This window comes from Ammospiza nelsoni, chromosome 25, assembly GCF_027579445.1.
Source record: "Ammospiza nelsoni isolate bAmmNel1 chromosome 25, bAmmNel1.pri, whole genome shotgun sequence".
In the NCBI taxonomy this organism is placed as follows: domain Eukaryota; kingdom Metazoa; phylum Chordata; class Aves; order Passeriformes; family Passerellidae; genus Ammospiza; species Ammospiza nelsoni.
In genome coordinates, this window is record NC_080657.1 from 744362 (window position 1) to 1008958 (window position 264597).

General features: G+C 55.0%; 22 protein-coding genes across 35 annotated transcripts in view; 9 read left to right on the top strand and 13 right to left on the bottom strand.

The window, feature by feature from the left end:
* The window catches only part of CEP85 (centrosomal protein 85), a 10956-nt gene extending 4250 nt beyond the window's left edge, over positions 1–6706 (bottom strand). The window contains exons 1-8 of the mRNA XM_059488544.1: positions 6597–6706; positions 5860–5931; positions 5193–5327; positions 2571–3259; positions 1791–1924; positions 913–1030; positions 452–637; positions 1–113 (exon numbers count right to left, since the gene is read on the bottom strand). The exon at positions 1–113 is cut by the window's left edge and continues 40 nt beyond it. Of these exons, the coding sequence (XP_059344527.1) occupies positions 1–113; positions 452–637; positions 913–1030; positions 1791–1924; positions 2571–3259; positions 5193–5327; positions 5860–5914 (1430 nt within the window). The 5' untranslated portion in view covers positions 5915–5931; positions 6597–6706. The remainder of the gene's footprint in view (positions 114–451; positions 638–912; positions 1031–1790; positions 1925–2570; positions 3260–5192; positions 5328–5859; positions 5932–6596) is intronic.
* Positions 6707–8048: 1342 nt separating this feature from the next.
* On the bottom strand, positions 8049–15523 carry CNKSR1 (connector enhancer of kinase suppressor of Ras 1). Its single transcript, XM_059488545.1, has 22 exons — positions 15472–15523; positions 15028–15185; positions 14630–14820; positions 14473–14557; positions 14294–14335; positions 14114–14211; positions 13426–13654; positions 13293–13352; positions 12811–12879; positions 12478–12597; positions 12240–12325; positions 11487–11611; positions 11258–11401; positions 11100–11147; positions 10374–10546; positions 10151–10224; positions 9814–9885; positions 9659–9732; positions 9440–9504; positions 9273–9363; positions 8438–8619; positions 8049–8353 (listed from the first exon to the last, which is right to left on the bottom strand). Exons 1-22 carry the CDS (start codon positions 15521–15523, stop codon positions 8171–8173), a joined length of 2421 nt encoding a protein of 806 aa, XP_059344528.1. The 3' UTR covers positions 8049–8170.
* Positions 15524–18184: 2661 nt separating this feature from the next.
* On the bottom strand, positions 18185–19459 carry ZNF593 (zinc finger protein 593). The gene is made up of 3 exons (XM_059488583.1): positions 19248–19459; positions 18730–18792; positions 18185–18637 (listed from the first exon to the last, which is right to left on the bottom strand). Exons 1-3 carry the CDS (start codon positions 19442–19444, stop codon positions 18496–18498), a joined length of 402 nt encoding a protein of 133 aa, XP_059344566.1. The 5' UTR covers positions 19445–19459; the 3' UTR covers positions 18185–18495.
* A 641-nt stretch (positions 19460–20100) lies between these two features.
* C25H1orf232 (chromosome 25 C1orf232 homolog) lies at positions 20101–21122 on the top strand. The gene is made up of 4 exons (XM_059488581.1): positions 20101–20187; positions 20266–20352; positions 20433–20530; positions 20867–21122. The coding sequence occupies exons 1-4, from the start codon at positions 20101–20103 to the stop codon at positions 21120–21122; spliced, it is 528 nt and encodes a 175-aa protein (XP_059344564.1).
* A 628-nt stretch (positions 21123–21750) lies between these two features.
* FAM110D (family with sequence similarity 110 member D) lies at positions 21751–24181 on the bottom strand. The gene is made up of 2 exons (XM_059488571.1): positions 24090–24181; positions 21751–23270 (listed from the first exon to the last, which is right to left on the bottom strand). Exon 2 carries the CDS (start codon positions 22884–22886, stop codon positions 21873–21875), a length of 1014 nt encoding a protein of 337 aa, XP_059344554.1. The 5' UTR covers positions 22887–23270; positions 24090–24181; the 3' UTR covers positions 21751–21872.
* Positions 24182–26944: 2763 nt separating this feature from the next.
* Positions 26945–34181, bottom strand: PDIK1L (PDLIM1 interacting kinase 1 like). Of its 2 annotated transcripts, XM_059488570.1 has the most exons (3): positions 34151–34181; positions 31928–33297; positions 26945–29276 (listed from the first exon to the last, which is right to left on the bottom strand). In XM_059488570.1, exons 2-3 carry the CDS (start codon positions 32210–32212, stop codon positions 28545–28547), a joined length of 1017 nt encoding a protein of 338 aa, XP_059344553.1. In that variant the 5' UTR covers positions 32213–33297; positions 34151–34181; the 3' UTR covers positions 26945–28544. The 2 variants fall into 2 exon arrangements, with proteins under 2 accessions (XP_059344553.1, XP_059344552.1); XM_059488569.1 differs by lacking the exon at positions 34151–34181 and having other exon boundaries at positions 31928–34001.
* Positions 34182–36479: 2298 nt separating this feature from the next.
* TRIM63 (tripartite motif containing 63) lies at positions 36480–40377 on the top strand. 3 transcript variants are annotated; one of them, XM_059488563.1, is made up of 9 exons: positions 36480–36658; positions 36758–36924; positions 38420–38588; positions 39017–39112; positions 39251–39484; positions 39603–39625; positions 39759–39883; positions 39975–40055; positions 40154–40377. In XM_059488563.1, the coding sequence occupies exons 1-9, from the start codon at positions 36500–36502 to the stop codon at positions 40162–40164; spliced, it is 1065 nt and encodes a 354-aa protein (XP_059344546.1). In that variant the 5' UTR covers positions 36480–36499; the 3' UTR covers positions 40165–40377. The 3 variants fall into 3 exon arrangements, with proteins under 3 accessions (XP_059344546.1, XP_059344547.1, XP_059344548.1); XM_059488564.1 differs by having other exon boundaries at positions 39978–40055; XM_059488565.1 differs by having other exon boundaries at positions 38423–38588.
* Positions 40378–41434: 1057 nt separating this feature from the next.
* SLC30A2 (solute carrier family 30 member 2) lies at positions 41435–44591 on the top strand. The gene is made up of 7 exons (XM_059488498.1): positions 41435–41810; positions 42242–42388; positions 42660–42813; positions 42894–43050; positions 43491–43596; positions 43678–43812; positions 44446–44591. Exons 1-7 carry the CDS (start codon positions 41435–41437, stop codon positions 44589–44591), a joined length of 1221 nt encoding a protein of 406 aa, XP_059344481.1.
* Positions 44592–45111: 520 nt separating this feature from the next.
* EXTL1 (exostosin like glycosyltransferase 1) lies at positions 45112–53169 on the bottom strand. Of its 3 annotated transcripts, none has more exons than XM_059488550.1 (11): positions 52962–53169; positions 51387–52605; positions 47791–47884; positions 47603–47710; positions 47021–47140; positions 46811–46943; positions 46608–46726; positions 46206–46301; positions 46020–46106; positions 45655–45815; positions 45112–45577 (listed from the first exon to the last, which is right to left on the bottom strand). In XM_059488550.1, the coding sequence occupies exons 2-11, from the start codon at positions 52313–52315 to the stop codon at positions 45178–45180; spliced, it is 2247 nt and encodes a 748-aa protein (XP_059344533.1). In that variant the 5' UTR covers positions 52316–52605; positions 52962–53169; the 3' UTR covers positions 45112–45177. The 3 variants fall into 3 exon arrangements, with proteins under 3 accessions (XP_059344533.1, XP_059344532.1, XP_059344534.1); XM_059488549.1 differs by having other exon boundaries at positions 52778–53169; XM_059488551.1 differs by lacking the exon at positions 47603–47710 and having other exon boundaries at positions 52778–53169.
* A 2526-nt stretch (positions 53170–55695) lies between these two features.
* On the top strand, positions 55696–60898 carry PAFAH2 (platelet activating factor acetylhydrolase 2). The gene is made up of 10 exons (XM_059488562.1): positions 55696–55779; positions 56112–56259; positions 56462–56558; positions 56650–56718; positions 56801–56915; positions 58300–58413; positions 59101–59192; positions 59729–59899; positions 60016–60164; positions 60633–60898. Exons 1-10 carry the CDS (start codon positions 55696–55698, stop codon positions 60725–60727), a joined length of 1134 nt encoding a protein of 377 aa, XP_059344545.1. The 3' UTR covers positions 60728–60898.
* Positions 60899–72571: 11673 nt separating this feature from the next.
* On the top strand, positions 72572–76684 carry STMN1 (stathmin 1). Its single transcript, XM_059488582.1, has 5 exons — positions 72572–72651; positions 74118–74188; positions 74852–75024; positions 75664–75855; positions 76171–76684. Exons 2-5 carry the CDS (start codon positions 74176–74178, stop codon positions 76237–76239), a joined length of 447 nt encoding a protein of 148 aa, XP_059344565.1. The 5' UTR covers positions 72572–72651; positions 74118–74175; the 3' UTR covers positions 76240–76684.
* A 2080-nt stretch (positions 76685–78764) lies between these two features.
* Positions 78765–81737, top strand: PAQR7 (progestin and adipoQ receptor family member 7). 2 transcript variants are annotated; one of them, XM_059488567.1, is made up of 2 exons: positions 78765–79003; positions 80497–81737. In XM_059488567.1, the coding sequence occupies exon 2, from the start codon at positions 80528–80530 to the stop codon at positions 81548–81550; it is 1023 nt and encodes a 340-aa protein (XP_059344550.1). In that variant the 5' UTR covers positions 78765–79003; positions 80497–80527; the 3' UTR covers positions 81551–81737. The 2 variants fall into 2 exon arrangements, with proteins under 2 accessions (XP_059344550.1, XP_059344549.1); XM_059488566.1 differs by lacking the exon at positions 78765–79003 and adding an exon at positions 79405–79523.
* Positions 81738–86539: 4802 nt separating this feature from the next.
* MTFR1L (mitochondrial fission regulator 1 like) lies at positions 86540–91330 on the bottom strand. The gene is made up of 7 exons (XM_059488576.1): positions 91266–91330; positions 91063–91125; positions 90327–90431; positions 89626–89735; positions 88891–89102; positions 88029–88350; positions 86540–87383 (listed from the first exon to the last, which is right to left on the bottom strand). The coding sequence occupies exons 2-7, from the start codon at positions 91075–91077 to the stop codon at positions 87278–87280; spliced, it is 870 nt and encodes a 289-aa protein (XP_059344559.1). The 5' UTR covers positions 91078–91125; positions 91266–91330; the 3' UTR covers positions 86540–87277.
* A 310-nt stretch (positions 91331–91640) lies between these two features.
* SELENON (selenoprotein N) lies at positions 91641–104218 on the bottom strand. The gene is made up of 12 exons (XM_059488556.1): positions 104055–104218; positions 101896–102013; positions 100823–100953; positions 100234–100446; positions 99455–99579; positions 98660–98797; positions 97619–97700; positions 96569–96757; positions 95522–95627; positions 94638–94750; positions 93939–94040; positions 91641–93609 (listed from the first exon to the last, which is right to left on the bottom strand). The coding sequence occupies exons 1-12, from the start codon at positions 104196–104198 to the stop codon at positions 93439–93441; spliced, it is 1632 nt and encodes a 543-aa protein (XP_059344539.1). The 5' UTR covers positions 104199–104218; the 3' UTR covers positions 91641–93438.
* Positions 104219–106181: 1963 nt separating this feature from the next.
* MAN1C1 (mannosidase alpha class 1C member 1) lies at positions 106182–157945 on the bottom strand. Its single transcript, XM_059488554.1, has 13 exons — positions 157718–157945; positions 156074–156996; positions 139598–139694; positions 121333–121448; positions 119850–119930; positions 117584–117678; positions 114570–114693; positions 112799–112892; positions 109933–110048; positions 109538–109757; positions 108910–109082; positions 108286–108401; positions 106182–107764 (listed from the first exon to the last, which is right to left on the bottom strand). The coding sequence occupies exons 2-13, from the start codon at positions 156638–156640 to the stop codon at positions 107644–107646; spliced, it is 1920 nt and encodes a 639-aa protein (XP_059344537.1). The 5' UTR covers positions 156641–156996; positions 157718–157945; the 3' UTR covers positions 106182–107643.
* On the top strand, positions 156639–163412 carry LOC132083678 (basic salivary proline-rich protein 2-like). Its single transcript, XM_059488499.1, has 7 exons — positions 156639–156948; positions 157753–158384; positions 158475–158555; positions 159408–159494; positions 159555–159673; positions 162787–162926; positions 163330–163412. Exons 1-7 carry the CDS (start codon positions 156639–156641, stop codon positions 163410–163412), a joined length of 1452 nt encoding a protein of 483 aa, XP_059344482.1.
* Positions 163413–168516: 5104 nt separating this feature from the next.
* On the bottom strand, positions 168517–178304 carry LDLRAP1 (low density lipoprotein receptor adaptor protein 1). Of its 3 annotated transcripts, none has more exons than XM_059488574.1 (9): positions 178154–178304; positions 176660–176802; positions 175503–175615; positions 174648–174762; positions 171342–171414; positions 171170–171253; positions 170660–170787; positions 170076–170110; positions 168517–168977 (listed from the first exon to the last, which is right to left on the bottom strand). In XM_059488574.1, the coding sequence occupies exons 1-9, from the start codon at positions 178236–178238 to the stop codon at positions 168839–168841; spliced, it is 915 nt and encodes a 304-aa protein (XP_059344557.1). In that variant the 5' UTR covers positions 178239–178304; the 3' UTR covers positions 168517–168838. The 3 variants fall into 3 exon arrangements, with proteins under 3 accessions (XP_059344557.1, XP_059344556.1, XP_059344558.1); XM_059488573.1 differs by having other exon boundaries at positions 170660–170790; XM_059488575.1 differs by lacking the exon at positions 178154–178304 and adding an exon at positions 177016–177175 and having other exon boundaries at positions 170660–170790.
* Positions 178305–185521: 7217 nt separating this feature from the next.
* On the bottom strand, positions 185522–210864 carry MACO1 (macoilin 1). Of its 2 annotated transcripts, none has more exons than XM_059488553.1 (11): positions 210403–210864; positions 202968–203109; positions 202147–202273; positions 201177–201300; positions 200682–200860; positions 199377–199875; positions 193650–193808; positions 192820–193002; positions 189408–189528; positions 187626–187800; positions 185522–186278 (listed from the first exon to the last, which is right to left on the bottom strand). In XM_059488553.1, exons 1-11 carry the CDS (start codon positions 210414–210416, stop codon positions 186076–186078), a joined length of 1926 nt encoding a protein of 641 aa, XP_059344536.1. In that variant the 5' UTR covers positions 210417–210864; the 3' UTR covers positions 185522–186075. The 2 variants fall into 2 exon arrangements, with proteins under 2 accessions (XP_059344536.1, XP_059344535.1); XM_059488552.1 differs by lacking the exon at positions 210403–210864 and adding an exon at positions 210072–210331.
* A 1072-nt stretch (positions 210865–211936) lies between these two features.
* Positions 211937–218637, top strand: LOC132083718 (RH-like protein). 2 transcript variants are annotated; one of them, XM_059488558.1, is made up of 10 exons: positions 211937–212178; positions 212661–212847; positions 213062–213212; positions 213508–213649; positions 214712–214869; positions 215282–215419; positions 215622–215767; positions 216345–216424; positions 217426–217499; positions 217773–218637. In XM_059488558.1, exons 1-10 carry the CDS (start codon positions 212043–212045, stop codon positions 217797–217799), a joined length of 1239 nt encoding a protein of 412 aa, XP_059344541.1. In that variant the 5' UTR covers positions 211937–212042; the 3' UTR covers positions 217800–218637. The 2 variants fall into 2 exon arrangements, with proteins under 2 accessions (XP_059344541.1, XP_059344540.1); XM_059488557.1 differs by lacking the exon at positions 217773–218637 and having other exon boundaries at positions 217426–217580.
* A 271-nt stretch (positions 218638–218908) lies between these two features.
* TMEM50A (transmembrane protein 50A) lies at positions 218909–223052 on the bottom strand. Of its 2 annotated transcripts, none has more exons than XM_059488579.1 (7): positions 222997–223052; positions 222289–222391; positions 221468–221580; positions 220840–220907; positions 220023–220115; positions 219568–219628; positions 218909–219340 (listed from the first exon to the last, which is right to left on the bottom strand). In XM_059488579.1, exons 2-7 carry the CDS (start codon positions 222379–222381, stop codon positions 219295–219297), a joined length of 474 nt encoding a protein of 157 aa, XP_059344562.1. In that variant the 5' UTR covers positions 222382–222391; positions 222997–223052; the 3' UTR covers positions 218909–219294. The 2 variants fall into 2 exon arrangements, with proteins under 2 accessions (XP_059344562.1, XP_059344563.1); XM_059488580.1 differs by having other exon boundaries at positions 222950–223013.
* Positions 223053–223116: 64 nt separating this feature from the next.
* RSRP1 (arginine and serine rich protein 1) lies at positions 223117–228061 on the top strand. Of its 3 annotated transcripts, XM_059488559.1 has the most exons (6): positions 223122–223333; positions 223465–223520; positions 224697–225314; positions 225834–225988; positions 227063–227146; positions 227553–228061. In XM_059488559.1, exons 1-6 carry the CDS (start codon positions 223263–223265, stop codon positions 227739–227741), a joined length of 1173 nt encoding a protein of 390 aa, XP_059344542.1. In that variant the 5' UTR covers positions 223122–223262; the 3' UTR covers positions 227742–228061. The 3 variants fall into 3 exon arrangements, with proteins under 3 accessions (XP_059344544.1, XP_059344543.1, XP_059344542.1); XM_059488561.1 differs by lacking the exon at positions 227063–227146 and having other exon boundaries at positions 223117–223333; XM_059488560.1 differs by lacking the exon at positions 227553–228061 and having other exon boundaries at positions 223117–223333; positions 226754–227146.
* A 601-nt stretch (positions 228062–228662) lies between these two features.
* On the bottom strand, positions 228663–231265 carry SYF2 (SYF2 pre-mRNA splicing factor). The gene is made up of 7 exons (XM_059488577.1): positions 231155–231265; positions 230963–231076; positions 230579–230704; positions 230312–230429; positions 229886–229976; positions 229132–229230; positions 228663–229044 (listed from the first exon to the last, which is right to left on the bottom strand). The coding sequence occupies exons 1-7, from the start codon at positions 231209–231211 to the stop codon at positions 228879–228881; spliced, it is 771 nt and encodes a 256-aa protein (XP_059344560.1). The 5' UTR covers positions 231212–231265; the 3' UTR covers positions 228663–228878.
* Between the last annotated feature and the right edge of the window lie 33332 nt (positions 231266–264597).

Below are 264597 nucleotides of genomic sequence, written 5' to 3' on the forward strand. Positions count from 1 at the left end.
TCAGCCAGGTATCGTTCCAGGGTCTCAATTCTCTGCTGTCTCTCTCTGTTTTGTTCAGATTCCTTCTGGCACTTCTTTTTAAGGTTATTAATGTGTTTGTCTCTTCCCTTTACCTGCAGGGACAGTTACAGACAAGTTTATTTAATTTCTTATTTATTCTTCAGTCTTCTGTAAGCCCACTCATTTAGGTTTTTGCATGCCACATAATGCCAAAATACAAGATCCCCTTCACTCGTTTCTGCTCATTGAGAGAAAGACAGGATTTTTTTTTGGTTAAAAGAGGAGGCACTGAAATGCTTATAACTGCAGGAGGAGAGGCTTTTGCTTGTAAACCATAGTCTACAACAAGATGAGAAAATACCTGTAATTACAGAATGCCACAGAAAAGTTTCACCTCAGCACTACAGTGACAAGAAAACACACTCCCATCTCCAGAGCAACGGGATCATACCCTTTCTTCCTGTTTCTTTAGCTCCTCTGCATGTTTCTGCACCGTTTCCTTCAGGGACTCCCGGCCCCGCTTCACATCCAGCTCTGCAGCAGCCAGCTTCCTCTCCAGCTCAATGTTCTCCTTGCTGAGGCTCTCAGTCTTCTCTGTGAACTGTGCTCGCAGGAAGGTGTTCTCCCTCTGCAGCTCCTGCAGGCACAGACAGCCCCTGAATTTGGGGGGTTACAAACTGCCCCGGGGCTGTGTGCTCATCCTGCCCAAAACCCAAACATCCCTCAGCCCATCTGAAACAGCTCCTGATCACCAGCACAGCTTTAATCCAACCAAAGGGACACAGAGGTGATGGTGACTCCACACAAGGGACAATTTATAATCTGACTCTGCACAGTCCTGCTCAGCCAACACCTCAGCAGCACTCTGGGCCATGGCATTCAGCACCTATTTGTCCCTGGCACCTGCTGTACCTGCATCCTCAGCATGTAGAGGTCTCCATAGGATGCTGGGCAGCCCAGCAGGGCGCTGTGCACCTGCAGCTCACTCTCACGGACCTTCTGCTCCAGCTGGGAAATGTGCTGCCTCTGTCTGCAACAAAACAGGCAATTCACTGTTCCCAAACATAGAGAGCAGCAGCACAGCACAAACAGAGCCAGCACAGCACTGTGCTCCACTCAGTGACAGGCAGAGCACAAACACAACGCTGCCACTCAGGGCTCACCTGCAGAGAAATAAACACTTTAACCGTTTTTACAATTATTATTAACTTTTCTTCCCTTCAAAAACCTTCCCCCAACCATGATTACAGGTAAAACACACAAGCCTTGCACGTTTTGGAGGATCCAGCTAGACTCTGGAGCTTAGGAGGGGAATGAACAGACAACGGATGACTCAAAATAAGGAAGGAAAAGTATTTACAGTCCAGATGTTGAAGGTACTTTTCATTAGGACTTGTGCACCACTAGCCTTAGATAAGAGAAATGTTGTTTGCCAGCCCAAAGTCACAAACCCGAAATTTAAAGTAAAGGTCTCAAAGTCCTTAAGCAAAAGAGGCAGTTATTTTGACATTCCAGATAATCATGACGTGAACAGAAATCTTTATCCCTTATAAAACACAGAAAACCATAACTAAAATTAGTTTATTTGAGCCCTTCAGGATCATTGTCCTAATTTCAAGAAGGAGAGAAGAGCTCAGGTTGTTTTCTGAGATTCTTATATTGTTCTTTGCAACAAAACAAGATCAGTTGGGCAAAAGGGACTCTTTTGTCCAGAAATGAGCCTTCCTTGGTACTTTCCAAATGGAACTGGACTGGACTCTTTGAACCACATGTCAGCATGAAAGCCTCACCTGTCAATGAGGAGCTCCTTCTCCTTGAGCAGGTTTTCATTGGAGTTCAGGATATTGATCCACTGGGCTGGGTCAGGTGCAGGCAGGGATGGGGAACACAGAGAGGAATGGGGGCAGGTGCCTCCATTTTGTAACTGCAAGAGGAGACAAAACAAGGAGGGAGAGGTCTGTGCCCCACAGGGGTAATTGCAACACTGCTGCAGCCATTTTGCACACTGTGTGCTCATCTGCATGCCAGGGCAGGGCTATTTCAGTCTCTGTTGATGTCCAAGAACAAGAAGGTTTGCCCAAGCACAAGTGGAGATTAACAAATAATTTTAGATCACTGTCCTAGCTCGCTGGAAACAATTTGTCTCCGTTAGGGTACAGCTGGTGGGAGGTAGTAAACAAACTGTTTCCACCTAGTAAACTGCAGCAAGTTTCATGCCTTTTTTCAAAAAAAAGTCATTCTTAACCCTAGCTACAGAACAAAGCCATTCTAGACACTGCTTAAAACCTCTTGGCATGCTTTTTCTTCCCAGTTTCTATCAGACAGGGCATTTCAGCTCCTGATCTGGCAGGTGGAGCAGGCTGTAACGCAATCCAGGGCTGCTCTGCACCCGCAGCGTGTCAAACGATACCTGTGACACCACAAGCTGTAAAAACAGACCCTCAGGAGACTCCTGCTGTCACTCAGGGAGCAGCAGCAGACATTTTCCCCCTGCCTCCTTAGTCTGGGACAACAACTCCTCACTACAGAGACAGGAAAGGTTTCAAACTCACACAGCCACAGCTGCCTACCTGCATCTGCTCCACCTGCAGCTGCACCTTGTCCAGCTGCTGTTTCCAGGCACTGAGCTCGCAGACTCCCTGGTGGGAGTGCAGGGTGCAGCCTTCCTGCAGCCAGGCTCGGCCTGGGGGAGCCGCCACGGGTTTGGAATAGAAGCTGTTGGCCTGGAGTCCCGCTGGCATCACCCTGCTCCCGCTGGGCCACGGCGCGCCGCGCGGCTCGCGGGTTCCATTGGCCCCCGGTGCCTGTTTGCTCTCTGGCAGCACCTTGTAATGGTCCTTCCCTGCCTCGGAGCTGGGGCTGAACCGCTGGCACCCGTGCAGGGGCTCGGTGCACAGGCTGTCCATGAGCAGGGACTGGTTCAGGGTCTGCTCCATGGCAGGGGTGTGGAACTTGCAGGCTCCCTCGGTGCGGGTGCGCTCGGCGGCGGCAGCAGGCCAGGCGTGCTCGCAGCCCCTGTCCCCCGAGGCCCGGCACAGGCGCAGCAGCTCCCTGGGGGGCACCTGGGAGGCCTTCCCGGCGCTCAGCTCCCCGCTCCTGGCCAGCCCCGGCCCGGCAGGCTGTGCAGAGCCCTGGTCCCCTGCAGGGCACAGCTTGGAGGGCGAGGCACCCAGCGTGGAAGGCATAACGTGGGCCGTTGGAATGGTCACCTGGGTTTTGATGGGGTGGAATGAGGAGCCGCTACTGGAGTTGCAAAAGTCTGGGGGCAGAAGAGGAGTGATACTCTAATTACAGTCCTGAAAACACAATCCTCCAGTCAGCTTTCCAAAATGATCTTAAAACCAGCTCCTTTCCCACTGAAAGCAGCGGCAGCATGACTCAGGCACACCTGTGTTCCCCCTCACTACAGGTTTCAGGAGCCTGCTGACCTGTTCCTACCACCACGGGAAGAATCCGAGTTTAATCCATATTTTTAACATTGATTCAGGATTATACTAGAGTAGATTATCTTCCTCTAGGTTTAGAAATCAAGTCCTTGGTACTGAATAAAAAGGCTGAAACTTACAGTTCTGAACACTGAGCCCGCGATCCCGCTCTGCCCGTCCCACAGCTCAGCGACTCCAAAGGGTGAGCAGAGCTAACAGGAGCCTTCCCTGAGCCCATGATGAGCCCGCAGCATTGCTGAGCCGAGGATCTGACCTTCCAGCTCCTGCAGGACACCTCGGCAGAGCCTGTCCCAGAGCAGGGCGATGGCTCTCACCTACGGCCACAGGAAGTGAGGCAGAGCCCCTGTCCTGCCAGCGGGGCACCAAACCTGGCTGCAGGCAACCCAGGGTTATTCTTAGCAGCTCTCAGATTTCAATACAGCAACAGCGAGGGCTCAGAAAGGCAAACAGCAAAGTGTCTGTTCCCACTCCTGTCCCGAGACTTTCTGTGTCAGAGGAACTCCAGGTCTGTCCCAGAAACACACTCCTGATTTCCTCATGGCTTTGGCCCAAGGCCCATCCCCATGTGATGCTCCAGCCAGTCACCCTCACACCTGTTTGTACCCTCCAAGCACTGCTACAACAATGAACAAACACTACAGTTTGAATACAGCCCAAATCAGACTGTGCAAAGACCAAAACCACGCTAAAGGAAATGGCAGGAAGCACAGGGAAGTGAAATAATGAGAACTGTCACAATAAAGGCACTCAATCCTTTCATCACAAATGAGAAAATCTCTCAGCACAGCCTGGACTCCAGAGAACACCATGCTGCTGGGCAGCTGCAAGCACATTCACCTTGGCACAGGGAAGGGACAGCACCATTTCCTTTTACAGCCCCTAAATTTATCCCCCGGTGTCACTGTCAGGAACCCGAGGTCCCTGAGCAGCACATCACGTGGGGGTGCTGCAATCAGCTCCCTGAGTGTGCTCGGGGTCCTCACAACAACATTTCTGACTAATGTTCTGAGCTCAGCGTGCCCCAGCAGCAGCCAGGCCTGCGGGTCACCCTCGGCTGTGACAGAGCCCAGCAGGGTCATTCCCCAAAGGAAATCATCTCCCCTGCCCCCAGCTGCCAAACGGTGTTTGATCATCCTCAGAGAGGCCTGATGGAGCACTTCAATGTGTGCTCGTGTAGTATTTCCAGCAATAATGCCAACAGCCAGACCTAAAGCCCCCATTTCACTAGCACGTTACTGACATCTACAGTCTTCATAATCATTCCAAATCTCATTCCAAAGGCTCCCTGAAACACAGGGATGTGTGAAGTGTTTGAAGGAACACCACAAAGTCCCTCATTACTGAAAAGATAATCAGTGAAGGTTAAAATAACAGGTGGAAAGGATTGCTGGGACCAGAAATTTCACAGAGCGCGCCTCAGCTGAAGGCCAGGCTGCAGAGCTCTCAGCTCTAACACTGCAGAGCCAAACACAAAGGCACAAATTATTTCCTTAAAACACAAATTATTTCCTTAAAAAAAAAAAAAAAAATTAAATCACCAGACAGACTTGCTGATAAATCTGTCACTGGACAATAAGAACCAGCAAGTCACCAAGGTGGCTTTTGGTCCGTTAAAGCCCTGCGGTGAGACAATGACCAAGCTCAGGGACACAGTGAGTGTAACACAGCCCTCCCCTGGGTTGGGAACAGCTGCACAACTGTGCCAGGCTGTGCCCCAGGTGCCCCTGTGCCCCAGGTGCCCCTCACCCTCGGTGCTGTCCGAGCAGGAGGTGCCAATGCCCCCGTCCCTGCTCTCGGCCACGCTGGGACAGCGGCTCAGGGACACCATGGCTGCCTTCCACTCACTCTCCAGGAACTGGCTCTTCTGACAGCTGCTGGGGTCTGCCGAGATAAAAACACAGATATTTACCCTTTAATTAAGCCATATATAGTTACCAGTGCCTCCAAACCCCAAGCACTCCTTGCTTCGCTCCCTGAGTTCCTGTTAAAAAATGTCATTTGCTAAAGGAAACATCAGGAAGCACAGGGAAGTGAAATAATATCAACAGGAGACTGAAAAACAACCTTGGTAAGGAAGTCAGAGTGCAGAAGCTGTACATTATATTCCCATTGATTAGTTTGGTCATGTTACAGCCAGCTGGTGCTCTGACTAAAAGGAGCAGCACAGCAAAAACGGGCAAGTTAAAGAGATATTTTTACATTAACTCTAAAAAACTCTCCCCTATCAGCTTAAGGGAGAAATTCCTTACCAAATGACTGCTGAAAAAGAAGGCAAGGGCAGAAAATGAGATTTTTTTTTTTTTTTTTAACAAAAAGCTTCTGGTAGAGAATCTTCTGAGGGCCATGTGTTTCCTCAGAGAAAGCGAAACGGGATCTGACAGCAGCAGGGCTTTGCAGAAAGGACTGTCCTTACCCAGTGGGTTCTTCTGCAGCAGCCTCAGGTCTGGATCTTTCTCAGGAGCAGCCATCTTATCTACCTAGAGAGCTGGATAAACGAAGAAAATCCTTATTTTGAGTGAGTATAAACCACACCCCGTTCCCACTAACCAACACAGCAGCTACTCATCAGAACAGCACAGCATTTGGTATTTAATTAGCCTCTTCTCCCAATAACATCTAGTTTTCCCCTGCAGCAACACTTTAAAAAAAAGCAAAATAAACCCTTGTAGGTTTTCTTTATACCTGTTTGCACCATTCTCCAGGTGCTCAGCAGCACCTTCCAGCTGTTATCTGTGTCTACAGAGATTAAAAATTTCTCTTTAAAAGTCTCAACTCTCAACCAGATCATTTCTGCCCTCTGTAGAGGTCACTGAGCAACTACATGAGGAAAGAAGTCCTTCAAAATTCAGCCTTTCTGTGCCATGAATGGCAATCCTTATCTGCCCAGAGTTTTGGGTTAATTTATCCATTTCCCTGAGTGCTTCAGTCAGCCAATTTCCTGTCTCTGGTAATGCAAGTGCAATTTACAAATTACACACTGGAAATTCAAGGCCTCTACAAACCCATACTCAATCCTCACTCAGCAGCTGTTACAGATCTTTGTTAAACTGATTCAAAGAGCTCAGATAAGAAATTAATTCCTAGAAAATATTAATGTACACAGATGTTACAAGCTAACAGAAACATTAGGAATACAACAGGATAACGAACCAGAAACAGCATTTTACTCAGCAAAGAAACGAAACGCTTCCACATCAATGCAGCGCTCATTGTGGTTAATTTAGGTGTGGTTAATTTAGGCAGAAATAATTTCAGGTCAATTCTGACGGGCTGGAGGTCCCGGTCCGTGAGGGTCGGGTGGGGAGGGGCAGACCCTGAGGAGCCCTGGGGGATCTGGGGGCTCAGCACCCGATCAGGAGGCGGCGGGGAGGGGGGGCGGTGTCGGTACCCCGGTCCCTGAGGGGGAGAGCGGGGCCCGGTAGCTGAGGGGCGGCCACGAGGAGCGGACACACCGGTCCCGGACGGGCGGGAGGGTGCGGGGTGCGGTGCCGGTGTGGCAGCGGCGCTGCCGGCGCCCGGTGGCGGTGCCGGTACCGTGTGGGCGCGGCTCAGGGCCGGTACCGACACCGGCTCTGTCCCTCACCTGCCGCCGCCGCCGCTCCCGCCACCCCCGCGCGCCGCGACCGTTACCACCGCCGGGAGGGGCGTGGCACAGCGCGGGGGGCGCGGCTTCCTGGTGTGTCAGCCAATTGAATATTCTGACCACGCCCCCAGTGATGCCTCATTGGCTCGTCTGAATGCTGGCCCCGCCCCCCCCGCGGAGGCCTCTGGCTGGGGAAGAGTGGCCGCGGGCGGCACCCGTAGGGCGGGCGCTCAGTCCAGGGAAATGCAAATGGAAATGGAAATGGAAATGGAAATAAATGGGAATGGGAACGGGGGATCGGGGGCGCCTCTGGATCTCTTGCCAGGGGAGCGACAGGACAGGAGGAAACCGCCTCAGGCTGCAGCAGGGGAGGGTGAGGTTGGATGTCAGGAGGCATTTCTCCATGGAAAAGGTGGTCAGGCGCTGGCACAGCCTGCCCGGGGCAGTGGTTGAGTCACCGTCCCTGGGAGTGTTCAGAAACACGCGGATGTGGCGCTTGGTTTAGCGGTGAACGCGGCAATGCCAGGTTTATAGCTGGACGCGATGGTCCCGGAGGTCTCTTCCAGCCAAAACAATTCCGTGATTTGATGGTTTCAGCGCCAAAAAAAACCAATTCCATGATTTGATGGTTTCAGCGCCAAGAAAAACCACGGCAGGACCATGCCCTGTCCACACGTTTATTTACAGCAGCAGAGCCCATGGCCGGGCCGGCTGGCAGCGCCCCAGCGGGCGCTCAAAATCCCCTCCTTGCCGACTGCAGGCAAGGAAAAATTAAGACTGTCACTTAAAATAAAGGAATTAGATGGACCAGGTGGGGGCTGAGCCTTCCAGGACGCGTTCAGGCCCCCCAGCACGGAGCACCCACCGCGCTGGGCAGCGAGCCAGGGCAGGGCCGGTGGGTGCCAGGGCCGGTGGGTGTCAGGGCTCGGCCGCCTCTCCGTGCTGCTCCCCCGCACCGCCCTGGCCCCGCTGCCCTGCCCAGCCCAGGGCCGTGGGTGCCAGGGCCGGTGGGTGCCAGGGCCGGTGGGTGCCAGGGCCGGTGGGTGTCAGGGCTCGGCCGCCTCTCCGTGCTGCTCCCCCGCACCGCCCTGGCCCCGCTGCCCTGCCCAGCCCAGGGCCGTGGGTGCCAGGGCCGTGCGTGTCAGGGCTCGGCCGCCTCTCCGTGCTGCTCCCCCGCACCGCCCTGGCCCCGCTGCCCTGCCCAGCCCTCCCGCAGCTCCTGGTACAGCTCCTGGTGCTCCTCCTTCCAGCGCCGGAACGTGTCCGAGGTGAGCGCGGCCTCTCCCAGCAGCTGCTCCAGCGCCTGCAGCTCCGCCAGCTTGGCCTGCCCGTACAAACCGCGCGCGTTTTATGGGGCCCGGCCGCGGGCAGGGGGCTCCGGGGGCTCTGAGGGGCCGCAGGCTCCCACCTTGAGCGTGCTCTGCAGGGCCCGCACGGCGTGCACCCGCTCGTTGATGTGCGGGTTCCTGTTGCGCCGCAGGAAGGACTTGCGGCACTGCTCCTGGGTCAGCGCCCGCCGCTGCCCCGTGAGGGACAGCCCGCCCTGCCGCAGGCACCGCGCCAGGCTCGCCAGCTCCTCCCCGCCGGGCTCTGAGCGGGGACACGGGAAATGCAGCGGCAGGGCACGGCCCGGACCCCGCGGGGCCCGAAGGTGTGGGATCGGGGAGTGGGTTGGGCTGGAAGGGGCCTCAGAGAGCGTCCTGTTCCACCCCTGCCGGGGCAGGGACGCCTCAGACTGTCCCAGGTGCTCCCAGCTCCATCCAGCCTGGCCGTGGGCACTGCCAGGGATGCAGGGGCAGCCACAGCTGCTCTGGGCACCCTGTGACAGAGCCTGACCACTCACACAGGGAGGACTGTCCTTCTAAACTAACCTAAACCAGCTCCTGAACCAATCCAAACCAACTCCTCCTAAACCAATCCAAACCAGCTCCTTCTAAACCAATCCAAACCAACTCCTGAACCAATCTAAACCTACTCCTCCTAAACCAATCCAAACCAACTCCTCCTAAACCAGCTCCTAAACCAACTCCTTCTAAACCAATCTAAACCTTCTCTTTTTAGTTCAAATCCATCCCCCTTGCCCTGTCACTCTGTGCACTCATACAAAATCCCTCTCCACCTTCCCTGCAGGCTCCCTCATCCCGAGATGGTTCACAGCCAAGCACACCCCACTGGAGACCCCCAGCCCACCCAAAAGGGGGAACACAAGGTGCCAGGGGTCAGGTGTGCCCCCCTGCACGTACCCGAGGGGGAGCAGGGCCGGGGGCTGCCCTGGGGGCTGCTGCCTGGGGACAGCTGTGCCTTCTCCTGGCTGTTCTGCAGCCTCTTCCTTGCCTGGGGGAGAGATGGGCAGCAGGTGACACAGGGAACTCTGTCCCTGTGTGCCCAGGGTGTCCCCAGGGCCACTCACCGGGTCAGATCCGTGCCTGGGGGCCTCATCGTCGGGGTCCTCAGCTTCTGTCTCACTGTAGCAGTCTGGAGACCATGGGAGAAGACAGAAATTCCCTCCCAGGGCTGAGAGTCATCCCAGGCGCCCCTCAGGGAGGGTTTGTCACCTCCCCAAATCCTGGGCCAAGCTCCCCGTGATGCTCCTACCCCATGGGGACCCCTGCCACCGACCCCTCCTCACCTTCCTCCTTGTCTGGCACTGCCTGCTGGGCCAGCGTGTGCTTTGTCTTGGCTGTCACCAGGTGACTGACCCACCTGGGGAGGGACAGGGGGACGGGAGGCTCCTGGCCAGCCCAGGGTGCTGGGGCCAGCGCTGGCCATGGCTCAGTTACTCACATGCTCAGGTCAGCCAGGGTTTCAGCAGCGAACACAAAGGGTTTGTATGTCTGGTGGCACAGCTGGAACACGCTGGGGACAGGGGGGTGGCTGCTGGGCCGCTGTGGGGACACAGGGGAGCCCCCAGACCCCTGCAGCCCCCTCAGCCTCATCCCAGATAACCCCAGGAACACAGGGCAGGCCTTGCTCAGGTGCCAGCTCTGTGGGGACCTCACCAGCCCCACGGGGACACACAAGTGGGTCCCAGCAGGACACATCAGCACGTGGCCTTGGCACAGCACCCCCCCTCCCTCTTCCGCCACCATCTGGGGGTGACAGTGACACAGACCCCACTCACTATTTCTTCTTCTGCTCCCTGGTGCTCTCCAGGTTGTAGGTGGCCACGTTGATGAGTCCTGCAGCCCTCTCATCCTGCGGGGACAGGGATGAGAGCCGTGTGGGCACCACACCAGGAGGTGCCAGCTGCCTAGGTGGGCACAAGGACCCCAGGGACAGGGACAGCCGTGTGGGAGATGCCAGCTGCCCAGGCGGGCACTGAGCCACCCCAGGCCCCCACTCACGTTGGGGTGGTTGTACCAGTAGAGCGTGTGGCCCTTGAGCACCACCCAGCAGCGCTTCCACTTCTGGGCCATGAATGCCACGTGCTCCTTCTTCTTGAGGAGCCACCCGTCACAGTCAGCCCGGCCCAGGTCCCGGCACGACACCCGCCGGCGGCTCAGCCGCGTGGCCACGCCTGCACCACGGCCTGGGGTCAGGGCACTGGGGGAGAGACCCCCGGACAGGGCAGGGGGAGCAGAGACCCCCAGGAGAGGGGGAGCAGAGACCCCCGGACAGGGCAGGGGGAGCAGAGACCCCCGGGAGAGGGGGAGCAGAGACCCCGGGACAGGGGGAGCAGAGACCCCCAGGAGAGGGGGAGCAGAGACCCCCGGACAGGGCAGGGGGAGCACAGACCCCCGGGAGAGGGGGAGCAGAGACCCCGGGACAGGGGGAGCAGAGACCCCCAGGAGAGGGGGAGCAGAGACCCCCGGACAGGGCAGGGGGAGCACAGACCCCCGGACAGGGGGAGCAGAGACCCCCGGACAGGGGGAACAGAGACCCCCGGGACAGGGGGAGCAGAGACCCCTGGACAGGGCAGGGGGAGCAGAGACCCCCAGACAGGGGGAGCAGAGACCCCCGGACAGGGCAGGGGAAGCAGAGACCCCTGGACAGGGCAGGGGGAGCAGAGACCCCCAGCACAGCCCCCAGCCCAGCCTGGCAGGGCTCTGCTCACCTTTAGCTCTGCTCACCTTTAGGTCTCCGTGCCGTGCTGGGGCTGCCCTGCATGGGGACACAGGTGACATTTCAGTGACAGTGCAGGGCAGTGCTTGCTGAGCACCCCCAGCAGCCCCACAGCCACAGGGACCCCCTTAGGGACCCCCAATTCCCGCACCCACAGCAGGGGCTCAAGGGGAAGCTCCGACCCCCCCAGCTCTCACCTGTGCAGGGCCGGGCTCTGCCGCCCCGGGGCTCAGCTCTGTGCCAGGGGGCTCAGGGGCAGGGGGGGTGTCCAGGGGGGTGTCCAGGGGGGTGCCGCTGTCCCACAGCTCCTCTGCAGCGCCTGTGAACAGCGAGCAGAGCTGTCCCTCCTGTGCTGGGGGAGCTGCTCCATCCCCGCCAGCCCCGCTCCATCCTACCCTGCCCAGCCGGGCCCGGCCGCTCCTCCGCGGCTGCCCTCGGCTCCCGCTCGGCCTCTTCCTGCTCCTCGTCAGTGACGGGGTCCGGGACAGACTCTGCTCCCGAGTCCAGGTCGGCCGCGTCGCTGGGAGGGAAACGGGAGCCCTGAGCCCCGAGCTCCGGGAGCGCCGCCGGGATCCCCGGTCTGCCTCGGGATGGGGCACTCACGGCATTCCCTGCCCGGGAAGGGGCTGCAGGGGCGCCGTGCGGAGCTCCAGTTTAGCTCCAGATCGGTTCCAGCCCGGTTCCAACCCGGTTCTAGCCTGGTTCCCACCCGGTTCCAGCCCGGTTCCCACGCGGTTCCAGCCCGGCTCCAGCCCCGTTCCTGCCCTGTTCTAGCCCGGTTCCAGCCCAGCTCCAGCCCGGTTCCCACTCGGTTCTAGCCTGGTTCCCACCCGGTTCCCACGCGGTTCCAGCCCGGCTCCAGCCCCGTTCCAGCGGGCTGCCCTGCCCCGCGCTGCCGCTGGCTCTCCGCACGCCTTTCCATTCCGGGAGGGGAGAAGGGTCATGGCTAAATATAGCTCCAGCCCCACTACAACGTTACCAAGTGAATGAATTACAAACTCCCCTTTCTGTCATTCCTTGAGATTCCTGTCAGCGTCCCGAGCTGCTCACAGGCAGCTGCTGCACTGCTGCCACCTCTGCCCCTAAAAAGGGCCCTGGGTGCACCCAAACATCTCCTTGGGGTGTTGGGGTGTCGGGGTGGGGCTCACCTGGAGCTCAAGGACACGGGGCTGCCCGGGCTCTCACCACTCCTGGTGCCAGGGGAATCTGCAGCATCCAAAAATGCTCCTGGGGACTGTGGACGGAGGGTCAGTGCCAGCCCCATCCCTCCATGGAGCCCAGAGCTTTAGGAATCCCCAGGGCGATGGGAGATGCCCAGCTCTGAGCATCCCTGCCTGACTCCCAGTGCGGCGCTGGGGCTGGACTGGGAGCACTGGGATCACTCACCTGCTGCCTGGGAGAGGGGGGCGAGCCGGGCAGGTCCAGGGGGATCTTCTTCAGCACCAAAGTCACCCTGTCCCCCTTCTCCAGCAGCTTCCTGGCCAGGCTGACAGGTGTCCAACCCACCTGCAAATGCTGGGTGAGCTGTGCGGATGCTTCAGCCCCGAACCCAGCCAGCCACAGATCCCACATCCCCCAGATCCTCCTGGCAATGGCTCCTGTGCCCCTTTCCCAGCCATGGCTGCTGCTTTTTGCCGCTCACAACTCCTGCATCCCCACCTGTGCCCCGAGCCCTCCCTGCCCATGTCCTCCCACCCTGAGCCGCTGTGCCCCACTCACCACCACCTGCTCGTTGACCTGCACGATCTCATCCCCGGGCAGGACGAGGCCCCCGTGGGCAGCCAGGGCCTGGGCAGACAGGGGGACAGTGGGGTGCCCACTCCTGCCTTCGTTCCCTCCTTCCCTCCCGGGCTGACCCCACGCAGGATCTCTCCTGGCCAGGGAGAACCAGGGGGGTTCAACCTGACAGCACCCCCAGAGCTGCGGTTGGGGTACAGAGGGGGCTCCCCCATGCCCAGGCTGTGCTCACCCGTGGGATGAGTTACACGGGCTCAGCACAGGCATCCCCCCTGCTCTTTTTAGGACCTTTTAACCCCAATTTTTTTTTTCTCAGTTTTTTCCTGAATATTTTTGTCAATTTTTTTGGGTCTGGGTCAGGCAGATCAGGGCCCTAAGAGATTCACAGCATCCCGTGGATGGGGGTGTTCCTCCCATAAAAGGGGGTGACTGGGGGGCAGGGGGTGACAGGGCCCCTCACTCACCCCCGGGCTGGTGGCAGACACGAAGTGCAGGCAGGAGCTGGTGGAGGTGACCTCAAAGCCCTGGGGGCAACAAGGTGGGGGTGTGAGTGGGGGTCCCGGGGCAGAGGGGGGCCCTGGGGTGGGGGGCACTCACCAGCCGGGCAGTGAGCAGTGCCCGGGGGCTCCCCAGAACATCACAGGGCGGTGTTGGGGTCTCAGGGGATCCTGGGGGGCTGCTCCATTGGCTGGGGGGCAGCGTTGGCGTGTCAGAGGATGCTGGGGGGCTGTGCCACAGGCCGAGGGGCAGTGTTGGGGTCTCAGGGGATGCTGGGGGGCTGCCCTGAGGGCCGGGCAGCGTTGGGGTCTCAGGGGACGCTGGGGGGCTGCCCTGAGGGCCGAGCCGCAGTGTTGGGGTCTCAGGGGACGCTGGGGGGCTGCCCTGTGGGCTGGGCAGCAGTGTGGGGGTCTCAGGGCTGCCCTGTGGGCCGGGCAGCAGTGTGGGGGTCTCAGGGGATGCTGGGGGGCTGCCCTGTGGGCCGGGCAGCAGTGTGGGGGTCTCAGGGGATGCTGGGGGGCTGCCCTGTGGGCCGGGCAGCAGTGTTGGGGTCTCAGGGGATGCTGGGGGGCTGCCCTGTGGGCCGGGCAGCAGTGTGGAGGTCTCAGGGCTGCCCTGTGGGCCGGGCAGCAGTGTGGGGGTCTCAGGGCTGCCCTGAGGGCCGGGCAGCAGTGTGGGGGTCTCAGGGCTGCCCTGAGGGCCGGGCAGCTGCGTTGGGGTCTCAGGGCTGCCCTGTGGGCCGGGCAGCAGTGTGGGGGTCTCAGGGCTGCCCTGTGGGCCGGGCAGCAGCGCCAGCCCCACGCTCTGCAGCACAGCCCTGCGGTCCAGCAGCGCCGGGGGGCTGCAGCCCACGATGCTCTCGCAGATGCCCTCGATGTGCTGGCACTGGGGGTGACAGTGAGGGGGTCAGGGGGGTCCTGGCAGCCCCCCGGGCCTGCCACCCCCTCCCTCCTCAGCCCGCGCTCACAATCTGCAGGATCCCGCTGCTCCTCTGGGCTGCAGGAATGTCCTGGGGGACAGGATGGGGGATGAGCACCATGGGGTGGCTCCATCCCAGCTGAGGGGTCCCTGTGGGGCACCCCCTGCACCCCACGTCCCCTCAGCAGAGCCCTGTGGGTCAGGAGAGCAGCCAGCCTGGGCACTCACCGCCTGCAGCGTGTCTGCCAGCTGGGCACACAGCACGATGATGTCCTGGCTGGCTGAGAAGTCATTGAGGGTGGAGAACAGGTACCTGGGGGGACACAGAGCTCAGCCCCCAGAGTGGGGGCACCCAGCACCCAGGGGTGCCCCCACCTGCCCAGACCTGTTGAGCCAGGAGAAGAGTTCCTTGGCAGCCCCGAGCAGCTCGATGGCTCGGGCCAGGAGGGTGAGGGAGGGCGGCCGGGGGGCATCCCCTGCCCACAGCCCCCCCCGCACCAGGCCCTGGATGCCCCGGGCCAGCTCCCGCAGCCTCTCCGTCAGCGTCCGCAGGCTGGTGCTCGCCAGCCCCGAGTCCTGGGGGGACAGGGGGGACAGGGGATGGGCGGGCAGGGTGGCGTTCAGGGTGCCACCATGTCCTTCCCTCTGCCCAGCTCAGAGCCCCCCTCCACTGAGTCAGGGTGCCCCCGTGTCCCCACCTTCCACCCAGCCCAGGGTGACCCCACATCCTGGTCCTTCAGCCCAGGGAACCCCCATGTTCCTGGCCAGGATCCCGGCGCTCACCAGGCTCCGGAGCTGCTCCACGGCCTCCAGCAGCAGCTCCTGGTGTCCCACGGGCCGCACGCCCAGAGCCTCCAGCAGTCCCGGCTCCAGCCCCAGCAGCTCGGGCCCCGAGAGCCCCCAGGCCTCGAAAGGGTATCCCTGCACGGCGGCGTCCAGCCCTGCACAGACCAGCCCCCTGGCAGTGCCCCCTGGCAGTGCCACCCCAGGGGTGTCCCCTGGCAGTGCCCCCTGGCAGTGCCACCCCAGCGGTGACCCCCGGCTGGTGGCAGGGTCCTCTCCACACACCGAGCCCACCCGGCCTCAGCCTAAAGGGTGGGCACGGCCGGACCGCACCCCGGGAACGCCCCTCCGGGCAGGAGAGCAGGACGGGAAGCGCCGCCACCCCCTGCCCCGTGTGCCCAGGCTGGGGACACCCCAGAGCCCCCGGGGACAGCCGGGACTCACCTCGGAGCCAGGCGGCCGCTTGTGCGGGGCCCCAGGAGCGCGGGGGCTCCATCGGGGCGGCGGGGCCGGAACGGCGGGGCAGGAACGGCGGGGCCGGAACGGCGGCGGGGCAGGAACGGCGGCGGGGCAGGAACGGCGGCGGGGCAGGAACGGCAGGAACGGACCGGAACGGCGGCGGGGCAGGAACGGCAGGACCGGACCGGAACGGCGGCGGGGCGGGCGCGGCCTCACCTGCGCCGGGCGCGGCCTCACCTGCGCCCGCAGCCGCGGCCCCATTGGCGCTCCCCGGTGCCGCTCAGCGCCGGGCCCGCCTGCCCCCGATGGCCCCGCACGGTGCCGTGGGGCGAGGCCAGTGAGTCACGGCCCGGGCGGTGACACGCGGCCGCTGGAACCCCGGGAAACGGCACCGGTGTCACCCCCAGCGAGGGCTGAGCCCCACAGCGCTCGGGACACCGGTGGGACACCCCAGGAGCTGTGTGACACCAGCGGGACACGAGCGGGACGCCCCAGGAGGAGCGCTGTGGGTGCAAAGCTGGGCCACAGAGACCCCCAGAATAATCTGAGGGAAGCCCCTGCTCCGCCCTGGAGTTTTTGGGGTGTCACCCCCCCTCACCCAAATCATAGCTCACACCCCTTTACACGTGGGGAAACTGAGGCAGCCCCACGCAGGCGTGCAGAGGGGTTCTCTGGTTAAGCCCGGCCCTTCAGCCCCCCCAGATCCACCCTGGGCTGGGCCGGGCCGGCCCCCCCGCCCGCCGTGTCCGCTCCGGGGAGCAGCGGGCGCTGATCGCGGCTGACAGCGGCTCCTGCTCCGCGCCCTGCCCGGGGCCGCGGCACGCACGGAGCGCCCCTTGCCGGGACCGGGCATTTGGGGGGCTCCATCCCGGCCCAGCCCCGCACGGAGCGCCCCTTGCCGGGACCGGGCATTTGGGGGGCTCCATCCCGGCCCCGCTGCTCCCCGCTCGCCATGATCATCCGCCCCCGCCGCCTGACCCCGGGATACTTCAGACTGCTGCAGGTAAGGGGCGAGCAGGGCCGGGGGAGCCCCGGGTGCTGCTGCCCTCGCTGCCCTCGCTGCCCTCGCTGCCCACCGTGGGAGCCGTGCCCGGCTCCAGCCCGGCTCCACACCGGCAGTGACGCTGCTGCCGATGGGGGCCCACAAGTGCTGCAGGGGCACCCTAACACCCTCCCTGAGACACGCAGAGGGGCTCAAAGCTGCCCCCGTCGCCTTTACACCCCCCGTGTGATGGGGCCATTCAGGCCCCAGGCCCCTGTCCCCATGGGGTTTGGGGCATTCCCGTGCTCCCCACGGCTCTCCGTGTCCCCACAGATGCAGCTGGCCGCGGGACGCGAGGCCGAGCCGGGGGGGCGGCTGCTGACCCCCCTGGCCCTGCTGCTGGCGGCCGCCGGGCTCTGCCTGTCCCTCTACAGCGCCCGGAGAATGGCTGACCCTGCCAAGGCCCCCCCGGAGCCGTGAGCAGGGGCTGGGGGCCCTGGGGACAGTGCCCGAGGGATGTTCTGGCCCTGGGGACAGTCCCTATGGGGTGTTGGGGCCCTGGGGACAGTGCCCGAGGGTGTTCAGGCCATGGGGACTGTCCCTAAGGGGTGTTGGGGCCCTGGGGACAGTCCCGGGGATGTCGGGGTCCCCTCCATCCACCCGAGCTCTGCAGCTGACCTGCACCACATCCAGCCCTTCCCACCGCCATGGGTGCCCTGGGCACGGGAGACACGGCCGTCCCCGGCTGTCCCCAGCCGTCCCCGCCTCGGGCAGCCGGGATGCAGAACGCAGAAGCCGCTTCCAGCTCCGGGGCTGCCGGCTGAGCCCGAGCCACGGGGGACAGCGGGATCAGAACGCCAGAGCAGAGGCTGGACGGACGGACGGACGGAGGGACGGACGGAGGGACGGACAGAGGGACGGCAGAGCCGGCAGCTGCATCCATCCCCATCCCCCGCGGGAGCAGAGGGGGCTGGGGACACCGCTGGGGCCACAGAGCCCCTCTGTCCCCATGGGAACGAGCGGCGCCCCGCAGGAACGAGGGCAGCGCTGTGTTAGATAACGGGCAGGGGGGACACGGCGGTGACGTGACCCTGGGCAGGGACATCGCATCCGTGTCCCTGGGCTGGCACATCCCACAGCCTCCCCAGCTCCCACAGAGCTGCAGCTCTCCCTCCCTCCCTCCCTCCCTCCCCCAGAGCCTCGGGGACAAATCCAGGCAGGCTGTGTGGAAATAAACCCTTCCTTAGCCAGCACAGCTGTGTCACTGCTCTGTCACTGCTCTGTCACTGCTGTCTGCGTTCCCAGTCCCCAGCTGGGCAGGAGGGATGAATGGGGACACGCAGGAATTCGGTGCCATTGTCGCTCCGTGTCCCCTCAGGGACAGGCTGATCACCATGCAGCTCTCCAGGAGCATGGAATCACTTGCAGGAGTTGAGTTTTTGGGGACAGGAGCCTCCCAGTGCCCTCACCAAGGGGACACCAGCACTGCCCTCTCAAGGGCCAAACCAGCTGCAAACCCAAGTGCTCCATGAAGAGGTGACCCGAGCTCACATTCCCCACAAAAAGCTGCCACAAAAAGGGACTTTTACCAGGCAAGAGCTCCAGGACGAGGCTCCTGGCACGGGCACCTCTGGATAACAGGGAAGAGAACAACACTGAGGTGTCCCCTCACCCCTTGGGGGGACTGTCACCCTCACATTCAACGCTGCCACACCATCAGCTGACATATTTTAATGGGTGCATCACTGGAACAAGCTCTGAGCCAAGGACAGAGCAGAACCGCTCCAAAGGCAGGCAGACGAGCGTGCAGTCCCAGCACACTCGGAGAACAATGAATGTGTCCCTTTGAGGAGGAGGACGCTCAGGGAGGGCACCCAGGGTCCTGCTGGCTCCTGCTCCTGTCAGTGCCCGGGCCAGGGGGCCGTGGGAGGAGCAGGGTAGATTTGGCTGGCAGAGCTGGGACACGTTTTGTCACAAAGCTGAGACAAAGGCGTCCTTACAGAGCCTCTCAGCCCCTGTCCCTGCGCTCAGCCCGACGTCTCCATCTCGGTGACCTCCTCCAGGGGCTGGGTCTGCACCTCCACCTTCTTTGGGGGCACGTAGGAGCCCATGCCGGCAGCTCGCTCAGCCTCCTCCTGCGTGTACGGAGCCTCTCGCAGCTGCTTCAGCCTGGGGGCACACGGGGGGTGAGATTGCGCTGCCCACAACCGCCCCTGGCAGCCCCTCACCCCGGGAATCTGGGGTCTGCCCCCACCCCTCACCTCTTCTTGTGCACCTTGGATCTGAAATGTTCCTTCATGCTGTTCAGGTCCACGAAGTAACGCCTGGGGAAGGAAAGGATGGGGGTCAGGGGGACCCCGAGACTCAAGGGGGGCTGGGGGGCTCCTGCCGAGGGGGCAGGGTCCCACTACAACCCTGCACAGGCCTGGGGGCATCCTCTGACCAGGACAAGATGCTCCCCCAGGGGTTAGAGGGGGACAGGGATAGGGGATAGGGACCCCCGGAATCAACCTCCGAGGGGACAGGGACCCCCAAGGCTGAGCACCCCAAGCAGGGACAGAGACCCCCAGGGCTGAGCATCCCCTCCCAGGGACAGGGACCCCCGGGACCAGGCCGATCCCATCCCAGGAACCTCAGGGACCGGGAGAACTCCCCCACCTGCCCCGGGAACCCGGGACCCCCCGGAACAGGACAAGCCCATGCCAAGGCTGGAGCCGCCCCCCGAGCCCCGGGACCCCCGGATCCCCCCGGATGCCCCCGGTATCCCCGCCGCACGCACGCGCAGTGCAGGCAGTAGAACTGCGCGCAGCCCGGCAGGTCGGGGTCGATCTCCTGCCGCAGCAGCCGCGCGGCGTTCTCGGGCTTCAGGTCCGCGTGGATCTCGTCCAGGTCGCGCCGGCGCCGCTTGGTTTTGAGCTGGCGGGCGAGCGAGTGCGCCCGGTGCGCTCCGGTGCGCCGCCCGTTCCGCGGCGACATGGCGGCCGCACGCTCCGGTGCGCCGCACTGCGCAGGCGCGGGGCTGCGGGACACGCCCACACCGCAGCACGCCCCGCCCATATGCAACGAGCGCCGTTTATGGCCCCGCCCATCTGTGTAAGCCACGCCCAGCCCGGTCAGACCCCGCCCCCAGCCCCGTGTCCCCGGTACCGGGACTGTCCCGGGACGCTCCCCGCGCCCCCCAGCCCCGCTGCCACCGTGCCCGCGTTGCCGCCGTGTCCCCCCGTGTCCTCCACCCTGCCCCGGTCACCGCTGCCAGGAGCGGGGCAGGGCTCAGCGTCTCCCGCCGTGTCCCGGCACCGATCGTGTTTCCCCCGTGATCAATTATAGATGGGGACCCGCGGCGGGGGGAGCGCGGAGCTCCAGCGCCCCCTCTGCACCATGGGCACCACGTCCCAGCCCCGGGGGTCTCGGGTGGGCGAGAGGCACCGGGGGGCTGGGGCGGGGGGCTGGGGATGGGGTTTGGGGGTGACCGGAGGAGCCGCCCCCGCGCTGCCCCCGGCTCGGCCCGGGCTCAGATTCCTTTTGTGCGGAGCAAGCGGCCGCTGAAACTTTAATGAAGCCACCGGATCGCCCGTCCGGCCCGCCCCGCTGCCCGCGGCTCCGCCGGCTGCGGCCCCGCCGAGCCCCTCGCCATGGCCCAGGGCTTCTGGCGGCTCTACAAGGCCAAGGTGCTGCAGACCCTGGGGGCGCCGCGCCCCGACGGGGCCCTGCAGGACGAGGTACGGTGGGGGGGCCCCAAAAGGGGCTGCCCAACCTTCCTGTACCCCCTCCCTGCCCTCACCGGGGCTTCATTGCAGGCAGAGCCCCCCGAGCTGATGGAGACGGCCGAGCCCCCCGCGCTGCTGGAGGAGGGGGCCAGCCCCGTGTCCCAGCTGGCCCGGAAGGTGAGGAGGGGTCTGGGGGCGGCGGGGCGGGGGCACAGCGGCGGCCGCAGCTCCCGGTGACCCCGGCGCTGCCCCCGCAGGTGCAGGGGGTCGGGGCCCGCGGCTGGCGGACGCTTTCGTCCCTCTTCGCCCGCGAGGACGAGCACCAGCTGCTGAGCCCGGAGCCCTGCCCGGACCAGTGAGTTACAGAGCGCTGGGGGGACCCCAGAACCCCGATCCGACCCCAGAACCCGATCCGACCCCAGAACCCCGATCCGACCCCAGAACCCGATCCGACCCCAGAACCCCGATCCCACCCCAGAACCCCGATCCGACCCCAGAACCCGGATCCCACCCCAGAACCCGATCCGACCCCAGAACCCGATCCGACCTCCGGGACCTGCCCAGCCCACCCATATCGCCCCCACCCCATGGCCTGCATCCCCCTCCCCGATGGGCAGGGACGGGGCACGGTGGGCCGGGGGAAGGTGCCGGTCCCTGCCCCGACGTTCCCGTCCCCGCTCCCTCCCCGCAGCCCTCTGGCCGAGCCGCCCGAGCCGCCCCACACCGAGAAGGCCCCCGGGTTTTGGGATCTCTTCGCTACCAAGTGGCAGCAGGCGGCGGGGCCCGACAAGGCGGGGCCGCCCCCGGAGCCCGACGAGAGCCCGGGGGAGCCGCCGGGTGACGACGGCAGCGACCTGCGGGAGCCGGAGGAAGGCGCCTTCCACTGGGGCTTCCTGGCCGGCAAACTGGCCGAGATCCGCAATAAAGGCGCCCCCAAGGGCAACTAGAGGAGGGGGCAGCAGTAGGACTCGCCACAAGTTATTTGCGGTCCCCACTGCTGGTGGGCAGCGCCCGCCCGTGCCCGAGGGCTCTACCCTGGGTTTGGGTGTCACAGCTGCGCAAAGACCCCAAAATTCCCTTTTTCCCTGAGCTCTGCGTTTCCTTCCCTCACCCCCCAACAGCCCCACGGCCCCCCAGCCCTGAGGCATCCCCCCACAGCCACTCACACAAGCCAGGCTAGAAAAAACCCCAAACAGATTTATTGAGGGCAGCTCTGGCCCCAGCAGCTCCTGTTCTGGGGAGGAGGAGGGGGCTGAGGGGTGGGCGCTGCCCACGGGAGGGGGCTCGGGCTCTGCCCACCCCCAGCCAGAGCAGGATTTGGGTGGTCAGTGGGGGCTGCGGGCCTGTGCCACCCTCTGGGCTGGGGACAGGGAGAAGGTGGGGGACAGCAGGGGGACAGCAGCGGGGGTGGCCCTTCCTCACCTGCCCTCAGGTGCCCCCACCACACTCAGCCTGAGGACCTGGCGGCTCTCCCAGCCCGCAGCATCCCCACGGCACCGGGGCCAGGAGTGCCACCGGGGCCAGGAGTGCCACCGGGGCCAGGAGTGCCGCCGGGGCCAGGAGTGCCGCCGGGGCCAGGAGTGCCACCGGGGCCATGGGTGCCCCCAGCCCCTCGGCCACATCCCGCCGGGTCTCGGGGCCCGGTGCAGGCAGCAGGAGCCCCGCGGGTGTCCCGGTCCCGGCCGGGCCGTCCCCGCTCACACCGTGGATTCCCTGGCGGCCGCCCAGGCTCTCTGGCAGCCGTAGAGCCACTTGATGACCCGGGCATTGCGCTCCACCACCGACACGGCCGAGCCCGCCCGGGTGTCCGGCTCCTCCTCGCCCGGCCCCGCGTCCCCCTCGCTGCCCCCCGAGGCCCGGCCGGGCTCGGACTCGCCGGAGCCGGCCCGGGCCGAGCCGCTGTCCCAGCCCGCGGGCCCGAAGCGCTCCCGGCCCAGCAGCTCCACCTGCGCCCGGTCCAGCCCGCAGTAGTTGAAGAAGCGCTCCTGCTCCGACAGCGGCAGCGACACGCGCAGAGCCAGCGGCTCCTTCCCGGGGGCACCGGGCGGCTGCTGCACGGGCACGGGCACGGGCACGGGCACGGGCACGGGCACGGGCACGGGCACGGGCACGGGCGGGATCCCGCCGCTGTCCCCGCCGCTGTCCCCGCTGCCGTCCCCTCCCGGTGTCCGCTCCTCCCTCTCGGCCGGCGCCCACAGCATGGGGGTCTGGGGGCTGCGGGCGGGGGGCGAGCTGGGCGGGGTGGCTCTCAGGGGTCCCTGGAAGAGGCGCCGCACCAGCCCCGAGCCCTTGGCGCTGTTCTCCTTGTCGCCGCCCAGGCAGTCCCGTTTCTGGCGGTAGATGATGAGCGAGTCGGGCCTGAGCAGGCGGCGGCCGCCGCTGCGGCGGGACACGGGGGACGGGGGGCACGGCAGCTCCGGGCCCAGCTCCCCGCACTGCTGCCGGGCCAGGCGGCGCCGCCCGTGCGGGGACAGGCGCGGGGAGCCGCGCAGCGCCGGCTCCTGCCGCCGGCTGATCACCTGCTGCGACTTCACGTACTTGGCCTTGTCGGCCTCCAGGCGCTCCACGGCGCTGGCCCTGCGGCCCCCGCTGCCCCCCGGGCACTCGGGGCCCCGGTTCAGCCAGGCCAGCGGCGAGCCGCGCCCCGGGGCCATGAGCCGCAGGTTGCTGGAGGCGCACACGGCGAGAGTGGGGCTGCCCAAGGGCACCATGGCCCCGGAACGGCGCTGCTGATCGCTGCCGATCACTGCTGATCACTGATGGTCTCTGCTGATCGCTGCTGATCACTGATGGTCTCTGCTGATCGCTGCTGATCGCTGCTGATCGCTGATGGTCTCTGCTGATCGCTGCTGATCGCTGCTGATCGCTGATAGTCTCTGCCGATCACTGCTGATCGCTGCTGATCACTGATGGTCTCTGCTGATCGCTGCTGATCGCTGCTGATCACTGATGGTCTCTGCTGATCGCTGCTTATCGCTGATGGTCTCTGCCGATCACTGCTGATCACTGATGGTCTCTGCCGATCGCTCCTGATCGCTGCCGATCGCTCTGTGTCAGGAGGCTCCCGAAGCTTCGTTCGGCTCCTGGATTCAGCCCTGGAGGAGAGAGGAGAATCAGGGTCAGCCCCGAGGGTGCAGCGGTGAGGAGGATGGGGCTGAGGGTCCCCTCAATGCCACCCGGACATTGAGTCCTGGCACTGCAGGCAGGAACAGCCCCGGGCAGGAAGGGAGAAGCGCCGAGCATCCGCCGGCTCCGGCCGCATCCCAGGAGCGGCTTCCAACAGGAAAAAATACCGGGGCCGGCCCCCGCCTTGTGTTCCCGAGCGGCGGAACAAAGCCGGGCTCAGGAGAGCTGCCCGGGGCTGGGGGGTCCCCGAGCCGTGCCCCCCAACAGCCAGGCTGGGCTGGGAGGGAGGATTCCCCCTTTGTCCGTGTGCGGAGGGCACGGAGCCAGCCTGGGGGACAGCAGGGACACAGAACCGGCCCCGGTGACAGCAGGGACACGGAACCGGCCCTGGGTGACAGCAGGGACACGGAACCGGTCCCGGTGAACAGCAGGGACACAGAAACAGCCCCGGGGGACAGCAGGGACACGGAACCGGCCCTGGGTGACAGCAGGGACACAGAAACAGCCCCGGGGACAGCAGGGACACAGAACCGGCCCCGGTGACAGCAGGGACACGGGGCCGGGCAGGGCAGAGCTCACGGGAGCAAACAGCCCAGCGAGCCTCGGCCACGCAGCTCCACACGCAGCCCACGGGCTCCACACCGCACCCAGTCTGGGTATACACGGGGAAACTGAGGCACGCGGGGTGTCTGGCCCTGCGCTCCCGGGTTGGGACCCTCACCCTCCCCAGCCCAGCCCCGCGGCCAGGACCCGTGCCAGGATCCGTGCCAGGCAGGTGTCTCGCTCACCTGAGCCCTCGCAGGGATGCAGGAATGGGATGCAGGGATGGGATGCTCCAGCCTCACGCAGCTCCTTCCCCTCCTGCACAAAACAGAGCCGGGAGCAGCCTCATATAGAGGATGAGGAAGAGGAAGAGCCACCCATTAACCCGCGCCAGCCCAGCGCCGCGGCAGGAGCCCACCCGTGCTGACCCTGGCCAGCATTAACCCCTCTCCTCCCGCAGCTCACGCTCACCTCTGCTCCTCTCCCCCCTCCGCTTCCTTCCAAAATCCCCTCCCCAGGAAAGGACTCTGGCACCTTCTCCGGTGGCGGTGAAAGGGTCACAGCCGGCCCCGAGCCGCCCGTTCCTGCCTCTTCCCCCCGGGAAGGGCTGTAAATCGCAGGAAGCCACAATGGGCTGGAGCTGGCCCAGCGTTATTTTTACCGCTGCCCTCTTCCCTTCCCGAGCGCTCCCACAGGGACAATCCCGGCCCCCTCCATGCCCGGTCCAGCCCGGGGGGCTGCGAACGTGGCACTGGAGCAGGGGGGGAAGGAAGGAAGGAAAGACCCGGTGCCCCCCGAGCTGGGCTCCAGGACCCTCGGAGAGGAACCAGAGAAAGCCCCGGAGCTCCCCGGGAGCCGCAGCCCCTGCACCCCCGGTTTGGGGAGAGCTGGGGCACAGCCGGGCTGCTCACAGGAATGAGGGGCTCAGGGGGACAAACCCCGGCATGAGGGGGGCTCTGTCCCCCAGCTCTCCGTCCCCAGCCCTGTTCCTTCCTGAGGAGCTGCCGGGAACGGGGCCTGGGGCTGTGCCCGGCACCTTCCCGGCCGACGGCAGCGGGGCAGGAAGGGGCTGGGGCCAGGAGTCCTGTGCGGGAAAGCGGGGCCTGAGATGGGGCCTGGGCAGGGGGAGAGGGGCCAGGCCTGCTCTGAGCTCTGCAGGCTGGAAAAAACAAACCCCAGTGACAGCGAGGAAGGGACAGATCACCTCTGTAATAAACCTGGAGAGCAGCACAGCCGGCAGCACTCGGTGAGGCTGCACCGGAGCGAATCTGGTGGAGGACAGGGAACAGGACCAGGCCAGTGATGGAGAAACCCTCGGCAGCTCTGGGATCTGCCCCAGGATTCCCTCTCGGGAAAGGCGAACGCCAGAGAGGCTCGGGCTTCCCTCGGGACGGGGCGGTGATGGGAGCTCGTCCGACGAGTTTCAAACCTCAGGGTTCAAACGGGCACGAAATAAACCCGAGAGCAGCGCCCCGGCCGAGCAGGCACCGCGTGTTGGGGCAGGTCGGGGCGGGAGCGGCCCTGGGGCTGCTTCAACCCCAAAGGGCTCCAAAGCTGTGGCAGAGCAGGGCTGGGGACACAGCGACAGCCAGGACAGGGACAGGACGAGTTCCTGGGGCTGCTCCAACCCCAAAAGGCTCCAAAGCCATGGCACAGGGACACAGCGACAGCCAGGACAGGGACAGGAGGAGTTCCTGGGGCTGCTCCAACCCCAAAAGGCTCCAAAGCCATGGCACAGGGACACAGGGACAGCCAGGACAGGGACAGGAGGAGCTGCCGGCGCTGAGGGAACCAGCCCAGGGTCAGGATGGAGCCTGAACCCAGCACTGCCGCAAGGGTTTTCAGGTTGCATTTGGTTCCATGCCAAACCTGCGGGCGAAGGAGCCTCTGGAAGGAACGGGAACAGCCCGGGCTGGGCTCCTCTTCCAGCAGCGGTCACTTGACACCTCCCTGCTCCTAGAAATGGGGTTTCAGATTTCCCCGAGGCCTTCCAGAGCTCCCGAGCAGCACCTGCAGCAGCTCAGGCTGGTGTTCCCACCTCACCCGCGTCCCTCAGACACTCTGGGGGGTTTGTGGCATTCTGGGCACATCCCTGTGCCTTTCCTGGGCTGCAGCACAGGAATTTCCTTGGCAGGAAAGGGGAACCCTGGCAGCACCACCCACACCACTGAGGCTGGTGTTTAAATTCCTCACTGGCTCTCCCTGGGCCCTTCTGTCCCCACAGCACCAGGAGGGACCCGAAGCACGGAGCCAGGGACGTCCCAGGGGCTGTGAGAAAGGGCAAAGCCCCCAAACACCGGGCTGGCTGTGCCCCAAGGAGGGGAGTGGCCGAGCAACCTCCCAAGGGCTCTTCCTCCCCCACAGAGCCCCAGGGAAACTCTGGTTGGACCAAAACCAACCAAAACCGAGCTCTGGTTGGACCAAAACAAACCAAAAACACCAACAGGGTGAGCTCCCAACCCTGGGAATGGGGAAGGGCAGGCTGGAGCCTGAACCTCTGGGGCTGGGCTCTCCCAGCCCAAGGAGCTTTAATTATATCTCATTTCTGCACCAGGGCATCTCCCTGCAGATTTCCACACCCTCCCTACAGGCTAAATATATTTGAAGTAAAGCATATATATAATATATATTATATATACATATATGTGTGTGTGTCTATATAATCTCAGGTTTACTATTCTTCATTTTGTGGGGAAGGAATTCAGCTTGTGCCTCTATTTAAAATCACCACTCTTAGAACCAATCCAAAAGTGGGACTTTCCTCTTTTACTACTCCTAAAAAAATGAACCTAAACCCAAACTGCAGTGACCCAAGCACCAGGCTCCTGCCAGGTGGGAATTCCTGGCACAGGAACCCACAGGGCACAGGGCTGGGCTCGGGTCTGCTGTGGGTGTAAGAAATTCCAACAGAAACTCACTCACGGCATTTCCAGCCTGCAGATCCCTCTGTCCAGAGCGCTGCTAATTAAAGCATGCAAATGAGGGCCACACTTTCCTGTCATGGATAAGTAATGATGTTTCCTCAGCTCCACTCCCAAGGTTTCTCAGGGCTGTCCCTGGAGGGCAGCACTGACACTGCACTGAAAGCACTTCCTAAAACTTCATCGAAATTCAAGGTTTTATTTCAAAAACAGTCATGAACTTAATAAATTACACAATAATTTTCCTCATTATAAATTCTCCATAAAATATATTTTACAGTTTTTAAAGGAAAAACATGGAAAAAACAACAAAAAAAAAATCTTTCCCAAGTGCTGAAAAGTGTCTTGACTTCGTGTCACGCTGGTGGAACGACCCCGCAGCTGCTACAACAACTTGATTGATTTTCTCAAAACAAAAGACCTCAGACAACAAAAAAATCAAAGAGAACACAGAGCTCGAGGACTACCAGTGTCACCCAACAGCGAGGAGAAGCACCATGAGAGGGATTTCAGGCACCCCCAACCTATAAAGTGGCAATCAGTGCAAAGAAACACTTTGGGAGTCAAAAGCCCCAAACTTCCCTGTGCCAGCCCCTGATTTGTGCCCTGCAGGCAGAGGGGACCTGGGTGGTTCACAGAGCACCTCAGAGGGGAGCAGTGCTGATTCTGGCTCTGTAATTGTTATTCTGGCTGGGTAAGGGAGGGGATGCTCACCCCTTTGCTGTTAAACAGCTCCCAAGTTTAACATGAATGACAAACCCCCTTTCCTCACCCTGCTGAGATGGGAGAACTGGGAGGCAGAGTTGGCACAAGCAAAGTGTGTTTGTCTGGGGATCACTCCCAAGGGGATGAAGTGAAAGGAAACAACAAGAATTATGAACTAAGGCCAGCTGGGGACAGGCACCAGCTCACACAGCACCAGGTAAGAGCCACCTGCGGCCTGTAAAGCCTCACAAGTTGGGTGGAATCAGAATCCTTTGCTTTTGGAAAACCAAAGAATAACATTCTATTTATCTGCACTCAAAAAATGAACACTGAGTGCCCAGAACTGCTGTCCCAACACTAAGAGGGAACAGACTTCAAAAAGCAAATTGTACAAGGAAATACTTACAGCCATTTCCAGGTGAGAAAAGGCAAATTAACTGATTAATAAAAGCAAAATCAACTGATCAGTGAGCCAGCCCCCCTGCCAGCACCTGACTGTACATTTCTAATTTGACTCCCTCAGTGATGAGCTCATTAAGCTCTAAGTGCCAAGACCAGCCATGTTAGCACTTTGAAAGCAGCTGATCCCCTTGCATTGCTTTTTTTGTTTACAAAGTCAAGTCTTTGAAATTAGGTAACAAAAATAAATAATAAAGTCATTCAGGCCTGGGGAGGAAGGAGTTTTTCTCACTCGCTTCCTTCACCCAGATTTCTAGCAGACCCCAATCATCCAGACCCACAGCAAATAACTTAAGTGCCACACACTCCCAGTCACTCATATACATAAATATATACACAGACTACATTACAAAGCCTCAAGATTTGCACTGCCAGCATGCAAATCTATTTCTCCTCCTTTTTTTCCGTGAGAGTTCCTAATACTGACATAGGAAACTGGAATGTGTGGGACACTCCATGACAGAGTGCTGGAAACCAAGTAGCGTTGGCTCTTGCGAAACGCCCGTGCCAGCGCAGCGGCCCCAGCAACACCCGCAGGGATTTCACACCGGCCAACTCCACATTCCCGTGGGCAATCTCCGGCAGTGAGGTGCCAAGTACCCCTGCAGGACGCCCTCACGTGTCCCAGCTGCTGTCCCTGAAGGCGATGTTGACCAGCCGCAGCTCCAGCTCGAAGGCGTCGGGCCGGTCCTGCGGGTTGGCCGCCAGCATCTCCTTGATCAGCTGCTTCATCCTGGCGTTCATGGACTTCTTCTTGACGGGGATGAGCAGCTCCATCTTGGGGTTCTCCAGCAGCGCCTCGCCCACGGGCACGATGGCCGCGCCCTGCCGCACGTAGCTGCCCAGCAGCTCCTTCTTGGTCTCGGTGTCCACGAAGGTGATCCTCTCCAGCATGGCCCAGATGATGATGCCCAGGGCGAAGATGTCGGCCTTGGCCGTGTAGTGGCCCTCCCACACCTCGGGGGCCATGTAGAAGTCGGTGCCGCAGGCGGTGGACAGGAAGCACTTGTTGACGCTGACGGGCTCCTCGGCGCTGTGGCCCGCGGCCGAGCACACCTTGCTGAGGCCGAAATCCGCCACCTTCAGCGTGGGCTCGGCGGGCGCGCGGCCCTGCGAGATGAGGATGTTGTCGGGCTTGAGGTCGCGGTGGATGATCTGGTTCTTGTGCAGGAAGGCCAGGGCGCTGCTGAGCTGCAGCATGAAGCTGGTGTTGGTCTTGCGGCTGGGCTTGCGCGACAGCAGGTACTCGTTCATGTCGCCGCCGTCGCAGAAATCCATCACGAACCACAGGTAGTAAGCGCTTCGGGGGTCAAAGGCTATTTCTCCTTTCAGTGAGGTCTCCACGAGCTGCAGCGAGGAGAGGAGGGGATGTGAGTACCTGGGGATGGTGGGAAGGGAAGGGTTTGATGGAAAAGCGCATGGAGTCAGGATCTTCACAGAGAGGGGAAATTTGGGTTAGTTACACAGCAGGAATTGCTCCCTGTGGGGCTGCAGAGGGCACGGGTGCCCAGAGCGGCTGTGCCTGCCCCTGGAGCCCTGGAAGTGCCCAAGGCCAGGCTGGAGCCACCTGGCAGAGTGGAAGGTGTCCCTGCCCATGGGAATGAGATGGGGTTTAGGATCCCTTCCAACCCAGACCACTCTGGCTGACCCTCCCCTCAACAATCCAGAGCAAGGTATTGCAACGGGGCAAAGAAAACACGATGCAAATGTTTTTATGTAAAAGAGAGAAAAAAACAAAATCACAATATATTTGCCAGCCTCCTTATCTTCGCTGGTGTGGAGCGTATCAAGCTCAGGCTCCTGCCCAGCAGCAGAGCTCGACCCTGATAACAGAGGTTTTAGAGATACCAGTGGCCATTGCCCTCCCATCTGTCCCAGCTGGACAGCGTCCCACCCTGACAAAGCCTGTCCCACCCACTTTGCCAACAGCTCTTCGGGATAAACAAAGTCTCACAAGCAACTCCACACAGCTGCATTTATCCAGGAGAGATTTTTAAAGCCTGTCTCCATTCCTGACACATCCATGACTTCCAGCAAGTTAACACGGGATCCTGAACTCAGGAGAACACTAATCTGCAGGCACAGCTGAGCACAGAACACCCTTCCCACCATCATTACCCACAGGGTATTTTCAGGAACAGCCAGTTCTTACAGCTGCTCCACACAGAAAGCAAAGTAAAACCTGCAATCATTTTACTAATCCTGTTTACATCACTGCATTTGCCTCTTCAGCTCCTCTGAGGTGGCTCTGGAAGGAAAGTCCTGCAATTATTTCTGTTAGTAGTAAACCAATGGATGCTAAATCAAACTGGCTTTCAAAAATGAAGGGGTGTGTTAATATCTAGACAGGCATTCTGAAATACTTTTAAAAAGTGACCTTTTCAAGAGAAAAAATGGTAGTAATTTACAGCTATCTTCTTTAAGCAGTAAATCTATTTTAGAGCTAAGAAATGCCTTATTTAGGGTTTGTAGTCAGGAACTGTGAGATTAAGGTATCTCAGGAGAGCAGGGAGCCTCCCCTGCCAAGAAGGCACCAACACAGAGTCACAGGAGCTGCACTTGCAGACACCGTGAGAGCTCAGACAACAAAATCCACCCGCACATCTGCGCCAGTGGCAAAGCACAGCACACAAGGCTGACTGAGGACTCCAACTCTGCAGATTTGGGTCACTGAGGATCGGCCCAGGCTCCTCACCCACAGCAGCAGCAGCAGCTCAGCTCTGTGCCACCCCCGGGACAGCAGAGGGGCTCTGCCTGCTCCAGAGTGACCCTGGCACTCAGCTCAGCTCTGCCCTTTGCCCTCCTCCCTGCAGCAGCAAAACAATCCGTGCTGTTGGCACCTGTGCCAGCTGCTCCCAGCACCGCCAACCCAGCCAGAGCTGCGGGCTCTTCCCCGCCTTCAGCTCCACCCGGGGCCTTCAAAGCTCCTCCTGCACACCTGCCCTCCCTGCAGCTCCAGCGAACCAGGAAGGTGAGGCTCTGACTCCTGCCCCTGTTATTTCAGCCTAATCCTTCCCTGAGAACAAGTCAGGAGCAGCTCCCGGGCCACGGGGAGCTGGCACAGGCAGGGACCCCGTTCTGAGACAGCAGGGTGGCAATGAACACTGAAATAAGAACAGCTGGCTGGGGAGAACACAGCAAACACTGAGCAGGCTGTGGCTGCTTGAACCAGGAACGCTGATTTCTGCCCAGGGCTGATTTATACTCGGGGCTGCTTCTTGACGAGGGAATTAATTAGATTTGTCTTTCAATGTCTTTCCAGAGCTACTTATTCTTCAAACATACACAGCTTCAAACTTAAAAGGACACTTCCACAGTGATATGTACTCCCTAATTTATACTCTTTGAAGAGATTAACTTAAACAGATATTTATTAAAAAATAAAACCAGCTCATGATGTGCTACCAATTGATGCTTGTTTCTGAAAGAATTTTAAGCGCTGGCTTCCTATAAATCAAGACACTGATTTCCTCTTCCAAGGCACCCAGGATGGAATTCCTCCAAGCTCTCCCAGGAAGGAGTGCTCTTTAACCTGCAGCTGCCAAGAACTGCACAGCCTGCACCTGCCCTGGCTTCCTCAAGTTATCACTGCAGATTTGCATTAAACACAAACTCTGGAGTCTTTCAGAGCAGCACAGCTTCAAACCCAAGATCCAGGTGTTTGCCGAGTTTTTTCTAAAGATCTCTATTACATTCTGGGTGTCTGCAATGCACACAACCCCCTGGCCTAGCTGAGCACGGCTCAAACCCCTGGGCTGTCCCACCTCACCCCGTCCCCTCGGCGTCGTGCACCTGCAGGTACAGGGAGGAGCTGGAGCCACGAGACCCCAGCCTTGAACCCAAGATCCAGGCGATTGTTCAGGTTCTTTTACAAACCTCTATTACATTCTGGGTGTCAGCAATGCAGCCAATCCCCTGGCCTAGCTGAGCACGGCTCAAACCCTCAGCTGTCCCACCTCCTTCCCCCCAGCTCACCCCGTCCCCTCGGCCTCGTGTACCTGCAGATACAGGGAGGAGCTGGAGCCATGGGCCATCTTCTGCACCATGCCATCTTTCTGCAAGATGCACTCCTCCAGGTGGATGACGTTGGGGTGCTGGCTCTTGATACTGCTAAGGGCCCAGAACTCGCGCAGAGCCAGTTCCACGTTCTCGGGAGCGTGGCACCGGATCTTTTTGACGGCCACGCGGGCACAGGTCCTCCTGACGAGCGCTTCGTACACCACACCATAACTGCCACGACCAACCTCCCGAATTAGATCGTACTTAGGCTGGCTACTCACCATCTTCAAGAGCAAAGGTTCTGGGGAAGGGGGAGAAACCCACACAGCTAAAGCTTAGGCACAGGAGCCGGGCTGTATTTCCCCCCCTAGGGGCTGGCCTGCCCAGGCCCCGCCGTTAACGGGGGTTCAGAACGTTCCAGAAGCTCCTCCATAAACCTGCACCTGCCTGCCCCGGACCAGGTGGAAGCGAAATCACATCTTTTTGTTGGTTACGATTTCAAATACAGCCCGGCGTGTTCAAGGCGGCAGCAATTCAAACCTAGACTGGGATGGCGCCGAGCCAGGGCTCTGGAGAGCGCTCCTGCTCCTCTGCCTCAGCGTCCTCCGTGAGCATCTGCAGGAACGGCAGCAGGCTGGCATGCTCCCCATCCAGCCTGGAGAGCACAGCAGGTCCCAGCTGAACCCCTGGTCGGGCTGCAATCTCAATTAAACTGCCTTTTTGTGCACGTGGCTGCAGGAGCAAACGTTTCTGTTACAATTGTTTTACTCGGAGAAGAGAAAGCTTCAATCGCTCCCCATATATCTTTTGAGGTGACTGATTTCTCACCAAGCCTCCTCTGCACGAGGAATCTACAGCTATGAAAGGTTAAAAAGGATAACTGATGGCAGAAGTGTGCACCCAGCATCTAACTTTCACTTTTGCTCAACAGAGCAAGGACAAAAGTTAAGTTATTGCTCTGAAAGTAAAACAAGAGACACACACAAAAAAAAGGAGGAAAAAAAAAAAAAGCCACCAAACCCTGCTGCAGATTTATGACCCTCCCTGCATGCTGCTCTACAAGATTACAAACCAAACACCAGCACCAGCTTCACACAGCCAAACCAAAACGGGACACTGACTAGAGACAGCAATAAATTAAAATAAAAAAAAATAAGAGCTTCACTAGCCAAGGATCACTGGTCAAACAGAATGAAACGCAAAACCAAAAGTAAATAAATAAGTAAAATCACACTGATAGATCAGAGCTACAACAGCTTTAAGACAGCCAGTGATAAAGGTAATTCTCTTTATGTCAGGCAATAAGGACCACATTGAAACGGCCTGTTATTAGTAGGAAGATTTCAAGTATTTCCACTGCTTTAGGCAACTTTTTTTTTTTTTTTTTTTTGAAAAAAAATAAAAAAAAGAAAAAGAGAGAGAAAAAAGGTATCATCAGTCTCAGGCAACGCTAGAGCGATATTTTAACCTTTCAGCAAAGCTGTGCGAGGGGCATTTGCAGTAAGGATTTGAACCGAGATGTGCCGTGGGTGAGGAACGCGGGAAGGGCCGGGGCTGCACCTGCAGCAGGGCTGGGGCTCCGGGTCAGAGCCTGAACACCGAGATCCGAGGGGCCGAAAAGGGCAGGAGCTGTAAATTCCCATCGGCACCGAGACCGAGGGACAACAAGGGCCGGAGCTGCAATTTCCTATGGGCACCGAGATCCACGGGCAGGAGCTGTAAATTCCCATCGGCACCGAGATCCACGGGCCAGCAAGGGCAGGAGCTGTAATTTGTAATTTCCCAGCGGCAAACACCGCGTTCCTCAAGCACAGCACAGCGGGTTCCGAGCGGGCACACACCGTCCCCCGTACCGGGAGCTGTCCCCGAGCCCCGGGGCCGGCCCGGCCGAGCGGACACCGGGCCGGGCAGCGCCGCCCGCCGGCTTAATTTATATTATTAGAATAATATAAATATATAGAGAATGTAGGTAATTAATGTAGGTAATATAAATGCACCCCTCCCGCTCGGCGCGGCCGCACCGGGCCCCCACCTGGGAAGGGAAGCACCGGCGCACCGCTCGCCCCACAGCGGGGGATGATGCCGGCCCGCCGGGCCCTGCCCGTTGCAGTGGATACCGGCCGCCCCCACGCAACCTGCAGCGCGGATCCCGCCCGCTCCAACCCCCGGGGGCCCGGGAGGATAAGGACCGGCCCCGGGCCGGGCCGGAGCAGCCGCGTTACCTCAGCGCCGCCGCCGCCGCCGCCCGGCCGCCATCTTAGGGCTGCGCTGCGCCCGCCCGCCTTCCTCAGCGCGGCCACGCCCACACAAATGGTCACGCCCCTTCCGTGCACGCCGCTCTGTGATTGGTCAGATCAGGGGGCGGGGCGAGCGCGTGGGTAATGTTTAATTACATTATTAATCTATTAATTACTGACATTTCTGTTTATTAATTTGGAAGGGATTGGTGCCTGTCAGGGTGCTGAGGCCCTGGCACAGGGTGGCCAGAGCAGCCGTGGCTGCCCCTGGATCCCTGGCAGAGCCCCGGCCAGGCTGGACAGCGAGGCTGGGAGTACCTGGGACAGTGGGAGGTGTCCCTGCCATGGCAGGGGTGGCACTGGATGAGCTCTGGGGTCCTTCCAAAACAAACAGTTCTGGGACTCTATGATTTACTGCTTGGCGTCCAGAAAAAATCAATACAGCCCCTGTCACCCTTGGTTATGCTCTGGCTTGGTGTGACAGTGACACAAGAGCTGGTCTGTTCTGTTCCCTGTTCTGTGCCATGGCTCCCTTTCCTCTTGAGGCTGCAGGGCTGGAAGTGCCCCCCATGCCCAGGAGCCCTGGCACAGGTCCTGCTGTCTCCCCAACCATTGCAAAGCCACCCCAGGGACATTTTGGGAGAGGCCACCGACTGCTCAGAGCCCTGCGAAGCCAAGCAGAGGGAGATCCACCCCTGCAGCGGGCTCTGCGGGGTTAATTGGGAAGGATCCCGGGGTGATTAATGCCCTGGGCGCTGCCTAAGCTGTCCCAAGCCAATTAGGGGCCAACGAGCCCCTTGTGGGTTGGGAAAGCTGCTTAGGGCATTACACCCCCTCCGTTGCTGTGAATCCCCTTAACCGAGTCCAGAAGCAATTAATTAATCAATGTCACCCGGATCGTGTCTGGGTCCGGGCAGGGTCTGAGCCCAGCCGGCCCCGTTTGCTGCCAGGGCCTCGCTGGCAGAGCCCCAAGTGCCCGGACAGGAACAATTTTGCAAGATGTGCCCGCAGGTCTGGGCACAGTCACTCGCTGCACACGTGAGCCAGCCAGGAAGGAGCCCAAAACAGCTGAGGAACTGTCCTGGAGGGGACAGGGAGGGTCAGTGCACCCCGAAACAGCTGAGAGGCTGCTCGCCCTGCCCCACGCTGTCCCCCCGTGGTGCCCCCTGTGCCAGGGGTAGGGTTACCAGGGCAGTGCAGCTGCCAGCTCTCCCTGGGGCCAGCCCCGGCCCTGCCCAGCCAGCTGGCACCGTGTCAGGGCTGCTGGCAGCCCGGGCTCTGCTCACCCTTTGCCCCCACGGCCGTTTCTGGGTCAGCTCTTGAGCCCCAGCAGCGAGGCCAGCTGTGCCAGGGCTGTGCCATCCCTGTGCCAGGGCTGTGGCCTGGCTGTGCCAGGGCTGCGCCATCCCTGTGCCAGGGCTCTGGGGCACAGCCTGAGCAGCCCCCACTGGGCCTGGGCTCATCGAGGAACCCCCCCAGCCCTGTGCCAGTGCCAGGCGTGGGTCTGGGTGCCCCCAGAGCTGCCTCTCCCCTCCTGGCACTCAGGGAACCACGGTGAGATGCTGGCACATCACGTCGTTCATGTTTTGGGTGGGCAAAGGGACAAACTGTACAAACTGCCCTGCCGCAGCTGGGCCAGCTCTGACAGATTTCTGGAACCACCACCACCACCATGTCCCGGTGCCCCCGGGGCTGTGTGTGCCCCCCGTGTCCCCAGGGTGATGTTTGGGGTCCCTTTGGGGCCGTGCCTGCCCCTGTTTATCCCGATGTCCCCCGTGTCCCCAGGGTGATGTTTGGGGGTCCCTTTGGTTCGATGCCTGCCCCTGTTTACCCCAATGCCAGTGTGTGTCCCCAGGGTGATGTTTGGGGTCCCTTTGGTTCGATGCCTGCCCCTGTTTACCCCAATGCCAGTGTGTGTCCCCAGGGTGATGTTTGGGGGTCCCTTTGGGGCCGTGCCTGCCCCTGTTTACCCCAATGCCAGTGTGTGTCCCCAGGGTGATGTTTGGGGGTCCCTTTGGGGCCGTGCCTGCCCCTGTTTACCCCAATGCCAGTGTGTGTCCCCAGGGTGATGTTTGGGGTCCCTTTGGGGCCGTGCCTGCCCCTGTTTACCCCGCAGCAGCTCCGGCCCGGGCACGTCCGCGGCACGGGTGGGCAGCGCCGCCTGGACAGGCTGTGCCCGTCTTGTTTACCGGCCCTTCCCGGCCCGGCCCGGGTGTCAGGTGCTGTCCCGGGACACCCGACACCGGCGGCGGCCGCGTGACACCGGGGCACCGATAAAAGCGGGGCGGGGGGCGCCGGCAGCGAGAGCGCCGCGAGCGGAGCACGGCCGAGCCCATGGAGTTCCAGGCGGGGATCCTGCAGGATGGCAGCGCCATGGAGAGCCTGGAGAAGCAGCTCATCTGCCCCATCTGCCTGGAGATGTTCAGCAAGCCCGTGGTGATCCTGCCCTGCCAGCACAACCTGTGCCGCAAGTGCGCCAACGACGTGTTCCAGGTGAGCGGGGTCCCCGTGCCGGGCTGGGGACACGGAGGGACCCCGAGGGACACCGAGGGACACCGAGGGACCCTCCCCGCGTTCGTGTCCCCCTGGCAGGCCGCCAACCCGTACTGGCAGAGCCGGGGCACTCTGATCTCGGGGGGCCGGTTCCGGTGCCCCTCGTGCCGCCACGAGGTGCTGCTGGACCGCCACGGCGTCTACGGGCTGCAGAGGAACCTGCTGGTGGAGAACATCATCGACATCTACAAGCAGGAGTGCTCCAGGTGGGCGCCGGGGACGTGGGGACACGGGGGTGGCCCTGCCGTGTCCCAGCAGCAGCGCTGAGACCCCAAGAGATCACACTGGGGGCCTTTCTGCCCGGTGATCCCTGATTCGGACCTTTTCCTGACTCAAATCTCCCTCCCTCGATCAAAATCTTCTTCTCCAGACCCAAAACTTCCTTCCCCGACCCAAAACTTCCTCCCAGGACCCAAAACTTCCTCCCTGGACCCAAAATTTCCTCCCTGGATCCAAAACTTCTTCCCCCAATCCAAAATTTCACCCCTGGACATAAAATTTCTTCCCTGGATCCAAAACTTCACCCCTGGACCCAAAACTTCCTCCTCCAACCATTTTTCCCCAGCAGCTAGTGTCTCTGGCTGTCCCAGGGGGATGGCAGGTCCCTGGGGGTGGTGGCACGTCCTGCTGTCCCCGTGCTCCTGCTGGAACATTCGGGGGCAGATAAGAGGTGTGGGGAAGGAAGGCAGGCTCTGCTGTGACAGCAGCCACCGGGGCTGATAAGGGGCACAGGGATGGCTTGGGGGGACCAGGATGGAGCCGGGGGGGACAGAGGGGTCACAGGCTCTCGGGGCAGAGCGTGATCCCAGCCCAATCCCCTGGGCTGCTGTAAATATTGTGTGAGAGCCATGGGGACGGGGACGATGGCACGTGGCAGGTGGCCGGGGGGGCCGGGGGAGCCAGGGCTGTCCGTGTGTCACAGCTCTGCCTTGTCCCCCTGTCCCTCCTCGCTGCCGATGGCACGACTGAGCTGCAGCCCCCGTCCGGGAGCCCCCGGGGCTTTCTGGGCGTCCCCGCCCCGGTCACACGATGGTGACAATAAATCCGGGCAGCACAGGGCTAAAATTAGGCACTGGTGCAGCGCCTCTGGATCGCAGCCCCCCCGGCCCCAGTGCCACCCCTGCCACGGTGCCCTAAACTGGGACACACAGGGGCTGGCGGCTCCCAGAGGGAACCTGTGGGATTGTGCCAGGTCCCCTCTTTCCTGGGGACCTGATTTTGGGGTGACAGAAGGGGTGTCACCATGGTGGGGGTGAGGCTGAAGTGGGGACGCCGTGGTGGCAGGGGTGTCCCTGTAGGGGAGACAGGGATCATCACAGGTGACATCAACATCACCCTGGTGTGGATGTCACCGTGATGGGGACGTCACCGTGGTGCGGCTGTCACCCTGGTGTGGCTGTCACCAAGACGGGGACGTCACCCTGGTGGGGACATCACCCTGGTGTGGATGTCACCGTGATGACAGGGGTGTCCCTGTAGGGGGGACATCACCCTGGTGTGGCTGTCACCAAGACGGGGACGTCACCCTGGTGGAGACATCACCCTGGTGTGGATGTCACCATGATGGGGACATCACCCTGGTGGAGACATCACCCTGGCGTGGATGTCACCATGATGGGGACATCACCCTGGTGTGGCTGTCACCCTGCTGTGGCTGTCACCATGCCGGGGACGTCACCGAGGCCGTGCCACCCTCTCCAGCAGGCCCCTGAAGAAGGGGGAGCACCCCATGTGCAAGGAGCACGAGGACGAGCGCATCAACATCTACTGCGTCACCTGCGAGGTGCCCACCTGCTCCATGTGCAAGGTCTTCGGTGCCCACAAGGACTGCGAGGTGGCCCCTCTGGAAAGCGTCTTCCAGGGACAGAAGGTGCCCTGGGGGGGACCCGGGGGGGCTCAGGGCCATGTGCTGAGCTGGGACAGTGACAAATAACTCTGGGGATGGCTCACGGGGTATTTATAGCCCCCGGGTGACTTCGCCCAGGAGACAGGCTATATTTAGAATATTCAGAGCAGCTGTGGTTGGTGGGGATGTGGGGGAGCAGAGCCGGGATGGGCAATGCCCAGCTGGGCACTGGGAGAGGTTCCTGTCACCACAGGAGTTAAAATGTGGGGAAACAGAGCTGGGACGGGCAATGCCCAGCTGGGCACTGGGCACTGGGAGAGGTTCCTGTCACCACAGGAGTTAAAATGTGGGGAAACAGAGCTGGGACGGGCAATGCCCAGCTGGGCACTGGGCACTGGGAGAGGTTCCTGTCCCCACAGGAGTTAAAACTTCTCCTCTCTGTCCCTCACCAGACTGAGCTGAACAACTGCATCTCCATGCTGGTGGCGGGGAACGACCGGATCCAGACCATCATCTCCCAGCTGGAGGATTCCTGCCAGAGCACCGAGGTGAGGAGAGGGGGAAAGGAACCCCCAAAACCCCGGGGGTGAAACCCCAGCGGGGCACGGTGCGGAGCCCACGGAGCAGGGATGCGGCAGGCGCCGCAGGGACGCAGGGGCGCCATCCCTTGTCCCTTGTCCCCGCAGGAGAACGGCGAGGCGGCCAAGAGGGAGCTGTGCGCTCGCTTTGACGCGCTGGCGGCGCTGCTGGAGGAGAAGAAGGCGGAGCTGCTGCAGCGCATCGGCCGCGAGCAGGCGGACAAGACCGCCTTCATCCAGAGCCTCATCTGCCAGTACAAGGAGCAGCTGGAGAAGTCCAGCCGCCTGGTGGAGACGGCCATCCAGGCAGCCGAGGAGACCGGGGGGGCCGCCTTCCTCATGGTGAGACCCCCAGACCCGCCCCAATGTGGGGTCCCACTCCTGGGGACAGCCTGGGGGCTGCTGTGGCCTCGCTCACCTCCTTCCTCTTCTCTTCCTCCTCCTCCTTCTCTCTCCACAGAATGCCAAGCAGCTCATAAAAACGTAAGTGCTCAAACCGGGCCAATCTCCTCGATCCGAGCCCCGCGGGCAGGATTTGGGGAGCGGGGCCTGCCCTGAGCCCCTGCCCAGGGAGGGGACAGGGACACCCGCACCCACCCGTGCTCTCCCTGCCCAGCATCGTGGAGGCCTCCAAGGGCGCCCGCCTGGACAAGATCGAGCCGGGCTACGAGAGCATGGACGCCTTCTCGGTGAGCCTGGAGCACCTCAGCGAGGCCGTGCACGCCCTGGACTTCGACCCTGGTAATTCAGCCCCTCACTGACCCCCACCCTGCCCGTGGCACCCTCTGCTCCTCCCGGTGCCTCCCGCTGACCTCTGGCCCCTTGTTCGCAGCAGAGGAAGATGAGGAGTACTTTGATGGGGAGGAGGAAGAGGAGGTGGAAGAGAACGCGGCGCCCGAGAGGACGGTGATGGGTAAGGGCTGAGCCCACCTCCCCAGGAGCCTCCAGCACCCACGGGGCAGCTCTGGGGGCCTGGGCTCTCCTTCCTCACCCCATCCTCTCCCTCGGCAGCTCCCCTGTAGCCGCAGCAGCGCTGGCACGGGCACGGGATGTCCGGCGACGCCTTCGGGATGGGGGGACGCAGGCAGGGCCCGGCAGCCTGGCCAGCCGGCCCCGCTCCAGCACAGGACACTTTTCTATACGGGTGCAAACGGGACGATTCCGCACGTTTTGTAATTACCTTGTTTTGTATATAATTGTCACGCATTTGGAATTTGTGTATTTTGTAAAGAAAAGCGGTGGTGCTTCGGGTGGTCCTTTCCTTGCTCGCCTCTCGCTCTCGGCTCGCTGCGGGCACCGGGGCTGGCTTTGCCAGGCTGGTGCCATCAGAGTGTCGCTGCCAGCGTCCGGTGTGGCACAGGGACACCTCGGGTCCAGCTCTTAATTTCCAGCCTCGTTAGCACCTCTGGCAGCGCTGGCAGCCGCTCCTGGCCATCCGCCCGGGGTGTGACAGGTCAGCACCCGGCAGGATTTATCTCCTGGGGATGGAGTGTCCTGTCCAGGGCTTGTCCTGGGCCTGGAGAGGTGGCACAGGGGGGCTGAGGGTGCTCCAGGCTGGGCCAGGCCCCAAAATGGGGACAGTGTGGGCATCAAGCTGCTGGTTTGCTGCTGAGAGATGCAGCTGGGGTGAAATGCATGGGCTGAGCTCAGAAATGCAGCTGGGGTGAAATGCAGCAACTGAGCTCAGAAATGCACCTGGGGTGAAAAAATACACCATAAATCTAATACACATCCTAAATGCAAAAGTACCCCGTAAATACATTTCTCCTGCAAAAACATGAGTCCTGCTCAGAGGGGAAACCGAGGCAGCACCCAGCGCTGAGCCACGAGGGCAATTAGCCCAGGGTAATTAACGCTGCTCAGCCAGGGTGGGGAAAGGAGCCTCTGCTTTGGGGGGGTCCGGGTTTATCCATCACACGGCTGGAGCCAAACTGGGGGGTTCCAAAGCAGAGATGGGGGTCACCGTGTGCCTTGGAGGGGACACGGGGCCGTTCCACGCCCCTTGCCCCCAGCCCGGCTCTGTGCAGCCCCTGGGGACACTCAGAGGGGGGGGTCCCAATCCATCCCGCCCCCAGCAGCAGCACAGCCCCCGGCTGGCCGGCCGGAGAGGGGCCCAGCCCGGGGCAGGCCCCGCGGGCGCTTTGCAGCCGGCCTGGCCGTCCCTCCTCCAGCCGGGATTTGCACACGAATCCCGGCTCTTCACACGAGCCAAGGCCACCGGCTGCCACCAGCGCCGGGGTCACCGCGCCGAGCCCCGGCCGCAGCGGGAGGAGGAGGAGGAGGAGGAGGAGGATGGCGGGCGGCGATGAGAAGCGGCGCCTGCTGAGCGAGGGCAGCGGCGGGTACGGGGGTGCCCGGGGTGCCGGGGGTGCTGTGCCCACTCTGCTCTGCGGGCCCGAGCGGGGTCTGGGGGGGACCGGGCTGGGGGCAGCGCTCGGGGTGCGCCCGAAGCCCCCCAGCCCCAGGCTTGGCCGCAGGTGCTGCGTGGGGAAGGACGGACAGAGCGCGGCGCACGGACAGGAGCCCGCGCTGGAGCTGGGCACGCGGCGTGGGCAGCACTGCCACACGCGGGGACACGGCGCCCACCCCGGGCAGCGGCGGCGGGCACGGAGGAAGCTCTACCTGGCGGCTGGCATCTGCCTCTTCTTCATGGTGGGGGAGGCCGTGGGTGAGTGCGGGGGGCCGGGTCCGTGGGGTACCCGCGGGTCACCCCAGAGCCCCTCTTGTCCCGGTTCCCCCCTGAGGGAGCAGCCACAGCGCCCTGCTGGCTTTGTGTGGGTCAGGACACCCAGTGGGACCCGCCTGTGGCTCGGGGTGAGCTGAGCTGTGCCAGCTTGGGGCAGGACCCTGCCGTGTCCCCCAGTGTCCCCCAATGTCCCCTGTCCGCAGGCGGGTACCTGGCACACAGCCTGGCCGTGTCCCCCCAATGTCCCCCCAATGTCCCCTGTCTGCAGGCGGGTACCTGGCACACAGCCTGGCCATGTCCCCCCACTGTCCCCCCAGTGTCCCCCAATGTCCCTGCAGGCGGGCACCTGGCACACAGCCTGGCCATGTCCCCCCAATGTCCCCCCAGTGTCCCCCAATGTCCCCTGTCCGCAGGCGGGTACCTGGCACACAGCCTGGCCATCCTGACGGACGCTGCCCACCTGCTGACGGACTTTGCCAGCATCATGATCAGCCTCTTTGCCCTCTGGGTGTCCTCACGGCCCCCCACCAAAACCATGAACTTCGGCTGGCACCGGGCAGGTAACGCAGTGGCACCGCCCCAGGGTGACACTGGAGCACCCCAAGGTGCCCTCCCCGTGTGGAACAGGGGCGCTGGGGTGCTCTGAGGGGCCGGGGGAGCCCTGGTAAAGTCCTGGCACCACAAGCAAGGCAAGGCAGATGCGCTGCCAGCCCTGTGTGTGCAAGGAGCACCCCAGGGATTGTGCTGGGTGCCCACACCGTGCCCAGCATGGCCAGGGGTGGTGCTGGGGGTGGCACGGCAGTGTGGCAGCCTTTGGGGGTCTCTCCGCAGAGATCCTGGGGGCTCTGCTCTCCGTGCTCTCCATCTGGGTGGTGACGGGGGTCCTGGTCTACCTGGGGGCGCAGCGCCTGCTCTCGGGTGACTACGACATCGAGGGTGGGGTCATGCTCATCACCTCCGCCTGCGCCGTGGCCGTCAACATTGTGTAGGTGCCACCACACGGTCCCCGATGTCCCCTACCCGAGCCCGAGGGTCCCTGGGGTGTCACCGGTGCCCTGCCCGCAGGATGGGGCTGGCCCTGCACCAGACGGGCCACGGGCACAGCCACGGGGCAGGCGGCGAGCAGCCCAACGCCAGCGTCCGAGCCGCCTTCGTGCACGTCCTGGGGGACCTGCTGCAGAGCCTCGGCGTGCTCATCGCCTCCTACATCGTCTTCTTCAAGGTCTGGGGGGCTGGGGGCTAATGGGGTGCTGGGGACAAACAAGGTTCTGGGGGCAAAGAGGTTGGTGGGGGCAAACAGGGTGCTGGGGACAAACAGGGTCTGGGGGTAAACGGGGGGCTGGGGGAAAACAGGGTCAAGGGGAAAAGGGGGTCTGGGGGCAACGGGGGTGCTGGGGGCAAAGGGGGTCTGGGGGAAAAGGGGGTCTGGGGGCAACGGGGGTGCTGGGGGCAAAGGGGGTCTGGGGGCAAAAGGGGTGCTGGAGGCACAGAGGATGATGGGGGCAAACGGGGTCTGAGGACACGGGGACAGCAGCTCCAGACAGCTGTGGCCAGGCACAGGGTGGTACAACCAGGACCCTGTGCCTGCCCCACCGGTCCCAATGGGGGTTTGGGGTGCAGGGATGGTGCCCCGGGGGTCTCAGCCCTGTTCCCCCTCCCCAGCCCGAGTACAAGTACGTGGATCCCATCTGCACCTTCCTGTTCTCGGCGCTGGTGCTGGGCACGACGCTGACCATCCTCCGGGACGTGCTGCTGGTCCTCATGGAGGGTAGGGACCCCCGGGATGGGGACGGGGGCACCCAGGGGTGCCCTGGGCCCTGTCCCTGCAGCCCCCCGGCTCTGCCCGCAGGGACCCCCAAGGGGATGGATTTCAACGCCGTGCGGGACACGCTGCTGGCCGTGCGGGGCGTGGAGGCCGTGCACAGCCTGCACATCTGGGCGCTGACCGCGGCACAGCCGCTGCTGTCCGTGCACATCGCCATCAGTGAGTGCCACAGCACGGGGACAGGGCCATCAGGGAGTGCCATGGCACAGGGGACAGGGGACAGGGCCATCAGGGAGTGCCACAACACGGGGACAGGGGACAGGGGACAGAGCCATCAGTGAGTGCCACAGCACGGGGACAGGGCCATCAGTGAGTGCCATGGCACAGGGGACAGGGGACAGGGCCATCAGGGAGTGCCATGGCACAGGGGACAGGGGACAGGGCCATCAGTGAGTGCCATGGCACAGGGGACAGGGGACAGAGCCATCAGGGAGTGCCACAACACGGGGACAGGGGACAGGGGACAGAGCCATCAGTGAGTGCCACAGCACGGGGACAGGGCCATCAGGGAGTGCCATGGCACAGGGGACAGGGGACAGGGCCATCAGTGAGTGCCACAGGGTGGGGACAGGGCCATCAGTGAGTGCCATGGCACAGGGGAGAGGGGACAGGGCCATCAGTGAGTGCCACAACACGGGGACAGGGGTGCCAGAGCCACCAGGGAGTGTCACATTGGGGGCAGGGGCGCCAGAGCCGCTGCTCTCGGTGCACATCACCCTCAGTGAGGGTGACAACGGGCAGGGAGGGCCGGGGCTCCCCGCACCCCCACATCCCCACCTTTCCCCCGCTCAGACGCGGCCGCCAGCGCGCAGGAGGTGCTGGAGGAGGCGAGCTCGCGGCTGCAGGGCGCCTTCCGCTTCCACAGCACCACCATCCAGGTGGAGAGCTACTCCGAGGAGATGCGGGACTGCCGGGAGTGCCAGCCCCCCCGCGACTGACCCCCGGCACCTTCCATGTGCGGCAAATAAAGCGGAGCACGCGGGGCTGTGTGTGCGGGGGGGGATGCTGGGTCCGGCTTTATCTCCGCTATCTGCCGCGGCCAAGGACACACCCAGAGCGGCTGCTGGAGGCACCTGACATTCCGTATTTCTGGGCAGCTGGGAGGAAGGCCAGCTGGAACACCCTTTTCCCTTCTGTGGGGAGTGCTGCTGGGCAATGGGGCGCGCTGCGCTGCCCAGGGCCTGCGGGGGACGCAGCTGGAGCCAGGCAGGGAGGTCCCACACGGCTCTTATCGCTCCTCTGTTTGCTCTCGGGAAGGTGAAGGACTCTCCCTCCCCGCAGGGCTGCCCGGGTTGTTCCCAGGGTGCGATGGCAGAAGGGTTGGAGCGCCCAAAACCTGGTGCCCCCCAAATCCCACAGCCTTTCCTGCATTCCACCGTCTGATCCTACCTCTCGCCCTCCTTTATTGCACTGGTGAAAGCCAATAACGAGTAAAACCCCGTCAGCATCAGCGGCGATCCTGCCCCCGCAGGGCCCCGCGCACCGGGAACGGCGCCCCCTGGCCCGGCCCGACCCCGGCCGCCCTCACGGCCTCTCCAGGCTCGGGTATTTCTTGCGCAGCACCGACACCTGGTCCTTGAAGAGGACGGGGTCCAGGCGCAGCCGGGAGGACACCAGGGGCATGTAGCCGAACCAGTTCGCCAGCTGGTTCAGGCAGTCCTGGCGCTGCCAGAGCCGCCGGCCGCCCTCCGTGCGCCGCGCCCCGGCCGGAGCGGGGGGCGGGCCCGGGGGGGTCCCCGCAGCCCCATCGTCGCCGCACCCCGCCTGCCGGGCCGCCCCCTCCTCGTGCCGCTTGCGCTGTGTCACCTTGATGGGCGGCAGCTTGGTGACAGCGGCCACCAGCGCGTTCAGCAGCACGTCCTGGCAGGCCGGCAGCTCCCGCAGCCCCGCGGGCAGGTGCTCGGTGAAGAGGCTGTGGTAGTACCTGTGGGGAGAGCGGGGTGAGGGCCAGGGGGTGGGTGAGACCCTCCCGAGCCCCCCAGCCCCGTGCCGGGCCGGTACCGGTGGTAGAAGGCGGCGGCGCCGAGCACCATGGACACCTCGTTGGTCCAGCGGGACGTGCAGCCCCAGCGGCCCCGCTCGGCGTCCCAGAAGTGGCTCCGCGTGGGGAAGCCCACGATGCGCTCGGGGAAGCTGAGCCACACCGAGAAGGCAAAATCCACCTGGCACGGCAGCGGCACGGGATCGGTGTCACCCCGGGCAGTGCCACCACCGCGGGGGCTGCGGCAGGGCACCGCGCTGCCCCTGCAGGACGCGGGGACATGGGGACAGCCACAGGGAGCTGGGGACTGCGGCAGGGCACCGCGCTGCCCCTGCAGGACGCGGGGACATGGGGACAGCCACAGGGAGCCGGGCCGTGGCCTCACCTCGCTGGTGGACAGGCTGGTGTCCTCGTCCAGGCTCAGCACCGCGTCCGTCTGGATGGCCCCGAACGGGAAGAAGCGGTCGCTGAGCTGTGGGGAGAGGAAGGAAGGGCAGGTCGATGCCCTGGGGTGGCTGTTCTGGCCCTCTGCCCGTGTCCCAGATCCCTGCCCGTGTCCCTGTCCCCTCACCTTCCTCCTGCCCTGGATGATGGTCATGGGCACGCTGCTCTGGGGCCATTTCCCTCTCGGGGGCGGCGGCTTCTCGCAGCTCCATAGGACCACGATCTGCAAAGGGCAGGACAGGCGTGGCCGGAGGGGTTGGGTGGGGTTCTCTGCTCCAGCCCAGACCACCCCAGAACGGTCTCGTGGCAGTTTGGACCAGGATAAACCCCCAGGTGGTGCAGAGGGCTTGGGAGACAGCTCTGCCCACCCAAAGGTGACACCACCAGGCACCCCCTCCACCCCTAAAGCCACCCAAAGGTGACACCACCGGGCACCCCCTCCACCCCTAAAGCCACCCATCGCCTCTCCTGGTCCCCGCAGGACCCAGCCCCACCATCCCCTGCCTCCCTGGGACTCTGCTCCTCCCACCTGGGCGCAGTACTGGGATCCAGACACGGCTTGGATGAGCCTGAGGAGGGGCTGGGACAGCGAGCCCGCCTGCGAGACCGCCCGGATGAAAGCCGTGAACTTCTTGGAGGGGCTGTAGCCTGAAGAGGGGTGGGAAAGGGACAGGAGATGTGCTGGGCACGGCCCGAGCTCGCGGCGCTCAGCCGGGGCGGGCAGGGCCCTACCGTGGTGCAGGTAGTAGAAGGGAAAATCCCCGAGGTGCGTGGAGAACTCGGGCAGCACCAGGAGCCCCCCGGGCAGCGCGTTCCAGAGGCGGCGGGAGCGGGAGCGGGCCGGGTCCAGCCGGTCCCGGATGATCTGCCGGAGGCGCCAGTGATGCCCCAGAGCCCCGGCCGTGACCGGGGAGGGGGCTCGGGGGGCGGGGGGGGGCTCACCTCCAGCGTGGTGTGCACGATCTTGTCCACCGAGGAGAAGTAGGCATCCCACAGGAACTGCGTCTGCTGCTGGAAGGCCAGCACACGCTCGGGGCGGATGCAGCGCACGGCAGAGGGGATCTGTGCCGGGGGACAGAGGGGTCCTCACCTCAGAGCGCCCCCTGAGGCTGGGCTGCTCACCTCTGTGCCCCCAACCATGCCAACCATGCCAGGGACAGCCCCTGCCCGTGGATGTGGTGTCAGCACAGACAGAGGGCTGCATCTCCTCTCCCTGGAGCAGGATCAGGCCCGGGATTCCCAAAGGTTTGTGCCCAGGAGGATCCTTTCCACCTTCCCCCCGAGATGAACAAAGCCCCGGGACTGCACAGGGCTGGGACCCCCATTCCAGGCTGGGCCAGACCCTCCTGCACTGCCCACAGGGGCTGCACAGGGCTGGGACCCCCATTCCAGGCTGGGCCAGACCCTCCTGCACTGCCCACAGGATGTTGGGGTCTCATCCCCAGGCTTGTCTGGGGGCTCCACCCACGCTGGCATTGGGATTGGGGTCTGGTGCCGGTGTGGGGCGGGATCCGGGCCCCGTACCTGCAGCAGGAGCCTCTCGCTGCCCACCACAGCAGCCTTGCCCCAGTCGATGGCCTCGGCGAAGGGCAGCTCCCAGCCGTCGCTCAGCAGCACCGGGATGCAGGCGGCCTGTGGAGGGACCCCGCAGGCTGGGACGGAGCCCCCGGAGCCCGGTGAGGGGCTCCCCTGCCCCCCTGCCCTCCCCGTACCTGCAGAGCCTCCAGGAAGCGGAAGGAGCCCAGGCGCCTGCCCCGGGGCACGATGCAGAAGGTGGAGTTGTGCAGCAGCTCCTGGTAATCAAACCTGGTGTGGGAGATGGGCAGGGGTCAGGCGTGGCCCCCTCCCCTCCTGGGGGCGCCCCGGAGGGGCTGCTGGCACCTGCCAGGTGTGGAGCCAAGCCAGGGCAGGGTTAGGAGCGGTTTGGGCTGATTTTGGCTCTGAACATCCCTGGGTTTGTGGGAGCACAGATCTCCTGGGTTCTGAAGGGACGGACCTGAGGGGTCAGGAAGGGACCCCAGCGCCCTTTGAAGGCACGAACCGGCTCTTCCCATCCTCCAGCAATGACACCCCACACAAAGCCACCACCCGAGCCCCCGAGCCCGAAACTGCAGCGACTCCTGAGCCGTGCCCAGACTCGCTGGGCAGGACCAGCCCTGCCTGCCCTGGCAGCGTTCAGGGAGGGGCAGGGGGTGCCGGGCTCGCCCCTGGGGCTCTCAAAGCCCCTTCTGTGCCGTGCTGGGAGCGGCTCGGCCCCGCCGGGTCCCTGCGGCCGCGCCGGAAAATCCAATATTGACTTTAGGTCGGGACAGACCCCGTCTGTTCCTGCCCGCGGGGAGGGGCAGCGCTGCCGCGGGGGCTCCGGGGGACCCGCATGGGCCAGACGGGGGGGCGGGAGGCAAAAGAGCCTTGCAATGCGCTGGTCCCGGCAGGAAGGGTGTTCGGGTGTCCCTGGTGCTGGTGCCAGGCTGGGAGCCGAGGCTGCGTCACCCACGTGGGTGCTGGAGCACCCTGGCACGTCCCAGCGCTCCGGGGCGTGGGAAACCGGCCCCAATGCCAAGGCACAGAGTTTCACAATAAATCCCGCCTCTGGATGAACCTCCCAGTGTCTCCAAAGATGCCGAAATCCCTGACCCGATAACACCCAAACCCCCCAGGCCCGGCAGCCGGAGGGGTGACGGCGGCTCCAACCCCCACGGAACCACAGCAGCGACAGGGGCCAGAGCCGGCTGTCACCTCTTCTGGGTGCCCCAGACCCTGCCGTGACCCCCGGCAGCCCCGGTGGGCAGCGGGGCCCGGCCCGGGGGTGTCCCTGGCCCGCAGCCGGTGCGGTGGGGCCCTGGCGCCGGCCGGGCTGCGGGGCCGAGCGCTCCCGATGGAAACGCTGGCTCCCGACGGGCTGAGCTTTCCGGGCAATCGCCGGCAGGGCTTCCTTGTTTTGTCAGCAGCCGGGACGGGCCCCGCCGAGTCCCTCCGCCCGGCCCCGGGAGCCGCTCCGGCCGGGCACGGTGCCTCCGGTACCGAGAGCCGCTCCGGCCGGGCACGGTGCCTCCGGTACTGAGAGCCGCTCCGGCCGGGCACGGTGCCTCCGGTACCGAGAGCCGCTCCGGCTGGGCACGGTGCCACCGGTACCGGGGGCCCCGAGAGCCGCTCCGGCCGGGCGCGGTGCCTCCGGTACCGGCGGCTCCCAGCCCCGCTGTGTGCTCCGAGCACGGTGCCACCGGTACCGCACAGCCGCTCTCGGCTCCGCCGAGCGCTCCGGGCGTGGGGCAGCGAGGCCACAATCGCCCTTAATCCCAGAACAGAACCGGATTGTTCGGAGCAGCCCCTCGGGTGTGAGGAGGATGATGGAACCGCCAGCATGGCCTTCCTCTGCTCCCCGAGCGCCTCCAGCACCGGACACAGCGGGTGAACGGGGCCGCCGGGTCTCGCCGTGTCCCCTGCCCGGCTACGGGAGCCCCTCCCCGGGCAGGAGGGCCGCGGTCCCCCGGCTGAGCCGGCCCCGGTGGCCGTGCCCGCGGTTTTGTGCCCGGTGTCCCGCAGGGAGGAGCAGGGCAGGCCAGGCTCGGGGTCACACACAGCACGCTGCCCGCTCCACGTGCTCCCCATCGATCCCTGGCCAAAGCCGCGCTGGGAGAGGTGTAAATCCCCCTGTGTTTGCAAACAGCATTAGGGGATTACCTGGGTGGGCGGGTGGACGTGGGGAATCCTCACCCCGCTGCCCCTTGGCGCAGCGTGGGGCTGACCCTGAGGCCCCTGCCCTGCCAGCCCCGCTGTGCCGAGGTGCCCCATGCCAAGGAGACTTTGCTGCAGGGGCTGACCCTGCTGGGCTGGGGGCACCTCCAGACAGGGCCCGGTGGTGCCTGGCCCGTCCCAAAGCCCCGGTAATCCCGGTGCCGGCACCCCGGCTCCACTTTTACCTCCCAGCACCTCCTAAGACGCTTTGAGGATGATGCCCAACGTGGCCTCTCCCCATCTGCTCTCCAGCCCGGGGCCTGGGGGATGTCCCCAGGCAGTGGGACGGGCACCTGCGCATTGTCTGTGGGATGGGCTCTGTGTTTACCAGCCCTGGATTCATCAGCTGCTGATGGGTCCCAAGGAGTTGGACGGGGAGGTGAGGAGCTGCATGTGTCCCTGCAGAATGGAGCCCCCAAACCCACAGAACTTTGTACCCCCAATTTTTCCACCACTGCGTCCATCCCACACTGCTGCCACCGTGTCCATTTGGGATGGGGGATGCAGGGAGACCCCCAGGCACCACCAGCACCAATTAAACTCGGGGCTGCCCACACTGGGACGCCCACAGCCCCGCCAGTTTTGTGGGATTTCCAGTGGAGCCAGTGAGGGGGGGATGTTTCGGGCTCATCTCCAAGAGAAACGTTTGTGTTGGGGGAGAGCGGGAGGGGGGAGAAGAAAAGCGTCATTCATCAGCGTTGGGAGAAAGGGAAATCGTATTAGAGGCGGTGGCACGACGGCAGATAAGAGCTGCTCTGGCCAGATTACTCCAACTTTAACAGAGAGCAGGAAAGCCCTGAGCAGTCAGCGCCTCGCTCCCCACCCTGCAGTGAAATCCTCAGTGAATTTCTCTCAGGAGAACCCAAAACTTCCCTCTCACCACAGCTGCACCGCACAGAGAGGCATCTGGGGGGACATTTGTGGGGTGTGCTATCGTCCCATGGCCCTCCTGCACAGCTGCACCACACAGAGAGGCATCTGGGGGGACACTTGTGGGGTGTCCCCTGGCCCCAGACCCTCCTGCACAGCTGCACCGCACAGAGAGGCATCTGAGGGGACATTTGTGGGGTGTCCCATGGCCCTCCTGCACAGCTGCACCACACAGAGAGGCATCTGAGGGGACATTTGTGGGGTGTCCCATGGCCCCAGACCCTCCTGCACAGCTGCACCGCACAGAGAGGCATCTGAGGGGACATTTGTGGGGTGTCCCATGGCCCTCCTGCACAGCTGCACCACACAGAGAGGCATCTGAGGGGACATTTGTGGGGTGTCCCATGGCCCCAGACCCTCCTGCACAGCTGCACCGCACAGAGAGGCATCTGAGGGGACATTTGTGGGGTGTCCCATGGCCCTCCTGCACAGCTGCACCACACAGAGAGGCATCTGAGGGGACATTTGCGGGGTGTGCTATCGTCCCCTGGCCCTCCTGCACAGCTGCACCACACAGAGAGGCATCTGAGGGGACATTTGCGGGGTGTGCTATTGTCCCCTGGCCCTCCTGCACAGCTGCACCGCACAGAGGCATTTGAGGGGACATTTGCGGGGTGTCCCATCGCCCCCATCTCTGCCTCACCTCTCATAGTCCACGTTGTCCTTGTCACAGCGCGTGTCCTTGTGCCTGTGCCAGTCCTTGCCGTGCTTGCAGGTGGTCAGGGAGATGATGTCCTTCCCGTTGTGGATGTGGTGCAGCGCGTTGCGCGTGCCGGAGCCGATGCCCGTCAGGTACCGCTTGCCCTTGAACGCCAGCAGGAATCTCCTCTTGGGGGGCACCTCTGCCAGCCGGCCGCGGCGCCCGCCGCGCTGCGGGTGCTCCCGGGGGATCAGGGGGATGGAGACGTCGAAGCCGGGCCGGAAGGTGCGGCTGTCGGAGCTGGCCCTGGCCAGGATGGCGTGCCCGGGGTCGAAGCCCAGCTCGCCGCCGTAGCCGGGCCAGGTGCCCGAGTAGAGGTTGAAGATGAGGTGGTTGCGGCCGCCGTTCCAGAGCGGGGAGCCGTGGATTTTGCCCTCCAGGTCGCGCACGTAGTGCTCCGAGAGGCGGTCGCGGTCCAGCGTGTCGGCGCTGAGGATGAAGAGGCACGCTTCCTCGGGCCGCGCCGTGTGGTACCGCGAGCGCTCGATGGAGCTGAGGATCTTGCTGTAGGTCTCCGAGACGGGCTGGCCCCGCTCCTGGGGGTAGGTGAACACCTTGAAGCCGTTCCTCTCGCACCTGGAGAGGTCGAAGCAGCTTTCCATGCGGCACCTGCTGCTCCTGTGGGCGCTCAGCCAGGCCGCCCGCCTCGCCCGGGGGGACAGCAGGGCAGGGTCCCCATCCCTCTGCAGCTCCTCGGGCTCTGCAAAGCTCCTGAGGAGGGACCGATCCGTCCAGCGGGGCCAGCTCCTTGGGGACTCCGCTTTCCTCACAGAAAACAAAGCGAAACGACGCAGCTGATCCCCTCCGAAGAGGAAAAGCAGGAGCCAAGATGCCAGGAAAGCCAGGAAAATGTATTTCTTCCTGGTCTGCATAGGTTCACACGCAGCCCCAGCTCCTCATCGGGCTCTCGTGGGTGCCAGAGTCCGCTCAGGACGGTGTTGCCAGCCCCGGGTGGGCAGTGGGACGGCTCCTGGCCCCGGGCACTGTCCTGTGTCCTTCAGGCCGTGACAGTCCCCGCTTTGTGCCCGGGGCTGTGCTGGTTTCTCGGGGCCGTCCCGGTGTGCAGAGCCCAGCCCGGTGTCCCGGTGTCCCAGCCGCTCACTGCTCCGGGCCCCCGAGCCGCCACAGTGACACTTCCATGGCTTGACCCAGCTTCAAATCCCTGCAGAAAGGGAGAGGTGGCGTCGTCACCGTCCTGCCGCCGCCAGCCGCGCCACCACAAGTGGCTCCACACGTCCCTGCGGCGGGACTGGCGTCCGCAGCTCCCTGGGGAACAAACCCGGGACAAACCCTCCCGCAGCCGCCGGAGCCCCGCTCCCTCCCTGCTCCGTTACCTTCGGGGGGTCGCGGCCCCCGGTGGGTGCCGGGCCGCGTCCCGGAGCCCCGATCGCTGCCTACCCGCGGCTCCGGGCTGCATCCCCGGCCGGGAAGGGCGGCGGAGCGGCCGCCGGGGCTCCCGGTGCGCGGCCGGGCGGAGGAGCCGCTCCCGGGGCGCTGGGTGTGCGTCCCCCCGGTCACCTTGTCCGTCTGTCCCTGCGCTGGGCTCTCTGTTCCCGTGTCCCCCCGGTGCCTGTCCGAGACCCCGGCTGCTCTCCGCTGTCCTCCTGTCCCTTCCCGGGACTGCCTGTCCCCTGTCCGTCCGTCTGTCTGTCTGTCCCCTCCGGGGCTAACTATCCCGCCGTCCCCTGCACCCCTCGGAGCTGGCTGTGCCCTGTCCGTCTGTCACTCCGGGACTGTCTGTCCCCTGTCCCCTCCCCGATCTGGCTGTCCCTCGCCCGTCCGTGTGTCTGTCCCGCCCAGGGCTGGCTGTCCGCCGTTCCCGCCGGGAGCTGGCAGCGCTGTCCGTCGGTCAGTCCCCGCGGGGCTGGCTGTCCCCGTGTCCGTGTTTCTGTCCCCCCCGTCCGCTCGGTCCCGGGGGTCCCGCGTCCCCCCCGCGCTCCACGTGCCCCCCCCCCCCCCCCGCCCGCATCTGTTACACGGAGCTCTGGCCCCGCCCCCTCCCCGGCTTGTCCCGCCCCCTGTCTCTCATTGGCTGACCGCTCACAGGACTGGGCGTGCCCGGCAGAGCCCCGCCCCCGGCGCGCGCCCATTGGCCGCGCCCACGTGGAACGGGGGGGTCCCGAGGGGGCCGAGGGGCGCCGACCCCTGTCCCTCTGTCCCCGTGTCCCCATGGAGCCCTGTCCTCGTGTTCCCCTATCCCTGTGTGTCCCCATGTCCCCTGTGTCCCCAGGGACCCCGTCCCGCCCCGTCCCCATGGACCCCGTGACCCCTGTCCCCCTGTCCCCCTGTGTCCCCGTGTCCCCCTGGCCCTGTCCCCCTGTGTCCCCGGGCGGCTTTGCCGGGGTAATCTGGGGGTGCTGTCCCCATTCCCCGAGCCGGGCGTGGGCCGGACAGGTCGGGGCTCGTCTGTCCCAGCCCGTCCCGGCCCCCGCCCTGCCCCGCCGGCCGGGCAAGCCGGGACCGGAGCGCTGGATGGCGGCCACGGGCGGGACAGCCCGGCCGGCCCCGCCCGGAGGGCACGGGCAGCGCTCCGCTCCTGCCCCGGCCCCGGGGACACCGGCGGCGGCGAGCCCAGGGCTCTGTGCGGCGCTCTGAGCGTGCCTCAGTTTCCCCAGGGCTCTATCCGGTGCCCAGCCGTGCCTCAGTTTCCCCAGTGAGCCCGGAGCGGGGCTGTCACCAAACCTTTGGGTGTTTCTGTGCCAGCCTGGCCTGGGGACAGTCGTCACCAAACCTTTGGGTGTTTCTGTGCCAGCCTGGCCAGCCCAGCCCCGCAGGGATTTAATCCCCGGCCGCAGAGGGGATTACCGGGACCCGGGGCCGCTTTAGCGGCAGAAAGAGGATTAAACAAAGGGAACGTGGGGGTGGGCAGAGAGAGCCCCGGAGCACCGCTGGCCTCTGGGGGGGACAGGGGGACACGGCTGGGGACAGACAGGGACAGCGCAGCCCTGGGCTTGGGGCGCTGGGCACGGGCATTGCCCCCCACAACTGGGAGCCGTGGTTTCGTGCTGGTGGAACTGGAGTTGTGCTGGTGGCACTGGGAGCTGTGATTTCCTGCTGGTGACACTGGGAGCAGTGTCCTGTGCTGGTGGCCCTGGGAGCTGTGGTTTTGTGCTGGTGACACTGAGATCGGAGTGCTGTACTGGTGACACCGGGACCTGTGTCCTGTCCTGGCGTCACTGGAAGCTGTGCTGGCGTCACTGGGGGCCGTGATTTGGTCCCGGTGTCACCGGGAGCCGTGGTTTCCCGTACTGGTGCTTACTGGGAGCTGCAGTCCGTGGGCGCTGGAGTCACCGGGAGCTGCCGGGCAGAGTTCGCTGGGGCGTGCTGGGAGCTGGGAGCGCTGCGCTGCTGTGAGCGGGGAGGGGATACTGGGGGCACTGGGGGGCACTGGGCCGGTTTTACTGGGAGCCGGGAGGGCACAGAGGGAAACTTGGAACTGGGAGAGCCCTGGGAGCTTGCGAGGGGCACTGGGAGCGCTGGGAGCTGCGCGGGTGAGGGCACTGGGAGCGGGGGTGGCACTGGGAGGCACTGGGAGCTGTCAGGAGCACTCGGAGCTGGGGGCACTGGGAGCGGGGGTGGCACTGGGAGGCACTGGGAGCTGTCAGGAGCACTCGGAGCTGGGCTCACCGGGAACTGGGGAGCACTGGGAGGCACTGGGAGCTGTCAGGAGCACTCGGAGCTGAGCTCACCGGGAACTGGGGAGCACTGGGAGCTGCGATGGTGACCGGGAGCGCTGGGGAGCGCTGGGAGCCGCAGGCACGGCTCGGGCACGGGGATGCCATGCCGGGAGCTGTAGTCCAGCACCGCCAACTGGGAGCTGTAGTCCGGGCTCCCGGCGCATACTGGGAGCTGTGGTCCGGGGCCGGGCCATACTGGGAGCTGTGGTCCGGGGCCGGGCCATACTGGGAGCTGTGGTCCGGGCTCCCGGCGCATACTGGGAGCTGTGGTCCGGGGCCGGGCGCTGCTGGAAGCTGTAGTTCGGCACTGCGGGGTCCCGGGGGTGCCAGCCCCGCTCTGTGTCCGTGTCCCTGCCCCTGTCCCCGCGGGGGGACAGCATCCTCAACGATCCCGGGACAGCAACGGGGGGGTCTCACCCCTGAGCAGCCCCCGGGGGCTCTGCCCTGGGACGGGGTGCAATGGGGGTCACCGGGGGGCTCTGGGCAATGGGAGAGCCGTGGGGAAGGGAGGAGGGAGCGGGTTGGGGTCCCTGGGGTGGGGACAGACGCTGACCCCGTGTCTCTGCCCAGGCAGCATGGGGGGGATGCTGGCACTGCCCCCGGGACAGGGACCCCACCAGGTGGGATGCACGGATGTGATGGTGGGGCACACGCGGCAGGTACGGGGTGGGGACTGGGATAGGGCTGGCACAGGGGTGGGCACAGGGATGGGGATGGGCACAGGGATGGGGATGGGCACAGGGATGGCACAGGGATGGGGATGGGGACAGGGATGGGCACAGGGGTGGGGATGGGCACAGGGGTGGGCACAGGGATGGGGATGGGCACAAGGAAGGGGATGGGCACAGGAACAAGCATGGGCACAGGGATGAGAATGGGCACAGGGACAGGCTTCCCTGCAGATCAAGGTGGCTGCAGCCCGCTGGTTTTGGACACTGCCACCCCCCTCTGTGCCGTCCCCACGGTGTCCCCCTTCCCTGTCCCCCTTCAGGGGCTCTTCCTGCGCCTGTTCTACCCGTGCCTGGCCCGGGCCGGGGCCGCGGAGCCGCTCTGGGTGCCCCGGCCCGAGTACTGCGGGGGCCTGGCCGATGTCACCCTGGGTCGGCGCTGGTGCTCCGCCCTGCTCGGCATGGCCATCGGTGAGGGGACACCCCATCGGGGAGGGGGACACCCCGTGCCCACCCTTAGGGACCCCCGGTGGGGTTCAGTCCCACCCCCCTGCCCGTGTCCCCCTCCCCACTCAGACCTCTCACACCCCCTGCCCGTGTCCCCCTCCCCACTCAGACCTCTCACACCCCCTGCCCTGTCCCCACCCCGTTCCTGGCCTTTCTCCCCCTGCAGGCTCCTGCAGAGTCCCGGTGAGCTGGAATGGGCCCCTCAAGCCCTGCAGCCGTGGGTACCCCCTGATCATCTTCTCCCACGGCCTGGGAACCTTTCGGTAACGTGAGCCCTGAGCAGGGCTGGCATGGGGCTGCGGGGACCCTCCCTGGCCCCACCCTGAGCCCCCTCTGCTCCCATCTCCCTCCCAGGACCTCGTACTCCTCCATCTGCACGGAGCTGGCGTCCTGGGGCTTCGTGGTGGCAGCTCTGGAGCACAGGTGGGTGCCCAGGTGCCCACCGGGTTCATCCTGGGGCTGGTGGGACATTGTGGCCAGTGTCCCCTTCCCTCCTGCCCCACAGGGACCACTCTGCTGCCACCACCTATTTCTGCCCGGCAGAGGCTGGCACGGAGGAGTGGATCCCCTTCCAGAGGGTGCCCCAGGGGCAGAAGGAGTTTTATTTCAGAAACAAGCAGGTACCAGGGCTGGGATCCAGGGTGGGCACAGGGGAGGGCTGGGAATTCCTCCTTGAGCCAGGCTGGTCCCGCATCCCTGGGGATGCTCTGGGAATTCCTCCTTGAGCCAGGCTGGTCCCTCATCCCTGGGGATGCTCTGGGAATTCCTCCTGTGAGCCAGGCTGGTCCCTCATCCCTGGGGATGCTCTGGGAATTCCTCCTGTGAGCCAGGCTGGTCCTGCATCCCTGGGGATGCTCTGGGAATTCCTCCTTGAGCCAGGCTGGCCCTGCATCCCTGGGGATGCTCTGGGAATTCCTCCTTGAGCCAGGCTGGTCCCTCATCCCTGGGGATGCTCTTCCCATGCTGCTGGGGCTGAGCTTTCTCCTGAGAGATGAGCAAAACCTGTTCAGCCTGTTTCTGTCTCCTGGGGTCTGTCTGTCTGTCCAGCTGCAGCTGACCCTGGCCCTGGACGATGTCCCCACGCCCTGGGGACAGCAGGGCTCTGTGCCCAGCCCCGCAGCAGCTGCTGGGTTTGTTCCCAGTGGGATTTTTTGTCCCTCTGGGATTATCCTGGACAGCTGCTGGCTGGGGAGCGGGGAGGGTTCCTGCTGAGCCACGTTCCCCCCACCCCCTGTCTGTTCCTGCCTCGTTTAAAAGGGCAGCAGCGAGTGCAGATTAGCGGTGGAAAAGCTCTCTAGGAACGGAGGTGCTTTTGGCAGCCTCGAATCACCTCCCAAACTGTCATTTGTGTGTGTGCTCTGCCTCATGGCACGCTGCACGCTAAAGGGAAACAGCTCTCCTGAGCCCACGAGCACAAATGGTGAGGGGGAAACAGAAATAAATGATAATAGCTGCCAGGTCAGTCTCCATTCTGTGTTGCAGGGAGCAGGAGGGAGGTTTTCATTGGAGATTTTTGTCACTTGTCACCCTTAATGTGCACAGACAGCAGCGCTGGTGTCCTTAGGGCAGCTGAGGACGTGGCCTCCAAGTGGCTCCGAGTCAGGGCAGCCTCTCCCTGGAGCGTTTGGGGTTTCGGGGTGCTCCTGGGTGGGTTTTAGGGGACACCCAGGTTTGCTCCTGGGTTGGGGGTTCTGGGGGGGGTTTGAGCAGGGGATGGCTCAGCTTGGGGGCAGCTGGTGAGGATCCCGGGCTCTCCCTGCTCTGCCTCCTGCCCAGAGCAGAGACCTTTGGTCATCTCCAGCTGTCTGCTGCCAGATTGGCTGAATTAAAGCAAACCCCAAAGAGAAACCACCCCCATACACGCGCCGTGTCCCACACTGAGGTTTGGTGTTTGCTCAGTTCAGGGAGAGAAGCACTGCAGGAACTGGCTTGGGGGGGCCCTGGGGGGAAGCTGTGACCCCGATTTGGGGCTGGCAGGAGCTGGGCTCACCCTGCTGGTTCCAGGTTCACCAGAGGGCCCAGGAGTGCGTGCGGGCACTGCGGCTGTTCCGGGGCATCGCTGGTGGCACAGCTGCCCCTGCCATCCTCCCCCAGGACTGGGATCTCTCTGTGCTGAAGGTACTGGGGGCTCTGGGGGGCTCTGGGGGGGCTCTGGGTGCCCCCGGGTCGCTCCTGGCTGCCTCAGGCTTGTCCTGCTGGCGCAAGAGGGGTCTGTGCAGAGCCACAGTGGGACAGTGCTCAAGGGGCCAGGGATGAGGGAAGGGATGAGAATGTTGATTCCGTGTTTCAGAAGGCTGATTTATTATTTTGTGATATATATTATATTATATTATATTATATTATATTATATTATATTATATTATATTATATTATATTATAATATATTATATCTATACTAAAAGAACAGAAGAAAAAATTTCATCAGAAGACTGGCTAAGAATAGAAAAAGAAAGAATGAATAACAAGGCTTGTGTCTTGGACAGAGAGTCCGACTGTGATTGGCCATTAATTAGAAACAGCCACATGAGCCCAATCCCAGATGCCCCTGTTGCATTCCACAGCAGCACATAACCATTGTTTGCATTTTGTTCCTGAGGCCTCTCAGCTTCTCGGGAGGAAAAATCCTAAGGAAAGGATTTTCCATAAAAGATGGCTGTGACACCCCAGCCCCTCACACCAGCAGTGGGACACGGCATTTCCCCTTCCAGGGGCACTCTGCTCGCCTTCCCTTGGCTTTTTCTGCCCTAATCCCTGATCCAGCCGTGAGGTTTGGGCTCAGAGCCCTGAGCCCTTTCCCTTTTGCAGGACAGCCTTGATCTGAGCAAGGTGGCCGTCATGGGCCATTCCTTCGGGGGCGTGACGGCGGTGCTGGCCTTGGTGAAGGAGCCCAGCTTCAGGTGAGGGTGCCCAGCCTCAGGTGTGCCCAGCCCCAGGTGTGCCCAGCCCCAGGTGTGCCCAGCCTCAGGTGTGCCTAGCCGCAGGTGAGGGGTGCCAGGGGCTGCAGGGGCTCTGGGGACTCTGGGCTCATCCTGGAGGGAAGGGGAGCCCTGGTGGGCTGTGACAGGGGTCTGAGGGTGAGGGGAGAGATCAGGATCTGACTCCGTGTTTCAGAAGGCCTGATTTATTGTTTTATAATATATATTACATTAAAACTATACTAAGAGAATGGAAGAAAGGATTTCATCAGAAGGCTGGGTAAGAATAGAAAAGGAAGGAATGAATAGCAAAGGCTTGTGTCTTGGACAGAGAGTCTGGCTGTGATTGGCCATTAATTAGAAACAACCCCATGAGCCCAATCCCAGATGCCCCTGTTGCATTCCACAGCAGCACATAACCATTGTTTGCATTTTGTACCTGAGGCCTCTCAGCTTCTCGGGAGGAGAAATGCTAAAGAAAAGCTTTTCCATAGAAGATGGTGCCTGTGCTGCTGCAGGTGTGCCGTGGCTTTGGACGCCTGGATGTTCCCTCTGGAGAACCTGCTGTACCCAGAGGTGCCCAGCCCCGTGCTCTTCATCAACACTGAGCACTTCCAGACCCCCGAGAGCGCTGCCAAGATGAGGAGTTTGAGCTCCAGGAACAGCCAGACGAGGATTGTGACCGTGCTGTGAGCCCGGGCGTCGCCCACCCCTCCTGCTGCAGGCAGCACCCGTGGGTGCCCAGCAGGGACCTCTGGGTGCTGCTCCACGTGCCCTGATGCCCATTCTGCCCTGCCCTGCCCAGGGGGACCGTGCACGAGGGCCAGACCGACCTTGCCTTCCTCCCTGGGAGGCTCTTCAGCCTCATCTTCGGCAGGAGGGGCAGCCTGGACCCTCGCAGGGCTCTGACCGTCACCAGCCGGGCTGCTCTGGCCTTCCTGCAGAGACACCTGGGTATGGGCAGGGTGGGCAGCAGGGGAAACGGGGGGCTCTGGGGATGGGGATGGGGCTGGGGGGCTCTGGGGATGGGGATGGGGCTGGGGATGGGGGCTCTGGGGATGGGGATGGGGGGCTCTGGGGATGGGGGCTCTGGGGATGGGGCTGGGGGGCTTTGGGGATGGGGGGCTCTGGGGATGGGGCTGGGGGGCTCTGGGGATGGGGGGCTCTGGGGATGGGGGGCTCTGGGGATGGGGAGCAGGGGGAACTGGGGGCTCCTGGGATGGGGCTGCCCAAAGCACAGGGGGGCAGTGGGTGCCCCTTGGGGACTCCTGGAGGGGCTGTGGTGGCCCTGTCATCTGCAGGGGACACTGTGGTGGCCCTGTGAGCTGGAGAGAAGGTTCTGGTGGCCCTGTCAGTGGACGGGAGGCCGTGGTGGCTCTGTCACCCAGAGGGGACACTGTGGTAACCCCGTGCCCCGTGCAGAGCTGCAGGAGCAGTTTGGACAGTGGGACGAGCTCCTGGAAGGCGCCGGGGACTCGCTGGTTCCAGGTGTGCCCTTTGGCCGCTCTCGCCTGTAGCTGCCCCCGGGCGCTGCAAAGTGGCTCCCGTAACCCGGGATGGGAGCCAGGAGGGGCAGAGGAGCCCTGAGGGGAGCAGGAGCTGGGGCAGTGCCAGGGAAGGTGCCAGCAGAGCCCTCCCTGCCCCCGAGCCTGCGCTGAGGGAATAAAACCCCCAGGGATAAAAACGGAGTTGGGTGTGCAGAGTATAAAGCACAGCGGTGGGTTGGGAAGGGCTTTAAAACCATCCCCAGGTAAGGAAAATCCCATAATTGTCCCACAAAGCCGTGCAGATGGAAGGAAAAAAACCCTGCAGGAGGAAGGAAAGGGAAGGGGAAGGAAAAGGGAAAGGGAAAGGAAAAGGGAAAGGAAAATGAAAAGGAAAAGGAAAAGGAAAAGGAAAAGGAAAAGGGAAAGGAAAAGGGAAAGGGAAAGGAAAAGGGAAAGGAAAAGGAAAAGGGAAAGGGAAAGGGAAAGGAAAAGGGAAAGGGAAAGGGAAAGGGAAAGGAAAAGGGAAAGGGAAAGGAAAAGGGAAAGGAAAAGGGAAAGGGAAAGGGAAAGGGAAAGGAAAAGGAAAAGGAAAAGGAAAAGGAAAAGGAAGAGGAAAGAGTCTCTGAGCACCCCTCAGAGCTGTGGGATGGGGATGGATCCCCCAGCACCGGTGACATCCGATCCGATCCGATCCGACCCGATCCCATTTTGTGCCGGCGCAGGCTGGGAGTTCTGCAGGGCTCTTATGTAAAGGGTTCGGGAGGGGCGGTGGTCCCCGGCTCTGCTCGGGGGGGGCTCCGGCATTAACCCTTCCCCTCCCGGGGGCTCCGGCATTAACCCTTCCCCTCCCGGGGGCTGTGACATTAACCCTTCCCCTCCCGGGGGGCGCTCTGCATTAACCCTTGGGCTCCCTGGAGGAGGGGGGCTCTGGCATTAACCCTTCGGCTCCCGGGGGGCTCATTCCCCTGCCCGGTGCCCGTGGGGAGCAGGCAGGACCCTCCTCTCCATCCCCGCATCCCTCTGCTCCCCCTGCAGCGCTGCCACCACCCAAAACAAGCGGGTTTGTGCCTCTGGATAAAATCCTGACAGAAAAGAGATGGAAAAAAAGCCCCCGGGGGCGCTGGGGCAGGGCAGGAACCCTGCAGTTTGTGTTCTGTGCGGTGCTGAGCATCCTCCTCATTCAGCGGCTCGGAAACCCAGCCCGGAGTGGCTCCTCCCGTGCTCCGTTATAGCCGGGATGGGAGGATGCTGAACCAACCCCGAATCCCGAATCCCGAATCCCCAATCCCCAATCCCCAATCCCGAATCCCAGCCCGGAGCGGCTCCTCCCGTGCTCCGTTATAGCCGGGATGGGAGGATGCTGAACCAATCCCCAATCCCGAATCCTGAATCCCGAATCCCCAATCCCCAATCCCGAATCCCGAATCCTGAATCCCGAATCCCAGCCCGGAGCGGCTCCTCCCGAGCTCCGTTATAGCCGGGATGGGAGGATGCTGAACCAATCCCCAATCCCCAATCCCCAATCCCAAATCCCAGCCCGGAGCGGCCCCTCCCGAGCTCCGTTATAGCCGGGATGGGAGGATGCTGAACCAATCCCCAATCCCGAATCCCCAATCCCGAATCCCAGCCCGGAGCGGCCCCTCCCGAGCTCCCCGCGCTCCCTTCCAGCCGGGATGGGAGGATGGGAACCGACTCCGGGAAGGATTCCCCGGAATGCTCCAAGCCCGGCCCCACGCAGCCGCTGGGACGGGGAGAGAACCGCGCGGCTGAGGGAAACCTGTGGGCTGAGATAAGGGAGGTTTGATAGGGAAGGGAAAGGAAAAGCTGTGTGTGCGAGCAGGGGGAAGCCAGGAATTCATTCCCTCCCTTCTTATGGGCAGAGATTCACCACCAGGAATTCGTTCCCCCTTCCCACGGGCAGGGATTCATTCCCAGGAATTCACTCCCAGGAATGAATTTACCTCCAAGAATCCATTCCTCTTTCTCATGGGCAGGGATTCATTCCCAGGGATTCATTCCCAAGAATTCATTCCCCCCTTCCCATGGGCAGGAATTAATTCCCAAAAATTCATTCCCAGGAATTCATTCCGTCCTTTCTATGGACAGGGATTCATTCCCAGGAATTCATTCCCCCCTTTCTATGGGCAGGGATTCATTCCCAAAATTCATTCCCCTCTTCTCATGGGCAGGGATTCATTCCCAGGGATTCGTTCCCAGGAATTCATTCCCTCTTTCCCGTGGACAGGGATTTATTCCCAGGATTTCATTCCCAGGATTTCGTTCCCAGAAATCCCATTCCAAGGGGCTCAGCCACTCCCAAAGGTGAGCTGGGAAGACAAACCCATCACTCCCAGTGTCCCCCTTATCCTGGTTTCCATCCTGGGCATGGTCTGGGACACCCCTGTTCTCACCTGTCCCAGCTGTGTCCCCTCCCTGCTCCCCGGGGGTGACACAGGGGCAGGAAAGGCCTTGGCACTGCTCAAAGGCTGCTCAGAGGCACAACAAAACATCTTTGTGTTACCAACCCTGCGTTCAGCACAAACCCAAACACTGCCCCAGCCTGCCTTTGCGCTGGGGTTAACCCTGCCCAGCCCAGAGCCAGCTCAAACCGCTCTGCTGGGCCCGGGGTGCTTTGGGATGGGTGAGGAAGGGGCTGCGATGGGTGAGGAAGGGGCTGGGGTTGTTCTCTGGGTCTGGGATGGATGAGGAAGAGGCTACTCAAACCCATGGCTTTAAAAATTTAAAAATAGAAAACCCATACTCAAACCCATGGCTTTAAAAATTTAAAAAACAAAACAAAACCAAAACCCCATACTCAAACCTATGACTTTAAAAAATAAAACCAAAAACTATACTCAAACCTATGACTTTAAAAATGAAAAAAAAACCCCAGCCCCAAACACAACAAGCGCTGCTGCCCATTGATATTCCCCTCACAGCTGCGCCTGCAGCCGGGCTGGGCTGTGAATGGGCACATTCCTGTTCCCCACGGCCTCTCTGAGCTCTCCCACCACAGCTTCCCCCTGGAACGTGCAATGCCACGGTGTCAGCACAGCCCGGAGCCTCCTTCTCCTCCTCCTGCTTCTCCTTCTCCTTCTCCTCCTGCTTCTCCTTCTCCTTCTCCTTCTCCTTCTCCTTCTCCTTCTCCTTCTCCTTCTCCTTCTCCTTCTCCTTCTCCTTCTCCTTCTCCTTCTCCTTCTCCTCCTGCTTCTCCTTCTCCTTCTCCTTCTCCTTCTCCTTCTCCTTCTCCTTCTCCTTCTCCTCCTCCTGCTTCTCCTTCTCCTTCTCCTCCTGCTTCTCCTTCTCCTTCTCCTTCTCCTTCTCCTTCTCCTTCTCCTTCTCCTTCTCCTTCTCCTTCTCCTTCTCCTTCTCCTTCTCCTTCTCCTTCTCCTTCTCCTTCTCCTTCTCCTTCTCCTTCTCCTTCTCCTTCTCCTGCTTCTCCTTCTCCTCCTCCTGCTTCTCCTTCTCCTCCTCCTCCTCCTGCTTCTCCTTCTCCTCTTCCTCCTTCTCCTTCTCCTTCTCCTTCTCCTTCTCCTTCTCCTTCTCCTTCTCCTTCTCCTTCTCCTTCTCCTTCTCCTTCTCCTTCTCCTTCTCCTTCTCCTTCTCCTTCTCCTTCTCCTTCTCCTTCTCCTTCTCCTTCTCCTTCTCCTTCTCCTCCTGCTTCTCCTTCTCCTTCTCCTCCTCCCCCTTCTCCTCCTGCTCCCCTTCCAGGGCTCATCCCTGCAGCAAACCCCAAATTCCAGCCCTTGCTGCCATCCACAGAAAACCTCATTTGCTCCATTGGTGCTTCCCCGTTGATTTAATTAATGCAAATCCAGGCTGGTGTTAAAGCTTCCTGTAATTACAACACGGCTCTCGCGGTTTTTGTTGGGTATTTTTTTTTTTTTTTATTTTCACTTTTTCTTGTGTTTCTAAGGAAAATACGTGGAGGTTCAGCTGAGCCCAGTGGGAGCCCTGGAGTTGTGTCCAGCCCCAGTTCCCCTCCTCGAGCAGAATTCCCCAAATCCCTTTGGCTGCTGGGGATCCACTCCCTCTCGCGCTGGGTTTTTTCCACTGGAAAACAAAATCCCAGCATTGCCCTGGGTGAGGAAAACCAAGTTTTCTCGCTCTCTGAAGCGAATTTTTTATCCTCTCGTTCCTGAGCTGAGGAGCCTGCCCGCTGCCAGTCACGAGGGACGCAGCTCCACAGTTAAATCACATTTAAATCACATTTAAAGCTTCCCAAGTTCCTCCCACGCTGGAGCTGGGGCAGGACGGACCCTCGGGGGCTGCAGCAGCTCAGAGCTGCAGGCTCAGGGCTCTCCCCCTTCCCTGGCCCCCAAAATTCACCCCACAGCAGCAGCGCCCAAAGGGGTTTTTGGGGCACAATTGGTTTGTTCCAGCAGTTTCCCCACTTTGGGCTGGAGCCACGTCGTGCAAACCCAGGGATGATTCCTGAATGGACGGGGGGGAGAAGGGCTGAGGAGGGAAACTGAGGCAGGGCAGGGGCTGTGTGAGGTGTGTGTGCTCTGGAAAGCCCCTGGGACAGATGGAAATGGAGCATTTTGGGTGGAATCCAGCTTTTCCCCGTGCTAGGAAGTGAGCTCAGCCTGTGGGTGCTCCTGCAGCATGATGGGGAGCTGGGTGACCCCAAATCCTCCTTTTTAACCCTTTAGCTCATGTTTTCACCCCAAAATTGGTGCTGAGACCGCCACCAGCCCTCCTTGGGGGGGCACCTGAGCCCCCAGACCCATTCAGGCTGTCTCACCCCTCCTGTCACCATTCACCACACAAAGCCTTGGCTGGGCGCTGGTTTTTAAAAATTTATTTATTTTTAATTTCATTAAAACAAAGCCCTTGTGTTGCCCATCACACGAGGGTGCCTCTGAGGGTGTTGGTTTTGGCGTGGAGCAGCAGATTGCTGGTTTATTGTAGAAAAGATGGATGTTTTTCCAGCAGAAAGCCTGGCTTGGCCTGCTCTCCCAGCCACGGCGGATGTGTCAGGTTCTTTTGTCTTTTAATTTATGTATTGATCCATCAGGGGCTCGGATTGGCGGGGGGACAAAAGGGATGAGAAGGCAGGGGGCAAATGTGGAGTGCAGGAATTGTTTCTGTGCTGGTATGGCTGAGATTCCAGGGGCAGGGAGCAGCACTGAACCCCTCTGGATGTGGAATTATTGTCAGTGCAGACAGGAGGGCAGCTGCTCCTCGTCCTGACGGGATCTGAAATGTGGAAATACAGACCTGGATTGATCCATAAAACCCCACCCCAGAGTGCTTTCCTTGGCTCACAAATCCTGTGGGAAGAGGCCCCGGTGTCTGATGGATCCCACCCAAAAATACCTATATATTTATATATATATATATATATATATATATATATATATATATATATATATATATATATATATATATATATATATATATAATATATTTAAAATAATATATATAAAAATAATATATTATTTAAATGATATATTATTTAAATTATATATATTTAAATTATATATAATTATATATTATTTAAAATAATATATAAAATAATATATATAAAATATATATTTTAAAAAATATATATTAAATAAAAAATATATATCTATATAATATATAGGTGTGTATATATATATGGAATATCTATATTATATATAGGTATAAATATATATGGAATATATTATATATGGAATATCTATATTTTATATAGGTGTGTGCATATATATATGGAATATCTATATTTTATATATATATGGTGTATATATATATATATATATATATATATATTTATATATGGAATATCTTTATTTTATACATATATATATATATATATATATATTTACCTATATATAATATAGATATTCCATGGAAAAATCATCTCTGGCAGCTGCCCTGGGCTCTCCTGCATCCCCTGGCTGTGAGGAGGGGTGGCCACTATAAAATTCCCCCTTTTGCCCACAATTTCAGCACCCAGGGCCCCGAGAGCAGCAAATCCACCTGTTCCCCAGGCAGGAGAGATCCTGGAAAATAAAAGACTCCTCCCTTTTGGCCGTGCCAGGGAAACTGCTCTGATGTTGGGGTGTCCCAAGAGCTCTGCACCGAGAATTATTTGGGGTGTGGGGGCTGAAACAAACCCGTTCATTCTGTTTATTTGGTGCTGGGCAAGTCGTGCTCCTTTAAGAGGATTTCCATCCCTCAACTCCTCCCCTCGTGACACTTCCAAGGCTCGTTTTGCCTTGACAGGGTGGGAGTATTTTTAACCGTGTCACGCCAGGGATGTATTAATAGCACAATGGGCTCGCCGAGCTGCTGCCGCAGCCCAGCCCGTGTTTTAAATTCAAGCAACTAATTAGGAGCCGGGGGATAATTAGTGCCATACCCAGCTTTTCTTCAGCTCCCCCCGTCCCCTCCTCTTTATTTTCAAAGCCCCACTGTGCTGGAATGTTCTGTGGCTGTTGAATATTTCATAGCTCCTGTGTGCGTGGCCATTCCATGGGTTTGTCAGGATCTCCCCTGTGGGCTCTGCAGCATCCCAGGGGCAGGGGATGGGATGGGATCAGGGCATGGATAAACCTTCAAACCCTCTGCAGCATCTCAGGGGATGGGATGGGATGGGATCAGGGCATGGATAAACCCTCAAACCCTCTGCAGCATCTCAGGGGATGGGATGGGATGGGATGGGATGGGATGGGATGGGATGGGATGGGATGGGATGGGATGGGATGGGATGGGATCAGGGCATGGATAAACCCTCAAACCCTCTGCAGCATCCCAGGGGATGGGATTGGATGGGATCAGGGCATGGATAAACCCTCAAACCCTCTGCAGCATCCCAGGGGCAGGGGATGGGATGGGATCAGGGCATGGATAAACCCTCAAACCCTCTGCAGCATCCCAGGGGATGGGATTGGATGGGATCAGGACATGGATAAACCCCAAACCCTCTGCAGCATCCCAGGGGATGGGATGGGATGGGATCAGGGCATGGATAAACCCTCAAACCCTCTGCAGCATCCCAGGGGCCGGCCCTGACACTCTCAGGATGGGATCAGGGCATGGAAAAAGCCCAGATCCCAATCCCTGCCCCTGTCCTGCCCTCCCACCCAGCCCCTGGTGCTTGCTGGGCTCCCAGCTCGGGTATTTTTGTGCTGAGATGCTCACAGGCTGCCTGGAATAGCAGGAGAGCTCCATGCTCCATATGGAAACGGGAATTTATGGGCTCAGGGCGTGGCTGGGAGCGAGGAGATCGCCGGGAGGGCTCCCAAAATGGGTCTGGGGGCACGGGGAGGGTCGGGGCAGCACCCACAGGGAGCTGTGATGGTTTCAGCAGGACACAACACACCTGCAGGGAATGGTGGGGATGTCAAGGACACACCTGCAGGGATGGGAACGTTCACCTCTGCTGGCTTGAGGTGCTCACGGTGACAATCCCTTATCTCAGGGTCACTCTTCCCGAGTGTTTGGGTATTTTTTAGGAGGGAAGCAGTGTCCCTGCAGCCTTTGTCTTTATTTTACTAATATCTGATGTTCTCCTTGTGGCCCAGAGCTCTGTCACACCCACACCCTCAGGATTTGGGTATCAATCACTCTTTTGGACTATTTGGGTATTTTTTAGGAGGGAAGCAGCATTCCTTCAGCCTTTGTCTTAATTCCATCAATATCTGACGTTCTCCTTGTGCCCCACAGCCCTGGCACACCCACACCCTCAAGATTTGGGTACCAGTCACTCTTTTTGACTATTTGGGTATTTTTTAGGAGGGAAGCAGCATTCCTGCACTCTTTGTCTTTATTTCACAATATCTGACGTTCTCCTTGTGCCCCACAGCCCTGGCACCCCCAGGCACTGCAGCCCCATTGCTGAACGTGCCATTTCAGGGCTCTGTTGCCCCAATATCAAAGCAATTAATTGATATTTCCGTCCCTGTCTCTGCAGGCGTGGTCGCCATCTGTGCTCAGCGCTTCTCCTCCTCTCGCTTAAGGGAGGAATTAACAGATTTCGAGTGAATTTCTCAAAAAAACACAACCTGTCTGAGCCGCAGAAATTCAATTATTTCCAACAGCGCGTTGGGAAGTGCAAATTTATTCCGAGGGGAGCGTTTTCTTAATGGTGTTTTTCGGCATAAATATAGTAGCAGCCTAAACACCTCCAGTAAACAAATATCAATTACCTTAAACGTTTCCTGCCTGTGGAAAAGCTTTCATTGTGAGGGAGGCACTCCCTAAAAATCCTGGTTTGGTCTTCAGTTCCGTGGGCTCCTGGGCCGTGTTTGCATTAAAATGAATTTTTATCTGAAAATCAAGGATTTTTGAGGTTTGAAAAAAAACCCGTGAGATCATTGAGCGGATTGGAAGAGATCTCATAGCCCTTCGCCACCTCTGAGTTCCTTTGAAAATTATTAAAATTCAATAACTCCTGGTTATTAAATCTCTCCAGCTGACCCACTCAGGTCGGATAATACATTGGATTTCTAGTTTTAAAATAAACTTTGCTAATTCAGGGCTGCTGCCAGCACCACCAACCCAGGTGCTCTCAAACATCCTCTGATGAGCAAATAAGCCGTCACTGCCTCCACCAGCCCCAGCGCTTTGGGCTGGCAATTTAACACCCAGAAACCACATTTTCCTACTGGAGATTAAATATTTTTGCAAGTTAAAAGAGCTGCCGTGGGCTGAGTTGTCACCTAATTGTGTCAGTCTCTTTGTGGGGTGTTTTGATAAGCACATCAGAGCTCAGGCTTTCATCTTTGGGCTCCATCTGCTCACGTCACGTCCCAAATTCACACCCGGCAGGATCCCTCTGCATTTTGGGGTCTCATTCTGAGCAGAAGGGGCTGGCATGGAGATGAGGGGCTCAGGTTGGGATTTTGGTGGGGCTGAGCCCCCAGGAACACGTTTGGGGTGGGTGTTACTGTCACCAGCTCAGATTCTGCAGGGCCACTGCTCATATTCCTGATTTCCAGAGCCTTCATCCTTTTTCTCTGGGAATTTCTCCTGCTGGGATCCTTTATTTTCCTCAAAAGACAGAAATTCATCCGGCAGAAATTCATCCTGATGTTAAATTTGGTGTTGAAATGGTGTTTTTCTGCTCCAACCCGTTTAGGGGCTAAACGTGACGTGTTGGGGGATGCTCCTGCCACTGCTGCCTGCTCTCTCAGCGGTAAAACTGGAATTAAAGCAGAAATTAAAAAGCTTTTTTTGTTGGTGATAAGGAATCCAGCAGATAAAAACCGCCCCAGCCGCACGCTGAGGAGGGAAGAGCCTGCTTGGAACCGCAGCAAAATGTGTCAATAAACACAAATCAAAAGCAAATTAAATAAAAGCTTTTCATGCACTCCATTCTCCTCGAGATCAGACAGAAATAAATGCCACACAAACAAACGGGGTTTATGAAACGCTCCAAAAATAAAACCACTCTTGCAACAGGGCCAAAAAAAAAAAAAAAAGAGATTTCCTCGGTGTCTTTGCACCTGCTGGGGGCTCTTGTTCCTCTCTGGGTGTCAGAGCAGAGCTCAGGGGGTTTTGTGGTTCGGAACCAGCAGCGGCAGGGGCTGGGGAAGAGCCTCATCCCAAAAGATAGGGCATGGAAAAATCCCAGAGCCGAGAGCAGCTCCCAAATCCTCTCTGCCAATGAGTTTCCTCTTACATAAGAGAGTTCTCACCCCAAGGAAATATTTTTGGCTTTTAAGCCAGTCTGCAAAGGAAGGTAAGCTGCAGACAGGTGGTTTTTTTTTTTTAATTTTTTTTCCTTTTGTTAATTCTTTCCCCCCCCCCCTTTTTTTATTTTTCCCTTTTTTTTTCCTTATTTTTCCCCTTTTCTTTTTTCCTTATTTTTCTTATTTTTCCCCTTTTTTTCCTTATTTATTTTTCTTTTATCTTTTATCTTTTTCTTTTTTCTTTCCTTTTTTTTTTTTTTTTTTTCCCTTTTTTCCTCCTTTTCCCCTCAGAAAATCACGCGGGAAGTGCTGGCATGGCTCCTACCTTTCTCTCATCCTGCATCCCTCCTTTTCAAAGGCTGAAAAGGAAATTTCCTCCTCCCCTCCACTGATCAAGGCCCTCACACGGGCACATCCCAAAAGCCCCAAGCCCAGGAATCCTCAGTTCCTCTGGGAAATCCGGGGATCATCCCAGGATAAGCTCATTGATTGCCTCAAAAGCATTAATATTAAAGCCTCCACCCCACTGTTGGGCTGCACAGGTGATAATTAATAAATTAAAATAAAGTCCAGCACAGCCTGGTGGCAGGGGCTGCTGCCTGCTTTGTACCCCACAGTGTTTAATAAAATAATAAGTGGTTAATAAATTATAATAAAGTCAAACATAGTCTGGTGGCAGGGGCTGCTTTGTCCACCACAGTGTTTAATAAATTAATAAATGGTTAATAAATTAAAATAAAGTCCAACACAGCCTGGTGGCAGGGGCTGCTTTGTCCCCCCAGTGTTCCATTCCATCACTTAATGTTTTCCACGCGTTCTGGGGGTGTCAGGGATGGGATTTCCCTGGGCTGGATCCGCCAGCAGTGATGCCCAAAAAGGCATCATTGGCCCCAAAAGGCCCAGCAGGTTTCAGGTTTGGGGTCTGGGGTCCCGGCAGTGCCATGAAAATCTTCCATCCCCCTGCTGGAAAATGGCTCTTGCTTGGCCACCGTGCCTCTCCCAGTTCCAGCAGCTCGGCGGCTGGATGTGGTTTCCATGGAAATAGACGTCAGATCAGCAAAAACCAGGGCCAGCCTTTAAAATAATCTCTGTTTTGAAAGCTCCCTGCCTTTCTGTCACAATATTAACCTTCAAAGGTAGGAGCCCTCTCTTTTTGGTGCGAAATCGTTGGGTTTAGGAGGGCGCTCGGTGAGGGGGGGGGGGGGTCCCAGAAAATTGGGGTTTTTTGGGATTGCGGGTGTGGAGGCTGCAGTGGAGGATTGTGCTGTGTGTCCATCTGCCTTTTGTGTGATGGACTCTTGGTGTGGAAACCACCACGGGATTGATTGGTGAGGGATGGAGACAGTTTGTTGGGAGCAGTTTTGGGAGTGAGGAGCTTCCAGAGAGGTGCCCTGGGGAGGGGAAGGTCCCTATGGAGCCACCATGCCTGTTCCATGGGATCTGCACCATTGCGGTTTGCTCTGGGTGGCCCCAAACGCTGCGGGTGTGGTGGCTCTGTGGTGGCTGCGACCCCGAGATGACCAAAGGGACTCAGTGGTCGTCTTGGTGATGACCAAGAGCCCTAAGGTTATGGTGGCCCTTACCTAGGTGACCATGGCTCTGAGGCGACTGAGGGCTCAAGGCCATGGCTCTGAGGCGACTGAGGGCTCAACGCCATGGCTCTGAGGTGACCATGGCCGTAGACCATGGCCATGACGAGACCATGGCTTTGAGGTGACCAGGATCTTGTGGTGACCATGGCCATGAGGTGACCATGGATCTGACATGACCATGGCTATGGGGTGACCATGGATCTAACATGACTGGATCTGAGGGAACCACGGATCTAACATGACCGTGGCCATGGGGTGGCCGCAGCTCTGCTCACCCCAGCCACAGCCCCACTCTGACCATTCCCCCCATCGGGCCAGACACCCCTGACCGCAGCACAGGCCCTGACGCCCCTGTCCGCCCCCCCAGACACAAAGGGAATCCCAGCCGCTCGGGGGGCAGGGGTAGGACCCCAGCGCGGGGCTCTGGGGGTCCCTGCGGGCCGGGGGCCGTCGCGGTGCGGCCCCGCAGCCCTGGCGCGGCCCGGGCCGAGCTCGGGGGCCGCCGCCCCCCACCGGGGACGAACTACAACTCCCGGCGTGCCCCGCGCGGCCGGGGGCGCGTTCGGGAGGGGGTGGGCGCGAGCCCCCCACAGCCCCCCCCTCCCCGCGGCGGGCGGCACGTGCCGGCGGGCTCGGCCAATCGGGGCGGGGCGGGGCGGGTCACGTGCCTTTGTTTGGCGCTTTTGTGCGCGGCGGGGCGGGCGCGAGCGGAGTGTGGCCGGAGCGGCGGCGCGGGCAGGTGGGTGCGCGGCGGGGCCGCCGCGGGGGAGCGGGCACGGGCGGGCCGCGGCCGCGGGGCCCCCCTGCCGTACCTTCCGCGTCTCGAGAGGGCTGGAGGAAGGACAGGGGGGCAGCGTCGGTGCTTCTCGGGAGTCCGGCGCCACGTTGAAACGGGCGGCGGAGGGGTCCCCAGGGTGGGTGTCAAGGTGAGGGGGGGCTGCGGGGCGCTTCTCGGGCGCTCGGGGCGGGGGTCGCTTTTGTCCCCGCTCGCGGGCATCGCGTCGCCGCCCGGTTTTGGAGCGTTGCGGTGACAAAGGGAGGGGAGACAATGGGGGGGATTCCTCGTATGCGTTCGTGTTTCCCCCGCGCCCCGATCGCGGAGGGGAACGGGGCGGCTATTGTCCCTCAGCGAGGGGCGACGCCCTACCCGCGGCAGCGGCGCCCCCTCCCCTCCCCGCCATTGTTAGTGGGGAAGGGGCGGTATCCGGGCGGCTGCGCCCCGACGCCATCGAGCCGTGGGGGACCCTGCCGGGGCGCCCTGTCGCGGTGTCGCTGCCCAGCGCTCCCCGTCCCCTTCGCCCCTGAGGGGCTGAGGCGGAGGGGGGGGGTGCGGCCCCGCACCTGGGGCGGGGGGCGGCAGGTGCCCGGATGTTGCCGCTGGCCCCGCCCCCTCCCTCGAGCCCCCTCGCGCGGGCGCGCGCGCGCGCTCTCCCCGGCCGTTTGAATTCGGTGCGGTTGGAGGGCCGGGGGCGGGCCGGGGGCGGGGCCTCCGCTGGCGCCTCAGCGCTGGTTGGCTGCGGCCGTGGGGGGCGGGGCCGGAGCCGCGCGGTCCCCGCTCCGCGCCCCGGCCCCGCCCGGACCCCGATCCGAGCCCCTCAACCCCCCCCCCCTCCCCCCCCCCCCCAAAAAAAAAACCCCTTTTTTGTCGATTTTCTTTTAAACGGCTTCTAGACCTTTTTCTGGCGTTTTTTTACGGCGCTCCGTTTTCACGAGGTGTGCTGGGCGGTGTACGCCCTCGCTGTCTGCCGCGGTGTGAAGCATCTGACTTGAGCTGCGCAATTAAAACCGAATTTTAAATGAGCTCGATTGCGCACATTTCAGATCCTTCGGGAGTGGCAGGAATCCTAGCCGTGCTGTCCTGTGGTGCGTCATTTCTGTATTCTGCGAGCTCTTTTATGTGTGTGAGAGCAGTGAAATCCCCACAGCCCCGTGCTAAAACGGGGGTCTTTGTTCGAGTCCCTTAAGGTGGAATAAAACAGACTGAAGATGCTCGAATATCACACAGATCGTGCATCGCCAGTAATTCCATAACCTCTCCAGTATTCCCAGCACTGCCCATCAGCTGCACAAAATGCCTGGAATCACTGACTGCAGTGACCTACCTTGTCTGCCTTTTGTTCAGCAGCTCTAATTCTGTTCAGTTTTTATTAGAAGGAGCAGGATCCCTGTGCTGGCTGTTGAAAGGCACATCTCTTTGTTACCTAGGAACCCACCTGACCGACCTTCTCCCAGGCTTGGCTTCTGGACTCTGATTTTCTTGGCCATGGCTACTTCTGGTAGGTAGAATCCTGTGCTAAATCCTCTTGTGTCTTTTTTTTTTTTTTTTTTTTTTGTTGCCTCCCGATTTCCTCAGGAATAACTTAAAACCCCAGATGTAGTGAAATGAGCCGCTGTCAGCAGGCTTTTCTCCCGTCTTGGGCGAGGCTGCTGGAGCTTGTGAAAACACCCCAAAAGAGGAGTCTGGCGGCAGATGGGCTGCAGCTCCCTGCTGCCATCTGCTCCTCGGCAGAGCTGGCTGTCACCGCGACATCTCGGGGAGCACGCGGGTGCAGCTGGCACCCTGCAGGGCTGGGGGAGACAGCCCTGCCTGCACAGTGCTCCCAAATCCCTTTTTGTCCTTCTCGGCTCTCTCGGGGTGCAGCCTGCAGATTCATGCTCAGCCTTGTCGCTGGTTCAGTGATTTTTGATTGAACTAAAGGATTTGTTTGCACCGTTGGGATGTCGGGGGCTAAATTAACCAGCAGGTGCTTGGGTGATGCAGGATCGAGGAAGGGTTGCAAAGGAAATTTCCACATTTTTAACAGTATTGCTGTGCTGCAAACAAAACTCCTGTCCCGGCTGCCCCTCCTCAGGTGCTGAGTTTTGGAAGGCTGTTTTTAGTGCCACCTGAGCCAGCTCCTGCACTGAGCACTGGTTTTTTGGCTTTGCCGTGTTCCCAGACATCCAGGTGAAGGAGCTGGAGAAGCGAGCCTCCGGGCAGGCCTTTGAGCTGATCCTCAGCCCCCGCTCCAAAGAGGCCGTGGCAGAGTTCCCTCTGTCCCCCCCCAAGAAGAAGGATGTGTCCCTGGAGGAGATCCAGAAGAAGTTGGAAGCAGCTGAGGAGAGACGCAAGGTAAGGCTGGAGCAGCTGGAGTGAGCTCTGCTCCACCACTTTTGGGGCTCTTTTTATTTGTTTCTTGGGATAAGTGGGGTTTTTAATGGCAGATTGAATATTAATGGAATATATTAATGAAATCCCTGGGGCTCTTGTGAAGCTTTATGCTTTTGGTTTTGATCCCAAAGAGATTCTGAAGAAAGATGGGAGGGAGCGTGGCTGAGAGGGGCAGCTCCTTCAGGAAGAAGCTCTTTTTCTTGTCTTTTAACACCAGAACAGATGAATTTTCTCCCAGAAAACGCAGCAGTGAATCTGTAATGAGCAGTTGGGGACTAAATTGTCTGAGTGATGAAAGATGTGGCTGGGGGTGCAGCCTGGAGCCCTCGAGGGTGGCGAGGCTTTGATTGAAGTGAGCCTGACCTGAATCTCAGTGAGAGGGGAGGATCTTCAAGGAAAATTCTTCCAATATTAACATCAAAAAAAAAAAAAAAAATCCATGTTCCCTCTCCAGAACAATCCCATTTAACAAGATGTGCAATGGCAGACAGTGAGTTTGCAGGTGGATGTGGTGAGGTGCAGGTTCTGAGGGAGCCCCAGGAGCTGAGTGTGCACCCCTGGAGCCCCGGGGCTCCCCTCAGCCCGGCCCTGTCTCCCCAGTCCCACGAGGCAGAAGTGCTGAAGCAGCTGGCCGAGAAGAGGGAGCACGAGAAGGAGGTGCTGCAGAAAGCCATCGAGGAGAACAACAACTTCAGCAAAATGGCAGAGGAGAAGCTGACCCACAAAATGGAAGCCAACAAAGAGAACCGTGAGGCACAAATGGCTGCCAAGCTGGAGCGCTTGCGGGAGAAGGTGGGTGTGGAGCCCTGCCAGGGGAGCTGCCCCTGCTGGGAAGAGTAGGTAAAAAACCCAAAAAGAAAAGGTGGGGAGGGCACGGTGTGGCTGTGGAATCTGCAGAATTCCAGCTGTGTGGGGCTGGATGGAGCTGGGGCAGCCTCTGTGCCCCTCAGGGGTGTGGGGAGCCTCCTGTCCCTGGAGGCCCCGGTCCCTGCTGCCGTTTTTCAGCCCCTGTGCTGCTGTTTTTCTCTCCTGTGCCGTTTTTCAGCCCCTGTGCTGCTGTTTTTCTCTCCTGTGCCGTTTTTCAGCCCCTGTGCTGCTGTTTTCCAGGACAAGCACGTGGAAGAGGTCCGAAAGAACAAAGAAGGCAAAGACCCCGGCGAGGCCGAGACCGACTGACTGCGCTCTGGCAACTGACTCTCCCCCTCCTCCAAATATCCAAAGACTGTACTGGCCAGTGGTTTTATCTTTGGTTTTGGTTCGGTTATATATATATATTTCTTTTTTTTACGTTTCTTAGAAACTGATGTAGAACTGTAAAATTAGATCCAAACTGTACACTTGCTTTGGGGGCTAGAGGGGAGACCTTCCATGTGTCACTTTTCTAAAGTGTTGTCTTTCCAGTGTAGCTTTTTCTTCTTGTTGCATCCTTTTCTACGCCAGTGCACTCGCTCCTGGGTTGATGGCGAGTACTGTATCAGCTCTGTAAGACCTTTGTGCAAGGAATCTCCGGTAACTGTTCCATGCTCAATATCTGTTACACTTCAAACAAAAATCTCTGACTGTCCAGTCTGCTAAAATCCTGCTGTAACAAGTGACTCAATAAAGCTGCACAGTGCTGTTATCTGCTGCCTCCTCAGGAGCCAGGGCTGGGTGCAGGGCCAGGGCCAGGCCATTGTCCTGGGCTGTGACAATCGGGGCTTTGTGTCACACCTCAGCTGGGGCTGTTTGTGTCCCGGCCTTTGGGACACGACAAACGGCCCTTGTGGCTCTTGGGGGGACGCGGGTGGCGCAGGGGACAGCGGGACCTGCGTGTGGCACAGGGCCAGAAGAACCATTTCTGTGCTGGGATGGAACAGCCCTTGTCCACAGCCTGCTCTGTTTGTTCCCTGGGGCTGGGAGAAAGGGGAGGGCTCTGGGGAATGGTAATTTTTAGGTGGATTTGGAAGACAATCACTGTTGTACCCCAAACCCTTCCCCTGAGGGTACCCACAGGTCCCTGGGCTGCCCTGGGGGTGTGAGCAAGCACCACCAACCTCCCCAAAAGCACCCTGGGGTGGCACTGCTGGCACTGCTCTCAGTCCTTCTCTGTCCTTGGCTCCCAGGTTTGTTCTCAGTTTAACTCCACACCCAGAGCACCTGAAGGTGGAAAATCCGTAGGGAATTGGTTTTCCCAAGGGACTCTGGGAGTCCTGGGCAACTGGACTCTGGTCTGGGGTGTGGTGGAGAAGGAGCCTCAGCTCCGTGTCCCCCTGGGCTCTGCTGAGCTCAGCTGTTCTTAGCCCGAGAGGAGCAGCAGGACAGAGCCCCGAGTGCTCCCGGCCTGGCCCTGAGGCATTTCCAGCAGGTTTGGCGGTACGGGAGAGGCTGTGCTGCTCCCTGCTGGGCTCGGGGCTCCTCGGCATGGCCCGGCAGCGAGGGAGGAACCTGAGGACACCGGTGTGGGGCCAGGGTCTGCCTGGGAATGGGGCCAGAAATGGGGCCAGGGTTTGCCTGGGGATGGGGTCAGGGTGAGGGCAGGCAAACAGGGCTGAACTTTGTCTCGAAGCTTGTGAGTGCGGCCAGGAGCGAGGCTGAGCACCTGGCACGGCGTGATGGAGGCTGAGGGAGCCCTGCAGCGGCTCCCGAGTACAAAATGAGGCACAATCAGCAATCAAACCCCCAGATCTTCATTTTAATGCAGTTACCTGCTGAGGAAAGAGTGTCCCCAGTGCCATGTGGGGTTTTTTCTCCTCTCTCCAAACGTGGGGGAGGAGAGTGGCAGCTCTGCCAAACCCCAAATGCTGCTGGAGCCCAAATGGATGCTAAATGTGAGGTTTAGGCTTGCCAGAGCTGTCAGAGCTCGCTCGGGGCCTTCTGTTCCCTCCTCCTCCTTCTGCTGCACGTGTGTGTGCCGAGGGGGGCTCAGCGGGGCTGCAGGGCCCCCTCGGGGGTCTCTGGGTGCCCCGGGGGGGGTTTGGGGTGTGGGGGGAGGGAGAGGACAGCAGTGACCTGGGAGGGGAATGATCAGGGCAGGAAAACAGAGCTCGGGGTCCCTCTGGGGAGAGCTGGGCTGGAAACAGGTTCTGTAATAACAATACAATAATTAATAATAATTATTACTACTACTAATTATTATTAATAATAGTAATAATAATTTTAAAATAATTTTAAAAGCTTCTTCCAGCTGCGGAGGGAGGGAGGGATGCAGAGCTGTGCTGGGGCTGCGAAGGGACGAGCAGCGGCTCGGAGCAGCTCCATCCAAGGGGCTGCGGGGCCGCGACCCCCGGGACCCCCGGCGCGGAGGGGCCGCTCTGCAGGTGCCGGGGCGGGGCCGGGGGTCCCCGCGAAGGGAAGGGAACCAAAGCCCGGCTCATCCCCATCCCGGGGCAGGGAGAACCATCCCAGGCTCTGCGGGGCTCAGGTGGATCGGGGGCTGATCAAACCCGCGGCGGATGGACGGAAAATGAGAGCCGTGAGCGCTTGGGGAGGCTCGGGGAGGCCGTGCCGCTGCGCGGCGGGAGCAAACAGCGCTGGAAACAGCCGGGGGCGAGCCTTTATCATCGCACAAAAATCCAGCGGGTGGGGTGGATGCCGGCGGGCAGAGGAAACGCTGCGGAGGAAACGCCGGCGGCTGAGGCAGCGTTAGCGGAGGCGCAGGCGGCTGTTTGGAGTGCCGGGCACACGAAGGATTTCCAGGATGCGCTCCCGTCATAACGGAGCGTTGCTCAAGGCTCCGTAGCTGGGAAGAGCTCGGATGAAATCCTGCTCCGACAAGTTCTGGAGCAGCTGAAGTAAACACCGCTCCCTTCCCCTGCTGCTCCTGGCACGGCATCTCCCGGGGCCGCCTTTCCCGCAGGAATTTCTCTCCTGGGAGCCGCGCAGGGGTCGAGCAGAGAGCCGAGAGAGCCGAGAACCGAGTGAGATCCGAGCCCCGAGCCCCCTGCCCTGCGCCCGGCACCAGGCAAGTTCTCCTGGCGCTGTTTGCTCCGAGCTGCCCGCGGGATTTGGGTCACGACAGCTGAATTTGGCAGGTTCTGCTTTGGCCCTCTCGGGGTGCTGCGTTCCGAGCAGGAGGAAGCTCGGGGGGTGAATTTCCCCTGGCAGCCCCAGAAGGCGGCGGCTCTTCGGGAGGGCTCGGGGCGGCCGGGGTGAGGTCCTGCCCCAGCCGGGCCTCTCCGACCCGGCCAGGTGGGCAAAGGGCACCTGGGAGGGAAACGGAGCAGCAAAGAGCCCGGTTTGTTTTCCTTTCTGCATCGGTGCCCCTTGGATTCAGGCAGGAATGAGTTACAGCCTAACTTTGATGGGGAAATTACAGAGGTTTTTAAACAAACAGTCCCATCCCCACCTCCTCCTGTTCCCAAACTTTGAAGAGCTTTTTCCTGTCCCTGAAATGAGGGCGCTTGTCTGGGGGTGAGGCACAGAGCAGCACTCGAACTGGACCCGAACCAGGTTTTCTTCAGGACTTGTCTGAGCAAGAGCAGGTAAAGAATCTCAATAAGTTTTTATGAAAAGGCCGAAGCAGCTGGCAGGGCTGCCTTGCACTGGGTAAGGACGGCAGCTTCCAAAAGGTAAATATGGAAATTCCTGCTCACAAAGATTGCACTGCTGGACCTCAGTGTGCAACAGGGCCACGATGCGGGAAGCTGCTTGGGAAATCAGGAGCTGAAAAAGGAGGTAAAACTCCAAACACAGGAGCTGCAGCCTCTGTTACTTGTTGGTATTTGTAAGGACAAACTCTGCAAACAGTTTACAGGAGGGGGAATCTGCAGTGGGAGGTTTGTTTGGGATGCTTGGTTTGTTTAGCTGTTCCCAAACCACAGGGAGGGGGTGAGTCAGGCACTGGTGTGTCCTGGTGTGTTCATTATTGTCATTTAACCCCAGCCTCGTGTCCTTGGGGCTGCCCACACAGCAGAGGCACCTCGGGGGCTCTCAAATCTCCCTCCAGCCTCATTTTTGTTACTGTTATTGGGGATTCCACAGGGAAAACCCCAACCATAGCATTTAAATACCCCCTGCTTGTTGATTATTTGTGACAGTGTTCACAGGGGTCCCAGGATGAGGGAAGAGACGAGGATCTGACTCCATGTTTCAGAAGGCTTGATTTATTATTTTATGATATATATTATATTAAAACTATACTAAAAGAATAGAAGAAAGGATTTTATCAGAAGGCTGGCTAAGGATAGAATAGGAAAGAACGAATAAGAAAGGCTTGTGGCTCGGACAGAGAGTCCAAGCCAGCTGTGGTTGGCCATTAATTAGAAACAACCAGGTGAGACCAATCCCAGATGCACCTGTTGCATTCCACAGCAGCACATAACCATTGTTTGCATCTTGTTCCTGAGGCCTCGCAGCTTCTCAGGAGGAAAACCCCTAAGGAAAGGGTTTTCCATAAAGATGTCTGTCACAATTACTACATTAAATCCCCACAGCAGAACTCTCTCTCCCTCCCAGAGGTAACCAGGACGCGGAGTTTGGCCTCGCCATGGCCACGGTGGTGCCGGGGAAGCTGAGCCAGCTCCTGCTCAGCGTGAGGCGGCTGCCGGGGCCGCTGTGCCCGGGCACGGTGAGCAGCGCCGAGGTGCCCGCCGTGTTCTGGAAGCCCTACATCCACCGCGGCTACCGGCCCGTGCGCCAGACCTGGCGCTATTACTTCTCCACGCTGTTCCAGCAGCACAACGAGGCCGTGAACGTGTGGTCGCACCTGGCGGCCGCGCTGGCGCTGCTGCTGCGCCTGCCGCGCCTCTGGCAGCGCGTGGACTTCGGGCAGGACGCGCACGCCCGGCCCCTGCTCATCGTCCTGGCCGCCGCCATCACCTACCTGACCTTCAGCAGCCTGGCGCACCTGCTGCAGGCCAAGTCCGAGTTCTGGCACTACAGCTTCTTCTTCATGGACTACGTGGGGGTGGCCGTGTACCAGTACGGCAGCGCCCTGGGCCACTTCTACTACGCCATCGAGCCGGGCTGGCACGGCCGCGTGCGCGGCTTCTTCCTGCCGCTGGCGGCGGCGCTGGCCTGGCTGTCCTGCGCCGGCTCCTGCTACGCCAAGTTCCGCTTCCACCCGCGCTGCGCGCTGCCCGGGCGCCTGTGCCAGGAGCTGCCCTCGGGGCTGGCCTACCTGCTGGACATCAGCCCCGTGCTGCACCGCCTCGCCACGGCCGCGCGCCCCGAGCCCGCCCTGCTCTACCACAAGTGCCAGGTGCTCTTCTTCCTCCTGGCCGCCTTCTTCTTCTGCCACCCCTACCCCGAGAAGTGGTTCCCGGGCCGGTGCCACTTCGTGGGGCAGAGCCACCAGATCTTCCACGTGTTCCTGGTGCTGTGCACGCTGGCGCAGATCGAGGCCGTGGTGCTGGACTACGAGTCCAGGAGGGAGATCTACTCCTCCCTGCAGCGGGGCCTGGCTCACGACTTCTCTGCCCTGTTCCTGCTCACCGTCGCCTGCTCCGTCCTCACAGCCGCCTACATGGCCCACAGGGTGAGGCACAAGCTGGGCCTCAAGGAGGAGTAAAGGGAAAATGAGCTCAGCCCAAACCCAGCCCCCAGCCCCCAGATGCTGCTTCAGGAACTGTTATTCAGCAAGTGCTTTCTGTAAGAATGAGAGATGCTTTAATGCCTTTTTAATCCAGCCTAAATTCCAGCTTGCTCACAGAATGGCACAGGGTTCGGTTCAGCTCTGAATAAACAGTTGGAACAAAGTGTCCGTGTGCCCTGAAGGGCTGGGGAGGCGCTGGGAGGCTGCCAGGGCTCCCGGCACGAGATAAGGAGAGGCCATCTGGCCCCTGTCAGACTCCAAACCATGGAAACAGACCAGGGCGAGGCTGGTTAAACCACTGAGGTGACAAATTAATTTAATATCACGTCAGGCCCCTCCCGTAGGGCTGAGGGAGTTGTTCGGAGCTGTCCGTGCAGTGCCAGGGCCTGTCCTTTACCCGCTGGGAGCAGCACGGGCACGGCCCTGGCAGCGCGGGGAGAGGAGGGGGTGGTGCAATGGGAGCCGCAGCACCGGGTCAGGCTGGGAACGGGCGGGTGTGGGGATCCCGCGGTGGATCCGGAGGAAAGCCGAGGCCGTTATCGCACATCGAACGCGCTCCGGGCCCCGCTCCGGCCGCTCTGAGGCCCAGCCGCCGCCGCCCCTTATATGGGCATGGGCGTGGTCTCATTCCACACATGGCCCCGCCTCTCATCTCCCATTGGACTGTTCCCTCAGACAGCGCTTGCGCATTGCGGCTTCTGGGCGGGGCACGCACGGCACCGCCCCTCGTCTCCCATTGGTCCGTTTCCTCGGGCAGCGCGTGCGCAGTGCGCCTTAGGGGGTGGAGCATATATAGCCCCGCCCCTCATCTCCCATTGGTCCGTTCCTGAGGGCGGCGCGTGCGCAGTGCGCGTTGAGGGCGGGGCCGGCGCGAGCGGGAAATCGCGAACCGGGAACCGGGAAAAACCGGAACCGGAACCGCGGAACGGGAACGGAGCGGGAAAAACCGGAACCGGTGAACGGGAAAACCCGGAACCGGAACCGCGGAACGGACCGGGGAAAACCGGACCGGGAACCGGGCCCAGGCCCAGGCTCGGTCCCGGGGAGGCCCCGGCAGTCCCGGGATGAGGCGGCGGCGCGGGGAGGGCGCGGCCCCGGCCGAGGCCTGCGGGGTGTGGCTGGACACGGCGGAGCTGAAGCGGGGCCGGGCGCGGGTGAGGCCCTGAGGGAACCGGGGGGGGCGGGCCGGCACCGGGAGCACCGGGGGCACCGGGAGTCCCCAGAGAGCCCCGGGCCGGGCTGAGGCTGAGGCGCTGCCATTGAACCCCGGGGCTCGTTCGGGGCCTGGGGAGGGGAGGCCGATGCTTTGCTAATTATTAATAATTAATATCAAATGATAACGGCTTATCCAGCATTGTGATGCTGTGCAATGAAGGCGGGAGCTGTGCCCCAGCGCTGGGAGAGGGTTTATTTAATATTAATTAAAAAAATTAATACTTTTATAATATATAATATAAAATGATATATATTATATAAATTATATGGATATAAGTTCTATGGGGTTTTTTTAATATTTTAATATTTTTCACGTGTTTTTCCCCACAGCCCCTCGCGCTCCGAGCACCCAGAGCTGCGGGGAGGAAGCCGAGCCTGGGGCCGCTGCCACAGCCCGGCAGCGGGGACAGCAACGCCGGGCACGGCTCCGGCCCCGGCCCCGGGCACGGCTCCGGCTCCTGGCAGAGCTCCGGCTCCTGGCACAGCGCCGGCTCCTGGCACAGCGCCGGCTCCTGGCAGAGCTCCATCCTCAGCTTCTTCAGCCCCCAGCCAGGTACCCAGCCCGCAGCCACCCTGGCTGGGCAGGACATGCTGGGCATTCTGGGGGCACGGGGCGGAGGCTGGAACTCCCAGGAAGCCGGATGGCCCTGGCAACTTGGATTTTCCATGGAATTATTTCAGAGGGAAAACTTGGATTTTCTATGGAATTATTTCAGGGTATAACTTGGGTTTTCTATGGAATGATTTCCAAGGTTAAACTTGAATTTTTTATTAAATAGTTTCAGAGCTAAAACTTGGATTTTCTATGGAATTATATCAGGGTAAAACTTGGATTTTCTACGGAATTATTTCAGGGTAAAACTTGGATTTTCTATGGAATTATTTCAGGGTATAACTTGGATTTTCTATGGAATTATTTCAGGGTATAACTTGGATTTTCCATGGAATTATTTCAGAGGGAAAACTTGGATTTTCTATGGAATTATTTCAGGGTATAACTTGGATTTTCTATGGAATGATTTCCAAGGTTAAACTTGAATTTTTTATTAAATAGTTTCAGAGCTAAAACTTGGATTTTCTATGGAATTATATCAGGGTAAAACTTGGATTTTCTACGGAATTATTTCAGGGTAAAACTTGGATTTTCTATGGAATTATTTCAGGGTATAACTTGGATTTTCTATGGAATTATTTCAGGGTATAACTTGGATTTTCCATGGAATTATTTCAGGGTAAAACTTGGATTTTCTATGGAATTATTTCAGGGTATAACTTGGATTTTCTATGGAATGATTTCCAAGGTTAAACTTGAATTTTTTATTAAATAGTTTCAGAGCTAAAACTTGGATTTTCTATGGAATTATATCAGGGTAAAACTTGGATTTTCTACGGAATTATTTCAGGGTAAAACTTGGATTTTCTATGGAATTATTTCAGGGTATAACTTGGATTTTCTATGGAATTATTTCAGGGTATAACTTGGATTTTCCATGGAATTATTTCAGAGGGAAAACTTGGATTTTCTATGGAATTATTTCAGGGTATAACTTGGATTTTCTATGGAATTATTTCAGGGTAAAACTTGGATTTTCTATGGAATTATTTCAGGGTATAACTTGGATTTTCTATGGAATTATATCAGGGTATAACTTGGATTTTCTATGGAATTATTTCAGGGTAAAACTTGGATTTTCTATGGAATTATTTCAGGGCATAACTTGGATTTTCTATGGAATTATTTCAGGGCATAACTTGGATTTTCTACGGAATTATATCAGGGTAAAACTTGGATTTTCTATGGAATTATATCAGGGTAAAACTTGGATTTTCTATGGAATTATTTCAGGGTAAAACTTGGATTTTCTACGGAATTATTTCAGGGTATAACTTGGATTTTCTATGGAATTATTTCAGGGTATAACTTGGATTTTCTATGGAATTATATCAGGGTAAAACTTGGATTTTCTACGGAATTATTTCAGGGTATAACTTGGATTTTCTATGGAATGATTTCAGGGTAAAACTTGGATTTTCTATGGAATGATTTCAGGGTAAAACTTGGATTTTCTATGGAATTATATCAGGGTAAAACTTGGATTTTCTATGAGATTATTTCAGCGTATAACTTGGATTTTCTATGGAATTATTTCAGGGTAAAACTTGGATTTTCTATGGAATTATATCAGGGTATAACTTGGATTTTCTATGGAATTATTTCAGGGTAAAACTTGGATTTTCTATGAGATTATTTCAGGGTATAACTTGGATTTTCTATGGAATTATTTCAGGGTATAACTAGGATTTTCTATGAGATTGTTTCTGAGTGAGGCCAGGGCAGAGCTGGGGGGTTCTGGGGGTTGTTGGTGACTTTGGGCAGCCTCTGCAGCTCTGGGGACAGCCCTGGGGACACTCGGGGATGCTCCGGGGTGGGTAACCCTGGGGAATGGCTCAGCTTTCACCGACTCCCTGTTGTTTGCAGATGACAAAGAGAACACCAGGCCCGCTGCTCCCCGTGAGGAACCCCTGGTGAAGATCCTGCCCCTGCCGCAGCCGGAGGGAGTCCGGGAGGAGCCCCCCGGGGCTGGGCAGGGGCTGCAGGGCCCAGCCCGGGCAGCACAAACGGCCCCGGAGCTCAGGGTGGGCTCCCGGGGGCTCAGCAGAGCCTCCCCCGGGGCTGGGGGCACGAACCCGGCCCCGGGGGCTGCTCCCAGCCGGCTCTGCTGCTCCCCACAGAGCCCGGGGCCAGCGCAGCCCCTGCGGGAGCGGGGCCAGCTCCGGGCGGGGCCCTGCAGGGAGAGCCAGGGCAGGGACAGGGCCAGGGCCAGCCCCAGCCCCTCCAGGGCCAGCCCCGGCCCCTCCAGGGACAGCCCCGGCCCCTCCAGGGCCAGCCCCAGCCCCTCCAGGGCCAGCCCCGGCCCCTCCAGGGCCAGCCCCAGCCCCTCCAGGGCCAGCCCCGGCCCCTCCAGGGACAGGGCCAGGGCCAGCCCCTCCAGGGACAGCCCCGGCCCCTCCAGGGACAGGGACGGCCCCTCCAGGGCCAGCCCCAGCCCCTCCAGGGACAGGGCCAGCCCCAGCCCCTCCAGGGCCAGCCCCGGCCCCTCCAGGGACAGGGCCAGCCCCAGCCCCTCCAGGGCCAGCCCCAGCCCCTCCAGGGACAGCCCCAGCCCCTCCAGGGACAGGGACGGCCCCTCCAGGGACAGCCCCGGCCCCTCCAGGGACAGGGCCGGCCCCAGGCTCCCCCTCAGGGTCACCCCCAGCCCCCCGGAGCCCCCCGAGCTGGGCTCTGAGCCCCTGTTCACGCAGGACTCCGAAGGGAACAGGGTCATCAAGCACTGGTGAGAGCCCAGCCTGGCCCCGCGCTGCTCACAGAGGGGAGGGAACCCCCGGTGCAGCCCCAGCTCCTGTTTGTTCTCCGAGCTCCTCTTTGTTCTCATGGATGCTGCTTTAATCCAAATAAAAGTTGCCGTTTGTTTCTTTCTGGGTCTGGCTGTGTCCCTGGAGCTCCTTCCCAGGGCAGGGAGTGCTGAGAGCTCCATCTCCACCAAAACCCCCCCAAATCCTGGAGCAGAGCTCCCTAAAAATGGGAAATCTCACATCTTCTCTCTGCCACACAAGTCTCTTCTTCTCTGGTTTTTGAGGTGGGGATGATGATTTAATTTTTCAAGGAGGATGGAGAAAGGCCCTGGCACCTGAATATTTGTGATTCCAGCCCCACCCTGAGCCCATCAATCACCCCACAGACCATCAGTGTCTTATTAAGGCTCCATTTTATAGAAAGGAAACAAAAATGACATTTTAAATACAGCCATGGGGGCACTGCAGGGAAGGTGGAGCTGGGGAGAGCTCTGGGTGAGGGGGAGCTGCAGCCACAGCCAGGCCAAGCCCCTGCCCTGCTCTGCCAGGTCCACAAACAGACCCTGGGGAGGTGGAATGAAACACAGGCTGGGGGCACAGGGCCTTTAATTAAATTAGTGGCAGGAAATTAAGGCCATTCTGTCATGCAACTGTGGCTGATCTGTGAGGGAATGAACACCCAGGGCACAGGAAACCCCTCAGACCCGAGCCAGGGGGGTTTGGGGAAATAAAATCCCTTTTCCCACCATGATCCAACAGTCCCGGAGGGCTGGGAGCACCCAGGAGCTCATTCTCAGGATAAAAACTGGGGTTTGTCCTGCTCAAACTGGGCAGGGAACTGGTTCTGTCCTTGCAGCCCAGTGCCGAACTGGAACCTAAGGAAAAGTGCAGGAACAAAGAACAGCAGCACTCCAGGAGATCCTCACCAACACCAAACACAGCTGGGAAACAGCTCCCATCTTCTTAAAAAGGATTTTCTTAAATAGAACAACACGTGGCAAACACATCAAATCCAATTCCCGACCAGGTGTCCGTGCACAAACCATGATCAATAAAAGAGGCAGAAGGCTCAATCCTTGGGAGAAGGCAGCTACTGTGGAGGAGCTTGTGGGAGCAGAGCTGAGGGCAGCAGCATCACTTCTCCTTCAGGGCCAGGTCCTCATCCTTGAGGGCAAACTTCCTCCTGAGCACCTCTGCGATGAGCACGGCCGGGTCCTCCTGCTTCAGGGACGGGCGGCTCCTGAGGGGACAAAGCAAGCACAAAACTCACTGCAGACAGCACAAAACTCACTGCAGACAGCACAAAACTCACTGCAGACAGCACAAAACTCACTGCAGACAGCACAAAACTCACTGCAGACAGCACAAAACTCACTGCAGACAGCGCAAATTCCTCACTGACAGCTCTGCCTGGCTCCTCAGGGGACAAAACTCACTGCAGCCAGCCCAAAACTTACTGCAGTCAGCCCAAACAGGACCCAAATTCTTCACTGATAGGACCCAAACTCCTGCTCGACAGCCCTGCCTGGTTCCCAAGGGGCACAGAGCACAGAACTCACTGCAGTCAGTCCAAATTCCTCACTGGGACACAGGACAGAATTCACTGCACTCAGCCCTGACAGGACCCACATTCCTCACTGACAGCCCTGCCTGGTTCCCGAGGACACAGAACTCCCTGCATTCAGCCCTGAACAACAAAACCCAGAAACGTGTTACCAGGTTCTGCTCCAAGGAGGTATTTCCCCCATGAAAATTCTCCATTATTTCCTATCCCAGAGAGACAAAAACCCCAGGAATGAGTTACCAATGTTTCATTTCCCCAGGAATGGAGCAGCTCCAGCCCAGATCTCGCTCAGAATTAAGGAGAATTTCAGGAAGCACTCACAAGTCCTTGCTCTGCTTCATCCTATGAATGTCCTTGAGAATGCCCATCATGTCAGCGAAGCTGCTGGCCTTGGACAGGGACACCGAGTCCTCCTCGTCGGGCTCGCGGGGCTCGGGCCGGCCCTCGGGGGCGGCGCACAGCGGCGGCAGCTCCAGCTCGGCCACCGACGGCGCCTCGGGGCTCTCCAGCTCCGCCTCCTCCTCCGTGATGTCGCTGATCACGAAGGACGTGGTGGACTGGAAGGAGGGCCCGAAGCAGTGCACGGGAGAGGAGGCGTTGGAGCTGCCCGGGGATAACAGCTCCGGGGTCAGCTGGGCCGAGGCTGGGACAGAGAGCAGGAGGTGGGAGGGTGAACTCACAGCAATGCACGTGGGACGGCTTCTCACCGGCACAACAGAGTGTGAAACTAAACACAGCTCCTGAGCTGCTCCCAGAGCCAGCGCTCCACCAAGGGAAACACTCAGAATGAGCTTGAGGAACTCAGGCAACTGCTGGGAACCAGCCCTGAATGAACCTGGAGGGACCCAGGGAGATGCTGAGAATCAGCCCAGAGTGAGCCTGAGGAACCCAGGGCTCGGCCCCCAAAAGTAAATCAGATGAACCATTAAACAAAATACATGTGATACTTCCTACAAAAACCAACTGTGTGTTGTTTGTGTATTTGAGTTTTGAAGATCCGGCACCTTAATGCAGTCGTGCTTTGGGATTTATCTGGTTCATACAGATACTGACCCATGCCTGCTGGTCAGCAGCAATGGAGGAGTGAGGAAAGAAGGTAAAAGACAGGGTAAATGTTGGGAAAACAGCCCAGAGGGGGCCTGGAAGAACCTAGGGCTCAGCCCCAGCAGGAACCTGGCCCTACCTGACTGTGCAGCCACGATTTTGGCGATCTGGCTCCGCAGGTGGCTCAGCTCATCCTGCAGCTCCGTGGTCCTGCTCAGGGCTGGCAACCCAGGCTTCTTCAGGGCCAGCAGCTTCTCCTCCTGCTTCCTCAGGTTGGGCACCGAGGCGTTCCTCTGGATCACCGTGAAGGGACTCGGCTTCCACTTGTGCTTCAGAGGGCGAGTGTCACTTCTGGGGACACAAAACTGTCAGAGCTGAGGCCAAACCTGGCCAGGACAGAGCCTGGCACAGCCTGAGGGCAGCAGAGCTGGGACAAAATCCTGTCAGGAACTGGGGCCAAACCTGTCCAGGACAAAGCCTGGCCTCTCCTGAGGGCAGCAGAGCCTCTGAGGAAACAAATGAAGGCTCTGTGCACCCTCAGAGAGCATCTCTGCAGCACCAGGAACACAGGAAACTGTGGCTGCCCCTGCATCCCTGCAAGTGTCCAGGGCATTTCAGTCCTGGGAGAGCTCAACCCTTTCCTGGCCAGAAAAGCCCCTGGAGCAGCAGTTACTGTGCACAGAGCAGGACATGGCCCAGGCTCCTGGCACTTCCCACAGGAATTCCTCTCTGGGTTCTTTGTCATTTTTTCCCCCTCTCTGGGGAAGAATGTCTGTCAAGAGGCACCACATGAGACCCTGAGGGGACTGGAAGCTGTGCTCATGAGAGCAGAATGTGGCCTGAGCTCTGTGCCAGAAGAGCAGAGGAAACCAACCTGACCCTGGCATAGGTCTCCTCATCGTCAGCTGCGATCCACACGATGTCAGCCAGGGTGGGCACGGGGGGCACATCCCCCAGGTACAGATCTGACACACTGGGCAGCACCTGCAGGAGGGAGATGCTGCTGAGGGGAGGGTGTTTGTTCTCCTGGAGCTGCCCCAGGTGTGCTGCCAGAGCCCCTGTGCTGTGGGCAGCTGTGTCAGGCACACACACAGCAGCAGTTGCAGCAGTTTCCTTCATTTGCACAACTGTTTGAGGTTTGGAGCTGGGAGATCAATCCTTCCCTGGGCCAGCTGCTGCTCCTTCCTTCTGTGTGAGTGAGGCAGGAGGGGACACCTGATCCAGGCCAGGCGCTGCCAAGGCCACGTGCCACCCTCTGCCACTGCAAGTGCCACCCTCTGTCACTCCAAGGGTGACATCAGGGACTCCACAGTCCTGGAACAGCCCCAGAGGGCACCAGGCCCCTTGGAGGTCACACAGCAAAACCCTGGGGCAGCAGCTCAGGGATTCCCTCAAGCTGCCAGGGATCACTTTACAAGGACAGAATTAAAGAAAAAATAAATTACAAAACGAATTCCTAAGCTTCACTGCAGCGGTGCAGGTTTTGTGGCCGCAGCTCTGCAGATGTGTGGGGGCAGAGCAGCACTGCTGGCAGTGCCTTGTGCTGCCCCAGGTGCCCAGGCAGGGGACACTCACCTCAAAGGTGGCCCTGGGACAGGGCTTCAGGGGCAGGTTGGAGCCGATCATCCTGACCACGCTGCGAGCTGAGCCATGGGGCTTGTTCTGCCAGATGGGGATGGTCTGCAGGGACACAGCACGGTCAGCAGCGCACCCAGGCCCTCCCTGGAATTCATTCAGCTGGAAATTCTCCTCAGCTGTCAGGGGCTATCTCTGACTTGTTATCTGTTCACTTGTAACTGAGAACCTGGTGGTAACTGAGGTTATCAGCTGGTTTGAGCTCCCAGGACACTTCTGGGCTGCAGCTAAAGGGTGAAGTGCTCTGCCCATGAGAGCTCCTGTGCAGGAACACCACAAGGCCTTGCACAGGGAACAGCACGGTGCCAAAGCTCAGCCCACAGCTCGCCCAGGAATCGATTTATTGCTGGAGCTCCTCTGTGCTCTGTGCCTGAGCACTGCTCCGTGCTGACACACCTGAAACTCCTGACGAGCCCTTCAGACTGAGCCTCTGGGCTGGGGTAGGGAGGGGACAGAAATCTCTCTGCCTGGGGACAGGGAGGGGACAGATCTCTGCCTGGGGACAGATCTCTGCCATCTCTGCCTGGGGACAGGGGCGGAGGCAGTGCCCGGGTGCTGCTGCTGGAGAACGGCACCGGGGGAAGGTTCTGGGGCAGCCTCGGGGCTCGGAGGAGGTGTCGGGGCAATGCCAGGGCAGTGTCGGGGCAGTGCCCGCTGTCCCGCCCGTGTCACTCACGGCCTCCGCGTCCATGTCCGCCTGCTCAGCGCCGGCCGCTCATCGCACCCGCTCCGCCGCTCACTGCAACAACAGCGGGGGCTCAGCAGGGCCCGGCCCGGCCCCCCGGCCCCTCACGGCCCGGCCCCTCACGGCCCGTACCGGCCCCCCGGCCCCTCACGGCCCGGCCCCCGGCCCCTCACGGCCCGGCCCGGCCCCGGTACCTGCGGGCCGGCGGCGCCCGCTGCCAGCGCCCGCTCCGCCGCCATCCCCGGAACCAGAACCGGGCCCGCCCCGCGCCTTCCGGGGCCGCAGCGCCTGCGCCGGGAACGGCGGGGACAGCCCGGGGACAGCGAGGGAACACCCCGGTGTGAAGGAACGTTGGGGACACCGCGGTACATGGGGACATCCAGGGACACCCTTGGGTAAAGGGACATTGGGGACACCCAGGTGTAGAGGGGACGCCGGAAACACCCCGGTGTAAAGGGATACTCCTGTGTAAAGGCACACTGGGGACACCCAGGTGTGAAGGGGACATTGGGGACACCCCGTCTCGCCCCCGCAGCCCCGGCGCAGGAAGCAGAGCCGAGCCCAGCTGAGGAGATGATGCACGGATGGTTTTGGTTTTACCGGGGCCGCTCCGCCGCCCCTCCCGGCCGACATCGGCCCGGGCCCGCCGCGGGTTTCGGGCCGGGGCGTCACCAGGCACGGCAGGGGCGGCGGCGGAGCCCGTACAGAGAGAACGGACCGAGAACGGGGGAACACAGAGAGGGAAGGGGGAGAAAACACAGAGAGGGAACGGGGGGAACGCTTGGCACGGACAGATCGAGCTTGGCACGCACTGATGGAGCCCCGCAGCCTGGCACGGGAAAAGGGACACGGGCTGTGACCCCTCGGGATCCCCCAGGCCGCTCCGGCTCGGGGGTGGCTTTGGGGCTCCCCCTGCACTGCCCAGGCTCATCCCGAGAGTGCTCACAGGTGGCTGGGGGATCCCAAGAGAGAATAAAATAAAAATAAACTCAGTGGGATCCCAAAGGCTGAGCCCTGCAGGGATGGAAGGGCCCCAAGGGCTGCCAGAGCTCTGCAGTGCTGCCCTGAGCCCAGCCTGTCCCACCGGGGCGTGGAAAGTGCAGAGTTAATGCATAGTTACAAAGCCATCCATCCCAGGGTCATTAATTAGTCTCACTAGAGCAATTAGTGAAGTGGCACTGGTTCAGCCCAGAGCTAAGCTCAGTCTCCAGGCTCAGGTATGGACCAGGGTGGGGACAGGGGAATTGCCACCACCAGGCTCCTCCCAGGACTGAAAATTAAAAATAAAAAAAAAGGCTTTTCCCTTAATTTGATTTGGTCCAACACAATTGTGCTTCAGAGAGCAGAAAAAGCATCAGCAGCCAGGGCTGGCTGCAGGCAGCTACTGAGGATGCTTTGTCCCTCACATGTCTGTAGGAATTTGCCTTAAATCCCATTTCACTCAACCTTTCCTTCTCCAAATCACAAAATGATGCTCATTCTGATCCAGGCATTGGCACAGAGCAGGAGCAACTGCTTAGGGTGGCTTCAGATGAGGGATGATGGCTTCATGTCTGAACAATCTCTTTGGAAAAAATTCCTGAAAATACCTTTTTGTACTGCTGGCTTTTAGAGCTGCCCAGTCCCCAGCCAGGTGAGGATCCCAGGGCACTCCCAGAGGGAACTTCATGTTCACAGCCTGGGAGCTCAAAGCAGACAGGGACAGAGCAGCAGCTCCAAGGGGACACGGGGACAAGGTCCCAGAGCTGCTGGGGAGGGATGGATGGGTGGGTGGGACACTGCTCACTGCTGTGTCCTTCAGCCTGGGGTCACTGGGGAGCTCACACTGATCCTCAGCTCACCCCTCTGATGCCCACTCCTGGTGTCCCCATGCTACCCTCAGGGCACAGACCCTCCCTGAGCAAGGCCACCAGGTGCCACAGGAGCTCAGGGCTGCCACAGTCCTGTCACACACACTGTCACTGTCAGATCCAGAGCTGCCCAGGACGCCAGGCTGGCCCCAGGGGACAGGGACTGCCCAGGGCTGCTGGCTCTGTGCTGGGCACGAGTGTTTGGTCACGATGGCAGGGCTGTCCCTGCTCTCAGCAAGTCCTGCAGGCCAGCTCTGGGCCTGCAGCAGTTCCAGAGCAATGAGGGTGGGTGCACACCCAGGCAGGGGCACTGGGAGTGTGTTCAGGTATCTGCACTCCTGCAGAAATGTGCCTGCAGTGAGAGGGGCAGCTGTGGAGCTGAACTCAGCTCACACCAGGATCCAGAGCTGGGACTGCTGCAGTTCAACGTCTGCCACAGGGATCAGGAGGATTTGCTGTAACCAAAATAGATCTCTGGAGTCTTTGGCCATCTCAGGGGGGCATTCAGTGCCTGCTTTTAGGGCTGCAGGTAAGGTTTTGCTCTGTGCAGCCCTTCCTTCAGGAACTGGAGGTAAGCTGCAGTTGAAGGGTCTTCAAAATTGGTTGAGAAACTAAAGATGCTGCTTTCAACATCTTCAGGCTTCATGGAAGTAATGTCCAGGAAATAGTTGGCATTGATGTGGTGAACCTGGCAAAGAAAACAGATGAGAGGAGACTTCTAAGGGTCAGCACAATTCCCCACCCCTGCCTGGCCTGCAGCCAGCACAGAGGAGACAAGGCTCTAACAGCTCCCACAGAATATCTGATTCTTTCCAAGGGCTAATTCAGGAACCAGAATTTGGGTCTGAATTTCACAGTCAGAGAACAATGTGTGATGTTCCCCCAAGGGTGCTGACCCTTTGCTTAGGTTAAGAAGAAGAACTAAAACACATTTGTTTCAGATTTCTAGGCTCAGGGGCAGCCCCAGCTCTGGCAGACCCTGCAGAGAACAGATGCCATGGAGGAGCCCAGCCTTACCACCGTGCCGTTGGGGAGGCAGATCATCATCTCCACAGGGAAGTTGTATTTCTCCAGGTGCAGCTTGGCCAGTTTGCTGTGGAGCTCATTCTCTCTGTTGCTCTGCAGGGAGACACCAAAACCACACATTGGCACACCCCAGAAGTGGCAGAATGGCACAGGAGAGCCCACAGGAGAGAGGGAGGGAGCAGAGAGCTGCTTTGCAGTGCAATGGTAACTGGTACCACTCTCACAGGCTGCTTTCCCTTTCCCTCTCAGGCTCCCTCTCCCATTTCAGCTGCAGATTTTCTCCCCAGACAAGAAATCACCCCATCACAGGCACACCAAAGTGTGATCCCAGCCCTTCCCAGTCTCCAGCTCTGTGACTGATCCCAGCTGACAGCACAGGCTCACAAGGGGGAAAGGCTCAGCCAGGAGCCCCAGGGCTCACACAGTTATTTGGTTATTTGCTTGTCCCCTGGCCTGCAGGGCAGTCAGCTGGCTGATGGCACCAGAGGCCTTGGGCAGGGCTGTCTCACAGAGAATCATCTGTTTTAGCTTTAAACCTGGCACCAGGACAGAGCCAAGGGGTCACAGTGCCACTTCTCAGCCTGCTCCATCTGCTGTCTGCCTGGCCCCTGCAGCAGCCAAGCACAGGGAGGGCTGGGAACAGAGATCCCCCTGGCACCCCCTGGCACCCCAGCAGAGTGTGAGCCTCACCTGCAGCTCCTCCAGCTCCTTGACCAGGGACCAGCTGCTGATGAAGCTCTCGTTGAGCAGGGCGAGGATGGGCGAACTTTCCAGGACGGTTTCCCGGAGAGTTCGCCCCGAACCTGGCACGGGAAGAGGCACAGGAGGCTTTGCTGGGCTTCCTCAGGGCATTGTCACCGTGCTCCATGCCAGCTGCTGAGTGCCAGCTGGCTCTGGCTCCCCCCAGCCCTCCCCACTGCCTTTTTGCTCCATTTCTGGCAGTTTTCCGTGGCTTTTGCTCCCCATAGTTGCTGCTGGCAGAGCAGAGCCCAAGGCGGGCACAGAACAGGAGAGCCGTGGCAGCCACCCCCAGTGCCACCCGCTGCTCATGCCAAGCACAGCCCAGTGCTGAGGGCTCTTCAGGGCACACAGGACTGAAGAAACCCTTCTCCTCCTGCCCAACGTGGCACAGAAGCTCTGAGGCACTGAGGGGGAAAAGCTGCACACCAGGACAGCCCCAAGGCCAGGCCTGGCTCTGCCTCTCCTGTGCAGGTGCCAGGACAAGGCACACAGAGCAGTGCCCCTTTCCCTGCCAGCGCTGCCTCTCCTCTTCCCCAGCAGGAGAGAGGAAGGGGAGAGACCAGAGCCATGTCTCCACCTCGACAAAGGCACCTGATTCACAGCTTGTCTCAGACAGAGCTGGTGTGGCCACTGGGCAGCTGAGATCTCATCAGTAATTCCCACTCCCAGCTCCCAGCAGTGACTCCCACTCCCAGCAGTGATTCCCAGCTCCCACCAGGGACTCCCACTCCCAACTTTGTCTGTCCAGCTCCTCCAGAGCCCAAACAAGTGGCTCAAGGTTTCCTGCTGGCCCCTGACCCCCATCCCTGCAGCCAGGCTGGGAACACCCTCACCTCAGCAGGACTGGTCATCCAGGGCCCCCCAGAGCAGGATGGAGTGCACCAGCTTCTTCTCTGCTTGTGCTCTCTCAAAGGCTTCTGTGAAGGGCAGGTAGGAGACCTGGGGGCAGAGGGACAGCGTGAGGGACAGGGACAACAGCCCAGCTCCAGCAGGAGCAGCTCTGAGGGAACCGACCCAGGGGGGACAAACACAGAGCTCAGTCTGCAGCAGGACATGCAGATTTAAATCAGTGATAACTATGATAAAGTGATAACTGTGGTGGGGAGGCTGTGGTCCCCCTGTCCCTGTCCCTGCAGAGCCCTGACCTCACACACTGCAGAGAACACCTGCACCAGGGTGCCCAGGCTGTCTGCAGCCCCATCTCAGCTGCAGGGAAATCTGCCCTTGAGATATTTATTACAAAATCTCCTGAAACAGCCTGAGAGCTGGCTGAGGAGCCTGCACAGAGCTGCTGCAATCACTCCAGTGAAAGGAACTGATCTGAACATCTTGGCAGCCTGAAGGGACATTTGTAAGCTCGGGCACGAGGAGGCAGCCACCAAAACGTGTCCCTGCAGCCAAGGCAGCAGTGACAGGCAGTGGCCATCTGCTCCACAGCCTGCTGGCATGTTAAATGGTCTGGGTCACCCAGAGCTGTAAATCTGTGTCTGGCTGCAGGCTGCAGAGACACAGGCAGCTCGTGTGTTCTCTGCTGATAAGGAGAGCTTGGTCCAGAGGCACCTGGCTGCTGTGCCAGTGAAGCCAGAGCAAAAAGCATTTGTAAGCAGCACAATTACCTGCCTGCTCCACAATCACAGCACAGCCACTGATAAGAGGCAGGAAGGATGAGCCTACACCCACAGTACAATCCTGACATGGAGAATTTGCTGCTGCCTGTGCTGCTGTGTGACCCCAAACCCGCTGGGACACCCTCCCAGTGCCCTGGATGCTGCTCAGGCCGTGTTCTCTGGACCCTGCTGGCCCTCCAGGTCACTGGGTGGCTCAGTGAGGACGATCTGCCCCAAATCCACGTGCCAAGGAGAGCCCAGCCCCTTCCTCACCTTCTTAAATGGGTACATGGCCACCTCCAGCCTGTGGGCTGCCTCCTGCCAGGGGATCTGCTGCTGCCAGGTGATCTCCTCAAACACAAACTGGATGGGCTCCCCCGAGGGGTCCCTGCTGGCCAGGACCTTCCCGTCCTCATCGTGGATCACAGAGGGCACCGAGGGCCCTGTGGATTCCAGCTCCATCTGCAGGGAACAGCCTGGCTTGGACCTGCTCCCAGCCCTCTCCTGGTGCTCCAGGACAGGGCACAGATCCTCAATAACACCGTGCAGCTCCTCAGGAAGGCACAGCCTCATCTCCCACCTCCTGGAGCTGCACTTTGCCAGTGAAACACCAGGAGAGGAGCTTCATTTCCCTCAGTGTGGCTGCACTCTCTGGGCTGGAAATGCACAGAGTCCACGTTCCCACCTTCCAGTGCTGTGGGACACCAGATCCTTTCAGCCACCAGGACCTGCAGGGCTCACTGGCAGCTCTTGCTCTGTCACCAGCTCAGCCCTGGGAAGCCACGAGAGGGAGCAGCAGGAAAAGCTGCCCAGGAGCTTCCCTGTGGCTCTGCTACAGCTGGAATGATTCTGCTAAATCTGACTCCTGCCAATTAAAAATAATCACAGCTCTAGTTTAGGAGAACATGGGCCTGGTGAATTCAGACATTCAGAATTCTGCCTTATGTTTCCTGTCCCAAGAGCACAAAAAAGGGGAACAACCTCATGCACTTTCTAAATCCAGACCCACAGTTATTCATACCCTGCTCTGGGCTCAGGGCCTGGGTTCAGCTCCTCATCTTCCCTCCTGCCTGTCAGGCAATGTTTTAAAAAAGGAAAAAGTCTCCAAAAGCTTAGGATTTAATCCACACTGAGGGAAAAGGGAAAATCAGAAGAGCTGCCAACGGGGCTGCAGAGGACAGACAGAGGTAAATGGAAATTGCACTACTGTACTGAAATGATCCAGGGAAAGCTCCAAGGAACGGGGTACAGAGGTTCCAGAGGTTTGTGGCAGCACAAACCCCCGAGGAGAAACTGTCCTGGGGCACAGGACAGGGCACAGACCTGGGGCAGGTATCCAATGTCCACCTCCATGTTGCTGCTCTCGCTTGCCCCGTAGAGCCACTCCATGTCCACGTTCAGGGACCTGCAGGGGAACAGCCAGGGCCAAAGCTGGGCAAGGGAACCCCAAACTGGAACCCAGGAGTGACCCAGGGCCAAAGCTGGGCAAGGGAACCCCAAACTGGAACCCAGGAGTGACCCAGGGCCAAAGCTGGGCAAGGGAACCCCAAACTGGAACCCAGGAGTGACCCAGGGCCAAAGCTGGGCAAGGGAACCCCAAACTGGAACCCAGGAGTGACCCAGGGCCAAAGCTGGGCAAGGGAACCCCAAACTGAGGGAACATCCTCCTGCAGGGCCAGCACCAGACCCAGAGCCTCTGGAGATCTCCGTGCTCCCTGCAGCAGCCCAGGAACACCAATCCTGCTGGCCCAGGGCCCAGGCACCCACTCAGCACTCTGGAAATCGCACTCAACACCTCTGAGCTCTGTCAAGTGACAGGAAAGAGAGATGTCTTTGCTCCCTCTTCCTTCCCAGCACTTCGCTCGCACATTCTGATCCTGCTGAACTTTTAAAAGTGTTTTTCTGGAAGCAAAAGGCTGCTGGCAGAGCCCAAAGTGGCTGCTGGCTGTAAGAAATGTGCTGACAGAGCCACTGGGGTTGAGTCGCCAGGGTAACGTTGTAATAGAATTTTCACTCTTGTCATGGGCAAAGAGATTTGAAGCTCCTTCCCCCCGAAACACTTCCAGCTCCCTGCCAGAGAGCAGGAACGAGCTGCTGCACAGCTCTGCACACAAAGCCTTAACCTGTGAGACTCCAAGCAAAAAGAACGTGTTGGAGGAGGAGCAGCAGGCCGTGCTGAACTCCACTGGGACTGCCAGTCCTGCCACACCCTGCCTGTCCCTCCCATAACCAAGGGACAGTTACTGGGTGTGAATCAGGCCCTGGATGTGTCGGGGATCCCCAGTGTTGCAGAAATGCATTTAAAGCAACTGCAGAGCTCAAATCTCTCAGATTTTCCCAGAAATAAGAGGGAAACAGCCGTACCTGTTGTTGGGAACAAAGAGCCTGAAGTCCCTGACGTGGGAGGAGTCCTTGGACAGGACAATGTAACCTGTGAACTGCCCCGGGGAGAACCAGAAGGGGAAGTTTGGTGGCTCGTTCAGCTGGAATTCAGCGTGGATCCTGCAAGGAGAGAGGAGCCGTCAGGTGGGATCCTGCACGGCAGAGACAGCAGGGAAAAGCTGTCTCCAGGCACCTGAAACTATGAGCCTCAACTGGGCAGGAGAGGTGGAGCTTAAACAGCTTTTCATGTCACACAGTGAGGAGGGTGAGACTGGAACAGATGCCCTGGGTCAGGAGCACCTCCAGTATCCGTGCCTTCTGGAACTGGGCAGCCAGGAAGGATGAAGTAATTTATCATTCCTTGAAACACAGGGACAGAACAAGGCCTCTTTAGCTTGCTCAGACACGTCACAGCTGTGTGTAACACTGTAAAGTGTGTAACAGCTGTGTAAAGCGTGTAACGCCGCCAGTAAAACAATTCTGTGCACTCTCCACAATGGAAAGACACTTTGATTAACACAAATCTAACAGAATTCTTGCTAGCCAGATTCTCCCCTTTCAGCCAGGGGTGATGCCCTGCATGAGGACACGGTGACACTGGCAGCACAGGGGACCCTTGGCTTGCACCTCCCTCCCAGCCCCACCACCCAGTGTCCCTTGGGACAACGCTGCAGTGCCATGCCTGCTGTGCCCTCTGCCAGGGCACGGGCTGGGGGTGTCCCCATCCCCCGGGGGTGCCCCCAGCCCCCGGGGGTGCCCCCAGCCCCCGGGGCTCACCGGAATGCCACGCTGTAGTAGAAGCTGCTGCTGGCCTGGAGGCAGGCCACGGCTCCCTGTGGGGCGAAGCGCGTCCTGACGAACGGGCGCGGGTGGAACATGCTCAGCAGCCTGTGGATGAGCACCTGAGGGAGGGCAGGAGCAGCATGAGAACTGCTCCTCACACAGGACAGGGACTGAGGACAGCAGGGAGAACTGCTCCTCCACACAGCTCCAAAGCAGCCCCCACCCGAGCAGGAAGGTCAGAGAACGGCTGTGATTTAACAGCCAGCTCAGAGACCGACCTAATCACACAGCGAGGAGACAAAGCAAGGCACTGCTGTCACAAATAAATCCATCTTGCATGGTTCCTGTGCCATTGCCATGGGCTGCAGCCTTCCATCAGCCCAGGCACGACAGCAAACTGATGTGCAAGGCTGCCTCCAGCAATGCTTCAGCCTCGAAGGGGTGGGATGCACCCAGGGGAGGGGATGCACAGCCAGGCTTTACCTGCTGGGCACACACAGGTCCCACCTGGCACCTGAAGGCTCACTTGGACACTGTCCCATCAGGAATGACCCCTGTCCTTTCTGAATAACCCTCTCTGGGAAAAGCTATGTTCCAGTTCCCCACAATTAAAGAAACAAGATGAAGTTACTCGAGTCAGCCCCATCTGGCCGTCACACACACACAGAGCTTTGGCCTGCTCTCAGTTTAGGTGCTCCTGGCTATACACTGCAGAATTCCTGCTTCTCTAGAAAACAGGGATACACATATGAAATCTGCGTGTCATATCTCACCTCTTTGCCCTTGGGAGGCGGAGGGTAAAACCTGTTGTTGGAGAGATACCCAGTGAAGATGTTCAGCTCACTGGGAATGATCCACCAGGGCTCCCCGAGATCCAGATTGTCCTTAGGAGGGAGGAAGGCTTTGAACTGCCTGGCAAGCAGGACACTCATGGGGGCTGCTGGGGCCGTCCAGTTCCTGAGCCCAGACAGAGCCACGTGGGAAATCTGGGAACAGAAGATGCTGTCAGGGCCCACAGGAGTGTCCCAGTGTGCAGTCATGTCATGGATGCAGGGGGGGAGAAATTGCATCACATCCCAAACTCTTCTTACCCCACCAAACATTCTGTCAGCCCTCAAGAATGTGAGTAACAGAGCAGAGGGAACACGGCATGAGCAGAGGCAGCTCTGTTCCTGCTCCCAGCTCCCCAGGAAGGGAGGGTGCTCTGACTGGGGCAGGGCACAGCTGAGTGTGCTGAAAGCCTGCAACGCTGAGGGGCTCCCTGTCACAGCAAGGATCCTGTCCCCTCCCAGCCTTTTCCTGGTGCTGTTCCCAGCCCCCAGATGTGTTTATCCCGCAGTCTGGGCCCTGCAGGACACCTACTCCCAAGAAGCCATCCTTGCTCTTCGTCATCGTTTCCATGAGCAGGGGCTGGAACTTGGCCACGATGGACAGAGTCTCCCCGTCTGCATCTGGTGTCTCCTCCTCTTCAGACTCTGACACTGGAGCAACCCCTGGGCACAAGGACAGGAATTCAGGCAGCTGCTTCCCCTCCCTCCCCTTTTATGCAGTTGTGATCACACGTTTATCCTGCAAATCCAGGAGCACTGGGGGTCTCCCAGCTGATCCCACACAGCAGAACTCAGACCCAGCTCTGGCTGCATAAATGAAGGGGAAGGGGATGAACTGGATGGCTTTAAAGTGGGAGGGGGTGGGTTTAGGTTGGACACTGGGGAGGAATTGTTCCCTGTGAGGGTGCCCGGAGCAGCTGTGGCTGCCCCTGGATGCCTGGCAGTGCCCCAGGCCAGGCTGGACAGGGCTGGGAGCAGCCTGGGGCAGTGGGAGGTGTCCCTGCCATGGCAGGGGTGGCACTGGAGGGGCTTTGGGGTCCCTCCCAGCCCAAACCATTCCATGATTCCCTGTTTCCCTGGCTGCAAAGCCCAGGCACACTCACAGCCCCGTCCCAGCACGTGCTGGAGCCAGTCCAGGAGAGCACAGCAGTCCCTGTCTGTGTCCCCGTGTCCTTTGTCATGCCCACACTCTCCCTGGCTGGCACCAGCAGAGCCACTTGCTCTGTGCTGACACAGCCTGCAGAGATGATCTCCCCCAGCTGCCAGCCAGGAGAGCTGCCCCAGCTGAATGGAGCCCTCACTGGTGCCTCTGGCCTGGCCTGAGCTGCATTTGTGCCATTCACCCATCCCAAATCCCCCTTAAGCTCCACACAAAGTCACTTATGTACTTTGCTAGTCCAGCAGTGGGATCCTCCACCTTGTAAAAACTGCACTTTGTCACAGTGATGTCTGCTGCTTAAGCCTTTCCAACAACATGGAAAGCTTCACAGCCTCTCTTCGTGTAAATAAGACCCAGAAAACAATAAAGTGAATGAAATATTCAGTGAGTTCAAGCTGTGTGTTCATGATGTTTGGCTCTGTGCAGGAAGGCAGACAGGAACCCACCTGTGAGCTTCTCAGCAATGGGTTTGAACTCCTCTGGGCTCAGGTACAGGTCCTTGTTGGTGTCCAGGGAGGAGAAGAGGAACAGCCCCTCATTCCCCAAGGACTTCAGAGCCAGCTCCTGGTTTGGGAAGAAGAGGCAAGAGAGATTTCACTGGAACCTCCTGCAGGAGCCCACTGTGGCCCCTCTGGAGTTAATCCCACCCTTCCCAGCACATCCAGGGAAAGATGAACGGCCCTTGGCAGGGTTTGGTGCTATTTGCAACGTGTCCAGGAACTGCTGGCACGAGGACACTGAACCTACATCTGCCTGAGTAATTCCAGCTGAACCATTTGCTCACGTTCAGAGCCCTTTGCCAGAAAAATTCCTCACTTTTTCCAGCTAGCTCAGCCTAAACCTGCAGATCTGGGAGCACCTGGAGGCGGTGGCTGCTGGGATAAGCTGATGTGCAAATAAAGGCAGACAAATATGTGAGTACCACATTCCTAAAGCACAGAGGGAGTGAGCTGAGCCCTTGGAATTAGAAACCTCCACTTGTGGTGGGATCCACTCCAGCATCACTGCCCTGCACTGGTCAGTGCCCCTCTAAAGCTCCAGACTTGGAGATGGAATATTTTGGCTCCCTGCTCCCTCAGCCACCCGTCAGAGAGTCACAGAACCCACAGCCTTCTCCAGAAACTTCCACAGGACCCCAGCTGCTCTGTGCCTCAGTTTCTCCCTCTGACAAGCCCCCACAAGGCCCAGAAGGGCTCTGGAAGCTTCCACACATTTCCACTCCCCAGTCTGAAGGCAAAGGGACGACTTGGAGGCAGAGCAAGAGCTCCAGGTTGGTGTGAGAGGAGGGAGGGACACAGAGCAGGCAGGGCAAAGCCCTCAGTGCCAGCCAGCCCTTGGCACATGCCCCAGGATCCAGCAGCTTGCCCTGCCACCCTGGAGAAGGCTGGAGCTGGGAGCACAAACGCTCTGCATTCTGCTGCTCTCCATTGCCTGCAGCACCATCCCCAGAGCTCCCGAGCCCGTTTATTTTCCATCTGTTGCCTGCCAGCCTGAAGCAGCACTAATGCAGCCTGGAAGGCTTTGCTCCCATCAACTGCAGCTACGAAAGCACTAAAGAGCCTTCCAGGGCACTTCCAGGGCCGAGACTGAAATAAACTGAAACTCAAAATGAAGATGTGGATGAGGACATGGCCAAGGACAGGAAAAAATGAACGGAGATGTGTTTTCGTGCACAGGGACAATGCACTGTGGACTGTCCACAGTTAACCTGCTTTTATTCCCTGAATGAATGGGGATGAGCATCCTGGGCTCTGAAAACAGGGAACAGCTCTGCTGAGCACCTGGCTGCAGGTGCTGACACATCTCCCTCAACCCGCTGTCCACCTGAACCCCCAGTGACGCCTGGTGGTCACCTCAGCCTGGCCACCTCAACCTCCCCAATGCCTGGTGGTCACCTCAGCCTGGCCACCTCAACCCCCCCAAAGCCTGGTGGTCACCTCAGCCTGGCCACCTCAACCCGGTGTCCACCTTAACCCCCCCAATGCCTGGTGGTCACCTCAGCCTGGCCACGGCCACCTCAGCCCCAGCAGCCACCGATGCCTGGCAGTGCCCCAACACCAGCGACATCTTAACCCCCGTGGCCTCAGATGCCTGGTGGTCCCCTCAACCCCAGTGGCCACCCCAAGTCTGGCGGTCACTTCAGCCTGGCTATGGCCCCCTCAGCCCCCATTGATGCCTGGTGGTCATTCCAGCCTGGCTATGGCCCACTTAACCCCTCACCGATGCCTGGTGGTCACTTCAGCACAGCTACGGCCACCTCAGCTCCCACTGATTCCTGGTGGTCACTTCAGCCTGGTTATGGCCACTTCAGACCCCACCAAATGCCTGGTGGTCACTTCAGCCTGGCCACAGCCACCTCAGCCCCGGTGCCCACCGACTCCTGGCGTCTCCTCAGCCCCGCTACAGCTCCCCCAGCCCCGCTACGGCTCCTGGTGCCCCCTCAGCCCCGCTCCGGCTCCCTCAGCCCCGCTCCGGCTCCCCGAGCCCCGCTGCCTGCCCGGTGCCGCCGCCTCCCCTCACGCAGCCCGGCCGGGCCGCGCCCGCCATTCCCCTCGCTCCGCCCGGCCCGTCCCCGCCCCTGTACCCGGTACCCGGTGCCCGGTACCTGCTGCCGCGCCGCCTCCGCGTCCCGGTAGTACTTGGCGGCCAGCAGCGCGGCCAGCAGCGCCAGGGCCAGCGCCAGGCGCGGAGGGGCCGCTCCGGGCCCCGGCCCCGCCATCGCGCCGGGCCCGCGCCGCGGAGCCGCCATGGCCGCCCGGCCGGGGGAGGCGTCAGGCGGCCGAGGAGGGGCCGCGGGCCCCGCGGGAAATAAAACCCCCTTTTTGTGTTAAATCACCTCCGCTCCGTCACGGGAAGGGGCTGTGTGGTGTTAAATATCGGCACCCGGTCAGGGAAAAATGTGTTTTAGTGTTAAATGAGCGTCGATGCGTCTGGGAAAAGATCGTGTTAGTGTTAAATGACCGGCGCCCGGTCAGGGAAAAATGTGTTTTAGTGTTAAATCCCAGTTAGGGAAAAGTTCCTTTTAGTGTTAAATTAACGGCACTTGTGAAGATAAAACCACTCTAAATGGTGAATGAGCGGCACTTGTTCAGGAAAAAGCGCTTTCTAGGCTGAAATGTCTCTGCTATGAGGGCTCTGGGGGGGATGAACCCCATCCTCTGTCTCCAAGGACTTTTTCTTTATTATCCATGGGATAGATGGGTGTCTGTCCATCCTCATATTCCCATTTTGCCCTTAATTCAGCTTTTCCCGGAAAGAACAAAACCCTGGACTTGTTCTGCATTTCCCAAAGCCGTATCCTGCACTTCTACTTGGCTATAGCTGACGAAAATGGGTATTTTTTTAATAAAACAGGTATCGGTGGGTTCTTGCAGTGATTCTGCTGAGGTTTGAGCTCTATAAATGGGAATTAGGGGATGGGAACGACTTGGCAGCCCTGGGGTGATGGTGCTCAGCGTTCTGTCTCCGGTATCATCCCCACATTTTGGGTCATTTTAGCATCATTTGGGTCACATTTTGGGTCATTTCCCCCCCCAAGCTTTTCAACCTCCCATATTTTCAGTGTCCCTCCCACAGCCGTGGCATTGCTGTCACATTGTCCCTTAGCGGTGGCTGGGCCAAGACACACAGATTTATTATTTAGACACACAAATTTATTATTTTAACCCCTCCCCACGCCTCATCCTCCCGTCCTGCTCCAGTCCCCCACAGCCGGGGAAGATTTCTGCTGCAGGGCCAGCGCTGAATGTTTGATCTCTCCGAGGGAAGCAGGCAGCGTCAGCCTTTAATCCTTTGGAGCTCTGCTGTATCCTAAGCCTGCCTAATCGTTTTTGTTTTAGGTTTAAAGAACTCTGGAGATGGAGATGAGCGAGAGCATGACCAAGCCATTAAGGGAGGGAGGATGAGGATGGGACCAGCAGAGGAGCCCGGGGGGATTTTTGTGATTCATGCAGTGAAAATTCCTTCTGCAGCACAGCAGAAAACTCCCCTGGAACTCTGCTCCATGAAGAACCCGAATGAAAGAGAAAATGTGGAATAATTCAGGGTGCCTGCTGCTCTTTGAAAGAGAACAAACCTCTCTGGGTTTGTTCTGGGGGCTGGGATTACAGCACTCGTGAAGAATGTTAAATATCCACACATCTGCTGTGGGGCCCACCCAGGCACACCTGGATCAAAGGGAATCCTAAAAATAATAATAACAGGGAAGGTTTCCACCCAGCAGGAGAAACGATCCCACGTTTCCCCTTGGCCAGAACAGCTCCTGGTTTGTGCTGAGCTGCAGGAAACTTCCTTGGGAGGTGTGGGATGGTGCCACTCGCCTGTGAGAAATGGAAACCAGCCATGGAGCTGTTCCTGAAGGAAACCAGAACCACACTGTTTGTTCTGAGGGTTTAAATTCTGCTCCATGTTACTCCAAGAGCAGGTCATTCTTATTTAAGAAATTCCCTTAATCCATTATCAGAATCCTTTGAGCTCCAAGAGCTCCCCATCCCCAAATCTCCTGGATAACACAGCTCACTCCCAAGATGTTTATTTACCAACAGCCATTCCTCCAGGCCAGGCTTAGCAGGCAGCAGCTTTATCCCTGGGATAATGCTAAGTCCCCATCTGACAATCTTATTTCTCTCGGGGAATTACAAAGGCAGGAATTTAGAAACAACATTTTCTGTTTTCACAACTTGCTCAAAGCAACTTTATTTTCCCCCAAGTTGCTGAATGAACCGATTGTCACGAGGCTGTCACAAGAATGAACAAAAATAAAAATGTTCCATCCCCCGGGGCCACAGAGCTGTGCAGTGATCAGAGGGAATCTGATCCCAGATCCAGCATTTAACAGAGCTGGAATTGCTGTCAAACACTGCCTGGATTCCCCTAGAAATCAACTTCTACTGCACAAACCTCTCCAAATCCACTCTTTAAATCCAGTGCTGTCTCATTCCAAGCATGGAGTGACTGGTCTTTTACAGGATCAACCCCAACAGGCTTTTTATTTTACAAGACTTTTATTCTGTTTCACAGATCTGACTATTACAGCAGTAAAATTATTACAAGTGACTTGTAACATTTAGTTCCAAATAAAAGTAGAAAAACACACCAAAAAAAAAAAAAAAAAAAAAACCAATAAAAGGAAAGTCAAATGAGATGTGATGGGTGGTAAATGTGTTTTAAGAGCACAGAAAAAAAATATATAAAAATACATCAGGAGCAAGGATTTTGGTTTAGTTACAGTTGTGACACCGCAGAGTCACGGAATGGCTGAGGCCGGAGGGGACACTGGGGTGGCTCTGTCCCAGTCCCTGCTCAGGCAGGGTCACCTGAACCCCAGGGCTGTGTCACCCCTGGAGAGGTCCAGGCTGGAGCTTTCCCCCCTCCCTGGTGCCCTCAGGATCCTGAACTCACCATCCACAGCCCCTGCAGCCTTGGATCTCGTTCTGGGCTCAGCAGAGCCCCTCTGTTGGCTCCTGTGTCCCTTGCAAGGAGGAATTTCTCACTCCAGGAGCCTCCAGGATTGCTCCTGAGTTACCTCTCCAGCAGGGATCAGGGTGGTTCAAGTCCCCCCCTGAAATCTGTAAATTCCAGCCTGAGGCTGCTTCTGTCTGTGCAGGGTCTGATGGTCTCATTTCCCAGTAAAACATCACCTGTCCCTGTCCTGCCTTCACTCCTGAGCTCCCAGCACCTCCTCACCATCCCCAACAATTCCAGCTGCTCTCCCAACCAAGGACAACTCCCTCATTCTCCTGCAGAGCCCCCAGAGCACCAGAAATCCCAGAACACTGAGAGCTGTTCGCTGGAAAGGTGATAAATCCAAGAGCAGACAAAAGGCAGAAATGAACCAGAGAAAGGAAAGGAGGATGTGTGTGTGTTTGTGTGTGTGTAAAGTCTATTTTATGGCAAACTTCCAGTCCTTTGGCCACTATAAAGCAAAATCAGCGGATTTCATATAAATTCTCTGTATAAAGGAATGTCTATGAACTGTGTACAGTATGGCCCAGAATAAACATCTCATCATCAGCCTAATAGAGCTCCTCACAGAGGAAAAGAAGGTGCTTAGTCATGGTTCATCTTCCCGAGAAAATCCTGTCCGCAATTGGACTAGTGCCCCAAAACACCATTTCAGGAACAGCAGGAATTCCTTCAATGGAAAGGAAAAGCAGAGTCTGCCCAGGCTGGGCCAGCAGGAGCCGGGCAGGGCCTCAGGGCTGCCCTGCTGCCCTCAGGTCCGTGTGGTTGATGGGCAGGGGGTGAGCCTCGGTGTTGAACACCCAGTCCTCCAGGGACAGCACGTCATCTTCACAGAACAGAAGATAGAGGTACCTGCAGCACAGGGACACACAGGAGAGCTTGGAGGAGCCCAGGCAGGCACAGGCAGCAGCATGGCACACACTTTCACCTCCCTGCACATCCCCACCCTTCCCAGGTAACCCAGCCCTGGGTCACAGCAGAGCCCTGCAGCCCCAGCCCCTGGGCAGGAGCCTCCAGGAGCCAAGGGCAGCAGAGATTCTGCTCCCAAAGTTTTGCAGCCTTGCCCAGTTTCCCCCAGAATGGGTGGGCTTGGAAAAATCCTGGAAGCTCCCCTGGTTCCAGTCCCTGGGCAGGAGCCTCCGGGAGCCAAGGGCAGCAGAGATTCTGCTCCCAAAGTTTTGCAGCCTTGCCCAGTTTCCCCCTGAATGGTTGGGTTGGAAAGATCCTGAGAGCTCCCCTGGTGCCAGCCCCCTGCCCTGGGCAAGGACACCTCCCCTGGGAAGAGAAGACCTCCCTCTCATCATCTGAGGCTCCTTGGGCAGCTGCTGCAGGAGCTGTGCTGCTCAGGAAGGCCCCTGGGAGCCCAGACTTACTTGAGGGTCTCTGCAAGGAAGAAGCTCTGCTGCATGTTGTCGTGGGTGGGTGTGGTGGTGTACACGTCCCGGATGCCAGAGAAGCCAGCCTCCACCCTGCAGTGCTTCTCCAGGGCCTGGGGGGAGAGAGAACCCTCAGCCACCCCAGCAGTGTGGGGAGAAGCAAAAATCCACACTGGAGATAACCCTGAACTGAGGCACTTTGTGTATTCCTGCCCCACTGCCCGTGGGTTTGAGACCCTGCCCCATTGCCCGTGGGTTTGAGACCCTGCCCCATTGCTCACAGGTTTGAGACCCTGCCCCATTGCCTGTGGGTTTGAGATCCTGCCCCATTGCCTGTGGGTTTGAGACCCTGCCCCATTGCCTGTGGGTTTGAGACCCTGCCCCATTGCTCACAGGTTTGAGAACAATCTGGGTCAAAAGAAACTTTCAAAATCACCCAGTTCCACGCCCCAGCCACAGACAGGATCACCTCCCTCTAGACCAAGCTCCCCGGAGCCCCATCCAACCCAGCCTGGAGCGTTCCTGACCCATCTCAGCGTTGAACACGGTTTCAATAATTCCCGCTCCTTCCTCCACAGGAACACAGGAACCCCCAGAGCCCCGAGCCCTCTGCAGCCTTACCTGGACCACCTCCCAGCCCCAGTGCCGGTACTTGGGCTGGTGGGTGAGCCTCCAGAGGTACATGTAGCTCTCCACCACCTCGGGCCGCAGGATGTAGTAGCGCTCGCTGAGCCGCGTGGCCGTGGCCTCGCTGCCCGCGTCGAAGCGGAACGCCTCGGGGCCCAGCTTGGTGTCTGGGGACAAGCACAGCGCTGTCACTGCCTGCCAGCACCAGCAGGACACCAGCCAGGTGCCCTCGGGCTGCTCAGCACGCCAGGCTTTGCCCAAGGCTTTGCTGAGCCTTTTTTCTGCAGTGCGTTGGAGAGAAGGGATCGGGATGGTGATACAACCAACTGCGCTGGTTTTATAAACAGAAAATCAGGGGTATGTTGGTCTGTGGTGAGGAATCCCAGTCTCTTGTGAGCACTGTCCAGCACTCAGATCCCTGCTTTCAACACCAAAAAATTGGTTTATGAGGGTGCTCAGAGCAGCTGTGGCTGTCCCTGGATCCCTGGCTGGACACTGGGGCTGGGAGCACCTGGGACCATGGGAGGTGTCCCTGCCATGGGATGGAATTTCAGGTCCCTTCCAGCCCAAAGCACTGAGGCACAGAGCCCCCCTGGCAATGCCCCCGCTGCAGTGCAGGTACCTGAGCGTGTGTAGGACTCGTGGCAGGTGCTGGTGATCTCTGCTGCCAGCTCCATGTGCCTCTGCCTCCTGTCCCCCGCGCTGTGCTGGGCCCCCAGGGCAATCATGCCCCCAGAGAAGCAGGCCAGGTGCCCCATCTTGTGGTCCAGGATGCCGCCCCTCCACTCAGCAATGTAGGTCAAGCCTCCTGCAGACTTTTTCACCAAATGCTTTTCTATTGCCTAGAGGGACGAAAATCAGCATGTCAAGAGAGTGGACAGTGAGTAAAACTTACTCGGTGTTAGTTAGTGGCAGGAGTGAGTACCAGGGAAACCCAGAGGCTCATTCTGAAGGTCTGAACCCTTCTCATGAACCATGTCCCCCCCAAAAACCAGGGAGCAGCAGCTGGCTCCTCACCTCCAGGGCATCGTCGTACATCTTCTTGGCTTCAGAGTCCTTCTTGTCTGACATCAGCCAGGATTTGATGAGATATTCATAAAAGCTGTCCCCGAGCCCCCCGATGGAGACGTGGTCTGTGGTGGGAAAGGCAGGAAAGAGCTTCAGGTGCATGGCAGGCAGTGAGCAGCTGCCTCACAAAGGGGAAACAATCTCGTCCCATTTAATGCCCTTGCTCTCTCCTTCCCCTGCCCAGCTTCCTGGGGAGAGCCTGCAGCACTGCTTCTCAGAGAGGAAGAAAGGTGGAAAGTGCAATCAGGAGAAAAATGTTCTGTCATTTTCCAGAGCATTAGTGTCCCTTAGCAGAACCATTCAGAGGCCTTATTTTACAAGTTATTTATCCTGCAACGTGAAGATGCTTCCTGTTTATGGAGCCATCATCATAAATCCAGCCTCATAAAGCAAAAGCAGCGGTGGGTACTGAGGGATTTCCATCTGGATGGAGCCCCTGGGAGCTGTCTCACCCCTCAGGAGAGGAAGGAGAGGTGTGTGGATGGCACAGAGCTGCCAGCAAGGGGCTGGGCACACACTCCTGGGCTCTGCCATTTGTATTTCTGCCTCACGGAGGGACTCTGAGCCCTGGGGGAGGCTGGGGCTTGCTGGCACATTAAAATGATAAAGTCAGGTACAGAGATGTGCGGTGCATGTTTTCCTCTGCAGAATGGAGATTTCCCAGGCTGCGTGCTCAGAGCAGCCCTGCTCCGAGGGATTGCAGAGGGAAATGGGCCTGGCAGCTGCAGGTTTGTGCCTGGGGGAGCTGCTGGATGCATTCACAGCTCCAAACCCTGCCACAGGGGGAACAGCAGCTCTTTACAGCACTCAAGCACTCCCGTTTTTAGGAGAGCAAGACAAATAGCCCTCCCTGAGCCGAGCCATCCTGTTAATTAACAAATTAACAGTGTCCCCCCGGCTCTGCCCCACCCTCATTTCCCAGCTCAGCTCATGCAGCAGGTGTTCAGAGCTGCTCAGGTTTTTGTTTCCCCTCTCCCTGTACACAGATAAAGTCCCGAGGCTTATTCCAAATGCTGAATCCTCCCCAACAGCCACGCATCATCTTCCTGACCTGGAGAGCAAACATCCCTGCCGCAGTGTGTCCAGTGATCCAGGGAATAATCCCCAGCAAAACAATGAGATTAAACACCCGGCCGGGAGGGCAGGGGATTTGCAAACACGGGCTGCCTTTAAAGAGCAGCTCTGTGATCCTCAGTGTGCCATTCAGAGACTCACCAAAGCTGCAGCCCTGCTGCACAACTGCTCTCCATGTGGCAGCTTTGCCTCCCAGGCACCCTGCATCAATAAATGCACTGCCCCCAGGTAGCTGCTGCCCTCCCTCAGCCTCCCCGCTGCTGAGATTGCCCATTCAGCCAGGTCAAAGATACACCTTTTAAGAAAATCACAGCAATTTCAAGGGAAAACAGCTTCCTGCAAAGAGCTTTAATGGCCAGAGAGAAAATGAGAGGCTGGCCTCTCTGGGGAGAGGCTGCAGGTGCCTCCCTGCTCTGTCCCCATCTGTTTGTCCCCAGCAGCACTGGGGGTGCAGGAGGGGCTCATCACTCTTCTCCCTGCCTGCAATATGGGGTGAGATCCCAAGGTCACAAACAGCCTGAGAGTGTCTGTCTGGAACCAGGAAATCTCCAGGCATCTCCTGTCCCAAGCAATCAGAAACTGCTTTTAATGTGCTCTGGAAAGCACCACCAGGCCCCTCTCTGAAAATACAGATTAAATTTGTGGCAGAAGAGACAGAAAACAGAATTAAATTGGTGGCAGATGAGATGAGGGCTTCCTCCCAGCACCAAAGGGCAGCTCTGGTTTAATGGGACAGCTGTGACCATCCCAGGCACTCTGCTGGGAGCAGCCCTGCCAGCTGAAGGGCAGGGATTGCTCAGAGCCAGGGCTCTGTCCCTGCCTGTGCCACCAGAGCCACAAAAGCAGCACTGGGAGAGCTCTGCAGTGACCCAGCCCAGCAAGGAGTGCAATGGGGACACCAGGAGCTGCAGGACTCAGAGCAACCTGCCTGGATAACAAATGTCACCCACTGACAGCTTCAAACCGGCCTCTGAAAGAGACTTTTCTCTGGCAACAGCAAATCCAGCAGCCAGAACAAGCAGATCGATGCCAGAGCAGAGAGGGGAGGTCACAGATGCTGCAGAAGTGGCACCTCCTGCTCCTGGCACAGGGCAAACTCCTGAGGAGGGGCACAGCCTCCTCCCTGGGTGCCACCACAACTCCCTGCCCTCTCCAAGACCTTCCCTGGTCATTGCTCCAGTGCTGGGCTCCCCACAGGAGAGAAGCAAACATCCTTATCTCATCCTGCCTCCCCAAACGGCTCTGCAGAGCTGCCATGGAAACAGCAACAGGAATGCACAGGAGAATTCCTCCCTGCATCCAAGCCCTCTGCAGGGGAACCTCACTGTGCTCCCCATGCAGCTCCTGTGCTGCCTGCAGCATCCCAGCCTGGGCTGGCTCCCACCACCTGTGGGACGAGCTCCTGTGCAGGGAATGCCCTGATTCTCTCTGTGGGAACACTCAGAGGGACACTCTCTGCAGCTGGGACACTCAGCAAGGTCCCAGTTCTCTCTGTGGGACACTCAGCAAGGTCCCAATTCTCTCTCTCTGCAGCTGGGACACTCAGCAAGGTCCCAATTCTGTCTGGAGCTGGCACACACAGCTGGACACGCATCTGGGATTAAGGGCACAGTTCCTGCTCTACTCCCTGCAAAGCCTGGCTTATCTCCTGTCCTCCAGCCTGGCTGCTGTGCCAGGAGCCCCTGGGGAAGGAGGGAAGGAGGGAAGGAGAGGCTGGCATGCTGCAGGCAGGGATACCTACGCTGCACCCAGCTCCCCGTCACCGGGCTCAGGAAGTTGGGGTACAGACCCTGGGGCTTCTCCACTCTGCTGAGCACCCTGCGGATGTTCCTGACCTGTGAGAGAGCACACACAGCCTGGGGTTAATGCCCTCCATCCCTCCCTCCCTCCCTCCATCCCTGCCCAGCCCCTGCCCTGCTCCAGCCCAGGGACACAGCTCAGGGAGGGACAGGCTCTTATTTCAATCCTTATCTCAGAAATGGCTCAGGAAACCCTGCAAAGCCCCAGCTCAGCTCACTGCCGTGGTCCAGGTGCAATCCTGGGAGACTTTGTCCTTCCAGTACCTGGAAGCACCTGGCACAGAGGAAGTGTCCCTGCCATGGCAGGGCTGGCACTGGAGGGGCTCTGAGGTCCCTTCCAAACCCAAATCTGATCCTGTGCTTGGGGATCTGGGTGGAAATGGGGGATGTGAGCCATGCCAGGGGAGATTTTTTCCATGATCCAAAGGGAAAGGAGTGGCAGGGATGAGTGACTCACACAGCACTTAAATTCACCATGTGGTCACTTAATGTGATGAATTGGGGCCTTTAATTTCAACAAGAGACAGTTCCCTTAATACCCCAGAACAGCCAGCACTTAACTCTCTAAAGCCTCCCTGGGTTTCACCCCCATTAAATCCAACAGGCCTTTCCCTTAAGGGACCCAGTTAAATTCCATGCAGCATAAATATTCTATTATAACCTACAGAGCAGCTAATTTGCCCTAAACCTTTTACAAAATCAGACAATTTGCACGCCAAAAGCTGGCTACAGCCTTCAGCCAGTGCTTCCAAGGAAGCTGTCAGGCTCCATAATATTCACTTGGAGTTTGGGAGCTTGGCATATTCATGACAGGTTTGAATAAAAGACACAGATGGGCTTTAATTCCTGCTCAAATCACCCCAGTCCCAAGCTGGGAGTTGATCTGCTCCCCTGCAGGAATTTCCCACAGAAATTGTTGGGAAGTTGCTGTGGGCTCTAACAGCCCCCACCACCCCACACTTCCCTCTCAGGGTGGCTGTGCTCCATTTTCTGTGCACACACCAGCCCAGGAGAGTCCCTCAGAAAGGTTTTGCCCTTTTCCCTCCACAGGTTTAGGAGGAAAAGAGGAAAATCTCCTAGGCTGGGGACAGAGGTTTGCCCCTGGCTCAAAATGCCACGGTTTGAACCCAGAATGAGGATGCAGTTCTGGTTTTTAGCAGAGCATCCCCAGCGTTTCCTCCTCTCTCCCCTCCCTTCATTGCCTCACCCTGCTCCCTTTCCTGGCCTCTCCTCAGCTGCCCCTCCCTGGCAGCAATTTGTCATTGTCCCTGTCCTCAGGAACCTCAGCCTTGTCTCTGTTTCACATCACCAGCCTCTCCTGATCTCCCCACAGAGCTTCCAGGCTTTCCTGTTTCCCTTCACCCTCTGCTTTCCATCCCCTCCATCCCAGCTCCACTTTGCTCTCCCAGCTTCTTCCTCCTCTTTTTTTATTTTTTTCCTGTCTCTCTTTCAAATCCCCTCCTTGTTTCTCAGCTGACAGACCTGCACTGGACACATCCTGGAAAAGCAGAATTTTTGGGGGTTTTTTTGGCAATCCTGTCAGTTTGTATCCCACTGCCCCATTTCCCTTTGGGTTCTGCCTGGAACGATCTGTGTCCCTCAAAGCAGGCTCCTGAGGGATCTGCAAGTGCCCTTCTCTGGGTAAAACCCACACTGGGAAAGCCCCAGGAGGATGAAGAGGCCACCCCAGAGAGCCAGGCTGGGCTCACTTGCCTTTTCTGCAAACACTGGGTTGCCAGAAAGCTCGGAGAGGTGCAGGAACTCCAGGTGCAGTGTCCCAAACTCTGCCAGGATGCTGCTGCCAGCAGATGCCCAGCCCCAGCTCCAGCTCATGCCACTGCAAGGAGAGAAAAGGGAGCCCTCAGTGCCAGGAAACAGCCAGAGCCTGGGGTGAGCCCTCCCAGGGCAGCCCTGCCTTGGCCAGGGGTCACTGGGGCATGGAAAGGACTCACACACACAGATTCTGGACAGACACACAGATTTGGGACAGACACACAGATTTGGGACAGACACGCAGATTTAGGACAGACACACAGATTTGGGACAGACACACAGATTTGGGACAGATACGCAGATTTGGGACAGACACACAGATTTGGGACAGACACACAGATTTTAGGACACACACAGAGAGATTTAAGACACACACATATTTAGGACAAACACACAGGTTTAGGATACACACAGATTTAGCACACACACACATATTTAGGACTCACACACAGATTTTAGGACAGACACACAGATTTAGGACAGACACACAGATTTTCAGCAGCAGTTCCAGTGGCACTGAGCTGTGATTTTCCAGAGGTTCTTTAGGACAGGGCTAACACACAGACTGCACAAACTGCATTTCTGTGTGGGAGAGGAATCCCTCCCGAACAGCTCAGCTGACAAACAGCTTTGGAGGAGCACTGCCACCCTGCCCCACACAGACATTTGGGATAAAACATCCCAGGAGAATCCTGGAGGATGCAGGGTTGGCTGTAACCACAGCAGCCCCTGTGGGTGCTGCCCCAGAGCTGTGGTGGCTCCAGTGAGTCCCGGGGAGGGGACAGGGACAGGGACGGGTGGGGGTGACACTAGATGGCGCCGGGAAGCTTGGCTGGAGAGAGAAGGGTTTGTTGTTTACAGAGGTTAAAACTAATGATCCTGAGCACGAAAATAGAGGAAAAAAAAGAAGTGTCCCTCGCTGTGATGGAGAGGAAAACGTGGCAGGTCCCGATCTGGCTGTTTGGTCACGACAGGCAGTGTGGTCACAGTGCCCAGTCCTGCAGAGCTGCTCTGCTCTCCAGCAGCTCAGAGGAAGCCACTGTTTAAAGGACCTTGGCCTCCAAGGGGAAGGAACATGCCCAGAACCTCCTTTATCTCCCAGACAAGTGGCTCTGGAATGTCAGATCGTGTCCTTCCCCCGTGGGGATCCAAAGCAGCAAAACCAGTGGCAGGTCAGGGGAGAGGCCGGGAGAGGATGCTGAGGGAAAATGTGGAATACAGAGGGTTTGGGGAGATGTGAAGGAAAGGGCTGCAGCACAGGGAGAGCTCACAGAGCAGAGCACAGGGCAGCAGGGAAGCTGTGGCAGGATGGAGCAGCAGGATGGAAAGCAGGAGTGTGGGATGGGACACACAGGCAGGAGACAGCAGGCAGCCACAGGAAACTCTTCAGCAGAGAGGGGACCCCAGAGGAAGAGGTGACAGCAAGAGATAAAGGCAGCTGTTATGGCAGAGCTGGGGGCTGGCTGTGCTGGGCCCTGGAAAATGAACGTGCAGAACTGACTCAGTGCCAAGGGGGGTTTTGGTTTCAAATTTCTGAACGTCCCTTTTAACCCACCCCCCAGGCTGCCACCAGCAGAGGCCCACACATGCTGCAGGACCCTCCTCCTCCTCCTCCTTCTGGGATGCCGAGGTCTCTCTGGGATTAGCACATCCTTGCAAAAGCAGAATTGGAGAGAGAATTCCTCGTTGCAAAACCCTTCTGGGCTTTGTTCTGGCCCTGGGGTTTGGGTCAGTGTGGTGTCACAGCCTCCCCTCGCACAGTGAGTAACTCCCATTCCCTGGGGGCTCACAGGCTGTGGGTGCAGCTCCCTCCATGCCTGCTCTGAATCAGCTGGCACTGCAGCCCCAGAGCAGTGGGGGCTCTGCCATGGCCTGGGTGTTCTGTCCATTCTCCCTGCTCTCACTCAAGGTCATCAGCAAAACATTTTGGGAATATCTGGGCAGACCGAGGCTGCTTCAATTGTCTTCACAAAGGGCAGGGGAGGGTTTGGCATTTCTGTGAAAGGTTAGTCTATGCAGAGCCTTTATCAGGCCCAGAGCAAGCAGGATGTCTGTGCTGTAAAAAAGGACAATTACAGAGCTGCTGGTGGCTCCAATTTTCCCCGGGATCAGGAGCACATCAGACAGCTGAGGGCTGACAGTGATATTTGAGCAACGCAGCAGCGTGAGCCAAATGTTTGCAAGTCTTTTGCTTGCAGAGCCAAGGAGGAGATTTGGGCTAAGGGCTGGAAAATGACTCTGAGGGTTTCGCAAGAGGTGAGGATGACAGGCTTTGTTAACCCACATTTCCTGCAGCCCTCACCCGTGGATTTGTTTGGATGCATCAGAAGCAGCAAATCCAAATCCTGCCTGGCTGGCAGGGAATTGTCAGCCAGGAGAGGCAGGAGCAGCAGGGCAGTGCTCTCTCTGCTGCCAGACCTTTGGCAGGGAGGGACTGACTGAACTCAGCTGCCTCCCTGGCCATGAGAACATCACCAACCCGAATTCTGGCTCTGAGCAAGGACAGAGCCTGGCTGAGGGCTGTGTGCTGTGTTCTGTTTCCCAGCACCAAAGCTGTCAGCCAGTCCCATCCACTCCCTCGCCCAGTTTTCCCAATTTTTAAATCCATTTTTCCTGGATGAATTCACATGAAACTAGCTGGGCACACTGCAAAAATCCCTGCTATGAGCAGAGCAGAAAATCACCTTTCACAGAACCTGAGAGTGAGGAAAATGCTCTTGCAGCAGGGAGCCCTGTCGGGAGGCAGAGGAAGAAATGTGACCAGCCCCAAATTGATGAATAAAACACAGCTGGGTTTGCCCTGAGTCACTGCAATCTGTGCCAGGGTCTGAGCTGGCAGAGCAAGTGACCTGGAGGAATCTGCCCTAGGGGGGACAGCCCTGAGGAGCTGCTGCTGCTGCCCCTGCTCCTTCCCAGCCCCAGAATAAAGGAAATGCAGCTGAGGCTGTGCTTGCCTGCCCAGGTTGATGACTCCACGGGGGATGCCAGTGGGGGTGTTGAAGGCTGGCAGAAGTTTCTCTCCAAGTTCCAGAGCTTTGCTTTTGAACACCTGTTAAAAGGGAGGATAAATATTTGATGGAAGGGATCACAGAGGATTCTCCCTCATCCCCTTTTCCAAACACACAGTTATAAAACACTGGAGGTGATGCAGAGCCCCTGCTCCAGGTGTGCTGTGCCCTGAACAAAAAATCTGAACCAAAAGTCTCACTGAACTTGGGCATCTCTGAATTTCCTCTCAAATCTGCACTAAAGCAGCACCCAAAGCCTCAGCCTGCACCAGAGCAGCTCACAGCAGCACCGGTGATCTGAGCTGATCCACAGAGTGATCCCCAAATCCTTCCCACTCCCAGCATGGCTGAGAACACAAGGAGCTGAAATCAGAAATCCTCCTGGGCTGAAGCACTGCTGCATTTACAATGTGGGCTTGCCCAGAGTTTGTTTTCATCTCCTGTTGTACAAAACATGATTTGCAACCAGCCATCCTCTCCTTGCAGCTCCTGGCCAAGAAGGATTGGTGGTTTCATGGCTAAGCTGCTCCTTTTGCACTGGTAATGCCTCAGTTTTGGGCTTTCCACTCAAATTGCAGCTTATGGTGCCTTGCAGCACAAAGCAAGCACACACAATTATTTTGGGACAGAGTGATACCAGCACTAATCTTTGCTGCAGAGATTAGTCCTGATCAAGAGAAGCCTCTAAGTGACTTAGGAGATAAAGCACAAGCCTTTTACCTCTAGCCCTGTGGTGGTGGCTCTCAGAAAGCAGGAACTCATTGCTCTAAAAATACGGCACTGAGGAAAGCTGAGCTCTCCTGTGGGCTCAGACCTTTGATACTCTCACAGGGAAACAGGAGGCTGGTTCAGAAGGGAAAGCAGGAGCAGGGACTGGGTTCTGCCTTTCAGTGACACTGGGTAAGTGACAGGCACTGCCCCAGCTGCTGATGGGGCTCCAAGGGGTCACTGCTGGAGTTTGATGCTTTAATGTGGTTTCTCTTTGCTCTGTGGATCTGAAACCTGTTGAAGTTGTCACTGAGGCAGACTCTGAGTTGGGGCACTGAGTCTTTGAGGGTTTTCCCTGGAGGGAAAACCCAGAGGGAAATTATGCCTGGAACACATTTGAGATACAGCTGAAATAAGAGAGCTGCTCTGGATCAGTGGTGTCACTGTGCAGGAGCCATCCCACCTCTGTGCTGGGGCTAATGAGCTCTCATTTAGGGCCAGTCCTCACACAACTACCCCTGAACCAGAGTTTCAGACTCCCAGGACAGAGTTAATAATAATTAATAACCTCCTCATCTCCCTGCAGATGTAAAATTCCATCCCAGGAAGGGCAGTGGAGATGAGATCTCTGCTTCAGCCAGGGCTCCACATGCACCCCAGGGGCTGAGACCCCAGCCCTGCACCCCAGCTCAGCAATTCCTGCTCCAGGGGGATGTGGGGAGCCCCTGCCCCTCCCAGTGCCCTCCTTAGCCCGAGGCAGGATCTGGGATGATGTCTGATGGAATCTCACCCGACTCACCGAGAGAGGAACAAGCACAGAGACAAAGCTGCTCTGCAAATGGCATTTCCCCGGGGAGCAATGTGTCCGACTGCAAACGTGTCTGGCTACAATTGCCCACAGGAGGGAGGGAAGATCCCTGGCAAATGAGCCGTGCACGGTGTGTGCAAGGTAATCATTCGAGGCTTAATTAAGGGAACATTAGTGGCATTTCCATATTCACAAAAAGGACGGGTTTAGCCTGTTGTTAAGGGGGGGGGGATTATCTGATGCTCAGGGCAGGGCTCTCAGCTGGTTCCTGGGGCTGGGGGGACTCTGTGGGGACACTCCAGGTGCTGTGGGGACACTGTGGGGACACTCCAGGAGCTGTGGGGACACTGTGGGGACACTCCAGGTGCTGTGGGGACACTGTGGGGACACTCCAGGTGCTGTGAGGACATTCCAGGAGCTGTGAGGACATTCCAGGAGCTGTGGGGACACTCCAGGTGTTGTGGAGACACTGTGGGGACACTCCAGGTGCTGTGAGGACACTCCAGGTGCTGTGGGGACATTCCAGGTGCTGTGGGGACACTGTGGGGACACTCCAGGTGCTGTGAGGACATTCCAGGTGCTGTGGGGACACTGCAGGAGCTGTGGGGACACTGTGAGGACACTCCAGGTGCTGTGAGGACACTGCAGGAGCTGTGGGGACACTCCAGGAGCTGTGGGGACACTCTGGGGACCCACCTCCTCTCCAGTCAGGTAGTAGGTGGCCAGCAGCCCCCCGATGTAGCGGATGTTCACCTCGAACAGGGAAGCTTCTCCATTCTGCAAAGACAAAGGACAGCCCCGAGTGCAGCACAGCCCCAGCCCTGTGCCCATCTCCCAGCTCTCTGTTTGCTCTGCAGGGACTGGGGGAGCCTGGAGGGAAGGGAAATACCCAAACTGCCCCATTTACCACCAGAGGCAGCACCTGGGGCAGGCAGGGCAGATCACACAATCACAGACCCTCCTGAGCTGGAAGGGACCCACCAGCACCACCCTGGCCCTGCCCAGAGCCCCAACAATCCCACCCTGGGCATGCCTGGGCACTGTCCAAGAGCTCCTGGAGCTCTAATCCAGCCTGAACTTCCCCAACACAACTTCAGGCAGATCACTGCCCTCAGTGTCCAGCAGAGCTCGTGGGCCCTGCAGTCCCTGTCCTGCCTTTCTGCACCGTGAGAGCTCCTTGTGGAGAGGCAATATTGAATTAATTTCCCCCTGCCTCCCTTGCTGTGCTCCCCGACTCCACTGATCAATCCATAGCATTCACTCCTGTCTTTACAGATCAATCTATTCTCCAGGCCAAGATTAAAAGCTTTTATGAAATCCAGATAAATTATCTCCCAGTTGATTTTGTCCCTTGTTTATCGATTCAGTAACAGACTGAGACCATTCACCAGATTTATCAGATGTGGGCTGCCTTTTATGAATCCATGAATGCCAGTGGTGCCCTCCCAAACGATGCTTCTCTGAAAAGGCAGCTGCAGGCATTGTTCCCGTGGGAGAACCATTCCTCACAACAACTAGGCTGGCACTAAACAAATACGAGTTTAAGCTGCACTTTGGTTTTAGCATTCTCTGTGGGTGACACTGATGAGATGCCATCACCTGGGGGTGAGGGATGCAGGGGCAGAGGGGGGACAGCATCCTCAGCTGCCAGCCCTGCACCAGAGCCCAGCACAGCTCCAGCAGCCCCAGGGAGAAGCAGCCCTGGCTGTTTCCACAGGTGATGATGCCCTTCCTTCCAAACCCTGGCTCCCCTGTGCTCCCCCTGTGCTGCTGAGGTGTCACCAGGTCCCAGCAGTGACACCAACAAAGGGCCCAGACAAGGAGAGCTGGGTTTACAACCCTAATCTAATTTAATAAGGAAATTTAATAAGGAAATCTGGTTTTATGACTGGCAGACATTTACCTGAGATGAAACAGAACTTGTTCTTTGGTGAGCAGCGTTTCCTTGGAGTGTGTAACTGTGTCTGTTTCCACAACCCAGAGCAGAACCATCAACCACTGAACCCTGTCAGCCAGGTGAGGCTGATCTGCTGGCCCCTGCTGCAAACTGGGGTAATCCCTGCACTGCCCCTTTGACAATCAGCTGAGTGGATTCTCCCCCCCCAGAGCCGTGGGGAGGACTGTGCCCAGGGCTGGCAGCTGGGGTGGCACAGGCAGGCATTCCCAGCAGCTGACTCACCACGTTCAAGTCAAAGCTCTTCTCCACCCACTGCTTGGCTTCCTGGAACTCCTCCTCGAGCTCCATGATGTACAGGGTGTCCAAGGCGTCGATCACAGTTGCTCCTCGAAGGCCTCCTGTATGGCACAAACACAGCAGAGGGATGAAAGCACAGCTCTGAGTCAGCCTGGGGCTGGCACGGGCACAGCAGCTCCCACAGCCTGTGCTGGGGGTGCCTGGGGGGCATCTTCCACCCGGGCTGCTCAGCCCTGCTCACACCATTTCCCCAGGGCTGAAGGATGCTGAGCTCTGGAGGAACTTGTGGGGGTGTTTGCAGGGGTCCCAGCATGAGGGAAGAGATGGGAATGCTGACTCCATGTTTCAGAAGGCTTGATTTATTATGATATATTTTTATGACATATATTTCTTATTATATATTACATATTATTATTATTATATATTATATTATAATATATTTTATTATATATTATATTCATATATAATAAAATATATAATAATATGATTATTCTTATATAATATATTATTTTATGACATAATTTTTATTATATATAATTTATTATATATATTATATTACATACTATTTTTATTATATATTATTATATGATATATTTTATGAAATACATTAATATATATAATAAACTATATAATATAATTATTCTTATTACATATGATTTTATTATATATTTTAATGATATATTATATAATTTTATTATATATTTTTATTATATATATATTATCTTATTATATATAAAATATTATTTTTATTATATATATTATATTAAAACTATACTAAAAGAATAGAAGAAAGGATTTCATCAGAAGGCTGGCTAAGAATGGAAAAAGAATGATAATAAAATCTTGTGACTGAGACAGTCCAAACAGCTGACTGTGATTGGCCATTAATTAGAAACAACCACATGAGCCCAATCCCAGATGCACCTGTTGCATCCCACAGCAGCAGATAATCAATGTTTGCATTTTGTACCTGAGCTTCTCAGGAGGAAAGATCCTAAGGAAAGGATTTTTCAGGAAATCCCATGGCTACAAGAACTCCCCAAGGAACAGCTCAGGGCCCACCCCTGGAGCCCCCAGCCCCAAGTGCAGCCCTGGCCCTGTTCCCAGCCCTGCCTTGGCTCAGCACAGTTTGAGCTCTCTCCGAGGCACACAGGGGCTGGGTCTGACTCTGATGTGACCCAGACAAGGGCTCAGATCACCCATCCCGGGCTCCTTCCCCCTCTCAGCCTTCCTCCCCCCCAGGGAAGGATCCTGCCTTATCTTGTTGATGCTCCAAGATTGCAGTTTTGACACTCCTCAGCCAGGCAGCACATCACTGCTTTAATGAAAACCCAGGCAGGAACTTTGCTGCTCCACCACGGATTGCTGCCTCTGGGATGCTGTCTGCATCAGAAGCAGGGCTGGGGGAGAGCAGGGAGGCACAAACAGCCTCCAGAAATGCATTTATTCCTGCAGGCTGGGAAATGGCCATCTCCCTGCAGCCACCTCCAGGAGCAGAGGGCGGACGGAGTCAAACAGCCCCTGGATCAACCGGTGGCCTCTGCAAATCAGCTGGGCTGAAGTGGGCCCGGCGTGTTTGCCAAAAGCACTGAGCATGGAAAACAACAGCGTGGCAGGCAGGGCTGCTTTCATCAGCCCTAATGACTCTTCAATATTAATGATTATGTGGTTTTTATACACTTTCCTGTTAGCAGGGAGAGACGTGACAGGGAGGCAGGGAGAGCATGTGAGCAGGGAAGGAAGGGCAGTGGCACCTGAGGCACAGCTGCTGCTGTGATACTCAGAGAGGAAAATCACACTGCTGGGCTCGCCTTAATTTGATGATATAATCAACAAAAGCTTTCCATAATCTGCAGAGAGACAACGAGCAAAGTTGGATTTGCTCAAGCTAAACGGAGACAAAGAGACAACAAACTCACCATTTTCTGGGATGATTAATTGAAGTGAGGAACATTGCTGGGATTGACAGAGCCTTTTATGTTTTTAGCAAGTCAGGCCTTTAACTCTGGGGACTGGGAGCTCTGCTTGGAGAGGCTCAGCTCTGCTGCCTGTGCTTGACAGAGTGCAGGGCAAACCTCACTCCCTGCTGCTTTGCCTTTGTGTCACATTAAACATTTGTTTTAAATATTCCCTCACCCTGTGCATCATCAGAGGAACCTGGGGCTGTGTGTTCTGCACCAGGGGCTGGGCCGTGTTCCCTTTTGTCTGCAGCAGCTTTGAGGAGCTGCAGATGCTCAGGGGCTCCTCTCCTGCAGCCCCAGAGCCCTCTGAGGCCAGGAGGGGCTGTGTCAGCCCTGCCCTGGCCAGGCCAGAGGGCACCCAGAGAGCCCCTGAGCGCCAGCCTGTGATTTCTGTGCCACAGGAACATTTCCCTCCTGTCTGCTCAGAGCAAAGGGAGCTACAGGGGCAGCTGTCAGAATTTGGTGTGTGCACACCTCAGCAGCTCAGGGCAGCACCAACACACCCAGCTGGCAGGGTGGTGACACCTCCTGCCAGCTCTGTCACAGCACCAGCCCCTCTCTGCACCTGCACATTAAGGTGGGAGGGCTGCAATCAAAGGGGAGGCAGCTCCAAACCAAACCAAACCAAACCAAACCCCTCTCTGTCACTCCTGACTCTTGCTGACACCCTCATCTCCAAATTGCCGGTTTCAGCCTGACTCTGAGGGAGTGTTAAAGCAGGAACCAAGAAACCCCCACCAGGAATCCCTGACAGAAACCGTGCTGGAAGTGCCCAGGGCTGGGAGCAGGACCAAAATCTGAGATTGTCTGTCCCAAACCCAAGTGTGCCATGAAATCCCCTCCTGATCCTGCCCCAGGCTGGCTGGGGCGGGGACACCTTCACCAGGGACCAGGACAGGGAGCTCAGGAGGATTCCAGGGGGTTTGGGGACATTCCTGAGTGTCACAGCAGCTCTGGTGGCAGCGCCTCTGCCCAGAGCTGTCCCTGAGTGATGGCTGGGCAGGAGAAGCAGCAGCTGATGGCAGCAGACAAAGATTCATCTCTCCCTGAGCTGAAGGAGCTGTGCCACCCTGGATTTGCTCTTTTGTGCAGCAGAAGAATGGAGAGAGGAGTGTGGGCAACAAGGCTGCTCTGTTCCTGCTGCCACCCACCCCAGGAGCTGCACCAACCAACACTGACTTCATTGACACAACTGGGGAAAGGTGCTGGGTGGAGAGGAGCTGCCATTGCTGGCTTTGACTTGTTTTGCTTCGTCTTTTCTTAATTTTTCTATTTTTTTTTTTGTGGGAGATGACTCAGGCTCTAGGAAGAAACTCTGCCCCAAATGAAAAACCTTGGGGTGAAGTGTTTACAGGCTGGCATCTACATGTCCAAGCCCAGACTCACCTGCAGCTGCCTCTCCCAACACCTGAACAAGTGGCCTAACCCCAGCACCCATCCAGCCCCCAGAGTTTAGCAAAACTCTGATTTTCCAGAGGGGAGCAGCTGTGATGGGAGGGATGGAGAGCACTGCCTTCCCTCTTCCCAAAATAGCCACCATGGAATATCACAGGCCAGACAAACCTGAAGGGCTCCCAGCTGCAAGTCTGTGCCTTGAGAGCCTCAAAAAAAGCGCCCAAAGTGATGCTTCAGCAGCCAAGCAGCTCAGAGTGGGTCTGAAACAGCCTTTCCGCAGGAAGGAGAGCTCCTTCCAAAGGCTCTCCTGGACCCACCACACTCTCTGTGCCTGGGCATGGAGAAAAGGACCTTGCAAAGCCCCCAGAGCACAGGCTGGACCCTCCTGTCCCACCAGCCTTGCTTTGGGGTCCAGGGACCAAGGAGGAGCTCAGGGTGTGCCTTTGGGAAGGTGAGCACCAGGATGCCCAAGCAGCAGGAGATGGGAGCACCCTCACCAGGATCCCCAGCACTCCCTGATGTCAGGGCTCAGCTCAAATAAAATTATCCTTTCACGGGCTGGTTTGGCTTGGAAGGGGCCTTAAAGATCATCCAATTCCAGCCTTCCACTAGAAAATTCCTTGTGCTGTGTCCCCCCTGTTTAGAGCCACATTTAGAGTCACATTACCCTGTGCTTGCCATCACTGCCTGCCCCAGGGAGGGAGGGAAGCCCACCCTGACCCCACCAGCCCTGCAGCAGGCAGAGAGCTTGGGGAATGGCATCTCCAATGCCCTGAGCCTCAGGGGGCTGGTGCTGCCACTTGGCAAAGAGCCCTTGATGAAGTGACTCAGTGAACAGAAACCAAATCCTTCATTTCCAACAAAGCCGTTTCCAATCCGCACAGTGACACTTTGTGCCAACGCCTCGGATGAACAGCACGAGCCATTAGGAGGATATCAGACTTAATCTTGCATGCAGCAGGACTCTTTAAACGGCACAGAACAGGGGGTTTAAACAGCTCTTTGCTAACTTTAATAACAGAGTTTACAACTGAAAGGCAAGAGCAGAAGGGGGAGGAATTTAGATCAGCACAATGTAAACCCAGATCAAAAATGAAAGGTCTTGACTCCCACTGTTCTTATGTCAGATCGTGTTTGTCAAAACAGAAATTAGTGCTGAAACCTTGTTTGGAATAAAAATTAGGATGCAGTTTCTGTGAAACACGACGAACTTGTTAACTGCCAAGGCCCAAGGGGCTCTGGTTGTTTACCTTCATCTCCTGGGGTACAGGGGCGAAAACATGAGATCCCTTCCCTGCTTCTGCTGGGCTCAAGGCTTCAATTAAAACCAGTGCCCTGGTACAGCAGGAGTCTGAAAAATTACCATCTCCAAGTGCTGCTTTTCCTGTTCTTTTTGGTCCTTTTTCTCCATGACAGGGCTTGGAGAGCAGCCTGAACTCCTGACATTTATCCCAAATGTGTGTGAGAAGCCTGGGAGCTGCCTGGGACCGTGCCACCACACGGCTCCTGCCTGGTGGCAAACTGTCCAATTCTGGGAGAAATCCACACACAGACGTTTCACACAGCTCAGGATTATCTTGGCAACCAAGTAAACTGTGAAAATCACTGGAAAAATCTGCCCTGCAGCCAAGATTTGCCTGTGCAGAGCGCTCCAGGCCAGGCGCAAGCAGAGGCTGGGAGCCTGAGCTGGGATCTGGGCTCAGGCCAGAGCTCCCTCAGCTCTGGCCTTCAGTTTCTCCTGCCAGCCTAAAAAGCAGGAGGAATTTTCCTCAAAGCATGAAAAGAAAGAGGGTTTAAAACAAGAGAAATAAGAATGAATTTATCCACTACATCCAACCTGTTGTCTCTGCTCTTCCCAAGCGCTTTGCAGCATCCATCCATCCATCCATCCATCCATCCATCCATCCATCCATCCATCCATCCATCCATCCATCCATCCATCCCCCCTCAGGAACGGTGCAGGAACATTCCCCACCTGCGATTTCCCAACATTTCCTCCAGCACTCACCCCAGGGATGGGCACTGGAGACGAACTCCAGCTCCAGTGGAAAATCACTCTGCCCCCATTGCAAGGATCAGATGTCAGGGATCCCCAGGACAGGGCTGGAACCACCGCTCCAGCTGACAGAGATTAAACAGAAAATCCAAATGGAACTGGGAAATGGGTTTGCTTTGCAGGGAGAAAGAAAAGTGCTCAGTTAAATCCACAATCAGCTCATTACAGCCCTTCAGCTGCCTGTGAGTGGTACCTACTGCAGATGAAGGCACAAACACCAGACCTGAGCTCCAGCCCTGCCAGTGCCTTATTTATTGAGTTTTTTGTCTGGGAACCTGATAGCTGTAACACAGAGTAACTACATTCCCTTTATTTAAGGGAAACTAAACAAATTACATCTGAGCAACAAGGTAGCAGAAGCCAGAGATAGAGGGGACAAAGAAGCAGTTCAGGAATTAGAAAAGATCTATTTCTTTTTGTATCAGCACATTCTCTTGCAGAGTTAGGGAAAAAAAGTCCATTAGCTTTTGAGCAACCTCATTTTTCTCTGCTTTCCAAATAAACCACTGCACCTACACTTCAGGGACCTCATCAAAAACCACTCCATGGCCAAGGTTATTTTCCCATCTTCCCCTCATTAATCTTCCTCACTCTCCTCTGCAGGTATTGGTCAAAGGGTCACACCTGAGTGCTCTCCGTGCCCTGATGGGCAGCAAAGGCCACCAGGAAGGGTCACAGGCAGCTCTGTCCCTGTCCTCATCCCTGTCCATCAGTGGGAGCTGCCATCCATGGGGCTCTTGGGGTCACATCCTGTGCTGTGCCCCACCTCACACCCCAACAAACCAGCCCCCATCAGCCCAAAACACAATTTCAGTCCCTGTTCTGTCTCCTCCCCTTCCCCACCCTGGCAGATTCAGCATTCCCAGGATGCTGGCCCTGTTTTGAGTTACCAACTCTTCAGCTATCAATCCTGGCCCTGGAGATGAGGGTTCCCACACAGCTCCAGAGGAGCCAGGGATCCACTGGAATCCCATGCATTTATGAGCCACAGGACATCACTCACACCACGTCACCCTCTGAGCTTCACACCAAACCAGCCCCAGCTCCCATCCTGTTCATGCAGGGTGCTGAAGTCATATTTCCCCAGCTAAGGAAAGGTCAGAGGCCCGAAAAGATGCTCAGGAACAGCAAAATAATCCATCCTGCACCAGGCTGGGAGGCAGCAGAGCCCCCAGAGCTCCACTGCCAGCCCAGGCTGAGCCTCCCACCCAGAGCACAGGAACTTTGCAGGGTGGCGTGAGGGAAATCACCCAAACATGTGGCTCACACACAGCTCAGGCTGCTCTTTGCTGTCAGCAGCAGAGCTCTCCCAGCTCCTGGGGAGTGCTAACGAGTGCCAGCTCCACCTGCAGCACGCAGCAGCCTCGGCATACGGGCTGCACAGGTAAAGCTGGCAGCAGACTGGCAGCTTCAAGTGCTGCCTTTTAGGCTGCTATGATCAAATTTAATAGGGAGCGTGTTCCAGCTGGAGAAGAAATGGCTTTTTTGGATTACAAGCCACTCATGTTTTTCAAATATCAATTTGCCCTGGAGAATTAAGGCTATCATTCAGGCTGGAGCAGCAGTGGCAGCTCTGCCCTGATCCAGCGATGGGTGGGAGACACAAAAGAGAGCCTGGGCTCCTTTAGGGATGTGAGAGGCTGGGGGAACAGGTTAACAATGCCCTTATTAAGCACTGGGAAAAGGAGAAGAAAGGTGCTCAGCACTAAAATGAGTCGCTTGTCACGGCACCAGCTCCTCAGATAAGTTACTTCCTTCAGAGGGACGGCAGAGCAGACATGTGATAAGCACCTTTTGCCAACTGATTCTGAAATGTTTAATAGTTGGCAGCACTCCCCAGTTTAATCCTCTTCCCCCCAGTTCCTCCAACCATCTTTCAACGTTTAGCGACGCTCCAACAAGCAGCTCTGCTTCATCCCTGCACGACTCCAGCACCTCCTGGAGCTCGGATCAAACTGCTCCTGCTGCAAAGAGCCAGGCAGGAGGGGAGGCTGGCAGCACAGTCCCTGCCGTGGCACACACGCTGCAAATCCACTCTCCACGTGCCTCCCATCTGTCTCCTGTGACACACAGAGCAGCTCTGTGGGCCGGGCAGGAAATTGGAGTGATAATCGCGGAAGGAAGGAAGGAAGGAAGGAAGGAAGGAAGGAAGGAAGGAAGGAAGGAAGGAAGGAAGGAAGGAAGGAAGGAAGGAAGGAAGGAAGGAAGGAAGGAAGGAAGGAAGGAAGGAAGGAAGGAAGGAAGGAAGGAAGGAAGGAAGGAAGGAAGGAAGGAAGGAAGGAAGGAAGGAAGGAAGGAAGGAAGGAAGGAAGGAAGGAAGGAAGGAAGGAAGGAAGGAAGGAAGGAAGGAAGGAAGGAAGGAAGGAAGGAAGGAAGGAAGGAAGGAAGGAAGGAAGGAAGGAAGGAAGGAAGGAAGGAAGGAAGGAAGGAAGGAAGGAAGGAAGGAAGGAAGGAAGGAAGGAAGGAAGGAAGGAAGGAAGGAAGGAAGGAAGGAAGGAAGGAAGGAAGGAAGGAAGGAAGGAAGGAAGGAAGGACTCAGATGCTGGCCAGCAGAGTAATCACTCCTGACAGAGATGGGCCATTCGACAAGGCAGGAGCACTGCTGGGAGGAGCAGTTCAGGGAGGTTAAGCACAACACAACAGCTGGGGCAAGGCACTGCTGGTGCCTCCCCGTTCCGGGCGTTTGAAATTAATTTTGGAGTGGTTAAAGGTAATCTGATTATATTCAATTTATTGCTGCTCCACAGCCCTCCTGGAGGACCTGCAGCATTTAATGTGAGGGGTCCCAACAGGCCCATTAAAGCAAACACACTCGTCCTACCTGCAACCATTATCCTGCTCTGCCAGAGCCACAGGTAGCAGTTAATGAGCAGAGCTGCTAATTCACCTCACAACTCAAAGGGGAGATGCTTCATTACAACAATCAGGAGAAGGTGCCCTTCTGCCTCTCCAACACACCTCCCCAAAGTGGCAGATGTGTTATGACAGCACAGCCTGGAGCTCCTGACAGTGATTTTCCCTCAGATCTGGATGGGCTCTGCAGAACAGGCACCACGTTGGAGCTGGGGCTGTAAAACCACTCATCCCTGTCGTGGTTTTATCCACAGCCCACCCAGCCCAGCAAACGTCACCTCCCAGAAATTATCTGGCCCTTAGCACCAGCCCACGTGGGAGAGAATTCAGAGATGAAGAAACCAAAGCACCCTTTGCCTCAAAACGAATAAACAGATTAATTGTGCTGTTCGTTATGGGGCCTGGCCATGCTGAGAACACACGGGCTGAGCTTGGAACCCTCATAAACCACCCATGGAAGGATCTGAACACATTTCCTCTGTGCATGCAGAGGGCCAGGAGAATGCAAATGCTCCATTACCACCAGCACAAACACATTAAGGCACAGAACTCCATCACTTGGGACCATCTGTCCCCGCTCTTCCCTCATTGTTAAAGCCACACCAACAAGACCCCTGAGCTGAAAGCCTCCAAATGCTCTCCAGCATGCTGCTTGACAGGATTAGATATCAAAATAACCCCAGCAAACTGGGGAAACAGTCAGGGATGCAGCTCAGTGAGGCTGCACAGTGCGTCCTGCCCCGGGGAAGCACAACGAGCCGTGAAGCAGAAGGAAGAAATGGTGAGGCAGCACTCAGGAAACCATTGCCGGGCTGCAGCCCAGGAAATGCAGCTCACACCAGCCACTTCCAGCTCAGACCAATGATTTCCAGCTCAAAGCAATGATTTCCAGCTCAAAGCAATGATTTCCAGCTCAAAGCAATGATTTCCAGCTCATACCAACCATTTCCAGCTCAAATAAAGGATTTCTGGCTCAGATGATGGATTTCCAGCTCAAAACAAGGATTTCCAGCTCAGACCAACCACTACCAGCTGAAATCAACCATTTCCAGCTGAAATCACCCATTTCCAGCTCAAACCAATGATTTCCAGCTCAAATCAAGGATTTCCAGCTCAGACCAGCCATTTCCAGCTGAAATCAACCATTTCCAGCTCAGACCAATGATTTCCAGCTCAAACCAACCATTTCCAGCTCAAACCAAGGATTTCCTGTTCAAATCGCCAATTTCCAGCTCCAATCACCAATTTCCAGCTCAGATCACCAATTTCTCACCCAGACCAAGGATTTCCAGCTCAAATCACCCATTTCCAGCTCACACCAACGATTTCCAGCTCAAATCACCAATTTCCAGCTCACACCAACGATTTCCAGCTCAAATCACCAATTTCCAGCTCACACCAATGATTTCCAGCTCACACCAAGATGCTGGAATGCTGGAAAAAGGAGCAAAGCCCACCCCAGGAAGAGCAGTAATGCCTCACACAAGAAAGGGCACAGATTCCCCTTTCCAGCAGCATTTGGAGACTGCAGAGGGCAACCCCAGCAGGAGGAATGTGACCTGCAATTAGAGCTGTGCAGGCCTGAGGCTGCTGAGCCTCCGGAGGAAACTGGAGATGCTGCAAAGCAGGAGAGGGTAAAAGCACTCAGCAATCCCCAGGGTGAGGCCAAGGAGCCACGGCTGAGCTCTGCACAGAGAGGGGTCAGCCACCAGGACCAGCTCTAAGCACTGAGGCAGAACTGTCCCTGCCAGGACCTTCCAGCTTTTGGGAAGCACGAAAAGACCCCAGACTGCTGATTCTGAGTTTTGCTGCTCCCTGGGATGAGTGGGAGCTGCAGGTGTCCAAGAAGATGCCCTGGAGAGGCAGCAGAGTGATGGTGAGGGAAGGAAAAGCTCCATGAAATGTTCCCTGCTGGCTCCATCCCCTGCAAACCTTCCCCAGAGCTCCCTTGGTGACAGAGAACATCACAGCTACAATTTGGGATGTACACACAAAAGTCAGGAAATTAAAAATGCTGGTTCCCACAGCAACCAGGAGGGAGCCTGCCAAGAGAGAAGGAATGTTCTAGCCTAGGCAAAAGGTGTCAATTTTAATGCCTGGAGGTGACTTCCACTTGCAGCTGCCTGAAGGAGAAGTCCATGAACGGTCTGCTCTCCTGCACGGGCAGACCTTGATGCTCAGGATTTGTTCTGGATTCCCTCTTTTCCTGGCAGACACAGCACAGACTGGAGCTTGGAAATGGAGATGAAGCAGAGCTGCAAACCCAGCCCTGGACGCTGGGATCCCCCACTTCAGAACTCGGGGTTTGTGTTTTCCCACCCCAGAGCAATCCTGGTTCAGAGGAAAGCACTGTGCAGAGAAACAGGAATAAATTTGGTGCTCTTAACCCTGTGTTTGTACCTGAGAGGTAAATTCTGGGTTTATTGAAATTAGTAGGAAGCAACCTCTGCCTTTAGAACTTTCTCTTGAAACGCTTTCATTTTCCTCCACTGAACTTTTCCTTCCCTTTTGGAGCTGCATATAAAGTGTGCTAGGGTGCAGAAGTGGTGTTGGGAATAAAACATCACAAGGAAGAGGAACAATTTTAGTCAGTCCAAAAAAAAAAAAAAAAAATCCTCACTGTGTTTCACACGGATGCCTCAAGCAAAGGCTGAGGGATTTCCTTGAACCTCCAAAAAAATCCTCTCCAGAGACAGACACAATCCTGGGAGGCTAAAAGGAAGCACTCTGTGAAAGCATAAAGGTCTTGGAGTGACAAATGCCTGCCACAGCATTCTGAGCACACAGAGCCAGCCCCGAGCAGGGACAAATCTGAGAGCTCACGTCCTGAGGGAGGGAGTTAAACCCACTGATTGAGAGAGATAAGGGACTCCTCTCCCCCAAAAAGGCAGCAGAGATGGAAAAAAAATATCAGAAACAAGCACCTGGAGAAATTACACAGGAAGAAATTCAGTAGCAGGACCCATTTGATATATGATCTCCTGGAGGTGAATGGAAAAATGTCAAAATCTAACACTAATCCAGATGAATATCCAATGAGATACATAATGAGGGTGGAAAGAAACCTCAGCAGCAGCACAAAATGATGTGATAAAGCAGTTAAGTTCTAAATGTGAAATCCAACACAGCAAAGCCAGTTTGGAACCTGCTTAATCTCTTCAGAAGTTTCAGCAGCAGAAACCAAGTGAATTAAAACCAAAGTAAGTGGGTTTTTGCTGTACAGTTTCCATCTCCTCTGAATAAACAAGGGAAAGCTAAAACACAGAGGGATAAAGGTAAGAAACCCTCGAGTCTCAAGATATTTCCAACATTAAAAGGCATAGCTAAAAGTGTATTTTTAAAATATTCTTAACCTGGATTTGATGTAGCTTCTGGTAGTGCAGGGAGGGCTGTGGCTGCAAACTCCTCCTGGAACAGAGCTGGAGCCAGAGAGGGTCAGGCTCTGCTCCCAGGGAACAGGGACTGGACAAGAAATGGCCTCAAGGTGTGTCAGGGGAGGTTCAGGTTGGACAGAGGGAAAATTTATTCCCTGAATGGGTTATCAAGCACTGCAACTCCTGGAGTCACAGCCCTGGAAGTGCTCAGGAACATCTGGATGTGGGTTAGTGGTGAGCACAGGGCTGGTGCTGGACCAGTGCTTGGATTTAAAGGTCCTTTCCAGCCTTAATTCTGTGATTCTGGCAAGAACCTCATCAAGAATCTGACTGCAAGCAGTGGCCCTGAGCACTGCCAAAATCCACCTTCAGCCCAAGCAGGGCATCAGGAGCCCCAGGTGGGGCATCTACCTCCCTAAGGAATCCCAGACTGGTTTGGGTGGGAAGTGCCCTCAAAGCCCATGGATCCCATCCCATCCCTCCATCCCATCCCATCCCATGGACCCCATCCCAAACCATCCCAACCCAACCCATCCCATAGATCCCATCCCATTCCATCCCACCCCATGGATCCCAGCCCATCCCAACCCATCCCAAACCATGGATCCCATCCCATCTCATCCTATCCCATGGATCCCACCCCAACCCAGGCTCCCAGTGGTTCCCAGCTCCCTGGAGCGGGTGCTGGATGTTTGCTCAAACCAGCTGCAAGTGCCAAGCCTCCAACTCAGCTTTTGCTGTGGAGCTGCCACCAAAGGCTCCTAATCCAGAGCTGGATCTGTGAGCAGTCCAACTCCACCCACCCTCAGCTGGCTGCCTTTTAATCACACGCTCAATATCTCTCAAGATTAGACAATTATTTCCGCATAATTAGTGTCCAGAATGAGGCACAGGCAACATCCATAATGGGGTGCTTAAAGAAAATATTAAAAGCAAAGAAGGAAAAAATCTTAAAGACGAGCTCGCTGTGTTTTAAAATACACCCAGAGCCTGAAAAAAGGATTAAAAAATAGCTCCAGCCTGATTGTTCCTTGCATGCTGCGCCACGGGGCTGCTCACGTGTGGCTTCCTCCTCATCTCTGCCTGCTCCTGTCTCACAGCCCACAGAGGCCCCACAGAACCCTCCCCACTCCCAGCTCTGCTCAATTCTCTCCCTTTTCCTGCTGCTCTAATGGCTGTTTTTCTGCTCCTTGTTTTGTTTCCTCCTGCCCCGTTTTGCTGCGCCAAGCGCTCCTGACAAATCCCACGGCACGCTCCGCTCCTCCCAGGCCTCGTCAGGCTCCAGCCCCAGCCTGGGCTCAGTGGAAAGTTCAGGAAGCTGCTGAGGAAGCTGGGCTGATGGATGGGCTGGGGGAGATGAGCCGGAGCTCGCCCAGTTTGCTGCTAGGGCAGGTTGGGTGCCCAGAGTGCCCAGATCCCTCAGCCTCCGCACCCCTTCTCCCTCCTGACTTCACTCCCCTGCTAAAATGCAAATCTGAGATGAGCCCACTCTGTTCAAATGACATTTTCTCAACAGTCACTGCCCTGCCCAGCCCCAGAGCCAGGGTTTGATGCCAAGGTGGCCTCATTTGGAGGCCACTCTTGAGACGTTGGGGATTTTTTTCTGGTTAAACTTTTTAAATGAGTATTTCAAGCTGAGAAGTCAGCTGAGCCACTGTAATCAGATTAAACCCCTGTTTAGGGTCCAGCAGAGCCCTGAAGTTTGAGCCACCACTGCCAGCAGGACCCAAGGTGAGAGTGGAGTAGGAACAGATCTCCTGAAGGATTAATTAGCTTGGGAGTGATGTCAAAACAGGGAAAAAAACCCAAAACAGGGATTAATGTCAGCTCCAACACGCAGCCAGACTCCAGTGAGTTTGGGATTTGGAGCACATCCTGATTCCCTGCTTCCTGCTGCCAGGAAATAAGTTTGTTGCTGCAGATTTCACTGACATCAAAAGCCAAAGTCAACTCAAAATGCCCTCCTGAAAATTGTTCATCTGGGGAACATTACACATGAAAAAGATAAAAAAAGATGATGATGCCAGGGAGCAACAGAGTTCCAGCAACATCTTCATTACAAGGTATTTTTCTCTTTAAAGAGCCCATGGAGCCAAGCATCCAATGTCATGAGCAACAGGCAGCAGGCATAATTGAGCATAGAAATTAAAAGAACCATTATTATTATTATTATTATTATTATTATTATTATTATTATTATTATTATTATTATTATTATTATTATTATTTTAATCACATAAAAGGACTCTCCAGGGTTTTGCAATTTTGTGATCACAGGGAAAGAGACCCAGAGACAGAAGAGAAAAGGTGCAGTAAGTGATTGCACAATTGGAGGTTCCCATTTCTCTTCTGGTAGCTGGGTTATTGCTGAATTAATATTTTCATTCAATTATCTCTGTTATATATTCCCAGACCAGCTCCTGTTGCTTCTGACTGAGCTGGGTGTGTTTGCTGCCTGCCAAATCCTGCAGAAGGAAGCAGCTCTCTGGGAAATGTTTGGCTCAGCTGGCCAGACTGGGGGCACCTGGAGATTTTGGGGTCCAGGACCTGAGCAGCTGCTGTTAAAAGGAGCTGCTGGCACAGGAGCCTGGGGGTGTTAAATCCACTGGGGATTCCTGGAACATTCAATGGGATTGCTGGAATCTCCATCCAGATCTGAGCCTGGCAGGGCAGAGACAAATTCTGGTGGGATCTGCCAGGCAGAACAAACCTGAAGGTTCTGGAGCTCAGCTGTGTGCTTTCCAGCGGCCTCTCTGGATGCATTCCTGTGGTCACTGCTTTTCTTCCCCTTTTTTCATCCTTTGAGCCAAACCAGCCCCATTTCCAGGCAGCTGAGGCCAGTGACCTCCTGTCCTCAAAGCAAACAGCCCAGCCAGAGTCTGAGCCCAGCACACAAACACAGCCATGGATTTTCCAGCAATTCCTCCAGCCTGGGCCCTGTCACCAGGCAATCCAACACAGGATGGCCCTGCTGCAGGCTGAGGTGCAAACACCTGCAGAAATTGAGCCCAGCTGCTGGCAGAGCTGTGCCACCCCTCCTGCTGGCCTGGCAGTGCCCTGGCTGTGACAGCTGGCACTTGGGCAGCCTCACTGTGCTGCAGAAATTCAGCATATGCTGAGAGCAGCAATGGCTGCAACGAGGCAATTCAGGATCTCAAGGCATGATATCGAGTGGGGAAAGAGGGAAAAAAGGGGAGAAACCTGGTTAAGGTTCGCTATTTTTAAACTAAAATTAATAAACCAACGTGCATTTAGGTGGTGAGGAACGCCTAACAGCACAGCAGGGTTCCATATTTACTTGCTGTCACTGATTTCAGAGCAAATTGGCTCAGGGTATAAGTCAAAGAAAGATTCTTCTGCTGCCAGCACTGCACACTTCAAGAGATATCTGAAAATCAGGCTTCTCACCTTATCATTGTTAAAAGACTGTGCAATCAAAATGTAACTGACAATTCAGCTGATGCACGAGCAGAACGAGATGCCAGCTCACTCTCCCGTAGCTGCAGAAGCTCTGTAAAGCTATCAGGATTTTAAAAACATTTTGTCAGAAAAATAAGTGGCTCTGACAGAGCTGGGGAGTGGGCAGAATAATAATCCAGAGCTCTGGAGCTCAGGGTGACAGGTGCATTTCAGGGGCTGTGCCCTCTCCAGCAGCCCCAGGGAGGAACCCCTGCAAACACCACGGAATTTAATCCCTACAGCACCCAAGGCAGCAGGGCTGAGGTGTTGAGAAGGGTTAAAACAATTGCATCAGCACTGGGAGCAGAATTGGTGCCTGCAGATCTCCAGCCTCACCCTCAGCCTCAAGCTCGGCTGTGCCTTTTTGCTTAAATGTTCCTAAACCACCTTGTTTGGGGTCTGGTTTGAGCAGTGCCTGGCATTCTGCAGACAACCCTGAACCTAAAATGAATTAATAATAATTATAATAAAAATATAAATAATAAACATAACAATAAAATAAATTAATAATTAACCCCCCAAGCTGTGCAGCCCTTAGGAGCCACTGGAACCTCGTGACGTGGGGTTTGCTCCATCAGAAATCATCCCCCACCCTCTGTGGGGCACTGTGCCCACTCCCATGGCACCATTTCCAGGGAAATCATCCCACACCTAAAGCCCAAACCGTGTTTACCCCGCTGGAGGGCATGGGCTGGGCTGCTCAGCGTGGCACTTCTTACCACAAGCGTGGCTGATGAATAATTAATGCTGATGAAAGGAGCACAGCTTGTGGGTTTAAGGAAAGGGCTCTCGAGCTGCAGTGATTGTAAATGACAGCAATCACAGGAGTTCTGTGCAAATAAACCCTGGCCAGAAACGTGGGAGGATGAGAGAAACAGGAGCTGGAGAACACCAAGCACCAGCAGGAACATGAGACCAGATCACAGTGCAGGAGAGGGGGAATGCTGGAAAAACACCTGGGAAATGGCAAAGTTGGATTTCTGGAGAGATTGATGGGGCTGGGGATCCAAGTTTTCCTACCTGTGCAGGAAAATGGGGAGGGATGCTCTGTCCTGGCTGCCAGGAGGAGCAGGGCACTCTGCAGGAGCAGAATTCAGAGTTCATTTTTATTTCTACTTGGACTTAGAGGCAATATTTGATCCAGAGCAGCTCCCCCCGGGCTGAGGCTGCCAAGCTGGAGGCTCCAAGTGAGCAGCAGCACATCCACAACAGCAAATTCACCCTTCAGGAACTTGATTGCTTCCCATGCACGCAAACACACTCGAAAATAGCCCCAAAAAGGTTCCTCCCCTCCCACATGGAAGCAGCTGCACAGAAATCTCAGCTTAATATTGACATTTCCAGCCTGGAGAGCACCCAGTTTGCCTCCTCTCCAGCTGGAGCTTGGGATAAAAAGGCACTTGGTGTGACAGGAGGGGGAATGGGCAGCAGTGCAGGGCCACAGGGCCCTGTCCTGGCTCCTCAGAGGGACAGAGGGCTGCACCAAGGGACTGCCTGATGCTCTCTCCTTTAGAGGCACAGCCAGGAGGGGGAAAAGCCTATGAAAAGGCTGAAATGTACCATGGAGCTGCTTTTCTGCAATTGTCTGCAAATCCTCGTGCTCCAAAGCATTTTTTCTTGAGAGTGCTCACAGGCACACTGCAAACAAGCATAAGTACTGTCAATTGTTTTAGCATGATAAACGCATTTTAAAGCTTTCAATATTTTTGTCTGTTTACTGGCACACTCCTTGAGGAATTTTGACAAGCTTGCCAGAGTGGAAGAGCTGCAAAATGCTTCAGCTTGCTCTGAACTCCATGCAGAGTCTCCAGTAAGGAACCTGGCTGTTGCTGGAGGGGGCTGAAAGAGCAAAACAAGGCCAAACCCACCCAAACCAGAGCTCCTGGCACACAGGGGCTGGCCAGGGGCAGGGGCTGCTCACACCCAGCCTGTGACAATCCCAGACCTCCTTCCCTGAGCCTCCACAAGGGGTAATGGGGTTCCTTGCAGCCCAGCCAGCTGTGAGCCAGATGTGCCTCCCCACCCCACAGCAAAGAACCTGTCCCTAATGTCCCATCTGAGCCTGCCCTCTGTCCCTTTGAAGCCACTCCTGTCACTCCACACCCTCCTAAATGGTCTCTCCATCTTTCTTGTCCTCCCTCAGGTCCTGGAAGGCCACAATCAGTCACCCCAAACCCTCTCTGATGGTGTCACAGACACTTGATGCCATTTCCACCTTCACATTCCCCTTCCCCAACCTCAGCCCCCAAAGCTGAGCAGGATGAGCGCTGGGCTCTGCACAAAGCAGATACCCTCAGGCTGAAAGCTCCCCCCAGGTCCTGGAGCTGGTGTGGAGAAGGACCTGGGCACCTACAGAGTGCAGAACAGGATGGGAGTGGTCTCCAACCCTCAGTGCCACCCTCTGCAATCAGCTCACGGTGACCTGCCCATGGAGGAACTCCAGGAGAGAATCTCTGCACACACATCCCTGGACAGCAGCCCAGAGCCCTCTGCACAGCAGGAATTCCCCAGGGATGGGAAGGGAAAGGAAAGGAAGGGATCCCCATGGCACAGGCTCAGGGAGCAGAGCAGGGAAATGCTCCCTGTGCAGAGCCGCAAAAATACAATTTATATCCCCAAAAGCCAACAAATACCCCAAAGCCACAACAAGTATCCCACCAGAATGAGCAGGGGAATAGCACTCAAAGTGGCTCACATAAAAAAAGATAATCTGCTAAAGAGTAAAATTATACAAGCCAGTTAGCACAGAGTATAAAGAGCTTTTAATATTGATTCACTCAATATTTCATGGAATTCACATCTTGCTCAACAGTGAAGAAACGAGAGAGAGAAAATGCTCAATTTGGTCAGGTCCCGAAGCCTACAAGCCCAGACAAATAGCAGCATTGTCAGCTCTGGGCTGGCTTCATGTTTTAATAAAGACACTTTGATTTTAGCACTGCATTTGGTGCTGGCTGTGCACAGAGAGGAGCCCCAGGCTGGGACTGGGAGCTGCCTGCAGGGACGAGGTCCCAGCCCTGGCCAGGCACAGAACAGGGATTCAAAGCTTTGAGAGGGACGGGGTCAAAGCTGTGACAGGCACCTCCCTGCCCTGCACATGTGACTTCCAAAGCTCAGGAAAAGTGGAACTGCAGCAGCTGAGCCCCACTCACCGAACATGTTCCCGATGTGGCCGTTCTTGGTCAGCGGGCGCAGCTCGTTCTTCCCCAGGGCGTACTGCTTGTAGTTATCCCAGGCAAACTTCATCATCTGCGAGGGCAAAGGCAGTAAAAACAGTCAGCACAGTGAGGATTTCCACTCCTGAGCTCCGGGAACCCACGGCAGTTTCCCACTCACTGCTGAACCCACGGCCTGTTAATGAGAAAATCTTCATTCCCACTGAACACCAGGAGCGGGGCTGCACCCAGAGGTTGGGAAGTCTCCAGTTCATCATTCCTGGGGAAGAACCTGGCACATGTCCCACCAAAACCCCACGTTTCACCCTGGCCCTGCAAACCACGTGGGATTTGTAAAAAGCTGTCTCCATCTCTGAATTTCCAGCCTTTTTCAGAGAGTACTTCAGAATGGTTGTTAAATACAGCAGTATTTCAGAATGGTTGTTAAAATGGGCTAAGAATGTAAGGCCAAAGCTGATCTATGCCTAAGTACAGGCAGGAGCTGATCTTAGGGACTGCACAGAGGTTTTCATTCTGTTAATTGACATAATTAATATACATTCACAAAGACCAAACCCACGACATTGTGTTATCTTCTCTCAGAACTCCACAGTGCTTCCCTCAGACAGCTCTGCACAGGGGCTGGGTGATTTCTGAGCAACCCCTTCCAACTCAAACAATTCCTTTTGGGATGTTTGAGCTGTCCTGCCCGAGCCCAGCACCCTGACCTTCCCCTGAGGGCTGCAGGGCAGTGCTTGTGCAAGTTCCAACACACACACATATCCCAGAGCAGCTCTGTCTGTCCTCCTGCCCCTCTGGGAGGGCAAATTAAACATGCAAGTGTCCTTTCTTCACCTGGGAGAGACTGGGGCTTGTCAGATTCCAAGGAGTGCCTTAAACCAAGCTGCCTTTTCTAACACCAGCCTGGCTCTGAGCAGCTCCAGCCCCAGCACTGCACTGACCTGAACATCCTTTGATCCAATCCCTGGCAAAAAAAGATAACAAAGGGGAAGAGGGGGCTTCAGAGAAGCAGCCATGTTCTCCAACAAAGATAAGAGAAGTCTGAAACGCTTCCCTCAGAGCAGGCTTTAGAGGGAAAATGGCAGTTTAAACAAAATCCTTCCTGCACAGAGCGCTCCTGTCCTGTGTCTGCAGCAGGGCTCTGTTTCAGGATCAGGATCACAGGTTGCCTTGGTCTGAAATTCCTCCTGAAATTCCTCCTGTCATCTCAGCTCTCACTCTCCCCTCCAGCTGTGTGTTTCACAAACCCAGCATCACAAGCCCCTGGCAGTATCCTCCTTAATTAGCACAAAGCCACATCCCCAGATTCCCCCCTCGTTTTTAAACATCAAGCTTCCAAAGTAAAGTTTCCTGGAGCTGCTCAGATGGAGGAGGATAAACATTTGCTGAACTGATTGTTAACACTCAGGCTCCAACACCACCAGGAGATGGAATGCTGGACAAACAAATAAAGGCAATTTGGGGTTTAAAATCTCAGTGTGGGATGAATTAGTCAGTGGAGAACTAAATAATGACCCAGGGAGGGGGAAGAAACCCTCCACAAAATGCACTCAGACATGTCCCAGGCATATGACTCGGGGTGCTTGCTTTATTTTTGCCAAATCTCTTTTTGTTTTGTTGTTTTTTTGGTTTTTTTCCCCAGTGGCAGCAGGTTCTAAATGGGAAGCTCTCATTCTCCACGAACACACCAGGGTGAGTCTGTGAGGAGCTCAGGCCTCTCCCTGGGCCATGCAGAGCAATTCTGTGTGTCAGAGCTTGCTGCTGGAGCTGGCAGCAGGGAGGATGGTGTTTGTCCAGGCAGCATTCCCACATCCAGCAGCACCACAAGGAACCAGCCAGGCCCCTCCTGGGCTCCTCAGTCAGGGTGAGGATGGGCACCCACCCTCCTGGCACACAGGGAGCCTGGACATGCACAGGATGTGGAAATTATTCTGTTTTCTTCCCTAAAACTCCTAACGCTGTGATCCTGAGTCAGCCTCATTTTAAGCTGAGTGTGAAATGTTATTTCCTTCCCTCAACTTCTTTAACCCCTCCAGTGCACAAGGACCAGGGCACAGCTCCCTGGGGGTGCCTGCAGACACCCCCATCCCAGGGAGGGCATGGAAACCACCCAGGCCTCCCTTCAGCCTCCATCAGCCACGTCTGTGGGGAAAATCTCTTTTTCTATCTCCTCATCAAGCCTGAGGCTCCCCAAAGTGCCCCACGTCCCCCAGGACGGAGCCAACACGTGAATCCCTCGCCTGCCTCCTCAGCCATTTCAGCTGCCTGTGCCACACTGCTGTGAGAAATTCCCCAGCACAGATTCCTGCCCAAACTCTGCCTCTGTTCAGAGGCTGATGCTCAGGGATGGCAGTGCTGCCTTTGGGTGAAGCACACGGTGCTGGCTGCCTTGGAACCCTGCAGATTTGGGAGGCAGGACGCAGAACGTGGCAGCTTTTCATCTCCCAGCACCCCGGAGCCTGCCTCTCTCCACTGAGGGCTCCAAAGAGCAGCAACTGGAAAAGGTGAAGAGCCAAAACAGCATCTGCACCACTCTGCCTACAGCTGCCTCTGCAGCCCAAATTTGGCTTCCAAAGCACTGGGGGGATGCAGCAAGGTCCTGAAAGGGGGGGCTCCACACTCACAGAGATTCCAAACTCCAGCCTGGAAGGGAAGGGATGGACGCAGGAGGGAGGGGAATGTGTGTGGTGAGGCGTTCCAGGCTCATTTCTGATGAGGATTAGAAGTGAATATTTTATGAATTCTGGTCCTGACACGTTACAATACATCAGTGTTAACACTGTGCCATTTTGCATTTGAAAAATGGCACTGGAACCACAAAAATTATGGAAATAGATCCATAATTTCAGATTTTGTTCTCACCAGCGAGCCATCTGCCACCTAACAGACAATTATCTATTTGGGCCTGGTATTCTAAGCACTCTGGGTCTCAGCTGATTTATAGCAGAGACTTCCAAATTTATAAGTTAATTTGTCAGATTGCTCTTTCTTTCCTTTCACCTGCAAGTCACTTGTTACTTTGGAGTTTCAGCTGCCCAGACAGACAAGCCTGGATTAAAATCAATTAGAAACGACAAAACTGACCTCTGAAAACCTGCACTATCATTTTCACCCCTTAGATCCCCATCTTTTCCTGTGCTTTGCTCCATCCAAACCCAAAAGGGGCCTGGCTTTCAAGCCCACCTGTGTTTCACAGAGGCAGCAGCAGAACAAAAAGCATTTAGGGATGCTGTGACCCAGGTAATGAGGAAATGGGTCTCGGGATAAAAACTTGACCAAGAAAGTGTTTTCACTTTGATGAGACGTGCAAATCTTTAGCACATTTAATATCTAAACCACTCCAAATCTCTGGGCTTATGGACTTGCAAAAAGCAGAGAGAAGAGAGGGAAAGAAAAGAAGAAAAAGCTCCCCCCACCATCACTTGCCCTCCTTTTGTCAACACGGAAGATTTCCAAAGCAGAGCATTCCCAAACAGCTATTTGATTAGTTTTATCCATCTAGACTGGGATAATTAGTAAATGCTTAAAAGATGAAATCTAAATATACCAACCAATGAGCCCCTTTCAAGCACTTCCAAGGAACATTGCACAAAGCCATTATCTACACAAGATAACCACTTCCGTGCCTCTTCAGCCTCCTTCCTTCAACTTCCCTTCAAACACTCCCCTATAAAATATCAAAGAAATTCCCAGTTTGGGTTAGGAAAAAAAGGAGGGCAGGGGGGTGAGTGTAATCTCAATATTTCTTTCTCCATTGTATTCCTAACTTGTTTTTTCCCCCATCTCTCTTCCTTTTCCTGCAGCTGGAGCAGATTATTTGTGCTGACAGTTTCCAAAGCAGGACCAGTTCTTTCCCACCTTTAACCTCCTTGCCCCATGGTAACCCTGTGCCACTTTGGGTCTTCCAGCTGCAATAATGACATTTTATTTTCCCCTCCTGTATAAAACATAATTTGCCAGATGACAAGAAAGAAAGGAAAAGAGGAACTGTCAATCTTGTAGGAAGAAGTCTGCCTGAACACATTGGAATAACTCATTTCTGTTTGGAATAATGGATGCATTTTTCCCTTATCAAACTTGCATAAACCTGTATAATTCAGGATCTGCTGAAAAGGTAATGAAACAGCATCATGTTTATTTTGTGTTGCTGCACATGGAGATATAAATACCCAGGCAAACAGCAGGGCAGAATGCTATAAAAAGGCTGGAATTCATTTGAAAACCCTTAATAGAAAGCTGAGCAACTTCTCAGGTTACTTCTCCGGGCCCGTGTCCCCGGTAATGCTTTTATGTAACAGCAAAATGATAACAAAAAGGCTGTGTGCTCACTCCAGAGCACGGAGATGTTCCATTTAGGCAGACACTGATAGCCAGAGCTGCCTCTGAAAGCCTGGGAGTGCAGAGCAGGAGGAGCTGCAGCCCCAGGGACGTTACCAAGCAACTCCCGCAGATGGACACCAACACTGACAATCCATCCTAAAGCAATTACACCTCATAATTAAAGATTACAGGAAATCCAATGGATCCCAACAGCAGCTCCAGCAGTTTAAAGGCACCCTGGCTAACCTGCCTGTTTTCCAGCAGCCGTGTTCTGTCCTGCTGGGATGGAGCACTCGGGAACTGCAGAGATTTCCATTTAATGGGCCCTCAAACGTGGTAATCCAACATCCCCTCTCTCCTCCCACTTTAAATCAAACTCATCCCTTTAACTGATGGCCAAGGAGTAAAACCTGAGCCTGTCACTCCAAAGGAAAGCCAGGAGAGCACAAGCCCAGCTCCAGCTCTTTCCTCTCCACTGGTGACTCTGACACATCCTCTGGGCAGCTTCCACTGCTCCTCAGCTCCTCCAGATAAAACACAGAGACTGGGCAGGGTGGAAACATCCAGAGGGAACTGGACACAGAAACACCCAGAGGGCACTGGACACTGAGAGCCTGAGCTCACTTTGCCCATCAGGTTCTCCTTAAACACAAGATAAAGGCTCATTTTCCACACCCAAAGCAGCAGCCTGGGTACAGAACTCCTCCCTGGGGCTCCACTCTTCCTGGAGGATTCTCACCCAAAATTTCCATCCCTGTCAGCTCCTGCCTGCAAACACACCAGCCGAGAGCTCAGGAGGAGATGGCAGATAGAGGAATTGCTTGCTACAGGCAGCTTTATCTGGAAAAAAATGTAACAGAGCAATTGCAGCAACAGGTGAGTCGGGCTTTGCTTTGATTTCTTTCTGGCAAACTCCTTCCCAAAGCTGCATGGGTGGATTTTTCTGCCATCAGCTGCTACCACAGCTCACCCTCTCTTGCACAGCAGCCAAAGACATTGCTCAGAAAACTGATCTCCATCACTGGAACAATGGGAGAATTCTTTAGGAATTGAAGAAATCACCTTCAAGCAAGTCACAATATTAAAAAAAAAAAAAAGTTCTGAAGCTCTCCTTGCTGTTCCCAAGCAGCCAGGTCAAGGTGAGTTCTCCAGCACAGACCTGCAGAGCCAAGCACTCCCTGCCCAGCACAATCAGGGAAAAGCAGGATAAGAAGCACTGGGAGGACAGAAAAATGCACTGGGAGGACAGAAAAATGCACTGGGAGGACAGAGCAGCCCAAGGTTGTCAGTGTTAGTAGCAAGGACAGAAATAGAACTCAAGAGTCAGTCCCCGCTAGGCAAGCTGAATGGGAGAAAACAGCTCAAACCACAATTAAACTAACACCTAATTAAATTCCTAATGCAACTAGATTTAACCGTGTCAAGAGGGGGAAAAAAATAAAACCCTTCTCAGGCTATCTGAGGCACTAAACCCCAGCTGGATCCAGCTGCATCTAAATCAGGAAACATGTCAGCAAGAGCAGTTGATTTTGCAGTTCGCTCTGTAATGAGATGCTGGCCTGGAAGAGGCTGACAATGGTTTTGAGAACAAATTTGCAAGTCTAGACCAAAGCACGGGGTGATTTAGTGGAGAGATCAGGGGAACTGCAGCCTCCTCTTCCTTTGCTTCCCAGAATCAAAGCCTGGGGAAAATACTGATGGGAACAAAAGGAATTTGTGTTCCTGGCCACCCTGACACCTCAGTTTCATGTTCCCTGCGAGCCCCTAGGGCTGATCAGAGTCAGGATATTGCAGAGCACAGCCAGGCTGGCACTGCACAGTGTAATAAACACAATAAACACTCCTTGTGTCCCGGCTTGTCAGCACTGCTGTCACTGTGTAGGGAGATGGCAGCAGAGGCAATCCCTGAGCCCCAGGCTGCACCTGCGGGTCAAACACACTTCCTGAGCTTCTGCAGGCACACGGGACAGCAGGAGGAGCACAAAGCCACCAGCACCCATTGGGTGACACTGCTCTTTGCATTTCTTCAACTCCGTTTCACTCCAGGCTGGACAGTCTGGCTTTTCTTAGCAACTACTATTGCATTTCAGCACACTTTAAGGAAAGAAAAGTGGGGAAAAAATTACTTCCCTAGTAATGATGCTCCTTCAAATGTCACCTCCGAGTCCCCTCCTGGGTTTTGAGCCTGCAGCACAAACCACACAGGGAATTCCCTGAGCTCTCAAGATTTTGGGCACTGTCTCGTTCCTGCAGGCTGCCTTGAGGGCTCTTCCATTTCAGCTACTTCTCTCCAAGCACGTACAGCACAGGGCTTTGTAAATCCCTAATTACACACAGACTACAAATTCTCCTTGAAAGTGCCCAGCATTCCAGGTGAGCACCAGCAAGAGCTGAGCAGGCAGGCAGGATCCATCAGCTCCTGCCCAGGATCCCCCCACGCTGCATGGGAAGGTGGATGGAAACACAAACACAGGATTGTTTTTACAGACCTGCATTATGGCAAGGGAAGGTTTCTTTCCCTTTTCCCTACAGATACCATCTGCACAGAATTCTCATTTCTGGAGAGCCACAGCCCAAGGGGATGCTCAAAAGGAGCTGTAGCCATAAGTAACTCAAAACACTGCAAGGAGAAGGAAGGAAAGGAAAAGGTGTGGAAATATTTTGCTTTTCTTTTTCAAGGAAAATAAAAAAAGAAAACCCAAGTCTCTAGAACATATTGGGCCTGTCTGTTTGACAGGCTGTAGGACAAATGTCAAACAGATCAATACCGAAAAGAAACAAAACAGAGGGGAGAGGAGGCTTTGCACTGCTGAGCCTTGGCTGGGGGAGGATGGCAGGAATCCTCAGAGGGGTGGGAAGAGCAAAGAGGCTCCAGAGCTCCTGTGTGCCAGGGAGCCGTGGCCAGGCAGGGCAGCAGAGGAGGGGATTTGTGAGCTCCCTGCCTGTCCTGGGTGCGATGGAGATCAGGGTGGGTGCACCAGATCTGGGGTGCTCCCACCCCAGCAGCCTCACAGCCAAGGGAAGGCTCCCAGAGCATCCCCAGAGACACAAAGTGAGGCTCAGCCCCACACCCAGCACAGCTGGCACAGACAAATGGAGCAGCCCCGTGCCAGCTCCCCCAGAGCTCAGCTCCCCAGCCCAGAACCAGCAGCTGAGCTGCCTCTCCCCCAGCACCCACAAGGTGTGAATTGCTGCTGACACACGGATGGCTCAGGGGCCCAAAACACAGCACAAGCAGATGGGAGAGCTGAAGGGAAGGGAGAAGGGAAGGAAAAAAGTGTAAATACAGGCCAAGAGTCATCCTGCACCGCTCCTGTTCTGCGCTGTGAGAGCGGATTCAGGGAGCAGGAGGAACATCTGTTTGGAAACTGCCTTTGTCTCAGTCCAAATGCTGGAACAGGAGAAAGAGGGAGGCTGAGGACTGCCAGCACACCTTGTGCTTCATCTCACACTTGGATGGCTTAGCAGGAGAGATCTGGGAGGATGAGTTTAGTTTAATGATTTCTTGCTGGTTCACCTGCTCCCCATCTGTCTTTGTAGTCCTTGCTCAGAGGGACAGATTGGAGCACTGCTGTCCTCTCCCTTTTCCAGAGTTCCTCGTGATTGGAACTTCTGAAGAGAGGAACAGAGCAATTCTCAAGTATTAAGTAGTCAGCTGAGATTAGTCCAATAATTTATCACAGGTAATAGCTAATAACAGACACGAGAAACTCACTGAGAGCCTTCCTACAGCCACGTGTCAGAGCTGTCACCTCACAAAAGTGCTGCAAGAAATCCTGGGACCACAGTAGCAAATTTATTAGCCAGAGGCTGATAAACCCTTACAGGAGCCCCAGGGCCCACAATAAATCATCACAAAGCAGGTCACAAACACCGGATCCCTGATGAAAATGAGGTTGGTGGGGTGGGTGTGAGAACAATGTTAGGATTCAGCTGGCAGGATGGAGGGGCCTGGGCCTCACCTCCCATGCCCAGAGGGATCAAGGCTGGGCCCTGGCACTGCTCCAGCACTGCCATCACACTGCTGAGACTAATGGGCTGCTGACAGAATACAGCAGGGAACGGCAGCTTCGGGCATCAGGGTAATAAACTGCAGAAATAACATCAGAATTGGAGGCAGCTCCTTGCCCCCAGACTCCACGTCAGTGCACAAGTGGCACCCACAGAACGCTCAGGCCTAAGGAATGAGCCTCCACTCACCAAACCCCACCCTAACACTCAGCTCAAAACTTGATTTCAGCCTTTGAAAGCCAGAAACGAAAGAACCAAGAGAAGAGAGCTGCCTATGGCTTTGTCCTGTGCCAACCTTTTGAATTATTTTGCTCTGCAGCCACCAGTGAGGGTGGGCAGAGCCACAGCCAGCAGCAGTGGTGTTCTGGTTGTTTGGGCTCAGCAGCACAAACCTCTGAGAGATAAGATAATCAAACACAGTCATAGTGGTTCATCAATCCTGACATGGTCTTGGTGCTGGAGAAAGGCCTTCAGGAAAGCCAAAAGAGCACCAGAAATCAGCCAGGGGTTTGTTTGGGTTCATCAGCACTGCATTCCAATGTAAATAAATGTCCTTCCTAGAAAACTCCAGAGAAAAACGAGGCTCATGTGGAAGGAGAGCCAGAAATGTCCTTTTCCACTGGAAGTATTTTATTTGTATTAGATCCTGCTGGCTAACCCAGGCAGCAGGAGGGTTTCAGGACGGATGAAACACGATTATTCCACAATTATCCTTTGTTACTTCTCAAAGTACACGGTTCTGCACTTCCCTCCCTGCCCAGGGAAATCGTGTTAACACAATTAGAGCAAGAGCCCTGCTTTAAACACGGCTGCTCGGACGCCGCTAACACGGCTCCAATTCTCAGCACAGACAGGCTGCAGAGCCATCCTGCTCCATAAATCAGCAGGAGCTCTGTCAGCGAGGGCCTCTGAAGGGAAGGGAAGGGACACTCTCTAGGAGGAACACTCACTGTATATCATCCTCCTGTGCTAGTGCTGCTGGCACGAGATGCTGCAGGATTTCTCCATCTCCCGCATTTCATATTCTTTATAATATTCTTTGCGGCCTTATTCTTGCAATATCTCAGAGAGGAAATCTAACAACAGCTCCAGGGCCACGCAAGGCAAGTATTGGAGGCCAGATTAGAACTAATGAGCTCCTGGCTCCCACTCAATCCCAGCCTTTAGAACAATTAGCTCAAATGAACCCAGGAACCGTTTGCTGCTCCGCTGTCGCCTGCCCGTCCTCCCCGGTACCTCTTGAGCTGCAAAGCTTCAATTGGCTCTGACAGAGGGGAGAGGTCACAGAGAAACCAGAGTTCAGTGCAGGCTGCAGCAGGGGAGACCCCCAGGGAGCCCCACAGAGCGGGGCCAGGGCAGGGTTCCTGCTGCTGCACCGAGGAACAGGCACCAGGATCAGGATGGGGCCTGGGGCTCACACAGGGGGCACAAGGATGGGGAGCCCCAGGCTGCCTGATGGCTCTAAGGAGGTTCCAGCACACATTCCTAGAAAGCTGCACCCTGCTGCCTTCCAGCCCAGGGAAAGGGCCTCAGGAACACAATTCCCCTTTCCAAACCCGCTGAATCCCTCCTTGGGCTCCACAATCCCACAGGGCACTCTGCAGCTCTGCTGTCAGCAGCAGGAGATGCAGAAGGGAAGCACAGCAGTCACTTCGGCTTAGTGCAGCCTCGTGCTTTACTCACACTCCAGCGTCCTCCTGGGGAGTGCTGGGGTGCCCAGCAGGAGCAGCTCTGCTGCATAATTTCCTGCTGGATCAGGGACTGAGCAGCGTGTGCCCGTTCCACAGAGGCGCCACCATGGATGTGCCCTCAGGAGCAGAGCACAGAGTGTCCCGTTTAATTCCCAGAGGCTGCTCTGCCCCTTAGCCAGGGCACACACGAGTGCCATCCCGGCCCATAAATGGGGATGTTTATTGTCCACTCCTGCAGCACAGCTCCCGGGGTGCCGCGCCTCCTGCCATGCCCTGGGTGCACCGTGCACAAAGCCCTCACATTATGTGCAGCTCACAGCCACCACTGCCCACAACAGCTCCTCTGGAGCCCTTCCAAAATGTGCTGTCAGATGATGAACTCAAGTGCCAGGGGACCCAGAGTAAAGACAGCAATCATGGCAGCGTGTGCTCCTCATGCCAAATCCACTCACAGCTTCCACTGAAAAGTATTTTTCTGGGGAATGTAAATGTAGTCTCTTCCTAAAGTTTAAAAATCAGAATGCTCCCAGCACCAAGATCTCCTCTTGCCACCACTGGAGTGAATTTTCCTTCCTGCCTTCTCCTTCTGACAGCTGCATGTCAGTTTTATATTCAGGTCAGTCTCTCATTTAGTACTAAGGTACATTTCCCTTCCTCCCTCTCAGCTGCCCCATCTAAAATGGGAATTGTTTTCAATACCGGAGAACGTATTCAAAAACATCAAAATGACAAACAATCTGTACAATAACAGAGTCACAGAGTAAACTAAACATGATGGATTAGCCTCATCTGGCAAAGCCTTGCACACAGAACCAAAGGAAAGAACACTTAGCACGAAAATCTTTCTCCCATTAAGGGGCAGATTTAATCATTGATTAAAAGTTAATCATGAGTCCATAAAAATTTTGGCTGGGAAGACGGAATCTTAACGCAGGTGACTGCTTTTCAGTAAATATTTGAAGACCTGGACGTGCTCAGGCCCCAGCCTGGCGGAGGAGCAGGGAGGTTCCAGCAGGATGTCACTGACAGCTCCCAGCCAGGCTCCATCCCCCTGCCCTAAGCCCATCTTCCCACCCACGCCATTTCCAGGAGCTGATGTGCATTTCCTGCAGGGATCCAGGGGAGTGCAGCTCCTTCAGCAGCACAGATCTGTGGGCATCCCACAAAGTCATTTCATTTCCCCCGCCCAGCACTCACTCATCACCCGCCCGCCAGCAGCTCTGCAGTGCTGGAGCCGTGTGCTGGCTCTAAGTGGCAGTTCAGAAACCAGTCTAGCATCAAATTTAGTTGTTGTGGAACAAGTGCTTTCGCTGCTAGACTTGGGGAGAGAGGAGCAAATGACTGCAAATTGCAGAGCACTCCCAAATTCCAGAGTGCTGGGTCAGAGCGAGGTAGCACTGAGGCAAGCAGCTCTGCAGCACTGATCACAGCCCAGACTCCTGTGCTCTGCACTCCACCGACTGAACAAATACATTTTTAGTCAATTAACTGTATCCCCTACAGCTAGAACAGGCTCCAGGTCAGGTTTAAATTCTGTTTGCGTGAATCCACCGGAGGCTACTGAAGCAAAGAACCCACTGCACGCACCATTTGTGGGATTTCCACCACAGTACCCCTTTCACAGGTTCAGCAAATAAATGCATGAGGAGTGTGGAGCAAAGGAAAATTCCAGCAAGGCTGGAGCCAGCCAGTGCTTCCAACTGCAGAGAAATTCTCTCTTGCAGAGGTATTTCTACCCCGGAGAGAGAATTACAATCACAGCACATCTGACTGGTTTGAGAGCATAATTCCACTGCACCACAGTAAATATTTTACAGAGAACTGGTTTCCTTACCCCCAGCAGCCAGAGCAAGTCTGTTGGAAGTGCCTGGGTCTCCGTGCGCCCAGCACACAGGATCAGACCGTGCCTCAGAGGGGAGATGGGCACGGCAGGAGCATTTCCAGCTGGGCTGAGCGTGGTGCTGCTCACGTACAGAACCACGGACGCATTTCACGGCTGGCCTGGAGCCTGCTCAGCCCCAGAGCACAGCACTCAAAGGCATTTGCTCCGATGCGTGCGCTGAAAGTTGCACAGTGCAGGCAAAGGGAGAGGGCTGACATCCTTTTCCTGCTGGCTGTGGGGAGGAGAAGGTCAGAGATGACCGGTGATGGGATTCACAGCCCAGCTCAGCGTGAGAGCTGTTCTGAGCCCTGCTTTTGGCAAACTGGTGATCACAGCCCAACCCAGGGCACCTGTGAGCTCCAGGAGGGCACCCAAACACACACAGGTGAGCCAGAGGCAAGCAGCCCCAGGGCTGAGAGCTCTCCTGGCAGCGGCCAGGGCTGTGGCAAAAAAAAAAAAAAATCAGGAGAAGCTGCAGCATTTCCCCAGCCCTGCCCAAAATATGGGCAGTTTTTTCACTGCAGTCACAACAGTCAAAACCACATAAAGGGAACTCAGCAACCACCACCAAGGGGCTTTCAGCAGAGGCTGAACTCCTGATAACATACCTGTCTCCTGCTAATTACCTTTTAGTGATAAGCTGTCAAGATATTTGTGTTCCAAAGACTGATCCACCTGCTGATGTGCAGAGTGATGCAGGATAACTGTGTGAGTTGGTGCCTCCTTGCCCCCAGGGGCCGATTTCTGAGAGCAAATACATCCCTAGAGCTGTGTTAGGAGGGGACAGGGGACAGCCAGGTGAGGCAGGGAGAGGTGCAGATGGCAGGAAAAGCCAGGATGAAGAGAACTGCACTGTGAAACAAACAGGCTTTGGTATCATTAATCCAGAGGAAATGAACGCAGGTGTCAGACCCAAGGGGACAATCCCTGCCTGGATGTGACACATTCCCTCATTTGGAAGGGACAAAAGGCACTGCCAGGTTCAGGCACGAGGCATTCCCACACCTCAGGCCTGGAAACGTGCCTTTTGCACCCAAAAAAAGAGAAGAAAAATTAATAAATCTCTCCCTCTGTTCACATTTTTCTCACATCCCGTGACCGAGCTGGAAGTATTTAATGATGAACTTTCTGCTCTGCCTGGTTCCTGTGGTTGTCTTTAAGCAGTGGTTGGTATAAAAATACTTAAAAGAAATGTTCTTCCCTGTCTCCCCCCTGCTCCCCCACCTGTGAGACCCAGGAGTGCAGCAAGGAGCAGCCTGTTTGGCTCCATCCATCATCAGCAAAAGTGTCAGCTCAGCTCCACCAGCACAATCTTTATTACTGGTTACGATGCAGGAGGCAGGAACCACACGCTCTGATTTCCTCACATCTGAGGCTGAGTTTGCAGAGGCAGCAGTTAGAGGGGAAATAATTTTGACTTTTCCCTGAGCCAATTTGATCTGGAAATTGTTGAGAGCAAATAAATATGGAATCCCACCGTGGAATTTCTGCAGTCACTCTCCAGCTACAACCACTTCTCTTTTTTTTTTTTTCTTTTCCCTGAGCATCGGTGATTTGTATTTGGCACATGTAAAAAACCAGCTAATCCCCAAAGCCATGCCTGACTGATCAATTGCACAACTAATACCTTTTCCAGAGGTCATCTTAAGAGATGAATAATCCCTCCCAAAATTTCCCAACCTGCAGCATGGGCACATTTGTTATTTGGCTTTCCGCAGCTTTCCTGGAAAGGTCAGAGTGCCCCAGCCTGGGCTGCCCACAGGAACACACAGCAGTGGCTCCCAGACTGTTCTGCAGGTGACCAACGACCTTCAGCAGCAAAAGCTGTGCAATACAGCTGCTCTCCTTTTGTACTTCCAAGAAAACAACTGTTAACTGACCCTGGACTCGTGTTTATAGGTGAAGGTACCTGCACACACACGTCAGCCCAGCCTCACGCTGTTTCCTCACTCTGCAAACAGCCCCAGCGCTCCTCACGCCCCAAAGGCTTTCCCAAACAGCAATAAAATGGGAGAGGCCATGGGGCTTTCCACTTCAAATTCTGGTTTTCAAGCAGGGAAGGTCTAGCAGGGCTACAGGGAAGCCATGGCACTGCCTCCTCTTTAGCTGCAGATCAGGCAGCTCAGAGGTGCTGGGAAGGAGGGGACACCAGCTCGGATTCCTGGCTGGAATTCCTCACGCTGGAGGGTCCTGGGGAACACAGAAAGTTCCAGTCTCTGGGCTGGGCATCTGTGGTCATGTACCAGTTTTTCCTCCTGGCTTTCATCTGGCAGGCAGGAAGGGGAAAAACATCCACAAATCCCATCCACACCCATCCTCCCTGTTACAGACCTGGGAGAATGGCCTGAGGAAAGGCAGAGAAAAGAACAAAACTCCCAGTGCAAGGACAGCTGGGGACTCCTTCTAGCAAGTGACAGGACTGAAAGCTCTGGAGGAAGGAGGGAAAAGCAACTCAGAGCAGCCAGCACAGCCACCACCTGCCCTGCTGGCATCTCCCATCATGTGAGCAATATCTGCTAATCCAAAGGCTGTATCATCACTTCTTCCTTGCAATTCTTTTTTTTTTTGCTCCATCTGTTTCTTTTTTATGCAGCATTTGTCTTCTAACCTTCCTGGTTTGTTCTCCTCTTGTCTTTTTGATTAACAAAAAGAGACACACCTTATCTCTTCCCCAGGCTGCACCACCCTCCCTTGTTTTGCATGTTCAGCCTCATATCTCAGCACCATATTTGTTTCTCTCTCTGAATAAATAGAAGCGTAGGCACTTTTAAGAAATAAGGGCTCTGTTTGAAGAGCAATTAGCTGTCAGCATAAAACTAATATTTATGGATTCTCATCCTTGAAAACTCTAACTCTGCTACCCAGCACTGATTATGGCTGTTAGAAACAGATGGGGCTGAATCCATACAGCTTGAAATAATGCTATATTTAAAAAATAATTAACTCCAAATGAAGGACTGAATGCCACTCGCTTCCCCTAAATTTGCTTTTTCAATTTGATTTGTTTGCAGGGAGTGGAAGCTGGGTTGTTCCTGGGTGTGCGTTGTGCTCCCTGGCACACCTTGGAGGTGGCAATCTGCAGAGAGCCAGGCACACACACGTGAGGGCTGGGCACTGGAACATTCCACACACCCAGCAGCAGGAGAGGATGGCTGGAACCCTCCTGGGACCATCAAGGAACCCAGCACCCCTGGGCATGCTTGCCTGGCAGAGCAATTGGAATTCACAGCCTTTGTTTTAGTGCCTGACAAAGACAGCGGGAGGGAAGCTTTAAAAACTGTTTTTGAGATGCAGGTTGCAGAGGATGAAAGCCCTCGGTGTGTTATCCCCGACTTGATTCTCTCTTCAATCCAGCATCGTCGCTGGATGCCTGCACCTCTGCGAGAGCACAGACCCAGGAAATTTATACTCTGCTTAATTAAACCTGTGCTTTTTACTTATTGGCACCTCTTCCCAGATCAGAATTCCCTCCAAGTCGGTTATCCATCAGGGCGAGGGATGTGACAGCCACGATGGAATCCCACACAGACCCGGTTAACTGGGTCACAGCCTGCTCCACGTGTGTGCCAGGCTGGGGACACGGGGCCAAAGCCTCCCCTGGCCCTGGCAGCCCCCCCAGCTCACAGGGGTGACAATTCCAGTGCCAGTCCCACAGGGACCTGCAGGGACAGAGCCTCCTGCTCCTCCCCGGCCCCTGCATCCCGTCCCTCCATCGCCCTGCACCAGCCAAGCTCTGTCATCCCCTGGTTTTTGTGCAAATCTGACCCCCAGGGATGGAGACTCTTGCACAAGCAAAGACATCTCCCACCAAGCAAGTTTCTTCCCCCCATAACCGTGAATAAGCGAACTGAAATTTACACTTCGTTAATTTCGGTGACACCGGGTGAATGGAGGTGTGGGACACACAGGCAGTGACAGGGACACTCCCCCAGAAAGTGACACCCCAATTCCTGCCACCCTCCTTGGGAAAAGGAGCAAGGAGGGGGACACGGCTGAGGGGAGGTGATGGCTGAGGGGGGACATGGTTGTGAGGAGAGGTGGCAGCAAATTGAGGGGGGACGTGGCTGTGAAGGGAGGTGACAGCGGATTGAAGGAGGACATGGCTGTGAGGGGAGGTTGCGGCTGCCTGAGGGGGGACCCAGACATGAGGGCTGAGGTGGACACGGAACCAAAAACTGAGGGTGGTCATGGCTGTGAGAGGGGACAAGGGTTGCTGAGGGCGATGTGGCTGTGAGGGGAGGCAAGGACTGACTGAGGGGGAGATGCGGCCGCTAATGGCAGGTGAGGACTGAGGGGTCACATACCTGTGAGGGGAGGCGAGGTCTGATGGGGACATGGCTGAGGGGACATACACTCGTGAGGGGAGATGAGGTCTGACGGGGACATGGCTGAGGGGACACACACCTGAGGGGAGCCGATGCTGTGAGGAGGCGAAGCAAGGTGAAGGCCGCCTGAGGGGGATGTGAGCACTGAGGTGAGGCTGCCTGAGGGGGCTATGGAGGGACTGAGCCGGCACTCGGCCGGGAGCGCTGCCTGCTCCTCACCCACCTCTTTGATCTTCATCCTGCGGGCGCGGGTCTCGGGGTCCTCTCCGCTCCGCCCGCCCCGCACCGGGTGCCGGAGGCTCCGGCGGAACCGCTCGTAGTCGAAGCGGAACGGGGCCCGCGTCTCCCGGGCCGGGGGCGCGGCGCTGGCGGGCTGGGCTCGGCTCTCGCCGCCCTGCACCTGCTGCCGGGAGCCGGGCGCGGTGCGGGCCGGCGGCCCGGCCATGCGGGCGGCCGTGCGGAGCTTCTCCCGCAGGCGGCGCGGGGCCGCGGGGCTGGCGTGGCGGGGCTCGGCGGCGGCGGGGGGGCTGCGGGGCAGGTCGGTATCGCGGGTGGAGGAGGAGGAGGCTGAGGACGAGGAGGCGGAGGATGAAGAGGAGGCGGAGGCGGTGGCCCGGCGGGGTAGGAAGAGGCGCTTGAAGCGGGAGGAATCGGGCAGGAGGAACAGGGCCCCGAAGCAGAGCGTGAGCAGGCCCGAGAGGAAGAGCAGGAACAGGAACTTCTGCGGCAGCCGCAGCCCCAGCGCCGCCGGCCAGCCCGGCATGCCCGGCAGCTTCCGCAGCACCACCATGGGGCACCGGATCGCGGCCGCCGGGCGGGACCCGCCGCCGCGCCGGGGGCCGCCGCTGCCTCCTGCGGCCGAACGCTCAGCGGGGCCCGCCCTGGGCTGCACCGGCCGCCTTCAGCGGGGACCGCACGTGGGTGGCTCCGGGCCGGGCGGAGCGGCGCTTCAGCGTCCCCCCTGCCGGCATGAAGGCGGCGGCGAGCGCATCCCGCCGGGGCCGGGCGGAGCGGGGCTGGGCTGGGCTGGGCTGCTCCCGGTGCGGGCTCCCGGCCGGACGGTGCTCCGGGGCTGGCTCAGGCAGCGGCGCCGGGGCGGTGCGAGCCCGTCTCTCTAGGCGGCGGTGGGTTCATGCTGCAGCATTTCTGCGAGGCGGGGGAGACAAGAGCGCGGTCACTCAGCACCGCCGGGGATGCGGCCGACGAGACGAGCCTTTGTCCCCGGCCGGTCCCCCACCCTCCAGCGGCACTAGTTCGGTTCCCTCTGTCCGGACTTGGCATCAACTCTCCTGTCTGCGAGCAGCTCTGAGCTCTGCACCATCTCCCATCCAGCGCCGGGATGCCGGGCTGTGCTGGCGGGGCAGCCCGGGGGACAAGGGGGAGAACCCCGGGGGGAAGGAGGTGCTCCGGGACACCCCAGGAGGAACAGGGTGCCCTGGGACAGCGCACACAGACAGGGACCAGGCTGCTCCGCTTCCCTGCCAGGAGCTGCCTTCGCCCGCGCCGGGCTGGGGACGATGGGGCTGCAAACCACCCATGCGGAAAGCTCGGCACGGGCTGAGCTTCTCGAGGCAAAAAACAGTAATAAAAAAAATTAAATCTACGGGGTTTGGTTTTGCCTAATAGATCCCGGCAATTTTCTCCCAAATCTCTGCCTGCTAGTTATCCATATCCCCCCACAAATCCTCTCCTTGCCGAAGAGCCAGAGCTCAACTTTCAGACCCCGCAAGCCGGCAGGACGCGGCTTAAACCCCTCCGTGCGATGCCCAAATCGCCCCTTCTCCTGCGGGCAGGGACAGCGCTGCCCCCGAGCGCCGTCACACCCGCTGGGGCGGACGCTCTCCCACCCCCAGCGCTGTCTACTCACCCTCGGACTAATCCAAGCCTCTCTGGCTCCTGCAGCGAGCAAAATCTTCTCAGTCCTGCCCGCTCATCCCAAAAGCGACAGCCCCTCGCTGCTGCCAGCGCTCACGGATGCCCGCTCAAGTAGGAGAGGGAAGATGCTGCGCTCTCCAGGGGACAGCTCCTCTCGCTGCCCATCCGAGCCCGCACGAGGGAAGCGCCTGACTGCCGCGAGCCCCGGGCCAGGCTGGGGTTTTGGCCGTCCCCGTGCCGGGCGCGGGGACCGGCGGGGCAGCGCTGCCCGGTGCCCGCACGGAGCCCCTCCCGCGCCGCCGCTCACTGCGACAGCGCCCGGCCCCGCCCCCGCCGCGCCCCCTCCCGCCAACGGTCACTCCGCCGCCGCGCCAGCCAATCAGAGCGCGCGGCTCTGCCCACCCTCGCGCGCTATTGGCTGGTTGTCCACCCCTGCGATCACCCATTGGCTGCTGCCCGCGACAGGGAAGCCGTGGGCTCCGCCCCCTTGTTTACCACAGTCGCCCGGCTCGAGCTCGGCGAGGGTTGGCCACGCCCCTTTCCTCCAGCCACCGCCTCCCATTGGCCGCGAGGAACGCCCCGTCCGCGCTGCGATTGGCGGGGGGGGGGGCGCCGCTACTTTAAAAAGCGGCTGCGGGCACGCGGCAGCTCCAGAGGCTGTGAGGGGTTCGTGGGTCTGCGTGCTGCCGTTGTCACTCATTCCTATCCTCCCACACTGTAAGGGCTCTGACGGACCGATTTACCCACAGATCCCCCCACGAGGGGCTCCCTACCCTGCGGGTGCCACTGCCCTGGGGGGCACTGCCTCGCTGCCTGGCATGAGGAGAGGAGTGGGAGTTTTGGAGAGGGGCTGGAGTGCCTTGGGAACCCCTTTTCTGCTTTATACAAGCCCATGTTCAAGTGCCATGAAGCACTTCTTAATCCCAAATTGTTGAATCCACACCTTATCCTTCAATTTCTCACCAGGTAAATTGAGTGACCCTGTGAGCTAATACCATACCAGCGGTGAAGATGAGGAATCAGAGTTTCAGCTAATAAATGTTACAAAAAACACCCTCAAACCTGCAGAATTAGCAATGAAAGGGAGAAAAGGGCATCACCCACCGCCGGAGGCATCTGGAACCCCTCAGGAATAGCTGGATGCGGGAAGGGGGCAGGATGAGGCTCCCAGGAAAGGGTAAACGCAGCCACCGGAGAACGGCTGTGACTAAACTTGGAAGAGCTAAAAGGGAACATTTTGTAGGCTGGAAAGGAGCTGGAACTGCGAGGAAAGGAAAGAAATCATCTGCAGTTTGTGTGCTCGGTGTGTGCCTGCTGCACAATAAGCAGCACCGCGGGGGACAGATACCTGAGCTGATTGCTGCAGGGCCCATATCTCTGAGAGTCAGAGCCATACTAAAATTGTCATTTTCCCTGCTTTAAACTGCTTTGAGGGGCATAAAGCAGGCAGCACAACCGGATTGTGGAGCTGCCCTTGACCTCCAGCTGGGCATCCTCCCTCTTCACCTTCCTCACAGCTCCACAGCTGCTGCAGGTTTAGTCAAATAAACCCAAACAATCATGATGCTTTCAGCTCCGGTGCCTGCCTGGTGGACCTTGAAGGTGGCCACCCTCTGAAAAGGATTTGCATCTTGATGGTTTGGGTTTGAAATTGCTTATTTTCCCTCTGCGGTCGGAGGCAGGGCCTGCTGAGCGTGAAGGAGCTGTGGGCACCACAGGCCATGGCCGCCATGGTCACCGTGGCCCACAGGGCACCATGGCCACCACAGGTTTGCATATGGATGGCTTGGGTTTGAAATTGCTTTTATTCCCTCTGCGGTTGGAGGCAGGGCCTGCTGAGCGTGAAGGAGCTGTGGGCACCACAGGCCATGGCCGCCATGGTCACCGCGGCCCACAGGGCACCATGGCCGCCATGGCCCACGGCCGGCCATCCTCCCTGCTGGCCCAGGTGAGGCAGAGCCAGGTGGGAGCAGCCAGGATCCATCCCCAGCATCAGGAGCCCCCATTCCCAGCAGGCTGCTGAGCTCGGGCTGCGGAGCTGAGGCGCAAACGGGGCTGTGGATGTCAGAGCTGCTCCAGGGAGATGGCTCCTTGTTCTGTCAGCCCAGCTTGTTCCCCGGCAGGGAGGGAAGGAAGGAGGGAGGGGATCCCTCCCTGTCACGGCTGGCAGCCCCAGCAGGGTTTGTTGTCACTGCCTGCGCTTTGTAGTAGCTATCAGCACAGATTCTGTGTCTGCTCTGCACGCTGGGGCTGCCCTGCTCTGGGGACGTGTTCACATCCCTTTGCACCACGCGGGAGCAAGGCTGGGTTATTGGGTTGGTTTCCTTTTTGCCCTCCTTTCCTTCCTTTTCCCCCCTTCCTTTCTTTCATTGCCTTCCTTCCTTTCCCTTCCTTCCTTCCTCTGCCTTCTCCTTTCCCCTCTCCACATTTTTCCATCCCCATCCCTCACTGTTGGGTTGGTTTCCTTTCCATTTTCCCTGTCCCTTTCCTTTCCCTTCCCTTTTCCCCCTCTTTCCTGGCTCTGCCCCTGAGCCTCTCTCCCTCTGCCTGCTCCATCCTTTCATGGCTGTGATGCCCAAAAATCCCCATCTGGGAGCCAGAAAAGCTTTCTGGATCCACGTTCCAGCCCTGGGACTTACCCCACAGCCAGAACCAGAAATGTTTTCTGCTCTGGGAGAGGAATAAACACCGAGGCTCTCTAAAACATGGTCTGGAGGCTCGAGTGCAATAATTGGGCCAAACTCCTTTGCCCTGGGTGTTATCTGTCACTCTGTAGTTTGCTTCCTCACAGAAAGGTGGATATTAAATTCTATTTTTCTTACGCCCATAAAGAAAAAAAAAAAAAAGGAAAGTAATTTTCTTTAAATTATTTCTTCCAGAGCTGCTAAAAAACCAAGAATCATAATGCAACAGGACCCCCATTTCCCCAGTAATTACACTCTGCCTCCTAACTCCTTCAGCAGCAATTTCTCAATTTATTTGGCTTCTGTCTGGAATTGCAGTCACGGGCAGAGCTGGGCTCTGTCTTATTATTGCACAGACAAAATTGTTTTTGAAATGTAATTAAACATTTACCTTGAAGACAATGCTTTGTCTTCTTTAAGAAGCATAATATCTTAATTTAACCTAATCTGGAGAACCTTCCAATTCCAAGCTTTTACCTCCAAGACAATGTTATGCTAAACACAAAAAAAAAAAAAAGCAAAACAAAAAGATTTCCTAATTTAACCTAATTAAAAGATAAGCCTCCAAGTTTTCCAGAGCTGCTGCCTGGAATGAGGAGCGAGGCACAGCCCTGTGCTTTGCTCACAACTGGCTGCTTTATCCTCCCTCTGCTTCGCTCTCTGCTGTTGATTTTTATTTATTATCCTCCCTGATGCCCCCAAATCCTCTTAGGAAGCAGAGCTGCCCAACCTTTCCCATCCTGGGCCTTCCCTAAGAAGATCAAGGGACCACTACAGGAACAGAGCAGCTTTGGTTTGAGGGGTTTTCTTGGGCTGGTTTGGGGTTGGTTTTTCAATAATGATGAGACAAAATGCAGCCTCTCTGCTGTGTGAGGTTTCCTCAAGGGAGAGGGGATTTGAGGAAGGTGAAGGATTATTTCTGTTCAGTCTGAGAATTCCAACAGAGACATTTGCACGATGCCAACCCCAGCACCTCAGCCAGACTCCTGTTCCATCCCAGAATAGGGAAAAAACCCATTCACATCTGAGATAACAACCCAATCCGAGTCCCTCAGCCCAGAATTGTGTAGGAACAAGCTCTCACAAGAGGAGGAATCTTGCTTAATTATGGTAAAGGTCTACATCTCAGCAATCTTCCCTCCTGTGTGCCAGGGAAAATATCAAAGACGCTGAAAACCAGCACAAAAGCAGCAACACAACAGAAGGTGCATGGAGGAGAGAGCAGGAACATTCCCAGTTTATTGCTTCCCTGTAACACCAGGTGACTAATGGAGCAGGCTGCAGCTATTTTTCCCTGTTTTTCCATCAAAATCAGCACCATCAGAACTCCTGTGCTCCACTTTGCCCTGCTGGAACGAGGAGAGGGCCAGAGGAATGCTGTGAATGTGGAGCACCAGCCCGTTTTAGATGGCTTCAGAAGGAAGATCCCAGGTGGGAAAGGTCTAAGAATAATTTCCAGCCAAAGACTTCACCTGGCAGGAAATGCAGCTCAGACCCGAAGATAAATCAGGGAGGAACTCGGTGAAAGCAAAACAAGCCCAGCTTTTCCCTGGGTGCCCAAACCCCCTTCAGCTGCTGCTGCTGAGCTGTAGAGCTCCCCGAGACAAGGAGAGGGCTCTGTGCAGTCACCTTGAGGGTGAAGTTCAGGTGTCCCAACCTGAGGAACAGGTCACCCCGAGCTGCCTGGGGTGAGTCACTGTCTGCTCTAAATTTAACCCCGGCACTGAGCTGTTGTCACGGTGCCAGTCTGGTGTTCCTGGTGGCATCCTCAGGCCAAACACGTCCTGTGACACAGCCAGAGCCTGGAGGGAGCTCAGCACAGCTCTGGGAGCTCACACGGCGGGTTTCCAGCATTCCCAGTGCCTGAACTGGTGGCACTGTGCCAGCACAGCCCCTGCTGCTGCTGCTGCTGCAAGAGGGGGGTTTGATCCTCCAGGTGCCTTCAGAAATGTCCTTTCAATTTTTCCTGGGTCGGGAGGAAATGAAATAACTTTAAGGTGCTGGTGTGAAGCGGGGAAATGTTTTCCCTTCCTGGTGTCTCTGTGTGGCCCCAGCTCAGACTCCTCATTCCCTGAGATCCCTTGGAATGACCAATCTCCCGCAGACCCGCTCAGATTTCACCTTTCCTTTCCCTCCTTGAAAACTGCACACGGGGCTATGCCTAATCCACATTAAAAACCCCAAAAAAAATCTTCCTTGTAGCCTCAGCCCGGCTGAGCAGCCCCTGCCCGGGGCAGTGCCCTGTCCCTGTCCCTGTGTTTGGTGAGCCCTGAGCGCGTTTGGGGGCTGTGAGTGGCCTCGGTGACACCTCGAGCATCCCTGCACAGGCAGAGGGATGCTGAGAGTGTCTCCCCCAGGTTACCCATTCTCACCGCAGCCAGGAGCTCCTCTCCGGGTATTTCGCTGTGTTATCGCTCCGGCACCTCCCTGAGACGGCCCAAACCAGACAAAGCCCGAGCCCTGCAGGACAGGCAGCTTTGAATCAGCGTTACAAGGAGCCTTTGTCGCTGCGGGCAGGTGGGGATGCTCAGCCCGGGCATTTCCCAGCGCCACGCCGGGCTCTGAGCGGGTTTAATCGCTCGGAAGAGACGCATTCGGTGCCATTTCACCGCGGCTGGCACTGCCAGCACGGCGGCAGCGGTGCCAGTCCGAGGGCAGGACTCGCCTGCATCCCTGCGAGGGGTGGTGGCACGGCAGAGGGGACTGAGGACACACGCACAGAGCTCTGGGGATGGTGAGGCTGCTGGCACAGGGCACGGCTTGTGCCCAGAGCATCCCTCAGCGCTCGGAGCGTGCCCGGGGCTGGCTGGGTTGGCATCGCCCGGCTCCGAGCAGCTCAGCCGGGCACGGAGCGCTCCCCGGCCCGATGCTCTCAGCCGTGAGTTACCGCAGCTCCCACCTCTCCCACCGCGTTCCGCAGCCGTGAGTCAGCCCCGCTCGAAATATCACCGGGAGCACAGAGGAGCAGCTGACCCAGATCCTGCCAGACCGTCCCCGATTTAACGGTGATATACAGCCCCAGCTGCCGGCTGGCTCACCGTGCTGAACCAGCATGGAAAAACAAACCCAGCCTCTGCCGTCCCCCGAAAGCAAAGCTCCTGCCTGCCCAGCACTGCCTGTTGCCACACAAAATCACGTTTGGCCAAGCCACTGAGCCCTAAACTGTCATTGGAGCTCGTTTGATGGGTCTCGGGATCCATCAGAGCCTCAAACATAAATGCCAAATATCATATCTGGCCCCACTCAAGAAGCAAATCCCCATCCCACAGCCACACCATGGGAGACAAATCCTCCGCAGAACCCGCAGCCCCGGCTTTGGGGTTTATTTGGCTCCTCTGGGGGGAGGGATTTGGGTGGATTTGGGGAAGCTGTGGGCAGGGAGAGCTGAGCTGATGTGGAACAGCTGGGGGGGAGCTGGGCAGCGCCAGCCCAGCTCTGGTTCTGCAGGGCTGGGAGCGATCCATGCTCAGTAGAAATCCCTGACTCCAGCTGGGTCATCCTCTGGCTCATGCACCAACCACGAAATTGCAGGTTCCTGTCCCAGGTGATTTCCCAGGAGCTGAGAGTCCCAAACCTGAGCTGGATCTGCAGGTCCAGCAGATTTTTTGCATCATTCTCATCCCTCTTCCACCACCCACCTTCTGTGCTGTGTTTTTAACTCACACCTGAAGCCAAGCTGGTCTGAGAGTCACTGACAGGAGATGGCTCCTGTCACTGCTGCCACCCTGGTCACCCCAAAATCTGCAGCCCCTCCTTTCCCATGGACATGGAGCCTCCCTTACAAACAAACCCAATCACCCAAAGAATCCTGACACCTTTTCCTGCTTTTTTAACATTTTCCTTTAGGCTGGCCGAGCCACGGCCACTTCTCTGCACACCAGCTCCTGTTCTAGAAATGTTAAATGATTAAAAATATTTAATGTGTCTTCATGCTGCCTCATTGCCCTGCAGGTTTTTGCAGAGATACAGGTCAGGATGGCCTGGCAGTGCTCCACAGGGCAGGGGGAACCAGGGGACATCAAAGGCAAATCCTGGGCAGGGTAAAATCTGCCTGGGCTCAGGATCCTACACACAGGACCCCAATTAAAGCTCTGCTCTCCCCTGAGCTGTCCAGGGGACACTGCAGGCACTGCTCACTGTCACCATCTCCCTTGCAATAATACATGAGCTTTCAGGAAGCCTCTCAGCTGCAGCTTTTTATATCTGAACTCTTTCTGGCTGAGCAATCTCAACCTACTATTGATCCACATGACGCATTTGATTCCCATAATTGAGATTGGAATGGAAAAAAACACATTTCTGTTCCTCCCAGCGAGTTTGTTTCTCACGTGTGACAGCTCGGGGCGTGCAGCACTCGAGTTTTGCTGTGATTAAAGTGAAGGAATCTTTTAAAAGTGGGAATTTGTGACTGCTCCAGCCCAAAATTCAGCGATGGATGGTGGGAGCAAAATACCTGGGTGTTCTCTCCCCCATTGCCTTTAAATGTCAAGCAGCTGCTGGAGTTGTTTTTTGGGGGATCATGGAGTGGTTTGGGTGGGAAGGGACCTTAAAAATCATCTCATTCCCAGCCCTGGGTGGGCAGGGACAGCTCCCACTGCCCCAGGTGCTCCAGCCTGGCCTGGGCCACTGCCAGGGACCCAGGGGCAGAGGATTTCTCCTTAATATTTCATCTAATCCCACTTTCTTTGAGCTGTCACCCATCCCCCTTTGTCCTGTCAAGCAGGAATTTGGAAAGAATAAAATAGAAATAAACCCATAAACCCAGAATCAAACAAGAATGTTCCTGATCTCTTACTGTATTTGCGGGGTGCCCTGATGAAGGGAGGAATGGTGAATTTGACTCCATGCTCTCAGAAGGCTGATCTATTCTATTCTATTCTATTCTATTCTATTCTATTCTATTCTATTCTATTCTATTCTATTCTATTCTATTCTATTCTATTCTATTCTATTCTATTCTATTCTATTCAAAGAATACTGACGGAAGGCTAAAAAGATAATAATGAAAACTTGTGACTCTCTCCTGAGTCCTGACACAGCTTGGCCCCAATTGGCCAAAGAGTGAAAACAACTCACATGAAACCAATGAAACAATCACCTGTGGGTAAACAATCCCCAAACACATTCCAAGGCAGCAAAACACAGGAGAAGCAGATCAGGTAATTATTGTTTTCCTTTTTAAACTCATTCCAAGGCAGCAAAACACAGGAGAAGCAGATCAGGTAATTATTGTTTTCATTTTTCTCTGAGGCTTCTCAGCTTCCCGGGAGCGAAATCCTGGGCAAAGGGATTTTTTCCAGAAAATATGAATGTGACAATCTCCCCTTGCTGCTTTCTCCTGGTCAGGAGAATTTCCAGCACCTGAAGTGGACAGAAATCCCCCAGTTTCACATGGAATAACCCCAGACTCAGAGGAGAAATCTCTGACTGCAGAGCAAGCCTGGAGCCCCTCCTGTCTGGACAACAAAAGCACTTGCTCCCTTTGGGTCTCCCTGTAGGTATTGCACTGATGGAGAAATGCTGTGTGTTCTCTTGTTTATTTGCAAAAAAAGGTTAAAAAAACCCAAACCTCTGTTAAAATGCTGCACCTCTGGGAGTGCCTGTGAGAGGAGTGAGATGTGACTCCAGCAGGGAAGTGATCAGCCTGCAATAATTTAGATGTTCTGTTGCTATGGATACTTTCTTTAAGTGAAGCATACCATTATAATTTAAATTTCCAGTAACTCACCAAAAAAAAAACCACATTAAAAGTAATAAAAAATGCCAGAGACGCAAGTGTTTTATTCCTTGCTGTCAGTTTGACTGGAGCTGTGACAGCCCTGGAGAAGGGATAAAATTGGCACTTGGGAGCAGATTCCAGTCTTTACTCATTTGCTGCATTAATTACACCTGGGAACGGGGGCTGTGACCGAGGAGGGGCTGGTGACGGGCTGGGATGGGGATGGGACACTGGGAGTGACACTGGGAGTGGGGATGGGACACTGGGAGAGGGGATGGGACACTGGGAATGGGGATGGGACACTGGGAATGGGGATGGGAGTGGGGAGATGGGACACTGGGACAGGATTTGGGATGGGACACTGGGAGAGGGGATGGGACACTGGGAATGGGGATGGGGCACTGGGAATGGGACACTGGGATGTGACACTGGGAGTGGGGGTGGGACACTGGGAATGGGACACTGGGAATGGGGATGGGACGCTGGGAGTGACACTGGGAATGAGGATGGGAACTGGGATGTGACACTGGGAATGGGGGTGGGACACTGGGATGGACACTGGGATTGCGTCCCTCTGTGTCCCTCTGTGTCCCCTCCAGTCCCTCAGCATCCCCTGGGAGCAGATCCAGCTCAGCCCCCCTGGAATCACCCCCAGGACCTTTCTGATCCCATCCTGCCACACACCGGGGCCAGGCTGAACCCAGAGACACAGAAACCACCACAGGGGAAATAAATAAAATCACCCAGCACAGAGCCTGCAAAAAAAAAAAAAAAAAAAAGGCAGAGTTTTTATTCCCCTCAGTGCAGAAAATTCTTTACAGCATCAGGTTTTCTTAAAAAACAAAACAAAACAAAACACTCTGGACACACAGAGATAGTGTTGTGAATGTCAGCATGTGCTGCTCTAGGAAAGGACAGGGGAATCCTCACCCTCCATCCCAGGGTCTTGGGAGAGCAGGATGAGTTCCTCACCCTCCATCCCAGGTTCCAGAGATCAGGATGAGTTCCTCACCCATCCCAGGTTCCAGAGGAGAGCAGGATGTGCTCCTCACCCATCCCAGGTTCCAGAGGAGAGCAGGATGTGCTCCTCACCCATCCCAGGGTCCTGGCGAGAGCTGCTGCCCCCAGGATTGAGGCACCCATGGGCACAGCCCTGCCAGGACCTGGAACTGCTCTGAGCTGCTCCCTGCAGAGCCCACAGAGCACAGGTTCCATCAGAGAGACCCCCAACACCTTCCCACACTCACACTTTGGGGAAAAAACATCTCCAACCTAAGGCAGAGCCACTCAGCTGCTCCCTAATGAACTCTGCAGCTGACTCAGAGGGTTTTCCTTCCTTTCTGTGAGCAGTTCTGAGGGAGTTCTAAAGAGCTATCAGGGGAATGAATTAGTGCTTCAAACCCGAGTTACAAATCTATAAAACAGATTAGTACACTTCACGTAAGGCCACAAACATGAGAGGTGTCAGTGAGGCTGTTTGGGATGGTTAAACCCAATCTCGAATTAGCACAAGCTGTACCTCCGTGGCTGGTTCCAGCCCCAGGGGTAGATGGAGCTTCCTGAGCCCCCTGGAGCTGTCAGGGACAGGGGTGGGAGCACCACTGGGCACCAGAACTGCTGCTGCCTGACCCCATCCCATCCACATGGATTCGGGGCAGGAGGAGTCCGAGCTGGGAACGTGGAGCTGTGCCCCTGCTGCTCCTCCCAAGCTGCCCTTCCCAGCAGAATCCCAAACCAAACCTTTGCTCCCTGCTGGTTTTGCTGTTAAAGCCAACTTTGGAGTTTGGGACCCGGAGTCAGCCTGGAGCCAGAGCTGCAGCACTGCCAGGGGGGCTCTTTTTGGGTGAAAAGCTTCTGAGGAGAGCTCCAGGCACTGCCCACCTTGACGCTCCAAGCGCTGCTTTCAGTCCAAGCGTTAAAGTGCAAAACTTCTTTGAGTTACAAAAGTCTTTGGGTTAAACAGGAGCTGGGACCCGCTGGGGTGAGTGAGTGACAGCAGTGAGAGTGCCACGGGCACAAAGCACCAGCGCTGCTCCCTCTGATTTCTGTGCTGTCACACTGCCAGCAGCTGCTGCAGACCCTCCCTGGCCACGCAGGTGCTGTGCTGGGCCACGATGGGTTGGTGACACCCAGAGCTGTGCCTGCATCCCACGATGGGTTGGTGACACCCAGAGCTGTGTCTGCATCCCACGATGGGTTGGTGACACCCAGAGCTGTGCCTGCATCCCACGATGGGTTGGTGACACCCAGAGCTGTGCCTGCATCCCACGATGGGTTGGTGACACCCAGAGCTGTGTCTGCATCCCACGATGGGTTGGTGACACCCAGAGCTGTGCCTGCATCCCACGATGGGTTGGTGACACCCAGAGCTGTGTCTGCATCCCACGATGGGTTGGTGACACCCAGAGCTGTGTCTGCATCCCACGATGGGTTGGTGACACCCAGAGCTGTGCCAGGCTGGGTGCACTGGTGACACCCAGAGCTGCGTCTGCACCCACAGAGGGTTGTGGCGGTGCCTGCAGGAGGAACAGCCCCACACCTTTTGTAAACTGCGAGTAAATCGGTCCAAGAGCATCCTGTGGTTTGGGTGAGAGCAAGGTACAAAATTCCACGCTGGGTTTCTGAAGCTTTGGTCTGAGCTGGGCTGTGGCACCCGGCAGTGTGGGGGCCCTGGAGGGTCCCAGAGGGGCTCAGGGAGGGTTTGGGGCCCTCAGAACATGAAGAGATCGTCCTGCTCAGCCGGGCTGGGCTCCAGCTGGCCCCAGTGCAGCGGGGACAGAGCCTCTGCAGCCTCCTGCGCCGACAGCCCCGTGTCCAGCTCCTGGGGATTGGTCCTGGACTGGGCCAGCCTGGGGCACAGAGGTGGGAAACGGAGAAACGGTGAGGGAAATAAATACAGAGAAATGCACAGAGTGAAATAAATACAGAGAAACAGTGAGGGAAATAAATACAGAGAAATGCACAGAGTGAAATAAACGCAGAGAAATGCACAGAGTGAAATAAACACAGAGTAATGCACAGAGTGAAATAAACACAGAGTAATGCACAGAGTGAAATAAACACAGAGAAATGCACAGAGTGAAATAAATGCAGAGAAACAGTGAGGGAAATAAATACAGAGAAATGCACAGAGTGAAATAAACAGAGAAATGCACAGAGTGAAATAAACACAGAGTAATGCACAGAGTGAAATAAACACAGAGTAATGCACAGAGTGAAATAAACACAGAGTAATGCACAGAGTGAAATAAACACAGAGAAATGCACAGAGTGAAATAAACAGAGAAATGCACAGAGTGAAATAAATGCAGAGAAACAGTGAGGGAAATAAATACAGAGAAATGCACAGAGTGAAATAAACACAGAGAAATGCACAGAGTGAAATAAACAGAGAAATGCACAGAGTAAAATAAATACAGAGTAATGCACAGAGTGAAATAAATACAGAGTAATGCAGACAGTAAAATAAACACAGAGTAATGCAGAGAGTAATGCACAGAGTAAAATAAATACAGAGTAATACAGAGAGTAATGCACAGAGTAAAATAAATACAGAGTAATACAGAGAGTAATGCACAGAGTAAAATAAACAGAGAAATGCACAGAGTGAAATAAATACAGAGTGATGCACAGAGTATAATAAAATATAGAGTAAAGCAAGAGTAAAATAAACACAGAGTAATGCACAGAGTAATGCCAGGGTAAAATAAATATAGAGTAATGCACAGAGTAAAACAGAGTAATACAGAGAGTAATGCATAGTAATAGACAGTAAGGCACAGAGTAAAATAAACACAGAGTAATTATTTTACTTATTATTAACACACAGCCATTATTAAGAGCCATTATGAACAGCCAGGGCTCTGGGGCTGCTCCCCTGCTGAACTGCAGGGAAGGATGAGAGTTTGAGAATTACCTCGAGGGAGGGCTGAGAGTTTGAGAATTACCTTGAGAACGCCTCGTCCAGACCATCATCCATCTCCTTTGTGGAGAGATCAAAAAGAGAGACAAGTAGTTGCTAAGAGAGCTGCACAGAAGTGCATTTAGAGACCTGGCTCTGCACTCACACAAAGAAATATCTCTGTCTGCTGGGTTCTGAGTGCCTCAGCCACCTCCTCTGCAATCTGCAGGGAAAGGGCAACTCGGGGGCTCGGCCCTTCCTGCACCCCAAAGGGGCTGAGCCTGCCCCAGATCCATCCAGGAGGGCAGCACAGGGATCAAATCAGCCCCAAATCAGCCCCAAATCAGCCCCAAAGGGGCTGAGCGTGCCCCAGATCCACCCAGGAGGGCAGCACAGGGATCAATTCACCCCCAAATCAGCCCCAAAGGGGCTGAGCCTGCCCCAGATCCACCCAGGAGGGCAGTACATGTTATTTATTTCAGCACAGGGATGTAAATTCCCCCCTGACCCTCCCATCCCTGCTGCCAGGAGGGAGCTGACCCTGAGCTGTGACCCTCCCTGAGCAGCCCAGGCCCCCCCGAGCTCCCAGTTTGGCCCAGTTTGGCCCTGGCCCCCCCGGCTGTCCCTTACCCACTCCAGGTTGTTGTTGACGGAGGCATTGCTGGGCCCAAAGCTGCTGTTGTCCAGGGCTGGGGGCTCGGGGCTGCTGCCCAGGGGGGCCCTGCCCGGCTCCTCCAGGTCCAGCAGCTTCCCCAGGGCTGCTGTGAGGGCAGAGAACAGAGAAATACCCAAACCTGTTTGCTGGAATCACCTCCCTGCAGGAATCACCTCCCCGCATCCAAGCCCTGCAGGATGGACCCGGATCTGAGCCCTGAGGACACTCAGGTGTCACAGACTCTTCTATGGAAAATCCTTATCTTGGGATTCTTCCTCCTGAGAAGCTGAGAGGCCTCAGGAACAAAATGCAAACAATGATTGTCTGCTGCTGTGGAATGCAACAGTGGATCTGGGATTGGCCCATGTTGTTGTTTCTGATTAATGGCCAAGCACAGCCCAGCTGGCTCGGACTCTCTGTCCCAGCCACAAGCCTTTGTTATCATTCCTGCTCAGGGACAATTCCCCACCCTGTGCCTCACTCACCTGTGCCAGGGTGGGCAGGAGCTGCTGAGCTGGGGCTGCTCGTCCCTTCTGCTGCCAGGATGGACCTTTCCCTCTTCTCCTTCTCTGCACAACAGGAGAGGCCATGAACCACTGCCTGCAGGGAGCAGGGACAGCAGGGACAGCAGGGACAGGGACACAAACTCCAACTCACCTTCCTTTGCTGCCTGCCAGAACTCAAAGGCCAGCCTGAAAGCCTGGGCCACGGTCAGGGTGACAGCCTGGGCCTGGGGACACACAGCAGGACAGGCTCAGAGCTCTGAGATCGACCACTGACACCACTGAGATCAATGACATCACTGAGATCAATCACTGACATCACTGAGATCAATGGCATCACTGAGATCAATCACTGACATCACCGAGATCAATCAATGACATCACTGAGATCAATCACTGACACCACTGAGATCAATGGCATCACTGAGATCAATCAATGACATCACCGAGATCAATGACATCACTGAGATCAATCACTGACACCACTGAGATCAGTGACATCACTGAGATCAATCACTGACATCACCGAGATCAATCAATGACATCACTGAGATCAATCACTGACACCACTGAGATCAATGGCATCACTGAGATCAATCAATGACATCACCGAGATCAATGACATCACTGAGATCAATCACTGACACCACTGAGATCAATGACATCACTGAGATCAATCAATGACATCACCGAGATCAATGACATCACTGAGATCAATCAATGACATCACTGAGATCAATGACATCACTGAGATCAATCACTGACATCACTGAGATCAATGACATCACTGAGATCAATCAATGACATCACTGAGATCAATGACATCACTGAGATCAATCAATGACATCACTGAGATCAATGGCATCACTGAGATCAATCACTGACATCACTGAGATCAATGACATCACTGAGATCAGTGACATCACTGAGATCAATCAATGAAACCTCTGAAATCACTGAAATAACTGAGATCAATCACTGAAATCGCTGAAATTACTGAGATCACTGAAACCACTGAGATCCCTGAGATCAACCACTGAAACCACTGAAATCAATCAAATTACTGAGCTCAATCACTGACATTACTGAGATCAATCACTGAAATCACTAAAATAACTGAAATCAATCACTGAGATCACTGAAACCACTGAGATCCCTGAGATCAATCACTGAGATCACTGAAATCACTGAGATCAATCACTGAAATTACTGAGATCACTGAAATTACTGAGATCACTGAAATCATTGAAATCACTGAGATCAATCACTGACATCACTGAGATCAATGATATCACTGAAACCACTGAGATCCCTGAGATCAATCACTGAGACCATTGAAATCAATGAAATAACTGAGACCAATCACTGAGACCTCTGAGATCACTGAAATTACTGAGATCAATTAATGAAACCAATGAAATCACTGAGATCAGTCACTGAAACCTCTGAAATCACTGAAATAACTGAGATCAATCACTGAAATTATGGAAGTTACTGAGATCACTGGAACCACTGAAATCAGTGAAATCAATCACTGAAATTACTGAGATCAATCACTGAGACCTCTGAGATCACTGAAATTACTGAGATCAATGACATCACTGAGATCAACCACTGAAACCTCTGAAATCAATGAAATCAATCACTGAAATCTCTGAAATCACTGAGATCAATGAAATCACTGAGATTACTGAGATAAATCACCGAAATTACTGAAATAAATGAAATTACTGAGATCAATGAGATCACTGAGATCAATCATTGAGATCTCTGAAATCACTGAAATAACTGAGATAAATTCACTGAAACCACTGAAATCAATGAAACCAATCACTGAAACCACTGAGATCAATCATTGAGATCTCTGAAATCAATCACTGAAATTACTGAAAGCACTGGCAGCCCCCAAGGACATGGGGGGGACACAAACAGGGCACAGCACCCCCAAAACCATCCAGGGGGGACAAGGGGACCCCCAGAACCAGCAGTGCCAGTCAAGGCTGGCACCAGGAGGGCTCACTGGGATATTTGAGCTCTTTCCATCCCTGATGGGAGTGCTAATGTTCTATGGCAAAAAAAAAAAAAAAAAACCTTAAATATGGTAATTAAGTATGAAACTCCTCACAGCTGTTTACAATTTAAGCTGTCACATCTGAATCAAGTTTAATAGGCCCAGCCACTGTTGAGAATTACCAAGGAACTAAAAATATGGGCTAATTACATGGCTGTGCCTGGGAGCTGTGGTGCACCCAGAGCCCCTGCCCTGGCTCCAGGCTGGGAGCAGGGATCACCTCAGCAGCAGGATCTTCCTGCACTTCACAGAGCAGGAAAAAGGAAATTATCCCCAGTTTTTCTGCCACAAAAGGCCTTGGAGAACTTTATTTGCAGGGGGATGCACGGAGCTGATGCAGCACTGAGATAATTCCTTTAGCAGCAGGAAGATTTAAATTTTAATTTGCAGACTGAGGCTTATCTCGGCCGTGCCAGGGTGGGAGCACAGGAGAGACAACTTGTGGCTGCCATTATTGTCCCCAGGGGGAAAAAAGGAGCTGGGAGAGGCAGGGAATGTGAGCAGAGCTCCAGGCACGGGGATGCTGCTGGGGACCAGGTTCACCAGGTCCCTTCCCCTCCTGGGGCACTGGAACAGCAGGGAAAGGTCCAGGAGGGCTCAGAGCAGAGAGCTGGATGTGGGAATGAGTCTGGGATGGGCTCTGAGCCCACCTCAATTCCTTCCCAGAGCCAAATCTGTGCTCTGAGCCCACCCCAAACACTCCCACAGCCAAATCTGAGCTGAGCCCCCCTCCCCAGCACAAGGCAGCCTCTCCTGATGTCACAGACACATTTCATGAAAAATCCTTTCCTTGGGATTTTTATCTCCTGAGAAGCTGAGAGGTCTCAGGAACAAAATGCAAACAATGGTTATCTGCTGCTGTGGAATGCAACAGGTGCATCTGGGATTGGTCTCATGTGGTTGTTTCTAATTAATGGCTAATCACTGTCCAGCTGGCTCAGACTCTCTGTTCAGTCACAAACCTTTGTTATCATTCCTTCTTTTTCTATTCTTAGCCAGCCTTCTGATGAAATCCCTTCTTCCATTCTTTTAGTCTAATTTTAATGTATTATATATAACAAAATAATAAACCAATTGATAGATAAAACACGGAGTCAGACCCTCGTCTCTTCCCTCATCCCCAGACCCCTGTGAACGCGGTCACACAGCCCCAGCTGCACGGGTGTCCCCAAACCCCGCGGGGATGTGCCAGGGCAGGGCAGGGAGCCCCAGCAGGGTCCCCTGGGCCGCTCCTGCCCCAGCTCTGCCCAAGGCTCTGGGGCTGCAGCAGCACAGGGAGCGTCCCCGGGGCAGGCACCGCTGCAGGCCCAGCTCACGGCCCCAAGGGCACAACCCCGGCTGGGACGAGGGGCCGGGCAGTGCTGAGCCTTCCCCCCAGCCCTCACTGACCATTTTCCTCTTGGGGCACAGGAAGGCGTGGCACTCGAGGCTCTCGCTGTGCTGGCTCTGCGCGATGTAGGCGAACACTTTGTCGTGGGCCCTGTCTGCGGTGCAGTAGGAGATCCTGGAACGCAGGAACAGCCCGGGGTGGGCTCTGGGGTGGGCTCTGGGGTGGGCTCGGTGCTCCAGGGCTGCCACAGGGGCTGCACGGCACGGGGAGGGCACCAGGGTGGGATGGGCAGGGGCTGAGATCCATGGGCAGCACAGGGAGAGGGGGGAGAGAAGAGAAAAGAAGAGAAAAAGAGAGAAGAAAAGGGAAAAGAAAAGAGAGAAGGAGAAAAGAAAAGAGAAAAAAGAGAAAAGGGAAAAGAGAGAAAAAAAGGGAAAAGAGAGAAGAAAAGGGAAAAGGAGAAAAGAAGAGAAAAGAAAAGAGAAAAGAAAAGAGAAGAGAAGAGAAGAGAAGAGAAGAGAAGAGAAGAGAAGAGAAGAGAAGAGAAGAGAAGAGAAGAGAAGAGAAGAGAAGAGAAGAGAAGAGGAGAGAAGAAAGAAAAAAGAGGAGAGAAGAGAGAAAAGAAGAGGAAATGTCTTTTCCACACAGTGGGACAGGACAGGCTAGAGAAGGGAAGCTTCCAGCAGAGCAGCACCTCACACTGCTGTGCTCAGAAGGTTTCCCTGGAGGGTGAGGAAGGAGAAAGGAGCTGTGCTCAGCCTGGGATTTCACCCTGAGGCTCAGGGCAGGGGCAGGAGGTGATGCAGGGGTGCCCAGGCTGGGCTGGGACCCAGGTTTGGGGTTTGCAGATGCTCAGGATGCTCCCCGAGCTCAGGGGATGTGGGAGGGAGGCCCAGCAGAGCCCCAGCACCCACCTGTAGATGGAGATGTTCTCGATGAGCTCGCTGCTCCTGCTGTCCCTGAGCACAATCCCCCGCGGCGACACCTTCAGCGTCACCTTCTGCAGCTTCTTCCCACTTGCCTTGGCCTTGGGGAGGGAGAGAGGGAAGGAGAAACCCAGGGTTTGACCACTGGCACCTCCAGGGGTGTGGGAGCAGCTGGGGATGCTCTCAGCAGGGCTGGCTCTGCTGCCAGGAGGGCTGGGAATGGGCTGGGAATGTTCTGGAGAAGGGCTGGGAATTGGGGGAATGAACTGGAGGAGGGCTGGGAATTGGGGAGATGGCTGGGAATGGGATGGGAATGTTCTGGAGAAGGGCTGGGAATCAGGGGAATGAACTGGAGGAGAGCTGGGAATTGGGGGACCCAGGAATTCCACCCCTCTGAGGCCCCAGTGGGACAGAGCTGTGCTGGCTGCTCCTGTCCTGCTCCCTGTCCCTCTCTGTGCCCTCCAAACCCTGGAAGGGAAGCCCAGAGCAGCCCTGGCCGTGCTCCAAACCTGTCCCTGCCCTGACCCAGCCCGGGGCAGGCTGATGCAGCAGGTCAGAGCCTCCTCACACACCCCAGCTTATCACAGGAGCTCAGCACGCTCCAGGCTGGCCCGGGCTGGAACCAGGGGCTGCCAGAGCCTGGAACTGTCTGCAGGGCCACCCACAGCCCTGGAGGGGCTGCAGCCCCATCCCCATGGAGCTGAAATCCCAATCCCCCTGGAGTGGCAATCCCAATTCCCCTGGAGCTGAAATCCCAATCGCCTTGGAGATGGAATCCCAATTTCCCTAGAGATGCAATCCCAATCGTCCTGGAGCTGCAATCCTGACCCTTCCTAGAGCTGCAATCCCAATTTCCCTGGAGGTGAAATCCCAACTTCCCCATGGAGCTGCAATCCCGACCCCATGGAGCTGCAATCCCAATTGCCTTGGAGCTGCAAATCCCAATCTCCCCTGGAGATGGAATCCCAATTTCCCTAGAGATGCAATCCCCACCCCATGGAGCTGCAATCCCAATCCCCTCTGGAGCTTCAATCCCAATTTCCCCCACTGCAGCTCTGAAACTCCTCCCCGTGGGACCCTCCCAAGGGCCATCAGGGCCACCTGGGGACACCTGGTGACCCTTGGGGACAGCTGGGGACACTCACGGTGGCCACGATCCTTTTGACAGCGGCTGCAGAGAGCTCCTCTCCCTTGGGCTGCTCCACCAGGGTCATGCCCAGGTACTTGAGGCTGAAGAGCATCCCCTCCAGCAGCGTCTCCCTCGTGTCTGTCCAGTTCTCAGGCAGCTCTGGGGACACACGGAAGGTTCTGGAATCACCAACTCACAGCAGCAGCACTGAGGGGTTCACCTGGGAGCCTCCCCTGCAGCTCTCCAAGGCAGCACAACAAACCCCAGAACGTTTTCCACGAGTCACACCAAACCCCAAAACGTTTTGCACACCAAACCCTTCAGGAGCCCCCAGCTCACCTGGGAGCCACCCCGTGCCCTGACCCTGCTCACCTACACAAGGAGGATAAAATGGGATTTGCTGCTAATCCCGGGCAGCTGCTGGGAGCCAGGTGAGGGGAATGATCCCCCTCAGCCCTGAGGAGCCCCCCAGGAGCAGAGGGCTCTGCTCTCCCCTTAGAAACCACCACGCAACTGCTCCCCAAAGTGCCGGGGGAAAAGGAGGGCTCGAAATACAGGGACAGGTGTGGGGCCAAGGTGAGAATCAGGTGGGGGTTCCTAAACCTGAAATTCCACCCAGGAGCCAGCAGGGATGGGCAGCTCGGGGGCTTTGCCTCTCCACAGGTGTCACACAGCCCCACAGGTGTCACACAGCCACCCCACAGGTGTCACACAGCCCCACAGGTGTCACACAGCCCCACAGGTGTCACACAGCCCCACAGGTGTCCCCAGGCCAGCCCGTTCGTGTCCCCCCACTGCCCATCCCCTGTCCCGGTGTGACTCGGGCCGGGTCGGTCCCACGGGATCAGGGACAGCCGCGGGTTCGGTGTCACCGGGGGGCTTCGGGGTGGCTCCCCCCGGGCCCGGTGCCCCCCCCGGCAGGGCCCGGTGGCCGCTCGCCACGGGGGCATCGATCTGTGAGCGGGACGAGGTCACGGCGCGCCCGGCGGGCTCCGGCCCTTGGCCCGGGCTGGGGGACACGGGGGGACACGGGGACACGGGGGGACACGGGGACAGTGGGACACGGGGACAGGGGGACACGGGGACAGTGGGACACGGGGACAGGGGGACACGGGAAGGGGCGCAAGGAGCGCGGAGCGCAGCGGGGCGGAGCGAACAGCGCGGCAAAAAGTGGGGCTGAAAGTGAAAAAAGAGCGACGAGAGAGCGAAAGCGAAGGCGGAGAGAGAGAGCAGAGGGCCGGGGGCAGAGAGGGGACAGGGGACAGAGGGGCCGGGACAGCGCGGAGCGAGGGGAAGGGACAGGGACGGGAGCGGCGGAGCGGGGCCGGGATGCGGGGCCGGGAGCGGAGTGCGGTGTGCGGGAAAGGGAGCGGGACCCGGGCCAGGGAGCGGGGTGCGGGATGAGGGGCCCGGGGCAGAATGCGGGGTCCGGGGCAGGGAGCGGGGCAGGGATCGGGGGCTCAGGGCAGGGAGTGGGACCCGGGGCAGGGAGCGGGGTCTCGGCTCTCACTCTTGTGCCGCCCGCCGGCCCAGGACGGTTTGTGCACGCTGGGGCTCCTCAGCAGGGCCCGGCCCGCGGACTTGAGCGCGTCCATCCCGGCCCGGCCCGGCCCGGCCCCGCCGCAAACTTTTCCTGCGGCGCCAGCGCTGACCGCGTCCGGGGGCGGGGCCATGCAAATTAGCGATGACGTCAGCGCCCCACGCCCTGTGCCACGCCCATCCCCGCCCCGGGGCCCGGAGCGCGGCGGGGTCCCAAAAACTGCGCGGGGTCCACAAAGTTGTGCAGGGTTCCTAAAGCTGTACAGCGTTCCTAAAGTTGTGCAGGGTTCCTAAAGTTGTGCAGGGTTCCCAAAAACTCCGCGAGGACCCAAAAGTTCTGCAGGGTCCCAAAAACTGTGCGCGGTCCCCAAAGCTCCACATGGACCCAAAGCTCCTCGGGGTCCCTAAAGCCATGCAGGGTCCCAAAAACTGTGAGGGGTCCCTAAAGTTGTGCAGAGTCCCTGAAGTTGTTCAGGGTCCCAAAACTCCTGCAGGGTCCCCAAAACTCCACAGGGACCTAAAAGTTCTGTGGGATCCCAAAAGTTCTGCGGGGTCCCAAAAACTGTGTGGGGTCCCTAAAGTTGTGTAGGGTCCCCAAAACTCTGCAGGGTATCCAAAGCTCCTCGGGGGACCTAAAAGCTGAGCAGGGTCCCCAAAACTCTGTGGGGACTCAAAAGTTCCACAGGGTCCCTGAAGCTCCTCGGGGTCCCCAAAGCTCTTCGGGGACCCTGGGTCCGACAGCACCGTGGGGACATCACGACTCAGCCACACCCAGGGCCTGGGGGTGCCCCCCAAAATCAGGATTTGCTTCCCCCCACGGATCCTGCCCCAAATCCCTCCTCCCTACACTGTGGGGTGCAGCTCTGCAGGGATCCCCCCCTTGCCCAGTCACATTCAGGGTAAGGACCCCCCTCTGCTCTCTCCATGCCCAGGTGACCCCAAAAAAGCTGAGTTTGCCCCAGGAGGGGTTTGGTGACCCGGGCTGGGGTGGGATATTGGGGTGTCCTGTCTGTCACCAAGGTGTCACCACCTGCTCTGAATGGAGAATAAAGCCCTCACAGGCTTTCTGAAATTAAAGGATAAAAAAGAAGAGGTGAAACCCCAAAGGGACGGGGAGCAGTTTGTGGAAGGGGAGAAGTTTGGGAAACAGAAGCAGTCTGGGAAAGGGGAGTTGAGCCCTGAGGGAGGCTCGTTCCTCCTGCAGCTCCTCCCAAAGCTTCAGGCAGGCACAGATGTGCAAACTCCCCTGGCACACCCCAAGGATGCAGCTGAGTTGGCTGGAACAGTTCTGTGCTGGCTGGAATTCCTTCTGCCAGGGTCAGAAGAGAGGGACCAGGAGCTCAGGCCCTCATTTGGGTTAATTCTGCTCTTTATCACGAGGAATTCAGGCCTGTGGTAAACTGGATTAGTTTTACTGACAGCGCCGGAGCTCCCAGACTGACACCAGCACATCTCGTTACATAACGCAGCGAAGATAAAAATACGGCAGGGTAAAACATCAGCTGGGAGAGGAAATAACTGGAGCACCCCCGCTTTTAATGCACGCTGGAAAATGGGGGCGAAACCCCCGTGCTGGGGCGCTCAGGGCATGTCCTGTCCCAGGAGCACTGCGCTCCTGTCCGAGCTCTGCACAAATCTCATTTATTTGTCACACCCAGCTCACAGCCAGGGCAGTGCTGGGGCAGGGCAGGAGCACCAGCGCGCAGGGAAATGTTAAATATTAAAATATTAAAATATTAAAATATTAAAATAAAGAGCTGAGTTTTCATGGCGAGACCCTGCAACCCCATCTCCTGGTTTTTGTGATTTCCTTAGGGAAAGGTTTCACCTCCACTTTCCCCATCTCTCCTGTGCTGCTGGGGCAGCCCTGGGCAGCTTTCCCTGCCAGGCTGGGGCACAGGGGATTTATCAGGGTGCCAGGGGAGCTCCCCTGACCCCCGTGAGAGCCACGAGCACCCCGTGATGCCACCCAGAAACCTGTGGGGGCACCCATCAGTGCTGCCCTCTATGCTCCTGCACTTGTGATGGCATTTCCCTCCCTCCAAGCTGATATTTTCTCCCTTTTTCCCATTCTTGCCCTGCATGCCCAGGGGCAGATTTGCTGCTGCTGGTGTCGCTCCCAGCCAGGCTGTGCCAGAACACGGAATTTGAGGTGCAGGCAGAACAAAGGCAGCTGTAAAGCAGCAGATGGGCACTGCCCAGGCTGCTCTGCCCGGGCAGATTTGGGAGCCAATAATAATTGTAAACATCTCAGCGCAACCTGGTTAATCCTGATCATCCCCTTAGCCCAGCATGGGATTTGTGGGGGTTTTGTGGGCTGGGACAGCCCTGAATGTGGGGCTGTTTGAGGGTCCCAGGACGAGGGGAGAGATTCTTGGCTCCATGTCTCAGAAGGCTGATTCATTATTTTATGATCTATATTATGTTAAAAGAAAATGAGATATTAATTATAAACTATATAAACTATACTAAAAGAATAGAAGAAAGGATTTCATCAGAAGGTTTGAAAAGAATAGAAAGGAATGGAATGATAATAAAATCTTGTGACTGACCCAGAGTCCGAGCCAGCTGACTGTGATTGGCCATTAATTAGAAACAACCCCATGAGCCCAATCCCAGATGCACCTGTTGCATCCCACAGCAGCAGATAACCATTGTTTGCATTTTGCTCCTGAGGCCTCTCAGCTTCTCAGGAGGAAAAATGCCAAGGAAAGGGTTTTTCATAGAATGTGTCTGTGACACCTGAGTGTCCCCAGAACAGCTGGGATCCCTGCAGTGCCAGCAATGCCAGCCAGGTGAAAATAAAGAAAATAAAGGAAATAAAGAAAATAAAGGTGCCACCCTGAGCCCAGGTCCCGTTTCAGCCCTGGATGTGCCTCCAGCCTGGGCTCAGCAGCCCTGCAGTTTCACACAGCCCCCAGTGATGTTTGCAGCTCACAAATCTCCATTGAAACACGAGGTTTGGGGATTTTTGTGGTTGGAAATATGAAGAGCACGAGTTCAAAAATGCACACAGAGAGCAGAGAAATGGGACTTTTTTGTTGTGGGTTTTTTTTTTTTTTTTTTTTTTTTTTTTTTTGTAATCTCTGGATCTGGGGGAGGAGCTGACTCTGGGGTTTGGAGCTTTTAATAGAGAAACTGGAATCTGCTCCTGTGGTGGAATCTGCTCCTGCTGGCCTGGGGACACAGGGACAGGGGGACACAGGGACAGGGGGACACAGGGACAGGGGGACACAGGGCTGGGCTCCTCAGCGGCTGCTGGGCAGGAGGGGTGCAGCTGGAAGGGGTAAAACCCACAAAAATTCCCAGGTACAAGGGGTAAGAAACACAAAAATTCTCCGGGTGGAAGGGGTAAAAACCAAACCCAAAATTCCCCAGGTGGCCCAGCCTGTCCCAGAGCCCCGTCCAGGCCAGAAAATTCCATTTTCCCCCCACTTTTTCCCCGTTCTTTGCTCTCCCCACGTGCCCCGCGGGAGCGGGGGCAGCACCGGGGCAGGGCCCCCGTGCCGGGGAGGATTTTTATTAATTATTTGTTAATTGTGATGGAGCAGCTCCCAGGAACAAAGGCAGGTTGCCATGGCAGCGGGGTGGGAGAGATCCCAACAATTCCCGTTGTTCCCTTCGGAATAAAGGGTGGAAAAACACCCGGGGAGGGACGGGGGGTGGCACAAACCCCAAATTTGTGCCTGGAGGGGACACGGGGGTGCAGGAGAGGCCAGACTGGGATTGGGATTGGGGATGGGAATGGGGACTGGGATGGGAAAACGGGCAGCCCAGCCCTGTGTCCCCCTGTCCCCGTGTCCCTGTGTCCCCCTGTCCCTCTGTCCCTGTGTCCCCCTGTCCCTGTATCCCTGTGTCCCCCTGTCCCTGTGTCCCCCTGTCCCTCTGTCCCTGTGTCCCCCTGTCCCCGTGTCCCTGTGTCCCCCTGTCCCTCTGTCCCCCTGTCCCTCTGTCCCCCTGTCCCCGTGTCCCTGTGTCCCCCTGTCCCCCTGTCCCCCTGTCCCTGTGTCCCCCTGTCCCTGTGTCCCTCTGTCCCCGTGTCCCTGTGTCCCTCTGTCCCTGTGTCCCCCTGTCCCTCTGTCCCTGTGTCCCTGTGTCCCCCTGTCCCCGTGTCCCTCTGTCCCCGTGTTCCCCTGTCCCCGTGTCCCCCTGTCCCCCTGTCCCTGTGTCCCCCTGTCCCTCTGTCCCCGTGTCCCCCTGTCCCCGTGTCCCTGTGTCCCCCTGTCCCTGTGTCCCCGTGTCCCCCTGTCCCTCTGTCCCCCTGTCCTCAGGCCACCAGCAGCAGATTCCAGTTTTTCCATTAAAATCTCCAAACCCCAGATCAGCTCCCCTCCCGGATCCGGGGATTAAAAACCCAAAACCAATAAAACCAATAAAAAAGTCCCATTTCTGTGCTCTCTGTGTGCATTTTTGAACTCGTGCTCTTCATATTTCCAACCACAAAAACCCCCAAACTCGTGTTTCAACGGAGATTTGCTGAGAGCCCCCAGGAACTCAAAAATAATTAAAAAACCCCAATATCAGGGGGAGGCTGGTGCTAAGAATCCAAAAATAATTAAAATAATATAATAATAAAAATAATAATAAAAACCCAAATATCAGGGGGGCTGGTGCTGAGAATCCAAAGGTACTTTAAAATAAATAATTAAAGTAATAATAAAATAAAATAAAATCCCAAATATCAGGGGGTGCTGGTGCTAAGAATCCAAAAAATAATTAAAATAAAATAATTAAAACAATATAATAAAAAATTAAAATAACACAATAATAAAAATAATAATAAAATAAATTAAAATAAAACCCCCAATATCAGGGGGGCTGGTGCTGAGAATCCAAAGGTAATTTAAAATAAATAATTAAAGTAATATAATAATGAAATAAAAGAAAATCAAATCCCAAATATCAAGGGGTGCTGGTGCTGAGAATCCAAAAAATCATTAAAATAAAATAATTAAAATAAAATAATTAAAATAAAATAATAATAAAAATTATAAAATAATAATATAATAAAATAGAACCCCAATATCAGGGGGGCCTGGTGCTGAGAATCTGAAAATAATAGAGTCACATTCAGATGTCATATTTAGGGAAAAAAGGGATTTTCCAGGCTGGGAAAGCTCCGGGTTTGTTCTCAGGCTCACCCAGGGCTCCTGGGCCCTCTCGTGGCTGCTGCGGACAGGACACGAAGGAATTTCTGTCAATTTTCTACCAAACACCAAGATCGTGATATTGAAGGAGATTTTGGGGTTTGGAGCGCAGAAAATGCATCTGTTGCACACAAATGTCCTCAAAATAAAATGTATGGAGCAGCTCCTGGGCATGGGAGTGGCAGTATATTATCATATCAAATAATGATATTGATAAATCATAATGATATTAAATAATAAAATATTTTTAAAATAAAATTAAAATAAAGATAAAATAAAATAATTAAAAATTAAATAAATAAAATAAAAATAAATAAAATAAACTAAATTAAATTAAGTTAAAATAAATAAAAATAAAAAATAAAAATAAATAAAAATAAAAATAAAAGTAAAATAAAAGTAAAATAAAATAAAATAAAATAAAATAAAATAAAATAAAATAAAATAAAATAAAATAAAATAATTCCTCAGGGAAGCTCTGGCATTGCCCCCAGCAGGATCCTGGCACACAGAACATTGGAATTTCCTGGTGCCAGGGAGAAGCTGCTCCTCCTGTGTGTCTGAAAAAGGACAAAGGCCAAACTTCTGCAATTCTCAATAAATTTAAATTTAAATTTACCTGGTTTTAGAGCCCCCAGACAGGGGAAGCTGCTGATTTGATCCAGGAACCCAAATCCAGCTGCTCCTCCTTTGCTTCACTGCTGCAAAAGCAAAACCTTACCTGGAATAACAAACCAAACTCATTCTGTGTGCTTCCACATCAGGGCAGTTAAAAAAGGGGGGGAAAAAAAATTAAAATTATTTCTTTTTATCTGCAAGAAAATGTTTATTCTTTGTAAACCCCACAGGGAAAAAAGAGGGTGCAGCCAAGACCAAGGGGTGAACAAAGAGGGAGCCCAAGGGGGGACCTGGACACAAAAATCAGGGATAAATTCCACGTTGTCCCAGGATGGAAAAGCCCTGAGCAGTGGGCACAGTGACACAGGGGGGCTCCAAAAGCAGCCGCAGCAAATGCACTCCTGGAATTTGCATTTTCCTCTTGCCCTGAGTGCCCTACTCGTTTTTATGTTGTTGTTCCATGAGGTAATTGCCGACCAACACCATAATTTAAAAAAAAATTAATTATTTGCTTTTCAGAACCTCCAGAGTCCATTGTTTGTAAAATCCTAAAGGTGGGGCTGGATTTCCTCTTGGCTTCCCCCTCCCAAATCCCCACCCTCCCACTGCAGAAATTGTCAGTGCAAAAACCCCTTTCTATAGATATAAACACACATTTTTGTGTTAAATTTGAGTGCTTTGTGCAATTTGAGGGTTTCCTTGAAAACTCCTCAATAAAACCCCCAAACTCACATTTTTACCTTTGTGCAATTTGAGGGTTTCCTTGAAAACTCCTTAATGAAAACCCCAAACACACAAGTTCAGTTTGTGCTATTTGAGGATTTCCTTGGAAACTCCTCAGCAAGGACCCCAAACTCACATTTTTAATTTGTGTTAAATTTGAACATTTTGTGCAATTTGAGGGTTTCCTTGAAAACTCCTCAATAAAAACCCAAAACTCACATTTTTAACTCGTGCAATTTAAGGGTTCCCTTGAAAATTTCTCAGTAAGAACCCCAAACTCAACATTTTTAATTTGTGTTAAATCTGAGTGTTTGGTGCAATTTGAGGGTTTCCTGGAAAACTCCTGATTCAGAACCCCAAGTTCACATTTTTGTGTTAAATTTGAGTGTTTCCATGAAAACTCCTCAATAAATCCCCAACTCTTGGGCAGCAGGGCTGGGAACCCCTGGGACAGGAGGGGAGACCAAGTGTGAATGAGAGGTGAATAAATAAAAAACCCCAGAACTGCAGCTTTTATTAGGCAGCTTTACAGTGTCTCGTGTACAGAACATTGCACAGCTCCACCTTCACTCTCCAGGGCAGCACCACCAAGGACAAACAACTGCAGAGTTTGGAACTGAAACAGAGGATGGAGCCTGGATCTGACCAAGCACGAGCAGCTCTGAACGAGCTCTGGGACAGAAGCTGGATGACAGTGAAGGGGGCAAAAAAAAAAAAAAAAATACTTTAAACCATCAAGTTTCCTCTTGAAATGTCTTTTCCCAAGGCACTGTGGACAAGACTGTTCAGCGATTCTCCATGACTGAAAAAAACACCATTGGGGATAGAAATATTTCACACAACAACCACCATCACATCATCAGCTATTCTTTATTCCTTCCCTTCAACAACGCCCCTGGAATTTGTTTGGTCCTTTGAGGGGGGAAAATCAAATTATCTTCTGCAACATCCACGTGTTTGTATTGAACACATCAATAAATCAAAGCTTTGTTGGGTTGTTTAACCCTTTCACTGGCAAACTGAGGGGTTTTCCTCACCGGATGAATCTGCAAATCCAATTTAATAATTAAATAAAAAACTGAGGAGAAAGGGTTCAAAACCAAGCAAAGCCCTGTGGTTTTTTGTTTTTTTGTTTTTTTTTTTTCAAGAGGAAACCATGCAAGAGTACATAAAAAGGCAAAATTGGCTACTTGAAAACCAAGAATCGTTTTTAATGCGTTGGCCGAGGAAAACAAATCGCAAAGTTCTGTGAGGTTCCCTAAAAATTTACAAGAAAAACCGATGGGCAGCTCTAGCCAATGCTCTTTTCTCCTGCTGGAAATGACAACAAACACAGTCCCACACGAAACAATTTCAATCTTGACCGCAAGAGACCCCCGGGGGCACAGAGAACCTTGGCATTCCCTCACTTCTTCAGGGGCTGGTACACGGAGGCGTTGGGGTCGAGTCCAGAGGGGCTGGGCTCCACGAATTTGGAAGAATAATGTGGGGACACGGGGCTCAGAGTGCTGGTGGCTGCAGTGTAGGTGATGCTGGGCATCACTGCCATCACCTCTGCAATCTTCTGCTTCAGCTCCTTGATCTCCTGATCCTTCTGCAGGATCTGCCCTGCGGACGGCAAAAAGCACAGCGGCGCTCAGAGCAGCTCAGGGATGAAATCAGCACCCAGCAGCTCAGATCTTCCCTTCCCCAGCCTGAGAGCCTGAAATCAGCACCCAGCAGCTCAGATCTTCCCTTGCCCAGCCTGAGAGCCCTGAAATCAGCACCCAGGAGCTCAGATCATGTCCTGAAATCAGCACCCAGGAGCTCAGATCTTCCCTTCCCCAGCCTGAGAGCCCTGAAATCAGCACCCAGCAGCTCAGATCTTCCCTTCTCCAGCCCGAGAGCCCTGAAATCAGCACCCAGCAGCTCAGATCTTCCCTTGCCCAGCCTGAGAGCCCTGAAATCAGCACCCAGCAGCTCAGAGTCTGCCCTGAAAGCACCAACCAGCAGCTCAGAGCCTGGCAGCCCTGAAATCACCACCCAGGAGCTCAGATCATGTCCTGAAATCAGCACCCAGCAGCTCAGAGCTTCCCTTCCCTGCCTGACAGACACTCCTGAAACCACCCCTGTGCAGCTCCTGGTCTGTGCTCAGAGCTGGGTTTGATTATCTCCAATTATCACAGAACAAATCTCAACCCTCCCATTATAATTTTGCATTACTTGCATTCATAGCTGCACCACTCCTAAAGAATAATTCTATTTAATCTCATTTTTCTGCCTTTTTCCATTCCCCTTCTCCAAACTCCTCACAAAAAGCAAATATTTGGTCATAAAAGTTGTTAATATTCCAAATTGTCCCATTCCCATAATTTCTCTCTGAGCTTTCACACCACCACCACAGCAATTCCTGCAACCTGGTGATGAAAAAACCCATTGCTGAAACAAAACAAAACAATTTCTCCCTCTAATTAAATATTCCTGCAGTCAAACAACCTTCTGCAGGGAAATGAAATGCAAAGTTATTGAGTTGCTCCATGGTTTGCACAGCTGCAAAGCCTGGGCTGGGTTTGATGTTGGTTTTCTGCTCCCTCTGGTGGCAGTGCCCACACTCCCCTCACCTGTTCAGGGTTAAAACAGGTTGGGTTCTCCTCAAATTTAAGTTTTATTTGCTTGAGGAGTAATAAAATATTATTATTAGGATGGCAGGAGAGCAGCTTAACAAGCTTAATTTCATTTATCTCTTTTAATGAGAGAGTTTTTTCAGAGCTTTAAAAGATCTCCAGCTCCTTGTAATGGTTTATAAACTGCAGAAAATAATCATGAATTAATTGAAACACCTATTTTAGTGTTCATTATCATGATGGGCTGGGAAGGTGAGCTCAGATGGCTCCGGCTCCACATCCCCAAAGCTGCCAATGCCAAATTCCCTCTGAGAATTCCCCGGGATTGTGTGGAATGGAATCCCCCAGGTACCTTGGGCAATCTCCAGCTGCCTTTTGGCATCTCCCAGGGCAGAGAACAGGTCCAGCTTGATCCTGGTCTCTGCACTCAGGCTGTTCTCCAGGTGCTGGGTCTTGTCCTGCATGGCCGAGAGCGCCGACATCAGCACCTCGGTGTCCTTCTCGTTCTCCTTGTACTTCCTCAGCTCCTGCAGGGGAAAAAATACCAGGAATGGGGTCAGAATACCAGGAATGCCAGCCTGGGGGCATAAATGTTAACCTATAGGGGGAAAAATGTGAGCCTAAGGGGCAAAAATATCATCCAGAGGGCAGAAAAAGCACCAACATCAGCACCTCGGTGTCCTTCTCCTTCTCCTTGTACTTCCTCAGCTCCTGCAGGGGAAAAATGGGGTCAGAATGGGGCAGTGCCAGCCTAGGGGCACAAATGGCATCCTAGGGGGCACAAATGGCATCCTAGGGGGGCAAAAATGCCAGATTGGGGGCAGAAATGTCATCCTGGGGGACAAAATTGCTGAAATCAGCACCTCGGTGTCCTTCTCCTCCTCCTTGTACTTCCTCAGCTCCTGCAGGGACACAGGGATGAGCATGCCAGGAATGCCAGCCTGGGGCAGAAATGTCATCCTAGGGGGCAAAAATGTCAGCCTACTGGACAAAAAATTGCCATCCTGGGGAGGGGGGGCAACAAAATGCCAGCCTGGGGGGCAAAAAAACCCACCCTGAGGGGCAAAAAATGTCAGCCTAGGAGCAAAACAATGTCATCCTGGCAAACTGTGGCTGGGGGGAAAAAAATACAAAAATATTCTATACCTTCAAATGGAGGGACAAGAGTGCAAAGGGTAGAATATTAATGCCTGCAACAAAAAGCTTCTCTAACAGTTTGAAGATGCTCATGGAATTAAAAGGCTTAATTAGGGCTGGGTTTAATTATCTGGAAGCCATGCTCAAACACTCCAGGGATAAGCCACACTTGTTGTCAAGGGTTTGGTAAACCCAGGGACAAGGAGGCTGCACCTGTGACTGGGAAACAAGTCCACAGCAGCACCAGGTGGGCTTTGAAGAGGCATTAAAAATCCATTTTCATGCAGATTGTCAGTCTGAGCACATCTTTAGGACAGGAATAAGGGCACACATTTGAGCTCTGTAGCTGTAACAAACCCAGCTCTGTTTGCTGCACACCTGCCACAAAGTATTTTCAATATTCAGGCACTTTAACACAAAAATAATAGCCTGGCCAGTGCTCCAGACTGCCCTGGATCAGCAACCTTCAGTGAAATTCATTAGTTATTACAATGAGAGTGGCCACAAGCTCCTTGCATGAGGAGAAAAATGCTACTGAGGGGATTCTACCCTCAGCCTACACACACCAGTGGGTTTGGGGGGAATAAATCCCCATTTAACCAAGAGAATGGTGTGGAAGGAGCCTCTGGGCCTGCTGGAACCATGGAATGGTGTGGATGGAACCTGCTGGAACCATGGAATGGTGTGGATGGAACCTGCTGGAACCATGGGATGGTCTGGAAGGAACCTGCTGGAACCATGGAATGGTGTGGATGGAACCTGCTGGATCCATGGAATGGTCTGGAAGGAAACTCTGGTCCCTCCTGGATCAATGCAAAGGTCTGGAAGGAGCCTCCTGGAACCATGGAAGTATCTGGAAGGAGCCTCAGGTCCCTCCTGCCCCCATCCAGGGCAGGATCTGCACTCCCTGGGCCTTGGTGTGCTGCAGATGCAGGGATGTGGGAGGGCTGGGAGCTCTCCCTGGGTGCTGCCCGGAGTCCCTGGGGCTGGCCATTACCTGCACTTTGATTTCCAGCTCTCTGATCTGGTCCTCCTTCAGTTTGATGTCGATGCTGAGCTTCTTGCACTCGGTCTCCAGCTCGCGGATGCGGCTCCGCAGGGTCTCGGTGCACTCCCCCCTGCAGGGACACAGCACAGCTCAGCAGCTGAGACAGATAACAGCAGCCCTCAGAGATAACAGCAGCCCTCAGAGATAACAGCCGGCCTGCCCCTCCTCAGCTGCGTCCAACACCGACAACTAAAACAAAATAAAAACTGAGGCTTGAAAAGAAGGAGCCAACTTTGGTCTGCTCGGCACAGCGACTCCCCTCACAGCAATGCAGTTACTGAAAGTATTCCCAAATAAGGGAATATGGGAGTGGCTAAACCCAAATAAGGAAAGGTGGGTGTGGCTTAACCCCAAATAAGGGAATGTGGGTGGGGCAAAGCCCAAATAAGGACATGTGGGCATGGCTAAGCCCAAATAAGGGAATGTGGGTGTGGCTTAACCCCAAACAAGGGAATGTGGGCAGGGCAAAGTCCATGTAAGAGAATGTGGGCATGGCTAAACCCACATAAGGGAATGTGGGTGGGGCAAAGCCCAAATAAAGGAATGTGGGAATGGCTAAACCAAATAAGGGCATATGGGCATGGCTAACCCCAAATAAGGGAATGTGGGCATGGCTAAACCCAAAAAAGGCAATGTGGGTGTGGCTAACCCCAAATAAGGGCATGTGGGCAGGTCTACACTCAAATAAGGGAATGTGGGCATGGCTAAAGACAAATAAGGGAATGTGGGAGGTGCTAAACACAAATAAGGCAATGCAGGAGGGGCAAAGCCCAAATAAGGGAATGTGGGCATGGCTAAGCCCAAATAAGGGAATGTGGGCAGGGCTACACTCAAATAAGGGAATGTGGGCAGGGTTAAACTCAAATAAGGGAATGTGGGAGGTGCTAAACCCAAATAAGGCAATGTGGGCAGGGCTAAACCCAAAAAAGGCAATGTGGGGGTGGCTAAGCCCAAATAAGGGAATGTGGGTGTGGCTTAACCCCAAATAAGGGAATGTGGGCATGGCTAAACCAAATAAGGGAATGTGGGCAGGGCTTAACCCCAAATAAGGGAATGTGGGCATGGCTAACCCCAAATAAGGGAATGTGGGCAGGTCTACACTCAAATAAGGGAATGTGGGAGGTGCTAAACCCAAATAAGGGAATGTGGGCAGGGCTAAAGACAAATAAGGGAATGTGGGCATGGCTAAGCCCAAATAAGGGAATGTGGGCAGGGCTACACTCAAATAAGGGAATGTGGGCAGGGTTAAACTCAAATAAGGGAATGTGGGAGGTGCTAAACCCAAATAAGGCAATGTGGGCAGGGCTAAACCCAAAAAAGGCAATGTGGGGGTGGCTAAGCCCAAATAAGGGAATGTGGGTGTGGCTTAACCCCAAATAAGGGAATGTGGGCATGGCTAAACCAAATAAGGGAATGTGGGCAGGGCTTAACCCCAAATAAGGGAACGTGGGCATGGCTAACCCCAAATAAGGGCATGTGGGCAGGTCTACACTCAAATAAGGGAATGTGGGCAGGGCTAAACTCAAATAAGGGAATGTGGGAGGTGCTAAACCCAAATAAGGGAATGTGGGCAGGGCTAAAGACAAATAAGGGAATGTGGGAGGTGTTAAACACAAATAAGGCAATGCAGGTGGGGCAAAGCCCAAATAAGGGAATGTGGGCATGGCTAAACCAAATAAGGGAATGTGGGCATGGCTAAACCCATATAAGGCAATGTGGGAGGGGCTAAACCCACATAAGGGAATGTGGGCAGGGCTAAACCCAAAAAAGGCAATGTGGGGGTGGCTAAGCCCAAATAAGGGAATGTGGGCAGTGCTTAACCCCAAATAAAGGAATGTGGGCATGGCTAAACCAAATAAGGGAATGTGGGCAGGGCTTAACCCCAAAGAAGGGAATGTGGGCAGGTCTATACTCAAATAAGGGAATGTGGGCAGGGCTAAAGACAAATAAGGGAATGTGGGAGGTGCTAAACACAAATAAGGCAATGCGGGTGGGGAAAAGCCCAAATAAGGGAATGTGGGCATGGCTAAACCAAATAAGGGAATTTGGGCCGGGCTAAACCCATATAAGGGAATGTGGGCAGGGCTAAACCCATGTAAGGGAATGTGGGCATGGCTTAACTCCAAATAAGGGAATGTGGGCAGGGCTAAACCCAAATAAGGGAATGTGGGCAGGGCTAAACCCAAAAAAGGCAATGTGGGGGTGGCTAAGCCCAAATAAGGGAATGTGGGTGTGGCTTAACCCCAAATAAGGGAATGTGGGCATGGCTAAACCAAATAAGGGAATGTGGGCAGGGCTTAACCCCAAATAAGGGAATGTGGGCATGGCTAAACCCAAAAAAGGCAATGTGGGTGTGGCTAAGCCCAAAGAAGGGAATGTGGGTGTGGCTTAACCCCAAATAAGGGAATGTGGGCATGGCTAAACCAAATAAGGGAATGTGGGCCGGGCTAAAGACAACTAATGGAATGTGGGAGGTGCTAAACTCAAATAAGGCAATGCGGGTGGGGCAAAGCCCAAATAAGGACATGGCTAACCTCAAATATAAGGAAATGTGGGCAGGTCTATACTCAAATAAGGGAATGTGGGCAGGGCTAAACTCAAATAAGGGAATGTGGGAGGTGCTAAGCCCAAATAAGGAAAGGTGGGTGTGGCTTAACCCCAAATAAGGGAATGTGGGTGTGGCTTAACCCAAATAAGGAAAGGTGGGCAGGGCAACATCCAAATAAGGGGATATGGGCATGGCTAAACCCACATAAGGGAATGTGGGCATGGCTAAACCCAAATAAGGCAATGTGGGAGGGGCTAAACCCAAATAAGGCAATGTGGGCATGGCTAAACCCACATAAGCGAATGTTGGGGGATGCTAAACCCAAATAAGGGATTAATCAATGTTCCAATTGATAAGGGATTCATTCCTTTCTGGGGAGAGCAGAAAAGCAAGAATAATTCCTTTTAGACATTTGGAGCCCTGCAGGTTAAAGTGCCCCCAGCATGTGCTACTGTGGGACTGCAGAACCCCACAAGGAGCACTGCCCCAGCAGGAAAATTCCAGAATTATGGCCAATGTCACTGTACAAATCCTTGATTCCCAGTTCCCAGGTGAAGGGAGATGCTCCTTTCAGCAGGACACAACACTGCAGGAAGAGCAGGTAATTTAGAGCACATGTACATGTGTAAATGTCATGTAGGCACTGAGGCTCAGCTGCAGGGGAGACATCTCCCAGTCCTGCCTTGTTTTAACACAAATGAGCCTCTCAATGCAAATAAAGCTGTTTTTTTTTTTTACATAAAAGACTTTTTAAAGTAAAAGATCAAACACAGGCTCCTCTTTCCCACCCAAAGGCTCCCAAGGGCAGAGCACCTGGTAGCAGCAGCAAAGGCTACAGCTCGTGCTGCAGTTGCTTCTTCCAACTTCTTCCTCTTCTTTTCTTCCATTAATTGTTTTTCTACAAAGGTTCGTGCCTCCTGCTCTGCCTTTAGCTTCTTCTCCAGCTGGCTGATCATTTGTTTGTCTTTTTGTTTCATCTGTACAGCGTTGTGCAATCTGCAGGGGGACAGGAGTGATCTTAAAATCTGTCTCTCATTTTAGGATTATTTAACACAAAAATCAAACTGTTATTCCTGCTCCCATATCCCTGAGAATCCCTAAATTTCCAGATTACAATTCCTAATACTGAACTGTTATTCCTACTCCCATATCCCTGCTTGAGAACCCCGTAATTTCCAGATTATTGTAATCTGGAAATTCCTAATAACAAACTGTTATTCCTACTCCCATATCCTTGAGAACCCCTTAATTTCCAGATTACAACAATTCCTAATACCGAACTGTCATTCCTACTCCCATATCCTTGAGATTTCCAGATTATAATAATTCCTAATAACAAACTCATCCCTGCTCCCATATCTCTGCATGAGAACCCCATAATTTCCAGATTACAAAAATTCCTAATAACAAACTGTCATTCCTACTCCACATTCCTGAGAACCCCTAATTTCCAGATTACAGTAATTCCTAATAACAAACTGTTATTCCTACTCCCATATCCTTGAGAATCCCATAATTAATTTCCAGATTACGATAATTCCTAATTCTTTCCAGATGACAATAATAAGCACCCCAAATGACCCCAGCTCAGCAGGGAGGGTGTTTCCATGTCCCCACATTCCCCCCTGGCAGCGCCCACGTACTTGTTCTGCAGCAGCTCGTTCTCCTGGCGCAGCTGGCCGGTCTCTGCGCGCGCGCCGCGCTCGGCGGAGCTCAGCGAGCTCACCTGGCTGCGCAGCTCCTGCTCCACCTGCCTGCTGGCCTGCAGGTCAGCCTTCAGCTTCTTGATGTCCTGCTCCAACCTGGGGGCACAAGGACAGCAGCACGGGGTAGGGATGGGCTCCCTGCTGAGGGAAACCAGGAGCCCCACAAAGGCAGCATGGTGCACCTGACTCCTGTGACACTGTCACGGGGGGCTGAGGATGAGGGGAGAGACGAGGATCTGACTCCATGTTTCAGAAGGCTTGATTTATTATTTTACGATATATATTATATTAAAACTCCACTAAAAGAATAGAAGATTTCATCAGAAAGCTAGCTAAGAATAAAAAAAAGAAAGAATCATAACAAAAGCTTGTGGCTTGGACTCTCTGTCTGAGCCAGCACACTTCGATTGGCCATTAATTAGAAATAACTAACATAAGCCAATCACAAATCCACCTTTTGCATTCTACAGCAGCAGATAACCATTGTTTACATTTTGTTCTTGAGGCCTCTCAGCTTCTCAAAAGGAAAAATCCTAAAGAAAAGACTTTTCATAAAAGATGTCTGTGGCAGACACCGTGTTCTCAAGGCTCATTTATTAATTTATTATACTTTATTATTTATTACTTTATTTGAGATAAATAAAGTAATTTTATTTGGGATAATATTTGGATTTATTACTTGATTTGGAACCCAGGGAATTCCTCTGGCTGCCCTGGAGGGCTCGAGACCCTGTCAGGGAGCTCAGAGACCAAGAACTCTGGGCCTTTGATTCAGCCCTTGGAAAAAAACAAATACCAACCTTATATGAAGTATTACAAGCCATGAAAGTTTAAGTAGAATGACTGTGAATTTATCACAGGGTGAAAAATAGATTTTTGGGGTTTTTAGAATGGGGGTTCAGGGGGCAAGATGGAGAAATTTGGGCATGTCCAACCTTTTTCCTTCTTCTTCTTGGGTGATGGTGGCACTTTTAGATTGGTTTAGAGTAGAAGCTCACTGTCTAACATAGGTGATATTGGGAAGTTATTGTAAATATTGTACACGTCTTGTCCTGCTCCAAAGCAGGACAGAGCCACACACACACACAGATTTAATTCTGTCCACAAATGCTGAGTTGGATTTGCCAGCCAGAGCTGTGAATTGTCACCTCAACATGTTGGTGCTTTCTTGCAGCACATGATGTGCATGCCGAGTAAGAGGATGTGTTAAGTCACCCCCAGCTCAGGAGTCAGTAAATTTAGTTTTAATTGCTCTTGAACAGAGACCATCTGCTCTACACTTGAAATTGTAGCTTTGGAAAGTTCCTGAAGATTCATGTAATCTTTTTAATTAAAATATTGTTAAATAAAACACATTTTGGAGGAGAGGCACTCAGCTCACTTTCATTTTCTCCCACAAATGAGGTTATTGATTCCTAGACTAAAAACACATCACAGGTGAATAATCAACCCTTTTAAACTCTGTTACACACTCACTGAAAGCAATACACCCCAGCCATTCTCACACAAGCCTCCTCTGCTCTGCCAGCTATTGATTGGGGAGTTTTTAAGTGTCCATAAAGAAGATGAAGGTGCTTTTATTTCCTAGGCTTCCATTCTGAATTGGTGGCAGTGGGACATTAAGATGAGGAGAGCACTCACAAAAGCCAAAAAGAGCTGCCCTCAGTGACACTGAGCAGTGCAGATGAATGGCTGGAGCCTTCTGATTTCTTAATGAAACATTTTTGGGCTTCAGGGCAGGGAAAACTCAGCCTAAAAGGTACTGAGAGATGAGCAGGGAGAACATCCTGTGCTATTGGCTGCAGGGAGAACATCTGTGCCACTGAGTGCAGGGGGAAAGTGTGGGATCCCCAAGGCTGAGGAAATCCAGAGAGGTGGCTCTGGAACAGCAAAAACACCCAGAGAGATGAGAGGGGGAATGAGGAGCCAGGGGAGCAGGGCTGGGCTGGGACACCTCAGCCCCCTCCTGCCCCAGCTGCCTCTCCACATCCATGGAAATGCCCTCCCACAAGATTAACTCCTTCAGTGCTCTATAAATGATCAAAAGCACCCTCAGACAGAAAAAAAATCAACTTACAGGCGAATAGTAACAGCACAAAGCAAATACTCACCTCAAAGGGAAGTGCACAAATCACTTGGTGCTCTGCTGAGGGAAAGAACTTGCAAACCTGAGCAAATATTCCAACCTCAGCCCCAAAATGGGACGAGCAGCTGGTTTTAGGGGAGTGGTGCCACCCTGTGCAGTGTTAAATGATGGACAGGGCAGTTGTTGGGTAAATGAAACGCTGTTTATATAAAAATGATCATTTCAAAGCTCCCACAGGGCCCTGAGATGCTCTCCAAAAGCCCCAGCTCTGCCTGGCACCAGCAGCTCCTGCAGTGAAGCTGCTCCTTTGAGGGGCCACTGTGATCCTGCTGGGACTGACAGGCTCTCCCTGCAGCTCCTGGGAGCAGGAGACAGGGATCCCCAAAAAGACAGGGACCCCCAAAAAAGCCACGAGTCCCCCAAAAAGCCAGGAACTCCCAAAAAGACAGGGAACCCTCAAAAAGCCAGGACCCTCCTGTCCCTGCTGCCATTCTCAGGGCTGGAAATGTTCTGTTCCTGAGTTCCCTGCTGCCTTGGGAAGGGGCTGCAGGAGGGATTGGCTCCCACACTCCTCATTTCCATTCCCAATCCTGATTTTCAGTTCTGTGCCTGCCTTCCTGGGGCAGGGAAGCTTGGCCATCACCCCCCTGCAGCTGCCACAGGAAACCTTCTGCTGCTTTAACCCAGCCAGGGGGTGAGCAGGAGGCACCAGCCCCTCTCTGCCCACCAGTGATGTCACCAAATTTTACAATATTAGCACCAAATGGCCACAAATTCACATTAAAAACCTCCCAGTCTGTCCCTGCAGGTAACACCATTTTAGGAAAAGTGAAATAAGCTGTGGCAGAGCAGCTTTTGCTCCACCAAGAATTTTCCCAGTCCAAGTGCCAGAAGATGTCCTCGTTATCTGTGGGAATAATTAGTACATGAGACAGCTTGTTCATCACCTCTTGTGCCAAAGGCAGGACCTCTGTGGATACAGGCAGTCCTGCCAAGCTGCACTGCCAGGTTTTGTGTGCTTTCAGAGCAGGGATTTTTAAGGGTGCTGAAAGGCAGAGGCAGGTCATGGGTTTTGCAGTGTAATGTGCAATACACAACAAAAAAATAATTCTGCAGCAATTACAGCTTGGACTTGTTCCATATATTGAGGCTGTGAATCTGCTCCACCTCAGAAATCAGGGAAATGGGAGAAGGGATGGGTTTGCTCTTCTGACAAACAGCAGAGTGCAAAGGGACCCAGGCTGATCCCAAATGGATCCCTCCAATGGCCCCATGGCCACAGAGCTGGGAAAGAGGAACTCACATCACAGATTCAGTGCTGAAGGGCTTGACAAGCTCCCAGCACCCTCAGGAGATGTCTCAGAAATCCCCAGAGGTTCCTGAGCCCCTGGGACCCCTCAGCTCCAGCAAGGATGGAGAATCCCCAGGGATGGGCATCAGGGAGTTCCTCTCCATAAAACTCAGGCCCTGACATTGCACCAGACACAGCAAAAGGAAAAGCTTAGCTTCAAATAAGAGCATGTATAAAATACATACATAAACCTTAACTTCAGGACCCTTCCACATAGAACACATCAAACAACTTTAACTTTACAGAGTTAACAACCCTGTAAAGCTCCTGGTCTCCAAAACCTCCTGATCCTGACTGTCTCCAGCCCTGCTAATCCCAAGCCCCAGCAGCAGAAGGAACATTTCACATTTGCAGAAGGAATATTTCACATTTGCTCCTGGTTACTCAGCCCAGGGCCATCCTCTGTGGACACAAAAGGAAAGCAGCTTGGTTCTGCCACCCTGCTGGACACCCAGTCAGAAAAAGCAGCTTTATTTGGAAGCTGGGCAGATCTGAGCTGAGTCTGAACAAATCAGGACTTCACTGAGCCCTTTCCAGGCTCCAGCAGACTGAAAGTTTAATAACAGGAATGAGTAACACTCCTGCAAGTGGAAAAACTGATGAACAAACGCCTGGAACTCCAGGAACGGGATAATGGACAAGGTTAAAATAAAAAAGCACCATGAATTTTTAAATTTAAGTGCATCCATGCCATCCAATTTGTCAGGTGAGTTTATGCTCTCACTGGTGTGGGAGTTGCACAGCCAGGCTGAGCAGAAACAAGATTCCATGGATGACTGCAGCAGGAGCTGGGTTTGGGCTGTTTGCATGGGGACATCAGGGACAAGAAACAGCTCCAGGGACCTGTGCCACAACTCCACAGCCACACATCCCAAAAACACTCGTCTGAAGGAGTTCAGACTTCAGGAATTCCCTCTCAGGGCAGAGTAAGGCCCTTTGAGTCCAGCTGTGCTCTGTGTCCTTCCAGCAGCTGCAATTGCCTCAGGACAGGATCTGTTTTGCTGCAGACTCATTTCTATAATCCAAAACTCACCCTGGGGAATTGGTGAGCACCTGCTCTGAGCTGCCACACAAGGATTTCAGCAGGAAACTCCTGAACACAGCAGCTTTAACCCTCAGTCCCTGTCCCAGCACACATCCCCAGGCTGGCAGCTCTTTCCAGGTGTTTAACTGGACTAATCCTGTCACAGATCCCACTGACTGGCTGCTTTCTGACCCTCACACAAATGCTCTACACACATTAGGTATCAATTAGTCCAGGTGTTTAATTGGCAGGATCCTGTCACAGATGTCACTGGCTGGTTACTTTCTGAACCCCACACAGGTTCTCCACAGACATCAGGTATCAATTAGTCCAGTGTTTAATTGGCAGGGGTATGTCAATCAGGGTAGAGTGATTATCAGAAGGGAAAATAATATTTCCATTGAAGTAACTGTGTTCCCACAGCACAAATCCTCTGAGATAAAAGCCCAATTATCAAAGGTACCTGCAGGGAAAACAAGGCTGACCTGCCCATTAAGCTGGCCACCATTGGTGGAAGAAGGAATAAGAGACACGAGCAGGTGGGAAATGCTGGAGAAGGGCAGAACTGTGGGACAGTTTTTGTTCCAGACACGTCTCCATGCACAGCCACAGCCCTTTCCTCACTGCTGCTTCTCCTGACAGCACATGACAACACCTCTGATCCCACAGCTCCATGTCCCTCTGAACTTCCAGGAGCAGGGTAAAGCTGGGATTTTCCATGCTGCCAGGTCCCAGGGCTGAGGGCAGAGCTGAGCTCAGCTCCACAGCAGTTCTGGCTCTCTGCACTCACTTGGAACTGGAGATTAAAGCAAAAGCCAAACACTCCAAAGGAAAAACAAAACCAAAGCACCTGTTCAGGCAGCAAGAAAGCCCAGTGAGCTCCCTGGAGGCAAGGCAGGAGCAGGCAGGGACAGATGAGCTGATTTCCTCAGGTTTTCCTCCTGCCTTCCACCAGAGTATTTCTGGTGCCTCACACCAGAGCTGTGAGCCAGGGGAGCAGCAGATCCTGAGCCAGACAGGAAGCAACCTGCTCCAGAATGCAAACAGAACCCAGGACACAGCTGCACACATCTCTGGAGATCCTGTCCCACCACTGCACAATTCCACATGATCACAAATGACATTTTCCTGATAAAGAGCAAATGAAACCCCCGAGTCCTGATGGAGCAAGGGAGGATGAGACAAGGCTCAGGCCCAACTTACCTTACCAGTGCATCTGGTTTGCTTAGCTGGTTATTAGGAATACAGTTTTCCATTAAGTCCTTATGTGTGCTCGGGCTCTTGCTGGCACATTTCTGTTTTTTCTCATTTTTGGAGGATGAGGAGGGGATGCTCCCGTTGGTTGCACTGTGGCTGCGGGGTGAGGAGTTCACAACCCCACTGACATTTTTGTAATTTTTGGACGAGGCAGTGCATGAGTCCTCTTTCAAGAGGTTTTCTGTACTTCCTACAAGATCATTATTTAATCTTTTACTATTGATATGGTTTTCCATATATTCAATTTCTTGTATTTTAGAGTCTACAGGTTGCAAAATGTTGTTGTTTATTCCAAGGTTGTGTTTCTTTGCATCCTTGTCCTTTTCTTTCCCTTTTTCTCGATATTCCAGCTCTGGCAACGTTGCAGAGATCTTTTTGTTGGCTGGAATGCCCCCATTGTGCTGCAGGAGTATTGAGGAATCCATATCAGATAATCCTTTGGCTGCTGCAACACCAAAGTGAAAAAAAAAACAACTTAGTTCATTAAATCCATCAATACCATGCCACAGACAGAAAAAATCATTATGGACACATCCATCATTCCCTGCAGGAAACAATCAGGATTGGAGACTCTCTAGAAAAGAGAATCCAAAGTCACCAATTTTAAGGCTTTTTGCCTCATTCCAGGCAGGAAAGAGGATTTAAGAATAAATAGTAGAGCTTCACACAACACTGACTGATGCAGCTGCTAATGAGGAACTGAGCAGAGGGGCCACAATTCCCTTTTCCTGTCACATTAACCCCTCCAAAGTGATTTCATTTCTGCCCCTCTGAGCTCACCACCCTCCCACCAAACAGAGCCAGGAGCTGCTGGAGCAGCTGCTTGTCACAGACAAATTTTATGAAAAATCCTTTTGCCAGGATCTTTTCTCCTGAGAAGCTGAGAAGCTTCAGTTTCTCCATGTTTTGCTGCTTTGGAATGTGATCTGGAGAATTGTTTACCCAGCTTGTGAAATTGGTTTTACTCGGTGACCAATGACAGCCACCTGTGTCGAGGCTGTCAGCAGTCACAAGATTTTATTATCAGTCCTTTCTTCTAATCTTTTAGTAGAGTGTCAATATATCATTTTCTTTTAATGTAATATATACAGTAAGATAATAAATCAGCCTTCTGAAAGATGGAGTCAAGATTCTCATCTCTCCCCCCATCCTGGGACCCCCAAACACCCCCACAGCTCCTCCCCAGCACGTCTGGGGTTTATTTTTCCTTGGAGCAGCACAGAACAGAGCACACACGAAGGGATAACTTGCCTTCCTCTGCCTCCCTCTCTTGCCTTTGCAGCATCTGCTGCTCTGGGGGCAGAGCCTGCTGCAGGAGCTGCATGTAGAACTCATTCTCCTTCTGCACCTCCTTCTGCTTCCTCAGCCGCATCTTGTAGCTGACGTAACTTTTAAAGCCAAAGCCCAAAGTCACAACAGGGTAGCCAATGCTGAGGAGGAAAAAAACAACAATATTAATCAAATATATACATAATTCATCTACACATATTCGTATATATATGAACATGCTCCACAGAAACTGATTTCTAAAGTGGTTTTTGCTGTTTCAAGAAATGCTTGAGATAGCCACACTGCAAATTCCTCCCAGCACAGAAAGGTGGCACTGGGTCCTTGTTTACACACATTTCTCATGGAATATTTCATGGCAGAATTGTGAGGGGAAAACTGAACAGCCAAGCCCTGGACCCAAATAAAAAACCCTGATTATTCATTTTCCTGGGTAATAAAGGACAGAGAAGCACTCACCAGTGTGCTGCAAATGGACGACAAAGGTCCACGTGGAAGTTTTTTAAATCTTTAAATCTAATGGCTGCTTCAATATAAACAAAAAGTATCCACAGTGATACTGTTGGTAAGCACACACCTCTTTCTGTGGAGAGAAGGGAAACAGAGGCACTCAGGGACAGAGAACAGGCAGCAAAGATTTGAAAGTTATTTTTACAACATTTCAGGAGTCTGAGGAAACAAACCTTAAAGATTTTCATAAAAAAAAAAAAAAAAAAGCAAGTTCCCATCACACCCCTGGCATCAGGGCTGACACAAAATGTTCCCAACAAACCCCAAATCCAACAATCTGGGGAGTGAAAAGTTACCCTGAAAAAATTTAAATTAAATTTGATTGTGGGAAGGAATTAAACCACCTCCCCCAGCTCCATTTCCTCATCCAAACCCAGGGATTTGTGAGAACAAACTCAGGGAGAAAAGGGCAGCAGAGGGGGATAAAAATTCTCCATGGAATCCCAAACTGTGAGGGCAGCCTCTGGCACCACCAGCTCAGAAACTGGATCCAGCTTTGCTAACACAGAATTAAACTCTGATCACTGAAATAACTGATATTTGCACATTATTAACTAGATTATCAGCACAACAACTGAGTGTGGAAGAACAGAACACTGTCACAAACTTGTCCTGTGTGCTCTGTAATTGTTCAATCACTGCAGTAGAGTTTTAAAGTCAGGAATTCAATTTTCTTTTAACTGCTCTGGAATTCCTGTTTATTCCCCTTCAGTTCCTGCTGACTGGAGATGCAAAACAAAAAAACAAACCAAAATTTTTAACTCTAAAAAAGCTGCATTAAGTGAGGCAACAGCAGAGGGGATTTGTTCCTAAAAGATGTGAGATACACACTGAGCCCTGGAAGTTGTCAATAGAGAAGAGTTGGAAATACAGAAATTATAAATGAGTCAGGAAGCTGTAACTGAAGAATAATGCCCACCTGTGTGCCACACATACTGTACCCACACATAGGTGCTGGCAGCAAAGAACAGCCACTGGATTGGGATGAAGAGCAGACAGATGATGTTGGAGGTGAATGCTACACACACAAAAAATACTGAGAAGGCCTGAAAGAAAGGAGGGAGGGGGAAAAAGAAGAGAGTTTGGTTATTCCAACCCAAATACAGTTTTTTATATATATTAAAATACATATAATAAATTTCACATAAAATATCTAATAGCTATAACTTTATAAATCCCCAATATTTCTAATATTACATGTTTAATTTTAATATTAAAATATATATATTTTTATATACAAATGAGTATTTCTAAATAAAAATATATTTCATATTTATATAAAATAAATATCCAAATCCATATAAATATATAAATAGCAATATTTTATATAGATATGTATATTTTTATATAACCATATATATATATAACCCTATAGATAGATAGCATATGTGTATATATATACACATATATATACATATTTTAAAAGTTTATATAGAGGGTTTTCTTTAAAATAATGCAGAAAGTCTCGCCTGTTTACACACATATAATGTTATATATAATTCTGATTCATTCAAACCCAGCTCAGGAATTTAAACAATATTTCTCCGTGGTGAAATTTGGATAAATCTTTATTTCATTTCCACTGGCCATGGATCAAGTATCCATCAGACAGAAGCCCTGGTGCTGTGAGGGGGCTCTCAGTGCCATTGTCACTGAGGAAAATGGAATATTCCTGGGAATATTCTGGGGAGGTTCTGTGCCACTGTGCCTGTGGAAAATGGAATATTCTGTGCCACTCACCAAGCCCTGGTATCGGAAGGAATCGTAAACGCTCCTGATGAAGAGCCAGAAGGGCCACAGGTACTCAAACCTGAACTCCAGCACAAAATCTGCCAGCAGCACCAGGGCCCACACCACCAGGAACTTCAGGTACAGGAAGGTGCTGGGGGAAGGAAAAAGCAAGTTTCAGGTCAGGATTTCCAACAGACAAACTGATTTTTTTTTTTTTTAATTAAAATATTCAGAATTAAAACTAAGGACAATATAGAAGAAAATACCAGCCAAAATAATTTTATAAAATACATTTAGGTTCGTTTTTTGGTTTTTTTTTTTTATTATCCCATTACAGCAGGCCTGGCCTAATGAAGCTCACGCTGAATTGTATTTATTTTTCCCAACACTCAGCAGGGTCACTGCTCATCAGCACCACGTCCCTCTGCAATCTCACACAGGGCAGTCCTGCCACAGGTAACCTCTCCCAGCTGCAGTGTTCCTTTCCCAGTCCCCTCCTGCCCCTGGTGCTCAGGAATTTCGTGTTCCCCTCCTCAGCAGGCTGCAGATGTTCCCTCATTTAACACAGACTGCAACACCAATAAACTGAGATGTATTTTAAGCCTACAGCAATTTAAGGACTGTTTGGATACTGAGTTATCAGTGGTAGATTTGAAAACATTTCTATGAAGGCAAATGGATCCCTTAAAAACAAACAAACCTCAGAAAAATGGAAGCACGTGAGGCCTGAGACCAGCCTAACTTCTATTTTTAATTATTTCTGAGCCACATTCCCATGTTCTGAGCCCTGCATTTTGAACCACTGATGATCCTTCTTGGCAACAGGGCTTAAAAACACTCTGAGCTCGTACCCAAGTAACACTTGAGGCATCAGCCCAATCCACTCTTCCAAAAAAGCAGCAAAACCCCTTTTCCCCCAAACCCACCACCCCAGATCTGTCACTCCAGCTCCTCGATACCTTGTTGTAACTCTATTAGGTTACAACAGAAGAAAAAAGGGTTAAAAATATTTGTTTCTCATTTAAATCAAATGCAAATTGTCCTTTTAGTGACTTGTTTTCCCTCCTGTGCCAGCACAAGCAGCAGAACTTTGCCCTGGAACGTTCAGTGGGAGGTGCCAAGGTTGGCACCAGTGCCAGGCAGGGTCGAGTTTCTGCCCTGCTCGGGGCTTTTTTAGGGACTTGCTCACAGCTTTGGGGAAGAGACAAAACCCCAAATTTCCAGGGAAAGAGCTGGGTGCCAGCAGAGGTTTGGAAATGATTGAACTTGCGCAGCTCTCACCCAACCCAGGAAAATTCCTGGATCTCTTGGGAGCCAGAGGTGGACGGCAGGTGCCTGAGAGAGCCCTTATCAACTGAACTGGCTGGGAAAAAATACAGCAAAAGGCTCCAGGAAACACTTCAGGGGAATGGAAACAAAATTAATGGCACACACTTGCAAAGTTAAGGAAGTGCTTTCAGGGTTTTCAGTTCCGAGGGACCTAGCCCCAGTCACAAATTACTGTTAGAGAAGAATGAAACTAAAATTTCAGTGGGAGTACTGCAAAAAGCCTCCAACCCAACAAAATATCCCACACCAAAACCCCTTAAATGGTCACACTGTCCTGGTGCTTCCACACCAGGTGCCTTTCCCTGTCTATTTACAGCTCAGATAATCACCAGAAATCTGTAAAAAGCAGCTGCACTCAGGGAATATTTGACACTAAAGGTGACATTTGGGTCCAGATCTGAGGATTTCCATAAAACCATCACAGCCAGGAATTCCCTGCTCAGTTTAGCTGTGTTGTGGAGCATTTCCCTGGGTCACTCCCGTGGTTATTGTTTATTTTCCTGCCACTGCCAGGCAGGAGCAGACCCCATTTTCCTCAGGACACGAGGGCTGTCAGGACTAATGCTGCCCAGCCCTGAAGTGCCACTCCAAGCGAAAGCATTTGCTGAGCAGGAGTTCTGTAGCACAGCCATTAAAGTGATTTCTGATATTAATTCATATCAATCCCAGGGCCCCGCTGACACTTAGCACCTTCTAAAGTGGAATTGGAACAATGCAACGCTTGTAAGGAGGTTTTGCCAACACTATTAAAGAGCCTATTCCTCATTGTCTGAAGGCTCCAAAGGCACTCAGAATTCCAGGAGTTCAGGGAAGTCTCACATTCTCAATCCTGGGGCTGGCCCCAGCAGGGAAGGGCCCAAATCTCAGATCCTGCTGGCCCTGAGGTGCTGCACAGCCAGGTCTGTGCTCAGGCCAGCCCCAGCCCAGCTGAAACACATCCCCAGGAATTAAATCCCTGGAAAACCTGTTTATTGCACAGGATCGAGTGTATTCCACGAGGCCAACTGGAATTCTGAGGTGGATCCCAATACAGGGAAGATTCCTGCAGATAAATACCCAAAATCTGGGTTATCCAGTTTCCTGACACATGGCAAAAATCTGCCCTGGCAGAGGTTTAGGGCCAGGGCTTTCCCCATGGAACAGCATATGGCATCAGTGCTGGAGGGTGAGGAAGGAAGGATGGACACATCCTCGCCAGGAGCAGGGCACAGGGCAGGGAGGAGCAGGGATTGCAGAGCTGCAGTTTCTCTGAAAGGTCAGTTGATGGCTAATGCACACTGAATAGAAAGATTTATTCATAACCCTGCAGTGCCTCTGCTCCCCATTTGAATTTGCAAATAAATAATTTTCCTCCTTATTCCTCCTCCCCCTGCAAGTGCCAGATGCCATTTCCTTCCCCCCCTCCCCTTTTTTTTTCTCCTCTCTTGTTCTTTGTTCTCCTTTTACTGCCCTGCAGGAGCAGATCCTCTGCCAGCTCTAAGGTAAAAACACAGCCAAAAATCCCTAGGAAAAGGCCCAATTCTGCACCCCAAACCCAGACTGGGGGTGGATCAAGCCTTAATTCCATCCCACTGTTATCAGCAAGGCCCAAAGGCTGGAAAGGCAATCCTGGCATGTTCCACTGGCAGCCTGACTCATCCAAGACAATGGAGTGGGGTGGGAGGCAGCCCCAGCCTGGCAGGGAGCCAGGGGCACAGGTGAGCCTAAAAAAGGTGAATCTGAGCATTTGGGTGAAATCACCCAACAATCAACAACCCCCCAGCTCAGGGTTAGCCAGCAGCCACAACACCAGGCATGCTGAGGGGAGATTACCAAATATTAAAGCTTTATCTAATAAGCACACAGACATATCTAAGATTGTTATCAGTGGGCAGAAGGAGGGAAACACAGCGAGTCTGAAAGGCAGAAAACATCACTGCTGGCACTGACCATGAGAAACACCTGCCAGCCACAGGTCTGAAAGGAAAATAAATGTGAGGAAACTCAGGAAAGCTCCTGAGCCCTGATTCAGGGCACAGAGGGCACCCAGCCCTGAGCTGGGCAGAGGAAAGGGAAATAAATCCCTGCAGGGGCACACAGTCAGCTCCCAGCACTGTGGGGCTGGCACAGCAGGCACTGCCAGCACTGGGAACTCAGCTGTGAACCCCAAATCCCCCCAAAATGCAGCCACAGCAGGCACTGCCAGCACTGGGAACTCAGCTGTGAACCCCAAATCCCCCCAAAATGCAGCCACAGCAGGCACTGCCAGTGCTGGGAAATCAGCTGTGAACCCCAAAAATCCCAAAATGCAGCCACAGGAGCCCCTTCAGCTGCAGGGAGTGAGAGCCAGGGCACAGCAGAGCACATGAAATGCAGGATAAATGACACTGGAGCCCTGCACTGAAGCTCAAGTCATAAAAGGCAGCTCTGCTGCTTTGCTCCAGACCTCCAGAAAATGCTTCAGCCTCTATAGGAAGCTGGTAAAAGAAATGAGCAGGAGGAATGATTCTGGATTTTCAAGAAAAGCCTAAAAAAGGCCACATTCCTGGAGGTAGTGCTGGTTTCCCTTCCAGCTGATTTGGCTGTCAGAAATCCCTGGAACGCAGCCCTGCCAGGGTCCGGGTGGCAGAGGGAACCAGGAGTGTTTATGGCACCCAGGAGTCCTGTCCTGTGCCACCAGGGCCACCTGGAGCTGAGCCAGGCACCCACCTGGCTGCCATACAGGGCAATTTCCATCCAGCTAAAATAACCCTGCTCTGAGGGAACACGCACTATATTCCAGTATTGTCAGGGATCCCATGAGACAGCATCATCAGCTGGTGTGACAGCACAGCTCCGAGCAGGGATGTGTGGAATTCATCTTGAGACTTGCCCAGCCAGGAAAGGGGCACCGGGCAGAGCCAAAGCAAGCAACAGCAGCAATGCAGCTGGAGGATTTCAGCCACAGCAAAGATGAGGACTGGGAAGACTTAGGAACAAGCAGGAACAAATAAACTTTAATTGCTCAACTGATGACAAGCTGCAATGAATGCTTTAATTAACAATTAGGGGTTTAATGCATGCACACTGCCAAAGGTAGGAGATGTTAAATCACTTGAGCATTTTTAAACTGTTGCCATTGTTTTACACAGGACAAGGCAAAATTTGGAATATGAACTGTGGAAATAAGAGACCCTCCTATTCCCACCATGAGTGTGGTGGGTCTGGAGATCTGTTGGAAGCAGTTATTTTTAATTATAATAAAGTTCTTTCCACAGATCCTTCAATACTTCTGAAGAGCATAAGTCACTGCAAAAATCAGCATTCCCAGATCATCCACACCTTTCAGTGCAGCCCAGGAATTTATATTGCTAACCCTGTTCTGTTTTTCTATCACTTTTTATAATCTTCTTCAGTTTTACACATGCAGTGAACTCTGCCACCAGAGCTTCCCTGCAGCACAATTCCTTCTTTCCCTGCTCCAAAACTCCTCATTTTCCCAGCTCTCACTCACAGTGACAGCTCTGCCTTGCTCACATGCCAGGCTGGACAGGAGGCTTAATTTAAGATCAGGCTTAATTTAAAAACCAAACAAAACAAAGAGTTAAGCATCCCAATGGTGCTGTTTGCTCAGCCTGGCTGCTCTGCCCATAAAGCCAGGATGCTTCCTCCCGATAACTGCATTTACTGGGGCTGTGTAAGCTGATGGGGACAATTAAGATAAGCTGAATAAGTAAGTGCAGTAATTACAAGAATTTAGACAACTGTAGTTCTGTGAGAAGTTACCTGTATTTGACCAGTGAATTATGGAAGCAGAAAAAAATATTTTAAAAAAGAAAGATCCCAGATCCATGTAGAAAAACCTCCCTCTGCTTAGATTGCAAAGGGAAAAGCCTTCCCACTATTTCTCCTTTTCTGTGTGACAACACTCTGAGCACACTGATTGTTTCTGTTTAGCAAACTGCCACGTGAAACAAAGGCTAAAAATCCATCCCTGAACCAAAGCATCCCAGGAGGAGCAAAGGCAGAGGTGCCTCAGCTGCTCAGAGACTCCAGCAGCTCTCCCTGCTGCACACACTCAGCTCCTGGAGCTCCTCTGAGCTTTCCCTGATTTCCCCTCCTTCTCTCACTCAAAGGCAAAGCATTTGGAATGACTTTTGAAATCAAATTATAAACAATTTCTAACATATTTGAATTATTCTTCACCTTGAATAGTAATTTCCACACAAGGGATTATTTTCTTTACCATTCCAGGCAGGGCTTCCCCAAAAGCTGAAAGTCTGAAGCAAGAAGCTCTCCACTCTCACAGATTCACTCCAAGTGGGATAAGCAGCACACTGGGACAGTTTTATTCCTGTCACAGCTCCCCAGCAGCTGCTTCCCTCATGCAAAGTTAACATCTGAATTGTATGAGCTCGCTCAGGTTTCCAGGCGCTGCATTCATCAACCCCACTGAACTAGAAACAGAAATGGGACAGCAGCACATTTACTACAGCTCTCACCAGCTCCCGAGGCTCTCCTGACCCAAACTCCTGCTGACTGAGAAATGCACAATTACTGCACGCCACAGAAACATAAAAACCTGCCACAGTCGGGAGAGCAGAGCTCTGAGCTGCTCCTTACACGGGATGGGTGCTAGGGCACAAACCAGCCCTGGGACACAAACCTGTGAGCACCTGGGAAACTCCAGTTTAGAACTGGAGCATCACATCCCTGGGACACAAACCAGTCCTGGGAGCACCTGGAAACACAACACATCCCTGGGACACAAACCTGTGAGCACCTGGGAAACACAACACATCCCTGGGACATCAACCAGCCCCGGGAGCACCTGGAAAACATCCCTGAGACACAAACCTGTGAGCCCTGTGAGCACCTAGGAAACATCCCTGAGACACAAACCTGTGAGCACCTGGAAAACATCCCTGAGACACAAACCTGTGAGCACCTGGAAAACATCCCTGAGACACAAACCTGTGAGCACCTGGAAAACATCCCTGAGACACAAACCTGTGAGCCCTGTGAGCACCTAGAAAACATCCCTGAGACACAAACCTGTGAGCACCTGGAAAACATCCCTGAGACACAAACCTGTGAGCCCTGTGAGCACCTAGGAAACATCCCCGGGACACAAACCAGGCCTGGGAGCACCTGGAAAACACAACACGTCCCACGTGCATCTCCCTTCAGCGCTGCTGGGCTCCTCGCTGCCAGGGCCAGGAGCGAGGCGGGCACCTGCTGTGTCCCCCTGGTACACACCGGGCTCTGCCCACACCGGGCCGTCCATCCCTGCCCCGGCAATTCCCAGCTCTCACGGCTTCCCCACAGCCCCAGCAGCCCGGCAAGAACAACTCTGAGAGACCCCGAGCGAGCAGCCGCCCGGGTGCGAGCCTGAGCCCGGGAATGCCGAGCCGGGAAAGCCTCCCCGGGCAGACCCAGCTGAGGCGGCAGCGGCAGCTCGGAGCTCCGGCAGCGCCCAGCTGTGAGAGCCGGCCGGGAAACCCTGCCCAGGCGAGGCTCGGAGCTCCGGCACCGCCGGGGAACCCTCCCCATGCGAGGCTCGGAGCTCCGGCAGCGTCGGGGGTGACCCAGGGCGAAGGCCCCGGCGCTGGGCGCGCACCCCGGGGCCGGCTCCGGCCGCTCCCTCCCGGCAGCACCGGCAGCACCTTGGCCAGCAGCAGCCCCGGCCCCGCGGAGCCCCGGGGGCGCGGAGGGCCCGGGGCGGGGCAGCGCCTGAGGGGCGCCGGGGCGCCATGACGGTGACAGGGCCGGGGGGCCCGGGGCCGCGACCCGCCCGCTCCCGGCGCCGCGGCGGCCGCTCGGTACCTGCCGTAGATGCCCTCGGTGATGCGGTTCCGCTTGAGCGGCCGCCGCAGTTTGCTGCAGTCCGCGCTCCGCCGCTTCATCCCGCCGGCCCGGCCCGGCCCGGCCCGCCCCGCTCACGGCAGCACCATCCGCCCCCGCGGGGGGTTCCCGAGCGCGGGGCTTTTTTTTTGGGTTTATTTTTCTTTTTTTCCCTTTTTTTTCCTTTTTTTTCCCCGGGAAACAAAGAAATAAAAATAATTCCTGGTCCGTCCCTCCCCGCCGTGTCCCCCCGCGCAGCCGCCGCGCAGCGCCCCGCCTCCCCGGCGATCGCCAATCAAACGGTTGATCCCACCTGAGTGACAGCATGTCGGACCAATCGGCAGCGGGCAAACGCAGACAGACGGTAAAACGGACCAATCGCAGTGTCAGAAAGTTGAGCCCGCCTCGTGCAGTCGCGTGGCACGCCCACCACTGTGAATGACGGCCCTGCAACCCAATCAGAGAGGATTATTTGTGATTGATGGCCTGTCAACCAATCAGAATACAGATTTTGGTCTCCTCCTGCCCACTGTGCTGCTGGCTAGTTCCCGCCCCCTGCGGTGACCGACAGCAAAATTGCCCAATGGAGGATAAACAGAGAAATAAAAGGACAGCTCAGCCATCCACTCGGAAACGGAAGAAGGAGGGCTCTATTTCCTCTGTCACCGTAGCACCGAGGTGCCACCTCTCCCGCTTGATTGACAGCCTCGCTGGCAAATGGGCAGTTGGGGAAGGGGACACCCCGTCTCAGGTGCAGAGTCAGGCAGTGGCAGTTTGTGACGCCCGGTGCCGCCCCCACAACGCGGCCTGCGCTGCCGCTCACCGGAGAGCAAAATAACCCCCAACGTGACGGACAGGCCGCACCACCCAATAAATAGCGCGCGTAGCTGAGTGACAAGACATCGGGCCAATCACAATACAGGACGCGCCGCCCAAAGACGGTCCGTGCTGGGGATAGGCCAATCAGAGGCCAGGAGGAGCTGCGCTCGGCCAATGGGAGCGCAGTCCCTAAGGGCGGCCTGTAAGTAGGGGCGGGCTTTCAGTGAGGGGCGGGGCCGGGCGGGTCCCGCCGGTGCTGCCGCCGCCGGGGGCTGCCGAGTCACGGCCCGGCACCGGTCGGCTGAGTGTGAGGGTCCCTAAACGGCGTTAGAGCTGCCCCAGGAGGATGCTGGGCTGAGGCACGGCGGTGTTTTCCTGGCGGTGGAGTTATACTTTACAATTGGAGCATCACGGATTTGTTTGGGCTGGAAGACGCCTTAAAGATCACTTCATTCCATCCCCTGCCATGGCAGGGACACCTCCCACTGTCCCAGGCTGCTCCAAGCCCTGTCCAACCTGGCCTTGGACACTGCCAGGGCCTCACCACCCTCGTACAAAAGAACTTTTCCCTAATAAAAGTTACTTTGTGCTTCACCCTGTCAAAGATCACCAAGCTTTGGTCTCTGAAAACACAAGCTGTGAATCCAAGCATCACCTTTCCGATGTGCCATCCTGGGGGGAAACGGGTGAATTCCTCACCTTTGGGGTGTTCTCCCTGGATGGGATTTAGAAACAGGTAGCAGAAAGGCTCATTGTGCCAGCTAAATTAATTCTAAAATTGCTGCTTGAGCAGTTGCCGTGTTTAGAGAACACCAGGACCCGTGGCTTGGCAGGATTGCCAGAAAAAGGACCCGTGGCTGTGGCTGTGCCTGTGACCGTGGCTGTGGCTTTGTCCACAGACACTCTGAGCTCAGCCCATGTGAGCCGGACTCCGTTTGGCTCCTGCCATAACCCCGATAAGGAGCTGCTCCCTGCTCACGCCTCTCAGCCTTGTTATCTCTCGCTGAGCTCCCATTGCTGGCCCCCACAGCTCCTGTGCTGCTGGTGTGAGGGCACAGGGACATCCCTCAGGGCACAGGGACATCCCACAGGGCACAGGAATCTCTCCTGAGCTGCTGCTCCATGTAGTGCACGATGCCTTCCCGCTACCTGAGCTTCCGCTGCAGCGTGCCCTGGCTGATCCTTGTGCTGCAGGCTCTGCTCCTCCTGCGCTCCTTCTTCGGCTTCCCAGGCGTCAGTGACACCTACTCCTCATCCAACTCCTACCCAGGTAAGCACCTTGCTGGGGAACAGGGGGATCCCTGCTGCTCTCCAGGGTCTGGCGGTGAGGAGCAGAATGGTTTCATTGCTCTCTGAACTTGCCAGGAGTGCTGGCGGTTTCTTTATGTCACAGGTGTGATGGGGATCCAAGACTGAATTGTAATTTTCTGTTGGGGTTTTCACCTCTCAGCCCCCATCCTGATCCATTTCCGCATCCTGATCCGTTCAGATCAGCGTGTAAAAATAAATTCAGCTTTAAGGGTGCTTTTATTAAGGGTATTTTATTTTTTATTAAGGGTATTTTATTGAGGGTATTTTTTCTCTTATTATGCATTGGAAAGAAAGCTCTGAAATTCTTTGCAACCTCTAAACAATAATTAAATTTTTATGTGAATTCTTCTTAGTTCATTGTAATTTTTTAATTTATTTTTTTTAAAACCAGAAATCTGCATTAATATTTGCACTGCCGCGTTGCTCTTTTCTGTCCGGCAGAATTGCAAGATGTCAACCACATGGTGATTTTTGGATTTGGCTTCTTCCTGATGGTTCTGAGAAGATATGGCTTTAGCAGCACCGGGTTCAACTTCCTGCTCGTTGTTCTGGGTGTCCAGTGCTCTGTGCTGGCAGAGGATTTATCAGTTTTCCTTAGGGGAGGGCGAAATGCAGCTGGTTTGCAAAGGTAATGAGTTCGTGTTAGAGCTGGGCTGCTGCAGAACTGCTGATTGCTCCCTGTGCAGTGAATGCCTCCTTGTGGGGCCCTGGTGGGGTTGGGCAGAGTCACATTTGCAGGCATTTTAGAGGACTTTTGGTTTTTAAGTACATTGCTCTGTGTAATTCCTTTTTATTGGCCCTGGTGTCACCCTGAGACTGAGTTGTTCTTTCCTCTCTTGCAGCCTAGCAAAGGCTTTTGTGAGCGTGACTGCTGTGGTCATCTCCACTGGGGCTGTCCTGGGTAGGGCCAATCCTGTGCAGCTCATCGTCATGACCCTGGTGGAATTAATCTTCTTCTACGTGAGCAGATACATCAACGAGACGTTCCTGGAGGTACCGTGGTGGGATTGGCAGAGGTGTGGGGGGAAACGTCGCTGGAGCTTTGGGGCAAAGGCTTTGTGTGGCCTGGCTGAGCCCACAGCTGTGAATGTTCAGTCAGGAGCTGCAGCAAGGGCTTTGTGTGGCCTGGTTCAACTCACAGCTATGAATGTTCAGTCAGGAGCTGCAGCAAAGGCTTTGTGTGGCCTGGTTGAACTCACAGCTGTGAATGTTCAGTCAGGAGCTGCAGCAAGGGCTTTGTGTGGCCTGGCTGAGCCCACAGCAAGCTGTGATTGTTGTGTTGGAGCAGGTCCCTGAGCACCTCACTGGGATGCACGTGTTCCTCTTTGGAGCCTACTTTGGCCTGGCACTCGCCTCCCGCTTCCCTGAGGCTCCCCCGGGGCTGGACAAGGACAGGAGCACCCCAAAGTCAGAGCTGTTCTCAGTGCTGGGTGAGTCCTGCTGCAGTGTCCCAGCTGCACGAGGGATTGAGGGAGAGCGTGGGCAGGCTTGGGGGTCTAAATGCGAAATGCAGCTCTGGGTGCAGCCAAGCACACAAACTGTGCTGTTTGTGACAGCGGCCCCTCTCCTGCCCGGCCCAGAGGCCGCTCCTGCCACAGCTGGGGCTCAGTTCGCTCTGTCACCTCAGCACAAAGGCAATTCCAGGCTCCCAGCTCTTTCTCCAGGCTCACCACTCCCTTTCCTGGCCAGGCTGTCCCCTTGGCTTGGGCGAGGGGCTGTGTGCCAGAGCTGAGCTCAGAACTCGTGTTCAGCAGAGCTCAGGCTGCTGCTCCAGGTGGTGCACAGAGATAGAAAAGGGCAGTCCCTGCTGGTGAGGGAAATAAAGAGATAAAGCCTGCTGAGGGGTGGGGAGTGTGATACAGACAGGCCCGTGAGGGTAGGGACAGGCTCAGTGTCTGGGGCTTTCACTCCTTTTCTTAGGGGAGCAATTTGGTGTCTTTATTATCACAGTAGTGCAACTGCCAGCAGCTGAGCCCAGAGCTTCCTGCAGGGGTCCACAGAGTCTCATTCTCAGTCAGTCTGTGCCCAGTTTAGGGAATACAAAATTTAAATGTTCCTCTTTTGTGTCCCTGGAGTTCTTGTTTGCTGTTTATTTCCAGAGCTGAGCAGATCCTCATAAGAATGCTGCAGAGGATCTTATATCTGTATTTACGACTGGCTAACTGCCTGATCAGTGGGAATAGGATGAACCATCTCACAATCCTCAGTGCCACGTTCAGTTTAGAGTTGCTGAAATGGCCTGTCCTGTGTGAGGCAGGGTTACCTGTGCCTTGGTGCACTGAAATAATGGATATCAGCAATGGAAACTGGGCTTGTGCCTCACAGTGACAATGCCTGTGTCACCTGTTAGGGGTGTGGGACAAGAGCAGCTCTGCTTTGGGAAAGCTTTGGGAATTGAATGCACCCTGTGGGCTGGAGCGCTCCAGGGACAGGCAGTGATGGCTCCCTGTGCTTCAGAGCAGCTCCTGAGGCTCTCTTTCCTTGTCCCCAAGGCACTGTGTTTGTCTGGGTGTTCTGGCCGAGCTTCAATTCTATCCTGCCTTTCTTCAAGATGCAAGCAGTGCTCAACACTTACCTGGCCCTGGCAGTGAGTGCTGTGGCTGCCTTCATGTTGTCTGCTCTGACCTCCAGGGATGGCAAATTCAGACTGGTAAGGACGAGGGAAAACCCTGCATGGGCTTTTTCTGTTCAAAGAGAGTTTGTGGTACCCTCAGGAAGTGAAACCTTGCCCAGGGTCTGACAGTCACAGACTCACAGAGGGATTTGGATGGGAAGGGGCATCAAAGATCACCTCATCCCACCCCTGCCATGTCAGGGACACCTCCCACTGTCCCAGGCTGCTCCCAGCCCTGTCCAGCCTGGCCTTGGGCACTGCCAGGGATCCAGGGGCACCCACAGCTGCTCTGGGCACCCTGTGCCAGGGCTTTACACCCTCACAGGGACCAATTCCTTCCCAACATTGAATCTGCAGCTTCCCTCTCTCAGTGCAGAGGCACTGCCCCTTGTTGTAGCCCTACAAGCCCTTGTAAGGAGTCCCTGCTCCCTGTTGTTGCTGTTCCCAGGCTCAGATCCGCAGTGCGGTGCTGGCTGGAGGGGTCACCATCAGCTGCACCGCAGAGCGCATCCACCACCCCTGGATTGCCATGGTGCTGGGGCTGCTGGCCACTGTCATCACCATCCTGGGCTCTCACTGTGTGCAGGTAATGCTCACTCCCCTAAATGCTTCTTGGATAAGCTGTGTAAGTGGTTTTTCCAGTGCAGGATACCCCAGGGGAAACCTGTTTTGAGCAGAGCACGGGATTGCAGCTCCTGAGAGCAAATTCATCCTCTAGGTCTGCAGCAGCTGATCTGCAATTACCAGCTTGTGTTTCTGGGTGTAATTAAACCTTTTCCTCTTCCCAGAGGTGCTTTAATCCTGCCTTGAAGCTCCAGGATACTTCTGGAGTTCATTTCACTTTTGGGTTGCCCGCTGTGCTTGGAGCTGTGGCCGCTGTTGTGCTCACAGTTGTAGAAGATGGGATTGACACACGATGGAATGAGTTATCCAGGTACATAAATTCTTGTATTAAATAATGAAGATAAATAATCCTCACTGCAGTGTGCCCTGAGAAGAGTTGTTGGACATCCAGAGAGCCTGAATGTCATCACAATACATTGCTTTATGTCAGGTAACCCACCATAACCCTGAAGTCCAAAAACAAAAAAGTCAGTAAAAAGGAATTTGAGATTTGAGCAGACTTTGGGTCCTGTTTTCTGCCTCCCTTTTTGTTTATGTTAAATCCAGCAGACACAGGAGATGAAGGCTGGGCGTGGGCCTCCCTCCAAGGCTCACTTTAGGGTTTGGGATGCTTTGGGGGGCTCAGGAGGGAGGGAGAAATGAGGGTGCAGCATGAGGGCCTGGCACTTCTCATCATGTTCTTAATGAAACATTTAAAGAAGTTTTAATACCAGAAGGATGGACAAAATAAATCTTCTGAAGTGTGCATTAGGCTTTGGTGTGTTCCTAAAACATCTGACTGCAGCTGCAGATTTGAGAATTACAGCTTCTATGAGAATCTGATAGCTGCAGATTCATTCACAGTGGTAACGCTAAATAAAAGGTGAAACACTTTTTTTGCTTTCCAGACTGGGTTATGATGCCTTTGTTTATATTGGTGCCTTCTGCCAGACCATCAGCACTGCCCTGATAACAGGTTTGATTACAGGTCAGTACTGACATCCCAGGAATCCCTTTATTTCCTTGGAGCAACTCTGGGTAAATCACTTGTGGGATAAATGAGTGCCAGGGTCTCCTCCCAGCCAGAGCTGTTTTGCACAGAAATAACCCAGCAGCACCATTCTTTCAGTGCTGAAGTTTTATTTTAACCCAGGTTTAACAGCTGCCTTCAACCTGCAGACAGGAGAGGTGTGAAGATGAAAACACTTCCCCTTTTGGCTGTTGTCTTATTGACAGGAGATGCCCCAATCTGGGGCTTGTCACTTTTTAGGCCATTTGGAGCAAATGTGCAAAGTTTCAACAACATCAGGAGCTGCTTGAGCCCAGCTGCAGCCCTTTGATCAGGAGATTTGGGGATTTTTGGGGACTTTTTGCTGCTTTGGGAGCAGCAGCCCTCACGTGGCTCCCGTGGAATGCTCTGGTTTGTGGCAGCTGCTGCTTTTCCCCAGCCCCTATTTCTGTCTGGGGCAACAGAGAAATGGCCAGTGAAAATTGCTGGGAAACACACCCTACAGTGATTTTTGGGGTGTTTTAATTTGTTTAAACCTTTGCATTACTTTAAGTGTAATGAAGAAGGAACAGATCTTTAGAGAACATCCAGCAGAAATAACCAAACATTCACTGTTGAACCAATTGATCAAAAATCCAGAGATCCCAAACCAACAGTGCTGATAAGCCACATTGTTTTTAATACACTGGCACTTCTCATGCAGAAAACTCATCATTTTGATGTATTTTCATAATCTAGCAGCTGTTTGATGGGGTTTTACCTAAAGCAATTCATTTTTAGTATCCCTTGATCCTGGCAAGCCTCTTTTTGTATTTAAGGCCAGCTCGAGTCAGGGGGGCTCTGCTGGAGGATTTAGGCCTGAATTTGTGTTTTGCTCTGTTAAATTGGGATAAACGTTGCCAAGAAACTCCTGTTACACACAATCCTCCCCTTGCCCTGCTGTTTGTGTTTATTTTGGATCTCTCTATTTTTACAAACAGGTTTGATCTTAAACATCAAACTGCTGAAAGCTGTGCATGTCTCCAAGTACTTTGATGACCAGTTTTACTGGGAGGTGAGTTTCAAACTCATTTCAGATTCACTGTGGGGGAGTTCATTTAGCACCTTGATGAAGAACTTCAGGTATTTGAATTAAAAATATGGGGAAAAAAAGTTATTTCTTTTCTCAGCACAAACAGTCCTTGGGCACCTTTAGGTGCTGATGTGAGGCTGAATTACAGGATTAACAAATGGGTGAAAATAAGCTTTTAATCAGCTTTTCCCTTGGTTTGGGAGTTTTCCTGTGATGATTTGATGTGTTCTGACACAGGAATGTTTGTGTTCACAGTTTCCCCACTTGTCTGTTGGATTTTGAGTGGAGGATCCCAGCTGACAGACAGAATCAAGATAAGATTTTCCTCTTTATCACCAGAAAAACTGAACAGCTATGATGGCTTCAAAGAGCACTGAAACAACAATTCTCAGGCCCACAAAAACCACCCCAATGGACACTCAAAAATGAAACTGTTCCAGTTATTCTTGAAAGATACAGAGTGTGAATTCACAGATGCAAACTTCAGGTGCATGCAGCTTTTCTGCTTTGTTGGCCTTACCTTGAATATTTTTTATAAGATATGTATTCATGGCTTCTCAATCCAAATGCTTGGAAACACTAAAGTATTTTTAGCTCCCAGGTTTACAAGGCAAAATGATGGATTTCAAAGTGTCATTTCTCAAGGACCACTCTTATCTAGCAAAGTACTCAAGGTTTTTAAGCTGAATTGGTTCTGCTGAAGGCCTTGACAAGCCAGGATTTGATGAGTGAGCTGGAGCAGGGCCAGAACTCTGCATCCTGCCCGCCTGAACTCCTGGAAAAACCTGGGTATTATATATAACTCCTGAAAAATCTGGATATCGGGAGGTTCTGATGGCCGAAGCTCAGCTGTGGGTGGTGTTCCTGAAAGCCCTGGGGTTTGGTGCCAAGTGTGAAACACAGCCAGAGCTCAGGGCAGTGTCTGGGGGGACAGCACAGGGGAGGGGGCTCAGTGCTGCCAGCAGCCCATTCTGGAGAGCAGGACCTTGGGGACAGAGCATTCTCTGTCCCTGAACCCTGGCTTTAAGTGGATTGTGGGCCTCAGTGTTTCTTTCTTTCCGAAATTGTTTATATAGAAAATCTTTGAGCAGTGCTTACCTAATAAAGAGTGAAAACTGAACCGTGGCTGTTTCCCTTCCTTCAGCACCCTGTGAGCAGTGATGTCACAGCCATCTTTTACGGAAAATCCTTTCCTTAGGATTTTTCCTCCTGAGAGGCAGCAGGAGCTCAGCAGCTCCCAAACCTTCTACACACAGCTGGGAGTTGGTACTTCCCAGACACCTCCTCTTTATCACCACAGCATAAAGGAAATATTCAGGCATGGGGGGGAAAAAAAAAATCCCAAACCACCCCAGTTCTGAATGACACAAGAAAAGCCACACACCAGCAAGTTTTGAAATTGAAGAAATGGTTATATTGCCCAGATATAGGAAATATTTAATAAATATCTGTTAAAAGGTTGTTTAAATGCATTTTTAATAAGTCTTGGAGTGTAAATAACATCATAGAAAGAGCTGGTTAAATACATCCATGTCCCACTCTCCTTTTATTTGTAACAAACATCATTTTAGAAAAGTGACTCCACTGCTGTTTGTAGGAATTTTACGTTTCTCAAAAACACCACAACGCTGAAGTGGACGTACAAGAGTAAAAAAAATAACCAGAATAGAGCTGGATTTAGTGCTTTCAGCTTTGCTTGATTTCTCTTCAGACACGATGGAAGGTTTACAAAATGGTTTTACAAAACTCTGGGGGTGCAGGTGAAGCCCAGGGGGGTTCACTGCCACAGATCCTCCGTGCGCCCAAACTTGAACACCAGGCCCCTGCGGGAACACAAAGGGTCACCACAAAAACCTTGTTTAAATCTCCTCTTGTTTAAAACCCAGGGTTTCAAGGAGGATTTGTTAACCCAGTTCTTCTGCAGGCAGATCCCATTTATTCACACAGATCTGCTCACAAAACAGGACTTCAGCACCACGCAGATCACAGCGAGTTTCAGTTTTCTATCATTAAAATTAAGTGGTAAACAAATAAAAGAGGTCAGTCTTACCCGAAAAAGATGAATGCATTCTGGAAAAACACTGCTATTCCTGGGTACACCACTGGTTTTTCTAAGAGGAAAAAAAAACCTCCATAAATTTTTTTGGAAGTAATTTTCAAGCCTATCCCATTTCTGACATGTCATCTCCCTTGTGCTAATTTAGCAGAGAGGCTTTGGGAGCAATCTGCAGGAGCTCAGTAATTTGTGTTCTGGGAATAAATCTTCACCCAGGGAATGATTCCCTTAAAACTGCAGCATTTAATTACATCCATGGAGTTCCCAGCTGGGTTTGTAGAGGAAGTTTGTTCTCAGAAATAGATCAGATCCATCCCAATATCAGTAACGATACGGGAGAGCGGAGTGTAGCGCAAGATATTCAAACTGGGCTTCTAAATACCAGTCCTAAAATGCAGAACAGTGGATTTTAGACACTGAAACTCCCCAGAAACAGGCTCAGCTCTTACCTTTAACCACGTAGCCCCCGAAGAGGATCCACATGGAGGCAATGAGGGAGCCAAAAGCCATCATGAAGCCAATGAAGAGCCAGACGCGAGCCCCTGCAATGGGATGGGGATGTGCTGTGCCCGTGGGACCCTCACAAACCCCCCCGCTGCGTTTTCTGAGACCCCCATTGTTGGAAGGAATGATGAATCTATGGTCTTAAAAAGCTATTTTAATATTTTATAAATAAATAAAATTCTTATAAATAAATAATTTATATCTAAAATATATATTATACAAATATATCACATGCCATATAATATATAGTATAAATTCTATAATATATTATATAAATACAAATTATTATAAACAATTTTTTCTATATTATATTTTAAAATGCTATATTAAAACTATACTAAAAAATACAAAAAAATATACAAACAAAAAGCTAGAAGATATTAACAAAAACTCGTGACTCTCTTTCCAGAGTCTGACACAGCTTAGCCCCTGATTAATAAAAACAAAATAATAAATAATAAATATACAATATTATATGATATATAATATATATTACACTATATAATATATAATAAATATATAATACTATATAATCAATAATAGCCCCTGATAAATAAAAATAATTTACGTGAAACCAATAAAACAATCACCTGTTAAATAAAGTCTCCAAAACAACAAAACACAAGAAAAACTAATCAGATAATTACAATTTTCATTTTCCTCTGAAGCTTCTCAGCTTCCCAGAAAAAAAAATCCCCCCCAAAAATTAATTTTTAAATTTTTTTTTAAATATAAAATTAGCAGGGACCCCATCCCTGGTACCTGTCTGGCCCAGGCAGCCCTCGCTGTAGCTGTCCCCCCGCACCTGCCCGTTGGACACGGCGTTGATCCTGGGGAAAAGGGGACAAAAATGGCATTAAAAATGGCATTAAAAATGGCATTAAAAATCTCCTTTTCACTCTCACTGCCCTGCTGGGGTGGAGCCTTGTGTGCGAAGTGCACATCTTATGACTTTCACCCTGATTTTTAAAGATTTTCCAAGCTTTCTGATGTTTACGTTCTTGTAATGAACTTTCTCACACACTTTCTGTAAATAACTTATTGGTTTGCATTCTTTTATAGAGAAGGAGCAATTTGATGGACTGTTGGTTTGTCCAGTGTCATTGGAGAAAATGATTTGTAAATATAATTTATAAATAATTTATATACTATATACTAAATAATACTAATACTAAATAATACTAAAAATAATAATAATACTAATACTACTAATATATACTAAATAATTTATATATTGCATACTCTTAAAAATTTATTAAATATACTACTTAAATATACTATAAAATAATTTATAAATGTACTATTTCATGACTATTAAGCTTTTAAAATTTTAATAAATTTAAATTAATGTTAAATTTAATAAATTAAAATTTAACTTTTCCACACTCACATGAGGAATGCAATGGTGGCTATCACCCCACAGGCGTGGTAGGAATGGTTGAAATCTTCCATCTGAGGGTATTTCACAGCAGCATCAATGATGATCCACCAGCCTGTGAAAAACTGGGGGGAAAAAAGAGGTTAAAATGTAGATAAAGTTTAAAATACAGAGCTTAAAATGCAGATAGAGCTTAAAATACAGAACTTAAAATGCAGCTAGAGCTTAAAATACAGAATTTTAAATACAGATAAAGCTTCAAATACGGAGTTTAAACCACAGACACAGCCTGTCCTCAGCCTGAGATGGCTCTAATAAAACATCAATATTTGACCAGCCTGGCAGCCTCCAACCAGACTAGACTGGCACCATTACTTTGGGATCAGGCTGGCTGCAGAGCCAGGGATTTGCCCACTCCAGCAGTTATTTCCACATTGTGAAAAATGCAAAAAAAGGTGAAATTTTAAAAATGGACGGAGGAAACCAGGCTGGATTTTGTCAGTAACTCCGCTGCTTCACACGGGGACAATGTATCCCTGTTCTTCCTTTCCCTGGGATTGCTGAGGCTGGAGCAGCTTCTAAAATCATCAGTTTCAACCCACTAAACCTGTGCCCAAATGCCCCAAAAATCCAGGTATTTTTAACCATTCCCCGGGACAGTGACTCCAGCGCTGCCTGACGATCCTGCATGCAGAAATTCCCCTTTAATCCAACTGGAGGCCGCTTCCTCCCATCCTGGAACGCGGGGCAGAGGCTCCCGAGCCGCCCCTGATTTTGATGCGAGTTCAGAAAACCCAAACCGAGCCCAAAGTGGGGAGCGGGGCGGGCCGTACCAGCACCCCCGCGGCCACCGAGGCGATGGCGTTGCGCTTCTCGCCCCAGTCCACGCACTCGGAGCAGCGCAGGCTCTCCAGGAACCCGGACATGGCTCCGCGACTGCGGGGGAAACGAGAGGAAACGGCGGCTCCGTCCGCGCTGGAACCGGGGATGCGCGGGGCGCGGCACCGCCCGAGCACCGGGCACCGCCACCGGATCGCACCGGGGCACCCCCGCTCGGTCACGGGGCGCGCACCGTGCCGCGCATCCTCCGCACCCCGATCCCTCCATCCCTCGCACACCCTCCGCACCCCGGTCACGGCACGCCGCGCATCGCCCGCACCCGGGTCACGCATCCTCCGCACCCCAATCCCTGCATCCCGCGCATCCCCCGCACCCCGGTCTCTGCACCCCCCGCATCCCGCGCACCCCAATCCCTGTATCCCGCGCATCCCCCGCACCCCAATCCCTGCACCCCCCGCATCCCGCGCACCCCAATCCCTGTATCCCGCGCATCCCCCGCACCCCAATCCCTGCACCCCGCGCATCCCCCGCACCCCAATCCCCGCGTCCCCCGCACGTCTTCCGCACCCCAATCCCTGTATCCCCCGCACCCCAACCCCTGTATCCCCCGCACCCCAACCCCCGCACCCCGCGCATCTCCCGCATCCCCCGCACCGTGCGCGCCCCCGGCCCCGCGCGCTCCCCGCGCATCCCTCGCGCACCGTCACGGGACGCGGCGGCGGCGGCCGCGCGCAGGCGCAGCGCGCGCGCGCAGTGCCGGCGGGGGGGGCGGGGCCGCCGTTCGCGGGGCGGGGCCGGCGCGTGCGCCGCGAGCGCGGGGGTTGCGTAACGGGAGGGACGTTCTGGAAGGTTCTGGGGCCGCCTTCAGTCGCTGGCGGGCGGCGGCGGCTGAGGTTTTGTCGCTCGTCTATCGCTCTTGTATCGCGCTTCTGTCGCCGATCGCGGCTGGCGCAGCGGGCCCGGCGCTATGGGGGTGACTCACGAAGCGGGGCTCTCCCCTCAGGACCCGTGCGGGGGCAGCCCGGCGGGCTGGAGCCGGTGAGGCGGCGGGACGGGGCACGGCGGGGGGGGAGGAGGCGGGAGCGGCCGGTCCCGGTGGCCGCTGCGGGGTGAGGGCCGTGGATCGCTCTCGGGTGGGTTTTTATGGGTTTTTATCTGTTTTATTCCAGGAGCGCGCAGGTGCCTCAGGGGAACCAGCGCGGGGCGTGCCCGGCAGCGCCCAGCGGTGAGTACGGGACCGGGAGGGACCGGGGGGTTCGGACCGGCCCTGGGCCCCCACGGACCGGGCGGGACACGGGCCGGGAGCGGGGTGGCGATGGCAGCCGGGGATTTCCCTCATTTCCGTCCCGGCAGTGTGACCTTGGCTCTGGCGTAGAGGTGAAATAGTGAAACTTTACGCGGAGTAGTAGCGAGAAAAGTGCGTCTGACAGCTGTCCCGCAAGTTACATTTTAAATAGATTTCAGTGCGGGGGTTGGATTTGTTGCCTAACCTCGCTTTGCGCCGAGCGCTAAAAAGAAATTCCGTGTCAGAGCGAGCTTCCCTAAACTGTAAACTGGTTACGTAACTCCGGGCTTAGGTCTTGTGATAAGATCCTTACCCCGAGTAACCTTTGTAGCCATAAAATGGCTGCCACTCCAGGGACAGCCATTTTAATTATTAATATAAGAGGCATTGCGTCCTGTGCGAGTCACGGGCACTGAATCATCACCCGGCTTTGCACAGAGCGTTTTGAACAGCAGCTTGTTGCACGCACTGCTGGGATGTGTGGGCCTGTGTGCCGCGAGTTTTATAACGAAATACAGGCAAGATCTTAGCTGCTTTATACTTAAAAGATACTTTCATTTTCTCTTGTTGAGTAAGAACCTGTGGGGAAGAGTAAGCGGAAAACTCCTCACTTTGTACTGAGCTGCAGGCAAATGGTCATTTTGTATCATAGATGTATCATAGTGGGTGATGAAAGACCTTGAAAATTCTTTCAAGAATATCAAGATTTTCCTCCTTTCTGGAGGGAAAAAAGGTACTGCAAAAGGAATTACACTTAAAACCCACACAGACTTACTTCTCTCCAGAATTCCACACAGAACCAACCACTCATGCTTTAAACTGGAGCCTTTTTTTTTTTTTTCACACAACTTCGTGTTTCAGTTTTGTGGCGCAGTGCAGGAGGGGGAATTGCAGAGCTGAGCTGTCACTGGAAGATAGCTGGGGTTGTTGAGGTGTTTAATTCCTGGTGTTTCAGTTTTGTGGCAGACTGTAGGAGAGGGAGCTGAGCTGTCACTGGCAGATGGCCGGGGGTGGTTGGGCTGTTTAATTATCCCTGGCCTCTGTGTGTCACCGTGTTTGTTGTGCTGAGGAGGTGCCCCGGTGCCATAAACTCTGGCCGTGCCTCTCTCCCTTCAGGAACAGAGACGGGGCACTGCCGAGCAGCGGGCAGACCCGAGGCGGAGGCTGACGGCGCGCAGAAAGGCGGCGCGGGGCAGACGGCCGACATGACGGAGTTCATGGATGACCTGAGGCTGGGCTCTCCCGAGCGCCGGGACTCTGCCGAGCGCCGGGGCTCCCGGCGGAGCCGCTCGGGCTCCAGCCGCTCCTCCGGCCGCTCCTCGCGCAGCTCCAGCTCCAGCAGCTCCTCGGGCCGCTCCTCGCGCAGCTGGAGCCGCTCCCGGTCCCGCTCCCGCTCCCGTTCCCGGCGGCGCCGCTCCCGCCGCTCCCGGCGCCGCTCCCGCTCCTACTCGCGCAGCCGCTCGCGCTCCCGCGGCTCCCGGCGCTACCGCGGCTCCCGCGGCTCCCGCTACCGGCCCCGGCGCTACCGGCACCGCTACGGCCGGCGCCGCTCCCGCTCCTGGTCCCGCGGCAGGCCCTGCTACCGCCGCTCGTACTCGCGCAGCCGCTCCCGCTCCCGCGGCCGCCGCTACTACGGCTTCGGCAGAACCGTGTACCCCGAGGCCTACCGGGGCTGGAGGAGCCGCTCCCGCACGCGCTCCCGGAGCCACTCGCCGCTGCACCTCAGCGAGAAAGGTACCTGAGAGGGCTTGGGGAGAGACTGACAGCGGGGCTGGGTGGGCCAGGCAGATTGTCTGTCCTTCACTTGCTTGCTGTGTAAAGCCTGAGTGAAGGAAACCTCGGTGTGGTTGGACAGATGCGTTAAAAACTGCATTACAGGTGTAATAAAAATTGTTCTTCAGAGTGTTAATTGGTGCAGGGGACAGGCTGTGATGAAATCAGGCCCAGCTGATAATTGTATGCAAAGCCTGCAGGATTTAGGCTTGAGTAGATACACATGGATTTTAATGTGACACAAAGCATTTTTTTTATTCTTTCCTCTTGTAGACCATAGGGAACTCCTGCAAATAGTAAAAGCCAAGGCTGCAATAAAAATTGTTCTTCAGAACGTTGATTGGCACGGGGGACAGGCTGTGATGAGATCAGTCCTAGCTGATGATTGAATGGATGTAAAACGTGAAGGATTTAGGTTTGAGTAGGTACACATGGATTTTAATGTGACACAAAGCACTTTTTTAATCCTTCCTCTTGTAGACAAGAGGGAACTCCTGGAAATTGCAAAAGCCAATGCAGCCAAAGCTCTGGGAACAGACAACATTGTCCTGCCAGCCAGCCTGAAGATGTCTGCTCCTGCCAAGGAGATCAAAACCGAGAAGCAGGAGCGTGAGGAGGCCACGGAGTCAGCTGAGGTAAGTATGGAGTGTTCTCCTGACAAGGTAAACACCTCTTGGACTTGTCTGCATGGCTGTGCTGTAGTTCATCTGTAGAGGTTGTGCTTATGAGCTCAAACTCTTGAACAAAAACTTGTCCAGAAGCCTCGAGGCTCTGCCTTAAGCTGGAAGCACAGAGGGCCTCTGGTTGATCCCTGAGTGTCCAGTAGGGACAGCTGGGGAAGGAGGAGACTTTTCCTTTGACTCGTTTTCCTCATGGGATAATTCCCATGAATTCCACTGGTTTATGCCTTCTGACCTAAGATCAGGAGTTTCCTTGCCAAACCTAGTGAATAGCTGGAGGTTTTTGGTTTGTTTTTTTTTTTTTTTTTTTTTTTTTAAGGTTAAATCTTTCTGCATTTTTTAACTGTTAAAAGCTTTTCATGTGCAACAAACTGTTTCCCAGAAATTCCATACCCAAGCACACAATGCATTTTACATACTTTATTTCTGTCTTATAGAAATCATGACTATGGTTCCAGACATGAGGAAGAAAATCTGGTGGTAATTAAGGGACTTTGTGGGCTGTAGCTGCTGTGAATTGAAGGGAGGGAGAAACTCGAGCAGCTTAAAGTGAATTTTAGTTTGGTTCTGTCGTGGTGTGTTCCCCTGAGTCACAGTAAATACAAACCTGCAGCCACTGCCTGGCTCAGGTGCTGCTCTTGCAAAGGGAAGTGAATTTGCTGAGGGTTTGACACAAATGGTGCAGGCATCCCTTTCATAAACATATGCAATATATTGCAGATGTTGAGAGAGTACAGAAGAAGAGGCCTGCATCCCTTGCAGATAAGTTTGTTGTTGTTCTCCAGAGGAGGGGTGTGCAGAGCCGCTGGCCCTGCTCTGTGTGGAGCTCGTGCTGTGAGCCCGGGTCCTCTCTGGGCTGGACGGGGCTGGAGCTGCCTCCAAGGGCCAGGAATGGGCACAGCTGCACTCTGGGCTCAGCCCTGCTGTAGCTTCCCAGCTCCTTTAGATGAAATGTGAACCGCTCCAGAGAAAGCTGTGCTGTGCCCTGGGTCAGGGATCCCCTCCTGAGCCGTGTCTGCTCTTCTTTAGCAACCTGGGAGTGCAGCTGAGGACGTGAGCAAGGCTGGCATGGAGAGAGCAACCATCCAGAGGAGCATTTCCTTCAGCCCTAATGTGAGTGATGCAGTCCCTGCTCGGGCTGTTTTCAAATAATTACCTCAGAAACAAAAGGAATTTAATGTTGGTAGTAATTTCCCTGCAGGAGTTGGTAGAGCACCCTGAATACACCCTCAGCAGTGTGTCTGAGTGTTTGCCTTCAATCTGAACAATTCAAAACTAGAACCAGTTTAAAACACAGCTTATCTCAAGTTACGTGCTCTGGTAATGCAAATTCGTGATTCAGGGATTCCTCCTGTGTTAAGTGCATGTGGTTGATACCCAGTGTAGGCATCAGGAATTCCAGGAGCTGGAGAGAAAACATTTATATTGATTTATCAGACCAGTACAGATAAACCCTTTGGTTTTAGCATGTTTTTTTACAGGAAATCTTTTTTTTTTTTTTTTTTTTTTTTTTTCCCAGAACACAATGGCCAAGCCTGTCCTGCAGAAGCCAGTGAGCCACACTGTGGTTAAGGAGCCAGTGGTTTCTCCACCCAGGGAGGATGACAGGAAGGGAAGCCCCTATGGGCAGTGGGTTCCTGTCAAGAAGGAGGAGAAGAAAACATTCCTGAACTTCTCACCCAAAAGCTCCCTGTTCCGGGCACGCTGAGGGGAGCCCCTGGCACTGCAGCACCCTCAGCACAGAGGGACACTCACGAGGGCTTGAAGACTTGTTAATACTGAGTATTTATTTTGAGGTCTTAATTTTTGGAATCTTAGGTTTCTCTTTCAGATAGAGAGCACACAGATCCAGAAGCCAAGATGGGAATCTTGTGTATATTTGTAAATATTTTATATTGCTTTATTGGACTAGAACTTGCAGGTGGGTAACTTTTTCTAAACCATAGTTGAGTAGCTGTTCTTTGCACACCTGGATTTCCCTTGTGTAACTGTTTACTTCAAGTGAATAAAGTTTAGTTTTGCACTGGCTGTGTCAGGTGTTAGGCCTGAGTCCATGTGGTTATTTCTGGGTTTCCCTTGCACTCCCAGCAGCATCATTCCAAAAGTGGATCCTGCCTTGATCCAGGCCTCTTCCTTCCCTGGGTCCCCTCTGGAAATGGAGGTTGTGTAGGATTTTAGCTGCCTGCCACAGAAATGTCTCCAGTTACTACAGGTTTGTGTTTATTTGGGGTTTAAGATGAGCCTCCCTGTGAGGCAGGAAGGTAAAAGTACAGGAGGGTTCCAGACCTCTGCTCCAGGAAAAAGGAATTCAGAAAGACAAGAAGCTCTTGCATGGACTGGGAGTAACTGGTTAATTTGGCTTTTGTATAAATAAATTATTAATAAAATAAACTAAATTGGACTGCTCCTGTCTGAAATTTCTTTAATTAAGGCTTGAATAGGTGGGAGGATTCTGTGTCTATCCTGTCCCTGTGGGTGAGGCTGGACAGGGGGAATCCTACCCTGGAATTGCTGGCAGGGGGAAATCCCACCTTGGAATTCCTGAGGGACAGGGCAGGAGCTGCCTTTCCATGGCAATGTCACTGCTCCTCATCCTGCTGGCAAACAAAATCTCAAATCGACTCCCAAATTAGACCAAAGAGTTTATTTAGAGCATGAAAGGCAGAACCTGGCTACTCCTGCAGCCAAAGCTATTTACAGCTGAATTCTGTACATAGTTCAGCACACTAAGAGACAGCAGCAGCTACAATCTACACAAAATGGCAACAGAGGAGCCAGGAGTGAGCAGTGCCAGGCTGGCTCACAGGGCCCAGGCTCAGTTTGAGCTGAGCTGTGCCAGGCAGGCTCACACGGCCGTGCCCCTCTCCAGGTTCTGTTTGATCTCAGCTGTGTATTTCCCGTAGAACCTCTCAGCCTTCTGGTTGAACTTGGCGTTCCTCTCGTTGATGTAGTCGATGTCGGCGTCGTCGTTGTAAGGTCGCCTCCTGCTGTACTTCTCCCTCTTCTCGATCCTGGGGGGCAGCAGGGGCTGAGCCCGGGCCTGCAGTGCCCCCAGCCCTGCCCTGCCCTGCCCTCCCTCCGTGCCCCCCTGTACTCACTGTTTCTCCAGGTCTGCCACCATCCTGTCCACGCCCTCCTTGGAGGGCACGTGGGTGCCGTGCAGGAGGCTGTTGGAGGTGGGGTACAGGGCCTCCCCGCTGTGGGAGAGCACAGTTACACACCTGGCAGTGCTGAGGCTCCTGGGGATCCCAGCAGGGACCTTAAAGCCCAGCCAGTGCCACCCCTACACCTCCCACCATCCCAAATTGCTCCAAGCCTGGCCTTGGGCACTGCCAGGGATGCAGGGGCAGCCACAGCCCTCTGGGAAACCTCTGTCAGGGCCTGCCCACCCTCACAGGGCAGAGTTTCTTCCCAATTTCCAACCCAAATCTCCCCTCTTTCACTCTGATCCCCTCACCCTTCTCCTGTCCCTGTCCTCGTGGTTTCCCTGCTTTTGCCTGAGTTCCCCTGTCACACCTCGCTCAGCTGTGCCAATCCCAGACTCAGATGACAAATGTCAACATTAAACCCAACAGAGGGACCAGCAGGTGCCTCTGGAAGACACAGAGCCCCCCAGAAACCTGTCTGAATGCAATCTGGGCAGGTCTCAGTCCTTAAACCCAGCTTAAGAACCCAAACCCTGCTCCAGGAAATGCCTGATTACGCACTGGAACGTGACCTCGCTGGGTGAGTATTTCCTCCAGTGCCAAACTGGGAGAAATGAACCTCAGTAATTACCCCCATCCCTCTTTCAGGGATTTCAGGGTGTGCTGAGCCCTCAGAGATGCCCCAGGGACTGACACCAGGACTCACTGCTGCTCCTTGAGCTTCTCATACTGCTCCAGGTCGGGCTTGATCTGCCGGGTGAGCCGCTGGTACTGGCGCAGCTGCGCCGCCGCGTAGTCTGGGTTAAAAAGTGATGGCATTTATTGCCTTTTACAGCACTATTTTACGTATTTTATAGCATTTGTGATGTATTCTATAGAATTTTTATATATATATATTATAGCATTTTATGTATTCTATAGCATTATTTATGTATTTTATACAATTTTTAATATATTTTATCGCATTGGCTTTTGCAAGTTCTTACTGACCACAAAGATTCTGCTACAGTACAATTTGTGATCCCTTTTACCTGCTTTTTCTATAGCGTAATCTGTCATTTTATATACAAATAGCATAATTTTAGGTATTTTATCGCATTTTTAATATATTTTATACAATTTTTAATCTCACCTGAGAAGCCCAGGTCGGGGTTTTTCTTCTTCTTCTTCCTCTCCCACCTCTCGGCGTCCTCAGCGCTGACCTCCAGCAGCTTCACCCGCTCGTAGTCCTCACCCCTGGCTGCACATTCCTGAGAGAGGAGATTTGCTAAACCTAGCTCTGCACAGCCCAGCTTTGGTAATCCCAGCTCTGCACAGCCCAGCTTTGCTAATCCCAGCTCTGCACAGCCCAGCTTTGCTAATCCCAGCTCACACCCCGGGCTCTGGGGCAGTTCTTTACCTTCTTCTTCTCCTGCACCTGCAGCTCCCACTCCAGCCGAGCTTTTTTAGCTTCCCAGTTCGGGGGCAGCTTCAGCCTCTTGTCCTCCTCCACCACCTCCTGGCTGTTCAGCTTGCAGGCCTCGTACTGGAACCAAACAGGGCAAAACTCCAGCACAGAGAGAGAGAAAGAGAACAACCCCGAGGGGAATAATCCCCAAACCCCGAGGGGAACAACCCCAAAATGAACAACCCCAAACCCCGAGGGGAACAGAACCGAACAACCCCGAACCCCCCGGGCACAAACCCACCCCGAGCAAGCCCAGAGCAATCAGGGCTGGAAGATCGCCCAGCCCGACCCCCAGCGCCAGCCGGGCAGTGTTTGAGCCCGGTTCTGGTCCCGTACCCGCTTCATGTGGAGCTCCCGGAACCGGCGCAGCCGCTCCTCCCGCCTCTGCTCCGCCGCCTTCGCCGCGGCCGGGCCGGGCTCTGCCTGCTCCTCCTCCTCTTCCTCCTCGCTCTGCAAGGACCCGCACTCAGGCAGGAGCCCCGGGAGGAGCCGGGACCCCCGTCCCGCCCGATCCCGTCCCCGCCTCACCCCAACATCGGCCTCGGGCACCCCCAGGCTGCTGAGGGCCGACACCGCCGCCGCCATCGCGCCCCGCCGGCCCTTCCGCCGCTTCCGGCGCCCCGGCACTTCCGGGTTCTGGCGCGTCCTGCAGGGCGCCCCCCAGCGGGCGGGAGGTGCCGCCGCCGCTGGATCCTGGAATTCTCCCAAAATCCGCAAAATCCCTCAGGAGACCCAAAACAGGGCAACGTTACAGGGGGGAAAAAAATAAAAGAAAGAAAAAAGGTTTTGTTGCAACTTCTGAGCGAAGAAAGTCCCGATCTCCGTGGAGCGGGGTTTGCAGCGGAGCCGCGGCCGCCCAGCAGAGGGAGACACAGCCCCGGCCGTGAGGCGGCTTCGCTCGGCCTGTGCCCCGCAGCTCCGCTTTTCTCCTCTGCCAAAGGGATTAAAAACACCCCAGAACTCCTCTGTCCCTTCAGCTTCGCTGCTCAGGGATTAAAACCACCCCAGAACTCCTCTGTCCCCTCAGTGCTGCTGCTCAGGGGTTAAAAACACCCCAGAACACCTTTCTCCCCTCAGCTCTGCTCTCCTCCCCTGCCAAAGGAATAAAAACTCCCCAGAACTCCTCGGCCCCCTCAGCTCCACTTCCCTGGGTTTAAAAACACCCCAGGACAGCCCCACCCTTGGGGTCTCCCCCAAACAATTAACCCCAATATGAAAATGGACCAAAACTTATAAAAATGAAAACTCTGACTCTTGGGTGTAGCCATGGCCAGGCTCTTGTGCTGCCCCAGGTGTATCCTGTGAAGGATTCTTAATAAATACATTTCAATATTTTTAATAAACCCCTACTTTACTCCTTTAACTCTGTCCTGTCCCAGGTGTTGTCTCCAGCCATCACTGCTGAGGGAATTGTCCCAAATTCCCAAATCCCCGAGCTCCTGCAGGGCTGACAGCTAGCACAGGCAGGGCTGCTCTGCCTGGCACTGACATTTATTTTATTTTTAGATTTCAGAGTGTTTGTGTTCCTCCATTGTCTCCTGCAGCTCTGCCTCCCCTGCAGGGCCGAAATGAAATGAGAAATTCCAGTTCCATGTAGAACAGGGGCTGGAGCTGGAGGAACTGACTCATCTCGGGTGGATTTGGGCCCCTCAAAGGGGAACGGGCTGGCCAGGGCTGGGGAGCAGCATCCCTTATCTGCCCTGAGCTCTTATCAGGGATCGCAGGGTGCAGCTCCTGGGCTGGGGCAGGGGGAACGGAGGGGCCTGGGAGGTTCCTGGGAAAATAATGGGAAAATAATGGAAAAATAATGGTGACAGTGTGCCTGAGGCCACAGAGCCTGGGACCCCAGAGGTGTGACCCCCAGCCCTGGGGACAGGGATATGGAGGGGCTGGGTGTGCAGCGCTGTGATTTAGGGTTTGAGTGCTGTAATTCTAGGGTTTGAGTGTGCAATTCCGTATTTTGGGTGTGCAGTTCCATGTTTGGGGTGTGCAGTTCCAGAGCTCGGGTGTGCAATTCCATGGTTTGGGTTGCAATTTCAATTCCATGGTTTGGGTGTGTAATTCCAAGTTTTGGGTGTGCAATTCCAGGGTTTGGGTGTGCAATTCCGATTCCATGATTTGGGTGTGCAATTCCAGGGTTTGGGTGTGCAATTCCAAGTTTTGGGTGTGCAATTCCAGGGTTTGGGTGTGCAATTCCGATTCCATGATTTGGGTGTGCAATTCCAGGGTTTGGGTGTGCAATTCCAAGTTTTGGGTGTGCAATTCAGGGGTTTGGGTGTGCAATTCAGGGATTTGGGTGTGCAATTCCGATTCCATGTTTTGGGTGTGCAATTCCATATTTTGGGTGTGCAATTCCATGGTTTGGGTGAGCAATTCCATATTTTAGGTGCGCAATGCCAGGATCCGGACCTGCACCACAGTGGGTCACACCGGTGTCCCCACAGCTCCGTCTTGGTCACTCCTGTGTCCCTGAGCTGTGATGGTCACTCCCATGTCCCCGTGGCTCTGCGATGGTCACTCCCGTGTCCCCACACTCGGTCACTCTGGTGTCTCTGACGGTCACTCCCGTGTCCCCGCAGGTCCCTCCTGCCCCGGTGCCCAGCCCATCCCTTCCTCCCGCTGTCCCCCCGTGTCCCCCGGTGCCACCGGGCCGTGCCACGTGTCCCTCGCGTGTGAGCCCCGGCCCAGCCCCGCAACAGCTGCGGGACCGCCGGCGTTTCCTGCCCCAGCGAGCTCCGGGTGCTCCGCAGCTGCTGCCCCGGCCCGGGCGTGCTCCGAGCGCCGCGGCTGCGGAAGGAAGGAGCCCTGGCGAGCAGGGGAGGCGGGCGGGGCTGCAGGGAGAGCTGCAGGGATGCAGGGGTGGAGGGATGCAGGGAGAGCTGCAGGGATGCACACGGGGATTCAGGGATGCAGGGAGAGCTGCAGGGATGCACAGAGGGATTCAGGGATGCAGGGAGAGCTTGCAGGGATGCACACGGGGATTCAGGGATGCAGGGAGAGCTTGCAGGGATGCACACGGGGATTCAGGGATGCAGGGAGAGGTGCAGGGATGCAGGCATTCAAGGGTCCAGAGATGCAGGCAGGGTTGCAGGGATGCACACAGGGATGCAGGGAGAGGTTCAGGGATGCAGGGAGAGGTGCAGGGATGCAGAGATGCAGGCAGGGATGCAGGGAGAGCTGCAGGGGTTCAGGGATGCAGGCAGGGTTGCAGGGATACAGGGAGAGGTGCAGGGATGCAGGCAGGGTTGCAAGGCTGCAGGCAGGGATGCAGAGATGCAGGGAGAGGTGCAGGGATGCAGGGATGCTCACCCCACTCCCAGCCCTCATTAGCAGTGACAACAAGTCACCAATGTCCCCAATGTCCCCAGGCAGGTGGGGACCCTGCCCCACCTTGGCTGTTTTGGTGGCACTCCTCTCAGTTTAAAACTCCCTCTTTCAGTTTAAAACTCCCCCCTCTGGAACCCCCATTTCCCCCAGCTGGGGCTCAGACCTGGGGCACATCTCCCTTGGGGCAGTGCCAGGGGGTCCCTCAGGGCTGGGGGCCCTGGGGCTGGCTCCAGTGGGACACTGGCATCAGCCTCCCCAGGAAGCCCTTGGCGAGAACCAGCCCTGATATGAGTCAAGAAAAATAAAGCTGGGCCTGGAACTTGCACAGGGCACAGTCAGACTTGTAATAATAACATTAATCCAGCGAAACGGGGGATCTGAACTGTGGGGAAATTAATTAGGGACAGAACTTACTGTGTGTGGTCATTAAGCAGGGGGAAATTTGGAGAGGGTTTGGTTTTTAGGTGGAAGAGAAGCTGGGTCTGTGTCAGGCCGGTTCCTCTCCATCACAGGCTCCTGTTTGTGTCCTCTTGGGTTGCAATTACAATCTTTCAGATCAGACACAAAATCATTGGGCCGGAGAGCCAGAAGTACCTGGCTAATGGGATTAACAGAAATTAACCTGGTTACGTGGGGACTCCATCGAAAATGAGAAAGTGCTGATGGCCAAAATCAATTCCTCCCCAGCCAAATGACTGCAGGCCTGGCTTAGGGTTTCAGTCTAATGCTCAGCCCTCAACAATGAGCAGGCTGGGATTGAATTAGGTCCTGATCGTGGAGTCCAAATGATGGCAGTGGTTGGTCCTTAATGCCAGCAGAGAGCCAGGGGGAAAATGGGAAATCCTCCCTGATTTCCCTGGAATCACAGGGAGGGCCCTGCTGGGTGTCCCTGTGATGGGGAAAATGGGAAATCCTCCTTATTTTCCCTCTGGAATCACAGAGAAGGGCCCTGCTGGGTGTCCCTGGTGCTCTCATGAGGAGCTGCCTTGCCCAAACCCTCCCTGCCTGTGCTCCAGCCCAGGATCAGAGCTGGAATTGGGGCAGTGGGCTGGGGACAGTGGGGTGGGATGGATTGGGATCCCCAATGGGCTGGGGGAATGGGATGGGATGGGAAGGGAAGGGAAGGGAAGGGAAGGGAAGGGAAGGGAAGGGAAGGGAAGGGAAGGGAAGGGAAGGGAAGGGAAGGGAAGGGAAGGTGTGTGCTCAGGATTCGCTCAGGATTTGCTCCTGTCCCTGCTGTGGGACACCTGGCAGGAGCACCCCTGGGATGGAGCCATCCCTGGAGGGCAGCAGCTCATCCGGGGGCCCGGTGGGGGGGGAGGATAACGTCACGTTTCCCCCGGATCAATGGAGATTTTGGTTCGGCAGTTATTAGCCCGGTGCCATAAACTATCTGAAAACCACAAAAGTAAAATAATAAATCTCCCTGTTTGCCTCCTGCGCGGGGTTTTTAAGTAGTCGAGTCCCTCCAGGCAGCGGTTCGATATCGCAGCGCACACAAATCTCCGAGACAGAGCCGGATTTTGGGGAACAGCGGGCGGGCTTTGCTGCTTTCCAGCACTCAGCCATGGCCAGGGGAGCTCCCCCGGGCTCCTTGGGCAGGGCTGGGGGAAAAAAAGGGGAATGGGGAGGTGAGGTGGCTCCGGGATGTGTCCCTGTCCCACCATGGGGCAGTTTGGGGTGCTGGGGATGTGTCCCTGTCCCACCATGGGACAGTTTGGGGTGCTGGGGATGTGTCCCTGTCCCACATCAGGGCAGTTTGGGATGTGTCTGGCATGGGAAACACACCCCAGGCATCATTAAAGGATTAAAATGAAGCTGGTGCTGGAATTGAAGGGCTGGGGGGCTCCTCCCAGTGCTCCCAGTACCCCTCCCTGGGTGCCCTGCTGGGAGTTTTGGGGGTCCAAGGGGTGTCCCTGGGGTTCGAAGGTGTTGGGGTGTCCCCTGTCCCCTCCCAGCCTCAGGTTTGCTTTGTAAAGCTCTTTTTGCTGCCATTTCCCGCTGGTTTTGTCTCTGGCTGTGACCGCCGTGTTCTCCCTCCCTCCCTCCCTCCCTCAGACAGGATCTGTGGGGTACAGGGGATCCATAGGGCAGGATTGTGGGGTACAGGGGATCCATAGGGCAGGATCTATGGGGTACAGGGGATCCATAGGGCAGGATTGTGGGGTACAGGGGATCCATAGGGCAGGATCTATGGGGTACAGGGGATCCATAGGGCAGGATTGTGGGGTACAGGGGATCCATAGGGCAGGATCTATGGGGTACAGGGGATCCATAGGGCAGGATTGTGGGGTACAGGGGATCCATAGGGCAGGATCTATGGGGTACAGGGGATCCATAGGGCAGGATTGTGGGGTACAGGGGATCCATAGGGCAGGATCTATGGGGTACAGGGGATCCATAGGGCAGGATCTATGGGACAGAAGGGATGTGTGGGGTACAGGGGATCCCTAGGGCAGGATCTATAGGGCAGAAGGACTCTATGGGGCAGGATTTCAGGTTATTTCCAGCCTGCCTCGGGCTCTCCGTGGGTTGCCCCCCATCCAAACGGGCTCCCCCTCGAAACCCACCAGAATCAACCTCTGAAAGGGAAAAATAACCCCGACGAAGCAAACCCCGAAAAAACAAACCCTGACAAAGTAAACCCCGACAAAACAAACCCCGACCAGGGCGATTTGGGGCCGGGGAACTCTTCCAGCAGCGGAGGAACCTTCTCCGGGAGGGAGCCGGGGCTCGGCGAGCCCGGCCGCGTTCGGGGCTCAGGTAATTAGCGCCGGGCGTTAATGAGAGCGGCTCACAGGGCTGTGCTGTCCCCTCAGCAGGGACACGGTGACCCAGGGCTCCGTGGGGCTCACCCCGAGCCCGCCCCACAGCGGCCCCTCTGCCCGGGCAGGACACCCGGGGCTGGGATCCCCCACGCCGTTCAAAGGCACGGAGCCTCCTCCCTGTCCCTGTCCCTGTCCCGCTCCCGCCGCGCCCCCGGGGCCGCCCCCAGCCCGGGGCAGCGGGAGGAGGCTCCGGAGCGCGGATCCCGCTCGCCATGCGCTCCCCAGCCGCCCGGGCAGGATGCTCGGCCCCGGTTCGTGCCTCGCACACCATTCCCCAGCGCGGGGAGGGCTCTCTGCGGCTCTGGAAACAGGTGCAGCTTCCTGGGTTTCTGCTGAGGCCCCGTTTTGGCTCCTAAAGTGTTAAGTGAGTGCTAAGCCCCATAAAATTACCCTTTCAGCTACTATTTCTGCACAAAAGGCTCTCTGCGAAGAGATATGCCAAAGCATCTGATGAAGTAATATGTCTATTCTCATTTGTGACATTTATTATTAACAGGGAAAAAAAAAAAAAAAAAAAAAAAAACACAAAACCAACAAATCCCAGTCAGAAAGAACTCTTAATTGAAGCACCATTGTGCCGTGGTAACTGCTATTAAATTAATCTGCTGCATTCCTTTCCACCCACACACTTTAAAACTTCCTGGTTATAATTAGAACCATCTAAAACCAATTTGACACTCCTCGGATGATGCAGTTCAGCTGCTTAATATGGTGAGACTTTGGTGAAAGGAGCGGAGCAGGGCTGCGAGCAAGCTGGGGCTGCTGCTGCTGCCCGGGGACCTCGGTTCCAGGGGGAATTCGGGTTCAGCTCCGCTCTGAGCCTGCTCCATCCCGCCTGTCCCACGGGAGATGCTCCTGCCCTGAGCATCCCTCACCCAGAGGCCTCCCGAGTGCCGGGCAGGCGGTTTTGGGAGGTTCGGGTTTGGTTTTGGGAGGTTCGGGTTTGGTTTGGGAGGTTCGGGTTTGGCTTTAGGATCCCCCCCGAGTGCCGGGCAGGCGATTTTGGGAGGTTCGGGTTCGGGTTTGGTTTTGGGCGCCCCTCAGAGCTCTCCCCTCCTTTGCGGCAGCTGGGGAAGGCACCGAAGGCGATAATTCCCCGGTGGAAAAGCGTTTGGGTGGTTCGGTGTGGGGAAAAGGCACCCGAGAGAGAGGATTTTGTGGGAACGGGGGGATTTAGAGATGCAGGGATGCTCCCACCCCTGGACCAGCACTCTGCCTGCCTGGGGGTGAGGAGATCTTTGAGGATGCTCCTCCAGGGCTGGGTTTGGGGAATGCGCTCTGGGACCTGAGGTGAGAAACCAGCGGGCCCGGCCGAGCAGCGGCGCGGGTGTCACTTCTGCAATCGTGTTCCTGCTCGCCGCCTTTATCTGCCACCCTCGCCACCACCGGGGCGCCATTTGATGCTATCGGGGCCCGTCCCCGGCGGCCTCGGGGCAGCGCCGGTTCCCCCGCAGGCCGGGAAGGTCCCGTTAGTCACGGTATCTCCGCCGTCACCTTCTGCTTCCTTCTGCTTTTGGCTTTCGCTCCCGGCCCATGTGTTCGCCAGGGCTCCGCAGCTTCCTCACCGTCCGCCGGGGCCGTTTCCTCCCCTCCGGGACCTCGGGCTGTCCCCGGGGCCGGGATGGCCGCAGGGGGATGCGGAGCTTTGGGTTCCATCCCCGGCTTGTCCCTCGAGCGTCCCGGTTCCCTCTGCTGCGCTTCCCGCTCGGCCCTCGGGGTGTGAAACGCAGAAAATGCAGAAATTCGGGGGCTCCTGGCTGGGTTTGTTCCAGTTCGGGGGCTCCTGACTGGGTTTATTCCAGTTCGGGAGCTCCTGACTGGGTTTATTCCAATTCGGGGGCTCCTGGGTGGGTTTATTCCAGTTCGGGGGCTCCTGGCTGGGTTTATTCCAATTCGGGGGCTCCTGGGTGGGTTTGTTCCAGTTCGGGGGCTCCTGGCTGGGTTTATTCCAGTTCGGGGGCTCCTGGGTGGGTTTGTTCCAATTCGGGGGCTCCTGGGTGGGTTTATTCACCCCCGGCAGGGCTGGGACAGCTCCTGGTGCTGCTCGGAGCTGTCACGGGCTCCAGCCACGTCCTGGGGCTATCGAGCCGCTCTGAGCGGGCCCTTTGTCCCTTCCGGGGCCCTTTGTCCCTTTCGGGGCCAGCCCCTCTCCTCTCCTTGCCCTCCCTGCTCTCCCTTGTTTTCCGTCTCTGACGCCCCCGTGCCCGAGCGGTGCCAAGGAGAAGGAAATCCGAAATCGTGGATTTTGCCCCAAAGCGGGCCCTGCTGCGGGCCAGGAGCCCCGGCTGGTCTGGGGAGCTGCAGCCGCCGGGTCCCTCCGCAGGGCCGGCCTGGCGTCACTGCCTGGGCACGTTTGCCTTGTTTTGGTTGTTTTTTATTAAATACACAAACTGCAGTTTTTTACATTTTGAGGTTTTTTCCCTTCTTTCGCCCTGGAGCGCGATCAACCCCCCGGAGCCCAGAGGTTATTTATGCTTTTGTCTAATCGCAGTCGCTTGGCTTTGGGTCGGCCCGTTCTTTTTTTTTTTTTACTTTTTTTTACTTTATTTTATTTTATTTTATTCCCACCCCCCCCACCCCCCCCCCCCCCCCCGCCTGTTACTACTTCATAACTTTTTCCCAACTTTGGAAGCGCGACTTCGGAGTGGCCAAAGGCAAAAAAAAAAAAAAAAAACCAAAAAAAAAAAACCAAAACAACAAAACAAAACCAAGGATATTTCTGCTCCCCCGTTAACTTTGCAAAAATGCTGCGTGCCTGGAGCGCGGCGGGGGGGGTAACGAGAACCAGGGGCTGCGGGCCCCGGCCAGAGCCGGTAAAATTAGCCCGGAGAGGGGCGGGGAGGGGGAAACGGCTCCAGGATGGAGGGGCCTCGCACCCAGATGGGCTGGGAGGCAGCGAGCGGGGCTTGGGATTGCTTGGGATTGCTTGTTTGGGATTGTCACCCCTCTGCGTGCTCCCTTTGCCTCCTCCCTTGCAAACCCAGCCCGGGGATTTGTCCTGCGCCTCCTCCCCGAGCTGGGACATTTCTGCTGCCCCAAAAAGCGGGGTTCTGTCCCACCCTGGGTGTCACAAAGGAGGGAGCGGCCTCTCGCTGTCCCCCACCCCGCCGGGGCAGTGATCCCAGAGTTTTATTCCCGTTTTTTTTTCCCAGAGTGATTCCAGAGCTTTATTCCAGAGTGATCCCAGAGTTTTATTCCAGAGTTTTATTCCAGACTGATTCCAGAGTTTTATTCCAGAGTTTTATTCCAGAGTGATCCCAGAGCTTTATTCCAGTTTTATTCCAGAGTTTTATTCCAGTTTTATTCTAGAATTTTATTCCAGACAGATTCCAGAGTTTTATTCCAGTTTTATTCCAGAATTTTATTCCAGAGTGATTCCAGAGTTTTATTCCAGTTTTATTCCAGACTGATTCCAGAGTTTCATTCCTGAATTTTATTCCGGAGCGATTCCAGAGTTTTATTCCAGTTTTTTCCCAGAATTTTATTCTGGAGCAATTCCAGAGTTCTATTCCAGTTTTATTCCTGAATTTTATTCCAGAGTGATTCCAGAGTTTTATTCCGGGTTTTGTCACCTGCAGAATGTGCTGGTGCCACCTGCATTTGGGGCTGCAGGGGTAAAAATGGGATTAAAGACCATCCAGGCTGTGGGGGGGTCCTGGTGTGGGGATCTGGCACTTGCTGGGGTTTTTGGGTGTTTCTGAAACACCTCGGGCTGCGCTGTCATCTACCCTCAGAAATGTCCTTTAAATAAAGGAGAAGGAGATGGGGCTGTGAGCAAACAGGATTCGGGAATCCCTGCTGGATCGGGGGTCCGGGTTGGGAATTCTGCTGGAAATGGTTTGGGCACCACAGACCATGATTGAAGGGGATAATTAGCGCGACAAATTGCATTAATTAACACCAGGACGGAGCTGGAGGTTTCTGGGCCTGTGCTGAGGGGCATTTCTAACCAAAAATTAAAGGGGAGAAAGCTCCGTCCCAAAACGCCGCTTTAAGAGCAAATTTAAATGGATTTGTTTGGTCAGGGCAAGGAGAGAGCCTTGCAGAGCCTTTGGGTGTCCCTGTTCAGCTCCTGCCCAGCGCAGAATCACAGAATCAATCCCAGAATTAATCCCAGAATCAATCCCAGAATCACAGAATGATGAGGTTGGAAGAGACCTCTCAGATCATCGAGTCCAACCTGTGCCCCGACACCTCAACTACAGCACTAAATGCCATGTCCAGTCTTTTTTAAACACATCCAGAGATGGTGATTCCAGCACCTCCCCGGGAAGGGCATTGCAGTATTTTATTATTCTTTCAGTGAAAAATTCCTTCTAGTATCCGCCCTGTACCTTCCCTAGCTGGAGCTGCGTCCTCCGCTTCAGTCAGCGCTGCCCGGGATGCTCCGAGCCCCACCAGGGAAGCATTTCTTTGGCATTGACCATTTCTTTGTTTGGTCAGGAAGGTCCCAGGGGGCTGGAGAGGCTTTGCCCCCAGAGCTGGTGGCTCCCAGGGGCTGTCACCCAGCGGGTGACACCGCAGCACTTAGCGGCCTCCTGGCAGCCCCAGATGCATTCCTGCTCCTGACTTTTCTTGAGCCGGATTCTCTCCATTTGCTCTATTGATTTGAATTTTAAAGCGAGGGGATAATGCTGGTTTTAATGCTGGGTTTAATGCTGTTTTTATTGTGGGGGGTGGGGGCGTGGGCGCTGCGGAATAAATGGAATTATTGCCGTGTTTCGGTGAGCCTGGAGCTGCTGTGGCCAGGGGTGAAGGTGATTTGGGGGTTTCCTCGTGGCACTTTGGGCTGGTGGGATGAGCTTGGCCCTGGTGGGAACCCAGCCCTTGCTTTGGGCGTCCACAAACCCAACCCAACCAAGCCCTGCACACCTTGGGTGGCTACCGCATTAAATATAAATGGGGAGAAAATTACCTTAATCAAGTCTAAGCAGAATTGATTAATATTTTAGTAAAAACCTCACGCTGGAGTTTAACAGACTGGTTAAATCTCAGCTGGAAAAACCACTGTGGTTCCCCACCAGCTCCTTAAACCCAGCCTGGTTTCCACAGCCCCTCTTTGCCTGTGGGGCCTGCACTGGGCTTGCTGGGAGCTCTTTGCCCTTTAGCTGAGCGAATTATCAGCGGTTTGAAAAGGCCCCTTCTCCCCCTCCCGGCTCCCTTTTATAGATACAATAATCAGATAAAATATTTCTGGAAGACTATTTACAAAACCCCCCATCCCCATCAATCTTACGGTTAAGAAGGAGCGGAGGAAGAAATCTTAACCTCAAGAAGCTGCTAATGCAACCGAGCTCTTTAATGGTGGGGTGGAGATCTTCTTTTTTTTCCTGCTGCCATTACTACGGAATACATAATAACATCAATAATTAAATATAAATTGGATTTAATATTTTATGCTGGCGACATGTAATTTACACTCTACCCGAGAAATCAAAAGGTCACGTCTGAAGCAAAGGCAAGGAGGGAAAGGGAGAGGGGCTGGGCCCTGAGATGGCTCTGGTGTTGGGAGCATCAACAAATGGCTGCAGGGAGGGGAGGGAGAGCTTTGTTTGGGGAGAAAAACGACGAGTTTGGGCTGGGTGGCAGGTGGGGGGTTGTTCCTGCTTTGGTTCTGGCTCTGGGGTTGTTTTTAGGGGGTGATTTTGGGGTTGGTTTTAGGGGTGATTTTGGGGTTGGTTTTAGGGGGTGATTTTGGGGCTGGTTTTAGGGGGTGATTGTGGGGTTGGTTTTGGGGGTGATTTTGGGGTTGGTTTTAGGGGTGATTTTGGGGTTGGGTTTAGGGAGTGATTTTGGGGTTGGTTTTAGGGGTGATTTTGGGGTTGGGTTTTAGGGTTGATTGTGGGGTTGGTTTTAGGGGGTGATTTTGGGGTTGGGTTTTAGGGGTGATTTTGGGGTTGGGTTTTAGGGGTGATTTTGGGGTTGGTTTTAGGGGTGATTTTGGGGTTGGGTTTAGGGAGTGACTTTGGGGTTGGTTTTAGGGGTGATTTTGGGGTTGGTTTTAGGGCGATTGGGGTTGTATGGGATCCCCATCCCTGCTGTCCTGGCCAGCAGAGCTCTCCTCATCGATCCCTGGGCACCGGGGCAGCTCTGGGTGTCCTGCCAGCACAGCAGCTCCATTAACACGAGGTAATTCAGGAACTGCCCGGGCTATTTCTGGAATGGGCCAATTTTCAACCTTTGATTGCTCTCCCTCTTGGGTCATCGAAGATTTGTTTGATTTTCACATCCATACCCAGGATTTTGTGCCCCGGCTCTCTTCGCCATGAGCTTTACATCTTTAATTAATAAAAACCAGGAGAAATCCAACCTCTCTCCAGGCTAGGATTTGTGTCCCCTCCCTGGGCTGGGGGCACAGGGAGCCAACCTGGAGCCACCCCTGGTGTGGGGACAGAGGATTCCTCCCCTCTGGTGAGTTCTTGCTCATCAGGGCTGTGGGCAGGGAGGTTTGGGGCTCCTCGGGGCTGCCCTGCTCAGGTTTCTCTGCAAGCCAGGCTTCTGCTTTTTGAAAGGTTGAGCAACACATCTGGGCAAAGCCATTCCTGATTCTTCTTCTCCTTCTCCCCCCGAGCTGGGGAAGTTGGGGGGAACCAGCCCTGGGGGTGGTTGGCTTTGGGGTCTCACCTGGCACGAATGTGGGAGGGGAGGCAGGTGGAGGGGCCGGGGCTGCTGGGGATGTGAAATTAAAGTGGAATTTGGAGAGGGAGTAAATCCTCTTTGTGCTCTGGGGGGAGGCTGCTGGAGGGGGTCTGGCTCTCTGCTGGGGTTGGGCTGCCTGGAAAGGGAGGGATGTCCTTTAGGCAGGCTGGGAATGCCAGGAAAACCCCTGGGTGCACCCTTGGGTGGTCCTTGAGGGGGCACAGCGGGACAGCAGCACCCACTGCCCTCACTGGGAGTGCCTGGGTCTCATTTTGGGTCTATTTTGCCCAGATTCAGTCGCTGCCATCACATCCAGGAGGGTTTGCTGCCTGTGGCCGAGGTGGAAAATCCTCCCTGAGCCTGGGGTTAATTGAACATTCGTTTGTTTGCTTTGGTCTCCGTGGCCAAGTGAAGTAAAAACCCCACGAGAGCCGAGTTTGCACTCCTTGTAGGGGCCACAAACCCCCTCAGATTCCTCAGGAGCGGGCAGAAAGTGCCAGATTTTGTTTGGCAGAGCCACAGCTGGGGCCGAATCTGCTCTCTTTGGGTTTTCACAGAGCCCCTCAGGGGAGCCCAGCCCTGGTGGAGGAATTTGGGAAAGGCTGGATGGGATGGGGCTGGGAGCACCTGGGATGGCGGGAGATGTCTCTGCTAGGTCTGGATGGGCTTGAGGATCCCTTCCAGGCCTAAAAATCCCATAATTGTGTGAAAAGGAGCAGATCCTGCCCCACACCCGGATCCCTGCTGGGATTAACCCTAATTTGGCTTTCAGCATCACCTGGGGGTGCCAAGCTCTGCATTTTAGGGCACAGCTCCTTTGGGGACCCCCAGCATTTTGGTGCCAGAGCTGAGCTGCCCCCAAACCACCCAAGGCTGAGCTTTATAGGATCATTACCCTTTTTACAAGGCTTTGGAAGCCACTTGGAAAAAAGAGCCGCTTGTTTTTTGTTGGGATTTTACCGGTTTTGATCAAAACTGGGGCGGCTTTTTTCCACCTCCTGCCCCTTGCCTTGATCAGCACCTGCCCCGGGAGGAGGAAGGATCTAATGAATTGCGAGAGGATGGGACTGGCCCTGCGCTCTCAGGGCTCCTTCCACGGATTTATTTCGTTTTTCCAAGCTGGGCATGGAAAATCTTCATAAAGCCTGCGCCCTTGCAGCTCCTGGTGCCCCTGAAAGTGGAAACACCTGGGTTTCAAAGGGCACTCCTGACTCTCACTGGCTCTTAATGGCTTGTTTGGATTTTATGGGTGGGATAATGTGTCTGGGGGGGGCTGGCTGGCTTGGCAGAGGAAAAACTGGGATTTTCTGGGGCTTTGAAGCTTGGAGGAGAAAGTTTTTGGGTGGCAGGGGAAGGGTTTCTGTGTATCCCTGACTCCTGCAGAGGCTTTTTGGGGACACAACAGTGACAATCTCACTGGCAACGAGCAGGAGTCACCTCAGACTTTTCATTTTCTGCTTTTTCTGCCCCAAAACGCAGAGGAGCCCCGCACCACTGCTGTCCCAAAGGGCTGAACGAGCCGCGCTAATTCCTCCAAGCTGAGCACAGCAGCCCCGTCGATACCCGATTATTTTCCGTCTTTATTTTCCATCTTTATCCATCCCCAGGTGCTGCAGGAATGGTCCCTCCAGGCCGTTCAGATGCTTTTAAGCCTTGAAGAGGCGCAGGCTGCGCTTTGCAAGGCGCTGTTTTATGGCCTGGGGGGAGGGAAAGGCTTCACTGGTGCTTTGCAGGGCTCGGGGTGAGTGATTGATGGCCAGGGATGGCAAACAGGATGGCAACAGGAATGGCAGTGTTTTAACCTTTTTAGAGGTTAAAATGGTGGATGTAGTGGCTGTTTTAATATTTTTAAAGGTTAATGATTTAAACCTTTAAAATATATTAAAATTTAAAATAATATAATATAATATAATATAATATAATATAATATAATATAATATAATATAATATAATATAATATAATATATGTTATATTAATAATATTATAACGTTTGCATATTATATACAATATACAATATAATATATAATATATACAATATATACAATATATACAATATATACAATATATACAATATATACAATATATACAATATATACAATATATTATATACAATATATTATATATTATATATTATATAGTATATAGTATATAGTATATAGTATATAGTATAGTATTATATATTATATAGTATAGTATTATATATTATATAGTATAGTATTATATATATTATATATTATAAAATATATATTATATATTGCATATTGTATATTGTATGTAATATTATATATAATATTATATAATACGATATATATTATATAATAATATAATATATTAAAATATCAATACTATTTTAATATTTTTAAAGGTTAAACATTTAAACCTTTTAAAAAAATTTAACCTTTTAATATTTTAACCTTTTTAATGGTATTTTAACCTTTTTAGCCTTTTTAAATATCCACTATAGTGGATATTTTTGGTCCCAATGAAGGGAGAGAATGATGAGAACTCCATGGATATCAGAAGGCTAATTAGGTACTTTACTATATTATTCTGCTATATTATTCTATAAATCTAAAACTGAACCTGCGAAGCACTCAACTCTGCATACGCCACACAGAATCTCGTGAGTGTCAGCAGAAGGCCACAAAGAATGATCATGAGAACTCCTGACTCCATCCAGAGTCCTGACACAACTGGCTGTGATTGGTCATTAAGTTAAAATAATTCACCTGTTGGATAAACAATGTCCAAACGCATTCCACGGCAGCAAAACGCGGGAGAAGCAAATGAGATAACGTTGGTTTCATTTTTCCCTCAGGGCAGCTCCAGGGGGAGACAAGGGCGAGGTGTGAACCCTCCCAAAAGCTGCTGCAGGAGGGGCTCCACGCCTTTATTTCCATCCCAGAGATTTCTCCTGGCTTGGAGCCCCTCCTGGCCGGGATCATCCCGACAGGGAACCCGAGCAGCTCTTTTGTTCCACCCCGTGCAGCACAAAGCAATCCCGGCTGCCGGGCTCGGCCTCCCCGCCCTGTCACGTCCCATTAACTTCCAGTTCAGCCCTAATCCCTGCCCTGAAATGTATAATGAAAGACGTTCAAAATATATCAAAATGGCATCGCTATTGATTTATTAATGCTCGGGAATGCTGCCCTAATTGAATTTAGCTCCAGGAAGTCAGTTAATGCAGCTGACAGTGATACAGGAATTCAATCTCCCCAGCGCACTGAGTTAGGACTGTTTTCTTCTCTCTTTGTTGTCAGTTGGATAAATAACAAATCAATTTAAATTTCAACGAGGTTGCTAAAAACAAGGCAGGCTCAGCCGGGGCTGGGGAAGGTCAGAGCTGCTCAGGGGGCACCCCTGGGTGCTCTGGGGGTGCCTGGGGCTGGGTTTGTTTTGGGGTCCACAGGAGGGGCTGTGTCAGTAAATTCTGCTTTGGGTGTTTTCCCCTGATCCTGATACAGAGAACTCAGAATTTTCTTCTCCCAACCCCACCTGGGCTCAGACCTGCAGCTCCTGGGGACAGCAGGTCCCTTCCCCAGGCTCTGGGGGTGTCTCCCTGCCTGACCTGCCCAAAATTCCAATATTCCCTGTGTTTTTAGTGGAAATCTCAGAAATCTCAGCGAAACACCCAGAGCTGCCCTTGGGTGCTGCCCCTCTCAGCATCGCCGTGGCTGCACCTTCACTTTTGGGTGCTGAGCTCATCCATTCACTCCTGGTTCAGGCTTAGCCATCAAAACTTCATTCCTAATCGAGTTTAGGATTAAACAACCCTGCAGTGGCACAGCCCAGTCCTTCAGAATAACCACTTTTAATTTCTCAGCGCTTTTATTTTAAAGCTTAAGCCCAAATCCCCCAACCCCGACCTCAATCCTGCATTTGCTCTCCAGCCCTGCTGGGGTTGGTATGGTCAAGGAGGCAGAGGAGCCCGAGTTAATTAAATCAACAGCTAACAGTGGAGGTTACCCACAAAAGTGAACCTTGGTGCCCCTAAAACCACTGACCAGAGAATGGCTGGAAAAAAACAAAACCACAGTTGGAGTGAAATGGAAAAAGAAATCTTCAGCTCTATATCACTTCAGCCAGCCACAGGTATCAGAATATTAATTGCTCTTTGACTTGATTTTGTTGTGGGATTAAGGGCACATTGTGGCTTATGAAGATATTCTAGGAGCCACAAGGATGGATGCAAAATCCATCTCTGCAGCGTTTCTGCGCCTGCTGGGATCCAGGACGCTGCTCCAGCTGCTGCTGCTCCCCCAGCCCCAGACTCCCTGTCCCTGAAGGGAGCACCACAATAAAATAAAATAAATAAATTAAATAGATGTGCCACCCTCCGTGTGGTGGCACCAGACAGGAGCTGGGGGGGATTGGGGACAAGCCACGCCTGGGGTGGCACTGCTGGCAGCACGAGCGTCACCCCAGCAGGGCAGGGAGGCTGCCAGCGCCCTGTCCCTGATGTCCCTGATGTCCCTGTCCCCAAGGGGCTCAGGTATGGGCTGTGCCAGGTGGGCACTCAGTGTCCTGGCATTGCCAGGACTGTCCCGATGTCACCTTTGGCCAGCCCTGGTGGCTTCTCCTGGCCCTTCCTGGGCTGCCACTCGTTTTTAGGCGCTGATGTGGCACGGCCATGGCCCCGGGGAGCTCCTGAGCCCAGCCCAGCCCTCATTAAGGAGTTCATTAACAATCCCCCGTTGTTTATCTCAGGATCTCCGCGCAGGGCAGCGCAGCCCGGCCCTGTAATGGCTCATTAATGTGCTTTAAACCCGGAGACAAGTTCGCGTTGGCAGCGAGGAGGCTCAAAAATGCTTTTACAGCAGAGCGACCAGGAGTGCCCTTGCGATTGCCTCCAGATTCCCAGCGAATAAATGAATCATGTGCAGAGAGATGAATAATGGATATTTCAGCGGGATTGCCAGGCGGGGACAACCGGCGCCCGTGCCAGGGCTGTGGTGCGAAGGACACACGGACAGCGCAGCAGGGATGGGGTGGAAGGAAGGGGTCGTGGCACTGCAGGTGACAAACTCGGGGTGCTGTGCCCACCTTGGAGTGCCAGGCTCTGCTTGGAGACCCTTCCATGTGCCAGGACACGGGGCTGGGACAGCGGGCAAGGACACAGGGCCGTGTCCGGAGTGCCCTGTCCAGCACTGCCCACTGCCCACAGGCTCTGACCGTGTCCGAGGTGCCCTGTCCAGCACTGCCCACAGGCTCCGGCCGTGTCCGGAGTGCCCTGTCCAGCACTGCCCACTGACCACAGGCTCTGACCGTGTCCGGAGTGCCCTGTCCAGCACTGCCCACTGACCACAGGCTCTGACCGTGTCCGGAGTGCCCTGTCCAGCACTGCCCACAGGCTCTGGCCGTGTCCGGGGTGCCCTGTCCAGCAGTGCCCACTGACCACAGGCTCCGGCCGTGTCCGGAGTGCCCTGTCCAGCACTGCCCGCTGGCCGCAGGCTCCGGAGCTCCGTGCACTAGAGGGAGACAAAGCCCCACGCTCGGCCGAGGGTGCCCGGGGCACGGGGAGGGTGCCCGGGGTGGGATGGCAGCCCCGTGGGATGGGAATGGGAACCCCAGGGAATGGGAATGGGAACCCCAGGGAATTGGATTCCACACAGGGTGGCCTGAAAGAAAAGAAGAAATCAGCCTGAAAATTAAAACAGATAAATAAAATAAATGAAGGAAGCAGAGGCTGCTCTCCCCAGCACAGCTGAGGCTTTTCTCTCCTTTCTCCCCCTCTGCCTGGGCCACAGAAGCTGAGGCACTGTTGAGGTCTCAGGTGATGCTCATTTTAGGGTGACAGTGAGTGAAATCCCTCACCCAGAGCAGCCCTGGGTCAGCAGCTCAAACCTGGCCAAATAACAATTAAAGCACCCATTGCACCCTCTGTGCCACGGCATCGGGGTGGGGACGAGCCTGGGCAAGGTTTTGGGGAGGATTTGGGGTGTTTGGGGCCAGGTGTCAGACACTGGCTGTGCTGCCAGCCCAGAATATCCTCTGTGGTCGGGCTGAGGGCCGAGGGATGCAAACGAGCTCCTGCTTTATTTGTTTATTGCTTTAGAGCCACCGTTTGTCTTTTTTTGGCTTCTGCCCCTGGCCCCCTCATTTGTTTAGGCAGCTCCTCTGTCCCGGGGCTTGAACAAAGAGTTTTTCTAGAATTCTTGGTAGGTCCTGAGTGAAGTCAGAGCTCCTTGGGGCTGCGGTGGCTCCTTGGTGGCAGCTGAGCTTTTGGGACACTCAGAGAAGCCACAGCAAAGCCCCAGGAGGCTCCAGCGCCTCTGTGGGGTGGTGGAACAGGAGCATTTTTAGGGCATCTCATCGAGCTCCCTGCTGAGCACCCTGTGCCCTGTAAATCTGTTCTCCAGCACCAGTGACATCCCCAGGTGCCATCCCCAGGTGCCATCCCCAGGTGCCAGCCCCAGGTGATATCCTGCTGCCTTTCCCGTGGCTGGCAGCCTCAGGGAAGGGGTTTTTAGCCCAGCTGGGTGGGTGAGTCCTGCTGCATTTCCTTCGGGGCAGATCCCAGCCCCGGGTGGGAAAGCCGTGGTGGGAAAAAGCCGCCCGTCGATTCTCGGGGAATGGAATTTCTCCGGGAATTTCTCCAGGAATTTCTCCAGGAATTTCTCCGGGAATTCTGCCCTTGGGAATTCTGCCCTTGGGAATTCTGCGCAGGGAATTCTGCACAAGGGAGGAAGGCGCAGCTCCGTGGGATCCGCGGTGAAATCACCCAGCGGCTGTCCCGGCGCTAATGCTGCTTGTGCTAATGTAGGAAATCATTAAAGATCAATGAGGGGATCATTAGCAGCGCGACGCCCTCGCCCGGGCCGCAGATCCCCCACTTAATCCGGCCATAAAAACGGCACCATGAGCTCATTGTGATGGGTGTCAGCCAGATGGATCGGCCGGGGCCAGAGGTTACGGCGGCAATTTGGGTGAGCAGCACCGCTAATGCACTTGTAACTGTGCTACGCTTTAATGCGAGTTAAACAGAAAATGCCCCGAAACCGCAGCCAGGCCTCCCCTGCAGACGCTTTAAGAGACGCTCGGTGTAATGCGGGATTCAGGAAGGGAAACAGCTCAGGGCAGCGGAGCGATGGGCTTTGGTTAAGCAGAGCCAGCCCCGTGGGGACGGTCCCTGCAGCCCCTCAGGGGGTTCGGGCTTCCACAATTGTCCCACCCCCTCCTGGAGGCTCTGAGGGGCTTTTCCCGGTTCACCTGCGCCTTGGAGGGGCCTCTTGGGCTGTTCAGCGTTTGCTTTGCTTCAGGAGCAGCCCCACCTTCCCCCTTTTTGGTGTGTTTTCGCTGTTTTTTGTGCTTTCCCAGCTGGGAGCCCTGCCCGTGCCTCAGTTTCCCCGGCTAATGGGCTGGAGGGCACGGACGTTTCGGGGCTCTGCCATAGGGGCGGATCTCACATCGCTTATCTGGGTCACTGATAAGGGACACGCAGCCCTTATCACCGCGGGGGTGACACCGAGTTCCTGCCGAGCTCGGGCTTTCGGGTCCCCCCCGCGCTGTCCCCGCTGTCGCCTTCCCCTCAGGACAAACCTCGCGGGTTGTTTTTCTCCCTTTCTGATCCGCTTTTTAGGTTTGGATCCTTGACGGGCTCCCTCGCAGTTCTCAAAATCGCTCGGGAACTGGGAGAAGCCGGATTTGGGGTGCGATTTTCCTTCCAGAGCTCTCTGCCCCGGCCCTGTCACCCATTGCCACTGTCACCCACCCCAGCCTGCCCTGGTACACCCCAAAACGCGAGTGGAATATGACCCTGTGAATTATTTTGGGGTTTTTCCCCCCTCCCCAGCTTGAGCCACCCGCAAACGGGGCCCTTCAAACGGTTCAGAGCAAATTGCAAAAATTCAACATTTCAATCTCGCGGGTTTGGTTTCAGTGGGAGCCCTGGGGGAAGTGCGAGCAGCCAGAAATGGGCATTTTCACCCCAAAAATGCCGCCCCGACAGCCCTGAGTGGCTCCACCTCGGCCTTAGGGGTAACTGGGAGGACCCTGCGGGCTGTGCCTCAGTTTCCCTCGGTGCTGGGTCCCTCAGCAGGGAAATGTGTGAGTCCTGAAGGAAAAAGGGGCTTTGGAAGCCCTTTTCCCTTCGGGGAGGAGCTTTGGGCTTTCTTTGAGGTTTTTTTTTCAGGCAGGGGACATTATTTTCTGTTTGAAGAGGAGAAAAAAAAAGCAAAAAAAAAAAAAGCAAAAAAAAAAAGGAAAAAAAAAAAAACCACAAACCAAAAAAGCAAAAAAAAAAAAAAAAAGAAAAAAGAAAACAAAAGGAGAAAAAAGCAAAAAAAGCACAAAAAAGGAAAAAAAAGCAAAAAAAGCAAAAAAAATTAAAAGCGAAAAAAAGCAAAAAAAAGCAAAAAAGCAAAACAAGTAAAAAAAGCAGAAAAAAAGCAAAAAAGTAAAAAAAGCAAAAAAAAGCAGAACAAATTCCGTTTCTTTATCCTGTGAGACGCTTTTTAAAAATCTATTTTATTTTTAATTTTAATTTTTTTTCCTTTTTTTTTGGTCTGGTTTCTTGTCTCTTTTTTTTCCCCTTCTCTCCCTCGCTTGCCATGCCTGTGACTCACCCTCGGCAGAGCGACACGGACACACAGACACACGGACACACGGACACACAGACACAAACCGCACACTGCAGCCGTTCCCACGCTCAAACACAGCCTCAAACACAGCCCGGGGCCAGCAGCGCTTCCTCCCCGGCCTCCTCTTCCTCCCCCCGGCCTCCTCTTCCTCCCCCGTCAAAAATGAGAATTTTATGATTGGCTTTTTTCGCAGATATTAAAATGAATGTTGTGTGTGTGGTGGTGGAACTCGTCAGGGAGCCCCCAGCCCTCCACGAGGAGCTTCGGAGCTTTCTGGGCATCCCCAAACCCCCACAGGCACCCCCAGCCCTTTCTGGGGACCCCCAGTCCCTTTTTGGGGACCTTCATGGGGACATCCAGGAATTCAGAGGGAGCCCAGCCCTTTCTGGGGACATCCAGCCCTTCCCTTGCGGACCCCCAACCCTTTTTGGGCACCTTCATTGGAACCCCCAGCCCCTTTTTGGAGACCCCCAGCCCTTTCTGGGGACATCCAGGAATTCAGAGGGAGCCCCAGCCCCTTTTTGGGGACCCCCAGCCCTTCTCAGGGACATTCATGGGGACATCCAGAACCTCAGAGGGACCCTCAGCCCATTTTGGGGACCCTCATCCCTTTTTGGGGACCTTCATGGGCACCCCCATCCCTTTTTGGGGACCCCCAGCCCCTTTTTGGGGACCTTCATGGGGACATCCAGAACCTCAGAGGGACCCTAAGCCCTTTTTGGGGACATCCAGCCCTTTTTGGGGACATCCAGCCCTTTTTGGGGACCTTCATGGGGACATCCAGAATCTCAGAGGGACCCCAACCCTTTTTGGGAACATCCAGCCCTCCCCCTTGGGGACCCCCAACCCTTTTTGGGGACCTTCATTGGAACCCCCAGCCCCTTTTTGGAGACCACCAGCCCTTCTCAGGGACATTCATGGGGACATCCAGAACCTCAGAGGGACCCTCAGCCCTTTTTGGGGACCTTCATGGGGACATCCAGGACTTCAGAGGGACCCTCATCCCTTTTTGGGGACCCCCAGCCCTTTTTGGGGACCCCCAGCCCTTTCCTTGGGTGCCTCGCATTCAAAACCAACCCCAATTTTCAGCAGTTTTCAGCTGAAGGATGGAGGCGAAACTCTGCATTTAAAAGTGAAAGAAATGGGTGGGAAAAATGAGGTTTTTGTGGAAAAAAGAAGCTGAATCTCAGCCAAGCTCCAGCTTAAGCTTTGGGGTTTTTTTTCAAAAATGGGCAGCTTTAAGCCGAAGGTTTTTGATGGAAAAAGATATGAATCTTATTTATTTGAGATGGGTGAGATGCTCTGTGAAGGGCAGGTAAGAATTCAATTGAAATAAAAATAATCCAAATAAATAGATTTATATATATGCTCATGCATGTGTATATGTATATATTTAAGCACAATAGGAAGGCTCTGGGTCACTCAAGGTCTCCCTTCCACAATTCCATGACAACAATAATAATAAAAAAATACTGACTATAATACTTATTATTATTATCATAGTTATTAAGTATAATTTTATATTATTATTGATTTAATATAGTTTGATAATAATATATAGTATATAATATATAATATAATATAATATATTATATATATTTATACAATATAAAATATAATAATAATTTAATAATAATAATAATTCAATAAATTTCCCTACTATTTTGTGAGCACACACCAAAAATTTTCCCAGCTTTCTGACGTGGATTTTAAAATTGAAAAGCACAACGAGCCCCATGGATCAGAGCCTTAAATTAGCAGGAGTGTGGGGTGAGAAATTCCTGGTCGGGAGGTGCAATCTCCACCTTCCCCCTGCAATCCGGGCTCGTTATTTTCGTGTTTTACCAAAATCTTGCTCTCCCCAGAGTGTGAGGAAGGGGTTTTGGCACCCCTGGCTGAGCTCTGATGGCTCCAAACTCATCCTGCCAAGGGAAATGGGGCAGGATTTTATTTCTGCCCCACTTTTTCCCCCTTTTTGGGGGAATAATTGGGATTTTGATGTCTCTGAACTCATCCTGCTGAGGGAAATGGGGTAGGATTTTTTTCCTGCCTCACTTTCCCCCCCCTTTTTGGGGTAAAAATTGGGATTTTGACCTTTCTGAGACGCCCCGGTTCAGCCCTGGGCAGGTGCCACCAGCAGGGACATCCCAGCTTCTGCAGGAAGCTCTGCTGGGGCCGTGCCCACTGCCAGCCCTCAGCCCAGACACAGAAATTCCCTTTTCTGCCCTGAATTGTTGTTTGCGTTTGCTCGAGAGCGGCTGCACGGTCCCAGGGTGGTTCAGACGCTTCAACCCCAAAAAGGGAAGCGAATTTCCTGTGCTCCGTGGCTGAATTGAGGTTTGGGGGATTTTCAGCCTTTCCCTCCGTGGGGCTGGAAGTGGCTTCGGGTCCATGGGCTCCTCCTGGCCCTGCTTGGATGGGAAAGGTCCCAAATTGTCCCAAGTCTGCCCAAGCCCGGGGGTACCGGGGCAGGAACGGCACCGTGGGTCACTGCAGGGCCTGTGCTTGTGGGGTCAGGCGGAGGGCAGGGAGTGACCCCTGTCCTGTCCTGTCCTGTCCTGTCCTTCCTTCCTGCCCCCCCTGCCCGTGTGACTGCGGTGTGACCCGGCCTGGGGCTTCTCCGGGGGCTGGAACGTCCTGGCCTGGCCCTGACCCACAACCAGCCTGGTTCTGACCCCAATCTGGCCCTGACCCCCATCCCAGCCTGGCCCTGACCCCCAACCAGCCTGGTTCTGACCCCCAAACAGCCTGGCCCTGACCCCCAAACAGCCTGGCCCTGACCCCCATCCCAATCTGGCCCTGACCCCCATCCCAGCCTGGCCCTGACCCACAACCAGCCTGGCCCTGACCCCCATCCCAGCCTGGCTCTGACCCACAACCAGCCTGGCCCTGACCCCAATCTGGCCCTGATCCCAACCAGCCTGGTTCTGACCCCAATCTGGCCCTGACCCACAACCAGCCTGGCCCTGACCCACAACCAGCCTGGTTCTGACCCCAATCTGGCCCTGACCCCAACCAGCCTGGCCCTGACCCCAATCTGGCCCTGACCCCCATCCCAGCCTGGCTCTGACCCCCAACCAGCCTGGCTCTGATCCCCACTTGGCTCTGACCCCCATCCCAGCCTGGTCCTGACCCCAAACTGGCTCTGACCCCCATCCCAGTCTGGTTCTCACTCCAGCCTGGCTCTGACCCCCATCCCCATCTCAACCTGGCTCTGACCCCCACCCCAGTCTGGTTCTGACCCCCATCCCAACCTGGCTCTCCCCTCCTGGGACAGATTTGGGGCACCTCTCGCCCCTCACAGCCCTGCAGGGCATCCCACCCCTCCCCAGGGCTGGATCTTCCTCCTGCTCTGTCCCCAAATCCCTCCAGGCTCTGGAGGTGTCCAAAGGTGCCACCAAGCTGCTTCAGATGTTTGTCCGCTCTTAAATTTGGGGGTTTTAAGTTTTTTTTATCCCTGCTCAGCACCTCAGCACCAATGCCCATGGAGGCACCCACAGCTCCCACCCTGGCTGCTCCCCCTTTTCCCTGGGCTGGGGGGCAAACAGGGAGCTGGGATGGATGGATGGATGGATGGATGGATGGATGGATGGATGGATGGATGGATGGATGGACAGGTGATGGATGGATGGATGGATGATGGATGGATGATGGATGGATGGATGGATGGATGGATGGATGGATGGATGGATGGATGGACGGATTGATGGACAGAAGATGGATGGACAGAAGATGGGTGGAGGATGGATGGACAGGTGATGGATGGACAGAAGATGGATGATGGATGGATGGACAGAAGATGGATGATGGATGGATGGATGGATGGATGGATGGATGGATGGATGATGGATGGATGGACGGACAGAAGATGGATGGACAGAAGATGGATGGATGGATGGATGATGGATGGATGGATGGATGGATGGATGGATGGATGGATGGATGGACAGAAGATGGATGGACAGAAGATGGGTGGAGGATGGATGGAGCGATCCCGTGGCCGATCCCCGCTCCAGGCTCTGCAGACAGGGGGTCACAACGCCGGCTTTGTGCCCGGCCCCACATTCCCAGAGCGCGCTGGCGCCGGCCGGGAGCGCGGGCAGGGCTGGGACAGGCCCGGGGTTGTTGCTGGGTGGTGAGGAGGGCTCGGGGATCACAGGGATCCCAGGATCACATGCCTGCTTTCCCATGGCTCCGGGCAGCCCGGCCGGCGCTGCTGCGCTGGGATGTGGCTTTGTGGCCTCGTGCCTCGGGCACAGGGTCCTGCCCTGGCCTCTGCGTCCTTCTCGGATGGGTTTTGGTGTCGTGACGCCGCCTTTGGGTTTCCTTCGAGCAGGAGGTGATGGAGAGGCAGCAGGAGGAGCCAGGGATGTGAGGGGAGCACAGAATCCTGGAGTGGTTTGGGCTGGAAGGGATTTAAAGCCCATTCAGTGCCACCCTCGCGTGGCAGGGACACCTCCCACCACCCCGGGCTGCTCCAAGCCCTGTCCAGGGACATTCCAGGGGTGGGGAATGGAGCTGTGGACGAGATAAGATGAGGGAAAGGATAAATCCAACCTGGCCTTCCCAAACCCATCCTGGAGCACCAGTTCCCCGTCCCTGCCCTCTGCTCGGAGCTGGTGGCACCACAGACGTGTCCTTTGTACTCCCTGCCGTTAATTAAAGGCAGTCCCATGGCAAGGAAAGAAGAGAAGTTTATAAAAACCATTTGCAGGCTTCTTTTGAATCTCTCCTTCTCCCTCCCTGAGCCAGATGAAGAAACGTCGGGGTTGGAGCTGCTTGTTTAAAAATAAAAAGGCGGCGAGCAGCAGAGATCTCACGTCTCGTCTGCAATTTCCACACAAATAGGAACCCATAAAAGCAATAAACATCTTTGTCTCAGACATCGTTTTTTATTAAATGGGGGAGAATTAAATGATTGCACCAAGGCTGGAGCGTGGCCAAATGGTGAAACATTTGTTTAGGATTAGGACAAGAAATCCTTGTTTTCCTTAAGGAGCTCCGTGTCTTCTCCTGCCCGGCTGGGTTTGGATCAGCTGCAGAACATCCTGGGATGCTCAGGCCAGCTCCTCATGGCTTTGGGGGACACAGCCACAGCCACAGCCACAGTTTGGTTTTTCTGGGCACATCCAGGGGGATGGAGAGGCTTTCCATGGCAGCATCCTGGGTATGCAGCTCCGTCCTGCACATCCCTGGCAGGGAAAGGGGGAATGCAGGGGATCCTCCCCCCATGCAGGACATCAGCATCCAGCCTGGGATGCTGCCAAAAGGTCAGGATGCTGGTCTCCAGGCACAGCACTTATCCTCCTCTTCCTCAGCTCTAAAAAGGCTTTAAAAAATTATTGCTACTACTATTATTATTATTATTATTATTATTGTTGTTGTTGTTGTTGTCGTCATTATCATTATCATTACTACTACTACTACTACTACTACTACTATTATACTCCTATTCCTACTCCTATTCCTATTCCTATTCTATTATTACTATTATTACTCTTACTCTTACTATTATTATTATTAATTTTAAAACAATGGGACAGCTGACACCTCTCTGATCCAGGGTTATTTTCCACAACATAAATGTATCAAAAGGAAAATAAATTAAAATTAAAAATAAAAAAAGAAGAAGGGAAAAAAGCAGAAAAGGGAAAATAAACCAGAAACAATGATTTTCCATTCCCACTGGAAGCAGGGAACATGAGGAATGTATTACTCGGGCTATTGTAAAGTGAAATATAAAAACAACCAAAATAGGAGGAGAAGGGAGAGATTTAAAAAATAAAAAAAGGCCTGAATTGGGAAGGGAGACACTGAAAATTGGGATTTTATCCAGCAAACTCTGCGGTGCAGGAGAGTCTGGGATTGGTGAATCCTGGCTGGAGGGAGAGGAGGCTCCAGGGTTGGAATTTCCATGTGGGGAGGTGCAGGGACCCCTGTGATGCTGGAAGGGACCTCCTGCCACCCTGGATGGTCCCAATGTCCCAGCAAGGAGCATCCCTGGGGGATTCACATCCCAGGGGGATTCATATTTCTGAGGGATTCACATCCCAGGGGGATTCATATTTCTGAGGGATTCACATCCCAGGGTGGTTCACATCCCTGGGGGATTCATATTCATATGGGGATTGGGGAATGGAGATTGAGGAATGGGGAATGGGAATGGGGAATGGGAATGGGGAATGGGAATGGAAATGGGAATGGGAATGGGGAATGGGGATGGGAATGGGAATGGGAATGGGAATGGGGAATGGGAATGGGGAATGGGGATGGGGAATGGGGAATGGGGAATGGGGATGGGGAATGGGAATGGGGAATGGGGAATGGGGAATGGGAATGGGAATGGGAATGGGGAATGGGAATGGGGAATGGGAATGGGAATGGGAATGGGGAATGGGAATGGGGAATGGGAATGGGGAATGGGAATGGAAATGGGAATGGGAATGGGGATGGGAATGGGAATGGGAATGGGAATGGGGAATGGGAATGGGGAATGGGGAATGGGGAATGGGAATGGGGAATGGGGAATGGGAATGGGGAATGGGGAATGGGAATGGGAATGGGAATGGGGAATGGGAATGGGGAATGGGGAATGGGGAATGGGGATGGGGAATGGGAATGGGGAATGGGGATGGGGAATGGGAATGGGGAATGGGAATGGGAATGAGGATGAATGGGGAATGGGAATGGGGAATGGGAATGGGGAATGGGGAATGGGGATGGGGAATGGGGATGGGGAATGGGAATGGGGAATGGGGATGGGGAATGGGAATGGGAATGAGGATGAATGGGGAATGGGAATGGGGAATGGGAATGGGGAATGGGGAATGGGGAATGGGGAATGGGGATGGGGAATGGGAATGGGAATGAGGATGAATGGGGAATGGGAATGGGGAATGGGAATGGGGAATGGGGAATGGGGAATGGGAATGGGGAATGGGGATGGGAATGGGGAATGGGGAATGGGAATGGGGAATGGGGAATGGGGAATGGGGATGGGGAATGGGAATGGGGAATGGGGAATGGGGAATGGGGATGGGGAATGGGAATGGGGAATGGGGATGGGGAATGGGAATGGGGAATGGGGATGGGAATGGGGAATGGGGAATGGGAATGGGGAATGGGAATGGGGAATGGGAATGGGGAATGGGGATGGGAATGGGGAATGGGGATGAAGGGAATGGGGAATGGGGATGAATGGGGAATGGGGAATGGGAATGGGGATGAAGGGAATGGGGAATGGGAATGGGGAATGGGGATGAAGGGAATGGGGAATGGGGATGGGGAATGGGGAATGGGGAATGGGGAAGGGAACGGTGCTCCCACAGCCCAGGAGGAGCAGGGGATGCTGGAGCTGGGACTGGGGCTCTGGAAAAGCCAGGAAGACGTTTCTGCACAGCCTGGCAGGGGTGGGATGCCTGGGTTTGCTTCCCTTGAAACCGGGAGTGACTGCGTGGGGATAATTCAGGGATTTCAGTGCTTGGGTCAGGAATGAACCCTTCAGGGGGATTTGGGAAAGGCTGAGCTGCTTTCCCTCCTTAGGGCAGAGAAAGTGGCAGCCAGGGAACCCGAGGGTTAAATGAGATGTGCTGCTCCAAACCCCAGCCCTGTTCTGCAGCCACACCATGTTTTACCGGGCACTTTTGTGCCAAATTACCCGGAGCCCTCTAATTGAACAGCTTCATTTCGTTAGCCCAGGGTCAGTTTGGAAAATGAGAGAGCTTTCCATGGCTTTTTCCACAGAATTTGGAGAAGGTGCCAGGCTGGGAGGGGCAGCCCCAGCCCTGAGTGCTGGTCCTGGGGCAGGTGAGGGGACAGAGAGCTCAGTCCAGGGCTGGTGGGAGATGTCCCTGCCCCTGGCTGGGTTTGAGGTCACTCCAGCCCAAACCACCCCAGGATTCCGTGATCTCCCCTGCCCTGCCAGAGCCAGCCTGGGGGAAAACCACAAAGCCACTTCCCAGCCCCAGACTTGGAGGGTGGCAGGTGCAGGCTGAGTCAGGGCACTCTGAGTTTGGGTTTCCCAGCCCAGATCCCCTCCGCACCCGTGGGAGCCCCGGGGCTGCTCCTGCTCCGTCTGGGCAAGTTCTGCATTTCCCATCCCCAGCCCCAAAGAGCTCCAGAGCCTCTGTGACTTCCCAGGCCGTGTCTGGGCTGGCTGGGGAGGCTCCCGTGGTGGCAGCCAGCTGACCCAGGCACCTCCTGCTTGCGTAGGAACTTTTATAAGAAACTTCTGCAAAAGCCCAGATGAGCTCACGCTGCTGAACGCTGGGGACGAGTTCCCTTTCCAAGCTGGTGGATGAGGAGCAAACGGTGACAGCAGAGCAGCCCTAAATAACAGCGAGCTGGAGCTGTCTCAGTTCACAGCCAGGAACCAGAAAAGCACCTCCTGCCTCGTTTTTAGCCTGTGACTAATTCCCCCAAATTGGGGATTTGTCTGGGCCTGAGGGGATGTGTGAATGTTGGGTGGATTTGCAGACTGAGCCCTCTCAGGGGAATTTTTTGGAGATACTCTACAACCTCCAGGCTCATTGATGGGCCCTGTTGGGCAAAGCCACATCCACGAGAGCCTTCATGGAAAGGTGGATCTGAATATAATGTTTATACAGGAAAAAGCAATCTGAGGAAAGCACAACCCAGAGCCCATCCAGTCAGAGCAGAAATCACATCCCTGGGGTCATTCTAGGAGTGAAAGTGGTGGAAAATGGCAAAAAGCTGATTAACCTGGCAATAATGGCGCAGGCTGAGGTTTGGGACAGGGCAGACTCCACCTGCAGCCAGGGGATGTCTCAGGAGGGGCTTTGGAAGCTGAGCCCAGGGGTTTCTCCAGTGCCCTGTGCCCAGTTTGGTGGCACAGCACAGCTCTGTTATCCCTCACAGCAAGGTGCAGACGGGGCCCTGCACAGCTGGGGCTCTCTGGGTGCCCTCAGGAGGACCAGTCTGGGTTCCTGTGGCCGTCCTGGTGTCCCACAGAGGGGTTCAGCAGAAGTGGGCAGTGCTGGCCCAGCCTGTGGAGCCGCTGCTGCCGAGACGTGACCTCTGTGAGACCCGACCAAAAGGGAAACTGGAGTTCCCTGTCTGACAGCAGCAGCCAGGCCTGTCCCAGGAGGCTGCCAGACCCTCCTTGGGGGGGAACACGCTGTCCTGTCCCCACAGAGAGGGACAGACAGCGACAGACAGGGACAGACACACGGCCCTGCAGCAGGGAGGCCTCGGGCGAGGTTTGGTGGCGATGGCGCTGAGCTGTGGGATCGTGTTCCCCAAGGGTCACTTTCTCTCCTCACCTTCAACTTCCCCAAAGGGAACTTTGCACAGCAGAGCCCAGCTCGGCTCCCTCAGCCCGTGGGGCTCGGCACAGCCCTGGGCACTGCTCGCCGTGTGGGTGCTGGCCCTGCCCTGCCCAGGGGTGCTGCCACCTGCTTTGTGCCTGGGATCACCCCAGCATTTGGGGCCAATGTGGGAACAGCACTGGAAATGCTCCTTGGGGAGCACCACTGCCCTGCAGCCAATGCACGGGGCTGGGTTTTGGATTTGGGATTTGGGATCTTGGATCTTGCATTTGGGATTTTGGATTTGGGATTTCCCACCCCTCCTTGGGCAGCACCCCTGCCCCTCCAGCCAATGCACAGGGCTGGATTTTGGATTTGGGATTTTGGGTTTTGGGTTTTGGATCTTGGATCTTGGATCTTGGATCTTGGATTTCCCACCCCTCCTTGGGCAGCACCACTGCCCCGCTGCCAGTGCACAGGGTTGGATTTTGGGTTTTGGATTTTGGATTTTGGGTTTTGGATTTTGGATTCTGGATTTTGGATTTTGGGTTTTGGATCTTGGATCTTGGATCTTGGATCTTGGATTTGGGATTTTGGATTTTGTATTTCCCACCCCTCCTTGGGCAGCACCCCTGCCCCGCTGCCAGTGCACAGGGTTGGATTTTGGGTTTTGGATTTTGGGTTTTGGGTTTTGGGTTTTGGGTTTTGGGTTTTGGGTTTTGGGTTTTGGATCTTGGATTTTGGATGTTGGATTTGGGATTTTGGAGTTTGGATGTCGGATTTTGGGTTTCCCGCCCCACCAGGGCCGCAGCGAGTGCTGGCTCCAGCTGTACCAAAGCACCGCAGCTTTCCAGGGCAGACACAGCTCCGTGCAGCGTTTCCCGAGGCAGCAGGGCTGTGCTCAGCACGTGCAGGAGGATTTCCCTGTGCCTTGGAGCCCTGCCCGGAGCCTTTCCGTGACAGGGCTGCTCCGAGCTCCTGTCCCTGCAGCCAGGACTCAAACCCTGCTGTTCTCTGCCCCTTGCGCTTCTCGCTGCCGTCATGTGCCTCTCGGTTCCTCTTTTCACCTTCCAGACGTTTCCCCTTTCTCTTTCCTTTGGAATTTTTTTTAATTTCTCCCCCTGTCGCGTTTTGGGCTCGGGGGGTCTGGCGGCACCCGGGGCTCTGTCCCTGCCGTGGGATGGGACCCTGGGGCTCTGTCCCCTCCCAGGCGGGTCTGGCAGTGCTGAGATCCAGGGAAAGCCTCTCCAGGAGCTCCAGGAGTCCCATGAAACGCCATCCACGGGGAATGGACGGGCTGGAGGCGTCTCCAGCAGGGAGAGCCCTCACTCCCTACACAGGCAGCCTCGCCCCTCCCTAAAGCTGCTCCGAAACCCCCTGAGAGGGAGAAACTGCCGTGAACTCGAGCGGCTCCGAACAAAGCCCAGCGTTTCCAGTTGTGCTCCGCACCTCTGGGCGTTTTTGGAGGTGTCCTCAGGTGCTCCATAACCTTTGCATGAATGGCTCCTTTTCTCTGCATAAGCACATTCTTGCAGGAGCGTTGGGCTTTCATTCTGCTCTGCCCCAGCCCTCGGACTCCTCTGTTCACTTGTTTAAATCAAGCATAAAGCTCTGACTGTTCTTTGAATATTTATGACCAGTTTTTATCTCATGCCATGCATACAAAACATACTTGGTTCCTTTCCTAAAAGTTTTTTCAAGTGCAAAGTTTTAAAAACATGTGGCTTTTATTGCAGGCAGGAATGAATAACAGCATTCCGCCCATAACCACATTAAATGGAACAGTAATATTCATATGCGTAAGGGCAAAAGCTGCCTTGTTTCCTATTTGCAGCCCAACTCTGAAATTAATTAAGAACTAAGAGGATCTGACAGTCATTAGGATCCTTTAGGAAGGAGTGGAAGCGGCAGATGGGACCCGCGCTATCAATAGCACGGAGGATGTGAGCGAGCCCCGAGCGCCGCCCGGCCCGGACAGTGAGGAATCGGCGCTGTCGTGACTTCCCAGCGCTCGCGTCAGTCGCACTCGTGCGCTCCGGACTCGCCTCGCAGCTTCTGAAAGCCCCGATCGCTCCCCGGGGCTGCGCACGCCCGGCCGGCCCGGGGGAACCGGGCACGGTGCGACCGGGAGGTGACGGATCCAAATCCCCGGGGGCAGAGGGACCGATCCTGGATATCCTGGGGACACCGGGAGCGATCCTGGATCCCACAGGGGCAGAGGGACCGATCCTGGATATCCTGGGGACACCGGGATCGCTCCTGGATCCCCCAGGGGCACCGGGATATCCCAAGGGCACCGGGATCCCCCAAGGGCACCGGGATCGCTCCTGGATCCCCGGGCCAGCCCAGCCCGGGTGTGCGGGGTTCGCAGCTCCCGCAGCTCCGGCCCGAGCAGCGGGCACAGTGTGCCCTGGGGATGCTGGTGGAGGTGAGGGCTGGCACAAAACCTGCGGGACTCAGATGGGGATAAACGGGAGCCCAGGCAAGCCCCGAGCTGTCCCGAGTGTCCCTGACGGCGATTTCTCCTGCTGTAGCCAGACGCTGCCTTGCACTCGGGTGCTGCCCAATGTCACCGGCAGCCAGGTGGGAACCTCGGGCTGATTTTCCCTGCTGGCAGCAGCTGAAACTCCGGCTGAAGCCTCGCTCCTGCTGCTGGGCTGCTGCCCCAAGCGAGGGTCTCAGCCCTGGATATGAACCCAGGGCTGTGCCCGCACACGAGGTGGGATCCCAGGGATGTCCTGGCTCAGGATCCGACCTCAAGCAGCATCACTGGGACTGGGGCTGAGCAGGGCCCACACTGCGGGACCCCCGAGCCCGGGGCAGCCTGGATCCGCTCCGGCAGCTGCTCCCTGCCCAGGAGGAGATTTCCCTGATTTATGTCGGGGCAGCCGCTGCCCTTTCCTCGGCCGGTTTCCCCTCATTGCTCCCCCCGAGCCCCGCAGTTTCCTCCCGCAGGAGCGCTGCCCCAGCCCGGGGCTGCCCCGTGGGAGCAGTGACACTCAGGGGTTAAAATCTGCCACCATCGGGCCCGGCATCTGCCGCTTGATTTATGAATGAATTGCACGCTCCCTCCCTGCGTGCCGCTCTCAGATCCCCTTCCCTGAGCTGCAAAACAGATCCAGACACCCGCCCGGCCCTACTGAGCGCCGAGCTCCTGAGAGTTTGCGATGAATTTTTAATAGAAAGCTTCCTCCGAGCCTCTGCTCTCGCCGCTCCGCTGCCGAAACGGGCGGCTCTGCTGCTAAAAGAGCAGCTCAAACGAATTAAAAACTACAGAGGGGCCCGTAAGGGAAGCAATCCCAGCGAGGAATGATTTAAAGAGCTGCTGACC

Bases quoted from the DNA above. Each gene is read 5' to 3' on its own strand.
- PAQR7 (XM_059488567.1), top strand. From the start codon at position 80,528: ATGGCCACGGTGGTGCCGGGGAAGCTGAGCCAGCTCCTGCTCAGCGTG.
- MACO1 (XM_059488552.1), bottom strand. From the start codon at position 210,151: ATGAAGCGGCGGAGCGCGGACTGCAGCAAACTGCGGCGGCCGCTCAAG. The intron at 203,110-210,071 runs GTACCGAGCGGC...TCCTTCCCCCAG, and splicing joins ACCGAGGGCATCTACGGCAG to CACCTTCCTGTACCTGAAGT. The intron at 200,861-201,176 runs GTGAGTGCTTCT...TTTCCTCCTCAG, and splicing joins CGTCCATTTGCAGCACACTG to CATTGGCTACCCTGTTGTGA.
- MTFR1L (XM_059488576.1), bottom strand. The intron at 89,103-89,625 runs GTTGGTTTCCTC...TTGTGTCCCCAG, and splicing joins GAGACCTATGCCAGGGTCAG to AAGTGACACTCGCCCTCTGA. The intron at 88,351-88,890 runs GTAGGGCCAGGT...TCTCTGTCCCAG, and splicing joins AATCGTGGCTGCACAGTCAG to CCTCGGCCCAGCTGACCCCG.
- CNKSR1 (XM_059488545.1), bottom strand. From the start codon at position 15,523: ATGGAGCCCCCGCGCTCCTGGGGCCCCGCACAAGCGGCCGCCTGGCTC. The intron at 15,186-15,471 runs GTGAGTCCCGGC...TGGTCTGTGCAG, and splicing joins AGCGGCCGCCTGGCTCCGAG to GGCTGGACGCCGCCGTGCAG. The intron at 11,402-11,486 runs GTAGGATGGAGC...CAGGCGCTGCAG, and splicing joins GCCGGGCCCGGCTGGGCAGG to AGGAGCTGTGGGACAGCGGC.
- C25H1orf232 (XM_059488581.1), top strand. From the start codon at position 20,101: ATGGCCCAGGGCTTCTGGCGGCTCTACAAGGCCAAGGTGCTGCAGACC. The intron at 20,188-20,265 runs GTACGGTGGGGG...GCTTCATTGCAG, and splicing joins ACGGGGCCCTGCAGGACGAG to GCAGAGCCCCCCGAGCTGAT. The intron at 20,353-20,432 runs GTGAGGAGGGGT...CTGCCCCCGCAG, and splicing joins TGTCCCAGCTGGCCCGGAAG to GTGCAGGGGGTCGGGGCCCG.
- SLC30A2 (XM_059488498.1), top strand. From the start codon at position 41,435: ATGGCGGGCGGCGATGAGAAGCGGCGCCTGCTGAGCGAGGGCAGCGGC. The intron at 42,389-42,659 runs GTAACGCAGTGG...GTCTCTCCGCAG, and splicing joins CTTCGGCTGGCACCGGGCAG to AGATCCTGGGGGCTCTGCTC. The intron at 43,597-43,677 runs GTAGGGACCCCC...CTCTGCCCGCAG, and splicing joins GCTGCTGGTCCTCATGGAGG to GGACCCCCAAGGGGATGGAT.
- SYF2 (XM_059488577.1), bottom strand. From the start codon at position 231,211: ATGGCGGCGGCGGTGTCGGCCCTCAGCAGCCTGGGGGTGCCCGAGGCC. The intron at 231,077-231,154 runs GTGAGGCGGGGA...GGGTCCTTGCAG, and splicing joins TGCCCGAGGCCGATGTTGGG to AGCGAGGAGGAAGAGGAGGA. The intron at 229,045-229,131 runs GTGAGTACAGGG...GCTGCCCCCCAG, and splicing joins GTGGCAGACCTGGAGAAACA to GATCGAGAAGAGGGAGAAGT.
- MAN1C1 (XM_059488554.1), bottom strand. From the start codon at position 156,640: ATGGTGGTGCTGCGGAAGCTGCCGGGCATGCCGGGCTGGCCGGCGGCG. The intron at 112,893-114,569 runs GCAAGTGAGCCC...GCTCTCTCACAG, and splicing joins ACCCAGTGTTTGCAGAAAAG to GTCAGGAACATCCGCAGGGT. The intron at 109,758-109,932 runs GTGAGGAGCCAG...TCGTCCCTCTAG, and splicing joins TGTACGACGATGCCCTGGAG to GCAATAGAAAAGCATTTGGT.
- FAM110D (XM_059488571.1), bottom strand. From the start codon at position 22,886: ATGGTGCCCTTGGGCAGCCCCACTCTCGCCGTGTGCGCCTCCAGCAAC.
- LOC132083718 (XM_059488557.1), top strand. From the start codon at position 212,043: ATGCCTTCCCGCTACCTGAGCTTCCGCTGCAGCGTGCCCTGGCTGATC. The intron at 212,179-212,660 runs GTAAGCACCTTG...TCTGTCCGGCAG, and splicing joins CTCATCCAACTCCTACCCAG to AATTGCAAGATGTCAACCAC. The intron at 213,650-214,711 runs GTGAGTCCTGCT...CTTGTCCCCAAG, and splicing joins AGAGCTGTTCTCAGTGCTGG to GCACTGTGTTTGTCTGGGTG.
- RSRP1 (XM_059488559.1), top strand. From the start codon at position 223,263: ATGGGGGTGACTCACGAAGCGGGGCTCTCCCCTCAGGACCCGTGCGGG. The intron at 223,334-223,464 runs GTGAGGCGGCGG...GTTTTATTCCAG, and splicing joins AGCCCGGCGGGCTGGAGCCG to GAGCGCGCAGGTGCCTCAGG. The intron at 227,147-227,552 runs GTGAGTGATGCA...TTTTTTTCCCAG, and splicing joins GCATTTCCTTCAGCCCTAAT to AACACAATGGCCAAGCCTGT.
- TMEM50A (XM_059488579.1), bottom strand. From the start codon at position 222,381: ATGTCCGGGTTCCTGGAGAGCCTGCGCTGCTCCGAGTGCGTGGACTGG. The intron at 221,581-222,288 runs GTACGGCCCGCC...TTTTCCCCCCAG, and splicing joins CGGTGGCCGCGGGGGTGCTG to TTTTTCACAGGCTGGTGGAT. The intron at 220,116-220,839 runs GTACCAGGGATG...ATCCCATTGCAG, and splicing joins GGGCTGCCTGGGCCAGACAG to GGGCTCGCGTCTGGCTCTTC.
- PDIK1L (XM_059488570.1), bottom strand. From the start codon at position 32,212: ATGGTGAGTAGCCAGCCTAAGTACGATCTAATTCGGGAGGTTGGTCGT. The intron at 29,277-31,927 runs GTACACGAGGCC...TCCTCGCTGCAG, and splicing joins GCTCCTCCCTGTATCTGCAG to CTCGTGGAGACCTCACTGAA.
- LDLRAP1 (XM_059488573.1), bottom strand. From the start codon at position 178,238: ATGGACGCGCTCAAGTCCGCGGGCCGGGCCCTGCTGAGGAGCCCCAGC. The intron at 176,803-178,153 runs GTGAGAGCCGAG...GTGTGTCCCCAG, and splicing joins GGCCGGCGGGCGGCACAAGA to AGCTGCCTGAGAACTGGACA. The intron at 175,616-176,659 runs GTGAGTGTCCCC...TCCCTCCCCAAG, and splicing joins TCAAAAGGATCGTGGCCACC to GCCAAGGCAAGTGGGAAGAA.
- ZNF593 (XM_059488583.1), bottom strand. From the start codon at position 19,444: ATGTCGCCGCGGAACGGGCGGCGCACCGGAGCGCACCGGGCGCACTCG. The intron at 18,793-19,247 runs GTGCGTGCGGCG...TTCCTTCCCCAG, and splicing joins TTCTACTGCCTGCACTGCGC to GCGTTACTTCGTGGACCTGA. The intron at 18,638-18,729 runs GTGAGGGGTGGG...GTGTGCCCCCAG, and splicing joins TCCAAGGTGCACAAGAAGAG to GCTGAAGCAGCTGCGAGAGG.
- PAFAH2 (XM_059488562.1), top strand. From the start codon at position 55,696: ATGGGGGGGATGCTGGCACTGCCCCCGGGACAGGGACCCCACCAGGTG. The intron at 56,260-56,461 runs GTGAGGGGACAC...CTCCCCCTGCAG, and splicing joins CCTGCTCGGCATGGCCATCG to GCTCCTGCAGAGTCCCGGTG. The intron at 56,916-58,299 runs GTACCAGGGCTG...TGCTGGTTCCAG, and splicing joins TTTATTTCAGAAACAAGCAG to GTTCACCAGAGGGCCCAGGA.
- STMN1 (XM_059488582.1), top strand. The intron at 75,025-75,663 runs GTAAGGCTGGAG...CTGTCTCCCCAG, and splicing joins CAGCTGAGGAGAGACGCAAG to TCCCACGAGGCAGAAGTGCT. The intron at 75,856-76,170 runs GTGGGTGTGGAG...GCTGTTTTCCAG, and splicing joins TGGAGCGCTTGCGGGAGAAG to GACAAGCACGTGGAAGAGGT.
- EXTL1 (XM_059488550.1), bottom strand. From the start codon at position 52,315: ATGCAGACCAGGAAGAAATACATTTTCCTGGCTTTCCTGGCATCTTGG. The intron at 47,711-47,790 runs GTACGGGGAGGG...GTCCCTCCACAG, and splicing joins GCTTCCTGGAGGCTCTGCAG to GCCGCCTGCATCCCGGTGCT. The intron at 46,107-46,205 runs GTGAGGGGACAG...CTCTCCCCACAG, and splicing joins TCATCCAGGGCAGGAGGAAG to CTCAGCGACCGCTTCTTCCC.
- LOC132083678 (XM_059488499.1), top strand. From the start codon at position 156,639: ATGGGGCACCGGATCGCGGCCGCCGGGCGGGACCCGCCGCCGCGCCGG. The intron at 156,949-157,752 runs GTGCGAGCCCGT...TGGCTCCTGCAG, and splicing joins CAGGCAGCGGCGCCGGGGCG to CGAGCAAAATCTTCTCAGTC. The intron at 158,556-159,407 runs GTGGGAGTTTTG...GGTCGGAGGCAG, and splicing joins TGCCTGGCATGAGGAGAGGA to GGCCTGCTGAGCGTGAAGGA.
- TRIM63 (XM_059488563.1), top strand. From the start codon at position 36,500: ATGGAGTTCCAGGCGGGGATCCTGCAGGATGGCAGCGCCATGGAGAGC. The intron at 36,659-36,757 runs GTGAGCGGGGTC...TCCCCCTGGCAG, and splicing joins GCGCCAACGACGTGTTCCAG to GCCGCCAACCCGTACTGGCA. The intron at 39,626-39,758 runs GTAAGTGCTCAA...CTCCCTGCCCAG, and splicing joins GCCAAGCAGCTCATAAAAAC to CATCGTGGAGGCCTCCAAGG.